This window comes from Perognathus longimembris, chromosome 15 (genome assembly GCF_023159225.1).
Source record: "Perognathus longimembris pacificus isolate PPM17 chromosome 15, ASM2315922v1, whole genome shotgun sequence".
Lineage (NCBI taxonomy): Eukaryota > Metazoa > Chordata > Mammalia > Rodentia > Heteromyidae > Perognathus > Perognathus longimembris.
In genome coordinates this window covers 40,362,575-40,585,064 of record NC_063175.1, presented here as the reverse complement: position 1 = coordinate 40,585,064, position 222,490 = coordinate 40,362,575, and the positions used below count along the sequence as shown (strand labels likewise).

General features: G+C 50.2%; 1 protein-coding gene across 3 annotated transcripts; it reads right to left on the bottom strand.

The window, feature by feature from the left end:
• Positions 1 to 267: 267 nt before the first annotated feature.
• Positions 268 to 221,983, bottom strand: Ctif (cap binding complex dependent translation initiation factor). Of its 3 annotated transcripts, XM_048363533.1 has the most exons (12): positions 221,749 to 221,983; positions 179,518 to 179,723; positions 172,261 to 172,332; positions 156,983 to 157,056; positions 156,571 to 156,675; positions 152,673 to 152,748; positions 120,766 to 120,842; positions 84,792 to 85,332; positions 81,733 to 82,032; positions 34,396 to 34,551; positions 2,428 to 2,481; positions 268 to 690 (listed from the first exon to the last, which is right to left on the bottom strand). In XM_048363533.1, the coding sequence occupies exons 2-12, from the start codon at positions 179,695 to 179,697 to the stop codon at positions 475 to 477; spliced, it is 1,851 nt and encodes a 616-aa protein (XP_048219490.1). In that variant the 5' UTR covers positions 179,698 to 179,723; positions 221,749 to 221,983; the 3' UTR covers positions 268 to 474. The 3 variants fall into 3 exon arrangements, with proteins under 3 accessions (XP_048219490.1, XP_048219491.1, XP_048219493.1); XM_048363534.1 differs by lacking the exon at positions 221,749 to 221,983 and having other exon boundaries at positions 84,840 to 85,332; positions 179,518 to 179,756; XM_048363536.1 differs by lacking the exon at positions 221,749 to 221,983 and having other exon boundaries at positions 84,846 to 85,332; positions 179,518 to 179,756.
• Positions 221,984 to 222,490: the final 507 nt, after the last annotated feature.

Here is a 222,490-nt window from a genome sequence, read left to right as displayed (position 1 = left end):
GCACGCAGGAACAATGAGAGCCAGTCTCGACCCACTTTTTCAGCCTTCGGAGGTCCTTTCTGACCCATGCTGTGGCCGTTGTGTGTGTGTGTGTGTGGGGGGGCTGCTGGGGATGGGAGGAGTGGCAGAGAAGAGGCCCCTCCCACAAAGCTCAGCAGGGGATGGGTTGGATGGAGGGAGTGGGAGGGCTGGGAGGGCCACCTCCACAAAGAAACATGCTTCTCTTATTGGTGAGCGCGGCTGCATGCTGGGGCTAGGGTTTTTTTGGGGGGTGGGGTGGGGGGGTGGGAGGAAGGGCTGGTCTTAGGGATGTGATCCCTCTCCTGGCTGGCTCCAGACTGGCCACAGACTCTGCCTGCCTTCCTGTGCATTGCTTTCTCTCGCCAGGGCCACCCCTGTCCTCCCACATGTCCATCTGGCCCTGCCCGCCAGAGCCCCAGCTGCCCGTGGGCTGCCCGCCAGGCCCCCTGGCTGTCAGGCTGTCAGTTTCTGGATGGTTCTGTTGTAGTACTGCGTGATGGGGGGTGTCAGAGGGTTCCAGCTGTTGGCGTGGAGCTCGATGACCTCCAGGAGCAGGGATCGAGTCAGCATGGACTCTGAGGGGCAGAGCATCTTATCTCGGGCGCTGGCCAGGAGCTCTGTCATCATCTCGGGCAGCTGCTCCTCCAGTAGCCGGCCTGTGCTCTGAAGCTGTGGGCAGAGAAATACAGTTAGGACAGGGCTCGGGCCCCACAATGCCTCTCCCCTGACCACCTTGGTTAGGTGGACTGGGGACAAGGATAAGAAATATCTGGAATGTTCTAGGGACATGCAAGCCCAGGCAGGAATAACCCACTGTGAGATTCCACATTTAACAACCATTTGCTGGCAAGAATAAGAGGAAGCAGACTATGGCCTGCTGTCCAGGCCAGAAAGTGCCCTCACCAGAAACATGCCTCCTGTCCCTCCCGCCCCAGAACCTCCCTTCCTACAGGAAGCCTTCCCTGACTACACCCACACCTTCGTGTGGCCCCAAGGTTGGCTCCCTTGGGTGATCCAGTGGCACTGTGTTAATTTCCACTTGCCAGGGTGTCTCTAGAAATAAGCTTAGTCATTATTACCTGCATGTGTCCGTGTGGAACCCGAGAGCAGGGATGAACTCTCCTCTTTCTCTCTCTGTCCTTCTCTCTGGCCCCAATCGACCCCACCTCCCAGCCCAAGAACCTCGGCTACTCTTTTGGCAAAAATGAGGAAGACATAGGAACTGGGGCAGAAGGCTTGCTGGGCAATCCTGAGAGCCCAATGGTCTTGAAATGCCCCTTAGGAAAGAGGAGCCCCAATCTTTCTGGATCAGTGCAATCCCTGCCAGCAGTCCCTACAGGTGCTCCCCAGGAATTTCACTCTCACCCCCCTAGCCCTCCCCCAGCCTTGGCCCATCTGCTTCTCAGGGCTTCATCTTTTCCAGAGAGACTCCCTGACCTTAGGGTCAACTCTGACCTCTTTTCCTTGACTTCTCAGGAACGTGTGCTCTGCATTTACACTTACTTCATATGGTGTGTGTGTGTGTGTGTGTGTGTGTGTGTGTGTGTGTGTGTGTGTGTACATACGTGATCTACCTCTAGCCAGCCTGGAAGCTGTCTGAGGGTAGGGACCATGCTGTCTCCTTTATCCTGATTTTTCTCAAGCACCATGTACATTCCTAACTGGAGCCCAGAAAATAAACTTCGGGACTGTCTTGTGGACCTCAGCCTCAGTCTGAGCTCCTGCTGCTTCTGGCCTTCAAGCTCCTTGAATGTGGCCTTTGCAGGCTGGAGAGAGCCACCTGAGGGGTGAGCTGTTGCTGAGGACAGTCTGTGTCCTTATACTGGAGACTCCTGCCTCCCTGGGTTCCACTCCAGAATCCGAGCGACTCTAGAGTGTGCCCCAGGGCCAGCAGAGCCACCCTAGGAAGGGAGATCTCAAAGAAAGAGGGATCAGGTGTGGGGCCAGGAGTGGTGGCTCCTAAGGAGTCTCCCACATGGCAGATTCAATCAAGCTGCCTTTCCCCAACACCATGCCACTAACGTATTTGAGAGCAGCGGGTCCTCTGAACCTGCAAGTCATTGGTGTGGTGTTATGGAGTGTCATGTCTCATCTAAAGAGCAGGTGGTCTTGGGGCAGGGGACACAGGCTGTGACAGACCTATGTCCATCTGTATAGTGGACTGGTTTTCTCTCCTTCCCGCCAGTGGCTGGCTTGGTTTAGGGGACAACTCACGATGCAGAAATCTACAGCCACTCATGAAGCCATCTACCATCATCCCCTGGTACACATTTCCCCTGGGCTGGAAGATACTCCCAGCAACACCCCCACCCTGTGTCTCCCAGCTGTGAAGTGTCCGAGACTCAAAGAATTGAGGCTGGGAAATGTGAGCACCCCCTCCACGCCCCTCCTTCCCCCCAAGCGTACCTCCATAGAGCAGCAGATCACAGCGTCTTCCTTCACATCCTGAGACTGCAGGAGCTGTGGAAGAAGAGAGGGCAGACAGGAAACCAGTCAGAGTGGCGAGCGGCTGCCAGTCCTCGCAGCCAGGCTGCCTTCCCTGCCCTGCTCACTCTACACCCAGGCTTGACGCAGTTGGGTGACAAACTTCCTCCCTGGGTCAGGAGCCTCAGGCCTGGCCACGGGAGGACATCCAGCACTCAAGTACTCTTCTCCACTGGCCCAGTATTGCAAATTCAAAACCAACGCTGTGTGGATTCACCGAGACAGGAAATGCTTCCTAACCAAGGCCAACCTTCTCAGCACTTGGCTGCCCAGGGTTCCTTCTACCTGCCTGGCTCATTTCCCCAAGCTCTCTCCTTGTAAATGGAGATAAAATTAATAGAGATTTCATTATTTAGTAGAATTCAGTAGGTTTTTTAAAAAAGATATTTGGTGTCAGTAGACAATCACCACTATGTAATTCCAGAATATTCCCATCATCCCCCAAAGAACTCCATATCCACGCCTGGTTACTCCTCATGTGTCCCACACACTACCAGGGTGAAGACCAGGAAGTAGGTTCTAAAGTGAGTTGGGTGGGGGCCTCTTTCCCAGGCCAGGCCAGCATCCCACCCAGTCCACACTGGTACCAGGGCCTAGGAGGGTCCTGTGACTGTGGTAGGGCTCCAGGGGAAGGTGGGCTTGGCCCTGATTACTCCTCAGGGAGGCTGGGGACCCAATAAGGGGACCTCTGGGTAGCCTTCTGGAAGTTTCTGCTACAGTGAATTTCTCTCCCTGATGCATAGCAGAAGAAAATTCTCTTTTTTTGGGGTGGGGGGAGAGTGTAGAGTATGTATGTATTGGCACCGGGGCTTGAATTCAGGGGCCTGAGTACTGTCCCTTAGCTTTTTTACTCAAGGCTGGTACTCTACCCACTTGAGCCACAGCTTCACTTCTGGCTTTTTGCTGCTTAATTTAGATTCAGAGGCTCACATATCTTCTTGCCTGGGCTGGCTTTAAACTGTGATCTTTAGATCGTAGTCTTTTGAGTAGCTAGAATTAGAGGCATAAGCCCCTGGTGCTCAGCTGGAGAAAATCCTTAAAATAAAAGTAGCTAATTGAAATCACAAGAAGCAGAGAGGGTGAGGTATCCGAGCGGATCGACTCCTGAGATGGAGTGGGACTGGCCTCTGGGTAGGGGCTGGTGGGCAGGTAGATGTGGGCCCTGGCTAGCACATGGCAGCTGCTTAGCTCAGGCTTCTCAAGGCTCACAGGGCCCTAATCCATCCTGAGATCAGCTTCTTGGAGCCTCTAGTGTAACATTATGGGAAATTGCTCAAAGGGCCAAGCCTGGAAGGAATAGCCGCTGTGCGTCCTGGCTGTCACTTCTGCCGGTGTGGCTCTGCACTTAGGTCTGCTCAGCAGAGAAGGCCTCACAAGGTCTCAAGGTTGTCAGCATAGCCCTTTCCTTCCCTCCAAAGCCACGATCTCCTTTCTTCTGGGTCTCAAGGCCTGCTTGTCCTCAGTTTCCTAGTGATGGTTGGGATGAAGCTCCCAGCACAACCATAACAGTCCTTCCTTCTCCCATTTTCAGTTTTCATCATGGTATGGCATCCCCTCAGCAAGCCCAGAGTCCCCCCCCCCCACGCACTCCTGGGGGGCACTGCCTTGCCCCGCCCTGGTGGGGCAGTCTCTGACTGCCAGGGCAGGGGATAGATTGCCCAGGATGCTGAAGAAGAACTGTGGGTGGGTTCTCTCTCCAGCCTCTCTCTTTTGAGTTTGGTTGTTTGTGAAAGCATGCTGAGCCAAAAATCCCATGGTGCAACAGGCTCTCTTACACATGGCCTGCTGGGCTTTCTCAGGGAAGTCATGTTGGGTGGAGAGGCTTTCTTTTTCCTCTTCCTTGGCAGTTGCTGGAATACAGGGACTATGTGGAGCGAACTTGTAGCTTACAATGCAGACTTGGCCTTTTGATGCTCGTTATTGAGAGTGGGCTCATAGACTATGGTGGGCAGAACTTCACTGGTTATGGGTAAACAGCCAGGAAGTCCTTGCCTGTTACTTTTTGTGTGAATTAACAGGCTGGTTGGTCTGTCTCACTCAGAGAACCCTTGATACAGGTCCAGGGGTGGGGGAGTGCTTCCTCAGATCTGCTTTGACCCAGGCTCCTTGGGCCTCTTGCTCCTTGGTGGCTTCATAGGACTCCCTACTGGACTTGCCCTTTGGGGGTCTGGTTCCAAGTGCAAAACCTTTCCCTTCTTTCCCCTTGGCCCAAACTTCCTGTTCTGTGCCCCAATTCTTCAGGGCTCTGGTTCCCTAAGGACAGCTCACTTTTTGGGTAAATGAATGGTGCTGATATGTAGAGGGCATCAAGGACCTATGTGTGTTCTATTTGGGGTCTTCAAAAGATTATTGCCTTATTTTGAGGGGATCAAGTAGTTCTCCCATCTGTGTGTGCTCTTTTTGGGATCTTTAAGAGATGATGATTTTATTTAACCCAAAGACAAGCCCTGAAAAATAGTGTCCACTTGAACAGCTATAATAATGCTTGTTCATTTAGCTCACAGCTGCATGATTGACAGTAGCCAGAAGGTGGAGCGACCTAGGTGTCTGTTGACCCAGGAATGAATTGTCCTGATAGAATATTACTCAGCCTAAAAAAGGAGGAAGTGTTGACAGGGATGAACCCTCAAGATTATGTATGCTAAAAGAAAAAAGTCAGGCACAGACAGACAGATGATTCCCCTTACAGGAGGCACTTAGAGAAGTCAAACTCATAGAGACAGAAAGCAGGAGATGGGCTGGGTGCTGGTGGCTCATGCCTGTAATCCTAGCTACTCAGGAGGCTGAGATCTGAGGATTGGGGTTCAAAGCCAGCCTGTGCCGAAGATTCGTGAGACTCTTATCTCCAATTAACCACCAGAAAACTGGAAGTGGCACTGTGGCTTAAAGTGGTAAGGTGCCAGCTTTGAGCTGAAGAGCTCGGGGACAGCGCCCAGGCTCAGAGTTCAAGCCCCATGACAGAAAAAAAGAAAAGAAAGTAGGTGATGGTTGCCAAGGGCTGGGGTGGGGCGCGGGGAGGTAGTGTTTAGTGGGGGCAGAGTTTCAGTTTGGGAGAATGAAACAGTTTTGGAAATAGATGGCGGAGACGGTTACCCCAGAATGGACTTCGTGCTGCAGAAAAGTATACCTAAAAATGGTTAAAATGATACATTTTATGTTGTGTGTATTGGACAACAAAACACTAGGATATATATATATATATATATATATATATATATATATATATGTCATTGGCCAGAGCAAGTGCCCTATGGGCAGGAAGGCCCTCACAAAGGATCAGGAGGCCTGAGGTGGGGGACAGGCGGCCCCTCATCTGAGTCTTTGGCAGAGAGAGAGATGTGGGCGGGCTGGGGCAGGCAAGCCACCCGCGCCCTAGTACAGAGAAATGTGTTTCTTGGACGAGAATCCAAGGCAATTGTGCGAGCCCACACAGTGTTTGTTCGGAAGCGAATGCATTCCTGCCCTATTGTCTCTGCAGGAGCCTTGTTGTGGGCACACCCATCACATCCTCCCTCAGGGGGAACCAGCCAAGGTGCTCCCGTCAGGCTGTGGGAGGCCCCACAGCAACTTGGGAGAAAGAGCATCCCAGAGTCCCTGGGGAAGAGCCATGGGGCGCGGGCATGCTGCCCAAGGCGTGCCCAGGATAGAACCAGGCTGGTTCCTTGGGATGCCACCCGGCAGGGAGGGAAAGAGTGATGACGGAGGGACCTGTGGGGCTGCTTGGCCGCGCAGGCAAAGGTGAACACTGGGGAACCACAGCTTCTTGCCTTATTAGTGAGGGTGTCAACTTGAGGTGTGCTGGCCAGCCCTTCCTCACCATCCCAGCACCCCAACGGCACAAACTTCAGCCTTGGCAACAAAGACTAATCTGGCCAGGCGCCAGTGGCTCACACCTGTAATCCTAGCTACTCAAGAGGCTGAGATCAGAGGATTGTGGTTCAAAACCAGCCGGGACAGGAAAGTCCGTGAGACTCTCATCTCCAATTAACCACCAGAAAACCAGAAGGGGTGCTGAGGCTCAAGTGGTACAGCACTGGCCTTGAGCTGAAGAGCTCGAAGACAGTGCCCAGGCCTTGAGGTCAAACCCCAACGATGACAAAAAGAAAAAAAAAAAGACTAAGTGGTTTAATGCACTACTGCAAAAGTTTGGCTCAGGCCCTACCTCCAGAATCTCCCCTCCTTTTGTGCGAGGAAGAGCGACAAAAAGGTAGGATCAGGAAGTTTACTAAATACCTGGATTGGCTGCTTTGCTGGAGAACAAAGCCCATTGGAGTGCTCGAATTGGCTGTCTAGACAGATCAAAGGACCAGGGTTTGGCCTGACAAAGTGAAATTGTGGAAGAAGTCACAGGTCAGAGAAGAGAGAAAAAAGGAGAGCAGAGAGTAGAAGGTAGAGGTAGCCACAGAACTAGGCACCATGCTGACAGTGGAGAGAAAAGTGAGAAGGAGAATAGAGGCAGCTCCAGAGGAGACAGCCCCTCACAGGGCCCAAAATGGTGGCTGAGGTGGAAATTGCACATGGCTGCCAGTGTCTGAGAAATCCCCTCCAGCAGTCATGGCCCATCTATTCGGTGCTTCTGTTCACTCTGGAATCTGCATCTTAACTATGTCTTGAGATAGCACCAGAGCTGATGTTCATAGCAATGACCTTGAGTCATCACAAGAGGGTCAATTATGTCTGGCTCCCTATTCAGGGAGGCAGGGAAAGAGATAATCTACCCAAGAAAGGCTATCATCAAAAATGTGCAGCCAGCTTAGAGTCAGAAGACTTGCCACTCACTAAGAGTCACCCCAGGCATGCCACGTAATCACACTCACCTCGGTTTCCTCACCTGAGAATGGGGATAATACCAGCCTGGGATTGTTTTTAAGAGTCAACCAAGATAACACACACACACACACACACACACACACACACACACACACACACACACACACATATACACATATATATATGTACATATGGAAGATCTTTAAAAGGCCAAAGCCTGAGCTAAATGCAAGGTGTTATTATTGTGATTATATTTATATCTTTATAAACATATATCTTCCCTGCAGATCACAACACACTTAGTGTGCACCATCCCATTTATGCTCATGACACTCCTGTGGAGACAGGCAAAGGCCAAGGCATTATTATCTCTACTTAATAGACAGAGAAACCGAGGCTCAGTAGTTAAGTGGCTTGTACAAGCCAGACAGACAACAAGTCTGAGCAGAGCTAGACAAAACTTGGGTTCTGGGTCAGCATCCTCATCCTTAGAGAAAGCTTTTAATTTCTCTCAGATTAGTTAGTCCTCAGTTTGCTAGCTGAAGCACATAATTCTTAATTCTGATGACTGGTGACAATAGTCAACCTGGACCTTTACAAAATTTCTTTTGTATTGGCAACTATCCATCTATCCATCTGTTCATAAATCCATTCTTTCATCCATCTGTCTAGTCAGTCATCCATCCATCCATCTGTCCATCCGTCCATCCATCCATTCATCTGTCTATCTGTTCATCCATCCATCAGTCCAGTCAGTCATCCATCTATCCCTATCCCCCATTCATTTACCTATATATCATTCTACTCACATATCTCAATCCACCCATCTCCCAACCTACCTCCCTAGCCTCTAGCATTTATGGAAGAGTTACTACGTGCTAAGTAGTGTGAGTTCAGGGATAATAAAAACAAGATATTAATTTATGGTCTTGGTAGGAGAATCAGAGACTTGCCAGACATAAGTAGTTGGAGCATGGCATAGGAGGTGATGGTGAAAATATTCTAGGCATAATGCAGAAGAATGCAATGTGCCCAGACTAAACCTGTGAGTAAGCAGAGTGTACTAGTATAGAAGTACTCCCAGATGCCTAAAATACATGGGGCTGCTGGGGGGTGGGAGAGTACGTGATAAAGAAGGCTAGGCCATGTCCTGAAGGGCTCTAGATGCCATGCTACTGAGTTTGAATTTTATCCTATTTCAGTGTTGATATTTGCACCTTAAAAAAATTCTTTCTTGCACCGAGAGGAGAATGTACTGGAGCTAGGAGGATGGTGCTGCAGTGCGAGAGGGGGGGGCTGCAGTGGGAAATTAGGGGGCCTGGGTTAAGGCAAGCAAGCACAAAGGGAAGGGAGTGACTAGCGGTAGAGTGTATGAACAGGCAGAAGTGAGGGTGAGGAAGAGTAAAGTGAAGCTGTTGGGCACCGCCCCCCCCCCCCCCCCCCGGCTTGGCGCTTGGACTCGTGGTGATGCCAGCACATGGGACTGGAAGGGCAGGAGCAGTGGATTTTGGAGAAAGCAATGGGTTCAGCGTTAGATCAGTGGGAGAGTGATGATCGGGGCTGCACAGTACACAGGGCTCGTCAGTCAAAGCCAGAGATGTGAGTGAGGTGACCTGGGAAAGAGGAGAGGAGGAGAAACCTCAGAGGAGGAAGAAGAAGGAAGGGTAGGGATTTACGCGGAGCAGGAGGAAGTGACATCATGGAAGCCAAGAGGGTTCTAGGAAGTACAGGGTCAATAGTGTCAAATGCTCAGAAAGGTCAAGTAAGATGAACAATGACCAAAGGCCTCTGGCTTTGGTGATTAGAAGAGCGAGGGTGACCCTTGCCATGATGACTTCAGTGTGTGGTAGGGGCAGGTGAAAGGCTGGGGGGCAGGACCTGAGTAGCCGAGGGAAGGTCAGAGGTGCAGGCAGAAAGAGTTTGCCCTTATTTTCTTTTATATTTCTGTCTTTCTCTGCCTATCTCTTTCCTTCTTCTCTTTCCCCCGTTTCCTTCTTTTGTTTGGGAACTAGCCTATGGAAGAGGAAAAGGGTAGAATACCAAGAGAAAGAGATTGGCATGGGTTGATGGGAATGTTGGTTGAGATAGAACAATCTGGAGCCAGTTGAAAGGCTACCTACTGGTGGAAAGGATCAGATAGGGCCAGCAGAGGGAAGGATCAAATGAATGGATCAGAGCTAGGTGTGGTAGCTTACACCTGTAATCCCAAGCACCCTGGAAGTTAAGGTAGGAGGATAGAGAGTTCAAGGCCAACCTGGTAAATCCAAGGTAAATCTTCCTCTCTAAAACAAATAAAAGCCAGGCACTGGTGGCTCATGCCTGTAATCCTAGCTACTCAAAAGGCTGAGGTTCAAAGCCAGCTTGGGCAGGAGAGTCCATGAGTCTCCAATTAACTACAAAAAAGCTGGAAGTGGGCTGTGGCTCAAGTGATAGAGCTCTAGCCTTGAGCAGAAAAAAGCTAAGGGACAGAGCCCAGGCCTTGAGGTCAAGTCCCAGTACCAGCACTAAAAAACCCACCACCAACAAACAAAACAGAACAGACATGGATCAGCTGAAGGGATATTGTATTCTGAAGATGGGAGGAAGGGGGCTGGTACCTGGGCTATGGGCGAAGCTATGAAGTTATGAAGTTAGGCCCTTTTGTGCCTGCTTGCATTTCAGAGACCCTTTGGAAAGGAGACCAGCCCTCAGATGTCACTTTTCCACTAGTCAAACAAGCAGTCTTGGTAAGGTGGCTAGAGTCAGATGTCAAGGAAATGCATGCTTCGGAGCTGGCCTTCAGTCCTAGCTTGTGCTTGTGGTCTGGTTGGCAGCGTGCATGCGGGCTGGGCGGGCACCCTAACTGTGGACCGGGCATCCCACAGGGAATCATTAGCCTTCTTTCTGCCGAGCTTGCAAACCACCCTGTACAACGTGGTGGCAGTAAATGTCACAGGGGGAAATGCTTCATCTCACAGCTGGTCCCAGGGGGTGGAAATGTAATCTGGGGCCTGGAGCAGACACCAAATCCTTCTGCAGACACTGGAGCCAGAGGACAGGGGCCACAGCTTCAGTGGCTCCTCTTGGGGATCAAGCTGCGGTCAGTCGCCTGGACAGGAGGGGAGCTCTGGGAATCCCCAGGACCCCGGGGTTGGATGTGGAACACCAGGAAAGCCAGTCGTGTCTGTAGCCCACGCCTCCCAGCTTCGCCTCAGGTGCCCTCTCCTCCCTGCTAGAAGCTCTGCCTGTCCTCTTTGGCTGTACTATGCTCACAGCCCTAGGATTTTCTAGATAGAAGCCACTTAGGCAGCTCTGAGGTCCTCCTTTCCCCAGGAGTTTCCTGAAGGTAAACCTTTGCATGCCTCCTCTGTCACCTGGCTTACATTTTAAAACCCAGACTATGCATTATACAGCACATAATTCACGTTAGAAATAGAGCAAAATGACTTCCCAGCTGGGTGCCGGTGGCTACTCAGGAGGCAGAGATCTGAGGATGGCGGGTCAAAGCCAGTCCAGGCAGAAAAAGCCAAGAGACTCTTCTTTCCAATTAACTACCAAAGAGCCAGAAGTGGAGTTGAAGAGAGGAAGGCCTGAAAGGCTGGGAACTCTTCCAAGGGCCCCTCCCCCACCCCAGATCTCTTGACCTGTTAGTGGCTGGGACTCTAGCCTGTTCCCTTTACCTTCCCAAGTCCAGAGGCGCCCGCCCCCCTTTTTTTTCCTTTTTGGTTTTGGAGTTTGAACTTAGGGCCTCAAACTTGCTTACTAGGTATTCTACCATTTGAGCCACACGCCCGATCCTTTAGTCCCCCACTTACAAAGTAGGGTGGTGGCCATCCCTGCCCCTAGTGAGGGGAGGCTGTCCTGTAAGGACAGAAGGGCATGTGAGCCTCAGGCCTCCCTTGAGCCTGCTGGCCTCCTCATTTGCAGTTTCCTTTCACCAAGGAACAGAGTGGCATCAGGATGGAATCCAGGTAGCTGGCACGTGGCCCACTGCGCTCACATGGAGAGACAGAAAAGCAATCACTTTCCTGGCCTCCTGCGGCCTAGCTCAGCCCGGAAAGCCAGCCCAGGGGGATCTGGACCGTCACCCCACACCACCTACAACTTGTGTCTGACGCAGCATCAAATAGCAACCTGAATCACAGTGGGTTGGGGTTGGCTGGGGGCCAGGCCTTGGGCTCTGGGCAGGGACTGAGTCAGAACTCCGAGGTTCATTGCACCAGGCTGGGATTCCGGGTTGCTCTAGGAGAAGGGAGAGAGCAGGGGATGGGTGGGGGGTGGGGGGTGGGGGTGGGGTTACCAGGTGGCGCTTTGCCCCTAGCTAGATCTCCTCTGTCACTCTTGGACCCAGCTCCTCACTTTAGCCCACCTGAGGCCTGGACTTGACCCCACTGGCTTTGTGGGGAGGGTGTGGCAAACTTTGGGTAGAAGGAACTAGCTGTCTGCAAAGGCATTTTCCGTTCTCTAAAGTAAACAATCAAACAGGAAATTAATCGAGAAATCCACATCAGCGGAAGGTTCAGGTTGTGATTTTCACAGCCGTAGCGCCAGGAAGTTCAAGGTTATAGTTCCCATAGCAACTTGCCTGTAGAATCAGTGACTGCTGGACTAGAACAAGACTTAGGGAGGTCAAGGAGGCCGGTGCCCTGCCTTCAGGAACCATCGCGCCGTGAGTCTGAGTCGTCTGGAGTAGATTGCTATTCTGAAGAGCCACAAGGCTGGGGTGTCCATTCCCAGTGCTGAAAATGAGCAGCCTGGTGAACTGGTGAGCGGTTGACCGCTAAGGAATTCGGCTGTCCCGCGTTTCCTATACCCCAAATCCCACTATTTCCATACCCCTATATTCTGTGGGGATGGGGATGGGGATGATGATGAAGGCGGCCTGCCTACTTTACAGGCCTCACCCCTCCAGTGAGGGGTGAGCATTATACACTCAACTTTACCGTCTACCTTTCCTAGTAGCCTCCTCCCATCTCACCCCATCTCAACAGGCTCTGGCTCATGTGATCGGCCTTTAGTCCACCTGGCTGGCTGCTTCTCTTTGGAGACTGACAAGTCCAAGAGCTACCAAAGAAGCCACTAGGGTACAGCTCGATTCCTTAGACATTCTCTTCTGCCATCCCTGGTTCCTTGGCAGGCCCAAACATACCATATTAAAGTACTATTTTACCAGGTGCTGGTGGCTTAAGCTTGTAGTTCTGGCTACTCAGGAGGCTGAGATGTGGGGATCAATGGTTTGAAGCCAGCCCAGGCAGGAAGGTCTGTGAGACTCTTATCTCCAATAAACCACTCAGAAAATGCCAGAAGCGGTGCTGTGGCTCAAGTGGTAGAGGGCTAGCCTTGAGCAAAAAGAAGCCAAGGACAGTGCTCAGGCCCCGAGTCCAAGGCCCAGGACCAGCCGGGGGAGGGGGGTGGAAACTAAAGTAATAGTTCAATGCACATTCATGCTCTCCTACAGATAACCAGGGGTTATAGAAACCGCCAACTTGGCCTTTGGGGTGAGGGGTTGTGTGTCTTGGGTGGGGTTTTCTTTTGTGTGAGAGCAGCGAGGAGTCTCTGCCTGGCAGGAAAGGAGATAAGGACGTTTGGAGCTCCACCGAGGAGGAAACAGTCTGGAATCCTTCCCCTAGCGTCATGCCGCCCTCCGGCTGAGATAGCTGCTGATAGTCCTCGCTCTTATCAGTGCGGCTGGGGAGACACAAGTAGAACGGGAGCGGGCACTTCCTGGGCACGGGGCCTGTGGCAGAGGGTGCCCAGCCTCCTGTTCAGCTGCCAGCCTGGCTCCGGAGCCAGTGCCCGAAGTGAGCAGGGCAGGGGCAAGTGAGAGGCCGAGAAGTGGCGCCTGTCGGAGAGACAGAGTGTCTCCCTGATTTCCTAACAGGCCCAGCGCATGCCAGGGCCCAGCGGGCAGCTCACCAGGCTGGGCCTCGCTTGCGAAACTGTCCTTTCCTCCCCTCTAGGTGAGCTTCCTGGGCACAATCATGCTACTGTCCGGTCCCTTCAAGTCTCCCAACTGCAAGGGCACTGCCCAGCTTGCCTACTCCCTACTTTCTCTCATCTTCAACTGATTCCATCCAGTCAAGGATGGTGAGCACCCTAGATGGATGGAAGGTTTCCCTGGGGAGCAAGCTGCTCCTTGCAGGAGGTCAGGCAGGGCATTGTGGACGGAGGGCTGGTGTACCCGGGGGCCATCGGTGGGGCTGTGCTGACCCACTGCTCCCTGAGCTGGAAAGAAGCTTCTTTAGAGGTTCTTGGTGGTATGAGTACAGTTGCACCCGAGAGTTGGTTCTTCCCAAATAATGCGGGCTGCCACTAGTTTTAGACAGTACAAGGACCCTGGAGGCAGGGGAAGCCACATACGGGCCCGCTGTCCTGCCACTGACCACATCTTTCCCTGCAGGTATGACCCTCCTGTTTGTAAGAATAAACATCTACAGAAGGCTGGTTCCCAAACAGGGGTGCTGCCTTGCAGGGGTGGGGCCTGCTGCAGAAGCCCATCTGAGGACTGTTCCTTGGGTGAGGAAGCTCAGCTGGCTGTGTGTGGGGTTAGGGCGTAAGGCGGTAACGAAGGACCAACTGGGCAGGGACAGCTGGGCACGGGACAAGCTCTGTCAATGTTCAGAGAATAATAGGGCTGTGCTAGGGGCATAATTAGCATTGTGCTCAGAGTAGCAGCCACCCAACAGAGGGGCAGACAGGCCTGGGCTGAGCAAAGGGCTTGGGGCAGCTTGGGGATGTCACTGGGATTCGATGAGTTCTCTTGCCAAGTCTAAGGAGACTTGGAGATAAGAGGATTTAATTGGCACCTGGAAGTTTGTTTGGCTTTAGAGCTTTACCCTTAGCAGAATATACATTTTAATAATGGGGCAGGCTCTTTTTAAATGGAGATGATCTTTTCAGATGAATGAGCATGTGAGTCAATATTCTGTATTCCCAGTGCATTCTTACTGTGTTCAACTGACCAGGCTACAAGGAGATAAAGTGCTTAGCCTGGCATTCCTGCTCATTGGCTCATTTCCATGGGGGCCTACCCCCTTCTCCCTCCCCTTCCAGACCTCCGTGCAGCCAAGCTCATCTGTTCACGGGCCAGAGGAACTGTCTTGTCCTCATCTGCCTCCAGCTTTTGCCTGTCACTCTCCTCTCCTCCAGGCAAGTCCAATCACAAGACTCACCTCCACCTCTTCTTTCTCCTCCTCCTCCTTCTTCCTTTCCTTTCCTCCCCCTTTCCACCTCACCACTCCTACCCCCTGGAGTTTTTCTCCTCCAAATCTCCATGGCCAGAGGCAAGCCTGGGGTATCTATCGGGTTCCAGCCCTGTCTAGTGACTATACTGAGTATTTAATTTTTTTATTTTTTGTCAGTGGTGGGGCTTGAACTCAGAGCCTGGGCTCTGAGTGCTCAAGGCTAGCACTCTACCACTTTGAGCCACAGTGCCACTTCCAGTTTTGTAGTGGTAACTGGAGATAAGAGTCAGCCCAGACTGGCTTTGAACTGTGAGATCCTCAGATCTTAGCCTCCTGAGTAGCTAGGATTACAGACGTGAGCCATTGGCGCCTAGCCTATCCAGATTAGTTTTCACTTTGTACTGCTCACCCAGGACCCAGTCGGCCCTCTCAGAGGATGTGGGGCTGTTTTCTGGGATAAAGCCTCAAAGAGCTTGGAGGATAATAACATTCATTCATTCATTCATTCATTCATTCATTCAACAAGGAGGCTCAGACCCCAACCATACAGAGCAATTACAGAGCAGGTATGACAGATGTTATACACTCAGATCAGTCTGAAGGGAGACTGACTGATAATAATCCAGACTGAGCCACCTTCCCATCAGTTTGTGCAACTCAGGAGTCACCTCTCTGGCTCTGGGCTGGAGCATGGTGATAGCCTCCCTAGTGTGTGTTGGGGGCAGTGGGGGGGGGGGGGGAATGCCTCAGGGATGACAGGTGACTGACGTGAACCATTCAGGACAGAATCTGGCACACGGTTGGCTCTGCTCCACCAGCCATGGCTCATGGCACAGGTTGTTGGTTGGTGACAGACAGAACCCCATTCATCTGTGAAGGGGAGGAGGTTCCGAGAAGGCTTCCTAGGGGAGAGGACTTTCCAGTAGAGAGAGAGAGAGTGGGGTGAGGAGGGAGAAGGAGACACTACAGGCAAGAAGATGGCACCCACTGAACATCCCCAGTGTTCTAGGAGGGGGACAAAGCAATGCTAAAGAGGGTGGGGGAGGGGAGAAGAGGTCCATTTGGAAGGGTGATGGGTAACTTGGGTGGAAGGTGACGGTAGCCTAAGTAGACTTAGGTGAGAGAAAAGTGGTGGCCAGACCCCAAATCCCTCTAAGAGCTGCCCATAGCCCTTGGGGACTGGTGAGGTGGGGTGAGGAAGAGGAAGAGAGAAAGAATGGGTGGGGTGGGCCATTTGAACCCGGAGCTGGCTGCAGATGCATTGGGAGATCCTCAGCTTCTGGTACAGAATGGCTGAAGAAGGCCATTTAGCCCGGAGCTGCTCAGTGTCAGCTGGCTGCTCAGCCCTTTGGATTTTGACTGCAGCAGGCTTCCTGTGCAGGGCAGATGGTTAAAAAGCATTCCTGACTTCGACCCACTGGTACCAGGGAACTCCCTTAGCAGCCACAACCCCAAATGGCTCCAGATCTTGCCAAATGCTCTCAGTTGAGAACCACAGCTCTAGATCAGAGGTCACGAATCCAGAGCTCACCAATCAAGTCCTGCCTGGGTCTGCTTTATGTATGGGCATATGGTCTAGAGAGCTAAGAATGGTTTTTACATTTTTAAATGTTTGAAGAAAATGTAAAAAGGAGAACAATATTTGGCAACATGTAAAAATTATGCAAAACTCAAATTTCAGTGTCCATAAAAAAACTTTTGTTGGAATCATCACTGACATTCACTTACATATTACCCATAAACCAGGCAGGGTGGCACATGCCTGGAATCGTAGTGTTCTAGGAGGTTCAAAGCTAGGGTGAACTACACAGTGAGACCCCATCTCAAGGCAATAATTACAAAGCCCCCCAAATCTAATATCTCCAGATGTGTTTGAGCTTTGATAATAGAGCTAAGGCTCAAACGGGTCTGTGGAGTTGTTCATTCAGGTTAAGTATTCTTTATTGGAAATGCTTGGGGTCAGAAGCATTCTAAATTTGGAACTTATAGGACAAGGAAGAAAGAAGACTCATTGGAGCGATGGTTTCCTCCTCCCCAAGATTTTGGAGTATTTGTGTATCCACAATGATGTGAGATGTCTTGGGAATGAGATCCAAGTCTAAACATGAAATTCATTTATGTTTCCTATGTTTCTTATACCCATAGCCTGAAGGTGATTTTATACAATAGTTTAAGTAACGTTGCACATGACATCCAGTTTCATGGTATGGAATTTTCCATGCATGAAGTCATCAGGTAGATACTCAAAAGAGTTTTGGATTTTGAAACAGTTTGGATTTTTGATTCCCAATCACTTGAGTGATGGTCTTGCCAAAGACCACGCTACTGACTTGATGGGGCAGAAACCACCCAGGGAGACAGCATGTAAGGGCACTAGTCTTTTGAAAATCCTAGCTCTAGTCTAAAGGACGAACGTTAGATAGTTCCTAGAGAGAAATGTGGGATCAAGGAATTTCTCCCCCTCAATGGACTGCCAGAGAAAGGAACTCACTAGATGAGGAAGAGAGAAGAGGACCCATTGGGGAGAGAGAGCTCTAGGAAGGAAGGGACAGTGCTGGAATTGGGAGTGACTGAGCAGGTCACCACCTAGGTGGACAGGCTGCCCAAAATAGGCTAGAACAAGGCAAGTTCACCGTAGCTGTGGTATAGTTTGGGCCAGCCTGTGGGCCGGTGAGATAATTAAAGCCAGCCAGGGTTATGTAAGCAGACTTAGATAGCAGCTTGGGTTGAGAAGAAAGATACTTAAATCTGGCTTTAGGATTATTTTAAAGTCTTACTCTATTATTTGTGTTTATATATAAATGAGTCTTTCTTCAAGCTATGTGCTATCTTTGTTGCAAAATTACACAGAAAAAAAATCCCCAAGGGGGTGATTTTATATCATCATTCTGCTTTTTTGTAGTTGAACATTTTTTAGAAGACCTTAATTTTTTTTGGCAGGGCTGGGGGTTGAACCTAGGATCTTGTACATGCTAAGTCAGTGCTCTACCACCGAGCGACATTTCCAGCCCAACAACAACAACAAAACATGTCCACATTTGAAATATTTGGATGGATTGTCACAAAGGGTACACCCTGGTGTTACCAATATCTGGGCTGGTCAAGAACTGGAACTTCTGTTGCACTCAGAATCTTCTTGGGCTCCTTTCGCTGCCTATCCTTAGGTCACCCTACTTTGACTATTTTAAAACTCCCATTTCTGTATGGATTCTGGGGGCATCAGAGGCAAACACGCTTCCATGTGTATGAATGAGGGGCGGTCCCATCAAGGCCCAGCAGCTTAGAGAGCCTCCCCTGCCTTGGCATTTCCCTTCTGCAGTACCACAGGATTCTGGGAGTCAAGGGGGGTGGGAACTCCCATTCTCTTGAGCTGTGGCTGGAAGCCCAGAACTGAATGAGCCGATCTCTAATGTTCCCCAAGTCCTACCCTGGGGTTAGGAAGCTGATTCCCCCATCTGGACTTCAGTCTCTCAAGTTGGATGCGCTTTCACTCACTGTGTTTGATACTCATTCATTTGTTCATTAGGTGTTGGGGATCTAACCCAGGGCCTCAAGTGTGCTAAGCAGGCTCTGTACCTCCAGCCCTGTGCATGTCTGCCTTTTAATTTTTCCTTTTCCTTTTCTTGCAAGGGCTTGAAGTGAGGGATTCATTCTTGTTAGGCACATCCTCTACCACTTGAGCCATATCCCCAGACCTTTATACTGTTTAGTTATTTTTCTTTTTTTTTTTAAAGATTTTATTTATTTATTAATTAAATTTTCTTGACAAGGTGTTGTGCAAAAGGGGTACAGTTACATAATAGGGCAGTGTGTACATTTCTTGTGATATCTTATCTCACTTTTCTTTCCCTTCCCTAGATCAGGTAGGCATATATATAATACACAGTGTACCAAAAACATATACAGTAGCCACGTGGCATACGCCAAAGGAAATTCACCTAGTGTTTAGTTATTTTTCAGACAGGGTCTTTGTTCTGATAGGTAGTTTTTGCCTGGGAACTGCCTTAAGTTGTAATCCTTCTGTCTATACTTCCGGCATGGTTGGGATTATAGGTATGTACCACCATATGCAGTCTCCTATGTTTGACTTTCGGTACAGCATGGTTCCTTTGTGAAGATCTGATGAAAATTCGGGCCACTTCTTCTAGTAAAACACATCTACACAGACTCACAGGTGCTGACATCCAATTTCGGTGGATTCTCAGACATGAAAGGCCACCCACTGGCTCTGGGTAATTGGTGACCTTTACATACTCCAACCTAAATGCTCAATGAAAATGTCTCTTGAGTGTAGAAAGGTGACTGCTTCTATGAGTTGCAAACACAGTCTCTCTCTCTCTCATCAGTTGTGGGGCTTGAACTCAGGGCCAGGGCACTGTCCTTGAGCCTCCTTGTGCTCAAGGCTAGCACTCTACCACTTGAGCCACAGTACCACTTCTGGTGTTTGAGTGGTTAATTGGAGATAAGAGACTCCTGGGAACTTTTCTGCCAAGGCTGGATTCAAATCAACATCCTCAGATCTCATCCTGAGTAGGCAGGATTACAGGTGTGAGCCCCCAGTGCCTGGGCATAGCCACTGTCTCTTGTTACCAGGAAGATCATGAGTCATTATCAGTGTCTGCTCAGGCTGTGGCTGGATAGCTCTATGGTGAAGACATAAGGCCAGGGCAGTCAATCAAGGTACCATAATAATTCTCTACCGTGTGCCTATCACTTGACAGGTTTGACCTCTTGTCCCTTCCGCAACTAGACAGAGGCAAAGGCTCTGTTTTCCCATTTTACTGATAAAACCAGGCATCACAAAGGTTGAGCAACAAGCTCCAGCCCCCACCCCACCCCCAATCCTTCCCATTTCCCTCCTCCTGGGGGAGCTTTCAGCTTCCTCCTCATTTCTGCCCTGCGGAGCCCCAAGGTTGGGAGGGAATTTCTCATGAAAATGGCTCAGTGCGCCCAGCTCCACGCAAGCAAATGAGTCACAGGAGCCCTGCCGTGCTGGGTCTCCAGGGGCTCCAGACATACTTCCTGTGTCTGGGCCGGAGCCCTGGGCAGTGTGAGCTGGCAGGCGGATCTCCCTGGGCTGTCTGGAGATAGGCGGACACCCAGTTCTGCATCCTGAGACAATGGGGCCTCACATGACAGACTGTGTCACCTCTGGCCCTTGGGTTTTGTAAACTGTAAGCCTGAGGATGAAGGTCGGCCTAGATCATAGTTCATGGTGTGCAATTCCTCTGCCTGAAGTATCCATATTGGCTGGAGGGTTGCAAGTTCTTCCTCACAACAGTGAGCCTTACACTTCAATGTGCATTAGAGTCACCTGAAGGGGAATTTTCCACTCGAGAACCACAGTATAGCTGAGGGTCGATAAACTACAGCTACTAAGATCTGCCACAGCTTGTTTATTCATAGCCCATCAGACAAGGAGAGAGAGAGAGAGAGAGAGAGAGAGAGAGAGAGAGAGAGAGAAAGAGACTCTACCACTTGAGCCACAGTGCCACTTCTGGCTTTTTCTATATATGTGGTGCTGAAGAATCGAACCCAGGGCTTCATGCATGTTAGGCAAGCACTCTACCACTAGGCCACATTCCCAGCCCCACTTCTAGCTTTTTGCTGGTTAACTGGAGATAAGAATCTCACAGACTTTTCTGCTTGGGTTGACTCCAAACTGTGAGCCTCAGTTCTCAGCCTCCTGCGTAGCTAGGATCACAGGTGTGCCAACAGCACCTAGCCCAAGAACAGTTTTTGTTTTTGTTTTAAAAACAAGTTTAAATAGTCAAGAGAAGGGGTGAGGGTAGAAACCAAAAGAAGACTATGTTGTGACACATACAAATTACATGAAATTCAAATTTCGGTGTCCATAAATAAGGTCTCATTGGAATACAGTCACTCTCATTTATTTGCATACCATCTAGGCTGCTCTTCCTCCTGCTCTTGGGACAGAGCTGAGCCTTCTAGAAAGAAAAGGACTCCCATGAGTCACAGTGATACTTGGAGCACTACAAGGTTAAAACTGATTTTTCCTGTTGATTTGCAATGCCTAAAACATTTACTATTTGACCCTTCATGAGAAGTTTGCCGGACTGGAAAGGAAAGGAGAAGAAAGGCAAGGCAAGACGGGAGAGCTTGGAGAAGATGAGGAAGAGGAAGGAGGAAATGAGTCATCAGGGGGTATGGATCCCAGGAACCCCCTGTGCTGTGCTAGGCCAGCACTTGGCTGCTTTGAGGGTGACTTGGAAGGTCCCTCTGAGCAATCAAGCTCTTCCCGTTGTGTTGTTTGTATGCAAATCTGCAACTGCAACTTCATTTCTGGAACTGGCGCCCTTGGCTGGGAGACCCCCCCTCGGGAGGGAGGGCAGGCTTCAGGTATATAGGAAAGCTTTATCCAGGTGGAGGTGTGTGTGTGTGTGTGTGTGTGTGTGTGTGTGTGTGTGTGTGTGTGTGTGTGTGTGTGTGTGTGTGTGTGTGTGTGTGTTCATAATCACCTTGTCTTTTTCCTGTGGGACCCCCATTTCTTCCTCTCCCCATCTCCTTCTTCCTATCTAAAGGTGGCAGCTAGCTGGAGGCCCGGGGCAGGCCTTAGGAATGTCAGTCTGACAGGAGAGCGCTTAGGGGCAGGTGAGGAGGGATTAGAAAGAGCAGATGGCGATCATGGAAAAGGCCTCTGCCCCAAGGCTGAGGACCCCGATTCTGCACTGTAACACGCTTCTTCCCATCAGCAAGAGGCAACAGATGCTGGGAGTCCATCGGGGCCACCCTCATTCCTCAGACCCCACAAGGCCTTGAGCCTGCAGGATTTGCCAAGCAAGTCTCGACTCCAGCCCCGGGATTCCAGGTATTTTCCCAGCCAGCCCCACCTCAGCTAATTGCTTTCCAGTCAGCTAATCCTTGGCCCACGCCCTCAGCTCCAGCCAGGCAAGCCACCTCTGTGTGGCCAGCAGTAGGTTCCGAGACTTCCCATGGCTGATGGCCAAGCCCAGGGCAGCCTCTCCACTCACCTTGCCCAAACCACATCCTCCTTGCCCTTCCTCACACCTCACCCTCACCCTCTGACTAACATTTCCAAACCAAGCGGACAAAGCACAGTCCGGACCTACAGAACCACACGGAAGGATTCATTCCCTTCCTATCTCCTCTCCCAAGATCGGTCACTGCTGCTATCAGGCAAGGACAATTAGCAAAGAGTAGAGCTGGACCTACTGTTCAAGTCTCAGAGCTAATTGTTTTAAGCACGGCTTTGGCTTTAATTACAGGATAATTAGTTACTGCATATATGTTTGCATTTCCACAAGTGTGTTTGCATTTACTTCCTAAGTCTGCCTTTTAACCCTGGGAAACTAGATTCAGCAAATACTTTTGTTTCAATACCTCTGAGTAAGGGAGAAGGTCTTAATTACAGAAGTGGTCATCCCATATAATCAAAAGGGTAGTGAGAGAATGTGCTAATTGTGTCTTGTCTGTTCTGGGCCCTGATTTCTGTTTGTGCATTGTGAAGAGTTGCTGGCAGCTGCCTGCCCTGCTGGTTCTTTTCACTTTGCCACTCCAGTCACAGCCCTTCTCTTCCCTTTCCATGCCCACCTCCCTTCTTCATCGGGGACCAGAAGGATTGCCTTTTACAGATCCTGCCAGGAAGCTCTGCCAGCCCTCACTGAGGCTCAACGCTCATTCCTCCCCATTTCCTTCTGAGCATGCAGAGAGAGGGAAGTCATGAAAAGTACTTTTGACACTTTAGGGATTCAGGACTATCAATCCTAGATGCTAGACTTCACATCCGGCATAGACACCAGTCAGATATGGTCACAAGTACTTGCAGTGTGTCTAGTCCCAGTCAAGAGGTACCACCAGTGTGAAATATGCACTTGCTTTCACAGACTTCACTAATAAAAAGTGAAAAAGAGTAAGAAACTGTCTTATTGAGATGGGTGTAATCTCAGCACTTGGGAGGCTAAGACAGGGGAAGGATCATGAGTGCCTACTGTCTTCCCATGCACTGCTCCTTCTGACTACAAGAAAAGGGATGGTTCAGAGGCTTCTTTGTATAGGGCCTGGCCCAGGCTACCTGTGACCCACAGATCTAGGTCCAACAATAAGGGCCTAGCCTCCAACTGGGGCTTATAGTGGCCAGAAAAGACAAAAAGGGGGCTTCTGACTGTCACCCATTCAGCCTGGTACCTCCTGATGGCATTTCCCTGAGGGGGGCAAAGCAGCCAGAGCCCCAAGCTAGATGTGAACAGTGGCTCTGGAGGCCCAGGGCATGGTGGGTTGTGGTGTGAGTCTGTGTGTTTCAGTACCACTAGCTTTTGGCCCAGGGCATAGCTTCTCCCTTCTGCTATGAGGAGGTGCAGGACAGGGCCAAGAAGGCTGAGTGGAGCAGCAGGAAAGGCTTGGAGATGGAGCTGGGGGCAGGGCGGGTCACTGTAGCCATCTCCCACTTGAGATAAGCAATCTTTTTTGTTTTTTGCCAGTCCTGGGCCTTGAACGCAGGGTCTGAGCACTGTCCCTGGCTTCCTTTTGCTCAAGGCTAGCACTCTACCACTTGAGCCACAGCCCCACTTCGGCTTTTTCTATATATGTCGTGCTGAGGAATCGAACCCAGGGCTTCATGTGTAAGAGGCGAGCACTTTACCAGTAGGCCATATTCCCAGCCCTGAGACAGGCAATCTTTTAACTTTTGACTTGCTGGGCCATCTGAAGTTACTGATAACCCTATTTTACCCCACAGCACCTGGCTTGTTATTTTGTAAAGACACAGGTCATTGTCTCCTCTCTCTCTCTCTCTGTGTCAGGTAATCTCTCCACTGGACTTGCCTTTAGAGACTGTCCCAGGTTGGCTCTAACTTCACTGAGGCTGGTTGGTGCCCTGTGATCCTGTTGTGTGTAGCTTTAAACTTGATGGGTCTACAAATCTGGACAGATTCATGTGAATGCACACATGTCTATGACTCTGGCAAGACAGAATCCCACCTATTCCAGTCCAACTCGGGGATCAGAAGATTTGTCCCTGCTCTGCAGAAGCAGGGGCCTCACAAAGTTCAGACATTAATTACTGAGTTAGAATATTTCTCAGAATTACAAGGCATGGCCCCAGGAGACAAGAGGCTGGAAGAGGAGAAGGAAGGGGGAGGCTCGTTTGCCTTGGGGTGAGGGGGTAAGCAGACTGGAGTCTAGGTGAGGAGATATTGCTGCTGTCTCCAGGGGACAGGCCAGAGTCACCTTTTGGAAGCACTGAGGCCAGGACAGAGATTTATAGCCCACTCTGCACTGGGTAAAGTCTAGGAACGGGATGTTGGAATTTACTGTTGATTCTGAGCAGAGAAGTTTTGACAAGTTTACCTCTCCCCTCCCTCCGGAGGCCTTCAATGGAGAGTTCCTGCTAGAAAATGGCTATGTGAATGAAAATGGCTTAACAGGAAGGGGAGAAAGGGAAGCGCTTTCTCTTTTTTTGGAGTTGAAGGTCCCATGGAGAGATCTGGAAGACTGGGGGTTCACTGGGGCTCTACCACTTAATCTTGCTATGAAAAATGCAAATCATCAGGGGAAAGTACTCCCATTCCCATACCCTTTCTAGGGTGTACTTATTCTCTGGTGAGCCCAGGCATGCTCAGTTCTCTCTATTTTAGAGAAAACATCCAAGCCTGAACCCACACCACCCTCCAAAAGAGAAACGGTGTGTCCTCCCCCCCAGCCGCCTGCACTGACTGAGTGGTTTGGCAATCTCTGAGCTCCAAGATTGTTTAAAAATGGTTCTGGCTGGGAGACTGATTTCCCTTTTGAAACTGGGGTCTGGTGGAAGCTGGTATTTTTATAACTCCAGGCTCTCTATCGGATCCTGTGTTCCTGTGGTTGCTAAGGGGACTGCTGGCTTCATATTTCACGTTTCAGCGTGCAGAGCTTGGCGAGGGGATGGGGTGGGGGTGGGGAGAGGGCTGGGAGGGCGGTGGGCTGGGTGGACACTCCAGTCCAGGATCCAGGCAGGGCTGCAGTGGGGGGGGGGGGGGGCTGTGTGGATTTGGGGGACTATGCCGGAGGGAGGGGGGGTGGTCTGAAGGGTCAGCAATGACCCCACTGAGTGACTTGGCTATGTGCCAAGTAGCCTGGGGAGGAGGCTGAACCAGAGGGGGTTATGAATTTCAGTGGAGTTACAAGAATGGTGGCCTAAACCCTGGGATTCCGAGCAGCTGTGGGACCTGCGGGGATTCTGACGCGAAGCCAGGGCCCAGGCCAGGACTGAAGGCTCCCTGCTCAGACCAGCACTCCAGGCAGATTCTGAGCACAAGAAACTCTTCATGGAGAAAGGATCTCCTGATTTTGTTTTTTTTTTCAGGCCACATTTTCAACAGTTCACGGCCTGCTCGGTCCTTTTGTTTGGCGGCTGCAGTAAGGACAAACTGAAAGCCAACCAGGAGCTGCAGAACTCTGTTCTCGGCTCCGTGCCCTCCTTTCAGCCTTCCTTAGTGGAGCACTGGGACGCCCCTGACACCCCCCCCCTCCCCGCCTTCCCCACCCACCCCTGAGGGTATCTGTGGCTCCGAAAGCGGTGACTTGGGGCTACCGCAGCACAGGTTTTTTTAATCCCATCCGGAAGGAACATTTTTCTTCCTGTCATGGAGCTGCTGTCTGGTGGGTGCCAGAGCAGGCCCTTGTTATCCATCCTTCCTTTTGCAGTACTACAGAGTTTTGAACTCAGGGCCTCAAGCTTGCCAGGCAGGAGCAGTACCACTTGAGCCTCTTATCCAGCCATTTAAAATAAATAAAAATCTTAGTTGTGTTTTTTTTTTTAAAGGTAAGGTTTTGTATTTGGTTTAGGGTCAGCCTCAAACTATGATTCTCCTACCTATGCCTCCCACCTGGCTAGCCACTGTTACATCCAGCTTGTGTGTTGAGATGGGCTCTTACTATTGGCCCAGATTATTATTTTTTTTTTTGGCCAGTCCTGGGCCTTGGACTCAGGGCCTGAGCACTGTCCCTGGCTTCTTCCCGCTCAAGGCTAGCACTCTGCCACTTGAGCCACAGCGCCACTTCTGGCCGTTTTCTGTATATGTGGTGCTGGGGAATCGAACCTAGGGCCTCGTGTATCGGAGGCAGGCACTCTTGCCACTAGGCCATATCCCCAGCCCCCAGATTATTTTTGAACAATTATTCTCCTAATCACTACTGTTGGAGCTGGGATTATAGGTATGAGCCACATACCTGGCTATTATTATTATTTTTTTAAGATGGAGTCTCTCTTTGTAGCCCAGGCTGGCTTGGAACTCACGATCCTCCTGTTTCAGACTCCCAAATGCTAGGATTATAACTGCATAACAGCAAAGACCCTGTTTCATCAGGCTCTTCTCAGGCAAGCTGTGCTCATATCTGTCCCAAATCTGGGCCCAAATCTCCTTTGGGAAAGCTTCTCTCCTTTCCCGAATGCCAAGTCCCAGCCTCCCTTCCTCTAGCACTTGTCCACTCCTTGGCCAACCTCCCTTATGCACCCAGTTCACAATCCACCAGGAGTGTTTGTGGCTATGTGGTTGCCTTGTGGAGGTGGGAGGGATGTGGTCACAACTTCTTGTTGCTTCTTCCCAGCGCTGCTAGAAACATTACAGGACAGCAAGAAGGAAGTACAGTCTCCCAGCTCGTCGCTGCTTCAGGACTGAGCACAGAATCCTGAGCAAAAGGCACTCAGGCAGTTTTGAATGGCAGGTGAGTCCTAGTCTGCCCCAGGTAGCAATGAAAGATGGAAATGATTTAAAAAGAACCAGTTAGGGGTCACAAGATGTTAATACAACCACCTGGTAGAGAAGAGGTGCAGAGAACAGATGCTGATAGCCTTGCATGGACAGTAGTTGTCTAGCATTCTATGAAAGCTACAAATTATTGGGTGTAGTAATATATGCCTCTAATCCCAGCACTCAAGCCTGTAATCTTAGGCCCAGGCAGGAGGCTTGAGAGTTTGAGGCCAGGCTGGACTACATGGTGAGACCCTGTTTCTCTGTCTGTCTCTATATCTCTGTCTCTCTGTCTCTCACACACAATTGCAGCAGGAATGCAAATCTGCTGGTGGAACTCTCATTGGAACAACGTGGTTGGCAGGGACCATGTGTGACTGTGGGGGCTAGGAAAATGAACCTCTCCTCGTGGGGCCTCCTGTGATGAAATACTTCTGAGCCATGTCCAGGACACGACTGGCGTGACAGCAACACACAACAGGAGAGCTCACTGTGGGGCTGCCACGTGGCACTGGCTTTCAGTGAGCATCTCATTTGTTAGAAGCCCCAAAGCAAACCCATGGAGCAGTATCCCTGTGGGCAGAGATAAGACTGGAGCTTCAGAAGGATGATAGAATTAGGCTGAAGTCCCATAGCCAGAAACGGCATAGCTGGGATTCAAACTCAGGTCTCACCTCCCCAGGACAGCCCCGCCCACAATGGGTTTTCGGCTTGTTACAAGACATCCACTAAATACACCTATGGGGTGGCTACTTGTGGTTACTTCATCCGAGCTATATACACTGGAATCATTCAGAAAGTTTACATCTCCCGCCAAGTCCATCTCCAGGAAGTGTGGCTTATTGGTTGAGGGGTGTGTGTGTGTGTGTGTGTGTGTGTGTGTGTGTGTGTGTGTGCTGGGGGGTAGGGGAAGCTGGGAATTTGTAATTTTGTAAAAGCTTCCTGAGGTGCAGGGTCTAGGATCACTTCCCATGGACTCAGCCAGCAAGTCTCCACTCCCTGTCTGCGTCCCCCTCCTGCCCAGGGCACAGCCTTCCCTGTGTTTCTTTCAGTCCACGTAGGCCCTGCCCTGATCCCGGGCCCCCGGGGAAGGCGGGAGTGGCCCCCTGGCAAGGCGCCCCTGAGGAATGCTCTGCTGGCCTGCACCGCCCCAGCCAAGCTTCTCCACCCCACCAACTTCATCTCAGCCCTTTCCGAGGTCAGATTTCCCCCGGAGCCAAAACAATGTGAGCAATTGAATGCACGCTCACGCAAAAAGTTAAAAAAGAGCCTCTCTCATTGTTGCACAGAGCAATTTCATTTCCTGAGGAGCCTGACTTGCTGGCCTGCGTGTTCTCCTCCTCCAGAGCCCAGCCCCGCGGCACCCTGAGGGTCTGCTGTTGGGCAGCGTGGGGGGAGACGTCCCTTGCAGGCAGACACCCCTCGGAGGTACCTTCCACACAGGAAGGGCAGGGCGGGCCCCGGAGGGGAGGAGAGCGGGCAATTGCAGGGGGTCAAAAGGTGAGTGCCGAGGCCTGAGAGATTCCTGGCAGGAGCACACTTTCCTCCCCTCTCCTTACCTCTGGCCATGACTGCCAAACTCTGAAGAAGTGAACTGTGGGTAGAGATGGGCTGGGGAGAATGGCTGCCGAGAGGGCAGGTAGGATGTTCCCGGACGGGAGGGAGAAAGGATAGATGGGAGGAAGTGGCGAGGAACAGGGAGCTAAGCCAGAGGAATTTCCTACGTAGCTCTTCATGGCAGAGGCTCAGAGAGAGGCATTCTCTAACCATCTAGAGCCACCACAGCACCGCGGTGGGGGAGGGGTCATGGTAGGGGAGCTGGGGAGGGGAGGGGGAGGGCTGGGTCAGGAAAGGAAGGTGCTGGAGCTGCTAGACTTACAGCCTTACTGGCTGGGTTTGGAGTAGCCAGCTGCCACGGGAGACATGACAGTGTCACCAACAGCACACAGTGGGGCTCAGTAATGTCACTCTCCTGAGGGTGCACTGATAGTTGGGCTGAGGACCTGGCCAGGCGCAGGCATCCTGGGAATGCTCCCCAACGGAGCTCCTGGGATGCCATTCCACTTGTCTGTGTCTTTTTTCGTTTCTCTCATTGGTGTTCTGTAGTTTCTCAGTGCACAGATCTTCTTTTACTTCCTTAGCGCGTGTGTTCCAAGTGTTTTCTTCTCTTTGATGGTATTTAAGTGGTATTGTATTCCTGGTTTTCTTTTGGCTTACCCGGTTTGTTGTGAGTATATAATAACGCAAATGATCCTTGCATTTGAGTTTTGTATTCTGCAACTTGGTTGAATTTGTTTGTTAAAACGGGAACAGGTTTAGGGGGATGGAGGTATAGTTCAAGTGCTTGTGAACTAGCTTAATAAGTATGAGGTCAGAGTTCAAACCCCCCAGTACCTCCGAAAAAAAACTGTGATAGTTTTGTGAAGGAAATCTTTGGAATTTTTCTTTTTGAGACAAGCTCTCCATATACAGCAATCTTTTTTTTTTTCTTTTTGTTTATCCCTCCCTCCTCTTCCCCCCTGCCCTTCCTTCCTTCTTTCCTTGCCAGTCCTGGGGCTTGAATTCAGGATCTGGCTATCTTCAGGATTTGAGCTATCTTGCTCAAAGCTAGCATTCTAACACTTTAGCCACAGATCGACTTCTGGCTTTTTTGGTGCTTAATTGGGGATAAGAGTTTCATGAACTTTCTTTTTTGGGCTGGTTTTGAATGATGCCCCTCAGATCTCAGCCTCCTGAGTAGCTAGGATTATAAACATGAATCACCAGTGCCTGGCTTCTTTTCTTTTTTTTCCAGGCCTGGGCTTTGGACTCGGGGCCTGAGCACTGTCCCTGGCTTCTTTTTGCTCAAGGCTAGCACTCTGCCACTTGAGCCACAGTGCCATTTCTGGCTGTTTTCTATATATGTGATGCTGAGGAATCAAACCCAGGACTCCATGTATATAAGGCAAGCACTCTTTGCCACTAGGCCATATTTCCAGCCCACTTCTTTTCTTTTTAAAAAACTATTTTATTTATTTTTTTGATGGTCATGGGTCTTGAACTCAGGGCCTGGGCACTGTCCCTAAGCTCTTTTGCTAGTGTTCTATCACTTTGATCCACAGCACCACTTCCAGTTTTCTTGTGGTTAATTGGAGATAAGAGTCTCACGGCCTTTTCTGTCTGGGTTGGATTTGAATCTCCATCCTCAGATCTCAGCCTTCTGAATAGCTAGGATTATGGGCATGAACCATCAGCACACGGCTTATTTTGCTTTATTTTTTGCTTGAACTTGAACTTGAGCTTGAACTCAGGGACACTCAACTCACTCAACTTTCTTGCTCCTGGCTGGCATTCTATCACTAGTGATACGTCTGGCTTGGCTTTTTGCTGGTTAATTGGAGATGGAGTCTCATAGCTTTTTCTGCCGTGGCTGGCTTCAAACCATATTCCTTCAATCTCAGACTCTTGAGTAGCTCTGATTACACATGTGAGCCACTAGCACCCAACTGGAAATACTAAAACATTCTAAAATCCACCTAGAGTCAAAAAGGTCCTGGATACCAAAAGCAAAGCTTGGAGTCATCATATTTCCTGATATCAAAATATACTACATTGGCTGGGGATATAGCCTAGTGGCAAGAGTGCCTGCCTCGGATACACGAGGCCCTGGGTTCGATTCCCCAGCACCACATATACAGAAAACGGCCAGAAGTGGCGCTGTGGCTCAAGTGGCAGAGTGCTGGCCTTGAGCGGGAAGAAGCCAGGGACAGTGCTCAGGCCCAGAGTCCAAGGCCCAGGACTGGCCAAAAAAAAAAAAAAAAATACTACAAATCTATAACAATCCAAACAATCTTACCAGCATAAAAACAAAACATTTCTATATTTTATGGAACAAAATAGATAGCCTGTACATTTATTGTCAATTGATCTTCAACATGGTGCTAAGAAGACATTGTGGGTAAGAAAATCTCTCTCTAGTAAATGGTATTGGGAAAATTGGATATCCACATGCATAAGAATGAATTTAGAGCATTTTCCTCACTCAGTATAGACTAGAAACCATAAATCTATGAGCAGATAGAAGGAGAAAGCTTTCTGACTGTAGTCTAGGCAATGATTTTTGAATATGACTCCCAAAGTACAAGCAACAAAAGCAAAAATAGAAACAAAGGTTTATGTCAAACCAAATGACTCCTGTACAATGAAGGAAACAACCAGCACACAGAGAGAGGTGATCTACAGAATGGGAGAAGGTATTTGCAAATCATAACCAGATAAAGGTGTTACTATCCAAAATATCTAAGGAACTCCTATAACCCAATGGTAGCAAATCTAATAATTCAATTAAAAAGCAGTCTAAGGGTTTGAATAGACATTGCTCCAAAGAAGATATGCAAATGGTCAGCAGGTGTATGGAAAGATGCCTAGTGTCACTAATCCTTCAAGAAGTACCCATCCAAACCACAATGAGATGGCACTTCATATCTCTTAGGATGGCTTTTAACAAGAAAACAAAACTCAGCAATTGTTGGTTAGGATGTGGAGAAATTCAAGCCCCCTGTAAGATATAGGTAACCATACCACATTCACATTTATTCTGTTAAAAGAGTTGTTCTCCCATTAAATACTACTATGGTAATATATTTTAAACATGCAAAATAACTGTCAGAGAATGAAGGAAGAGGAGACATTGTACAAAAAGAAACGTAACTATTACCTGATTTAGGTAACTGTAACACCTCTGTACATCATCTTTATAATAACAATAAAAATGCAAAATAAAAAAGAGAGCTTGCTAAGAAAATACAAGCTATAAAAGGAGACATACAGCTTTAGCTGACCAATACAACTCTTCAATCTCTTTGAAACCCAGACCTAAGAGCAATGGAGACAGCGAAACTGTGAGTCAAGTCAAAAGAAATCTTTCCTCTTTTAAGTTGTTCCTCTCAGGTACTTCTCACAATGATGAAAAGTCTGGCTAGGACAGTTGAGTACACAGGAGTGTGCTGTGGATTTTGAGTCAGCCACAAAAAGCCACACTTTCCCAGCCTGAAAGAGGCAGCAGCGGTGTTCTAGAAACTTCCAAGATGCTTTGGGCCTGTGTAAATGTGTGTTGGATAAGGCAGGAGAGGCAGCAGCTAACTGTAAGAATTCGGGGGTGGAGGGAGATGGGAAAGGTTTCATATTCTCTAAAGAGCACCTCTTTATGTCATCTTCTGAACACCTCATTTTAGGTAAGCCAAGTGAGCTCTGGAAAAAGCCACACATGGCAAGTTCGAGAACTCCAGGCCGGTTCTGGTATGGAGAAGCTGTGTGTCCTTTCAGGACACTCAACTCACGTCTCCTTTTAGTTTGGACATGTTTAATGTACATTATGTTAAAAAATGAACCATAACTTGAGGGTAGGGATGGAAGGGGGAAATGGGAGAAAGTGAAGGAAGTGATGATATTGACCAAAAACCATTATATTCACAACATGACTTATGGAATGGTAACCCCTTTGTACAACTACTCAATTGAAAAGGAGACGATGAGACACGTTCTGGATTCCTCAGCTCCATCAGCCTGAAGGACACCAGCTCTCTGAGAGCCAGTACTCTATAATGAGTCCTCTGGACACTTCCTCCCATGCATGTACTCAGCTGCTCTCCATGCCCTGCCACCCTCCTTGAACCCTGCAGAGAAAGTACCGCAAGCCCCTATGCAGATGAGGAAAGCTTAGCCTAGGAAAGCTTTCCCCCAAGATGGCACAGCTAAAAGATAACAGAGCCAGGATGTGAAGCCCCCCGCCAACTCTTTGAATGCTGCTCATGTGTGGTGATGGGGGCTCTCTTCTTTTTACAAAATTACCATGAACATGATGTGAGCCTATGTTGGTCAAACTTTCTCCAAAAGCTTAATTCATCAAATAAATGTGCACAGGAAGGGTTGTCTGTTTCTTGTCTGTGCAGGTCTACCAGCACCTTCTGGATCTCACACTACCTTGGGTGGTAAGAAAATGTCCCTGTAGCCAAGGCTAGTGCTCAGCTATGGCCCTATGTCCTTCTCAGGGAGCAAGTGATGACTACCCTAGGAATTGCCAAGATCACACAGAGGGAATGAGCTGGGGTAACTCAGGTCATTGCCCGAGAATAGGGCTGTGTTCTGCCTTGAGCTGATTTATTGGTTCACAGGGAAATGCAGGCAAGGATGGATGGATCCTAGAGGTTCTTGGTTAGCTCTCTGCCTCAGGGATGTCTGCTTTCCACTCATCTCAAAGGGATGCAAAAGGCCAGAATGCTTGTTCTATTGGTCCTGACCACTGAACCAAGACCTTTGAGAAGAAAGGCAAGTCAGGAGTGGGCTGTATCTGAGCAAGTTTGAACTCAAGGGCATTTGTGAAGAAACAGAGTTCACCTACTTGGAGTGTCTCAGATTGTGGGTTTACAAGGCACCCTTGGGGGCTGCATGCTTGGCTTTAGGGTATAATGAATACACTTTTGTCTCATACATGGATGCTTCTCAAATTCAAACACACCACTTCCTTTGCTTAAATCCCTTGTCATCATCTATTCAAGAGCAAAGTCATCTATCTCTTCACTCCACGCTGCTCCTTCAGCTACAGTTCCCTTTCCTTTCCACCCTCATGAAAGGAGTCATCCACATTCCCCACCTCTCTCCGTTGATCCCCAGGCCCTGGTTCTAATTGTTTCCAGACCCAGGCCACTTCCCTGTCCTGGTCCTTTGGTTCTCTAAAGGCTGTCCCTCTATGCATCCTGCTGGTGGCTTACAGTAAACATTCTTTTTTTTTTTTTTTTTTGGCCAGTCCTGGGGCTTGGACTCAGGGCCTGAGCACTGTCCCTGGCTTCTTCCCGCTCAAGGCTAGCACTCTGCCACTTGAGCCACAGCGCCGCTTCTGGCCGTTTTCTGTATATGTGGTGCTGGGGAATCGAACCTAGGGCCTCGTGTATCCGAGGCAGGCACTCTTGCCACTAGGCTATATCCCCAGCCCACAGTAAACATTCTAAATGAAAGCTCCTGCTGTGCTGGTCTTCACGAGCTCTTATGGAGTCTTTTTCAACACCTCACTCTCCTGGTTTTTCGGCTCTGTCCCCTCGGCCCTCAATTGCCGCCCCTCTGCTGGCCCAGTCTTTTTCCTGGGTGATACTACCATCCCTATTTCTAGCACCAGGTACACATCCATTTTCCCAGGTGACCTCTCAGGGACCTTCAGACCCTCTGTCCCATGCTGAAGGTGGCCATCAGGTGGCCCAAATGTAATATCATGAGTCCAAACTCATGGCTCTCATCCTTGCTTGTTTCTGTTCCTCATTCATCACCCCAGAAAATGTTGCCTCCAGGTTGGTAAACAGGAATTCTGTCTCTGCCTCCACCTTCCATCAGCGTGTCCTGTTGACTCTAACTCAAAAACACTGTGCCCGCTCTTCATGCGTGTGGCAGTATTTCCAGCCACCAGCCTTGCTATGGATAACACCAAAGGTCCCAACTGGCCTCCAGCTTTCATTTTTACCCATTTCAGTTCTACCCCAGAAGCAGCCAGAGAGACCTTATAAAGTGTTGTACTGTTTAGGAGGGTAAGGAGTCCTAATGCTTGGCTTCTTGGTACTTATACTTTCACCAGACTTTTTTTTTTTACTCAAGGCTGGCACTCTACCACTTGAGCCATACTCTACTCCTGGCTTCTTGCTGGTTAACTGGAGATAAGAATCTCTTGAGTTTGTCTGCCCAGGCTGGCTCCAAATCGCAATTCTCAGATCTCAAGCTTCCTGAGTAGCTGCGTTACAGGTGTGAGCCGCCAGAGCCTGGCTCTTCATTCCTCCTAATTACTCCTTTTTCAGATGAAATTAAGAACAAATATTTCCTTTTAAAAAACAAAGATATCAAGGGCTGGGGATATGAATTAAGTAGTAGAATACTTGCTTAGCATGCACAACAAGGTCCTGGGTCCAATCCCCAGCACTACCAAAAGCAAACCAACCAACCCTTAAAAACAAACAAAAACATTCAGCAACAAACGAATCCAACCTAAAGACCTGTTCTTTGAACGAATCTTCTAGATTAGGAATCATTGAAGTCTGAACTAAAAGTAGTTTCTCTTTAAGTAAACTCAACACCTAAAACCTGGTTTTGGAAGCAAAAGCCTGAAAGATTTCTTTACCAAAGGCCCCAATCCCTTCTGGCTACCCAACCTTGTAGCTTTGATGGGAATTTCAGGGTATCTGCCATTCCCATGGGGCAGGTGGGCGTGGCCGTGGCGGGGCCTTGTCTCTTACCTCCCTGAGGCACGTGTAGATGGGACACACCAGCACGCGGAAGGGCTCGCCGGTGCTGCTGCGCATGGTGCCGAACACCTCACACAGGAAGGTGATGAAGCCCAGCCAGCGCTCCACGTCCTGCTGCTGCAGCTCCTCGCGCACGGTGAAGTCCTTCTGTGGAGACACAGAGACTGTGTTAGTCTCCAAGGGGCTGACACCACCCTGTCATCCAACCGGCTGGCCCTTGAGGCTTGTCTTGATGATTCCAATTCTGAGGAGAGGTCCTGGCATGGGAGGGGAGGACACCTTTCCCAGACTCCTCATCTTCCTACCCAATTCCCACCACCAACCTCCGAATCACTGTCCCCTCCATCAGGGAGGGGGCCCGTCCCACACAGGGTCAGTACTTAGCCACCAAGGTCCACTGGAGTTTCAGCACAAGTATGGTCCTTGCCCAGGAGGGTCTGAAGCATCTACTCATTCATCCATTCATTCATCCATCTGTTCACATACTCATCCATTCACACATTCATCCATTCAGTTACTCATTTATGCATTGGGTCCTTCCTTCCTTCCTTCCTTCCTTCCTTCCTTCCTTCCTTCCTTCCTTCCTTCCTTCCTTCCTTCCTTTCCTTCCTTCCTTCCTTCCTTCCCTCCCTTCCTCCCTTCCTCCCTCCTTCCTTCCTTATCTTTCTTGCTTGCTTTGTCAGTTGTGGGGCCTGAACTCAGGACATGGGTGCAGTCCCTGAGCTGTTATGCTCAAGGCTAGCACTCTACCACTTTGAACCACAGCTCTATTTCAGGTTTTTTGAGTGATTAATTGGAGATAAGAGTCTCATGGGGACTTCTTTGCCTGGGCTGGCTTTTAACTGTGATCCTCAGATCTTACCCTTCTGAGTAGCTAGGATTGATTATAGGTGTGAGCCACCAGTGCTTGGCTGTAATTTTTATTATAAGAATGAATCAAGGGGCTGGGGATATGGCCTAGTGGCAAGAGTGCTTGCCTTGTCTACATGAGGCCCTGGGTTCGATTCCCCAGCACCACATATACAGAAAACGGCCAGAAGTGGCACTGTGGCTCAAGTGGCAGAGTGCTAGCCTTGAGCAAAAAAGAAGCCAGGGACAGTGCTCAGGCCCTGAGTCCAAGGCCCAGGACTGGCCAAAAAAAAAAAAAAAAAAAAAAAAAAAAGAATGAATCAAGGGGCTCAGTCCTTGGCTTAAAAGTGCCAGTTTAAACGCTAGCAAGATCCTGAGTTCAAGATCAGGTACTGAAAAATAAAAGAATGAATGAAAAGCTAGAAATAACCCTTGGGAGACAAAATATTTATTTTCTATTTTTAAATTTTATTTTAAAAAATCATTCCAGGTGCTAGTGGCTCACACCCATAGTCCTAGTTACTCAGGAGGCTGAGATCTGAGGATTGTGGTTCAAAGCCAGCCTGGGCAAGAAAGTCTTTTATCTCCAACTAACTACCAAAAAAGCTGGAAGAGGAGCAGCTCAAGTGGTAGAATGCTAGCCTTGAGGACAAACACTCAGGGACAGTGCCCAGGCCCTGAGCTCAAACCCAGGGACAGGCAAAAACAAAATTCATTCATATATTGCCCAGTCTGGTCTTGAACTCCTGGACTCAAGTAATTCTACCTTGCCCTTCTGAGTATTGGTCTACAGATGCATACTACCATGACCAGCTGACACTTAAGTTTCAAATGTAACAAATGATAACTTCATAGCAGTGGTAATTTAATAATCCAAGATTAAATTACTAACTGACTAGTGGATAGATGTTGGAAGGGGACAGAAAATTATAAAGTATACACCATTCCCAAATAAAAAAATTAAAGCATCAGTAAAATAAAAAATATATTAAAAGATGAGCATCATTACATAAAAATTTAAGGTTTGCATAGACAAAATAGTGTCCATAATAAATACATGTCATAAAAGTTGTATTCTGAAAAGCCCCAAATGCATCCAAAGCTTTATTTTAAAGCCAAATGTGGCATCAGTGCCATTGGGTGGTCTCCTAATGCTCAGGAAGTAGAGGCAGGAGAATTTCCAGTTTGAAGCCAGTATATGCTACCTGGTGAGATTTTTGTCTCAAAAAATTAAAAAGAAAAAAAGCTATTGAGACATAAGAAAAAACAGAAAGCAAGAACTACATTGGAAAACTAAACTGCTAATAAACATTCTCCTATGATTATAGTTATTATTATTTTTGGAAGTCCTAAGATTTAGGCTTGCTAGGCAGGTTCTCTACCACTTGAACCACACTCCCAGCCCTTTTTAGTTTCATTGTTTTTCCAGTTAGGTTTTGCTTTTTGCACAGGCTGGCCTGGACATTTATCCGCCTATTATGCTTCCCATGTAGCTGCGATAACACTGTTTGCACCACTGCACCCCTCTTATGGGTTAACATTTGTCCAGGTTGGCCTTAAACCTCACCCTCCCAATCTCAGCCTCCTGAGTATCTAGGAGTATAGGTATAAGGCACCTGACATAGCCATTTATTATTGATTAAAGTTAATTACTTAGATGATTTAAGTAATAAAACTAACAAATCTAGATTGGAACAAGTTTCATAATAAGCTGTGATAACACTACAATTTTCAAACATAAAAATGTGTACAAGTTATATACTGGGACCAACACTAACAACAACAACAAAGAATAAAGTCAACCGGGTGCTAGCGGCTCACACTTGTGATCCTAGCTTCTCAGTAGGTTGAGACCGGAGGATCACAGTTTGAAGCTAACCCGGACAAGGAAAATCCATGAGACTCATATTTCCAGTTAACCACCACAAAGCCAAAAGTGGAGATGTAGCTCAAGTGATAGGGCGCTAGCCTTGAGCAAAAAAAGCTCAAGAACAGTACCCAGGCTCTGAGTTCAAGCCCCAGGTAGGGGTGTGTGGGGTTTGGGGTGTGTGGGGAGGGAATCAATTACTTGGATACTTACGAGGTGCTCCCATGAATAACGATGGAGTAAAGAGAGAGAAAATAAAAGATTCTAAAAGGAACTTGAAAGAGTAAGAAAAAAATAGTTAAAATCCATACAAAGCTAAATTAGAAAGGAAATATGTTACTTTTACCCTGTTTATTATTTTATTTTTTTGTCAGTCATGGGGCTGGAACTCAGGGCCTGGGTGCTTAGCCCTGAGCTTTTTCTATTACTCTGAGCCACAGTGCCAATTCTGGTTTTTGGGTTTTTTTGTTGGTTAATTGGAGATAAGAATCTCACACACTTTCCTGCCCAGGCTGGCTTCAATATTCTCAGATCTCAGCCTCCAGAGTGACTAGGATTACAGGCAGGAGCCAGTAGTGTCTGGGCAATTTTAACCTTTTTTTTTTTTTTTTTTGCCAGTCTTGGGGCTTGAACTCAGGGCCTGAGCACTGTCCTTGAGCTTCTTTTGCTCAAGGCTAGCACTCTACCACTTGAGCCACAGTGCCACTTCTAGCTTTTTCTACTTATGTGGTACTGAGGACTGGAACCCAGGACTTCATGCGTGTTGGGCAAGCACTCTACCACTAAGCTACATTCCCAGCCCAATTTTCTTTTCTTATTTATTGTCAAAGTGATGTACAGGGAGGTTACAGTTTCATACATTAGGCCTTGGGTAACCCAGCCCAATTTTAACTTTTTTTTTTGTCAGTCTTGGAGCTTGGACTCAGGGCCTGAGCACTGTCCGTGGCTTCTTTTTACTCAGGGCTAGCACTCTGCCACTTGAGCCACAGTGCCACTTCTGGTCATTTTCTGTGTATGTGGTGCTGGGTAATCGAACCCAGGGCTTCATGTATACGAGGCAAGCACTCTTGCCACTAGGCCATATCCCCAGCCCCTTTTTAACCTATTTTGAAGCATGACTAATTAAGGGACAATGGAGCTGGGTATGGTGGTGTATGTGTGTAATCCCAGCACTTGGGAGGCAGAGGCAGGAAGACTGCATCTCCCAAGCCAGCCTGAGCTATATACTGAGACTCTGTCTCAATGAAACAGGTTTTGAGAATAGAGCCAGCATGGTCATCTAGACCAGGCAACCCAGAAACAAATTTGGCATCTATAAGGGTGACACATGGGCCTGGAGGGCTCTAATTCATGGGCACAGGAAGCATTATTTACTCAAGCTATGTGGCTGGGACAGTTGTCTAATACTGGGAGGAAAATAATTTACAGAGTCTCTTTGATACTTCACTCTAAAATGAATTCCACATGGAATTTAAGACAAATCATAAAAACCAGAAGAAAATTAAATGGAGTATAACAGATTTCTGGAGAAAGGCTTTCTACATGAAAATAACAGAGAAATGCACCTAAATATTATAAACACACAAGGCAATTGATATGCTGGGAAAAATATCCACAATAAATGTGGCTGAGGGTAGCAGTACAAGTATATATAGTGTGTCCACATTTGCAGTAAAATTATTAAATCACTGATGGACAAAGAAAGGACAATTATATGTCAAAATATAACTGCTAGTCATGATCAGAAAACAAATTAAACACCAGTAGTAATTCAATGAATGAAAACACCTTCTTCTACATTTGCTATATTAGCAAAACTTGAAAAACCAGTAACTGTCAATGCTGATGAGGCTGTAGAGAGACAGGCACTCTCCTAAACAGGCAGTGAACATTGGTACCGCTTCTCTGAAACAACAACAACAACAAACCAACTTTAAGCCTTAAAGGTGATTTTGTTGGGCTTCATGGCGCATGCCTACAATCCTAACAAGTCAGGAGGATGAGATCTGGAGGGGCATGGTTTGAAGCCAGTCTGGGCTAGACAGCCCTGAGATCCATCTCTCATTAACCAGCCCAAATTCAGGTCTGAAGCCATGGCTCAAGTGGTAGAGTGCAAGTCAAGCAAGTTCTTAAGGCCTGAGTTCAAACCCTGGTACCAGCAAGAAAAGTATTCTTATTATTTGATCTGGTCATTGTCCCTCTGGGTAGTTATCATAAGGAAATAATTAAAGGTAACAGGAAAAAAGCTGAACATTCCTAAGAATTCAACAACCTAAGTATCTAACCACAAGAGAACGATTAAGTAAACACTCTACACATTCATTTATGTTTGAAAAGAGTTTATAATAGCATAGAAACGTTTGTATAATTAATTTAAAAAGCAAAACCAGGCTGAGCACTGGTGGCTCATGCCTATAATCCTAGCTACTTAGGAGTGTAAGAACTGAGGATCACAGTTCCAAGCCAGCATAGACAGGAAAGTCCACGAGATTCTTATCCCCAACTAACTACTGGAAAACCATCAATGGTGCCCAGACCCCAAGTTCAAGCCCCATGCCTGACAATTCCCTCCTCTACCCCAACCAGAAGCTGAATGAAAAAAAGGAAAACCAAAATGCATGCACTATATTGTCTCATCCACGAAATAATTTTTTTTTTTTTTTTGCCAGTCCTGGGCCTTGGACTCAGGGCCTGAGCACTGTCCCTGTCTTCTTTTTGCTCAAGGCTAGTACTCTACCACTTGAGCCACAGCACCACTTCTGGCCTTTTCTATATATGTGGTGCTGAGGAATCGAACCCAGGGCTTTGTGTATGCAAGGCAAGCACTCTACCACTAGGCCATATTTCCAGCCCCATTTACACTTTTTCTTTTTTTCTTTTTTTTGGCCAGTTCTGGGCCTTGGACTCAGGGCTTGAGCACTGTCCCTGGCTTCTTTTTGCTCAAGGCTAGCACTCTGCCACTTGAGCCACAGCGCCACTTCTGGCCGTTTTCTGTATATGTGGTGCTGGGGAATCGAACCCTGGGCTTCATGTATACGAGGCAAGCATTCTTGCCACTAGGCCAGATTCCCAGCCCATGAAATAATTTTTTTTAATTTTTTTTTTTGGCCAGTCCTGGGCCTTGGACTCAGGGCCTGAGCACTCACTGTCCCTGGCTTCTTCCTGCTCAAGGCTAGCACTCTGCCACTTGAGCCACAGCGCCGCTTCTGGCCGTTTTCTGTATATGTGGTGCTGGAGAATCGAACCTAGGGCCTCATGTATCCGAGGCAGGCACTCTTGCCACTAGGCTATATCCCCAGCCCCCATGAAATAATTTTTAAAAGAAGAAAAAAACATGAAATAGTCAGTGTTTAACAGTAATGTTTCTCAGTAGTGTAATAATGAATGGCCTTTATTCTTTTTTTTTTTTTTTTGGTGCTAGTACTAGTGCTTGAACTCAGGGCCAGCATGCTTTCCAATAGCTTTATTGCTCAATGCTGGTGCTCTACTACTTGAGCCAGACAGAGTTCCGCTTCTGGGTTTTTGCTGGCTAATTAGAATAAAGATTCTCTCAATTTATCTGCCTGGGTTGGCTGTGAACCTTGATCCTCAGATCTCAGCCTCCTGGATAGCTAGGATTACAGGCAGGAGCCACAAGTACCTGGTTCATTTTTTCCTGTTTGTTTTGTTTGTAATTTTCTGAATTTTTTGGGGGGTAACTATTTCTTTTTGTAATCAGAAAAAACAATACTTGATGATTGTGACCCCCGCTTTTTTTTTACACAAAGTAGATCTAGTTCTTGGGGTGATTTGGCAGTGAGCACAGATTTGCTGCAGAAGGGATAGAAGGCTGCATGTGTACATGTCTATTCTGGAAGCCCCCAAACCTAGTTTATGTGTCCTTGTGACACAGGTTAGGGTTGCCAGCTTTCCCTCGGAACAAGGAGCCCCTTTCTGCCATTCCTTGGGTCTCTCCCTCGACGCCCAACTTCAGCCTCTTCTATCCAAAAGCAGCAAGGGGCCTCAGATCGGTGGCAGCCATTTCAAAGTCTGGTATTTGGCTCAGTTCTCATCTGACTGGCAGGCTCCCTCCTAGTAACCCCTACTGCCTCTCCCCAAACTTTAAGGCTACCATTTAAGCCCCGTTTCCTGCCTAAAACTATTTATTGACGTACTGCTATTTCCTGCACCGGCCACATCAATAAGCCCTGAAAGCCACTCAGTGTCTCAGGTTTCTCAAGGCATTCTGGGAAATTCTTCCCGCTCTGGATAACCACATGAACTCTGGCATGGTGGAGCCCTGTGGCCAAGCCAAAAACAGCTGTGTACATGCGGGGCGGGGGGGGGGGGGGAGAACACTGACACCCCCCCCACACTTTCCACGGACAGGGCAGCCACAGGGGGGAGATGCTGCTGAGAGGAGGGAGGGGCTGGGGCACAAGGACCACAGTGTGTTTTTACACTTCCTGAGGTCCACTGGCAGCACCCTACCCACCCCCAACACCATTCTCTTCTCCCTCCTTTAAAACGAGTGACCAAGGGAAATTTGCCCATCCAAACCCAACCTCCCCAGTGACTCTGGTTTGTTCCTGTCCAGAAAGGGGGCTCCAGGGAGTGGGTTGGGAGGAGGAGAAAGTCTGCTTTTAGTCACCGCCGGCAGGAAGTTTCTTTTTCCTTTAGAAGTTGGGCTGCCTTGTGGGGGAGGCAGGGATTGGGGAATCTAAGGACTAAACAGCAGCAATGGATCCTGTCTTCTCCCCAGCAACTGACCATGGGATTAAGAAAAAAAAATACATATATACATATCTATGCGATAGAATTCATTATAATGGAAACACTTGGCAAATCCTTTTTGAATCAAAGATTCACATCTTTTTGTTTGTTTGTTTACTTGGCTCAAAGTTTTGTTTCCTTCAGGGTTTGGTTCTAATGTCCCTCTCCTCCTCCAGGAGGTCCTGCTCCCCAAATACCTCAGTGTCGAGGTGGCCCTTTGGCTCTGAACTAGTTCCCTCCTAGCTCTTACCAACTACACGGGTTTGGATCTTTGTTGATATCTGGCCCTTTGCCAGGAAGAGTTGCACAAGGCAGGCATCTTGTCTGATCCATGATGTGTCTCTAGACTGGGACCTGGCTCAGCAGATGCGAATGTGAGGAGACCAGATGGGTCAGTAGTCTACTCCAAGTGACCAGGCTTCTCTAAGCAGAGTTCCCGTTCTTCAATCTCAGACTTGATAATAGAGTTAGTATATTTGCTGGGTTCGCCTTTCCCCTTTCCTTTCCTTTCTCCGTCCTGTCCTGCCCTGCCTTTCTTTCTCCTTCCATCATTTCTTCCAGACCTATTCTTTCTGCCTGTCCCAGCCCTGCCCACCCCACCTCGGTCCATTTGTGGCAAGCTTCTTTGTGGCTCGCATTTTTGCACAGAGTGAAGTCTCTTGGGATCTTTCTTCCTGTGTCAAGGTTGCTTCAAGCAAAGCCATGACATTCTACAGAGCCATCTTCAGTGGGGTGGGGTGGGGTGTCCCCTTCTGAGCTCTTTGCCTGACCCCCAACTCTATATACCTCACTGCCTCTGTCCTTGTCACTCCATCTCTATATGCCTCCTTGATCCTCTGTTCTAATGGCCCAGCTCAGGGGCTCCTGCCTGCTTCCAGGGGCTGGGAATTGACCCTTGGTAGTGCCTGGAAGGCTTTGGCCCACCCCAGTCATAAACCAAGTTCCTGAAACAGACGTTTTGGCCCCATTGCCTCAAGGTGAGGAGGGGAGAGGATTCCCAGGCTCTGGAGCAGCCTGGAACCCAGGGATGCTAGGACCCATCAGGTGACTCCTGGCTCTAGAGAAGACCCTAATGCTCCATTTATTATCATTTCCTGGGTTTCTTAGGCCCACGAAACACCTCAGAATCCCAAGAGAAACAGATTCACCTCGAATTGGTTTCTGTGACTTTGGACTAAGCAGCAGCAGACATGACACAGTGCGTTCCTGACCCCACAGGAGGGGTTCAGGACTGCCCAGAGCCAGTAGACAGAGCCTGACTGGAGGACAGGCTGGGATTGGATATTTCCTGAAGGGCTGGTGAGGAGACAGGGAGAAAGAGCAGGCCCGAGGCGCTGTCTCTCCACCTACTCACAGCCGTCTGGGGAAATGACCGCTGGGGCTTGGCGTCTACCTGACTGGGTCACAATGACGTCCCTGGCTGTAATGAGTCACCCGTGCAATGTGTCTGGCACATAGTAGGTGTTTAACACAAGTTGCACAGACCTTCTGGTAGTTGTCTCCTGAGTCGCCCTGTCCTGTCTCAGACCTGGAGGCCTCTTCCTCCTGGCAGGTGGCATATACAGCCTTACCTGCTGGGCTGTGGATTGCCAGTCTTGGTTCAGTTCTGTTGGGTTGAGTCCTGGATTGGGGGGCCTAGTACTGCATCTTGGCTCTGGGTCTGATCTGCAGGTTGCCGTAGTATGAATTCCCAACTTGTCTGACAGAGGGCTGTGTGAGCATGGGGTTGCAGCTCTACGCCAAGATAGTTCTTGCCTCATGTTCTGAGGTCTACTGTTCCTGAGCTGCTCTCCAACTTTGGGCAAGTTCTTTCTTACTGCTTACTACTAGATGTTTTCCAAGGATCCTGACCTTCCTGGCCCATGCCCCAGACATCTACCACTTGATGCCAATTCTTGGTCGTTCCAGTGTTTCACTCTGGTCTGTCCCTAGACACAGGATTCTTAGTTGTCAACGACAGAAACCTTCCAAGCCAGTCCCAGCACACAGGGCCTGAACTGGCTTCCAAGAGAAGAGAATCACCTTGGACACAACCACAGGGCTGTGACAATGGTGGCTCAGGCAATGATGGTGCGATCAGTCTTCCCCCAGCTGGCTCTGCTTGTCTGCTCTGACTTATTTGTGAACCATTTTCTCTCCTGCCATAGCCAGTTTCCCTTTGACATGGCAATGATGGCTGTTAGAAGCTTCCAGTGTCTCTAATAATGGTAGCCAAAATGAAGACAGAACCCCTCTCTCCTAATGTCCAGCCCTCAAATCTCAAGGAAGGATTGTAATTGGTTCTGCTTATCACTTGACCATACCTTTGACCAATCCTGTGCACATTAGGGTTCTCTGATTGGCTAGGCCCAGGTCATACTGCTTTTCTGAACTGGGGAAGGAAGGAGGTCCTGCAAATCCCTGGATCTAAGTTAGAAACAATGCTGTCTGCTGCAAACACAGACTGCACCTGGGACTCCAGGTAGCAGTCACGCTCTTCAGCATCCTGCCAAATTCCTTATGTGTTAGTGTAACTGCTGACTTTTCTGTCTCAATCAAACGAATGGAGAGTGACATTACTAAGATGATTTTGAATTTAGTCCCATCCATAGACATGGAAACTATGCTCCAACTATTATTAAAAAGACTACTGGAAGATCGACACTGACAGCTCACACATAATCCTCAATATTCAGGAGGCTGTGCTTTGAGGATCACAGTTCAAAGCCAGACTGGGCAGAACAGATTCATCTCTAATGAACAAGCAAAAAGCCAGGAGTGGAGGTGTGATTCAAGTGTTAAGTAAAGCCAGCCTTGAATGGAAAAGCCAAGCCGGACTAAAAGGTTCTGAGTTCAAACCCTAGTACTAGAATGTGCACAGCTGATGTTTTACGACACAAGGGCACACAATGCTTTATCAGCTGTTTCCAGTTGAATCTATATCCTTCTGGAGACATTTCCAAGCTTCCCAGGCTGTGAGCACCCAGACTATTTCTGTTGGTGAAATCAGGTCAGGTAGGCTGGGCCCTGCTAATCGTAGCAAGTGCTGGGGTGCAGCGGGAGAAGCTGAGAAGTCGGGCTGATGGAGTGGGAATTCTGTCTCACACTTACGCGGGCGTGAAGCCTCACTCTCAGACAAGGACAGCCAGCACCTGCTGTGGCTGTGGCCTTGAGAAGCTCTCAGCTGGGCTCAAAGTTTTCCCTTCAGCCAAGCTGGGAGAGAGGCCTGGATTGTCTAGTCAACCAGGAAGGAAGTCCTCATGGCAAAGTGTCACCAGATAGCCTCAGGGAAGATCCTGATGCAAGTCAGGCCCGGAGTTTGGGAGCTGAAGTCACAGACCTGAGGGCAGTGGGTGGGACTTAGAACTTCAACATCCCAGTCTCCCCTGCTGCCTGCCTGGTGTCTGTGGGACAGCCCTGCCACGTGTTCACAGAGCAACCTTCTCAACTTTACCAGTTCTCCTACATGCTACCTCATGGAGGACCTTGGCTTGACCAGTCTGAAGTAAGCTGGTGTGCGAATCTACTGAGCTGTGCCTGTTTGAAAAGGTCCTCACATGGATATGAAAGCCCCTTCCACCCTGCTTTTCTCTGCAGACTTCACAGAAGAGAGGGCTGGGCTGCTACTGTCTCCAGGCTCAGGATGTCTACCTGCCTGCCAGCACTGGGAGGTCGAAGCCATTGTGCCGGGTGGATATGGTATGCGGGAGTTGGGTTGAGGTTCAACTTGTTCTCAGCCTGAGGAGCAAGCCAATTGCAAATTGAAGTGGACATGGCTGGCCAATCACTGTCTGTGCCTCTGTGTCCCCATCTGTAGAATGGGAGACACCATTTAGTTTGTATCCAGGGACAATGAGGTGAAGGACTGATGTGGAAACTATCCTTAATAAAAAGGCTTCCTTGTCTCATTCTGCAATGTGAGAAATCAAAGCATACAGCATGAAAATATCCTGTCTGTGGTTTTCTGTATGAAGAATTACAAGCTGGGGCCCGAAACAGATTCGCCATCCAGCCTTGTGGAGCATCTTCAAGTCTGCTCTCAGAGCTGTGTCTGTACTAGAGCGATTCTCCCCATCCTCTGCACAGTACTGAAATTCAGGTCCTGTCCCTTAGATTTTCATTCAAGGCTGGCACACAACCATTTGAGCCACAACTCCACTTTTTGGTGATTAGTTAGGGATAAAAGTATCATGAGCTTTTCTTCTAGGGTTGCCTTCAAACTGTGATCTTCAGATCTCAGTCTCCCGAGTAGCTAGGCTTACAGGTATGAGCCACTAGTGCCTGGTTTGGACCAGGTGTTACTGAGAGGCCCAGGTCTTCATCTCCAGGCAGAAATGCTGTCTGGGATCCCACAGCTCTGAGCCAGGCCCTTCAGCCATGCTCTGGAAGTCATTGGAAATTGAAGGGCTCTAGAAATCATGCTTTCAATGACTAGTCCAATTACTGCTCAAGTTGTCCGGAAGGCTCGTGTTAAAAATAGATGACTATGTAGGCATTATTAAACTATTTATAGAATTTGAGAAAACCCCTTGAAATGCTCACAAAAAGATTTGGCCTATACTAGGGATTCCTGAATGACTCAACCTAAAGCCCAAAGCCACCCATGACTTTGAACTTTGCCACAGATGAAGTCTTCAAAAGTCATGCTAACATTTATGGGGTACTATTCCTGGAGGAATCTGCAGTGGGGGTGTGTGCAGCTTTTCCCAAGCCATAGACCAAAATGTTTCCCGAATGACAGTTAAGCAAACAGGCAAGACTGAGACACATGGACACACATCCAGGGAAATCTGGGATGGAAGAGAACGACACAAGCACAGCTGGCTTGGGAACAGCTACTCTTTGCATCTGTGAACTGGAGATGCTGGCTGTGCCCTGCCTCTGGAGGCCGTATGGGGATAGAAACATGGAAGCCATTGTGGACTTTCATGCCTGTCATTTCTGCAAAGACACAGATGGATCTGTTAGCTAGTCAGCAACATCTGAGCAGTTACCTCTATTGCTACTGGTCCCTTCTGTTTGGTCCTGTCCAACTAGACACAGGGACACCTGTTCTGTAAAGCCTGGCACTATCATGGCACCCTTGAGTGTCCAGATACCCTTGGATAACTGTGAGATCTAGTCTGGCCAACTGTGGGGGTGAGGGAGGGGCCTTTGATGGGCACACTCAGAACTCGTAGATCCATGGCTGAGGGCACATATAAGATCCAGGGTAGTAAAAAAATAATAACCCTGCTGTTAAAAATGTATGAAAACTGGGGCTGGGAATGTGGCTTAGTGGTAGAGTGCTTGTCTAGCATGTATGAAGCCCTGGGTTCCATTCCTCAGTAACACATAAACAAAAAAGCCCAAGTGGTGTTGTGGCTCAAGTGGTAGAGTGCTAGCCTTGAGCAATAAGCAGCTCAGGGACAGTGCCTAGGCCCTAAGTTCAAGCCCCAGGACTGGCGAAAACAAAAACAAAAACGCATGAAAACCAATGAAGTGTCTAGACAAAAACCATGGGGGGACGTCAGACAGGCCTGGAGGAGTTTCCTTGGTCCAACAAGTTCCCATACTCCTAGTGCTCTAGACTTCATCTAGGGAAGGGACAGAGCCAAATACAAGAAGGAAAATTGCCTCGACAGAGTCAGTGCTGTTCTGCTTCCAACTCAGGGCCACAGGTGTTTGGAAGCTATCCTGCTAGGTGATATCAGTCAGCCTGGCTAACCTCTAACTCCCTGGTGAGAAGGAGGCAGCTCCTCAGACAAGGGGGAGAAGAGCTGGTAGTTATTGACACAGGTGACTAGGGTACGGGGAAAAGACAAGGCCTGCCAGAGATAGGCCAGCAGTAGGCGGACCTCCACTGGGAGCTGACATTCTGGCTAGCCGTAGTTTTATATGCACATTGTATGTGTGCATGCGTGTGTGTATTTATTTATTTATTTATTGCACATTGTGTCTTGTTAGTCTGTAAGCCTCTTGGGTTTCTTATTCCTTTATGCCTCAAGGCTCACAGATCTGCAGAGTAGAGCTGGGTATCTATCAGTCATTCAGAGATCCTTGTTGAACTGACTCCAGTGGAGACCTTCCAATGATTTCTGATGATGGGTATGTTAGCTATGAAATACTGGTGCAGGTGGACCAGAAAATTCCAGATGCTGCTTCCTTACTCCACTAGGCTTCATGGCCCAGAGCTGAAGGCAACCCTTCCTTGGGTCCATGAGATGCTGGCTAGATGCTCATCCTTGGCCTGTCCTCTCACAGCCTCCATCTTCTCTAAGCAGGTCTCCGCTGAGGTTTGAACTCAGAGTGTCATGCTTGCTAAGTAGGCACTCTACTGGTGAGCCACACCTCCATCCTTTTCGGCCTTTCTTTTGTGACACAATGTTGCTTCCTCCCTAGGGACCCACCTTGGTCATGATCTGCCCAAGTTAGGCTTCCCAGCATAGCTAGGATAACAGGTGCATGCCATCAGGTCCAGTCCTCTGTTGTGAACAAGTCACAAACTCTTCTGCCTGGGCTGGCCTTGAACCATGACTTTCCCAATCTTGGGAGGCCAAGTAGTCAGGATTGTAAATGTGGGCTCAGCTTCCCTCTTGTTACTGTCCATGATAGCTTCTCGTTTACTTTTCTGTATGGCACAGAGCACAGAAACCACTAAAATAAATACACCTGTTGCCTATGTAATTGATGCCTGGAGCACAGAGGGAGGTGATTTCTTACTCCTATACTGTACAGAGATGGGCCAGCAATCCCTGCTAGATCCAAGCTTGGACTTAGTAAATATCAGTGAGGGCCCCAAAGCAAGATGATTCTAGCTGTGGGCTGTAAGAGAAGTTCCTTAAAGGAAAGGGTGACTGCTGAGTTGAGAAGTTCCATGTGTTCCTTTTCAGGTTTCCATTCACATGAATGGAAGAAGGGATGGACTCTTTACCAATACAGGATCCAACATGACCCAAGAGAGAAGCTTGGGCATCAGAAAGGGGAGCATTCCCCTTACTAAGAAATGCCCCAGTACAAAGACTAGAGGGTCCATCATTTGGACCTGTCATGGTCTTCACCTCATTGGGCTTCTGCTTGGTCAATCCCAGCATACTGCTGATTATACTTGTTCAGTCAGGCCCAAGGCTTGTTGTGAACCCCGAATGAGGCAGTATCGAATCCCCCTGGGGCAGAGAGAATGCTCAGTAAATGTGAGTGGTTCAACTTTTTGGAGAGAGATCATACCTGGCTTATGGGTCCCTTAAAACTAGGCCTGATTCATTATAATTGGGCGTGGTTCATGCCTGTAATCCTAGCTACTGAGATCTGAGGATTGCAGTTCAAAGCTAGTCTGGGCAGGAAAAAGTCCATGAGACACGTAACCTCCAATTAACCACAAAAAAAGCCAGAAGTGGCGCTGTGGCTCAAGTGATAGAGCATTAGCTCTGAGTTCAAGCCTTAGTATTGGAAAAAGAAACCAACACCACCACAACAAAACCAAAAAAACTGAACTGGGCTTGGTTCTGGCCTTGCCAGGTAAAGTATCAATCGATGCTTTCGGAACCAAACCATTTAGCTCATACAGCTGCCAGCTGGCTCCCACCACTCACTTTCCCCACTTGCTGCCTCTTGGACCCAGCATCCCCTGCGGGGGTCACATGCTGGGTGGTGAAAGAGGCCCTATGTACCTCAGGATCACTGCAGTTTCACCACCTTGGCACTTGTGACCCTTGGGGTCAGGTCAGTCTTTGTGCCCTGGAGGTCTCTACCAACTCCATTCCAGTCGAAGCCCTTTCCCTCACCCCAGGTGTGGAAATCCAAAATACCTCCAGCTATTGCCAAGCGTCGGCTGCAGGGGCAGGCACAGTGGCCCTCGCTGAGAACCACTGCCCGGGGACAGCCTTGTTCGTGGCTATGGTCTGAATATGGTTTGTCTACTCCCAGACTCTTGCAGAAACTTGATTGGCAAATCACATTTGATGTTGGGAAGCGGGGCTCGTAAGAGGTGACGCAGTGGTTAGGAGGCATTAATGCCTTACTCACAGGAGTGGGTTAGGTCCCGACAATGGAGGTTGTTATAAAGGGAGTCCTCCTTCACACTTCCTCTCTTCCTCTCTTACGCGCTTGCCCTTTAGCCTTCTGCCACACTGTGAGGCAGCAGAAGGCCCTCGTCAGAGGCTATTGCCTGATCTTCCATTTCTAGCCTCCAGAGTGGGAAAAAAACAACAAGCTCTTTCTTTACAAATTACTCAGTCTGTGGCATTTTGTTATGATAACAGACAAAGGACAAAGACATACACACCTGCCCCACCCATGAGGCAACTGCTTGGGACACAGCCAGACTGAGAGGTGCTTGAGAAACGTTGAGCAAGGGAGGTGTACTATAAGGCTCCTACAGCGCACCCCTGAAACTGGCCTTAGCTACATAGGACACTCACTGGTGTGCCCGCCAGCTGTTTTGTTGGGCTCAATGCACACTTGGGACCAATTATAGATACTCTGCTCCCTGGATACCCACAGACTGTGCCCATTTCCCCCCACCTGGGTGACAGACACACGATTATGCTTTTCCAAAAGGCATGAGCCCAATGTGTGATGAACTCAAAACCCAAGAGGGTAAAAATCAAGCTGGGCTCTGGAACTGACGCTCGGTGCTCGGGCTGTGACGTCAAGCACCATGCACAGACCATCTGTCATCAGTCTGACTGTATTTTTAAATGTGAACAGCTTAGCAGCACTCATTTGAGGGTGCCTTGGACAACAGATAATTCAGCTGCGTTTCCCAGATGATGCTGACAAATACCTCCCACGCCAATGTCCCCAGATAAAAATAACGACAGCTCCCTTACAGGTCTGCGGAAGGAAGGGATGAGCGGTGTCTGGCACCTCCTGCCCCCCCCCCCCCCGCCTGCTCATGGTGGTGGGAGCTCTCCTCAGGCAGAGGAAGTGCTGCCCAGGTGACCAGGGATGCTCTGGTTGTGGACAGAAGAGAGGGGAGGCCTGGCAGGGTCTGTCCCGTGTCCCATAGGTTCTGCCTGCCACAGAGGGCTAGCTCCCTTGGCAAATATTCAAGGAGAACACAGAGCAAAGCAGGTGAGCTGAGAGGGTCACTTGGCCTTGCTGAGTCCCCTCTGGAGGATGAAACGGAAGTGCCCTGCCACCTCTTAGAGGAGATCTAAAGGCCTGGTTCCCGCCTCATCGGTAGAGGCTGGCTGGAGGTCCACAGTCCAGGCCACAGTGTAGGGAGCAGAGACACTGAATGGTTTCCCTTTCTCCTTGAAGCGCCTCCCACCGGGTTAGACCATAGGACCCAAGGTTTCCCTGTTAACACTGCACCAGTAGGGTTAAGACGGGCTCTCTAAGTCCCCAGGAAACGACAGGATAAAACCCGTCCTTCTGTGAGAATTCGAGGACTCGAGAGAGGGTTTCAAGGGGAGCTGACTGAGACTCGCCTCCTGGGGTGCGCTATGGGAAATCATTGATCTTGGGAGGCCGTGGGGGTGGGGACTTCGGACTCGGTCTTCTCAAGGATGGACTGCACGCCTTCACGGAGGCTTCTCAAGCAGCAAGATTAGGCTAAGGACTCTCCCTGAACACGTCCCTCACCTCAGCAACCCTTGGGATTTCAGGGAGGAAAGCACTAACGAATGTTCCAGAAGCTATGAGTTACAAAGAAGAATGGCAGACCTGAGCCCTTCCCCCATAGTGGGACTTCTCCCATGGGGAGCAGGGGGCGGGGGCACGTGCCAGAGTGAGCAGGACAAGGGTACCCAGGGACCAGGGGAAGATCGGGTGGTGTGTTCTTATACTAATGGCTGTGTGGGTCAACGCTATCCACTCCCCGTGCGCCTCCCCTCGTCCTGCGCACAGCCCTTCACTGACCCACATCCACTCAGAATGGTCAGAAGTTCTCAGTGTTCAAAACGGGAGTTGTTCCCTGCTCTCTGTGAGCAAATACAATATAGGGCTCCAGCCACTTCCAGCAAGAGGAAGATGGCACCTGGTGAGGCAAGGGGCTCCTCAAAGCACGCCTGGTCTTCAGGCATTGATGGGAGCTAAGATTTATGTTTAGGGGGGAAAAAAATCCATCTTGCACACCCAGTAAACTCCTATACAAAAAGAGGTGGCTTCTCTTCATGGTCTGAAGTTCTGCTTTACACCAAATTCTGTGTCCTTAGGCTAGTGCTTTGGTCTGTGGAAGTATTGGACCTGATTCTGGGGATGCAGACAAAGGAAGCCCAAATGTTTCCCAGATACAAAAGCTCTGGGGGAAATCAGGACAAACAATCTGAAAGAACATGAGAGTGCAGACAACACGTATTCACAAATCATTTTAAGACATTGAAGTAGAAGATAGAGCCAAGAATGGATTCGCCCCTCCCCCTCCCATAAGCAATTCCATCATATGGGAGAATCCAGAATGAACTTCCCTTAAAACATGCCTAGCAGGTCAAGTAGGTGAAGTTCACGCTACCATTTACAGTGGCCCATTTCTCAAAACTTGCAAAGAAACCCAAGTCACAGGAAACCGTGACTTCCCAGAAACCAGGTTGAGGAAGAAGGCGGCAGGGGTGTGGGGGGGGTTGTCCACCAGCAGAGTTCAGGGGCCCAGAAAGAGCCCTGGAGTGCTGGGGGGAGGGGGAATGGAGGGTCCTGGTAGTCATATGATCGGTTTGCAAAGCATCCACCGCAATGGACTCCAACCGGCAAAGGAGTCAAGGTTTGACAGAAAAAGATAACCTTGCAGCTGAGGTCCAGAATAGCTAGCCAAGAGTTACGCTATCTGCTTCCACACCCTGGCTTACTCCGAAGGTGATGGTGAGATCTAGTAACATAGGAGGTAAAGGCTAATAAAGAAACCACTTATCATTTCCATGTTTTCCTGTAGTTCCCCACACAGGACTAAAGCTGGCCAGTCTGGACTCTCCAAGTGTCCATCACACTTGGGTGCAGACCTATCAGACATTAGCATTCCTCCTTCCACAGATGTTGGGGGCCTACTCTCTGTCAGGTACTGACTAATACAATATGTACAGGGGCCTAGGGGAAGGAATGTCCTAGCTTCATCCTGAGATCTGCTGAACAGTCAGGAAAACCTAGAGTTCTGACACACTTGGGTCTGACAGGCAGCTCCAGAAGGCATCTGCTTCAATCCCACCTGCTTTCAGTCATCCTACCTGATGAGCAAAGCTGGCCTAGTTTTACAGCTATTCTGGGAAGAACACCCTACGTTCTGCCTCTGCGTCTCTCCTCTACCCACCATGTCAAGTGCTTGGCTATTGGGGGGCCAGTCCCCTTGCTCAGACAGAGAAAGGCCCCAAATCTATCCCATTCTGGGCCCAAGACCCTTCTCCTACACTGGACCTTCAGTTTTGGTGTTTCCACCAAATCAAACTCTCACACCTAGTCAAATAGGGGGTGAGGTGGGGCTCACTATATTGAACTATATCTTGCTCTATTCCATTTTTAAATAGTTTCAGATTGAATATTCACATTGTGACCTTAAACAAGTATTTAGGAGGAATTTTGAGGAGAAAGTAGGTAAGTGAAGACAAACTTCAGCTGAGCGGGCCAAAGATAAACTTCAGCTGAGCTAGTTGCTAAAAAGAAGAAAGGAAGACCAGGCATGGTAGCTACCCCTGTGACCTTAGCTACTTGGGAGGATCAAGGTTGGAGGCTAGCCTGGGCAAGATGTTACTTAGCAATACCCTATTTCAACCCATACTCCAGGCATGGTGGTTCATACCTGTCATCCCAGCCGAGTAGGTATAGATAGGAGCTGGGTGTGAGGCTAGCCCTAGGCAAAAATGCAAGACCCTAAGTGAGAAATAATGAAAGGGCTGGAGGCATGGTTCAAGTGATAGTATGCCTGTCTACCAAGTGCAAGGCCCTGAGTTAAAATCCAGCACTGCCATAAGAAAGGAAGGAAGGAAGGAAGGAAGAAAGGAAGGAAGGAAGGAAGGAAGGAAGGAAGGAAGGAAGGAAGGAAATAAGAACACATGCCACCCAGCATGCATCTCCTTCCAAGGTTCTCAATATCCTTGGGGATGGATTCCCAAACTCCTTGCAGATACCAAACCCTATAGTTGCTCAGGTTCTTCATAGAGAACCATGTAGCTTTCATATGGAACTCTTGCATACCCTTCTTTACAAGAAACCACCTCTAGATTACTTGTAACACCTCATCTAATGCCTGAGACTCACTCATAGTACTCTGTGCACGGTATGTTTAGGTTTTGCTTTTAGGAACATTCCGCGTTTTTTCCCTTGAAGATTTCCCAAGTGTGGATAGTGAAGCCCGCAGGTGTATAGAACCTGAGGTGGTGAAGGACCAACTGTACTATGTTTACTGCAGTAGTGTCCAAGTGGCAGGAAAATATTTTGTCAGAAATCCAGGCACAAAAGAAGAGTGGGCACTAAATACTTAATCTTACTGGCACCAGGCAGCAGAAGCTCCAGTTGTAAAGGGTTGGGGGTGGGTGGGTGGGGTGAAATCGGAGTTATATAAAGCCACAGATAGCTCCTAGGCGCCTCTCCTGTCCTCTCCATCAGTCTTCCGGAAGTTGAAATTTAAGCTTCACCAAAGGATGAAATGACAAAATGACACCATTTTCCCAGGAAATACCAAGCAGTTTGGATAGCTTGCCCCGCACTGTGTTTCCATGGGAGGAACTTCCATGTTTCTAAGGGTCATGAACTACCCCTTGTGTAGCCTGCCTTGGGCTGGCCTTGAGGAGGGTCCTGGAGCCTCTGCTCCCCCTAACAGAGTGCACTGGGGATAGTCTGATCACTGGTCATCAGCCTCCCACTTTTAACTCACAAAAAAAGCACAGCTCCTGAGCTCAAGTCACTGGGGTTTTATCACCTGTCCTCATTTCTGGGGTTGCACTCCATCTTTTGGCTTTTAATGCTATCCCATTGCTCCTGAGATTTATTTATTTCTATCCAGAGCAGCATGTCCACTTTCTGTCTGTTCCAGGTTTGGGCACAATTATCCAACAAGTAGGGCCCTGGTTCTGCCCCTCAAATCCCCCGCTGTTTCCCCATCCCTATCCCAGTCAACCTTCCCTCTTCTTATTGTCTAGAGGTCAGCCTTGATCCCAGCATTCCCGCGCCCCTATGCCCAGTTCTCTAGTCCATCTTCTCAGCTCTCCCTTCCAGGAAGGCACAGACTCTGATCTCTCTCCATCTCCCTCCCTCACTATCTTTTCCTGAAGTCTGCAAGCCTGGTTCCCTTTGTTTACCCCACCCTTCTCAATGCCTTAACCCCAAGCCTGAACAATCCTGTTAAAACCCAAGTCAGATCTTGTCTTCCAGATCACAGTTCTAACACATTCCATCTCTCTCAGAGCTAACACAAATTCTCATGACAGTCTGCAAAACCCTGACCCAGATGGCCTGAGGTCTTCCCACTGCCTGTCTGGCCTTCTTGCATGGGGCAGGCACATAGGGCCTGGGGCCTTTGTACTCCAGACCCTCTTTGCCTAGGATAATCCCCGCCACCCCCACCCCCGCCCCCGTCCCCATTGCCCAGACGTCCTGCATATATACTGTTGCTTTTATGTTCCTTGCATTCATGAAGTCAGAGTTGTTTGGGCTGTTCTGTTCTGTAGAACTACTGATCCCTCCATAGCCTAGGCATGACACATAGTAGGAGCTTAACAAATATTCATGGAATGTTTTAAACAAAGCTGCCTGAAGTGGCCGAAACAGAGCCCAGACAGACTAGCAATAGCAGGTGGCAAGCGTGGATCTCCCAGTGAAGGCACAGGCTGATCTAGAAGCCTGGTTGAGCAGGGGTGACTCCAGAGAGATGGAGAGGGAGAGAGAGATGGAGATGAAGAGAGAGAGAGAGAGAGAGAGAGAGAGAGAGAGAGAGAGAGAGAGAGAGAGAGAGAGAGAGGAATCCTAGGAACGTAGGGAAATAGATGGGGTGAGATACAAACAGGTTCCATTGGGGCCTGGAAGCCGGCAGTGGAGAAGCCTGGATGACAATAAGATGACTGCATGGCAGGCTCTTGGGGCTCTTGAGATCAGGGATTAAAGTGTTGGGCCTGGGGCTCTCTGAGCAGGCCACAAACACATTCCTGTGTCTGCTTACTCTAAGAGGAAGAACTCAGCAGGGCTGTAGGGGCTGGGCGGTGCAGGGGGGCAGCTTCCATCTCTCATGGGGTAGGGGTGGGCTGGAGATAGGGAGGGAGCAGAAAGGTTGAGGAGGCAGCGTGGCAGTCAGACACAGTCTCTCTTCTCTTTTCTCTTGGGTCTCTGATGGTCCTATTTGTGTCCTTGCCAGTCTGTCTTTTATTTTCAGAAAGAAGAAAGTGGAAGGAAAAAAAAAAAGGAGTAAATCTATAAAAAAATGATTTGGAAAGGGGAGGGGCCAGGAAGCCTTAGACGCAGACCGTGTTCTGTCTGGCTTGGTCTATGGCAGGGCCTTGGGCAAATCTCATTTCCTTGAGCCTGTTTGCTCATCTGTCTAACTGGCTAGCCAGGCAGAAGGTCGATGGAACTTTCTGGGGCCCTGTGTCTCTGCCTCAGCTGTCAGCCCCTCTGGGCTTGAGACATTGGGTAGGGTTGGTGGGAAATCTTCCTTCTCCCCGATGCTTCTGCACATGATCTCAAAAAGACATGACATTCCCAGGAAGTTGGAATAGGGAGCAAAGATGCTCTTGGGCAGGTGTGAAAAGGTGCGCAGGTGTGTGGGCTGAAGGGGGGCAGAGGCTGGGGGGAAGGAAGCTGGTTAGAAGAGGGCCTGAAGTCCCATGACACGAGAAGGAGAGATCAGGAGCCGAGGGAGTAACTGGCTGTTGGAAGGCACAGGAGAACGTGTTCTCCGCCACACGGCAGCCTGGGACAGCCTGGGACGTGCCTTTTGATTTCTAAGGTGGTGGCTGTAGGCGCCCTTGGCTCCAGCCGGGCGGGGTCTGAAGTGGGAACTTCAGAGCCAGAGTTGGCTTTATTCCCTTGAAATCCCCGGCCTGTGAGAATGAAAGCTGCCGGTCACGTCCACCCCTCCTCACACGTCTTCTCTGTGAGAGGCCTGGCCCCCAGCCCTGAGGGCCGCTCAGGCCGTCCCTCCGGCCCCTGGGAGCTTTCTTAACTCTATCAGGAAATATCTCCAGGCCTGGTGGGGGACGTGTGTCTGGGGGGTGGGGAAGGGGCTGCTCAACTGGGCCCAGGCCAAAAGGCTCTGCATGGCATCCTGTTACATTTGGCAGGCTGCCCCTTGGTGACTCACCCTGGTGGTGTCCCCTACCCACGATGCCCTCTGGAACACGGCCCTCCTGAAACAGCACCCCCCGCCCCCCCCCCCCCCCCCCGCAAAGCCCCAGGTGGCCCCTCCCACCAGGCTTTGTGCCACGGGATCTTTGTTCAATCTGGGTCTCTGCTGGAGACTTGTCTGGGTTTACCCTGGGGCCATGTGACCCTGGGCAAGCAACTTCCAGTCTGAGAAGGAGGAGACAGAGAGCACCTCAGACTCTCAGCTTTAGCGTGCCATTCTTCGGGAGGGGTGCTCAAGCCTCCCAGGCTTTACTTTGGCATAGGGTATGAAGGAACTCTGATCTCATTCCATTTCCACACTGTCCCCACCACTGGTGGGCAGCCTCTTGTGGCCTGTGAATGTACCTGGGTCTGCCATTAGTTGTGGGGTTCTAACTCAACCCAAGCCAGAATCCCTGATCTTGGTGTTCTATTGGTTGGGTACCTTGTCAGCAGCATTATAGCAGTGGAACTGCAATGATCTCATTGTATAGAAGAGAGCTACCATGGGTATTGCGGGTGAAAAGTAGCCTGCAGCCCTATATCAGCTCCTTTGACTAATTCAAAGTGTTACTTAGACCCAGTATCCTTATTTCACTTTGAGTTTCCATATACAACTTAATAAGGCTAGGCGCAGTAGCTTATGCAAATTGGCACAACCATTCACGAGGCAGAGATTGGGTAGGTTTGAGGCCAGGCAAAAAGTGAGCAGGATCTCCATCTCAACAAAGTAGCTGATATAGTGGTTCATGACTCTAATTCTGGTTATTTGGGGGGCAGAGGTAGAAGGAACCTGCTTGGAAGGCTAGTCCAGGCAAAAATCATTAGACCCTGTCTGCAAAGTAACCTATGGCAAAAAGGGCTGGAGGTGTGGCTCACAGAGTAGAGAGCTCCTTGGTATGTGTAAGGCTCTGAGTTCAAACCCTAGGACTTCCAAAAAAGAAAAAAAAAAGGAGAAAGGGACCAATTTGCCAGTTTTCTATTGTTGGTGGTGGTTGTGGGGCTTGAACTGAGGGTCTCAGCGCTGCCCCTGAGCTCTTTTGCTGAAGGCTAGTGCTCTATTACTTAAGCCACAGTGCGATTCTGGGTTTTGAGTGGTTAATAAGAGTCTTGTGGAGATTTTTCTGTCCACTGGCTTTGAACTGTGATCCTCAGATCTCAGCCTCCTGAGTAGCTAGGATTACAGGAATGAACCATCTGTGTCTGGTAATTTGACAATTTTTAACAGAAAGCCTGTTGTTGTTTTAATTGGGACTGTTGAATCTAGAGATCAATTTGGGAAAAACTGACATTTAACAATCTTGAATCTTCCAGTCCATGAATATGGTGTGTCTTTGATTTATGCTTGGTTATATGTCTCCAGACAACCACAGGAGATCAGTGCCTATCAGATGAATCTAGCTAAAGTGCACATTTTTCTGTTATCCTGAGCAAAGCCCATTTCAATCATTGCCAGTATTATCAGTGATTACTTAGGGACAGTGTTGTTCTAATTCCTTTACATATACTTTCTCATGGAATTCCACAGCAACTCTACAAAGAGTTATTACCCCCTGTCAACATCAAGGAAACCTAGGCTTGTCGCGAGAAGAAACTCATCTAAGATGCAAAGTATCCCCTGGAAGAAAAGGTGTTTACATGTTGCTGGGGAGGCGAAATGTATGACCAGCCAGCAGTCATGGTCACACATGTGTATACACACACACACACACACACCACAGCCCTCTTCCCGCCAGGATGCATGAGAGAGACTTGGGAGGTCCTGGCTGAGGCTTGTATTCCTGGTTTGGAAGCTGCAGTATTTAAGACTTCAGAAGTGAGGCAGCTGAGGCTCAGAGTAGGCAACATAGCCTAGAGCATAAATGCAGTCCCAGAAGGCTAGAAGCAAGGCCTTGAGGTTATTGCTCTGAGCAATAACATTTGAGTCTTTTCTTTTTCCTTTCCTCCTTCCTTCTTCTTTCTCTCTCTTCCTTCCCTTCTTCTTTCCTGTCCTTTCTTTCTCTGATACCTAACACAGAACCACTGTAGCCACAGTTATTCTCGGCTGACCCCTCCTCTGCTTCCCCTTACAAATCAGTCATCTGTCTCCTCTCTGCGTCCTCCTTCATGGCTGCTCCAGGACAGCCAATGAAAGGCACTGCTGCTGTTCCAACCCTAGTCCCACCCCTGTCTCAATGGCTGACGGCCCCAAACAAAGTCCCAGCTGGAGGCCCCTTCCAGGATGCCAGCTGAACCATATGGACAGGCTGTGGTCCCCAGCAGCAGGAGCTAAGGGAGATTTACTGCCGAGGCAGGGTCAAAGGACTCAGAGGTCACCCAGTCCACGCTCATTCTGAGCAGAAGGCTCTTCCAGAATCAGGCTGGGGGGGGGGAAGGGGAGGCAGTGACCATGATGGAAGGGAGGGAGGCCCCCAAGGCTGGGCTGGGCGTCACCCAGGAGGGAGACCCATCTCTCACCAGTTCTGATGTAGAAAAGAGCTGATAACTCCAAGATGAACTGGAGGAGGCTGTCACCGCTCACTGTGACTCGTGTCCCCTGTGGTGTCTCAGCAGTGAATAACTGCATAATGACAACAGTCTCCTCAGAGCACCTGGCATTCTGCGGGTGTTTACTGGGTCCCAGGCTTTGCATTAAATCCTCACCACTCGATCAACTTTACTGCCATCCCAGCATGTGGAGGAGGAACAGTCACACCGAAAGAATGGGCCACTAGGCCAAAGGCACACAGCTTTGTAAGGAACAGAGCTGGGTTTGAACCTATACAGGACTGCGGTTTCTGAGTCTAGGCTCTCCACTGCTCTGGGAATAGGATGAGAAGGGGCCGAATGAAGCTCAGATTCAAGCAGACACCAACAGCCCTCCAGTGCCCAGGGTGGAGAATCAGAGCTGCTGGGGCGGGGGGGGGGGGGCGCTGCCCGGAGACCACTCTGCCCATCAATTCTCCTGCCTACACTCACTCACTTGATCCCGCCATGTAGGGTTTGCATCTCTTTTGGTGTAACCGGCCTGGCAAAGATGGTAGAGCAATGGTTTCTGAAAGGGATAATTGTGAGGGAAGCCAAGTCTCAGTGTTGTGATTCATAAAGTCTGGCTGTGTTACCCCAAGGAGTAACTGGTGCAAAGTGCCCTCGCAGAATACGGGGACTGGGGAGGGGGGGTCTCAGCTCTGGATGCATCTTGGACTCACCTGGGAAGTGCTGGACAGGGCAGATGCTATTGAAAGGGTGACCCAGTTGGCCTGGGGTGTAACCTAGGCACTGACAATTTCCAACAGCTGTTGATGGGGTGGATCCTGAGGCCAGGGCTACTTCAGGGCAAAGCCAAGGTCAACTTTCAGGTATCGCCTAAGAACCTCTAGATCCTTCCCTCTGGGGCCTCTCCCTTGGGAAGTCGTAGATTGCCTCCATGGTCTTGTGGTTGGGTTGGCTGCCTGCCCATTTCAAAGGCAAAGATGAACCGTCTTCAGGTGGTGCATTTATGCAGGAGTAGGGGGTGGGGTACAAAGCTATTCCGCCTGCCCCCCCCCAGCCATGAGGTATCCCAAGAGTGTAGGTAGTGGGAAAGGTGGGGGTTGGGCATGGCATATGAGAGCCAGCTAGACAGACAGCTAGACTTTGAAGAAGGGCAGCCCAAGTCAGGTTTCCTCTCTGCAAATTATCCTTCTAATTTTGTAGCCACTCACAGCCACCATGTCTAAGTTTAGGTTTGGAGCCTGCAAAAGTCAGAAACATCAATAGTCTAAGCAGACCCTTCCGCTTTTCTGTGAGCTTTCCCCCTCCTTCTTTTTATGAAAAAGAGGGTGAAAAGCGGAAGGGATGAGAGAAGAGAATTTCACCTTCTGTTTTTGTTTTTTTTTTTTAAATCTTTCCAGAAGCAAGGAGTGTTGGCAACTTCGCAGAGTGAGAAGCCCACTGCTGTGCTCCAGGAAAGGGTCCTGCACAGCCCAAGTCCCGCCTTCTCCCTTCCCGCATCCAGCCTGTCACTCAAACTCGGACCTCACTCAGATCAAGGCATCGCCCTCGCTCGGGTCCACGTCACTGCCTGAGGTGAGGCTCTTCACGCTGGCAGGGCTCCCACCGGCCACCCCACAGATTCCCTCTGAGGACCTCCCACTAGGACATCCCCCAGAGGTCACCTCACTCCTCACAACATCCCTGTCCAGCCCTCCTCCTCTCTGATGTGGAGGGAGAACTAAAATGCCAGTCAGGGGACATCATCTCCATCCTACAGTCCCTTGAGAGTGTCCCAGGGGCCAAAGGGCTGGTCCCTCTCCTTAGTAGGGCAAATGTCCCCTCCTGCCTGCCTCAAGGCCTGCTTCACTGGAGGAGCAATCACCTGGTTTTCTTTGTAGTTCTTTCCTGCTTCTTGCCTGGTTCATCTACTAGTCTGGAGCTTGACCTCTTGCGCCTTCACTTGATCCCACCCCACCCTTTTTGCCCTGGCCACTAAGCCTTGTGTCCTGTTCACTTTTTCTCTGAGAGCCATCATCACGTGAGGAGTCCTTTCCCTCTAGATACTCAGAGTGGGGCGCGTGTGCCTCTGTGGTCACACTTCACAGACTGGCTTGTCTCTGCAATCCCTGTCAGGTTTTGAGCTCCCGTTTTTCTGCAAGCACACTGGCACAGGGTGATGCTTGGCTTGTTCATCATTGGTAGTCTCAGGGTGGGAAAGGCTGCCCAGCAGAGGCGATGTGGCCAGGGAAGGGGACTGGGTCATGGAGTACATGTGGGCATATGTAAGCCTGGCGGAGTGAGCTCTGTGAACTGGGATTAGAGGGCAGTGCTCGGCGTGCCTTCCTCTTCTGCAACAGCAAGGGCAGCGTCCCTGAGTTCCTCCTGTCCTACAGGCAGCAGGGACCCTGAACGCATAGCAGCATGGGAAGATGCCTCTCCAGGTGAGAAGACAGCGTGGTGGAATGGGGGTAAGGTGGACCTCCTGGCTGCAAAGCTGAAGTAACTGCCAGTTTGAGACAAACAGCCCCGGGTCTGCAGACCCAGGCCCTAATGCTCAAGCGGCACACGGTTCCTTGCCAATCCTTCTACTCTTGGGCAACTCAGTGCCCAGGACAGCTGGGTGTCAGTCAGGTGAACTGTGTTGTTTTGGGACTCAGTGTCCTGGGCTCTAGGATTTCCTGGACTGCTAAAACTTGAAGGTTGTCAATGTTTTATTTTGCTAAGAATCACATTTGAAGAATGTCCATCCATCATTTCATAAAAGGAAAGATAACTGAAGGCCAAGACCGCAGGGGTGGGGGGAGGATGTAGCCTCAGAGCAAAGGTCAGCCCTTCCCAGAAGGGGCGGTGGGCGGCTGATCAAGCCATATGGGCACAGGGCAGTGTAGACTGGCTTCCATCTGAGCTCTGGTAGCTAAGGAGCTCTCAGCTGGTTTGCCAGGCCATGCCCTGGGAGTATGATGCCCTGTGTCTAACAGCTTTTCTTCTGGTAGCTCTTCTGGCTTTCTCTTTTTTTTTGTGGCCAGTCCTGGGGCATGGACTCAGGGCCTGAGCACTGTCCCTGGCTTCTTTTTGCTCAAGGTTAGCACTCTGCCACTTGAGCCACAGCGCCACTTCTGGCTATTTTCTGTATATGTGGTGCTGGGGAATCGAACCCAGGGCCTCATGTATACGAGGCAAGCGCTCTTGCCACTACGCCATATCCTCATCTGGCTTTCTCTTAGAGAGAAGAGAGCTGGGATGGTATTCAGTATCACTCACAGTGAATTGTAGCTGTTCACCGAGGACTAAGCAAATTGTGTAACCTGGACTATGCAGGGAAGACAGTCCTGAGCAAGGGAGGGGTGATCAGCAAAGCTCCCACTACCCACCTTTGTCTACTGGCCTTGGCCCTCTAAGGCTGGTGTATGGGAGCCAGCAGAGGGTGCAGGGTGTTCCTCCACGAAGGTCTAGTCTCATCTACAGAGTACTAGGAGCCACAGGCCCTATACAGCTTGCCCCGAGGCTCAGAGGAAGAGACCCAAGCCAGGCTGAGCCTCCTTTCATGCTTCCCTGGGACCTACTGACTGTAGCTTCCCGGAGCCCAGGTATGTGACCTGTAGCCCTGTGGGTGCCCCCAAGCACAAGATCTGGGCCAAGGAAGGGCAGGCTGACTGCTGCGAGGCCCCTGGGGTGGATGGTGTCGGTGCCCCCCCCCCCCCCCCCGCCCGGGCACTGCTTGCTTTAAATAGCTCAGTTCCTCTCAGATTCACAGTCTTGTCACCCCCTGCCAACTCCTCCTGAGTTTCCACATCAGATGGCTGCTTTCCAGGTCAGGATGGGGAGGGGGTAGGGGGACAGGGTGACCTGGCTTCTTTGGGCAGTAGAGGCTTAGGAGAGCAAACACAATGCTTCCCCCCTCCCCCCCTACACACCAAGCAGTGCCCTGGACATCGTGAGCGAGGGGCTTAGCGAGGGGCTTCACCCTGCTTTCCTGTCTCCTTGGACAAAGAGGTCCACCCCATCTGGGCCACTGTCTCGTGTAGTCATCAGATCAGAAAGCAAACACCCTACCCAGGGAGAGACATTCCTTCCTGCCTCTGGGCTGAGTTTTTGCTAGTCTGTACCCCAGGAACTTCCTACATCCCAAATTTCATCCTGCTTCTTCCCCTCTCTCCCATCTCTTGCCACCAAAGCCATGTAGCCTGGGTCCTCTTTCAGCAGCCCTAGCAGGAGACAGCAGTTTTAATCACTGAACTCTTTACACTGATGTGAGACTCTTCATTTTTTACCAACTGTTTTCACGCCCTTATTTCATCAGATCTTCCCAACCAGCCTGTGGGCTATGCAAGGAAGATATAAATAATCCCCATTTTACAGCCAAGGCCATTGAGACAGCCAGAAATATTAAGGGGAAGTTATCCAAGTTCATATGTCAAATTAGTGGCACAATCAAGCCCGAAAGGCAGGCTTTGTACTATTTCTATGGCACTCTTTTTGACAAAGAGGAAGGAGGGGGGAGACCCACACAAAACAGAGGGGGGAGGAGGGGCCACGTGTCTTTTCTCCCAGGCCCTGAACCCTGCTGCTAGCTCCATAGGTCACTTTCACAACCCAGAACAAAAATCTCACTAGATACGGCCTCAGACCGCCTGGCTCCAGCCACCCTCGCCGGCAGACGCAGAGAGAACGCGCTGTTATCTCTCCTCTCCAGCCGGTTTCCTCCGCTTCTCAAACAGCAGATTTCTTCCAGCCTGGCTGCCTCCCCTGGTCACCACCCACAGCCACTGGCCCCTGGGGCCTGGCCAAGGCCCCCGCACCCTCTCTGCTGCCCTAGACTGTGACGCCGCCGAGTCCCTGCTAATCAGACGGTCGCCTCTGCTCTCCCAGACGCCACCCCCAGAGTTCCCTGGAAATGTCCCTTGTGCAGGCCCCCCTGCTGCCCCACGACCACGAAGCTCTGCACACACAGCTGACTTGTGTTTGCAGGGACAGACAGGGGCTGGCGCTGGGGCTGGAGCCAGCAGGCTGCTTGGAGGGCAGAACAGCTGGGGGGGAAAAAACACCAAGTCCAGAGAACAAACTTTTGCAAGCAAGCCCTTGGGGGGGGGGGGAGGTATGTGTCACAGGGGAGACAGAGAACAAGAAAGAGGGGCGAAGCTCTGGGAGGACAGGGCTGGGTCTCTGCCTTCCGTGACTCCCCCGTGAACTTTTCTTGGCTGGCTGGCTTTCTGAGATCGGAGTACAGGAAAAAGCTGTGCCAGCCTGGGAGGGCTGGGATGGCAGAGGGGGCCAGGAGGGGGGAGGGGACAGCCTCTGAGCCCCCTCTGTCCTCCTTGGGTCCCCCTTCACCACTCTGCCCCTTTAGGTATACAGAAGGCATGGATGCTTGATAAGCCAAACTAGCCTCTTGCGTTGTGGCTGGTGGGAGAGGAAGCAAGGGGTGCCTGTAGCAACAGTCCCCCACACTCTCGATGTATGCTCAAGTGCCCAGCACGCAAGCTTCCCCTTTATCAGGCCGAGGAGCCGAAGTGTCTGCAGTGGCCCGCCAAGTTCACAGGGAGAGGACACGGGCGGAGGCGGCGGGGTGCGTGCGGAACGCACGGTATTAAGTGTCTCTCGCCCGCCCTCGGCCCCCTGCCGACCTTTCCAGTTTTGAGTCGTGGGCCACTTCACTCCATTCTGAAATGCAGCCCGGTCACTGCGATGTATGGGGTCATGACAAATCACATTGCATGAAGGAGTTTAAAAATAAAGCACATGGCCGAGGCGACAGAGAAGGTTCTTTGACAAGGGGGCTCTTTGTCCCAGTGGCACTGGGCTGCATGCCGGGGAAACCTAAGCAGGCTTCCTTTGGGGCTGAACAAGTCAGGCTGCCCGGGCACACACCCTGGGGTCCTCGATCATCGAATCCATGTGGCTCCAGCTCTGTCTGTCTCTCCTGTCTGTCTGTCCTTGGTGTGTAGGCTTGGCTTCTTGGACTTAGGAAGGAGTAAGGGAAGACTTAAAGGTATCACTACCCAACCTCTGGCCTAGATCAGCTACCAATGTTATGGCCTCACTTAAGCTTTCTCAGGGTTTCTTTTACAGGAGACTTGAGCTCCCCTGGCCCTGGGTCTGCCTATGGTGGGGCTCACAGATGCACAAACAGCCCAGATATCCACAAGTCTCACCCAGCCCTGAAGCCTACATGAGCCATGAAAACTGTGAGCTGGAAATTAGCAAGAAGGAAGGACAGAGGAAGCCCATGTTTGCCTGGAGGACAGGGTGCCATCTTGCTGCCTGTCTGCATAGGCAGAGATGGGGTTCTTCCCCCACCCCACTTCCCAAGATAAGGAGGGAAGGAGCAGACCCTGACCCTTTACTCAGTGCTGGTCTGGAAACTGTTACCAAATTCTTTTGCTCACAAGATGACAGGCAGAAGAGCACCTGGCCACTGTTTAGTATGTGGGAGGAGGCTCTGAATAACATAGTCATCTAAGGCCTAGTTTCTTATCTCGTCTCCCAGCCACCTGTCGTCTGCCTATACCTGCCTCACCAGCTCCCACCTGCCCCTAGATGTATTTCTGACCAGCAACTCCGATGGCATTGTGTTCTGAGCAGGCAGGGTGTGGTACATCAGGGATGGGCCGCCAGTCCTATGCTGTCTCGGGCCAGCTGTGTAACTTTACACCTGTTGTCTGCACTCCCTAGGTGTTTCTCTCCCCATCTGTGAAATGGCATTAGTAACCTGTGCCTCACAAGCCTGACAGACACTTAGGAGCTGCAGTATCTGCACACAGCTGGTATCTAATAAGTGCCTACAGAGTACCTCTTTGACTCCAACAGGAATGCCATACTTACGTGATGGCACTGGTTTATTTTACTATTACACCGACATTGCCATACCCAACATTTAAGCCTCGACTACCAAGGGGAGGCAGGTACATTGATGAGCCCCCAAACAGGCAGAACAAGTTGCCCTAGACCATACAGCTAGGAAGTGCCAGAGTGAGGATTAAATGGGGGTGGTCCAGGGCCTGGGTGTCCAGTCCAGGCTGCTGAAACTGCTTCCTGGCACCACAGGCTCTCGGGGACCATGCTTGCCTGCTGGGTGGAAGCAGTCCCACATGGAGGTTGGGGTGAAGTGTTCCCTCTAGAGCCTAGACTTCAGGAAGTGGCCCGATGCCAGGTGCTGGTCCTGGCCACACAACATCTAGCCCTGGCTGCTGACATTTGGTGGGGTGCGAGGCTCAGTACTTACTCTTGCTCTTGCCTCTACCTCAGGCCTGCCCAGGGAGCCTACCCGACTTGTTCCTGCTTCATAGGCCACTGTGAACCAGGAGGTATCTTCTCAGCTCGGGAGTAGAGAGCAGAGTACCCAGAGCCTGCCACCAACTATCCCTTCACCCAGCATACCGCAGGACCTCTAAGACCAGCCTAGGCCCCTCTTCCCCAAACCCATTTTGGGCACTTTCTTGTAGCCATGGGTACAAGCCCTGGCTGAGTGTGCCCTCAGTGAAGGCAGACCAGGAGCTCTTGCTACCAGAAGGGAGTGTCATGGCGGCTCCCAGTGTGCCCATGGGGCTGGGGAGTAACGCTTGCTCTGGGCTGGCTCCTGACCACCACACATCTCTGTCCCTGGATTTACAGCCGGAGCCCATCAGAACTGGGCCCTCTGCATACAGGAGGTCTCTGAATGAAAGCAAAACCCGTAACTTCAAAGGGACCGGACCAACTGTGTGAACGACCTCCTGAGAGGACAATCTGACAGACGCCCCCTGACACAGAATGTCAGGGCCTCATGGCCTGTTGGCTTCTACTTTAGGAACCTAACAAGAATGTGGCCCTTAAAAGCCCTCAGGAAGAATCCTATAATAGGTTCCCATAAATTGTATTAGCAAACACTCAGGAGTGCCAGAATCAAGCCGGTGGCATTTAAACACAGGGGTCCCATAGCTGCCTACTGCTAAGGGCCCAAGGTGGTTGGGGTTGACCCATCCTGTTGCACTAGCAAGTGGAAGTGTGGAACAGGGAGCTGCCTCTCCCTGCACAGCTCTTCTCGCCCCTTCCTGAGGCTACTGAGGCCTACAAGGCTGTGGCCTGCACTCGGTCCCTGCTGTTGGATTTCTGTTGCAGGCCCTGGTTCATTCCCACTGTAGCGGGGGTGGAGGGGAGGCTGCTGACAGCCAGGGCTCGCCTCACACCTCCTCCTACTGTCTGAGAAGGAAAATAGAGTGCTAGGCAAACTAATGCATTAAAAATATGGATCCTCCGGGGGTTCAGCCTTTTAATCCTCCTTTGTCTTAAGGGCAGCTGGGCTTCCTGGGCACAGAGGGAGGCATCTCTGGGCAGGCACTGCCTCTAGGCAACTGGGACCCATGTTGTATCTTCCCTCTAGATCGCCTTGCATTATTTCTGTGGCCCTCTGTGGCCTTGGGTATAAAGGGACCACATAGTACGCTGGCTGTCACGGAGGTCCCCATGGAACCCTTGCTGGGGGCTCCAGTCTACCCCATAGGCTGAGGTTTCGGGACTCAGGCCTGGGGCCCCAGTGAGGCTGGGAATTGTACACGAGATGTCCTGGTGGCAGAGTCACCACCACGTGGCTTAAGTCTTCTTTGTGGGATCCCCTCCCTGGCCCCTGAGGAAGCTCAGAGTGGCTGCAGGCAGGTGAGGCTGGCCTTGCACACTGGCGCCCCCTGCAGGCTAGTCTGCCCGCCCAGCAGTGGAGCCTTCAGAGGATGCAAAAACCTGGCAGAACCACGACTGGGGGTGGGACCAGGAGGGGGCGGGGAGGGCAGACAGCACTGCAGACCCTCCTAGCTAGGGAGAAGCAGGGATGGGGGGGGGGGTCTGCTCTCCACTAGCGACCCCCTCCCGCAGCCACGGGCATTTAACAAGCCCAGATGTCTGCTTTGAAATAAACAAAAGCTGGAAAGGACTTCTGGATCCACTTCTAACCCCTTATTTTATGAGCGAGGAAACTTCCAGAAGGCTGGAAGAAATGGCTGAGGTGGGCTCACTTACAGAAAGGCAGTGCTTTACCAGGACCCGTGTCTTCTACAGCTCAGGGTACGTCCTCCAACATGGAACCCTAATTCTGGCAAACACATGCCAAGGCAAACACGCCAGGGTGTCCCATCTTCCCTTCCCACCCCAGGCTGTTCCCAGCTCTGATCTCCAAGCAACCTTCCCAAGCTCCAGACACCTAGGGGCCACGGGGGCTGCAAGGGGGCACCGGGACCCCATGGCAGAGGGTCTAGTAGTGCCAGGTGGGGCACGCAGGCCTGCCTTTTCCTCATGGGGACACTAGGACTGTGGGGTGTGGAGTTAGGCAGGAGGTCTGGGATATGTGCTGAGCAGGGGGCAGAGGTAAGAGGAGGGTGAGGTAAGAGCAAGGGCTTCTTTGTAGAGCTGTGCTAGCCATGGAGGCCCTGGGGTTCAGAAACCCCCTTGGTTGGCCTGAGTTCTGGAGGCGCGGGTCCCCTGTTTCCTATTCAAGACTGCCTCTGGTTGGCAGGAAGCTTACAGCTCCCAAAGTGAAAGTTTGAGTTTTGGATGAAAATACAGTCTTGGCCTGAAATGGTGAAGAGCTGGCGCCAGCAGGATGAACAGCGGTGTGGTTATGGTGACCTAGGGTCATAGCCCGGCTGGGCAGCCTCACCCCTGGGCTGGCTGATACTTGAGGAGCCCCTGCTGCCTGACACCCTTGGCCAGGCTGGTGATACTCGACCTCCTCCTTTCTCTCCTGTGCATCCCCCCTCCCCCATCTACCTCCTCCCCTGCTTCCTCAACCCCTCCAGCCTTTCCTCCATTTTCTCTGTCTACTCTTATCCGGCCTCCTCCAGGAAACCTTCTGCCTCAACACATACAGGCCTGTGCCCTCCTCTGATGTTCCTAACTCCAATGCAGACCTCTGTGTATCAGGAGCAGCCAGTGGCCCTATCTCGCTGCAGTTAGCAGCGTTCAGCTCAGGCCACCAGTAGAACCTTAAGCTCTACCCGAGGCCCCTTTGAGAGCTGTCCTTGTGGCTGGCTCCTGGGGGTCCACTGTGCTACATCTAACCCCAATTCTAGGGCTTGTGGAAGGTCTCAAGCGTCTTCTCTCTTTGGAGCACCTCCTAGGAGCCATGGATGGATGAAACTTATCCCCGAGAGAAGAATATGCTGTTAGGATACTTGGAAGTCCCTCTCGGAGGGACAGACTTAAGATGACAGAGACAACATGACAGAGGTATCAGTTCCACGATGGCTGGTGAGAAAGCAGGTGCAGGAGACAGATATGATGACCCCATGCAAAGGGAGAGGAGGTAGAGGGCTGCTGGACCGTGGGTTCTGCCCCAAATCACCCACCTGATGGGGCCAGACCAGAGGAAAGTGGCTGACTCTTGATCGCTCTAGTGATTTCTTGTCCTACAAGGTAGTAGGTCATTAGAAGGAAGTACCTGTGGCCTGGCAGGCTGAATTCCAAGTGCCTCTGCTTCTAGCCCTACTTTAGAGATAGCAGTGTTCTAAACAGATCTTTCTGAAACACATAGAATCATGTGATAACTACTATCTATTGGTCCCTGGTAGGCACAAGTCTAGGGCATGAGCTCCAGCTTCTACACAGTGCAAGAATTGATTCCAATCCAAGGGGATGTCCTTGGTGGGAATCTGGCCATCTCCAGATAGCTACCAGCTCTGCCCTCCTATGCCCCGGCCCTTGTTCAGTGAAAGGATTGCTCTTGACTAAGCATCTTGGTCCCCATGTTTTACGGTGTTCCAAAGCTTCTTTTACTGTGAATTGGGACTGTTCTGGGGATCCGGAAAGCTCACTTCCCTGTAGCTAATATGCATGTCCGCCCTCTCCCTGGCCCTGCTGACTAGACTGGGGTAGGATGGGATCGTTAAAGTGACGGAACTGTTTCTCTCCAAAGGCTCAGAACTCTGCTGGGAGGACTTTAAATTGGTGCCCCAGGCAGATGGAGACCCCAGAGAGTCCAAAGGGAGTCTTGATCCTGAACTTGTGTCTCCAGGGCAGATTGAGCATATTCAGGGTCCTGTTACCACCTCTCCTGGACAGAGAGACCACCACACTGGTGAGTCTAGGTAGAAAGAAACAGGACAGAGCTGGGCACTGTTGGCTCATGCCTGTAATCTTAGCTACTCAGGAGGCTGAGATCTGAGGATCACAGTTTAAAGCCAGCCCAAGCAGGAAAGTCCATGAGACTCTTATCTCCAATTAACTACCAGAGCTGGGGCTCAAAGTGGTAGAGCCCTAGCCTTGAGCAAAGGAGCTTGGGGACAGGATCCAGGCCCAGAGTTCAAGACCTACAACCTACCAACCAACCAACCAACCAAACAAACAAACAAACAACCTAAAATCCAAAAGAAACAGGACACAGGTTTGGATTGCTTACCTAGTGCTTCCTTCATAGAGTAATGGAGATCTAGGTGCCCCTCCCACCTCCCTCCAGGGCCTGGTGCCCTGTCCATGCGCTGGCAGTTATGTGCTCCTGACCTCTCAGTGGCCATCTGCAGGAAACTGGGGAGTTTTCTATTTGCTTTGACCGTGTATTTATATAACAAGGTGGAACCTGGCTTCCCTGCAAACATAAGTACTCTTGGAGCAGTGAGTTCAAGACCAGTGCAGCATTCTTCCTGGCTGCTGAAATAGTTGCCTTATTGCCCCTTCTTCCTGCTCCCCTCATTCGATCTCGCATGCTCACTCAATTCTAGGTAAGTCTCTCAGTCAGGACAGGTACCCAGCCATGCATGGGTTGGTGGGAGGGGGACACAGGTCCATAGTGTCAGAGCCAGACCTGATGTCCTATAGGTATGCCTACTGGTGACCAGCAGGCTGGGGGCCTCTGAGTGCACTCTGGAGCACCCTTGGTCAGGAAAGCCTACTCACATGGTGCTTCAGAGGGTCAGAGATGACTGTCTACTTGTCCTTCTAGAAGCTCTCAGAAGAACTGGCATCAATCAGAGTGCTGATTTCCACACTGGGGGCTTACTGTTCCCATGTGGGTAACCCCAGCTTCCAGCCTCTGACTTGTGGGAACACAATCACTCCTGAGAGGGGAGGGAGAGAAAAAGGCCTACCAAGCAACTTTCACCTTGATGGGGTGGGCTCCAATCCACCCCCCCCCTTTACACAAGAAATAAATGTGGGTCTCTAATGTAAGCCACTGGTAACATCGTATTACCTATCACAGGCCATAAGGGATGATGTCCCCTGCGCTGCTAGTCTCTTATCTAGAATTCGATAGGTCACACTGGATAATCTGCAAAGTCTTCCTTCAGATCTACCTGGTTCTGTGATTTTAAATGAATCTGGGAGCAGCTTAAGAACCCAGGGTGGCTCCCTGGATTTTATTTGAAGTCAGCTCTTTTGCTCCTCTAGTCACTGGGTCCATCTTACAGACATCTGCCAGCTCTCAGCCTGATTCCAGACAAGCCAGAACCCTACTCTCCCACATTTGTGTCATTGGTTCATTACACTTCATTAAAAACACACATTCACAAAATAGCTGGGCATCCTCAAAGAGTCAAGCATCAACTTTCCATACAATTCAGCAATTCAACTTCCAGGTATGACACCCCTCCCCGCCCCCAAAGAATCAAAAGCCGAGATTCAAACACTTGTACAGCCATGGTCATTACAGTATTGCTCAGGAAAACCAAGATGGAAAGGCCTCACGTGTCCTGATGAGCAAAATGTGACAAGCACATTCAACTGAATATAATTCAACCATGAAAGGGAAGGCGATTCTGATACACGCTAACACACGAATGACCCTTAAAACCATCATGCTGACATAAGACAGACATAAAAATTAAACTATGGTCTGATTCCAGTATATTCTGTGCCACAGAGCGGGCCGATTCATAAAAGAGTGAGCTCAAGACCGGTGTATTATTTGGCACGTACAGGACTTCAGTTTAGGGGTAATAAGGGATTCTGGGGTGGGTTGGGGGTAGCCACAATGCCTAGCACTGTGGATGTCCTTCGTGCTGCTATACTATGCTTCAAAATGGTTAAGAAAAACAAAAGCGGTCAATTTTCTGTTGCTCAAGACTACAGCCTTTAAACAACAAGAAAAGCTACAGCAAAGCCATCTGTGCTGTCTCCCCATTGGGTCCAGTCCCTCAGCTACCTTGAAGCCGCATGCTCAGTGCTTTCAGTCTCCTGGGTGTCTGCGGGGAACGGGGAGGGCAGCATGCCAGGGCCGGGTCCTGGCAGGGCCATGGACAATCACAGTTGTTTTCTTCCTTCTGACAGAGACCCTCTGCTGTCCCTTCCCTGCCTGGCCTCTGCTCTCTCTAGGTGGAGGCTATGGGTCATGGCCAGGGTAGGGAGCAGTTATATAACCTAGAGGGAGATTTTTTTTTTTTCCACAGGCTGGGTGGTGCCAGCTTTCCAGCGGCAGCACGGCAGGTAGAGGCGCCCTGTCTGGGCTGGCAGTGCCCGGGCAGGGCCGAGATGCCCTGATCTGGAGCCGCTTAGCATAGCTCAGATTCCCAGTGGCGGCGAGGGCCGGCCACTTGCCGAGTGACGGGTTGGGATCTGCTGTCTCCTGCCTGCCTGGCTCAGGAGGAAGAGGTGGAGGAGGAGGTGCTGGGGTGAACTGCCAGACAGCCAGCCAGGGGTGACCCTCTGGGACCCAGGACACCCGAGCTGGCCTTCTCCGATAACCTACTTATCTGCAGGGCCTGCTTTGGCGTGGCGGCCTCAGACAGGACACGCCCGGCCAAGTTGCCTCAGAGGATTTAGCTGGGAAAATGAAGCTGGGGTAGGTAGGGGTGAGGGCGTGCAGGAAGAGGGCACAACCCGGCCCTGGACACGGTTGAAATAATCCTTGACTAGGATCAGATCCCCAGCCCAGGACGAGACGGGTAGAGCCCCATCCCCTCCCCTCTTGGGGACCTGTGCAAAGAGCCACTCTGATTAGCTGGTGCACCTTCATCTCGCAGAGCCAGTGCTCCTGGAACCTGCTGATTGATGCTGGCTCGATACCTGCTAAGGGCCAGTTTGGTGGTGGATCACAAAGATGGCACGGGTACATTCTTTCCCTGCGACCAAGGCTTCTGGGGGCCCATGTTTCAAATAAGGAAAGTTTAAATATGGGCAATGGTAAAGAGCAGAGAAGTCCCTGGGCAGAGGAGAGGTCAGAGACAGTTTCCTGGAGGAGGCAGAACGTTCACCAGTCAATTCTCAGGCCTCTCCCAAGATGGGTGTTTTATAAGCCTCAAACTGACTATTTAAGAGGGAAATGGCGCTGTAAGAACAAAGCAAAGGGTGCCCTTCCTGGGTCTGTGATGTGAATGTAGGAAATGGTCGGTCTCAGAGCTCTGGTCCTTTCCCCACCCCAGGAAGGGCCCATGCTGATGGGTTAGCCACGCCAGCAGGCTTGACTTAGAGCTAAAGGGCTCATCACTCCCTACCACAGCCCTGTTGACCTGTCCAGGAGAAACGTACGTGTGTGTGCGCGCGCGCACGCACATGTGCTGGTCCCAGGGCTTAGACTTAGGGCCTGGGCACTGCTCCTAAGTTTTTTTTTTTGTTCAAGGCTGGTGCTCTAGACCTTGAGCCACAGCTCTACTTCTAGTCTTTTTTTGGGTGGTTAATTGGAGCTTCATGGATTTTCCTGCCTGGGCTGGCTTTGAACTGTGATCCTCAGGTCTCAGCCTCCCCAGTTAGCTAGGATTACAGACATGAGCCACCAGCGCCCGGCAGAAACTGGGTATAATGCTCAGGCTCAATGCAGAGGCTTGTAGGCTTTGCTGCTTCAGAGCTGAAAGTCCTATCTAGAAAAAAAGGGGTTCAAGGGTGTGCTAGCTGACTGGATGACTCCCAAGTCACCCCCACTCTCCAAATCCCCAGGGCAGAGCCACTTTTCACAGGGAACAGTCACGCTTGCCCATGGCCCCCAAGGCCTGCAGGAGCTGTCTGGGAAGCCCGTAGAGGGATGCTCTGAGGGTGATGCCCATCTCAGGAGCTGGACTCTCTGATGGTGAAGAAAATGCCATAGCTTGGAGGCAACAGGCTGGGCACTTGGCTTGGCAGGAAAGTGCACAGGTCACTGGAGACCTGGGGCTTGGTCAGCTTTGTGTTGCCCAAGGTCCACCTGAGACCTGGACACCTGGCAGGCTGCTGTCTGGGTCCCTGTAGGACTAAGCAAGGGTTGATGGGTATTTTCTCTCTTCTGTTGATATTCTCACTCAAAAACCAAAATAACATTTTTAAACATTCAAGTCATCAACTGAGGGACGTTCCAGAGAGAGAGTTGAGACGTCATGCCTTCAGAATCGACCTTGTCTCCTGGGCCCCTAGGATGCATGAGACTTGCCCCATCCTCAACTAAACAGTTAGAGACATAGGACTAAACACTGACTTTGAGACATTCCAGCCGGATCTGTGAATAAAATAACGACGATGTAGTATCCCATATAGGTTCAAACTGAGATGAGAGAACCAGAGGGCCTGTAAACTAACTGAGACGACACATCCATGAGATCTAATCTACCACTGTGTGGGGTTCACAGTGGGTGCTAATAAGGGTTGAGGGGAGAAAATGGAAATTGGGAAAAAGCTGGTAAGTGTACATACAGACAGCATCTCATCTGCTCCCTCCACCCCCTCCCAGGTCCTGGAGCATGAACTCAGGGCCTGGGTATTGTTCCTGAGCCTCTTTGTGCTCAAGGCTAGAGCTCTACCACTTGAGCCACAATGCCACTTCTAGCTTTTGCTAAGTGGCTTATTGGAGATAAGAGTTTCACAGACTCTTCTGCCCTGGCTGGCTTTGAATCCTGATCCTCAGATCTCAAGCTCCTAAGTAGCTAGGATTACAGGCGTGAGCCAGGAAAATCAGACAGTATCTTCAGCAATGAGGCTCACGGCTCCTCTCTGCTCTGGCTCTGGCAGGGTCTGAGTCAGGCATTGTCTCTCTCCATCAGGGTCCCACCTGGCCAGACTCTGCAGTGGTTCAAGCCACAGTGACCCAAGGTCTCCCATGACATTGGAGGTGGGCTGCCTACCCTTGGGGGAACATGCCACCCCTAGAACTAGCCCTCAGCACAGGCACAGATGGCATGCAGAGGTCTCAGAGACCAGCCCTCTGTGAGAGCACTTCTGGAATCACCCTCCACCATCCTGCCTGTGGGGAAGGGTCCACGCTGCCCAGCTCTCTTGGTTCTAGCAACCCGTGGAGGGGAGGGTGGTTGTGCGGACGTGGCCCAGGCCTCTTGCTCTGGCTTTGGAATGCTTAGAACAATGCGCCTCTATCCCTGGGTATGCCTGGCTGGGCCAACAGTAAAATTAGTTTACATGCCTGGAGTGCACATGGGCTCGTGTGTGTGTGTGTGTGTGTGTGTGTGTGTGTGTGTGTGTGTGTGTGTGTGTAGCTGTGAGAGAGGAGGTTTGAGCAGAGGGACGGGATGCAAGGAGATATGACCCTAGGTGGCAGCTGTGTGGTTCACATGGGTAGGACACATAGACAGTGATGTCCCTCAGTCAGTTGTGGCCTTGCAGAGGCTCAGGGACGCTGCAGTCACAGCAAGATTGTCCCACTGGGTAGAACCTGAAATCCCCACGGACAGCTTCATGGCAGATCCCTCATGTTCAAGCTTCTGACCCTGCTAATTCTGTCTATTTGGAAAGTGGCATGGGTGTCAGAAGCCCAGTCAACCTGGTGACTTTGGGACTTGTGATTCCACTGGGTAGTTTCTCCATCAGTAAACTTGGGGAGGAAGGGAGCCCGGCCCTGGGACCCACCTCAGATTCACACAGGACAGTGCTCACAGCTTCGGGAGCACTGGGGTTGAGACTCAGGTATCCCTTCCTCCCTTCCACATTTACTGAGTCTGTAACACACAGTCACGGTGCCTTCCATTACTCAACCAGGATTTCTGCTCTCAGGGGTCTATAGGCAGCGCTGCTTAGAATGCCAGACCTCCACACTTAGTTGAAAACACAGGGAGGCTGGGAACTGGTGACTCACACCTATAATCCCAGCTACTGAGGAAGCTGAAATATGAGGATCACAGCTTGAAACCATCTTGGGCAGAAAAGTTTATGAGATTCTTATTTCCAGTTAGCCAGCAAAAGGCCAGAGGGGTAGTAGAGGGGTAGCACAAATGGTAGAGTAGAAGCCTTGAGTGAAAAAGCTAAGCAAGGGCACAAAGCTCTGAGTTCAAGCCCCACTATTGGGGCCATGTGCACACACTCACACACATCCCACCCAGCCCCCCAGAAACTTCAGGAGCTCAAGACTCCAGGTTTCCAGAAAAGAAGAATGACTTTCAACTTTCCAGAAACCAGTGAGACTGAGAGAGAAGGAGGATTCCCTTAGGAACAGTTAGAGAACCAGCCCGGTTCTTGCCAAACCCAGTAGAGGGGGCAGAACCTAGAGGGCAGGGAAGAGGCAGACAAACACATCTGAGGGAACAAAAAGAGCAGATACTTTGGAGCTCAAGGCAATATTTTGATTTACTGATAAGAGAAATCAGATCAGAGATTTTGAACTCCCTCCCAGGGCTAAAGTCATTTGCAGACACCCCACTGAGTTACCACCCAACTGAACTTCTAGGTAGGTATCCAAAGTCCCAAACATAATGTTTAACGGTGACCAGAGCCAGAAACGCTGATTCCATCCCTTCTCTAGCTGGAGGTCAGCTTTTTAAGAGGCTGTCTGTCTTCTAGAAGGTACTAGCTGGGAACAATTTATTTTGAAATCTGGTCACATGCCAGACTCTGATTTTGTGTTGTCTTTTTTACAACAGTCCTGCTGTGTTTACGACTTGGTCCAGATGAAGTTTTTTTTTTCTTCAAAAAAAGGTATTGCATCCTTCTGTTAGATATGTTGTTAGCAACGGTTGCTAGGGAGAGCTGGGTTCAGTTACAGACACACTGATGCCTGCTCTAATAATACTTCACTCTGCATAGCTCAGATGCAGACACCTCTTGGCTAAACAGGGCACACGCATTTCAACAGAGGAGGGCTTGAACTTGTACTACCCAAGCCTATCTTGGCCTAGGAGCACTCTCCCTTCCCAAGTGGAAGTCTGAGGGCGGTGACGGGGCAGCGCTGGGTGGAGGGGGCTCAGGGCTCCAATTCCTGTCATTCCATAGATCCCATAAAAAGAGGCACTCATTCTTCACTTGTCTATGAAACCGGAGCCCTCCTCTTCCCCACAATCGCACCACAATTCCCTGATGAGGATCAAGGGAGCTTTTTGGCTACTTCTTCCCTGGGCAGCCCACAGTCTCCTGGAAGGCGGAAACCATCAATGCCCACAAACGATTCAGCAGGGAGCTCTGCAGCCATGGAGGACCGGGAGCCTTGGTGGGGAGGGGTGGGGCGAGTGGACAGAGCCGGGGAGCTAATCACTTCTCCAGCTTCACCGCGTGGCCCAGCCAGCAACGCGGGACAAACAAGGCCCTTTCCCCAGAACATGTGATGGTTCTTCCCACAAATAGCTTGACACTGAGAAACAGGAACAGTGAGGGGAGGGCAGGGAAAGAAGGGCCGATGAGAGAGAGAGAGAGAAAGACAGGGCTGGTGGGAGAAGAGTTAGCTTTTCCCTCCTCCGGGGAGGGGGGCAGGAAGATGGCAAGGTGTCCTGCTCTGAGGTCACCTTGCTGGGCTGCACTGACACCTCAGGGTCTCTGGAGCTGCTCTGGCTCATGAGAGAGGTTCTGTGAGATGATGACGGAAAGTCTAGTTGGGCCTGTGACTCCCTCCCATGCTCTACTCCCCTCTCCATAGGTGCTGAACCCCAGCTTGGCAGAGTGTCTACCACATCACAGCCCGAATCTTGGCCTCCATGTTTCTGACTCTCATCCAAAGCCCAGGCAGCAAGAGCAGTGAGTCCAGAGGGCACCTTGCAGGGACAACTGCTGGGAGCCATGCTGATAGGTTACTTCCCACTTGGTCCCTTGACAGCCAGGGTCAGAAAATGAGTCTCAGCGTCTTCTGGTGGAGGTGGCAGCAAACCTGGCCATGAGAGTAGCTCAGAGGTCATTTGACTAAAGCTGGGACTGGTGGGGAATGCAGAGCCAAAGGGGGCTTTAGTGGATAGAGAGGGCCTGAACCTGAGGGAGGAGGGGCGGCAAGAGGGCTATGGGTTAAGGGTGTCAGCCAGGAGAAAGCCACACACAAGGTATGCCAGGAAACAAAGGCAAAAGAAGAACCCTATGGGCATGAAGAGAGAAAGCATGAAGAGGTGCTATGCCTGCTGCCTAAGCACACAGGCTGGCTTCTTCTGGGCCATGTAATCAGGGGCCCACAGGGGCTAGGGGCAGCCCATACCCCACAGCCAGCCGTCTCCTGGCAACCTAAAGGGCCCTGGCCAGCTGCCTAGAGGACCAAGCGCCTAGACTGAGTCTGCCTTTGGACCTTCAAGGGGCTGCTTCCTTGGCTCACAGGAGAGCAGGGTTGCTGCTGGTGGTGAAGATGGCTACATGGTGGTGGCCTATGGGCCAAGCCATACATAGTCTGGCCAAGCATTCTCCCACCTCTGTGAGGATGAGAGCAGGGTGGTGCTGGGGGCGGGGGAGGGGGGAGAAAACCACGCAGCTCAGAAGGTGACACATGAGTCTGTCTGCAGGGGCTTCCTTCTTGCCTGGGTCTTATAGCTGTGCCCAGACCCACATCCTGAGAGAAGCAAAAGGGAGACATCTAGGCCTTTCCCCTCCCAATGCCACCTCCCCACCCACGAGCCCCAGAGGCATGGCGCAGGCATTCTACAAAGCAGAAATGGTTCCAACCACCCAGAGGTGACACCGAAGGGATGAACCTCTGAGGCTTCATCACTCATGACAGGCTTTGACAGGCCTATCACGGAGCCACAATGTGGGTGCGGAGAGGTCTGTGACAACGAAGGGACCCACGGCTACTTCATCCAGTGGCAAGGCTTGGGGACAGGAAGAATGAGGCTCACAGTGTATGGGGAGCAGGGCTGTCACTCATATCCTTCCCGTGGTGCTGCCTCATCTCCAACAGTGTAGAACTACAACATGCTCCATGGTGCATCTTCCCAGGACCTACAGAGGCTGGGCTCTGAATGCCTGTGCGTGAACCAGGCCGAGTGCCAGCTTTCTCCATGTTCAGATCAGTGCTTTCCTGCCCGTGTTGACCCGACCATGTCCCAGCCCACTCTCTCCATAAGAAGCGGCTAGCCAGGTGGTATACATGCAGGTCTTCCCTGTGTTCCCCTCAGCCTCCTTCCTGCTGGACCTCGGGAGTCGGTCCTGAGTCAGTGCACTCTGCGGTTCAGGAGGCAGGTGCAATGTCATGAAGTGCTCTCTCTAGCTGGGAGTATCCAGGGTCACTGTTTCCCTGGATGCAGTGGGAAAGGCTGCTTCGACTATGAGCACCAGAAGGAATCTGTGGTGGCCCCTGTAGCCAGCCCTATTCTCTGTGTTCTGGGGCTGGGCTGGGTTACTTGGAGCTGGCATCTGTGGCCTAAAACCATGGGGCACCACCCTGGCTCTTCTCTGGAAAAAAGAAATCCTAAAGCCAAGTTCAAGGTCGATCCTGCCCCCAGGCTCCCCCCCCCCCCCCAAGCCCAGTGGTACACAGCAGAGGAGCCTCGCCCTGCCCATCACCCTCTACACTCTCCCAGGACATTCCGGCCCACGAGGAATAGGGCCGATGTGCAAATCCCTCAGGTAATGCGGGAATTCATCACCAGGGGAGCATGGGCGATCCAGGAATGGGAACCTGATCAGGGCCTGGAGCAGGAGAGAAGCAGCCCTGGCTGGCCAGGAAGGCTCAGGTTGCAGTGAGAGGAAGGGACAGGCGAGCATGGGGCCCCGCAGGACAGGCCACAGGGAAATGGACCCAGAAGTGACTTTCTTCCTACTTTTAGGGAAGAGCTAGAAAATCGTGAACCAGATGGCTGAGCGGGGTGCTGGTGGCCCATGCCTGTAATCCTAGCTACTCAAGAGGCTGAGAACTGAGGATCATAGCTCAAAGCCGGCTTTGGCAGACACATCGGTGAGCCTCTGACCTCCAATTAACCAACCAAAAGTAAGAAGTGGAGATATGGCTCTGTGGCACCCAGAAAGCTTAGGCAAGAATATAAGGTCCTGAGTTCAAGCCATAGTACTGGCATAAACAAATACAAAAAACAAACAGATGGTTGAGATGAGGGTGGCCATATCCCCTCGTTTGCACCTGTTATCCAGGTGTCATTAGGAAGGAGCCCCTTTGACTCTCAGAAGGCAGCAGCTTGGGTGAACTGGTATAGAGTCACCATAGCTACCAGAGGCCTGCAGGTGGTCTCTTCAGCTCTGTAATCCTACTCTCACAAGTTCCTTTCATGTGCTGGAACTCAATTCATGTTTCTATTAGTCTCTAAAGTATAAGTGACAGGAGACATGGCTTTGCCAGTACATGGTCTCCATGTACAACCCTTGGCTCGGGTGTGACCAGCAGGCCACGCTCCCCGTCATTTCTCCCTGGTACCACCACCAGCTACCACCACCAGCATTGGGCCCACTAGTTGCCCACCACAAAAGGGCAAGTGTTTGTGAGAGGAGATGGGGCTACATTCAGTCTAATGCACATGTCTACCATACTATGTACACTGGCTTATAGGACCACGGCCTGGCGCTGGTCTCCATGAAGTCAGGAATGAAGAGGACTCAAGCTCAATTGAAGGTCAAGAGATACGGAGTAGAAAACTATCAAGCAACAAGATGATCTTGGATTGTCATGCTTGCCCTCTGCCTAGTCCCCTAGTGCATGAACAGACAGATTGTCCCAGACCTGTCCCCAAAAAGTTTTGCAGCAACCCATTTCAGTCCCAGCTGTACAGCCACCAGGCTCTGAGGGGCTGGGCACCAAGGGGGGTGGTGGGCAGGAGAAGGAGGAGGAGGAGGAGGAGGGAGAGATGCACAAATCCATGTCTGCTCAGACGTGCAGAGGTCAAAGCACAAAGCCAACAGCCAATCCTCTTATCATGAAAATAGAAAGAGGGAAAGGCTGGTTGAACAAAAAGCACCTATAAAATTATATTGGTCCTTTGTAACCATGGAGCACTCACACAAACACACACAAATCCAGCCGCTCATCCCTCACCCCTCAACTGCCTTCTTGTTTTCTATAATTAATCGGGCAAGGGAGGAAGGCACTTGGGACAAGTTCAAGTGCGGTCAGGACTTGCAGTCCTCTCTCTAGTAACAACCGCGGCCGTGGAGGGTCAGGGTGTGGAGGGCCAGGGGGCGCAGGGCGGCAGCTGTCGGTGTCGGGTTACCTGGAGCATGTTGAGGAGCAGGCTCCGGAACTTGGTCCCCTCCACCATGAACAGGGCCATCTTGTCACAGAGCTTGGCAGCCGTGAAGGCAAAACTGCGGTCTGACACGGCCTTCTGGTAGATGGTCCGCACAATCTCGCCCAGCATCTCTTCGGAGTTGGTAGAGTTCTGGGCCTCCTCCATGAAGGTGGTCAGCTTGGTGTCCACGTCGCTGCGGTTGTTCCGCATGCTATTCAGGATCTCGATCAACTTGTCCATCTTGTTCTGCTGGGGGCTGGTGGTCTCCACGGCCACTTCATCCTGGGGGTTGGGGTGAGGGGACAGAGCAAGCCCAGCTGAGTGATGCTGAGGTTCCAGGGGGAGCAGTAGCTTGGGGAAGGAGGACTGCCCCTGCAGAGAGAAGGACCCGAGCACTGCTTTCTTTTGAAAGACCCTCACAGCCTGATGCTCTCTGATAGTTTTTCCTTAGCATCCCTGTGACATCCTGGGTTGACGTTCCTTATGAATTCTAGCTCCTTCCCAGGATTCTCAAACACACAGGCTTTACTCTAGAAATGATTTAGTGGGACTTATAAAAGGAAGAACAAGATGACAAGTAGGAAATCGGGCCAAAGGGAAACTGAGGTGCGGAAGACTGGGCCAGGCCAGGAAGTGGAGTAGGATCCCAAATGCCTGTGGTAGTGGTGAGACGTGGCCCTGTGAGTGTGTGTGTGTGTGTGTGTGTGTGTGTGTGTGTGTGTGTCCACCATACCTACTGCACCAAATGCCCAAGGGCAGTCATGTTCTCTGGGTGCAGGGTTCCACACAGGCTGGCTTTGCCTCCTGTAGAGACTGCATGGGAGGCCTTCTAGGCACACGCATGCCGTATGTGCCATGAAATCTTCCCGTGTGCACTCGAGAGGTTGGTGCTTCGGGGACAGAAATTTCATACAAACCCTAAGCCCTGATGAGGTGTCACAGTGTCTGGGCCCTGACCAGGGGCTGGAAAGAAGTCAAATCAGACACGCAGCAACGGTAGACTGGTGGCCAAGAATACGCCAGGCTTTCCCGCTGGGCTGTGGAAGGGCAGGGTCGAGGTCTTACAGTAAGATCCCGCACTTGCCCTGTTCTGGCCCAGCAGGCTCGAAGTAAGCCTGTCTCCTGCCCTCTGCCTCTGGCCATGTGCGCTGGGTGTGGGGGGTTGTGGGGGTGCTCTCCTACCCAATCTCTGCTTCCTTGGGGTCACTTGGAGATACAGAATGAGAAGGTTTAGCGTTTTCCTTGAATCCTACCATGTGGTGCCAAGTTCTAAAGACAGCTGCTCTCCGAAATGAGAAGTGAATTGCGTGTAAGGGTGGAACTCGGGGTGGCCTGCCCTGTCCCCTCTAAGCCCCTGCAGCCCACCCGCCTCTTCAGGGAGGGCTGCTCCCACTCCATGCTGGAGCAAAAGGGCTCAACTCTCCACCCCTTTGGGCATCAATCCCCCCACCCCCGTGTTCTTGAAGGTAACTCTCTCCTTAATGAAAATCTGGGCAAGAAGAGGGTTGGCAGCTCAACTCTCCCAGGATTTCTTTTTTTTGGGGGGGTGGGGAGGAGGAGGGTAACCAGTACAGTGGGGAGTGACAAACTAGGTCACTATTCATTTATTTAATCTCCAGGGTCCCTGCAAGGTGGGCTACACCACACCCATTATGTAGATGAGTAAATTGGAGGCTCAGAGAGGCTGGGGGATGTACCCAGGGTTGCTCGGCCAGTCAAAGGCTCAACAAGCACTGAGTCTGGTTGGCCGGGTTCCAAAGCCGGGGCAGTTCCCACAGTGCTGCCCTGCACTTAGTTTGGTAGAACTCTCGAGAACACAGTAGTCCCTGCCCCAGCACACCAGTCCATCTGGGAAACTCTGGGCTGAGCCACACAGTGGTCATCAGCGAGGTAACTACCAGGTGCCTGCATTGGGTACATCAGGGGGATGGGGCTTTCCTCTTGGCCTCTGGCACTTGTCCCCACAGAGGAGCAAGGTGGATGCTTAAGGTGGGGGACTCAGGCACAGCCTCTCAGCTTCCAGAGTTGGCTCAGGAGGAGGGCTACCTCATCTTGCTGGAGTTACCTCTGGGCTAAAGGCCAGCGAGGGAAGGCAGCTGGAGGAGGACAGGGAAGGAACCCAGGACCTGGGCTCTAAGGACGCCGTGGAGGCTCTGTGTGCTTTGCAGGAGGGTTGAGGGCTGGTGACCTTCCTTGGGACCGTTCCTCTCCAGGTGACTGCCCCGTGCCCTTGGCAGGCAAGAGGGGACTGGGCAGTGGTGCAGGGCTGCTAGTGGTGGTGGTGGGTGGGAAGGAGCATCACAGTTTTCTGCTGCGGTGACAAATCCTTATTCCTTTTCTAGAGGCTCAGGGGGCATCTCTTGAAGCCAGGGCTCAGACCCTGGACACCAGGGCTGGGACCAGGAGCAGGGTGAGGAAAGCCGGGTCTGGGGTGCCTTCGCTCTTGGGATCGCGCCGCGCAGGCTGGCATCTGCCTGGCCCTGGGTGCAACCTTCTCCTACCAGCATCTTTCCCTCACTGGTGCTGGGAGATAAAGCCAGGCCTGCAGGGCCGAGGGCAACTGATTCTCTTTCTGCCCAAACCACCTGAGCCCTCTGTCCTGGTGGGGACCAGGTCTCATGTGAGTTAGGCTTTAAGGGACATCAGTCCTCCTGTTCCCAAAGCTCCCTTTCTCCCCACTGCCCTGAGCATAGACAGGGCACAATCTGACCTCCCCCCCCCCCCCCCAATGCTTCTGCACCCTTCCCTACCCCCAGGCATGTGCCTTGCCAATCCCTCTTGCTGGGGTCTACTGGCAAGTGTCTACTTTGCCTTGAGGGGACACAAGGTGACAAACCAGAATATACTAGAGGAGTTTAGGCAGAGCTATCACGGCTGGCCCTCTGAGGATCCCAGTGGTATCTGCAACAGTGGTGATCATGGTAACTGTGGGTCCATGCAGTCACAGAAGCCCACATTTCCCTCCAACCCACAAGGAGAGCCCCCCTCCCACCCTCCAACCCACAAGTCTCCACCCCAAGCCCACTGACCCAAGTGCCTACCTCTTGGTGCTCCTCCCGGGTACAAGAGAACAAGGAAAATTCAATTACCGGTACCTTTTCTTTTAGTCTTCGCCGCAGCCTGTCTTTGGAAGACTGGAGCAGGGTGATTTTGGGCTGCTCCCCGAGGCGCTCGGCAACAACACAGTCTTTATGCTTTGCCTCGGCCTCGGGCCCACCTGGCGGCTGTGGGGAGGGTCTCTCAGAAGCCGTGGGGGCTGAGGTCTCAGGGCTGTGGGGGGGCTCAAGGCTTCCGTGCCCACCGTCCCCAGGGCTGTCCTCAAGTCTGGGGCTCTCAGTAGTCACGGTCTCTTTGGCATTACGGTGGGCGCCGGGCTCCCCCTTGTCACCCGGTGGGTGCTTCATGTTGCCATGGTGCCATCGCCGGTTCAGGCTGTAGCCATGGTGGGTGGGCCTCCCTGAGGGGTGGGGCACTGAGCCCCCCTGGTAGGATTTCTGGTGGTCCCTGTTGTGTTTGGCACTGCCTGGCTGGTGGTCACCGTGCTGTTGGGGCTTGTTCCCCCCTGGAGGTCTCTGCTGCCGTCTGTAAACCCAAGGGGGAAGAGAGAGCAACGGTTACTAGGTGGGCTGCCATAGTCCCTGCACAGGAGCTCTAGGACAGCAAGGCAGTGCCTGGCCCTTCTACACATTCATTCAACAAACACAGAGCCTCCTGCGGGCCAGGCTTTGTGATGGAGAACAGCCACCAGAGGGAACGTGAGTCAATCCTTCGCCTGAAAAACAATCAGCAGCTTATGCACTTATTAGACTCTACATGCATACACAGGGAATACAATCTGAAAGATCTAAACCTTTCCACTAATGTTGCCAGCTAGGGTTGTCTGAAAATCTACACACTGAAGCCCTCCACGATTGTGATCCATCTCCAGGGAAACCAACCTTGCCTACGCCTCTGTGTGTGTGTGTGTGTGTGTGTGTGTGTGTGTGTGTGTGTGTGTGTGTATTGGAATTTGAACTCAGGCCTCAATGCTGTCTCATAGCTTTTTTACTCAAGGCTGGTGCTCTACCACTTGAGCCATTGCTTGACTTCCAACTTTTTGGTAATAATTGGATATCTCAAATGGATTAAAATTAGACATTTGTATGACTCAAGAAGCTCGGATTCTACTGGAATCATTGCAAGATTTTTGTTGTTAAATTGTATTATAAAACTGATATACAGAGGGGTTACAGTTACATAAGTCAGGTAATAAATACATTTCCTTTTGGATAATGCCACCCCTTCCTTCACTCCAAGTTTTTCCCTCTTGTGCCCACCCACAAGTTGTATAGTTCATTTTTCACTGCCAGTTCATTTAATCACAGAGTTACATTTTAGTAATTTCACTTAAATATGTCATAATTACATTGAGGCTCCAGTGTTTACTTTCTAGCATTCCGATGGTTTATTCACCAGTGACACCTGAAAATCTTTGATCTGTTGTCAGATTTCCTTTAGCTAGAGAGTTTTGTGTCTTATTTGTGCTTCTTAAAAAATTGTTCTTGTTTGGGAAATTACAAAGTCTGCATAGCTATGTGGCACTGAGCCAAGAGTTGGGTATCTTGGATGTTCAAGAGACTACATTTGTTGAATGACAGACACACTGAGCAAGTGCAGACCAGGCACTTCAGCCTTCATAGGTCCCTGCCCAGGGGCAACATATGCAGAGGAGCTCTGGGAGGATTTTGTCTTTGGAGAACATGCTTGTCATATTCTGGGGTCCTGGGAGAGGAAGAAAGGCTCTTGCTTTTGATGGGGTGGACTTATTAAGCCTTTATATAGAGAAGATGAAGTGAATTAACAGTGCATCCTGGGAGAAGCAGCTCCCCCCATTCTCCTTGGTAACACTGGTGTGCTTGTTTTTAACTGAATCATGAGCTTCCTTTTTTTTTTTTGTCATCAGTTGTAGGGTTTGAACTAAGGGCCTGGGAACTGTCCCTGAGCTCTTTTGCTTAAGGTTAGAGTTCTGCCACTTTGAGCCACAGCTCCACTTCTGGTTTTCTGGTGGTTAATTGGAGATAAAAGTCTCACAGACTTTCCCCGACCCTGGCTGGCTTCAAACCTCCATCCTTAGAGCTCAGTCTCCTGAGTGGCTAGGATTATAGGTGTGAGCCACCAGCGCCCAGCTTCCGGCGTATACCTTGATGTTGATCTCAGACTTTTCTCACCTAAGGTGGTACTTTATTAATGAACACCAAGTGATATTTAACATGTTGGCTTTGGGCAAGGATGGGCTCCTCAATTATTCCATAGACAACTCTTTCTACACAGAGGGATGCATAAGGAACAAATGTGAGCTGTGCAACATATCATCTCGCTGGGTTCTGAGTGACATTGCTGGACAAGGACAATGCTGCTCTGACTCCCTGTTGGACAGGGCTGCTCTCCCCTACGTCACTCCCTTGTTGTTTTATAGATTCAGTCTTACTCTCCAATGTGTGACACCAAGATTGGAACCATGGTCACTGGTAACAGTGGAGAAGTGGGCCTTACTGGCTGGGTGGGACATGAAGTCATGCACATCCCAGCAATTTTATCACCAATTGGCCTCCCAAAGGCCCAGAGTTCTATTCAGATGCCTAAGTTGGCCCCGAAGGCTTTGGGCCTTGTTCCGAGGAGCATAAACCAACCCAGCCTGGGAGAGTGGAAGAAAGATGAGGAAAGTTAAGGGAAGGGGGCATATTTCAATAATAGAGTGCTTACCTAGCATGCACAGGGCCCTGAGTTCAATCCCCAGCAGTAGGAAAGCCCTCAAACCTGCCCTCTCTCAAAAGCTCAGCATGACAGTGGATGCCTATAACCCCAATTACTGGAGAAGAGGAGGCAGGAGGGTCAAGGCCAGACCAGGCAAACCTAATAGGATCCTATCTCACAATCAACAAAAGGGTTAGAGGCATGGCTCAAATAACAGACGGCTTGCCTATGTGTGAGGCCCTGGGTTCATGCCACAGAATAATAATAACAACAAATAAAAACAACAGAACTCCAATGCTCAATGACAGGCCCCTGGCCACATGCCTGTGACTTCTGTCATTTCTTCTTCCTTTAGTTTTTCAATGACTTTCAACTAACTGGCCTCTTTTCCTTCTATTTTCTTTGTTCTTTGAATGTGGGTTATTATTATTATTTAGCCCAGAGAGGAACCTTGGAAATTCCCTGGCAGACAGTACTTGGCTTTTTACAACACTGTTCATCTTTATTTAGAATTTGTATGGTGCCTGTAGCTATGGCTCAAGAAATGTCCCTCAAGGAGAGCTGATCAGGCCCTTCCCAGTATCGTCTTGAAACGATCTCATTTCCCACTCAACCATTTCAGGGATTTCTCTTTCTCCACCCAGCAGTTGCCCCCTTTCCCGGCCCCCAAGGGGACAAACAATGTTTGTCCAGAGGAGGAGGAGGAGGAAGGAAGTCATTTCTACCTGGCTGGTGGTCAAGGGCTCCAGAAAGAAATCAGCAAACAGTGTCTTGTAGAGTTTCTGCTGATCATCCTTGAAGGACGTGGAATCTCATTTCTTTCCATTTCTAAAGACATTGGAGCCAGCAGCCTGACAATGACCAATGCCTAGTGGGTTTGCAGCACTTTACACGTCTTTGGTTTTCTGTACATGAAACACCATTCAGTGCCCCCTCGCTCCCTAACTGGGAAGGCAAGACAGCTGGAGTCACTTACTATGGAGCTGACTGACAGATGGGTTCTGCTGTGACTCTAGGAGCCCAGGGAAGAGCCTGGGACACTAAATTTCCCTCTTCTTCTCCCTGTATAAGTGTTTGCAATAAAAAGGAGTTTTTGGAGCAATTGATCAGTGGGCCTAACCTCTGTATGTAGGCAGGCCACTGTCTTTCTTCCCATTTGGAGATTATTTTACAGTATTGGGATGGAACTTAGGACCTTGTGCATGCTAGGCAAGGCTTTCTACCACTAAGCCTTCTTTCCCCCCATTTGACAGATAAGCCAATTGAGGCTCCTGGTGTAAGTCAAACATCCATTCAGCACGGACCCAGAAGCCACCTCTGCATACCTCCCACTCACCTAGTGAGCCAGCCTCTCTAGAGAGCAGGGATGGGTTACCATAGAGATGTCTTTGGTGGCAACCACAAGAGGACCACCTCCTCGGAAGGAGCCAAGAGTGCTGCTGGAACCACTGGACAGACTTTGTCCTGGTCTTGTTCCTCAACAAGGGAGACCCATACTTCCCCGCTCTGGCCATTCATAAATATTTGCAAGTAGCAGCGGCTGGTTGAGCTGACCCAAACCAGTGCCTCTGTCTTCTGTATTTGCTGGCACTGGGTTTTGTCGATACCTTCACCAGGGGCCAGCTGGCTGCTCCCCACAGGACCTGTGGGTTTGGGTTTGGCTGGGTCCAGCTAAGCTGCTTCTGCTTCCAGCCACTGGGTAAACGAGGAGTCTGTAGACATGGACATGTGGCCTAGCTTTGGGACACCCAGCTTAGTTACTCGGCACCGTGAGCAAAAAGGACAAATGTCCACTGCTCTGCAGGTTCAGCTCTGATCTTCACTCTGGGAGTCTCCAATCAGTGAGGGGATGAGAAGGTAAGGCGTGAGGATGACTTAGGAAATAATACCTCACTCGGGCTCCTGGTAGCACCTGTCATTAGGGCAAGAATGCTTCCCTTCTACCCCCTTGTTTCCCACCAGGCTTGAACTTGGCCTGCGTGTTGTCCCTGAGCTTTTTGCTCCAGGCTAGCACCCTACCACTTGAACCACCATGTCACTTCTGGATTTTTTTTTTTTTGAGTAGTTTATTGAAGATAAGAGTCTCCCAGACCTTCCTGCTCAGGCTGGCTTCCAATCATGATCCTCAGATCTCAGTCTCCTGAGTGGCTAGGATGACAGGGGTGAGCCACTAGAGTGCACCCCCACCCTTTTTTTTTTTTTTTTTTAAAGAAAAGAGAAGGTGGAGAGGCTCAGATTATGCTTTTTCTACTGTTCATTTTGTTTATTCTTTCTTCTTTGAATCCTAAAATCAGATATCTTGTTTTATTCTAAGACTGCTTTCTTTTACTAAAAAACAAAACAAAACACAAAGTTCTCGGAACACCACGGTGGCATTTTGGGAGGTGGGTGTAGGGAGAAGTTCAAGTTTTGTTTTTTTGTTTTAAATGGTTTTACCAGTGGTCCAACTGGAGACAAATGTCTCTCTGTTCACTTTTTATTTCATAATCGTTCCCAAGTAGATATTCTAGGGGGCCCTGGCTTATTATGGTTCTCTCCATGGCGGACACGTTACCACATAATTTGTAGGTCCGCTTAAAAATTTCTGAAAGCGAAATTCCTAGGGCAAGTGGTTTGAAAGCTATGCACGGGATCATGTTTCGTGCTCTCAGGCAAAGTGACGAGTGGGAACATCCCCTCCTGCCTCTCCACGGAGCCTGCCCTCGCTCCTACCTGCCCTTCTCACCAGGCTATGGGGACCTAGCGAGACGGAGACGGTGCTCAGAGGCAGTGTTCCAGCTACCTGACTGCAGCTTGGATGAGGCTAAGCCCAGTGCCATTCCACAGGGTCCAGCAAGGAAGGTCACGAGCCCCCCTGGCAGAATGAAAGGGGCAAGTGTTGGGGAGATGTTTTCCATCTTGACCCAGGAAAGGGATCAGAGTGGCCCCTATAAATTGTGCAACTACTATGCGCTCAGGGCTAAACTAGATGATAGAATCCCCACAAAGATAGGGCTTGCCAGGTCAGATGGGAAGACAGTAGCCCACTCAGAGGCTGGCTCAGCATGGCCTGGGCGATTTCACCTCTCTGTGACTGACTCTTCCCAGTTCAGTCCCTGCCTGAGAGCTGACAGTTTTACAGATGAGAACACTGTGGTTCAGAGAGGTTGCTTTTTTCCCCTACGGTTGCCTAGCTAGTTAGGCGCAAGGCCTGCTCTGGAACTCGGCTCTGTGGTCTGCTCTAACTTTTCCAACAGTCACTTATCTGAAGTCTTAGTAAAAAAATTTAAGACAATAAACACTGATCCGCCAGTGACAAACATGCATCTGGCTACAACCAGGGACAAGAGAGAAAGGAGCAAGGAAGCAGAGAATAATACACAGAGACACAGTGCTGGGCTCTTAGGAACAGTTGAGAGGTCCAAAGCATCCACATAGAGCATTGTCAAGGGCAGGCCTGCTGAGCATGTGGCCCTGTACCTGTGCACAGGTTTGAACACCCAGCCAGCCCTGCCCAGACATCACAGGGATGTAAAGTACTAGAAATAAAAAAGAGCAAACACATATGCAGTAAGCACAGCATGCTGGGAAAGGCCAGCATTTAAAATGAAGGGAGAGAGAGAGAGAGAGAGAGGGAGGGAGGTCATCATTTACCCCTTTTATAGAGGTCAGTAAGCCAAGGACAGAGTAAGGATCTTTCCTGAGGCTATTCAATTTGTAAGTGGCAGAGGCCAGGTTTGCACTTTGGCCCAGAACATGTGCCCTCAACCCACTGAGCTTTCCTGCTTCAAGCTTCCCAGGTTTGTTCCAGGGTCCTGAGGCTTGGGGTGGCCCACATGGGCACTGTTACTGAGCCTCTAAACCCAAGTCACAGGGGAGGGGGGAGGGCTGTCCTGTGGCAGCCTAGGGTGCAGATGTGTGGGCTAGACAAGCTGGAGAACAGCCGCAAGGCTGAGCCAGGCCCACCTGGGACTGAGGATCTGGGGCCTGTGGGGGGGAGGGCCGGGAGGGCTCTGGACAGGGTGGAGAAAGCCGCCTTCCAGCCTGGGCTCCGCAGTGTCTGGGGAAAACCACAGAAGCCACGTGTGGCCCTTGGGTTCCATCGGTGCTGGGAACAATCCTTTCCCACCACACATATCTGCCCCTGCCTATGGTGGAGGCTGAGGAGACAAGCTGGGGAGGCTGAATTTTGGGGTGGTCATGCTACTTCACTGCTACCTCTGGGGAGGGGCCCCAGTTGGCTCTGTTGCTGCCCCCATGGTCTGGCAACACAGAGGCCGAGGGAGAGCGGCTTCCTGGGGGATGTTCCCGGGGACTATGGGCCTCATTCCTTCTTTTCAATCCTTCTGGAAACCCCAGGATTTTGTCTCCCTCCTTCCTTCTCTTCCTTTCCCCCCACCAATTTGCTGGTTGACTCTGGCACACACCCAGCTTCCTCCTGGTGTGTCAGAATTCCCAGTGGTGGAACAGGGGTACCAATCCCCGTTCCAACCCCACTCTGGGTTGATGCTTAGCTTCTTAGGGTGGGGTCCCACCTCTCTCTAATTCCTGCTTGCAACACCAGGCTGGGCTGAGTTTACAATGAAATAAAGCCCGGGAAAGCCTTTGGGGAACAAAGGCTTTCGGTTATAAATACGAAGTAGTATTTTTGTTCCAGAGTGAATCAGGCATTCCAAGAATCCTTGGCCTGCCAGTTCTAAGGCTGCGTGATGTCATGGGAAGAGCACGCGGCTGCCCTCGGGAGCTGTCAGGCTCCACGTGAGCACGGTGGACCGGGTCCAAGGAGAGGCCCTCGCCCTTCCGGTCAGCCCAGCCAAGCCCTGCTGTCTCCTAGGTCCAGCCTGTGGACCCTCACTGCAGCCTGCTGGCAGATCGGGAAAGCCATGTAGTTGGTGACACTATAGACTTCGGAGCCAAAGCCTCAGAGTTCAAATCCTAACACTGTGTTTCTAGCTGTGCGACTGACTTTAGGTCTGTTCCTTAACCTCTCTGCTTCTTTATCAAAGAATGGGAACCAATAGGAAGTCTAGCTCCCAGGGTTCTTGGGAATTTCTAAAGGAGTTGATGGAAACGATACATGAGTAGTATAACGGTGGGCTTTCCAAGCTGTAGAGCATAGCTCTTCTCCACACAAGTTGTGCACAGGGTCCAGGTGGAGAATAGAAGCTGCCTGCAGTGTCTGATTTGTGTTCTAGTTCTAGGCTCTAGGGCTGCACGTTGGATGGTTTGCCACCACAAAGCTGTTCATCACTCCACCCTCTATGATCACGGGGAGATGCTGCCTAAGAGCCCCCCACAGGCTGGGAGGCCACACTCAATGACTTACTTCACCCCAGTCCAGTGTCACCAGCAGCTATGACAGCCGGCCTTGGCAGCCTAGCCCTGCGGTGACGCTGACTCTTTGCCATCTGACCAGATAGATGCCCTACTCCTAGGACCTTACCTCTTCATTGTTTTAATCTCACTGTCTCCAAGCAATGGAGAGGATGCATGAGCTTTCTGTCCCTGGAGAGGTCCCGTCCCCTGACAGACAGTGAGTCTTGTTCCTAATCTGCCCATACTGTACACTGCATCTCTTCCAGGAAGACCTCTTGGGTCTCAGTGGCCGCTAGGGAGTCCTCAGCAGGGAGCTAGCATGAGGCACTGACAACTGGGGAGTCAAACACTGCAGAGCTCACACTTTGGTATTGCTTTAGTTGGGTGATTTGAGCTAAGTTGTGCTGCCTTTCCATTGTCATGAGATGGCTTCTAGCCTCGGTCCCTCATTCCAGTCTTCTCAAGCGTGGGCTCCCACCTCTTGGCCCCCAGCTACATGACCGTCCTTCTGGGGCTGCTTCTTCCATTCCCTCTCTCAGGGTTGGTGGAAAACGGAAATGGATGGAAGCATTGGCTGACAGAGGTAATCCAGTGTGTGGCAGGGACATTAGATTTAAAATCATAATGCAGTCACCCCAAGTTTCCATCTTATCTAGGGTGTCACGTTTTATAATTCCTGTTACCAGCATCAACCATGGTCTGGAAATACGGAATGGAAAACCTCAGAAACCACTAAGCTACATGTCTTTAAGTTGTAGGATGTTCTGAGAGAGGTGATAACGTCCGGGACCCCAGTCCTGTGTTTGTGCCACTCAGGACACGAATCACCCTATCCACACTGAGGAGGCTACCTCACCATTAGTGATTCAGTAGTTGTCTACGTTACCAGATTGACTGTTGCTATTCCAGTGCTTCTGCTCAAGTGACCCATATTTATCCTTAATAATGGGCCCAAACCACAGGAGTGCTGTGCAAATGTTGGCAATTTGGCCATGCCAAAGAGAAGCCATTTAGTGTTTCCTTTAAGTGAAATGGTGAACTTTTTTTCTTTTTTTTTTTTTTTGTCAGTTGTGGGGCTTGAACTCAAGGCCTGGGTACTTGTCCCTGAGCCTCTTTGTGCTCAAGGTTAGTGCTTTACCAATTGACCTAGAGCTCCACTCTGGTCTTTGGATGGTTAACTGGAGTCTCACAGGGACTCTTCTGCTTGGGCCGGCTTCAAACTAAAATCCTCAGTCTCCTGAGTAGCTAGGATTACAGGCATGAGCCACCAGTGCCTGGCAACATTTGTGATTTAATAAGAAAAGAAAAAAAAAACATATCTGTATGTTGAGGTCACTAAGATCCACAGTAAAAACAAAGCTGAGAAATCTGTGAAGAAGAAAATGAAGTTTGTGCTATTTTTCCTGTTGTGCCTCACTGTAAGGCTGAGTCCACAATGCGTAGGGTGTTAGGTATTACTTCATCCCACACCAGCACGAGAAAGGGGACGGCAGTACAGTCAGACACCTTCAGAGAGATCACACTCACATAACCTAGAGCATTTTTGTGCCAGTACTAGGGCTTGAACTCAGGGCTCTAGCACAGCTTCACTTTGAGCTTTTTGGTGGTTAACTGGAGATAAGAGTCTCATGGACTTTCCTGCCTGGGTTGACTCTGAACTGTGATCCTCAGACCTCAGCCTTCTGAGTAGCTAGGATTATACGTGTAAGTCATACTCAAGCCAGGCTCACAGCAGATTTTTATACTTGTTCTAGCTTATTGTTAGCCATTGTTGTTCTCGTCCTGTGACTAATTTATAAATTAAACATTATCACAGAAAACACACAGTCTATGTAGCACTCAGTACTATCTGTGGGTTCAGGAATCCAGGGGGAGTTTCAGAGCTGGTCTCACAAGGAGGAATGGGGAGACTGTACTCAGACTTGAGGAGTACCCACAGTGGCTCCTACCAAATCCTCACAGCAACCCTGGGTTCACTTTTCTGGGAGGCTGGCAGGGACAGAACCTGGGTTTGAACCCCCGATCGCTTGCTTTTCACCCTGAGTACCTGGCCACCAGTACTTTGGCAAGGAGACTTTCTCCTGGCTATTTAAAATAAACGTATAGTAATTGGATGTGCTGAGCTGTACTTTAATTTGCCACAGTCTCTCCTGGGACTGGAAGAAAGGCCCCTTTCACCATTACTCGGCAGCCAATGTTGGGGGGGCGGATGCCACCCATTAGGGCCAGTTGGGGAGAGCAAAACCTTCTGAATAAGCTGATTTCTTTTCTCCCAGATGTTCCAACCTGAGAGTTTACTTTAAGGCCTGAGTGGGAAATTGAACAATGACCTCAAGACTCTAAAGTGGCCTCCATAACTTCTTTGGGACCATGAACTTGCCTCTCCACCAAAGCTTGTGTTCTTACCCCCCACCTTTAGTCTTAACCCCTTAACCCCACACATCTCTGTTCTTCCTGGCTAGCTTCCTATAGGCTCCCCTGATGAGAGGGGATAGGGCCATACAGAGAGGCTCAGTAGTGGGTGGCAAGCTCCCACCTCAAGTTACAGTTAATTCTTTATTCATGTAAGGGCACATTTGAGCTGGAGAATAAGTGAAAATGAAGGTGCTACTTCTGAAATTGGGGTAACGCGACAGACTGCCTTTATTGGTTCTTTGCAACTCTGAACTCAGATTGTCAGACTCCAGCAAGTCTGTAGGTGCAGGGGCTCAGGCAGCTGCAAGGCGGCTTCCTTTCCCTCACTTATCTTAAATAATAACAGCAAGCTCGATATCTCATTGAAAAAGCCCAGGCATCAGCACAAGGCAAAATTTGGTGTCTGAGGAGTTGTGGGTGTGGGGGTGGAGAAATCAGGAAAGACTCTGGAGGTAGGCGTGGATGTTCGGCCCCACACAATTGGTAGGAAACTCTAGAGGGAGAGCCGCAGTGACACCTACGGAGAGGGAGAGAAGTAGGCAGTAGGAGAGTCAGCCCAAGTTATACAGGATGCTCTTCCCTGGATCAGGGGCCAGGAGCCAGGGGGACTTGGGACCACTGTGAGATGCTCCAGGTCTGTGTGTGTGGAGGGGAAGGTCGTGGTCATTCTGAGGTCTCTCCTCTACCCACCATGGCCCTGACCATCATTTCACCAGGTCTTCACTTACCATCCTGGCGAAGGGCTCCTGTCTCCTCCATCCTTCCTCCTCCCTAGCTACAACAACAGCCAGAGATGGAGCGCAGCCCAAGAGCTTCACACCTGCCTGCCTGCCTGCCTGCCTGCCTGCCATTTCTGCCATCAATCACTACCATAGGTGTGCACATTTAGGGAGAGGAAAGAAAGGACTAAACTTTTAGACTCTGCAAGAATATCTGGTCATAGAAGCAAGCTGCAACCCTGGGCTCCCAACTATGAGAGACTCCCAGGAATGAGGCATGTTCACGAGGGGAGGTCGGAGTCTTAGAGAGCAGGCAAGGGTCAGGGCTATGCCCAGGGAAGCGGTACCACAGGCCCTGACATGCACCTTGCCCACATACCACTGGGTCCTGGGCCAGCCATGGGGAATAGCCAGACCTTCTTGGCTGGTCCTAAGGAGGTTGTGGGAAAGATCCCTGGGCCAAGCAAAGATGGCAGGGGAGCAGAGGAGTCCAGACATCCCAGGAGCTGGGTGGGCTTTGTGGGTTGCAGAGCCCTGGTGAGCTCCTAGGTCTGCGGGGGCACCCTCTGGGGACAGCCTCCTCTCACAATTCATTACTGACAGGTTTGCTGGTCCCAGGTGGGCTGTTTGTTCCACCCTGGGAAGGAGAGGAAATGTGAAATGGACTTGGCTAGAGCAGGGCTTCCCTAGGGCCACATTTTTCAGCCAGGGCTGATGGAACTGATGAGTCCGTGGTAAGAAGTTTCCCAAGAGCCTCATGCCCAGCCCCAGCCCTAACCTCAGCTCCGCCATCTTGGAATCTGCTTCCCAGGACAATCAGAATCTTTCTCAGAGCAGAACCTTCCAGAACAGATGGGATAGGGTGCTGGTAACTTTCACTTGGAACATGTGCTCAGTCAGGCGTTAGAGTATGTGTTCCAAGTCATGCAAACAAAGACTTTTTCCCAGGTCTCAGCTGGGGTCCCAAGGCTTGGAGTCATGAGTTTAAAATCAACCGTACCCCCTCTTGTGGTAGAAGGCAATTTAGGAGAAATGATGGAATGGGAAAAATCATTTGACAGCCAACGTATTAATAATTGATTCAGGCAAGAATCTTTCAGAGACCACAGGGGGAAAGCGGGAGGGGAGACAGAATGTTGGCATAGTTTCACAAGAGTCCCCTCCCTCAGAGTTTTTTTTTTTTTTTTTTAATTACAAAGGGGAAACTCTCAATCTTACCAGGCAATCAAAGTTTACCTCATCAGTCAGGGGGTTAAAGGTCATGTGTACCTCCTGATCCAAAGCAGTGAGGACACACAACCTGAGCCTAACCACAGGAAATGCCAGAGACACCCCAAGTTTATGTGTAACACAATTTTTTTTGAACATTTGTGGACAGAGGTAAACTAGAACTTTCTCTAACTAGCCAGAGATACGTTCCTCTTCCTTTAGTATGAACCAATTATCAAAGCAAGAAACAAGATTTTTCTCCCAGAAAGTTCAAAGCCACATTTCACCAATCCACTGTGGCTTTGGCTCCACAGCCATGTTCCACCATGGAAAAAGTGTGACTATAAAAGGCCTAAGAAGAAACAGAAAGCAAAAAATGATTTCGTGACCTGTTGTTTGGAATTCTTGGATTTCATGTTATTTTTTATTTAAAAATCAACTGGTTTGTTTTTGTGGGATTTTTTTTTCTTTGTTTCTAAAGGATGGGACCAAGAACTTTTAGGGAGCTTAAAGTCACTTCTGCCTGAACAGCATGACGGGAGCAAGGGGGCTGTGACTCCTAATGACAGAGCGTCCGTGTCACCCTCATTCTTGATGAGGCATTCTAGATGGCACGCTGATGCAAATGGGCAGAATTATGACCCCATCTTTGAACCTCATAAATGAGTCTTTTGTGCATGTGTGTGTGCTGGCTGGTCCTGGGGTTTGAACTCAGGGTCTGGGTGCTGTCCTTCAGCATTTGTGGTCAAGGTTAGTACTCTACCACTTGAACCACAGCTCCCCTTCCTTTTGCTTTTTGATCGCTAACTGGAGATAAGAATCTCATGGACTTTCTGCCTAGGCTGGCTTTGAACCATGATCCTCAGATCATGGCCTTTTGAGTAACTAGGATTATAGGCATGAGCCACAGGTACTCCACTCAAAAGTGTGTGTGTGCACGCGCACGTGCACACGTGTATGTGCGTGTGCTGGTTCTGGGGCTTTAACTCAGGGGCTGAACATTGTCCCTGAGCTTTTATTTTTGCTCAAGGCTAGTGCTCTACCACTTGAACCACAGCCACAAGTCCAGTTTTTCTGGTAGTTAACTGGAGATAAGTCTTATGAGCTTTCCTGCTCAGGCTGCCTCAAACCATGATCCTCACATATCAGCCTCCTGAGTAGTTAAGATTGCAGGCGTGAGCCAACAGTGCTTAGCTCAAACCACTTTTTGTTTGTTTGTGCCAGTCATAGGGCTTGAACTCAGGGCCTGGACACTGTCCCTGAGCTCTTTTTGCTCAAGACTGGAGCTCTACCACTTTTGGCCAAAGCACCACTTCCAGTTTTCTGGTGGGTAATTGGAGATAAGAGACTCACAGACTTTCCTGCCATGGGTGGCTTTGAACCACAGTCTTCAGATCTTAGCCTCCTGAGTAGCAGGAATTATATAGGTGTAAGCCACCAGAGCAAGGCTTCAAACCTGTTTTATGTTTTGTTTTTTTTTTTTTTTTTTTTTTTAGTATCAGTGTTCTTCAATGTATCTGCCTTTTACCTGCTATCTTGGTAAAAATTAAGCCTTTGATTGGGAATGAAAATAACCGAAGGTGCCTGATGGTGGAAAGCGGCTGTGTTGTGGTCAGCTGGCCGAGGGCTGAGTCACCGCAGTGTGCTTGGCCTCCATCAGGCCCAATGCTCCCCCATGGCAAAGGTATAAAGGAGCCTAGGCACAGAGCAAGAGCCAGCTCTAGAGCTGACCAGGCCTGGTTCAACTTACAGGCCTGTCCCTTCCCTGACACATGCACCCTGCAAGGCTTTCCTTGGTCCTTGCCTTAGTTTTCCTGTACATGAATGGGGGAAGGGGGGATAGAATGATAAGGGCTATTGCTTTAGATTCCAAGGGCTGGGTGTGTCTTTCTCTCTGTGCCTAACACAAAGCAGGGGCTGTTATTCCTGCCTTAGCTTCTGCTATAGATCCCGGGGAACCATGCCCCCACCCCTTCTCCCTCCATAGGAATGGGGAGTCTGAGCTCAGCAGGCACTTCTTTGAGTACCCCAGCCCTGATGTCAGGCTCTGCTTCCTCCAGGTAACCTCAGTCTGCAGCTCTGTGGGTAGGGGTGAGTGGGGGAGAGGCATCAGGGCTCCCAGCCCTTCCAGTCTCCCATCACCTCGGGGAGTCTCAACACTTGGGTGTCAGCTCCTTCTGGGAACCGTCCTGGTCACCCGCTGGTACTACAGGGTACCAGTGTGGATGGCTTGTGCCCGCAGCTCATTCCACAGGTGGGCAGGGACCGGGGCACACTCCATTGCCTGAATTGCTCAGGGAGGCCAAGCCTGGGTTAGAACTGGGTGTCCAGGTTCTTGCAGTGGGTGCTGAACCCTGGGAAGAGGTTCTGTGCAGGGGGACTGCAAGGAGCGCACGTAATAGCCTAGGAGTTGAGCCTCAGGGGCCCTAAGACTTGGCAGCCATCACTGGCTGTTCCTTGGGAAGGGCCCTGTGTATCCCTTGCTGTGCTGATGTGTCCCTGGCTGATGGAACAGAGCTTCTCAGTCTAGCCTAGCTAGCCCATTGTTGCCTGGGGGAAAGCGGAACACAAATGAACTCATTTAGTCATCATCAGTTGTTAGGGTGGAGTGACATTATTATCCTCATTTCATAGTTGGTAATAGGGAGAGAGAGGTTAAGTAAGCTGCCCTAGATCACACAGCTAGGATATAGGCAGCTGAGAGAGCCTGTATTCTTCCTTATAATGCTGCATTGCTGGACATGCATTGAGATGGGGTGGGGGGCACTAGGGAAATACTACAACTATAACCCTGTAATAATCTATAACCCATCAGTTAGTTTGTAATGGTCTGGTTTGGGCTGTTCTAGGCTGCTACTCAGCTAACCACAGTGGAGAGAGAGGTACAAGGAGTGGTAGCTACTTCTTCCAAAGCCAGCAAATGCTTCTATGCTCTGGGGGACACAAAGGAATGAGAAGGGTGACAATCAAGGCTGGCCAGTAGAGCCAAGATGCCCTGACTGACGGTAGTCATCCAGGCATAAGATTACCATATGTAAACTGAGGAACAGTGACTCCTCCAAGGGAGGGAGTCTAGTGAGAGCAGGGGCTGGGCCTCTCTGTGAGGGAGGAAGGGTGGTCTAGCAGCAGGGAAAGGATGAGACTGGTCGGAGGAGGGGGAATGGTCTGGAGACCAAGGACCCCAGCGTATGGCCAGTAGAGATGTGGGTATGTGTGTGTGCGGAGGTAGGGATACTTCAGAATTAGGTGGGGCCAAGTGTTTGGAGAGCTCTGGATACTGACGGATAGGGTAAAAGAAGACCTCAGTTTTGGCTGGGGGAAGCCCTCTCTGGAAGCCAGATCCCTAGAGTTGAGCTCCCTAGTGACAAGCAGGGCACCCCCCCCCGCCCCCAACACCTAGTTTACCCTGGCAGGACATCCTTTCACTCTTCTTGACGGAGGCAGGATCATTGGCAACTTCTTGTAGGAGGTTCTGGGGCCTGGGGGGAGGGGGCGGCTCATGGGCAGCAAAGGGGGCAGGTCCAGAAAGTTCCTGACCCTAGAGTTGCTTTCATTCTTCCTTCCACTGCGGAAATTTTAGAGTCCAGTTCTTTCTGTTTCTCTTCCTGCCTCTGTGCCCCCATGACAACCCAGACGTGCAAAGGCAAGAAGCCAGGAAATAATATGCCCAAAAGGAAAGCCAGTGGAAGGAAAGAACAGGACGGAGCTATCCCAAAGTGGCATCAGGGTGGAGCTTTCCACTCAGCCCAGGGTGCAGGCCTGCGAGCAGGCCTCACCCAAGATAAATCCACAGCTCAGGCTTCCCCTCAGCGCAGCTGGACAGAGAAGGGAATCCTGGACCCCAATGACATTTGTGGTACCTGCTGAGTGGCCAGGTGCAGGAGGATGTCTGCCTTCCGAGCCCGGGGAGGCACAGGCCCCCAGCCAGCCCCCCTCACCTTCCCAATCACCACCGTCCTAACCGCAGCCCCGTGGAGTGAGAGAGGGGCCGGCTTTGTGCACTGACCCGGGCTTGACTCAGTATATCTTGGAAGACAGAAGAGGAGGTCTGGACGCTCCCACTCAGAGGCGGCTCAGTAATTGCAGGTTTTCATAGCACTCCGGGAAAGGACAGCCGCTGCCATGGAGAAGCTAGGGAAAATGCTTCGTGGCAATCATTCCCAGGAATGGGGCCATCCTAACCACCAGACCACCCTGGTGTGCCCTTTCCACCTCCTCCACTTCCCACGGCATCCGGGATCACTACCAGCCCGGCCCTCCCCTTGTTCCTCCCTCCACAAACATTTGGGGATGTTGACTAGCTTCATGATGTATTAATGGCTGGGGCTCCCAGGGAGAACCAAGGTAAGCACGGAGCACCTAGCCCCCCCTCCCCGCCTCAATGGCCCGGATGTCTCCAGTTCTGATCATCTGTTTTGATTGGGAGCAATCTTCCACAGACTCCAGCCTAACAGGCATCTGGGAACCAAGACAGAAAGCTCAAGCTCCCAGGCCCATTGTAGATCACGTCCTGACTTCTTTCTCCCTTCCTATTCCTGGTCCACAGCAGCCTCTGGTCTCGCTTTTTCCTGACTCTCACAGGAGCTGGCCTCTTCTGCCTCCTCCACAGGCCGCAGCCTCGGCCTTGATATCAGCTGTCCACTCTAGGGAGCAGTTCCTGTGGACATGCCACCTGCACATCTGCACAAGGTGGCCACAGCGAGTATACCAGGGCTGTATGTTTGCTGGCCACTGCTCCAGGCTCTGCCAGAGGCTCACCTCTCTGCTTGTTCTCTCTCCACAGCCAGTGAGAGTCCTCTGAAGTCAGGGCAGCCTGCCCACTGAGCACTGTCACTGATCACCAAGGTTAGCAGTCCCACCTCTGGGCCTCTGCCTCTACCCAGTCAGCGCCAGGAATGCCCTGGCCTTGCCTTCTGCCAAGCCCACTTGGAATATAGATCAAGTGCCATTGCCTCTAAGAAGGTTGCCCAGCCACACGGAACCCCAGAAAGCTCCCTTTTCTCTGAAGCCCCATGGTCTATTTTGAGCTATCACACACACATACACACACTCTGAGACACAAACACAGAGATCTACAACAACTACACATTCACATAGATATATAAACACACTGCAACCATACATATAACACATGCATGCAAAGATAACACACACAAATGTACACACAGCACATAAGCAGTATGTTAAGTGTTGATTTTTCAGTGTATCTTAACTTCCTCTCTTTGGTTTGACCATAAGTTCCTTGAATGCCTGGCCCAGGTATCAGCCTATGGGAAGCTCTCATTCCCTACCTGATCTCACCAAGGCCATCTCCCATGTCCCCCACATTCCTATCTGCACAAGGGCTGGTGCAAGGCATTGCTCCTATCCCTGGAAGTGATGGGGTAGGGTGAGGACAATGGTACCAAGCTAGCCTCTGAAAACAAACTTCACCTGTGTGACCCCTTATCACTTTCTTTCAGTGCTCCCTTCTTGTCCAGGGCCTTCTTTCTTCCCAGCCTCCAGCCCCTCCCAGACCATGCAGCTCCACTGTTTTCCTTCCCCAAACTTCCTGTTCCCTGCTGTCTGTAGCCTCAAGGAAATTTCTGCAGGGCAGAGCCACCTAACAGCATTTTATGCCCATGACAACGTTGTGTATCTGCCCTGTCCACTGCAGCAGCTGTTAGCTATGGGTCAGATGTAAGATGTGGCCAGTGTAACTGAAGATGAAGTAAAAGAGTCACAGGTGGCTCTGGTCTTTGCATTGTCTGGTGTGACTATAGACAAAGCAGGGGCTGATCATTAATGGATTCCAGTGACTCTATTTGGGGACAGAGCCTCTTGACACGCTCCCAGGCTTCACAGTAGAGGGAAGTGCAGACTAAATGGAGTTCTTCTGTGTCCTTTATGGCTCTCCAGTGCTGTGTCACGCACAATACATTCCCACCTCTCTCCCTAAAACGCTGATCCCTATCATATCCAGTTTTCCATCCTAGGCAGGCTATCCATCCAGGCAGGCAGACAATTGCAGATCACCACTTATTTTGGGGGAGAGGTAAAATGCAAATGGGCACTGATGGCTCACACCTGTCATCCTAGGTAGGCTACTCAGGAGGCTGAGATCTCAGGATCATGGTTCAAAGCCAGCCTGGGCAGAAACCACCAGAAAACCAGAAGTGGTGCTGTAGCTCAAAGTGGTAGAGTGCTAAGACTTGAGTGAAAAAGTTCAGGGACAGCACCCAGGCCTTGACTTCAAACCCATGACACATACACACATAAAAGTGCACGTTTCCCACACTGAGCCCTGTGGAAAAATATGTGGGCAGCCAGATGTCTGGGACCAGCCTTCCAACAAGGACTTGAGTAAACCATGGAGCCTTTCTGAGTTCCATTTACCTCCTCCCTGCCCCACTTCCTCCTCTATTTCCTCCTCCTCCTTCTTTTTGTCAATATTGGGCTTTGAACTCAGGGCCTAGCCTCTGTTCTTTAGCCTTTTCCCTTAAGGAAAATGCTCTCTGACTTGAGCCACACACAGCTCCACTTCTGGCTTTTTGGAGCTCACAGACTTTTCTGCTTGAGGTTTGAACAGCCTCCAGAATAGCTAAGACTACAGTCAGGCACCATCAGTGCCACCTCTTCTTATAATTGGGACACTAGCACTTGAACTATTTGCCTTCCAGGCCTGCTACAGGGATGCTCTGAAAAAGGCCAGGCAAGACATTTTTAATGTGTTATTAATATGTGTTATGTTTTCCCACCTACCCAAGGAGGCCTTCCCTGTCCGGCTGTGACAGATTCCAGGATCTCAATCTGCTTCCAATTAAAGCCCAACCTGTTGTAGTCATTGAGATTATAGAGTTCAAGGGGAAAGTGTGTGTATGCATGCGTGCATGTGTGTGCTGCTTGTAAAGTTCCCTTTTCCTGGAACCATCACTGGACCCCTTAAGGGGAAGATTTGTTCTAGAGCTCACACAGCAGCAGCCCCTAGTTCCAGCTTTCCCTATGGGGCTCCGTTCTAATTCATGCTCCACTACAGAGACGAACTATGGACAGGAAGGTGGGGCTACAGAGCACAGAACAGGACAAGGAGGGCCTTAGGAAGATGAACCACGAGACAAAGAACACAGAAATCTTCATCCCACTCAAAGCCTTTGATGAGTTTCCTAAAAATTTTTTTTCAGCAGAACTAAAAACAGCCCAATCACACTGGAAATAATTCTCAATCTATAAAGGGGTCCCCCATGGTCTTTTCTCCCGGGCATAGTCCCTTTCTATACTGTACAGGATTAATGTGTGATTCACGTAATGTGGCAGAAGGGTCCTATGACATGATGTTTTTGAAATCAGGCTACAGGAAACCAAGCAGTGTCCATTTCTCTTGCTCTTCTCTCTTCTCTCCCCCACTCCCCACCCCACACATTCAGTCATGAGCACCTTTCAGATGGGTCCGATTCAAGGAAAGGAAATAAAACCCCTATCCCACAGCCAGGAAATGAGCACGTCCTGCCCACCGCCATGCCTTTGAGCTTATAAGTAGACCTTCTAGTCCCATCTGACCATGTCTCCAATGACTGCAGTCTTGGTTGGCAGCTTGACTGCCATCTCATGAGAGATGCTAAGCCAGACTACAGGAGATAATAAATGCTGGTTCTTTTTTAACTGCTATTTTTGGGGGTGGCTAATTTGTTACACAGCATAAAATAACCAATGCAGCTTTTGGTGCCTGGAAGTGGGGTGCTACTATAGTAAAATCTAAAATATGAGAGTGGCTTTGGGCTTGGGAACAAACTAAGGGTTCAGGGAGTTAGTGGACACCTCAACATGGACTTTGAGTAGACTGCTGGTGAGGGTATTAAGGGAAGTGAGCACTAGGTCAGAGGAATTACAGGAAAGGGGATTCTTGCTATGCACCAAGGTGAAAAGTAGACAACATAATGCAATGTAATGTAAATCTCGCGGGACCTTGCCATGTGACTTCCAGTCTGAGTGTTGAAGGTACCGCCTGGTTCCTTCTTGCTGGGTAGAGTAAGAAGTGAGAGGAGCGAGACAAGTTAAAAGAAGGACTGTGGTAAAAAAAAGGAATCAGAACCTGCTACTTTTGAAGCTTCTCAGACTTCCCAGATGGCAGATGATGCTAAAATTAGGAAATGACTTCTGGGTAAAGATCAAATCTAGGCGTTCTCATGAAAGCATGAGACGGAGGAAGGGTGGGGCTATAAAATCCTTTGTCAAGATCTTAGAAAGATCAAAGGTGACTAGAGACAGCAAAGTCTATAAAGATTTTAAAGCTGCGACTCTCAGAACCTCAGTAACACAGAACTTGTAGCAAACTGAAGGGCACCGAACCTCTGCAGAAGCCCAGCATCGGGAAAGGATGATCTTGGAGACTTGGGGCTGGGTCTTTATTTAGTGGAATTCTTTAGAACCCCATAGGATTCATAGAGGGCCTACAACATTTTCAAAGAACTCTATCAGTGGGAACACCATCAACTTGGGCCACAAAGGACAGCAGGCAGAGGGTAGAGACAGAGCCATGTCGAGTCATTCTTGACAGGAACAGCACTAAATTCTAATCCAGTATTTGCCTGACTGGGTTTCAGAAATGATATATACTAATAGGTAGATCCAAGGCTTGGTGCTTGTTAGGTCACATTTCCAGCCCTTTTAACTTTTTATGTTGTTTTCTAGATAAAGTCTTGAGTTTCTCCTTGAGACTGGCCTGGACCAAGATCCATCACCCACATCGTTAGGAGCACAGGCATGTACCAGGACACCCAGCTTGTTTGACGGGCTGAGATCTTGCTAACGTTTTTGTCTAGGTTGGCCTTAAACCATGACCCTCCTGATCTCCACCTCTTGCATAGCTGGGATTACAGCCATAAGCTATAGTACCTGGCTTCAGAAACCTGCTTTAGATCCCTTCTGCTTACAAGGTAGTCCCAATTTTTACTTTAGCACTCAAGGCTCTCTGCAAATCTTCTCCAGCTGCCAGTCCTCTGCATAACTCTTTTCTCCACCTTGCTAGATTTAACTCACAGTTTTTTTTGTTTTGTTTTGTTTTCCAGTACTGGGCTTGGACTCAGGGTCTGAGCACTGTCCCTGGCTTCTTTTTGCTCAAGGCTAGCACTCTGTCACTTGAGCCACAGCGCCACTTCTGGCCGTTTTCTATATATGTGGTGCTGGGGAATCGAACTCAGGTCTTCGTGTATGTGAGGCAAGCACTCTTGCCACTAGGCCATATTCTCAGCCCCAGCTCACAGTTTTATAAACGTGTCTGGTGCATGTCTCGTCTGTTAGACCAATGGCTTCTACATGCTGCCTCTTGCTTCCATTCTTGAGTGTGTATGGTATGACCTTCAGTTATGGATGACCTTCAGTTATAGGTTGGGTATGTGTGTATGGGATGGGGGTGGAGAGCCCAGCTAACTTGTCCCCTTAAGCCGCAGGCCTATAGATCATGAAAGAATTAAACCTGAAGAGATCCATCCAAGCAACTTCTTCTGCATCTGAATATGTTGCAGGTTTTCTAGGTGGCAGATTCAGGGCTCTGAGAGTTGTTATCACATGAGGCAACGGGAGGAGTGAGAGTAATTTTCAGAGCTCCAGTCCTGGGCAAGAGGTGGGGAGGGGGAACAACAGCTTTGGCATCCATCCTCCCAGATGATGCTTAGTGATCCTCATCTTCTGGAGTTCTCTGCCTTGGGTCATATCCTCTAACACTGATCAAGGTTAGTATGTATGACCGACAGAATATGGTAGGAGTGATGGTATGTCATTAAGACTAATTTGTAAAAAAAAAAAAACAAAACAAAAAACCTTAGCTTCCTTCCATCTTGGTGTCTGTCTGCCTGTCTAGGCATCTCTCCTCTTTTGGATCTTACTCTGGGTGAAGTTAGCTGTGGTCATGAGTGTGTCATGGATAAAACTAGGAAGAGACCCATCTGCAACTAGCTGCTAATGAAGAGCTAAGACAGCTAGCAGCCTAGTGAGTGGGCTAGGAAGCACATCTCCCAGCTGGAGCCCCCTCCAGCCCCAGATCAGCCTCCAAGGACTATACTCTGCCTGGCTGACAGTTTGATGACAGTCTCAAGAGAGACCTAGAGCCAGAATCATCTAGTTAAGTTGCTTCTAGATTCTTGACCCTTGGAAACTGTGTGGGGTAGTAAATGTTTCTTAGGTTAAACTCCTTTAAGTCTTAGGGTAATTTGTTATGTACCAACGCAAACATCCAGGCCAAGCTCTATTTCCAGGAAATTCCCACTGGCAATGTTGACTGGAGGAGCTCTAAAGTACTAACACACACACACACACACACACACACACACACACACACACACACACCCTCCTGTAAACACAGACATGTGTATAGTACAAACACAAACACAGGCACTGAGACCTTACATCTGTGGAGCCCTTGACACTGTAAACAGCTTTCTGAGCACCATCTGATCTGAACAGCACAGTACGTGGCACTGGGAGGTACATGGATCTACAGACAAGACACCTGCCTTACAGGTAGGAAGCAGTGCCTCAGGGCTCCACATCCAGTAATGAGATGCAGACTGGGTATAGACAACTCAGCACGCTCCCCTGGTGACCTACACATTTGGCTGCCACTTGGGTCCTTCAGGGGTTCATGCTATGTGGCGCTCAGGCAATGGAGCCCAGGCAAAACGGATGTTTGCCTCCAGTAGAATGCTTTAAGTGCTTAGGAACTAAAAGTCTTGCCTTAAAAAAATATGGCCTGTAGCCCCATTCACCTCCCACTCATGGGAGCCTCTCACTGTGCTGGGAACAAGATCATCCTCTTTACTCTGGGTGAAACGTGGTGACCTGCCTTTGTTACCCACGACAGCAGATCAACTGCCCACGTCCATCTCACAAGGCAGGGTGTAGGAGTGGGAAGTGGGAGTGAGGTGGAGGGGAGTGTGGGGGGGCTCGCTTTTAGGGCATCTGAAGAGGGTAGGCCAAGAGTTGGGGATGACTGCCTTCCATTGCTTGCTGGATCAAAGAGCACTACCCAAACAGAGCATAGGTGGCCAGGAAAGGGGCCAGAGACCACTCTGCTGTCCTGGAAGCGCAGCCGGCTGGGATGGGGTGGTGGGCTTTGGGAGGGAGCTGGCCGGCGGGGATTTGTCTAGAGGAGCCCCACTGACCACTTCCCCACGGCGCTCCTGCCTGGACACCTCCAGCCTTCCAGAATCTGCTCTCTGTGCTTCAGGGTCCCGGCTCAGCTTGTCCAAGCTATGGCTGTAACTCAAAGGTACTAGGTTTTCCACTCAGGGTGACCAGACTGAGCCATCTGTTCCTCAGCACCCACAGCCAGTCAGGAACGTGCACTTACTTGCTGTGACAGCTGGGTCCCAGGACAAAATCATACACAGCCCGGCTCATGCTTTTTCTTTCCCTCCCCACTTCCCTCCATCCCTTCCTCTCTTTTCCCTCTCTCCTTTCTGCTCCTTCATTCCTCCCTCCCTGTCTCTGCCTCTCTTTCTCTTCCTCTTCCCTCCCTCCTGTTCTCTTTCTCCCTCTCCTCTCTCTCCCTCTCCCTCCCCTCTCCATCTCAGCACTAGAGTTTGAACTCGGGGCCTTGGCACTAGGCAGACAGACCCTCTACCACCGGAGCCCCACCCTCGCCACTCATAGATTTTTTTTTTTCTAAAAGCATTTCTCATCTTTGTTTGGAGTCCACACACATGTCCTTTTCTGAGTTCTGTGTTAACTCAACAAACAGAAGGCTGAAATCGGATCCTCTGTCCCTGAGTCCTCGCCTCTCCCCGCCCCCCACCCCCCAAGCTGAGAGCCAGCCAGTCTGCAGTCAACCTTGGGGGCAGTGGTGTTCCTGGGCTGGGGGTGGGGCAGGTGCTTTTGTTCTGGGCAGCTGTGTCACCTGGAAAGGGAGGTGACTCAGGATGCAGGGCCCTCCTTCTGGACACAAATGATGAATGTCCTGTGTGCCCTCAGGCTTCCTGCCCATCCCTGAACCCCCAAGCTACAGCACCTGGTCCAGGTGAGCCGGGTGAACCCTCTCAGACTACGCCAGACTTGACCCACGCCAGTAACTAAGTGTGGGCACATCAGAAAGAGGATGAGGAGGGATAGCTAAGGTTCAGTTGAAGGGCAAAAGGTGAGAACAGAGAGGGTTAGCAAGAGCTAGAACCCAATGAGCCAGATCCGAGGCTCAGGGGCAGCCAGCATGGGGTCAGGAGCCAGCTGGTCTTAATCAAGGAACTGAAAGAAGACAAGGGTTTAGCACGGATGTGGGGGACAAGGGTGAGCAGCTGTAGGGAGCATACAGGGCAAGATGGGTGCTGGTAGGGGCTGGTGAGGCCTACTTGAAAGCTTATAAGCTGTTTACCAATTTGTCCAAACCTCCTTAGACATGTGACATATATAGAGTGACCGTATACTGGTGACTAGGACCCTAAATTGTTGGTGAACCTGAGCGTCTACCTGCAGGATGGGTCCACCACGAGTCTGTTTACGTCTCGTGTGTGTGTGTCTGTCTGTCCAGATCTACTTGGAAAGAACGGGCAGCTCCACCCTGCCCACATTCTTTTTTTGGGGGGGCCAGTCCTGGGGCTTGAACTCAGGTCCTGAGCACTGTCCCTGGCTTCTTTTTGCTCAAGTCTAGCACTCTGCCACTTGAGCCACAGCGCCACTTCTGGCCATTTTCTGTATATGTGGTGCTGGGGAATTGAACCCAGGGCACTCTTGCCACTAGGCCATATCCCCAGCCCCCTGCCCACATTCTTAAGGGCCCCCATTTCCCTACAGGTGTGCAGAGGAGATGATCATGAGCTGCCATTCAGAGGGGCCATGTGGCCCGAGGGAGACCCCGTTCCCCTAACTCTTCCCGCTGGTGCTCTACACTGGCGTCACCTCTGGGGACCCAAAGGTCTGTTTTCCTGGGTTATTTATTTCTGTTTGCTGGTGTCTTGCCTAATTGAGCCCCTGCACCACTTCTGGAAGCCAGCACCTCCCAAAATACTCCAAACCATAACAGTGGTCACCTTGGCTTCCCCAAAACACATACATTGAAATAAATGGCTAAAATTAAGTTACTGGGAAGACTCAGAAATAACTCTCGGAGCTCAGGGTAAATGCTGATCCAGGCAGGAAGGCTCTTCTCCTTGATATTTTTAAAATCTCTGTCCCAGTCACTGCTAGGGAGCCTTGGGAGTGGAGAGAACCCTTATGCCCTGGCCTTGTGCTCCTGAGACTGAGGGGAGCCAGCAGCTGGAGAAACCCCTCCCCTAGAACTCACAGTACCCTCCCTTTGGCCTCTCCTAGGGTGGGGCCCCTAAAACCCGGGCACTCTTCAGTCTATTGCAAGCACTTTCTAAATAAGTCCCTCCTGAATCACCCAGGCAGAGAAGGGGTCTTCACCCAGGGAAGGGACGGACCTTGTCCAAGGGCAGGGTAGACAAAGAGTGTGGGCAAGCCGGTCTGGTGGGTCTGGCCTACAGTCTCACTATTCATTCACTTGAGCCTTTGAACAATGCAGTAGCCTACCCATTAGTCCATCTGAAAAGAGCGATCCCTGGCCCACAGACAGAACCATGCTTTCTTGAAACCCCGTGCATCACGTGGTTCAGGGCAGTGAGGGACTGGGGGTGGGGGGATGCAGAAGAGGAAGCGAAGGCAAGTTTCTAGGCAGAGGGGCTGCTTAGGAGCACAGGCTCTGAAGCCAGTTGCTGGAGTCGTTTCATTTCTCTATACAAGTTATTGCCTCACCTGAGAAATGACAATGAAAATAGCACGTCCTCCTTTGCCATGGTGGGAAGATGATATGAGCTATTCTTTGTTTACGGCTCTCAGCAGTGCTCTGGACACAGTGAACCCCTGGGAGTGCTTGTGGAATTGCTGGGTGACTTCCAGGCTGGGCAGAGGGTGGGCCAGGTTGGCTGTGGGCCCTTCTGCTGGGCTACCAGTGGGATGCCCAGGCTACTCTACTACGCTTATGGATAAGATGTCATCCTGTGGCAGATCTGGGAGCACGGGAGCTGAACCGAGAACGTCAGAGTACCAAGGTACAGGCATGGATCCAAAATGCAGAGGAAAGATGGTATACAGCAGTAGCCCTACTGTGCCTTCTGGAACTTTCTGGAGGGGCCACCATAAGCTGGGTGCACAATATGAGATAGTTATTTGCACTGAGAGCCTAGACCAGCCTCTGGCATGATTTGTTCTATGTTTTCCATTCCATAGTTAAGGGATGAAATAAATATTCCAGGGGCAGGGTGGTGGTGGTGGTGGTGGCGGTTATGTCTCATCTTCAGTCCTGAATTTTTTTCTAGTACATTTGAGAGCTGGAATACGATCCTATTTCATATCTGAGAAAACTGCTCTCCCACTGAAGGAGTGGAGCCATAGCTGAAAGTGGTAGAGTAATAGTGTTGAGCAAAAGAGCTCAGGGACAGTGCCCAGGCCCTGAGTTCAAGCCCAATAACAGCCCAAAAAGGTAAACACCAAAGAAGAAAGGAATTTCCCTGGTCCACATCACAAGGAGGAAAACATCCAGATGCAACACCTATCCCAACCAAGCCTTTTCTTCCTCACACATGGCCCAAGGTAGAAGAGTCCTCAGACTGAATACCAAGAAGCTGAGATGACGCATGATCACTTGGAGTGTCCTTTCTGAGTGGAGACTTTCTGTGTAACTGTCCTCACATGTAAATTAACAGCATTCCCTGGTCCCGGAGACAGAAAGAACACACTTGGTAAGGGTCTTTATTTACCTAAGATTGCCTAGCTGGTGAGAGACAAGCTGGCCTTGAAGCCAAACAAACCTACCCTACAGCCCGGCAGCCCGTGAACAAACACTGTCTCACTGGCAAGGTGAGCTGACTTGGTGCTGGAGGCCTAGTCACTTGGAGTTAAGGAAGAGGAAGAGGTGAAGTTGGCAACTGTGAGCCAATCCACAAATGCCCTGCATTTCAGCAAAGAGTAAGACCTCTGAGGCAGAATCATTAAATCAACTTGGTGCCTTGTTCTAGAGTGTCCATTCTTTGTTCAGTCCCTGACTCTGACCCAGTCTTCGGATTGCAGCGCTCAATGCCCAAGATGGTACACCGGGCACAAGCCCTACTTCCTCTTCAGCTGTCTTTCTTGTCCCTGGCTCTCTGCTTTGTTCTTTAGAAGACTTAGAGGATCTAGTAAGTTCTAATAGCCTGGGGAAAGGGAACAAGAGTAAATGAAAATAAGTAATGTTTTAGCTTTCTAATAGTGGACCCTAAATTGGAAAGACACCCACTGCTCAGTGGGTAGAGCCAGCACTGCCAAAATGCATGGCAAGCCACTTCTTGTGCCTATTTGGTAAACCCTGGACCAGGAACATGTTAGTCCTCCCATGAAAGAGGTCCCCAAGACCTTGTGATTTTGAGAGACAGTAGTCCTGAGCTTACAGCATGCCTAAGGAGAGAGGGGCAAGAAGGGGGTCTGGGGAAAGGGCATAGCTCGCAGGAGGGTCACTGCCAGCCTCGATGGAAACCACCTTGGCAGTTTGTTCTACCTCCAATTGCTAGATAAGGACCAGGTGGACTACCTCGATTTGTTCAAAGCCAGGGGTCTTCTCTAGGTGTGTCGGGGGTCCATTTCAATCAAATACAGACCTGGATTTGTGGCTTAAAGAAATGAGCTGCTCTTCTTTCCAAGAGAGCTTGCCTGGGGGCGGGCGTGCGGGAGGAGGAGAGGATCCTAAAAATAATCCCTATCTGACTCATTTTGCTCCGAATCTGACAGGGCTGCCTGCCAGGTGGGGGTCTGCCTGGCCCATTTTCTTATCTATCTTTAGCAGGGACTTAATGAGGGCAATTTCCTTGCTGGGATAGAAAGAAAAACCGTAGGCAATGTGAACACAGATCTGTCTCACAGTCCCCAGGCTCCCCGACGACAGGATGGTAGTGACAGCGACTGTGGGCCTGAGCTGTCTGTGAGGGCTTCGGCGACAGTGTCATCCCAGCATGGCACCAATGAAGCGGTGGAGCCAAGTGAGGCAGTGACCAGTGCAGGAAGTGTCCCCCCCCCCCCCCATGTCACCATCACATAACCAAGATGGACCACTCCGGCCTAAAATCCCATTGTTCAGCACACAGCGTTGTTTTATCTGCAGCGACTCTCTACACCATTATAAAGAACAGGTATAGCCAATTCTCAGTAGTTGCATGGATAATGTCACCGTCAGCACTAAATTAAGCCAGCTCCCAATTATTATTGCACCTTAGATTCAATAGGTCTCCACTTGAGTTTTCGCCAACTGACCAGTGCATAACTTTGTTTTCTGTGTGTTTCTGCTTAGCGGTCCCTTGTTTATGTTGCTCATGTGTTCACATGGACCTCACGGTCAATAGCGCGATGACGAATGCCTGGATGAAGCTTATGTAATGCTTCGCAATCTTCTCCAGCAGGCCCATCACAATCTTCCTGGGCTTAAGGTCATCACACTGAACTTCAGCACCATTGTAAGGGCCATTAAGGGGCATGCTCACCAAGAAGAGGCCTACAAGTGTGAAAAACATGGCGCTACGTAGGTCATACTAAGGATGCTTGTTTACAGTTCTAGAGCTAAGAGCTCACCTCCTCTGACCACTGCGGGGATCTGGCCTGCTGAGAGCCTCAGGTTACTCCCTGCTCTCTGCACGTTGATGGATAATCACAAAGACATCACAGCTATTGGTTTTTACCTTGCAGAGAAGTCTTAGCGAGTAGGTGAATTTGCAATATGGAATCCATGAGTAAGGCCAATCAACCATACTATTCTAAAAGAGCTAACCAAACAACTCATGTGAATGAGCTGACTAGTTCATTTCTGGTCAGTTCCTGGAGGGGAAGGCGTGGGGAATGTGCTCACCTTTGCAGAGTGAAAGCTGCTATGATTGGTGGAAGGATGCCGGGATGTTAAGGGGGAACAGCAAGCCCCAAAGACCTGTAGAAGAGGTCCAGGAAGCCCTGGACATCCCCTAGGGCCCTCACCCGTGAGCCTGGATGTGTGAAAAAGGTTGGGCTCCAGAATGGATTGAGTGGTTACTCGTGGAACCAGTGAGGGTTTTCAGAGCCTGTGTTAGAGTTGTCAGGGCAGTGTCAAGGACTAAGATATTTTTTATATTAATGACAACCCAAAATTATTTTGTTATAGTGAGAGTGAAAAGATGGAGGGAAGTTTGCGACCACAAGTGGGGCAGATGATGCAACATTAGGGGTAGATGAAAGATAGCAGACCTATAAAACTCCACATTTGCCTTCTGAGAGAGAACAAGCACTGGCCTAGAAAAGGCAGACCTAGCTGGTGTATCTGTTGGATGTGAGGGAGCTGAGTTCTCGCCTCACCTGAGGGATAGGGCAATACTGGTCATGATAAACAAACACTCCATGTGAGGTCATGAATAGTCTGTGACCACGTGTGGAGAATCCTGGAGAACAGACACAATGGTGAATGTTAAGTGTCATCTTGATTGGACTAAAGCATGCCCAGGTAGTTAGAAAAACATTATTTCTAGGGGGGTCCATGAAGATGTTTTCTGCAGTGAATCACATTTGAATAAGTAGATTCAGTAACAATCCTCCCTTCCCAATGTGGATGGATCATACAATCTGAAGAGAACAGAAAGGCAGAACAGTGAGTTGGCACACTCTCTTCTGGAGCTCCTGGTTCTCAGCCTTTGGACTCAGACTCATTTTACCACCGTCTTCTCATGGTGGTTCTTGCAACACGTGGTAAACTGGGACATCTTGAACTTCATGATCTCAAGGGCCACTTCCTATCATTCATTCATATTCTCTCTCTCTCTCTCTCTCTCTCTCTCTCTCTCTCTCTCTCTCTCTCTCTCTCTCTCTCGTGCTGCTATACTGAGGCTTAAATTCAGGACCTGGGTACTGTCCTTGAGAACTTTTGATCAAGGCAAGCACTGTACCATTTGAGCAATAGTTCCACTTCTGGCTTTTTGGTGGTTAACTGGAGATAAGAGTCTCACGGACCTTCCTTCCCCCGGTTGGCTTTGAACCACAATCTTCAGATCTCAAGCTCCTGAGTTGCTAGGATTACAGATGTGAGCCACCAGTACCAGGCCCCTTTCTCTTCCTTAATTGTAGGTACTATGTGGGTATAGTTCACAGATATCACTTCTCCCCAATAGACTCCCAATCAGATTGTTTAGAAGAAAAACAGGTGACCATTAATCCCTAACACAAGGTCATAGACCAAATCATAGCCAGATTGAATCTGGAACCTTTTCTGAACAGGTTACTGGTGATACATTCAGGGAACCTTGCAAGCATCAACTGCAGGGGCATGTGAAGAGGTTTTCCCTATCACTCTATCCTGAGGCCTACCATGCTTATTGAAAAAGAAAAACTTTCAGCATAGAATTCAGTGACTTTTAGTGCAATTGCAAGGGTGCATACCCATCACTCTAATTCCAAGTGTCCCATGTGTTTTCATCAGTGACTTAGATGACGCCACAATAGACTTGCAAAATCAAATCTGATGGCTGAAGTTAAGTATGTGTTGGCAGAGGAGGAGACAGTTGGACAGATCCTTAACTGGTCCTACAATTAGAGAATCCAAAGCCATTGTCATGGTCAACTGTAGGACACAGACCGTGACGACCCTGCCGTGCCCAGCATGGAGCCTGACTCTGCACCCCAAGGGGATGGCTTGCTCTCCTATCTTCCACCCAGTGTGCATCAGACACTAGCCGGGACGGCCAAGGTACTCCTTTCTTCTTCCTTTCCGTCTGCTTTGCAAGTGGAGTAAATTAACTATTCTGAGGCTTCACTTAATGAAGCAAATTAATTTGAAGAAGGGCTCTCCCATTCCCTGACCACACGGTGGGCAGCGTATGCTGGACCGCTAATGCTTCCATTAGCTGCCCTATTCTACGAGCTAAGAGGCTGAGCTTTGGAGCCAGTGGGGTCTTCTGAGACTCCTAACAGCCTGGGAGGGGATCACTGGAGCCAGCAGGCTCCTGCTTCAGCCTCCTATTCAGCACAGCGAGGAGACAGAGTCTCCATCTTCCTTGGCCTCCAGGGAGCCATGTGGGCAACTCTCAGGGGAGGCAGGCTCCCTGACTCTGAACTTGCCTCTCTGTGGAGCACATGTTCCTCTCGTCCCTCGTCTTCCCATCTCTCTGCCATGGCCTCCTTCAGTCTCACAGTGATTCAATCACCACCTCCTCCAGGGAATATTCCAGACCACCTCTTGTATCAACTCCCATCTAACACACAAAGGCTGTACACCATTCTGGTTGATTCTGCAATGAGCATGCATGTATGCCACCTCAGGCCCTTGAGAGCAGGGTCTGCATCTTCCACGCGGGTGTTCTCATCAATCCTAGCTGGGGAGTTCACTGGTGCTTCACTGTGGGCTGCAGGGCACACCTGCCCCCCAACCCTGGATGAAGAGAGCTGCTCAGCCTGAAGCCACACTTCCTTCCCAGGGCCAAGGGAAGTGGGAGGAGGGAGAAAGGCCTGACTGTCACTCCATCCTGGATCAACTCTCAAGAGAACCCCAATTAGAGAACTGCCTTTGGGGCCAGAATAGCCCATCAAGACTTCAGGGCAGCTTAACTGCAGTGCTGCCACCACCCCTCTCCTTCCTGTTACACCGGCTGATCCCAAAGACACCCCCAAAAGATCATCTCCAGCAGGAATCTGTTTCTGAAAGAACAAAGACCACACACTCAGCATTTATTCATCACCTCAGTTTACTTATCTCTTAACATAGAGCCAGGGGTGGAACTCGTGGGAGGAGCTGAGGAGCTCTCCCTGCACCCCTCGGAGGTGAGGTAAGGTAAGCAAGCCTTCAGAGGTTCACTAAGGTAAACAGAGGTGATGGAGGATTCAGTCCTGTAGTGAATTTGCTCCTCTGCAGGCATGCTGGAGGCAGGGAGCTTTGGGGGGAGTGGGTAAACCTTGGCTGGTTGACTTTCCAAGCAGCAGGTCTTCAACTGAGTAGGAGTAGAGCACCAAAGCCATGCTATATTTTGAGGGGATGCATGAAATGCTCATTTATTCCATTCATATCATAAAATGCATGATTTTGCCTGAAATCTGTCACCTTCTATTAGCTTCCAAAAATAAACAAGTAGAGAATAGTCCTAAGGAGACTTTTCAATTGTCCATGAGCTTCTTCTCTCCCTCCTACCTCCCTCCCCGCCCCCCCGCTGCCAGACATCCCCTTGAAAAATGAGGGAAAGGGGCTGGGAATAGGGCCTAGTGGTAGAATGCTTGCCTTGTATACATGAAGCCCTGGGTTTGATTCCTCAGTACCACATATATAGAAAAAGCCAGAAGTGGCGCTGTGGCTCAAGTGGCAGAGTGCTAGCCTTGAGCAAAAGAAGCCAGGAACAGTGCTCAGGCCCTGAGTTCAAGCCCCTGGACTGGCAAAAAAAAAAAAAAATGCGGGAAAAACATCCACAACTCAACCACAACCATGGACAGAGCTCCTTGAAACAGCCCAGGGAAAGGTAGGGGAGGCTGCAGAAGGCTGCTAGGGAGCTCTCCCGGCTGCCAGCTTGCGCTAAGGTCATGGCTATGGGGTAGCTTTCAAAACAGATCCTGGAGAGGGAACCGATCTCATTGACCTGGCCTCGAAGCAGTGCACTGCAAGACTAACCCTAGCCCCCCTCCCGCCTCTCTCTGGCCTTGTGCTCTCACTCAGCTTTCTTGCTCACCGCTCGCAATCTACCACTCGAGCTATGCCTCTAGTCTGGCATCTTGCTGGTTAATTGCAGATGGAGTGTCACGGACCTTTCTGCCTGTGCTGTTTCTGAACCATGATCCTCCAGGAAACAGGTAGCATGAGCTACCTGTGCCCAGCTTAGTAGATTCATTTCACAGACGAAGAAATAAGAACTTTCAAGAGGTGGAGTAATTTGCCAAGACCCCAGTGCTGGTGAGCAGAGAAAGAATTCACATTCAGCCTGGAATTCCAGAACATAAGCTTGCACCGCTAAGTGACCTAGCTCCCGAACAGCCTCTGATGACTGAACGGACAGGGGAAAATTGTGAAAGGACCCATCAGAAATGCCTGCAGAGTCAGGCTGGTCTGGAACAGGATGCCAACTTCTCTAGGTCCCACCTTGAAAATGCCTGCCTGGCTGCAAGCAATCAGTTCCAGGTACAACGACACTCCCATGCGATGTGGAGATGGCCGCTACTGGACCTCAACTCCAGCCTCTGCAGGAAGACAGAAAGCCACAAATCCCCGTGGGCATGCTCAGAAGGGCCACGGGGACACTAGGGGGATCCAGCTGATCCTTTTCTTTCATGTGACAGGTCAGCATCCAAGGTGCACCTAAGCCACCATGCCTGGTTCTGCTCACCTGGTTTGCTCAGGGGATTAGTGAAGCATGGTTTAAGCCTAAAATATCAGGAAGGTTAACACATCGCCACATGTGTGAATTATCAAGGTCAAACCTAAAGGTCTGGCACTTAGAGAGGCCTCTACCAAGGGGTATCCACAGAGAGGGCTAGAGTTGGCCTGCAACTTTCCTGCAACCCAGGAAAGGCTCAGGAGGCCCCTGCTTTTGGACACTGAAGTCCTTAAACTACACTCCTGCCTACTTTGTCCTGAAAGTCCCTATGACTTGGTCATTCCACAAAGGCTTCAAGGGGACCATGAGTGATGGGTCGAGCTATGTTCTGAGATGGGAATGAGGAATGGGTTTCCCACCCAGCACACACTTTGACTCAGTCATCATCTGTTACGTCCGCCCCTGATGGTCACATTCTGGCTGTCTTCCTGGAGCTTGGGTCTCTATGGATGCAGACGCAGCTGAGCCCGTCCCTCCACGTGAATCTTCCACGAGTTTCATGGTGTGGATGCTCTATACTCTTTTTTTTTTTTTTCCTGGCCCCAGTCCTCCAGCTCTCCTCACAGGACATACTTTCCATCCCTTTAATCATCTTTATTGCCTTGCTTTGGACAGCAGCCCGGCCCACATCCTCTGCGAGGTGTGCTGACCTACCCCGGGCAATAGCTACCAAGAGCAAGCAGCGAGGCCCAGGGGAAGTTGGACTTCCCCATCCTTGTGTGGCGTGCAAGTTCCTCTTTCTACATTCCAGAGGTCCGTCCCTGTCCTGGGGACTCCTACAGAGTCCAGAAAGGAAGATGTGGGGTTAACTTGGTTACTATTGCCCTGACAAGGAAGCCTTCTCGCTGAGGATTCTCCATGAACTCTGGGGCAGGAGTGGACAGACAGAAAGGCTCTTCTCTTCCTGACATTTTGTCCACTCCTTGTGGGTCCCACTATTCCTTTAGGGGTGTTCCCTATTTCTTCCTTCTATCAGGAACCTAGGAACTAGGGAATTGAAGCCATGTAAGGCTATACACACAATGTAATTATCTGTACCCTGGTCTGGCAGGAACAAGCTTGGCCCAACTTTCAGCTCAAGTTTCCCTTTTCATGCCTGGTGGTTCCACATGAAGTGACTGGTGGTTCTCACTGCTAAGCCAGGGCTGCCTGCTTCCCAGCAGCTTGGCCATTGACTGTCCTCTGTGAACGTTTTCAGATCTATTAAATCTACTCCTGGATGACAAGCATTCTGGTGCCATTATCCACCCAACCTGAGAGTTGTGACCACACCTCTTACTCCTGGCTTGGGGCCTGCACGCCCAGGGAGAATCAGACCCAGGGAGGATGAGAGCAGGGTCAGCCACACCCCCTCGGTCTCCAGGAGATTTCCAGCAGCATGAGGGCAGGCACTCTTAGTTTTCCCAGTGAGAGATGTCAGCGAGATGTTTCTTGTCTCTTAGAGAACATTCTCTGTTCATTAAAGTTAAAACCACAAGCCTTCACCTTTTTTTTTTCTTCTTCTAAGAATAAACTCCCTACAGGGGAATACCTCATTTTAATTCGTCAAGCATAAGCCTTTTTGTTCTTTCTTTCTTTGTTTTGGATTTCCATCCAGAGATAATTTATGCACATTCAAGCAAAAAAAAAAAAAAAGCTCCTCCAACTCCCCTTTTGCATAAACAGCTGCACACAACCAATATTGTTCTACACCTGGAGTTTTCTTTTTTTAACTTAAACTGTATTTTGAAGACCTTTCCACATTAAAAAAAAAAAAAAGCCTTGTAGGAAATAGATGCATACATTTCCTGGTTGCAATCTCAATAGCTTGTTCCTATCTAGGGCCCTCTTATCACTCCTTTCCTGTCCTCTGTGTGTCCCCCAGGGCTCTGAGCCCCACACGAGAGCCTGGCTCTCTGCTCCAGGCACTGGGAGCAGCAGCACGTGCCACAGCTGGCTTGCACATGCAACCACTGGGGAGAAGGAAAGACTTGTGAGCTCAGGGAGCCTCCTGGAGGCTATGTTGTTAAACACGCCCAGAGGGCCTATTCTTTGAAGACCCTGCTGCTGTTTGGAGGTCAGCAGAAAGAGTGCTTCTCTTAACCTGCGAAGCCCGGGCACTGCCCATTTCCAGGAAGGGGAAGTGGGGAGGGATGATGAGCCCTCCACTGGACTCTCGAAGGGATCCAGTCTGTGGGTCAAATGGAGGAGTATATCTGTGGCGGCTGTATATGGAAATCCTGGACTGGCAAGTGATCCCAACACTTTGCCGATCGTATCTCACGAGTCTGAGCCTACAGGCTCAGGCCAGGACTGACTTGCCGCAAGTGCTGACAGGAAAAGAAATGCCAGCGTCCACTGGCCTCTCCTACCTTCGGTCATTTCTCCTCCTCCGGAACAGCTTCTTGGTATGTGCAATCTCCACTTCATGGGGCATCGGGTGGTAGCCCTGTGATGTGGGGAGAGAGGGGATGTGAATAACTTCCACGAGAGCAGAGAGGGTGTCGAGCCACAGGACAGGAGGACAGGAGGACAGGAGACCCTAGGCTCTGATTGACAAATCCAGACAGGAAAATAAGAAACACTATCCTCAAGGAATTTCCCATCTGATGAGAGAGCTGGAATGCTAGATGCAAAGGATGGGGTGCAGGGATTAATTCATCATGTTACACCCTCAAATACAGGTGGAGTTGTTGAGGTACAAAGAGCTGGGGGAGCTGCCCCAAGTCTTACAGAGAGGGGACAGCAGGCCCTTCTGCTGTCCTTCTGCTCTGGGACTGAGAGGACCAGGAGGTGGTGTCTTGATCCTCGGCCAGGCTCTCCTGCACAACTTTACCTCTTCTTACATTATCTAGGAAGTATTTAGGGAAAGCATGCAAATCACTACATGCTTTTTTAAATTTCAAAGGAGGGAGTGGGGACATTCTAAGGATGGTCTTTTGCATACCGTCCTTCTGGCAACTACTTCTACATCCAAATCCAGGTTGAGAAGAGACCTTCCACTCACAACGCAGGACCCTGGGAATTCTGTTCTTCCCATGATCCTACCATCTCCACCCCCTACAGGAAAATGTGCCCGGATGGGGAGCTGGCCAAGAGCACTGCCGATCCATTGGGGAGCCTGAGGTGAAAGGGAGGGTACCCAGTCCTGGTACCCAGGGGTCCCGGGGGAGTGGTGATCTGGCTTGGGCCTGGAGACCCAAGTATAGCTCCTAACACAGAGGCCCACAGGGAGTGTGAGCCCCGTACACCTGGGCATTCACAGGGTTAGAGACAAACCATAGAAGCCACCCTGCTAGAGAAGGTCAGTGGGCGTCCACTGGGCCCCAAACCCAACTTCACAGGCACAAAGACTGAGGTCCAGAGAGATGGTTCAGTGCATGACTGATGGCAGTTCTGTGGGCTATAGCCCTGTGCACTGGGGGCCCATGAGAGGGCCTCTCTGGTCTGTCTTCACTGGGCTCAGCCCCCAGCCAGAGGGAGAGGTGGGCAACAGGATGGCTCTGGCTGTGCTGAGCCAGTTTGGGAAGCTTCCCAGAGAGGTAACAGGGGGAGGACAACAGATCAGGAGGACACAGGGACCTTGCAGTTGCGGCCATTTGGCCCAGACATCTATTGGGTTCAGGGAGGGAAAGACATTTCAAACTGTATTTTAATGAGCATCCTTCCTTCCCACCTCCTTTCCTTCTTGCGTCTAATAATCTAACCAAAAAGGCATGAATGAATTCCGGGCTCCAGGCGGCCACAATGGGTCTCTGGGGCCTTTAGGATGTGCTTTGTTTAATGGTTTTCTCAAAGGATATTATTTGTTTTCTTTAATACAAAACGCAAACAAGGAAAACCACCAAGTCTTCCTCTCTCATTTCCCCTGTCCCACCCTGACCAGGCTCTAGCTGGCCCCTTTCCCTTATTCTTTCCCTCCCTCCCTCCCTCCCTCCCTCCCTCCCTCCCTCCCTCCCAGTCTGTCCAGGTCACTTCAGGAACACATGGGGTGTGCCTCCAGTAGACAATGGACAGGAAGCTAAGGCTCCCTCCCGTGCTGGCAGCAGGCTGGGATCTCAGCTCTGGGGCTGCACAGAAGGAGCTGCCCACAGAACTTGGCATAACACAAGCCAGGAGATGCCAGACTCAGTCTGGCCTCACAGTCCTGGGCTCCGACCTACATCCTGGCTTCTTCCCACATTGGCAGCAGTACTGCAGAGCTGCCCTCTGGACTTGACCTTTACAGAGATCCTAACCTGTCCCCAGAACCACATAGAAGATCACAAAGCCACAGGGGAAAGTGGCCCCTGGCCCTGCCGTGAGATCTCCAGGACACAGTAGCCCTGAACCATGACCAGTGAAACGGGGTGGTTTGTCAGATAGGAGCACCTGATATTAGGAATGACCTGTAAGGAGTCTAGAAAAAAGAAGCCTCAGTTGCTACTCCTGGTGGCCTGGCCAGGACAGATGGTACACTGGCTTCAGACCAGAGATGCACCTGCTTTTCAGATAGACGCTACCCCTCTGGAAGAGCACAGGAAATCCACTAGGCTGTCAGAGCATCCTTGAAGTAATCCAGTGGCCCAGGCTCTAGTTCTTTGCTCAACACAACTGCCTGCTCTGAAAGGGCCCCGTGTGGACATCAGTCCAGAGGCGAGTTCCTCCCCAGGAGCCAGAGCCAGCCTTGGGTTCTCCAAGGTGCACATGCTCACCCCACAGCACATGTGCCCGTGACCCTGTCCAGGACTGCCGCCAGGCCCCATCCTGTGCCTCAGCTTCTTTAAGGGAGATCACCTTCCTTTCGGCTCTGAGATCGGCCTGTAGCTCTCCCTCTGTCCAACTCTTGACCATTTCCCATAACTAAGTGGCCCTCAGAGACAAATAGATTACATAGACTGCCCCACTGCAGGAAGGGATGGGGGTGTTGAGAATCCTCCTCCGTGGGCTGGCAGAGCATACATGAGACACACATGCACGCACGTACACATACATGTACACATGCATGCACACAGTACATATATATGCACGCATGTGCACATGTGCTCGCTCTCTCTCTCTCTTTCTCCCTCCCTCCCACACCAGAGGTCAGTACGGGTATAAGACACAGCTCTGAGGAGCAACACATTGTTGCTCTGGTTGTAAAACATGTTATATCAACTCAGTCCATTCTGGGGCTGGCTGAAATCATATACTCCAATACAGTGGGAATTCCAAAGAATTAAGGGCAGGCCCCAGCAGAGCTCTGGTCTCAGAACGTAAGCCTCAGACAGCGAATAATCCTGGCTGGGGTTACCAGGGCCTTGATCTGAGATGACAGCTCCCCGCTCCCCTTCCACACACATCTGCTGCCCATCCTAATAGCATCACCCTTCCTCTCATCTGTCTATCCTATGATGGTGTGTGTGCACACGTATGTGTGTGTGGAGGGGTCACTGAGGCTTGAACTCAGGGCCTGGGCAATGTCCCTTAGCTTCTTTGCTCAAGGCTGGTGCTCAATCACTTGAGTAAGAGTTCCACTTTCGGCATTTTGGTGGCTAGTTGGAGATAAAAGTCTCACAGACATTGCTGCCTGTGTTGGCTCCAGCCTGCGACCCTCAAATCTCAGCCACTTGAGTAGTCAGGATTATAAACAATGGGTGCCCAGCTCCTGTAATATGTTCAGTCACTATGCATATGATGCTGAAAAAAAATAAGCCAGTGCTTACTCTCCTGTAGCACACATTTTAGAGGACGGAGAGAGCCAAAACAAGCGCACAATATGTGTAATAAGTGACAGTGATTTGCTATGGAACAAAACTAGGCAGACCAAGGGGATGAGAAAAGCAGGAATGTGGTGGGGTGGTCAGGAAGATCTCTTAACATGGGAATAGTGAACATCCATCCATTTCTCCCTCCATCCAGCCATTAACTCATCCCGCCCTCCATGGTTTTTCTTCACCTAACAGTGGGCGAAGGCCTATTACCTACAAGTACATTAGATGGAAAAAGACTGTCTGACTCCTAGGGGGGCTCACGGAGCCACAAACAAGAGATCTGTTGTGTGCTGTGAGTTACAATCCACACAAGGACTCAGGACACCTGCTTGGAGAGGGTCCAGGAAGACTTTGCCAAGGGGTGATACTGATCTGAGCCCTAAGGTGTTGATTAGGGGCAGGAGAGAAGGCAAGCCTGGGCTCCAAGGGCCAGCACTGGTACTCCTGACCAAAGTGTAAGGCTTGGGGCCCTTTGCATAGCTCTCTTTACCTCATGCAGTGGATAGAACTGTACCTCCTACTGCCAACGGTTTCTTAGAGTCCTCATCCCAGGTGTTTTGGAAACAGAGTCTTTGCAAATATAACCAAGTCAATATGAGGTCATAGAAGAGTAGGTTGAAGCCTAAATCCAACAACTGATGTCACTGTATGAAAAAAAAAATGGATCCTGAGACTCAGTGGACACAGAGGAGGAAGAATCAGGGAAGATGGAGGCTGAGTATGGAGTGATGCAGCTAGCAGCAAGAACTGCCAGAGCCACCGAGGAAAGGAAAAGGAGCCTGTGACGCCTGATGGTCCCAGCCCCTGGAACCGTGAGACCACACTTCTCCACAGCTTTTGGTTCAGAGAAGTTATTCTCCCCCCACTCCCCCCCGCCATAGCTGTTCAGGAAGAAAGAAAGTGCTAGGCACCAGCGGCTGACACCTTTAATCCTAGCTACTCAGGAAGCGGAGATCTGAGGATCTTAGTTCAGTTAGCCCCAGCAGAAAAGTCTGTGAGACTCTTATCTCTAATTACCCACTACAAAGCCAGAAGTGGGCCTGTGGCTCAAGTGATAAGAGCTTCAGCTTTGTGCAAAAACCAGGCTCCGCTCAAAAGGAAGAAAGCATTACATATATAAGAACGTCTTCCTGCTGCTGTGTTAAGCTCCTTCCAACGCCAGACTGGCTCTGCAGCACTAAACGTGTGACTTTGCTAGTGTGGGCAGGAGAAGACTGAGCAACCTAGCCCTGGCCAAGCGAGTGGCAGAGGTCTTGAGCAAGGAGGTGGCCATATCAGGCTCCTGACCAAGTAAGCTCTGCTCTGTTCCCATTGACCTCTCTGTCTGCCCCCTCACACCTGGAAGCAGCTCTTCTCTCTGGCTTTTGAAAACTTTATTCATGAGATTTCATATGGACTCTCTCAGGCTCCAGTACCAAGAATGACTATTAAAGACATGGAAACCAATGGCTTCCTCCTCTCCAGAACACTCTCTGTCCTGGTGTGGAGGGCATCCTAGATTGTCTGCCATGCCTTCTGGGCAAACCAGGGGTATGAGCATCCTGGTACCAGGACAGGTCCTCCTGGCTAAGGCCAGAAGCCTGCTAGCTCAGGGGTGGCCCTAAGGAGTAAACACCATGAAAGGGCCATGAAAATTGCAGCTCAGCTCTTCTGACAAGAAGCTGGTCTTAATAGCAGAGGCTTCCTCCCGCTGGGGGTCATGTTTTCTTATAGCTTCTAAGAAGCTATCCTACCCAGGTTTTCCACGTGGGCAGGATGTATGGGTCACGTCCAAGCATTAAACAGGTAACGTTGCTAGAATTCCTGGAATCTCTAGGCTGCGGGGCTATTCAGAGAAGCTGACCTGTTTCAGAAAGAAGGGCAGGGGAGTGGGCAGGCTCACCCATGTTTAAATGGGTGGTTTTCTAATTTTTTTCCTTTAATTTATTTATTTTTAATCAGCAGAGACTCTTTAAGAAAACAATGCCTTAGTTGGAGTCCTGATAGAAAAACATAGATAAATGCTGACGGAGAAGAGACCCAGAGGCTGCTCAAAGCCGTCCATAGTCCCCTTACACAGCCTCCCTCACAATGAACTTAACCTTGACCCACCACGGATTCGAGGGCTCCATGGTGAACAAAAGGATTTTCTACGCGATGGACTTGATTTAGGGGCTCTGGACAGGTTTCTGTGGAGCCTAGGACCCCCAAGGGATCCCCTGAATCCTTTGTAATAACCCTGCTCATACGAAATGAGCGGCCCACCCAGAGGAAAAGCGTCAGCCGCTGCCCCCACCACCCGCTGGCCTTGACAGACACTTTCAACTTCTATTTATGGAAATGTAGCAGAAGGCAGTCTGGGTTGGGGCCAGAACTTGGGGCCTTCACTGGGGTTTGGAGTGGTGTAGGAGGTCAATTGGGGACATCCATTTATCCACTCTACCCATGTGCCTGCCACCCAACCTCAACATACAAACTCCTTGTTCTAAGACATCCCTTGGCCTAAAGCATCTTCTCATCTCTACCTATCCCCACGATCCTCTCCAGACTTCGCCATTAGCACAACGCCCAGCTTTGCAAAGCCAATCCAAATTCATGTGAAAATGAATCCATTTGGGTATACAGCATGTTGGGTGAGCTTGTTAGCCCTCCACCCCATGGATTAAATAGTCTGTCCATGTATTGTTCACATTTATTTCTGCAGCCAAGCTATAAACTTTTGGGTGCTCAGGGGGCCATGATTCTGTCCCAGTGGCCTCTGGGGTCTGACATACGGCCTTCCATCCTGTGGACCTCCAAAACTGCTTTGAGATGAAACATTAGGATGACTGGTGACCCTAGATGGGCCAGAGTCACGCCTCTACATCGTACCGACAGCAGGCTGTCAGAACCCCCAGGTGACGCAGGGACCTGGCCAATGCTGTGTGGTCTATAACTAGACAAGAGCTCAGCTGGGCAGGAAGTCACATCCTTGATGGCCTTATGGGCTCTCGAGGTAAGGTAAGAGCAGTCTAGACCCCTTTCCCCACCAATCCTCAGTTACACTCTGTCTCTGAGGACCAAGGCAAATGTTCACTGGTGACTTGGTGGCGATGGCCTCACGGATGATCAGACTTCATCACTCAGCTTCAGACAGGTTCCTTTTGCTGAACAAGTCCTAGAAGCAAGTCAGCAGACAAACCTGGCCAGCCGCCCATGCTGCTCACGCCCTCTCTAAGCCTCAGTTTCCTCTGCTTAATATAATAGCCACTTTTCACTGTGGGAGTTAGGGGAGGTGCTGGAGACTGAAGAAGACTACATACAGGAATGTAGCTGGCCAGTCCTAGAATACAGACTTGCTGTGCCCAAACAGGGACGTGCTCAAGGTCAGCCTAGTCCACAGTGAGAAGGACCCAAGGGCATCCTGCACCCACAGAGCTGAGGCCAGACAGATTATGGGGATGTCAGTGTCCACGAGGAGAGAGAAATACATCTAGGGGATTCCCAAGCAACAGAAGCCGGGACACTGAGACCATGAACACCATCTTGGCAGTTCAAGGAATGAATGCATATAGGATCCAAGAGGGTAGAACAGCTTTACCTCTCAATAGTCCCTCCTGGGTCACAGTCCTTGACTGAAGACCCAGGGGCTGCTCTGCTCCCTATCCTAGATTTGTGCTTTTTATTGGTGTGAAAGGGCCGGAGATGACCATAACAAGGCCAGGGGTGAGGGGAGGGTTTCCACAGTCTCCTCGGGATCCTACCTCCCCAGTCAGAGTCCTTAGCTCCACCTCTAGCCACATTTTAGGGGTCAGAGATTCTCAATGCATCTATGGACAATGAAATTGCTGGTTGGGAAAGAAGAGAAGACAGAACGGTTTGGACCCCTGGGCAAATCCTGCCTGCTCTTCTATTTTTAATGTCTATCTCCCAGGCTACCACGGGGTGGCAAGGAGATTAAGACAAGAGATGGTAAGATGAGGCTGGGGCATCCTTGTGCCAGGTCACATGTGGAGGAGCCGGCCCAACAATGAGAGGAAGCTAGACAGCAGGCTCTTTCCTTCCCCTCCAGGCCTGCCCCAGGAATGCACTCCCTCCACTGAGTGAGCAACACCATTTTCCTGGAAGGTGTTCAGAAAGTCTCCTTGCCATAGAAGGAGGGGACCGATGTCTGCTGGAGAACGAGCTATCACAGTGATAAAGTGATCACCACAATGACTCATTTCTTGAGACAGACACTGGGTTCGGATTTTCATGTATATTAAACTAATTTAAACCTCTGGAAGCCTTGATCCATCCTCTATAGGAGAGGAAAGGGAAGACAGGATAAATTAAACAGCTCATCAAAAGAAACAAAGCAAGGGATGGAACTGAGGCATCGATTCCAAGTTCTCTAAATGCTTAAACATATCTGTACATAGCTGAGGATTCAAAATAGTGTAATGCTCCTTAAAGTGCTAGTCACAAGACCAGCAATATTATAGCAAGTTTCTGCCTGGAAACGAATTGAGAAGACCCATTTCTCTGGCAGTAGAGCCCCAGGTCTCTGACTTGGCAGAATATCATTGCCCAACAAAGATGCTGATGGAGATAGAAAATTAATGAACACAGAATGAAGACAGTTTTTTGTTTTTGTTTTTTTTTTTTTGGCCAGTCCTGGGGCTTGGACTCAGGGCCTGAGCACTGTCCCTGGCTTCTTCCCGCTCAAGGCTAGCACTCTGCCACCTGAGCCACAGCGCCGCTTCTGGCCGTTTTCTGTATATGTGGTGCTGGGGAATCGAACCTAGGGCCTCGTGTATCCGAGGCAGGCACTCTTGCCACTAGGCTATATCCCCAGCCCCGGAATGAAGACAGTTTTAAACAAGCTATGAGTCCCATTCGTAGTACACACCATTTATGTCACTGAAGCACATATTCATAGGGTTGCTGAAACTGGGTTATGCTACTACACATCCCATTAATTCTATCTCTCCTGTATTATTATTATTACTTTATTATTATTAATTATTTTATTTATTTACTTATTTTTGGTGCTGGAACCAAGGCTTGAACTCAGGGCTTAGGTGCTATCCCTTAGCTTTTTTGTCCAAGGCTGACACTCTACCACTTGAACTACACTTCCACTTCAGCTCTTTGTGGTTCCTTGGAGATAACAGTCTCACAGACTTTCTTCCCCAGGCTCAGATCTCAGCCTCCTAAGTACTTAGGATTACAGGCAAGAGCCTATGGTATCTGGCCAATCTCCCTCCTTCTATATCAGACACTGATTGCTGTTAATATGAGCTAACTGCTAAGCTAACAGTAGTTTAGCTAACTGCTGAGCTAATTGCTAATATAGTCAGTACCCAGGGAAAAGAATAGACCTGATAGACAAGAGTGTCATCCAAAATTAAAAAACAAACAAACATACAACTTACAGGAATTAAGAAGTATAATTGGTAAGTTGCCAATTCGAAAAAAAGATAAGACAACCATAAAGTTTCTACAAAGTTGCTTACAGAAAAATTTCCACATGGAGCTGTGTTTTAATTGTAGGAGGAAATTAAATCTCTTTGGTAAATTGAACAATTACCTTCAATGTATTAATTTTTCTGCGAATCCAGATATTTCAAGAACACAAATTGCACTTTCCTGTCTAACCACAGCCTACTCCATCATTTTAGAAATCCAGTGATGTATTCATTTCCCAGAAAGCAGGCTGCCCTTTTTTGTCATGTGGGTGAGGGCTGTTAAGGGTCCCCTGCCACATCAAAGGGCCTTTATGGGTGACCTGCACCAGGGAGCCATTGGTTTGGACCATCAGGCTCTATAGACAGAATCAGCTCTGATGACCTACTTGGTATCTATTTCCCTCCATGTCACTGGAACAGACGGTGATTTGACCTACTTTTAGGGACACCCTAGTGGTTCAAGAAGGAACAGAGGAAAATACAAGAGTCTGGACTCAAGATATTGAAGCTCAGCATCCAGGCACTTGCTGGTCTCTACCTCCATTCCTCTACCTCTACAAGGCTCTGGAAGCACCACTCCCTGCCTTCACCCTCTCTAGAAGCTCCACTCTTATAGCCACTTCTCATTGGAAATCATCTTTCTTGGACAGGAATGGAGCCCATCCCTGCCCAAGGCTGTCCAACCTCTGGAGTCTATCAAATTTTGATGTGGATCTTGAGATCTTCAGCCCCAGAACAGACAGTATCTTGTGGCATGGTATACTGTGATCACCCAAAGAGAATTCTTAGGGGCAGAGGGTGGCAGCTTGCAGTACCCACCACCAGGACCCATCACTCCAAGGCCAGAGAGGACTCCCGCTATGGCCCAATCAGGACTTATTTCCATACATCTATGAGGACATTTGGCTCTGCTTAAGCACCACTAAAAGCCACAGGGTCTACAGAATGGTTTGAAATAGCCCCAGCACGTGGGAGGATGCACAGACTGAAGTTATGGAGTCTAAAGCAAGGTTGCCCTCTAGGACAAGGGCTGGCAAGCTTGTCCTGTAAAAAGTCAAATACGATTTTAGGCTTTGCAGGCCATGTGGTCTATGTCACAAGCACTCAAACTTGCCATCTTATAGTAAAAGCAGACAGCATGTTGGGGCTATGTTCCAATAAAACTTTATTTATAAAGAGCAATGGCATGCTGGGTGAGGTCCTCAGTCAGAACCCTACCTCCCACACCAGCTCTGGAGCTTCCAGGGAGACTCACTGCAGTGCTGTCCTTTCTTCTTCCCCTTCAGTTATGGTTTCCTGCATGCCCACACGGCCTCCAGTACTGCTTTCAGGGACGAGCCCTACAAACTCAACCCCCCACAGGAGGATAAATGGATTGCATTTTTATTTTCATCAGTAAAGTCTCCAAGATGGTGGCTTTCAAGTCAGCTGCTTATTGACCGCTCCCGGGAAACCAGCATGCTACCTGTTGTCCAGGTCCCCGCTGCAGAGAACTCCGATGCAGTAAAGTCCCAGGTACCGCCTGGGCACCAGAGATTTTAAGAGCTTCCCAGGAAAGCCTGATGAGGAAGGCAGCGGTCAAGTTGAGAACCACTGCCTCGGAGCCCGAGGAAGCGGAAGGGACAGTAGTGTTTAGATACAAGCAAGGTAAGCAGCTGGGTTTCAGCTCCTGGGGGCTGAGGAGTAGGGGGAGAAGGCATGCCCAAAGCCCCGGAAACCACGTCACATAGCCAAGGCTGGCATTGGGAGGATTTCATTACGCTCTGGAAAGATCGAAGACCCCATTTTAACATTTCCTTTGATAACAAATACGGTTCCCTACTAACCATATATGCTCTGTTACTATTTGTTAATCAGTGAAACACCATAGAAGGACCTAAAATTCAGTCAGTCAATAAAATCCTTTACAAAAAGGCAAGATTCTTCTTGAAAGGGGACTGTAATCTACAAGTGCGACAATGTTGGGCACAGATGAAATGAATAATAGGTTTAGCCATATTTGCTGTATATACTAAGGCAGTATTTCCCATACTTTACTGCAAATTAGTCACCCTGGGAGGTCTAACAAAAAAAAAATCCCCAAAGCCTGGGTTGTATCACATGACAATAAAATCAGAAAGTCTGGCAGGGTGGTGATAGTGGTGGCACACAGTCTCTTCTAGAACCTCCCATCATATGATCCCAATGTGTAGCAGAAAGGAGAATTGCTGTCCTAGGGTCTTCTTGCTGAGTGAGTGGTCGGTGGACTGGCCTCATCCCATTACCTGGGAGCTGGCTACAGATGCAGAAGTTTGGGCCTCATCTTGGTCCCCCTGAATTGGAATCTATATGCCAATCAGATCTGTTTACTAGCTGTATGCTCACAGAACTGTGGGAAACGATGAGGCAGAAGACCATGTCCTGAGAAAGCTGAGGTTCTAGAATGTTCTAGCAAAGCAGCCAGGAAAAATTTATTAGAAAAGGGGCGGGGGGAGACGGAGGGAATACAACATAGACACTGAGGGATGAAAGAACAGGGGCAAAGAAAAGGTGGGGTGAGGACTTAAGGCAACATGCAGATATGAGGAATATGAATCTTCAAGTATGGCGGGCTAGAAAACAGAAATGAAGCACCTCTCGTGGTTTTATTTCTACAAAAACAGCCAATTAAGTCACATTTAGTCAATAATATCAGGTGTGTGTTTTTTTCCTTAAAGAATAGAACACTAGGAAGGCTGGGTTATCCTGGAAATTTTGGGGTAATCATTAAGATGTGGTAGATGGCAAGCATGAATGGGAGAGGGAGTAAAAACCAGTTTTGAGGGATCCGGTTCGGCTGGTGGGCAGTGGGGGGCTGCAGGATGCGTCTGCAGAGGGAGAGAGCATGGAGGGAGCGCGGAGGGAGGTACTGGGATGACTCTTGGAGGAGGACAAACTGGCAAGAGGAGCAGGAATGGCGCAAAAAGGTGCTGGCACAGTTCTTTGAGGAGGAAGAAGTAGGGGGTGTAGGAAAACTGGTGGGGGGCCATGTCTTGGGCTGAGAAATGGATATGCATTACACAGACAGAGGCCTGAGCATGGGAAGGCACCTTCAGGAGAGGACCAGCTTTGGGACAAAGGATCACAGAACCTCTGGCCTGTATAACTGGCTGGAGGGAACTCTAGATGACCAAGTGTGGTTAAAATAAACTTCTCTGGTTAATGGCCCCCGGATGGCATCCATGGGAAAATACAAAGACATGAAGCATGCATGTCCCCAAAGGGAAGGAGAGAGGAAAGGCGAAACCATACACAAGCTCTGGGATTGTCTTTGGCTCCAGCAAGGCCCTGAACATCCAGAGCAGCCCTGGAGCACAGCTCCTTTGTTTCCAGACTTCTGGAAGTCAAGTTCATTCCCAGTTGAGTTGGAAATGCCCGAAGAATTTTTCCCAGATTGCAGTAGACTGAAACAATACCAGCAGAATGGATGTTACCACAATTGTTTCCACTGAAGTTATTTTGAGGGAATTGAGGAAGATTGTCTATTCCTAGACATTTCCTTCACTTGATTCCTTTAATAAAAACACGGAGGAAAGAGGCCAGTGTTGCCGCCGACAAGCCTGGCCTGCTCACACGCACGTGCGCAGTGCTGCGCTACGGGCGGCTCCCAGGGGGCCCAGGAAGCTGAGTGCGACACATTATACTGATGCTTTGAAGGATTCCACATTCTTACGGAAGAGAGAGGGGCTAATGATTCGATCTCAAGGCTGGGGTGTGATTAATTTCAAGAAGACCGAGATCTCGGCACTGATGTGTTAAAAAGTTTGGAGAATAAGGCGGATCCCTATATTGTTCTATGATGTGCAGGTGTGGCTCAAGTGGTAAAGCGCCCAAAGAGCCAAGTGAGAGCATGAGGTTCTGAACGAGCCCAAGGCTCTGAGTTCAAGCCTCATTATCCCTCCCTTCACCCCTCCCCCTACCAAAAGACCCATCTGGCCCAGTTCCACTACTGCCTTAATCAGCTGCGAGGGAGGTGAAGGCACAGGGACTGCCATTTAGCATGCACACCTGATTCTAGTGTGTGGCACAGTTAGTTGGAGGGCCCAGCACGTTGTTTCAGAATCCACTCTTCTCAGTGTGGCAGATGCTCTGTAGTTTTGTATCAAGCTAAATGTAGTATGAAATGAACTTGAGCGTCACCAGCTTTCCATTATTTGAATGGCTTTGAAGTCTTTGGTGTTCTCTGTGTCTCTGTCTGTCTGTCTGTCTCTGTCTCTCTCTCTCTCCCCTTCTCTCTTGGGCTGGTACTGGGGCTTAAATTCAGGGCCTGAGTGATGTCTCTTGGTTTTTTGGCTCAAGGCTGGTGCTCTACTACGTAAGCCACAGCTCCACTTCTGGCTTTTTGCTGGTTAATTGAGGATAAGAGTCTTATAACTTTCCTGCTCAGACTGGCTTTGAACTGAGATCCTCAGCTCTCAGCCTCCTGAGTAGCTAGGATTACAGACGTGAGCCACTGGTGTCAGAGAGTTCTCTCTTCCTGAAGTCCGTGGTGTAAGCAGCTTCCCCCGGCTCTCACTTTCCGGGGCTCATCTTGCCTGATGCTCTATCATCAGCCAGTCAAGTCTGCCTCTTCCTGGGGATGGCCAGCCTGCCCCACGATGCCACTGCCCTTTGGGTGTCCTCACAGGACCTCGCAAAGAGGGCTGATGCATTTCCTTAACCACGTACCGGCCTGCTGGAACAATGTTCCTCCTCATGCCGCCAGGAAGGGCCACATAAAGGAAGATCTTCTCTTTTCTTGCCAAACAAATGTTTCTGCTTTGACCCAGAGTGTACACTTTGAAGCCAAATAGTAATCCAGAGGGCACGCGCAGCCCCCAGAGGCCACAGGAACTACAATGGACTCTTCCCAACACGGCTTGGTGTGTTTGGAAAATGCTTCTATGGAATCTTGGGGCTTACTCTGTGTGTGTGTGTGTGTGTGTGTGTGTGTGTGTGTGCACGAGCGTGTGTGCACACACATGTACATGCATGTGCACGTGTGTGTGTGACAGCGGGAAAGAACGGTAGGATAGGTGGAACACGGACAACAGCCCCTCACGTGGGCAGCCCTGGACTAGCTCCTATGGGTGGGCCGAGTGAGATTTATGAGCTTCTGTCTCCAACTGTCTGCTTCTTTCTTAAGGGCATCTTTTCTGATTCTCTACTGCAGACGGTTGGCTTGCATTTTAAAGATGACTTTTCCATATCAATGGTCATCTATTTCTGGGAAGATGACGGCTGACATAGGTGAGCGGGGGCATCCACCAGGGTGCTGCAGATCCCCTTGGTAGAGAGCCCTTCTGGACTGTGGGTGTCTCTCGGTGTGTGGTGACCTCTGACCTCAGCAGCCACAGGAAGTCAGCTCAGGACTGGAGAGGGCAGAAGCCTGGCGCTTAGGGTTTCAGTGCTGCCAAACTGCAAGATGAAAGGAGCTATCTAGGGCCTCAGTAGCTTCTTTGCCCCCAAATTACTGCCTGGTTCTGACTGAACTCCCCGTCTCTCTACGCTTTGGTCATGGCAGGGCTGAGCGGGGGCTCCAGGTGGAGCTGGTGCGGAGTCAGGGCAGGTGTGCGCGGCTCACACCACCTTGAAGTTCTGGCTGCCCTGACGGTAGGGGTGCAGAGATGGGAGACACCACTCTGATGATGGTCATTTCCTTTCCTTTCTTCTTTTTCCTAATTTTCTTTCCACAGACCATTTTATGTGTGGACACTTTAGCGATGAAGCCTTTTCAAAGATACCGACTTGGCAACGGATCCCCAGGAAATTCTAGAATAAATGATTAAACAGATGTCCCGGGAGCTCTCCACAAGGACCAATCATTCCAGTTGGTTATGAAACAAACTCCGTAGGATGTGTGGTGGGAGGCATCATGGCTGGGGGACTCTGGTGGCTGGGTTAGCTGGGTGGCCTCAGGACCAGCATTTCCTCTTTGAGATCTTCAGTTTCCTTGTTTGGACCATGGACCGTATGTATGGTCTTTAAGAGGCTGCATCTAGGGAGAAATGTCACCTTTCTGCCCCACCAGTCAACACTGGCCACTCCTTAGCCTGGGTACCAGGGTAAGGCAGCCATGTGTCCTGCGTTTTCTCCGGCTGCTCTCTATACCACCATGGGTACTCCTCCACTCCTGAGTTTGTCTTTGTCCAGTGTTCGCCCCTCCACTGGTCGGTCCCTTTCCAGAAAACCCTAGCTTCAAGTCACATATCAAGACGCAATGTGACAAAGGGTGTGTGGGGCAAAGACTTGTCAGTGACTGGTTAGAAAGGCAGCACTTCCCTTCCAGGTAATAAGACTGTCCCCAGGCTCTCTGTCCTTCACGTCTTTGCACTCCTGAGACGACAGAACTGTGTGCACACTGGCTCTCCAACTGTGCTCCTGGGTTGTCTCTCTTTTATCATTCGGGTGTTCTGTGCTATCCTAGAAGTACTGCTGGGCCTACCCAAATGGCACCCTGGCTTCTTCAGGCTTTTCCAGAAATGGGCAGGAACACCCAAGAAGAGAAGCTAAAGCTAGAAGTTCTACACGGTTCTTAGGAACTGCAGAGCACAGGGACTGTTGAAATGTGCACTGGCAGAAGGCAGGGAGCATCTCTACTTTATATGAGGCCTTCTGAGACCAGGCTGCCACCAGGAGTCAGGGGGTAGCAGTCACATTTCTTACTAATACCAAAGGGGAGGAATTCAGGAAGCCTTGGAGAAAAGGGCAGGCCTGGAGCCCTGGACAGCTCTCTGGGACGACTCTGCTCTTCTTTGCAAGTCATACACTTCTCTAGAGGTTTAGCAATGGCTTTCTGCTGGATGGACTGTGAGCCTAGCCTCACCTCAGACCCGTTATAAGACACAAGCTCTGCCCTCAGGACTCCAGAGCTTGCTTCAGGGAGTCTTCCCTACCTCAGAAGTCAAAGACAAGGTTGGGCAGGGAGGACAGGAGCATCTCACCTTGGGTCCCTGAGCCCTTCTGCCTTGGCAGCTGCTATGGGGGGTTTGATTCCAAACAGAGAGTTTCCCAGGCTGACCCTTTTCCTGGTTAGTACAGTGTGTGTGTGTGTGTGTGTGCGCGCGCGCGTGCATACGTGCGTGTGTGTGTGTGCGTGTGTGTGTGTGTTTGAAAAAAGGGAAGAAAAGAACCTATTTATTGACATTCAGGTATACTTCGCGCTGTCCCCTTCCTTTATCCTCCAGCCCCAGTGACATGCCCAGGCTTTACCCAGTTCTCTTGCCCGGACTCAGAGGGCAGACAAACAGATCACTTTCATCCCCTGCTTCTCAGGTGACATCTGCTCTGTTTGCTGCGCTTGACATGTGCTCCAAGCTGTCTTGCTTATAACTCTCCCAATGAGGGTTTGAAAAATGTAATCAAATAGCCCTCGGTCTTGACATGGTGGGTTGACCACATGCATTTATTTCAACTCTTTTTCTCCCATTAATAACAGAGAAGCTGTAACAGAACCCCTGCCCCCCTCCCCCCAAAGAAAAAGCACTGACAGCAAGAAAAGAGAAGGCAGAAAAAACAGAGGAGTAGCGGGTGGTTTCTGTACAGTGGTGCAGCCTGCAGCAGTGGTCTCCATCCACACAGGGTACTGACGGGCAATGCACTGACAGAGCCTGAGCAGTGCTGCCATCCGGAACTTGGAGGCGGAAAGTCAGGGCATGTATGCTAGGAAGACGTGGCAGAGCCAGCTAAAAGACTGAATGAGGTAGAAATTCTTCTCTACCCTGCCTAGCCAGGCAACTACCTTTCTAGTCTCACCACCAAGCAAAGATCCCAGGCTTGTTTTCTGGAGAGACTGAAAAACAGAAGTTCTGATCTAGGGACTTGGGCACTCAAGGACTAGGAGTGGGAGACAGAACCACAGGTGGCATGTCAAAGTACTTAGCATAGTAATAAAACAGACACCCCCCCCCAGACAAACAAGCAAACAAATAAACAAAACACCCACATGGGGCACTCAGTATCATGAGCACACTCTGTTCCCAATCTTGGTTTGTGAAAAAGATCATTCACTGAGATGTACCAAGGCTCCTTGGATATTAGTGGAGTCCAGGGCTGGGGCAGAGTAAGAACCAGATAAGTCTAGCACAACTTCTTATGCCAGGAAGTAAGGAAGTGCTTGGAGAAGAATGGAGGCATTTAAAACTTGAAGGGGTTCCCACTGGTCCTGGGGTAATTTGAACATCAAAATAAATACCAGTGGATTATAGCCCTGAGAATAAGATAAAATCCTATGACCCTGCCAGGTGCCAATGGCTCACGCCTAGAAATCCTCACTACTTAGGAGGCAGAGATATGAGAATCATGGCTCCAAGCCAACCTGGGCAGAATATCTACAGAAGGAGAGGCCTAGCTCAAGGGACAGGCAGAGCACCAGTTGTGAGCAAAAAGAGAGCAAGGGAGCAAGGTCCTGAGTTCAAGCCCCAGTACTGCCATGTTTGTATGCATGTGCATGTGTAGGTGTGTATGTGCACACACAATGTGTGAGTCAACACAAACAGATAAATAGAGGATGAAGGAACAATCTTTCTCACAGCAGAAAAATCAACAAATATATAAAATTAGAAAAACCACCATTTGCTGACTGGCAAGATCATACTTCAGGCAAAAATCACAAGAGAGTGCGTGGTGATACAATGAATAAGCGAATGCAGGAAAATCCATGGGTACAAGTAGCACTAGAAACAGTATATTTACAAATATATTTGTAAAATGCATATTCTCAAATACCTCCTTGCAAGGTATTTAATTACAAAGAGAAAATAGTAACCTGACAGTGTTCAAGACAAAACTACCAACTTAACCTGATGGTCAACATTACTTTCTCCATGCAGTCTACCTATCTCCTGATCATATGCGCGGAAAAAGACACAGCACCCCTTCCATGCCATTCCTGTAGAAAGTACACCTTTACTCAGGAAGAACTATCATGGAATCTCAAATCTGTGGACACTCTACAAAGTAACGGGCCTGTATTTTGCCAAATGTCCAGGTCAAGAAAGATTGAAGAGACCAAAGAGACATAAAAACTAAAAGTGATCTTGGGTTCTAAACTAGAAAAACAACAACTCCTGCTCCCTACAAAACCAGCTAAGTACAGAGGCCCACACCTGTAATCCTAGCTACTCAGGAAGCAATTTCAGGAGGTTTCAAATTGAGGCTATCCCAAGCAGAAAAACTGCTGTGGTGATATATACCTATGATCCAAGCTACTCAGGAAGTTGTAGGAAGGAAGACTGAAGTATGAGGCCAGCTGAGCAAAATTTTGTGCCCCTATTTGAAAAAGAAAGCAAAAAAAAAAGGGCTGGGAGTGTGATTCAAGTAGTATAGCACCCACCTAGAAAACTTCAGGACCTGAATTAAAAACTCAGCATCACTAAGAAAAGACAAACCAAACTTTATAGAGGCCAAGAGACAATTGGCAAAATTTAAGTAAGACCTACAGACTACCTAATATCTAATCTATGAATGTCAGTTTCCTGATATTGACAAACTGTGATTCAGTATGAGAGTGTTCTTATGTTTAGGAAAACACACTGAAGCATTTAGGAGCAATTTATCACCGTGTCTGCAACTTAAGTCTCTAGGCCATGAAGACATAAGAAAAGTAAGCAGAAAGAATAATAAGACAAGGAGAGCAAAATGTTCCGGCCAAAAGGAACACAGAAAATCTTTGTGCCCATTTCTTTCTTTCTTCAATTTTCTACATCTGAATGTTTTTTTCAAAATAAAAAGGAAAGAGAGATTCAGCAAGGAGTAATAATGTGATTAAAATTTCACAGAAGTTTGATGTATGGACATACACGGCATGGTGACATTTTGGTCAGTGACAGACAGCCCGTGCAGGGTGGCTGTTCCACATAGCTGGGGAAGGTATGCCCTCCAGGTTTTCAGGGTCCATGTGTGCTGAGAACCCAGCCTTCCCACCTGTAAAGGCCTCAGGAGGACCAGGATGTGAATAAGAGACAGAGTCCTTCTCCACCTCAATAAGGAAGTCAGCAGCTACAACCTAAACTCAATACATTTTAAAATAGTATGACGTGACTATGCTAGACATTAGCCATCTATGTTGGCTATAGGTTGGAACCATCAGAAAAAAACAACAAAAAAAAGTGGCAAGTAGTTGCCTTGAAGAAGAAAGGAGCAGAAAGCTGTTAGTGGCCTTTCGAACTTGTGACAACTATAAGCATGGACCACAGTAGAAAACATGAGTCGATAGATCCAAATGGAAGCAGGGCGTCTCTGGGCCACCCCTTCTTCTCCTCCTTCTCAATCCCACCTGAACCATGAGCACCAACTCTACCAACGGTGACTTAACCCAAGCCCCAGAGGTACAAGGTGGGCATGGCTAGTGAGGTCCTTTGCTCTGACATGCTCACTCTGGTGATGAGGACACAACCCTGTGGTGGAATCTGGCTCTGTGACCCAGCAACAGGTAGCGCAGACAGTGTGCAATGGTGAACAACAGGTCCCAATGAGCGCCGGGAACCTGGCCCAGAACCCTAGCTGGTGGCTTCTGTGGTGCCACTTAACAAGGATGAGGCCATAATTCACCTTCCCCTGGATCCCACCAAGCCCAAGCTCTTCTGGGAACCCAAAGAGACATGTTTCAGGTCAGCAGTAGCAGAGTACAAGATCAACTCCTCTGTTGTCATGACAACAACACTCCTCCCATGTTTGTAAGGAGTGAGGAGAAGGGGCCACATCACTCCAGGCAGGGCTGCCTCCAGAGCACTTCTGGGTTGAGTGCCAAGAGGAAAAGCAAGGATCTTTGAAGAACATAAGACCGTAAGCAATGCTTTCATCACCGGATAAAGTCTTTGCTCTAGAAACACCCTGACAGGGTAAAGAGGGGGTAAATTAGGATGCAGAAGCAGGGCAAAGCCGATGTGCCTCTTGACAGGGGGAAGTGCTCACGTTAGACCACTGAACTTCAGTGGGAAAGGCTTCAATAGCTTCTGTATACAACTACAGTACTTAGCCTTGGCACCGTACTTAGCTAGGACTGCAACAGTCTTTTTTATTATTCATCACTTCTAGAATATCAACGTGGTATTGTTCCCATTGTAGGCAGAAGTTTTCATTGATGTTTTATTCCTGGGAGTTTTGGTCTGAATACAAAATGTCCCCAGGCTCCTGTGTTGCTTGGTCCACAATTGGTGGTGTTATTTTGGGTGGCTGTAGAGACTTTAGGAGGTGAGACTGAGCTAGAAGAAGTGGGTTTCCTGGGGACATGACTTTGAAGATTATACCTGGTCCTGCTTACCTTTCTCTGCTTCCTGTCCACCATGAGATAAAGAACTTCCTCCAACCCACACTCCTCCGCCATGATGTTCTGCTGAAGCATGTAGACTAACCACCCTGAAACCATAACTTTAAATTAATCTTTCCTTCTTAGGTATTCTGGTGATAAGGACAGGCAAGTGTGGTTACCACACCAGGTCAGCTTCTACTTGCCACCTACTGTGTTGCGGACAGAGTCTCTGAACTTAGGAACAAGCCTCCTTTTCCATCTGCCAACATGGCCAACACCTGCAGGATGGTTTATCTGCACACACACTGAGCAGGTGGTAGGAAGGGAAGATCCAGAACAGTTAGCCCAGGATTCTCTTCCACCTCCAGGACAAGGTTGCTTCTCCATCTGCCTGGTGCTTTGTCCTCCTGGAAACACGTCCATGTGGTCTGCCTTCGATTGGCACAGAGGCAATGAGCACCATGGCAGCCTTAATCTGCGGTGGCCCTTGCAGGGATTTGGGGTCTCAAGGTCACATGAGACACAGACAGGGGCAGGCCTTGAGGGGACTGTGTCATCCCTGCCTTCCCCAACCTTTGAAAACCCTTACCTGGCATTGTCAAACAGAGAAGGCATCTTTGTCCTTCACTTGAGCAAAGCAAATCAACCGAGCAAAAAAAAAACTCAGAGTGGGTAAAGTAAGGTGATGTCAGTGGTTCACTAAATTATCAAGAGTTACTAAGCTGGGTAGCGGTGTCTCACACCAGTAATCATAGCTACTCAAGAGGCTGAGATCTGAGGATGCTGGTTCAAACCCAGCCCAGGAAGAAGAGCTGTGAGACCTTTATTTCCAGTAAATGAACAAAAAGCTAGAAGTAGAGCTGTGATTCCAATGGCAGAGTACAAGCAAGTAAAAAATGCTGAGACAGTGCCTAAGCCCTGAGTTCAAGCCCTAGCATACCCGCAGCTACACCCATTCATATCCACATTATTTAAAGCCATTTGCCTGTAAGATTCCCAAACTGAAGCACAGAGCTGGGCATATAGCTGGAAGGGGAGGGGAGGGAGAGGGAGGACGGGAAGGGTTGGGGGAAGGGCAGGTAACAGATCATGTAGCCTGAAGTACAGAACTTGCCTAGCAAGTTAGAGACCTTGGAGCGGGGAGGGAAGAACCAGACCTCAGTGTGCATCAGACCGCTGCCCCCCCCCCCCGCCCCCGCAGGCCTTTCTAAAGGTAACTGGGCATACTTCTGGGCTTCTGGTTCAATAGCAGTTAAGTGAGACCAGGGAATTTGTATTTCCAGCTCATTCTGATGCTGCCAGCCCAGGACCATACCTTGAGACCCGTTGTTGGGGGTGAGTAATGACTTGATGTGCACACATACGTGAGGGGGACACACGCACACATGCACCCCAGTGACATGGAAGGGCAGCCCTGCTCCAGGTGTCTTCCAAGTTCTGGGGGAGTCCAAGTCAGCAAACTGGGCTACAGGGGATTTAATGGCCAGGGAGTGCTTCACAAAGGAGGTGACCTTCAAGCTGTCCTTGAGGAAGAGACATGTGGCAGACAGGCAGATGAATCGGGAGGGACATCCAGGGGCCCAGTGTTGCTGTGCCAAATGCCTGTTAATTAGTCACCAAGGCGGGACCACATGCAGGCTGTGGGAGTCACAAGAGACAGACCTGAAGGCCAGCAGGCGCCAGGGACAAAGGCAAGTCTGGGGTTTTCCATGGGCTCTGGGGATCAGGGGGAGAATTTTTCAGCAGGATAATAAGAAGCTGGGTCAGTCTTTACCTTTCTGGGCATTTCCCTGTCTGTACAGTCTGAGTGGTAGACAGCAGTATGTCTGTCTTTTCCAGCCCTGGCACACTGTGATTCAACGGGGCAGAGGGAGCGAGTGGTAGCACCCAGCCAGGGGTCTCACCCAGAGCCGGCACAGCGGCGCAGAAGCCACTCACCCAGGCCTGGTCTCTCAAATCCCAACCCAGCCTGGGAAGTGGAGGCAGGCGACTGGATGAGTCGCACACATTGCGAATGTCTCCTGGGTCCAGTCCGGCCCCCCTCCCAACCCTCCCCCCCCACCACTGGCTATGTAGGACTTGCAGGCCTGGGATTGTGCCGCAGCTCACAATGGAAGGAAGAGGGTGTAGGAGGGAGGTCCCTGAGCTGACCCTGGTATTGTTCTTGGGCCAGAAGAAAAGCTTCCTCCAGCCCGGCCACTGCAATGCCACAAAAAGCAACGGAGCCAGTGAGCGTCTTTGTGGGGGGGGGGGGGGCGCCTGCTGGCGGGCTGGCCTGAGAGCCCGACTCCATTCACTACGCCTGCTGCCGAGCACGTAGGCCCGTCCGCCCCCACCGCCACTCCCAGTGACAGAAGCTGGGGGAAACAAAAATAACTGGGCTTCTCCGCCCCCAAACACACCACTGCCAGGAAGGAGAGCAGGACCAGAAACAGCCCCCCAGCTAATAAAGGAATAATGGACGCTTCACACCCTCGGCGACACCTTCCCCTTCCCCAGCCTCCATGGCTCCTTCCGCTGGCGCTGGCGGAGCACACAGGAGGGCAGGTGCTAGACGGGCTGCGGCCTTGCTAACCAGGGCATCACGGAAGGGGTGAGGGTAGTGGTGTTAAGTCAATGCCCGGGAGCCTGTCATGGGCTAGGAACAATCAGTGAGGCTGCTGGGGGGCTAATCTCACCAGGCAGGGGCTGATGTGTCTCTGTGGGGGGGGGGGGCATGTGGGGTGCAGATGATGGACCTGCCTCTCTTGTCACCTGTAGACAGGGCCTCATGGGCCAGCTTCATGGACTAAGTACTCAGCACCTCCATGGGCCACTGTCCTCTTCCCATGCCCCAGCCTGAGCTCACTGCTCTAGCCAAGGTAGGCAGGGCCTCTCAGTGACACCCTCGGCCCACAGAGGCCTTGATGGAGCAGTCCCGCCACCGACATGCTCCCTGCCCCAAGCTGGCCTCGAGGCCATGCCACCTGTCTGAACGCTGCAAAGGATTCTGGGTGTGATTCACCTCATGGCAGAGGATGCACGAGAGGCAAGTCGTATTTGCTCAGGGACCCTAGCCTGTCCCTCACACAGTTCCAAACCTCCTCCCCGGCCACTGTGGAGAGATGCTCTACAATCCCAGGAAACCTCTGCGCTGTTCAGGAGGTCTTCCTTCCACCATGTTGAGCACCTCTGTGCTCAAGCTTCAAGGCCTAAGGGTCTCCACGGACTGTCGATGCAGACAGAGAAACTACTTGAGGATTCCTGAACTCCTTTTCTTTTAGCAGTATTCTCTTCCTCCCTACAGGACCTCTGGCCATGGAAGGAAGGCCTAGTCCCACATGTATAGAAGGCCAGAAACCCCAGACTACACTAAAACAAGAGTAGAATCAAAGCCCCCCAAGATCCAAGAGGGTGATGGGGTCTGCTTTCTCTAGGTTGAAGGAAGACTTGAAGAGGGGAGAGAGAAAGACACCAAGAAAGAATGGAGGAGTACAGCAAGGCTCCTGACACAGACTTAGGTTGCCAGTCTGTAGCAGGAGTCCTCCCTCTTGTACCTCAGTCTCAGAGGGCATTGTGGGAAAAGCAACACTCCAGAATCCCTGCCCTTCCCTTCCTCATACTTCCAAAAGCCCCATCAAGGAGCCTGTTGGACGGCTCCTTGTCCGTCCAGCCCACCGTTCTGCGCTTGCTTCCTGCTGTAACTGCCATTTAATGAAGTCATTTGGCAAAGGGTAATGTGTTTTTCAACTGACAAAGAACTATGCTTCTCGGCGCTGGTTGATATCATGACCCTCAGCATAGCGGAGCGAAGCAAGTCCAACATTCATATGATCCCCACATCGTAGCTGAAGGATTTGGGGGTGAATTACAGGATGTGCCGAAGGCTCTTGAATAACTACTGTGAATGAACATCAGGATTTTCAAGTTTAATTCTCAACATTTTTTTTTTGTGTGTTTTGGTTTGGTTTTTACTCATCGGCACTTGGCTCTTTTTTTTTTTTTTTTTTTTTTTTTACTGTAAGACAGTATTTTAGATTTTGTAGGTAAGAAGATCCAACACACAGCTACTTAGTTCTACAGCACAAATGCATGGCCAATGAGCAAGTGAAGGGCACAGGCAGTGTGCCAATAAAACTTTATTGGCAAGCCCGGTGCTGGTGGCTCACAACTGTAATCCTAGCTACTCAGGAGGCTGAGATCTGAGGATCGCCTTTCAAAGCCAGGCGAGACTCATCTCCACCATCCACCAGAAAACCCGAAGTGGTGCTGTGCTCAAAGCGCACTAGCCTTGAGAGAAAAAGCTCAGAGACGGTGCCCAGGCCCTGAGTTCAAGCCTCACAACCAAGAACAAAACAAAACAGAAAGACAAAAAAAAAAAATTACAAACAAACTTTGTTGGCAAAACCAGGCTGGAATTGAGCTTTGTCTGTGGAACAGTGGGTCAGCCCCTGCTAAAGCCTCTGCCTCTGTTCTGATCACCGGGGGCTGTCCGTTAAGGATTGAGGGAGACTTCCCTGGGTTCCTTAGAGCCAGCCCTATCCAGCCAGAAATCCCATCTTTGGGCCATTAATGGAGGATGGAGGGGAGACCTGCGTGGGAACCTGTCCAGACTTGGCCAGTCGCTGCTTCCGGAGGCACCTTCCTGACTGTCACCAACAAAAGTCTTCGATCTCCCACATAATCATTTCTATTAAAAAAGGGGGAAAAAAAGCCAGCTCCAAGCAGCAGAGATAACAATAGGCTCGCCTCACCCAGCACGTTGCTGGTTCCCACCGACAGCTACCTGCAGCCTTAGACAGGAAGCTCCATACTCAAGAGCTTCTGGTCTCCTTTATTGTATGGCTGCCTATTTTTGTCCTAATGGAGGAAGCCCTTGGGGGAGGGGTGTCTGGCTAGTGGAGGGGGAGGGGGATGTTTCCTAGGTAAGCACTCCTTCTTGATGGCTGGGGTGGGACATTAAAGACTTGTCTAATTTTTTAAAGAGTAACAATCCTATTTCTTCCTCATCCAGTGCTGTCTCTTTCATTCTCCTTTTCTTTTTGTTGCCTTGAGAATGGGGGGTGGGGGAGAGAAGACATCCATTTTCTTCTTCAGGCTTATTAAGAAAATAGCATTCATGTACCAGCTCCTCTTCCTCCTCATCCTCCCCACTCACAAAGGAGTCAGCCACCACGCCATTTGCAAGCTGTGTGTTTCCAGGAAGGTCACAGATCCTCTTTCTCCAAGCTGTAAAATAACAGGACGACCTCTTCTCCCCAGAGCATTCAAGCATGCAGCTCAGACGCGGTTCATTCAGTTCATGCCAGCCTCTGTCTGGGGTTTTGAACTGGGTGCTGGCTACCCATGAGATTCCTGGGTCAGAGCTCATACAGTCAGTCATTCACTAGTTCATGGGTATGTCCAACTGGGAACTTCTATCCTAGTGGAAGACACACAATCAATAAAGCGTGCATGTGAGGAGCACTGTGGGGAGGAATAATGGAGGAGGGGGATCGGCAGAGGGACCAGAGTGTTCAAAAGGCCTTACCAAGAAGGGACCTCCATCTAGAAACATCGCCTCTGTGAAATGAGGTCAGTAAAGGTATGAGGATGTTCCCTCATGGTAGTTTCCGGAACTCAGAGAGTGCTTGGTGGGTGTTGGTGAGCACTAGTGCTATTATGTTCTAACTCACGGTTGGTCCTCAGAGAGGAGGCATTAGAAGAACCCAAGTGCCCACCCATGGGAAAGGTACTTGCATTTTAACTCAGTCCACCCCTCAGCGGTGCTCAACCCATCCTGGAGGAGCCAATGGAAGCGGTCAGTCCACCCCTCCCGTGGGACAATGAGATGACTGGAATTAGTACTTGAGGGAAGACACGGTATGGGGTTCCAGGTGGGGTTCAGGGTTCACAACTTTGTTACTGGAGAAGAGTTAGCCTGTCCTGGAATTTTCCAGAAGACACAGCAAAAAAGCCAGCACAACTCCAGGGAACCATAAAGCCAGTCACAGTGGCTTACCTCTCTCATTCACAGTGTGCTGAGTGGGAAGTCCAGGTCCCACTATGCTGTGACCACGTGGCAACAGCGCCACCTGCTGGACAAAGGAGGCGGCTCCTGCATCTGCCTCCGTTTTCACTTCCATCACCAAAGCCAGAGGAATCCTGGTTATTACTACACAGAGCACTCACTGACTGTCATTTTGAAATTTCCTTTGTGCTTCAGCTTCCTCGGTGTGGGGATAGAGAGGAGAATTGTCAACAGTCTTTATCTGAGGCCTTCCACCTGCTCTGTCCCCTCCTTCTCTGCCTCTTGTTCTGTGCCTCTCTTTTCTGTGGGTCCTGTGTGAACACATGCCTTAGACATATATATTTGGCCAGTCCTAGGCCATGAACTCAGGGCCTGAGCACTGTCCCTGGCTTCTTTTTTTGCTCAAGGCTAGCACTCTGCCACTTGAGCCACAGCGCCACTTCTGGACATTTTCTGTATATGTGGTGCTGAGGAATCGAACCCAGGGCCTCATGTATACGAGGCACGCACTCTTGCCACTAGGCCATATTCCCAGCCCCTAGACTTATATTCTTATGAAGCCAGAAAGCCACTCTACTGTCACTGGGCCTTCTGGAAGCCTCCACCGGGAGTTCTTGGGGCACATGCATGAGACCAGTGATGTTCATTATCTAGTGGAAGCACCTGGCCCACTTCTGAGGTTAAGAGAACCAGGACTTCCTCAGACCACAAGTGAACTAATAATTGTCATCAGTCACAGAATGTAATCTTCAAAACACCTAACAGAAATACAAAAAAAAAAAAAAAAAGGAGAGAGAGTGGAGTGAAGGACAGTGACTAAGGTTGAAATACTCCGTATGCTTATGTGAAAATGGAACAATGAAGCTTTGAGATTAGTTTGGGAAGTGGGGGGAGGGGATGAGGGAGAGAGATGGAGGGAGTCTGATCAAAGTAACTATATTCATGTATGGACACACTAAAATAAAATCTTTTGTAACTAATTGATGCTAATAGAAAATATGTGTGTGTGTAGAGGGGGAGAGGTAATGGGCTAAGTAGCTCCTATTGCCAGACAAGATGCAACAGTTGCACATTGGCTTGTAATGAAGACTCTAAGGAAAATGCTCAAACTATGTGCACATTGACAGTCCCCGGCAAGTCACAGGGTGCTTCAACATATATTGCCCACCATTTACATGAGACACACACACACCCAGGACAACCTGTGGGGGTAAGGGGCTGTCCTTTCTGCAGGGCCTCCCAGAACCAGAGGAAATCTATGGTGCCCTGAGATTGCCTAGGGAGCTGAGGGCAACATGCCTTCTAGACAATTCTCCAAATCCAGTCATGCTAAGCAGGCCCAGGGACTGTGAGGAGAGGGTGGAGTTCACAAAACCTGAGGGAAACTGCTCCTCTCACCACCACACCTCAGGACGAAGGGTCCCGGATGGGAGCTTCCTAGCGGGGGGAGTAGTCCTGGACCAGAAGTGAGGTGACGGATGTGTAAGGGGAAGGCCGGAACCTATTCAGCTCCCACATGCTTGCCTGTACATGGAATCCAGTCAGGTTTGGCTTCGACTATGGGGCTTCACCTCTGCCTGCTCATAGGACCGCCAACTCCTGCCTTTCCAAGGGCAGAAGCCAACGTTGGCTTCTGCGCCAATGATGGCACCAGCGCCATCTTCCTGCAGGCTCAGGCAAAGCCATGTGGTGTGAAGGAAGTCCCTTGTTAGTTAGGGGTCTGCACAGGGCCCCCCACTTGGGGATGGCCAAGTGCTCCTGGGCCCCCTGGAGGGGGAAAGGCTATTGGAGGACTGTCAGGCCTTGGTAGCAGGGGACCCTCTGACCTATTTGTGTGGCGTCTTTCTTCACCTCCTCATTTCTCTTGTGGGGAGGAAGGGCTGACACACTGGGAATTGCAAACATGGTTGGCTGTGAGGGACCAGGGACTTCTCACAGCAAACGCCAGACTATGGAGTCCTGATGAACGGTGCGTTGGTGCCCTCTAGTGGGAGCCAGCTGCCATGCAGCTACCCGACAGGACCGCAGTACTTGCCATGCCAGCCCCCGGACCGCACTGAAAGCAGAATCATGAATGATGTGCCCGGACTGGCCATGGTCACCACCACCAACCTCCTCTACCCACGTGCAAAAACCCCGGAGGGGCTACCAGCAGCAGGACAGCAAGTAAGTGCGCCCAGGACGCAAGCCTAAGCCCACTTGTGGGGGGGTCTCAGTCCCTGCCCTGCCCCATGGCTTCACAACATGGAATCATGACTGAACCCTGAGTCTTCGTCACTTCCGGCTGCCCACCCCTGATCAGAGGTCTTGGGGAGCAATGCCAGAGGCAGCTGTAGGGGTCCAGGGACTGTGGGGGCCATGAAATCTGCCGGCTTGCACTCATGCCAGTGTTACTGTTCTCCTCGCTTCTAGCCACCACCATGGGGAGACCGACACAGGACTTAACGATATCACCAACATCAGCCCTTACTAAATCCCCTTTGTGGGTGGTGGCCCCTCCTGGCAGCCGGGGTTCACAGATAGGGGTGTGACTTCTGGATAGGGACACCTGTCTGCCCAGTTGCTCCAAGATCATGAGTCCCACAATGGGGGTCTGCCGGTTACCGGTGACACCTGCCCTTGGAGTCACGCTCACCGGGAACATGTGTGCACATGCATACAGCGACACGTCTGCGGTGTGTGCACACATGTGCTGTATCCGTGCATAGTACATGTGCATCTGTGACATGCCTGTGTGCACACAAATGGAAGCTTCGGAGGATCCTGGTTTTATGGTAATCTAGGCAGAAGGGCTTAGAGGGGCCCGCTCTCTCCCAGTAGCTCTCTAGGTCTTTCTAGCTTGCCACTGATTTAGTCCTGTGAGTAAACCGAGGTCCATAATGGAGGGTGTGCACAGCTACAGGAGATGACCATGCCTGGGTGTCAGGCAGCAAGTCACACCTGGTCTGGGCACACACAGCCTGTTACCCAGGCTTGTCTTCTAAGCCCCTCTCTGGCAGAAATGCCCATCACTCAGAAACACCCCCGGGGCAGGGGAGGAGGGCCACTTGCTTCTTCCTCCTACCTCCTAACAAATAGAGCCCCCCCACTCCTTAGACAGCGGGGCTTGATTTGCAGTGTTGAGGGTTGACAAGGACACCCAAAGCCCGCATGGCTAGCAGGGGCAGCCACGGTTTGCAGGGCCTTGCCAGAACTGTCCTGGGGAGTAGAGAGGTCATTGTCCTAGTGTTACACTCAGGAAACGGAGGCAGAGTGAAGTGGTGGGCTGTGTCTCATGAAGTTCACACAATGGTTAAAGGGCATGATGGCTGACCACTGGGTGAGGCGGCTTCCTCCTGGCCACTGGCCAGCTCTCCCTTCCCTTCTGCCCAGGCACAAAGGGCCCACCAGCCTGATCCCAGCGGCCAGGCAGGAACAAGCAGCTCAAAGGCCCCTCCACACCTTACTCTGGTGGGCAGTCTAGCTGGTCGCTACCCAGATGGGCTCTTTCCAGTGGACTTCCTCTCTAGTACTAAGTGCTGTAGGCTTTGTACTTACTAAGCCAGTACTCTACCACTTCAGCCCTAACCCCAGCCATTTTTTGCTTTAGTCATTTTTTGGATAAGGTCTTGTATTTTTTCTCAGTATCAGCCTCAGACCTGATCCTCTCCTATCATTGGGACTACAGTTGTGCACCACCATGCCCAGTTCAGCTGTTGAGTTGTTCTCCCTCAGTATTTTTTTTTCTTTTTTGTCCATTTGGCCTCAAACAACAATCTCCAGATCTCCACCTCACCTCTCAGGTAGCTGGAGTTACAGGAAGGAGCCATTCTGCCTGGCCTCCAAGGATGGCTTTGCAAGACCAGCAGTGGTTAGTATAGAGCCTTTCATTTGCAAAATGGTCAAGGCCCATTACTTCTTTTCCCATTCCAATGCATAGAAGTTTTACAAATAGTGCGAAGAACTTGTCCTGATTCTCTGCTGATTGTCGACAGTTTCTTCTTGGGCACTGTGTATCTACACACCAGCATCTGCTCTTTCTCTAAGTCACCTGAGGACAACTTCAGACACGAGGCCGAATCCCTCAATGTGTGCTCAGTGCTCCACCCCTCAGTGTGTGCTCCTCCAAACCAGGACACTTGGCTGCCTGGCCGCAAGCAGTGGCTGCCCTACCTGCAGGCCCTGTTCATGTTCTCAGCCCAGCAAGTTCTCTATTCCTTTCTGGTTCAGCAAATAAACCAAACAACCCTCCTGAAACCTTAGCACCCAGCAATGCAAAGCTTCTAATATAAAATTAATAGACATGCAAAGAAAAATATGATCTATAACTAGAAGAAACTAATGACTTGGATGGATGACGTAATGAGTAGAAAAAGAAAAAAAAAGAAAAAAGACCCGGATGATGTGATGACTAGAGAAGGATTCTGAAACACCTGCAAGAAAAGGGTCCTAAATGCTCAAAGACAGGACCGAACACAAGAAATGAGAGGCACAAGAAAAAAGATCCACTTGAACTTCTAGAGAAGAAAGACACACTATCTGAAATAAAATATATACTGGAGGCGACTAACAATAGGCTAGACACTGAGAGAAAAGATGTGTGAACTTGAAGAAATGAAAAAGAGGTGGGAGAAGACTTCTATAACACAAGCAGAGCTGAGCACGGGTGGCTCACACCTGTAATGCTATCTATTTTAGGAGGCTAAAAATCTAAGGACTGCAGTTCAAATCTAGCCCAGGCAAGGAAGGCTGTGAGATGCTTATCTCCAAAGGACTACCAAAAAGCCAGAAGTGGAGCTGTGACTCACGTGGAAAAAACAGCCTTGAGCGAAGAAAAGCTAAGGGACAGTGCCCAGGTCCTGAATTCAAGCCAGTGCCCCGACACGTGCCCCCCCCCCCCCCAATAAAACCCCAGGCAAAAGTACTGGAGTTTCAACTGGCTCAGTGCAAAGCCCAGAGTTCAAAACCCAGTACCACCAAACACACACAAAACAGAGCGCGGATGAGCCATGGGGAAGCAGGAAGAAGAGAGCATACATGCAGTTGGAACCTAGGGTGGTGGTGGCGAGAAAAGAGAAATAAAGGCCGAAAATGTTCCAGATTGGATAACTGTATAAGCCTCCCCTGGATTTAAAGAACTCAACCAATCCCAAGAGGAAAAGGAATGAGGAAAAACCACACCAAGGCACATCCTGATTGACTTACAGGGCCTTAACTGTACCCTTATTGTCTGCTTCAGTGATAGGCCCAGGGTGTGAGCAGAGAGGAAATGAAACAGGCCAGGGACCAGGAAGAGACAAATGGCCACAGGTGAAAGAAAGAACAGGAGCGATTCAAGAGAGAAGGGCAGGTGACAGGGTGGAAGGAGGTGGCGGGTCACCGCAGTGGAGAGCTCAGTCCTTCCAGTCCACGGCTCTAGCAGCCTGCCCTGCCCCCCCCCCCCCCCACCGGGAGCACCCCGGGGGCCAGCACTGTTGGTCTCTAGAGATCTGGCGGTAAGGCCGCTCTGCTGAGTGAGGCCTCTTTGCCCCACAGCCTGTCCCCATTCCGGGACAGGGGCCCAATCAACGACAGAACCAGCAAGCACTGCAGACCCCTGGCTGCTGGCAGGACAACTCCATTTTTTCAAAAGCCCCAGCAGCCCTGCAGGCCCACTGAGCACACAGCAGGGCACGCGCTTCTGTATAGACCGAGGTGAAAACGTCCGAGCCGACAGAGTTCCTAGCATAGGACGCATTTCATCCAGGGGACACCAGGCCTGCTGCCATGGTGGGGCACGCGGCCCAGCTGCTCCTGCTGTGCACACAGCCTACCCCAGGCGGAGCAGGAGTGCCCAGGCCCTGCCCAGGTGTTGCTAACCGTCGCGAGCGCCTTGGGTGTCTTGTGAGGCCATGTGAGAAAAATCCGTTCCGGCACCTACCTGCCAGGTGGGAAGGACCTTCTCGATGTCGTTCAGGTTGATGCTATCCCCATCCTCCAGTTTCCCCTTTCCACACCTGGGCCAGAAAAGAAGAGAAAGGCATTGGAAGGCTGGCTCATCCATGTATCCTGAGCCAGCCTGGTAGCGAGAAAGGAGAGTCAGAAGGGACCTGTCCTCCAGCAAGGCCTGCAATACCGGCTGTTCCACCCTGGGGAAAGGACTCTGGGGGGAAGGGCCTTCGTTCCTAACGCAGTGCCGAGCCTTCAGAATGGTGAAATAGGAACCATCAGGATGGTGAAATAGGAACCAGAGTACCCCCCGGCTCTTCCAGTGTTGGGGTCAGCTGCACCTTTAAGGGGCCACAGCTGACCTCGGCCTGTCCCTCCCCTTCCTGTCTTAAACAGGAAGAGAAGACCCTGTTCCTGGGGCTAGCACGTGTGCTATGGCGGAGGGGTACCCCAGGGGCCCATCCATAGGGGGCTGGACCTCTGCCCACAAAGGAAGTCTCCTGACGTCATTTGAGGGACAGCCACTTGGGACCAATCAGGGGCCCCTCTCTTGTGCCCGCTTTTGGGGTATATCTGGGGGGCTCCTCATTTGAATAAACAGAAGCCCTAGAGGTTTTCTCTAGGGGCCCACGCATCCGTGTCGTTCTTGGTGGTTTTGGGGCACCCTGCGACCACACGCCACCGAGGCTACCTGTGGCCATCGCTCCCGTGTGAGCAATAAAGGACCACCCAGGAAGGGGCGGACAAGCCCCTTCCCCCCCAAGCGAGGGGAAGTCGAGAGAGAGCGAGCCCACATTCCAGGAAATAAAGTAAACCCCTGTCTGATGAATGCCCCAAATCCTGTCACAATGCCTGCCAAAGCCCCATTGCACCAAAGGAAAACTCAGTGAGAGACTAAACAACTTTCTCAAGGTTACACATTCTGGCTGGGGCCGGCAGGAGCCCCCCCTCCCCCCCCCGGGGCTCCTTTTCTCCCTGGCTTGACTTTGAGTTAGAGCCAGGCAATGAGTGAACTGGGTGCCCTCTGGACAGGGCTACCGATCACAAGTCTAGATGTTTTGCTGATTAACCGTGCGAGGCTGCAAGGGTTTGCATCCAGCTTCATTCTTTCCTAACTGGGTGCCTCTGACCCTGTGCAAACCCCATAGCTCGGGGTTTCTCATCTGTATCATGGAGAAAATAATTGTGCCTAATACCATCAAGTGGCTGGAGTCTTAAAATCATCACAAAATAAAATAAACAATGAGGTGAATGTACCACTGCTGCGGTGCCTACTTCTGCTACTGTAGCCATCACTGGTACCAGGCAGAGAAGCAGCAAGGAGACCAATGAAAGGCAGAGTACAGACACTGGATACGCATGGACATCCGGCCTCAGGTAAACTCCATTAACTGAAGATAGTGACTCTGACTCGTGGGCTGTTTTAACTATTCTGAGAACTTAGAAGGGTGTTTCATAGCTGCCGCATGCATGGTTGTGTTCTGTGGCGAGTACTGAATGAGGTTTGTGGAGGCCTGGCTACCCCATGGGCGGTGGCATTTCCCAATGGCAGAGTTGGTAATGCAACTCTCAAAGTTCAGCCTCATTTGTTAAAATATTTACCAAACCTCACTTCTGTTGTTGGCCCTGTCAATCAAATTAAATCAGATGTAGTCCCTGCCCTGGGATAATTCAGTGCAAACCATTAGGCAGATTTGAAACTCACTATTGGGGCATGAGCCTGAGAACCACAGGGGGGCAGTAGGAGACAAGCTTCACGAAAGAGAATCTGACAGGCAGTATCAGCAAGAGTTTGCTTGGGCAGAAGAGAAGGGGGATACGTCTTGAGGCTTAATTAGATCCCTTCTTTCTTCCCTAGATGTCTCTGTGCCAGGCTCTGGGCTTAGGGAGGGGACCCAGGTTAAACAATCTCTGGTACTGGCGGGAGATTCCTGTCCCTCTGTACTGTGCTTCCGCTTCCTCAGGGGACAGGTCAAGGCACTGCAGGAACCCAGAGCAGTTTGCAACACTCACTTGGGCAGAGGGGAGGAGGGAAGCAAGATGAGAGAGTGCAGAAGAATGTCCTAGATGAGTGACTGGCACAGCAAAGGCACAGCTTAAGAGCAGGTTGAGTTTTACAGGCATGACAAGCTTTACCATGCTGGAGCACAAAGAGAGAGCGGGGATGGGGGGGGGTGAGTAAGGGTTTGGACAGGTGGAGCTGGGATGGGCAGGGGCATAAGGAAGCTATACCAGATCTGAGGGAAAGAGGAAAGGCCAGCTTTCTTCATCCCACCACCTCGACATGCTGGGCTAGAGAAGCAGAGATGGGAAAGCTGGAACACCCAGTCATCTTTGAACAGATTATTCTACCTGGTACCAGCTGCTTAGAGCTGCCTGGGTTCTCCAACTTCCATGGCCGAGAGGGTATTGGGGACTTGTCCTGTCTGGAATGGCTGACACCCTTCCCCAAGGTTGAATGTGGATAAAACACACCTGGGAACTCTCCAGCCTCCAGCCAAGCGCAGGTCAGGCAGGGCTTTTCTGTCCCTTAGTAGCTGCCCCAGGATTGGGTGTGTGTAAGGGTCTGTGTGAGGGGCTGGATGCTGCCCCGCCCCCCTCCAGGCAGAATTCCCTGCAGCATCGCAGGTGTGAGGGGCAGAAGGTGGCTGTGCACCAGCTGAGTCACTGAAGCCAGCAGGGTTTCCAAGGCAACAGCCTGCTCTGGTTTCTGTCCCTCCATGGAAACACAGGCTGCGGAAAGCCTTGGCAATGGAGTGGTACCCTGCTTCCAAGGGAGGCTGCAGCGGCTGGCTGGACACGTGGAGTCCATCCCCCCCACAGCCAGACTCTGAGGGGAACAAAGTTCTCAGCTTCACCACAAGGTGGACATAGGACATCAGCTGGGGTCCTGGAGGGATAGGATTTTTCCAGAGACCCTGGGCCACTCTCAGTAAGTATGGCTAGCGCTTGCCACGCTTGCCACGTGGGTAAGCCTGGCTGAAGGGTTTAGGCCTGCAGTTGGTGGGCAGGGATGGCCTACTTGAGCCATGTCCCTAGTCCTTTTCCTGTTATTTTATTTATTTACTTACTTACTTTGGTCAGTTGTGGGGCTCGTACTGGGGGAACTGGGTAGTGTCTCTGAACTCATTCTGCTTGAGGCTAGTGCTCTTCCACTTTGAGCCACAACTCCACTTCCAGCTTTCTGGTAGTTAATTGGCGATAAGAGTCTCAAAGACTCTCCTGCCCCTGCTGGCTTTGAACCCTGATCCTCAGATCTCAGCCTTCTGGGTAGCTAGGATTACAGGAGTGAGCCACCAGCACCTGGCTGTCCTTTTGCTTTTAGATTGTTTTTTCCGATGAGTTTTATGCTAACTTTGCAGTGCCTGGCCTTCTACATCCATCCTTCTCGTACCTCCACTTCCCAAGTAGTTGGGATTACAGATGTGGACTGCCACACCCATCCCAAAGCTATCTTTGAAGAGGAATGCAGCGCAGTAGAAGGCGAGATGAAAAACTTGAAAGTCTACATGGTTCCCAGCAGCATGGGCACCCCAGGAACATACCAGAATGTAAATTCCCAGCCCCCTAGACCTACTGAATATGAGACAGGGCCTTGTTGTGTCTTCATAAACCCTCTAAGTATTCAAGTTCAAGTCCCACTTCACTATCTTCCTGCTAAGCAGGGCTTCTGTGGTGGTGGGAAGCAGGTACTGTGGGCTGGGAGGGAGTATGGGATGGATGGAGAAGACGGGGAGCCTGCAGTTCTGGGACAAGGAGAACATCCTGGACATTGACCATCTGTGTCTCCTCCCTTCCCCCTCCCCACACAGCAGAACAAAGGTCCTTATTCCAGCGCAGCCACTTCCAGCCCCTAGCCCACTCTGTGAGCATCCTGTGTTTCCCCTTACCCTTCTCGGTCGATGTGTGGCAGGGGCTGCTTGGGCGTATGCCGGACCTTCCGGTGGAACTGGCTGAAGTCCAGCTTTTCAGGCTGCAGGTCCCAGGTGGCACCACTAGAGGGAGAGGGAAGGTGACAAATATGAGGCAGGAAGCCAGCAGCCTTTATTGATGGGAGGGGGAAGGAGGCTGACCTCTGACCTCATGAGGTAGGCAGGTGGAGAGGGCATTGGCCACCCAGGACAGGGGCTCCCCTAAGTCCCCCACTGAGAACAGCCCTCCGCTTGCCGCTTCCAGCTCTACAGAGGCCCCCTGCACCCCTCACTTTGTTCCATATCTACATATGAGGAAGGAGCAGCAAAATTTGGTCACCGGAGCATCCAAGCCCGGGCTATGCACCACAGAGAAAGAACAAGAAGTTACCTGAAGGAATCGAAGGTGTTGGCAGCCCAGATGTCTGTGCCCAGCATGTCCAGGGAGCCATCTTTGTTGCCATTCTGGAAGAGACAAGGTGACAGGCTGACATTATTTGCTGGGCCAGGATACTGGAAACAAACCGATAGAGGCCTCCCCTTGGCCCAAGCCTGCAGGAGTCCCTCCTGCCCCTGTCAATATATATATATATATATAAACCAAACTGGTCATGTTTCAGCTTAGGGGTTGAAATAAGCCCCCCCAAGTGAGTGTCCCAGGTAGTGTCCCCATTAAATTCTGGGGGACCCCGGGTTTCCTCTTGGATACCGGGCCTCGCCTCAGTGGGGTTTTTCAGATGTGCACAGTCAGGACTGGAAGTGATCATTGTTTCTGCTGTCCACAGCCCTTGGCTTTCCCCAAGCCCTGCAGAAATGGCATGTGCTCTGTCTGAGCCTTTGCCATAACTGCCTGCCTAATGGCTGTGGCTGAAGCCCAGGCAGGCTCTGCAAAGCCAGACATGCTGGAGCAATCTTTTGGAACCTTGCTTCCCATGAAGCTCCATGGACCGGGCTATACCAGTGCATGCCAGTCTACAATGCCCCAGTGTCCCTATACGATCATCCCATATACAGAGACCTTTGACCGATGCGGCATCTATGACTTGGGGGTCTCCAAACTTTGGCCGATGATCTCCCCAATGAAGTATCTAACTCTCCAACTTTATTTTATTATTGTTTTAATGCCACTACTGGGGATGGGACTCAGGGCCTGGGTGCTGTCCCTTAGCTTTTTCACTCGAGGCTAGTGCTCTACCACTTGAGCTATAGCTCTACTTCTGGCTTTCTGATGGTTAATTGGAAATAAGATTGCCATGGACTTGCCTGCCTGGACTGGCTTCAAACAATGATTCTCAGAACTCAGCCTCCTGAGTAGTTGGGATGATAGTCATGAGCCACCAGAGCCCAGCTCCAACTCCATGACTAACTCCTAATGCTCTCCATCACCTCTTACCCCTGTCAACTGCTGCTCTCCACTGGGCCCCTCAGAAACAATCCCTCCACATCACTCTAGCTGACCGTGTATGTCTCATGATCCAGGAAGTCATTTCCAGATTAGAGCAGGTTTTATAACAGAACTGTGCACATATGGTCTCCAAAAGACAGAGCAGCACATTTATAATCCATCCCTCCCCAGTGTCTATCAACAGCTAACAAGACAGTAAGTCACTCAGACATGGGTACCTTTCTCTCTATGTGTTTTGACCTCCTGTTTAGCTCCTGCTAATGTCCCAGATTGGATTTTTGTTTTCTTCCGTTGGTTGTAGGGCCCGAACTCTGGGCCTGGGCACTGTCCCTGAGCTCTTCAGCTCAAGGCTAGTGCTCTACCACCTGAGCCACAGTGCCACTTCTGGTTTTCTGGTGGTCAACTGGAGATAAGAGTCTCATGGACCTTCCTGCCCAGACTGGCTTTGAACCTCGATCCTTAGATCTCAGCCTCCTGAGTAGGATTACAGGTGTGAGTCACCGTGCCTGGCTGGATTTGTGTGTGTGTGTGTGTGTGTGTGTGTGTGTGTGTGTGTGTGTGTGTGTGTGTCCTGGGGCTTGAACTCTGGGCCTTGGCACTGTCCCTGAGCTTTCATGCTCAAGGCCAGTGCACTAACACTTGAGCCACAGCTCCATTTCTATAAGAGTCTCACAGAATTTCCTGCCTAGGCTGGCTTTGAACCATGATCCTCAGATTTCAACCTTCCAAGTAGCTAGGATTATAGGTGTGAGTCCCCAGTGCCTGGCATAAATTGGAATATTACACAGCAGTGAGAATACACAAAACACATGCAACCACATAAATAAATCTCACAAACAATGTGAAACAAAGAAGCCAGACACAAGAGTACAGTTACAATTCAACTTACATGACACTCAAGAACAAAGTAAGCTACAGTGAGGAATTCAGATGGTAAGTGGAAGGGAAACCCAGGGGCTCATGGGTAATGTTCTCTTCTAATCCATGGATCCGCGCACATGGGATACACACACTTTTCTGTACGCACGTTACCACCTCCTGTTGAGTTTCCTGGTGGTGTCTAGGCTTCATTTCCGAGGTCTCTGAAGGAGCAAATTTTCTTAACCTCCACATCCTGTCCCAGGACTCATCATTTCTCAGGGACACTAAGCTTGAGATGTGGTCTGTTCCATATGCCCAGGGAGGGCCTGGGCAGATACGAGGGGGATGAGTCACAAAGTATGGGGGATGACACACACACACAAAATGAACGCAGCATGCTCTGTGCCGATTCAGGGTGCTGCGGTAGGTTCAAAGGAAAGGCAGCTTTCCCACAGGAGTCAAGGAAGGACTCCCTCCCCTGAGCAGGGGATGGAAGGGCTCCTGGGGTCATCGTTATTTATATAAGAAGTGCACACTAAATAATGAGGACAAAGCACAAGGTAGTCAATACACACACACCTCCAGTGGTAGAAACCCTGACTTCACACTTGTTGTTTTCCCCTTCCCACGCATCCTGCATCCTAGCCTCAGGATCATTCATTAAAAAGCAGTGCAGACTCAGCAGCTAGGCAGCAAGAGCCATCTGCAAAAACTCCCTGGCTCTTAAGAACTGTTCTTCATTGCAATTCCATGGCTGGCCCCGCCGATCACAGCCTTGCTCCGAACACAACCTCCTCTCCGGCCCCAGAAGCAGGCCACCTTGTCACCCAGCATGCTGAAAAGATCAAGATTCTGAGAAGCCTTATCAAAGACAGGCATCCTTCTCAGTGGATTGTTTTTAGCACTTAAAACGCTGCCGAATCCTCCACAACAACCCCTTTTACTGGCAATTAGGGGGCCCCATGCCAGGGCGAGTCTTGCTGCTCGCAGAGAGATCAGAGGGCGATAATAAGCACTTTAAACCATGTGGAAAAGAACAGGGAAAGAGGCAGCCAGCGAGCTCAAAGCTGCATCCCAGAGGGCTCTGCTATTCTCCCCAGCTTGGAAGAGGACAAACGCTCCACAGTGCCAGGAACAGAGACAACAGCAGGGGCGGATTCCAACACAGCACTCAGCCCAGGCCACGCCACCCAAACACGCCACATATATTACAATCTCAGCAGGCAAAGGCTATCATTATCACCCTCACTTTCCTGGGGAGAAAACCGAGGCACAGAAAACTTGCTGATGCTCTTGAGGTTGGTTCTCAGCATGGCTCAGAGCCTGTGAACTTTGTTCCACCACTGGATTCCCAGCAGGTAACTCCTGAGCCCACTGTGAGGTTTCCAGGAAGCAGGATCGTCATTGTCCTTCTATGGCTGACGGTGAGAATCTCTAAGCCTAACTCTGCTCTGATTTGAGAAGGCACAGCCAGTACAGGGCCCATACTACCTGCAGTGAAGGGAGAAAGGATCCAGGGGATGTATTCTTAAAGACGAGGTTCTTATGCATGGGTGAGTATAACAAGGTGCAAAGGGGAAACAATGCTTGAACTCAGTACCTGACCACTGTGCCTGAGCTTTTATACTAAAGGCTAGCACTCAACTACTTGAACCACAGTTCCACTTCCAGCTTTTTGGTGATTATTTGGAAATAAGGGTCTCCTGGACTTTCCTGCCCAGGCTGGCTTTGAACCACGATCCTCATATCTTAGCCTCCTGAATAGCTAGGATTACGGGCGTGAGTCACCAGTGCCCTGCTGCATTAGTTATTTTTTGAGATAAGGTCTTGCTTGCTGCCCACATGCAACCTGGACTGCAAGTTTCCTATTTTTCTGCTTCCCTTTATAGCTAGCATGACAGGCACATGTCATTATGTCTGGCTTCTTCTATTAAGATAGTCTTGTACTGCCTTGGCTAGCCTGGAACCTAAATCTTCAAGACCTCAGCCTCCCTTGTAACTAGAGTGAAAGGTGGTTTACTACCACCCCCAGCTATTGATTGAGAAGAGGGGTCTCACAAACATTGATGCCCAAGCTGGCCTCAAACCACAATTCTCCAGATCTCAGCCTTCTAAGTAAGTAAGATTACAGGCATAAGCTACCAGTTCCTGGCCTTATCATGAGGATTTTTATGTGCCACAAAATGTTCAGAGACTAAAACAAACCCAAGGTCATGGCCTGGAGTAGAACAGAGGTTTCCTGTGGGCTAGATCACACACACACACACACACACACACACACACACACACACACACACACGCACACGCACACGCACACGCACACGCACACGCACATGCATGCAAGTGTTCAGCACCAAGGACAGCAACTCGTGTGTTGTTAAGAAAGACATAGGGGCACCCCACATTTAAATCATCTCCATTAGATGGGCTTTTGTGGCAGAGTAGCAGCTCAGAGACTGGCAAGCACCAGAGCTCCCCTCATTTTAGCACTTCTCTCAGTCTGCCCATCTTTTCCCACTGTGTGACTTAAAATTGAAAGTGGATGAATAATAGAGGTAGAGAGTTGGAGAAAACTGAAAGATGGTAAAAATGTGCAAACCCGGTTAAAGTATGGCCTATGCATGTGTGAAACAACTTGGTGAAGGCCCTTGAACAATTAATATAGCTGCAACAAAAGTGAATGTTCAGAAGGAACGATACTGCCCTACCTGGAGTTTAGGTACTAGTGAGAGGGGATGAGTGAATAGAGCACATGAAGGAAGGTAAATATGGCCAAAATACTGTGTGTGCATCTGTGAACACGAAAGCTTGTTGAGAGTAGGGTATGGGATGGGTGGGGAGGTGAGTCTGATCAAGGTACACCATATGCATATGTGGACATGTCAAAATAAAACTTTTTGTACGACTAATTGAGGTTAATTAAAGAAAGAAACAAACAAACATGGGTCCCAGGGAGTTGGGAGACAATGAAGGCTACGATTAAGTTCCTTCTCCCTAAGCTAAGCCTCCTGCCCATTCTTTCTCCTGAGAGCGCAATTTAGGTTTTATCTGCACTGTCCTGGACTGGGTCTCATCACAGGCCCTTCCTGGCTGGCTGCCTGTCCTGCCTCTGCTGACATCATGAGGCCGACTCCGTTGTCCTCAGTGCCCCATCAGAGCAAGGCTCCCTACAGATGGGTACAATGAGTCTGCGTTCCAGCACTATGCCACATTCCGGGGCTTTTTTCTTTGAACTTGTTTGAACTCTTTTGAACTCCTTGAACTTGTTCGAACTCCTTGTTTGAACTCCTTCATCCCCAGAGATGTAGAGAAGCTACCCAATAGTGCCGGGCTCAGAACCACAGCGGGTCAGGGCAGGAAAGGGGCTGCGAATTCATCCTTCTAGCTCAGGGGCTGGCTCAGAGTCCTTCAGAGGTGACACAGAGCCACGAGGTGGCGAGTGGGGGCAGACAGCAGGTGTGGTGCACGCCCTCAGCTCACCAGGTACTTCTATCCTTCAGGGTTTCCTCTTCTTTTTTTTTATTTTTTATCAGTCTTAGGGCTTGAATTCTGGGCCTGTGCACTGTCCCTGAGCTTTTGTGCTCAAGGCTAGCACTCTACCACTTAAGCCACAGCTCCACTTCTGGCTTTTTTTTTTTTTTTTTTTTGTAGTTTAGTGGAGATAAGAGTCTCATGAACTTTCCTGCGCAGGCTGGCTTCAAACCAGGATCCTCAGATCTCAGCCTCCTGAGTAACTAGATTATAAGTATAAGCCACCAGCACCCAGCTGGTTTCCTTTGCTGATGCAACAGAAGGTTCTACTTTTCAAAACTTGAGGTGTGTTTAGATCATTACTGATTCACATGCATTCGTAAGAAAGAATAGAGAGAGAGATCTCCTGGACCTCTCACCCAGTTTCTCTCCAGGAGGAAGCTTGTAAAAGTATAATTCATTATCACATCCAAGATAGTGACGACAGCACAGAACGTTTTCATCACCACAGAGCTCTGCCCCTTGCCCTTTTCTCCCATTTTTATTTGCATATTTGAGTTGTACAAAGGAGTTTCATTATGATATCTCCATACATGCATACAATGTATCCTGATAAAATTTCCCATATGCACTCTCTCAGTCCCCTTTCACTTCCTATGACTATTTCAGTAGGTTTCACTGTTCTGTTTCCATATATGCATAGAAAGAATTTTAACCAAGTTCACCTTCTACATACCCTCTGCCTTCTCCCTCCCCTCCCACTGGTACCCACACCCAAATAGAGCCTGTTTTATATTCTTGTCATTCTTATTTTGTGCTAGGATTGACCTTAGGGCCTGCACACTGTTCCAGAACTTTTGTGCTCAAGGCTAGCATTTTACCACTTGAGCCACAGCTCTACTTCCAGTGTTTTACTAGTTAATTAGAGATAAGAGTCTCTGCTCAGGCTGTCTTCAAACCACCATCTGCAGATATCAGCCTCCTGAGTAGCAGCTAAGACTGCAAGTGTGAATCCCAGCTCACTAGATATGAAGGTGAACATATGATGTTCATCTTTCTCCCTTCAGATTCTCTCACTGTATACGTTCTCTACTTCCATCCATTTTCCTGCAAATGACATAATTTTATTTCTCTTTATGGTTGGATAATACTCCATCGTAAATATATACCACATTTTCTTTATCTAGTCATTGACTGATGGGCACCGAGGTTGATTCTATATTTTGGCTACTATGAATAGCATTGCTATAAACGAGTGTGCATGCAGCTGTCTGTTGACTTGCATTCGTTTTTAGGAGTAGTGTAGAAGGATCATATGGTAGTTGCAGCTTTAGTTTTTAAAGGAGTCTCCACACTGATTTCCACAATGGCTTCGCTAACTTATATTCCCACCAACAGTACGAAGGATCCTTGTTCTCTTCCATCCTCGCCAGCACTTGTCCTTGTGTGTTTTCTTGGTGGTGGCCATTCCAAGTGGGAAGTGGAATCTCTGTGTTTGGGTTTGCATTTCCTTTATGGATAAGGACGCTAAACGAAATGTTTCCTCACATATTTATTAGCCATTTGTATTCCTCCTTCTGAAAACTGTTCATTTGCCATTTATTAATTGGACTATTCTTTCAATGCTAGTTTCTGGAGCTCTTTATATATTCTGGATATTAACCCTTTATCTAATGAATAACTGGCAAATATTTTCTCCCATTCTGTAGGCTTTTATTTTATTCTAGTAACTGTCATTTCAAATACATTATAGGAATGGAATCACAGACAATGCAACTTTTAAGGATCGCTACCCTCTTCCCCCTGCCTGGGCTCCTCAGCACAATCTCCTGAAGATCCATCTGACATTGCTGCCTTGGCTACAGGTCACTATTTCCATGCTGAGTGCCTAACCACTTCTCACATCCAGGTTGCTTCTAGGTTTTTGTTTTTGTTTTTGTTTACAAGTGCAAACAAACCTGCTATAAACATGCAAGTACAAGTTTTTGTGTGAACATAAGTTTCCATTTCTCTGGGATAAATACCCAGCAGTGCAACTGCTGGATCATATGGTACTTGCAGATTTTGTTTCTCAAAATCAACCTGCTTTCCAGAATGGCCATACCATTTTACACCCCACCAGCACTGCGCAAATGGTCCAATTCTCTCTGAATCATCATGAACGTTCAGCATTGTTATTATATGGCCTATATTTCAAATGCACCTATCCTAAGAGGAGTGTCCAAATACCTAGTGCGGTTTTAATTTGCATTTCCCTGGTGGCTAGAGGTGAAGACGGTCTTTTGGTGCACATATTTTTTGTCTGTATATCCTCTTCGAAAAATGTCACTTGATGCATTTTGCCCATTTTCCAACTAGATAGTAAATGATGAGTTTTGAGAATTCTTTATATATACATACATATATATGTTTGAGTGTGTGTGTGTGTGTGTGTGTGTGTGTGTGTGTATGTGTACACAGAGCAGTGGCTCACACCTGTAATCCTAGCTACTCAGGAGGCTTTGATCTGTTGAGTGCTGGGATCACAGGAGTAGACTACCACATGTGATCACCAGCTGGCAGGGCTGAAAGTCACAGCTTCCTACTTGGGCTTTTCCAACAATACTTTTGGGGCGTAGGATTGGGGTGCCTCATTCTAGAGTGGGGGGAGTAGGAGCCAGGCTTCTGCTTGGTCTTGGCTGGGCTGAGGGGTAAGGCCATGTATAGCCTTTTCTGAGGTGTTTGGCTGGGGCAGAGCAGCTACTGTCTGACAGTTTTCTGTGTTGCTGGGTTGTTCTTTTCTTGGTCCTCTGTCTGGAAAGAGCAGACTTTTTACTGGAAAGTCTTTGTGGCTATGGGCATTTCTGAGCTACTCTTTTCTGAAGCATCAAGTATGAGATATACAAAGCCAAAGGACAGTTAAGTCATCACCATCTCATTTGTTAGGTCCTAAGAAGTAGTTTGCTATCTTCCCTCTCTAACTTCTAGAGTTTTCCAGAATGTCATATGAAATGTCCAGGCTATGTAATCTGCTCCACTTTCCAAGAAGTGGAAGGACATGTCTGTATTTCTACCATCTGGCCTCAAGTCTAGTTTGCTTCCTCATTTTACAGAAGACAAGCCGAGGCTGCTGTGTCCTACCCATGGTCAAGACGGAAGTCAGAGGCACAGCCCAGGCCAGCATCCTGTCTCTACTTCCCAAGAGCATGGCCCCCTCACCTCTGTGAATCTGACTTCCCTATCACACCAGCCCTACAGTAACCTGTATTCAAATGCCTCCCTGGCCCAGGAAGATCTCTCCCTGGAGACTCTAGGTCCTGAGGGTGGAAACCGGGCCACCTGGCTTGTGCTATACCCTGTGGCTACCCAGTCAGTGGCGGAGTGAAGACAGTCACTGGTATAGCTTAGTGAGTATCCTATCTGTTCCTGTATCTGGCACATAAAAGGCGATCATTGGCACTGGGACATGATAAATTATACAGGACTATAGGCATTCACACACAGGGAAACAAAAGGAGGATACTCTTAGGAGAGGAACACAAAGGTACAATGCCTATGTGCATCTGATCATAGAAAATAATATTTATCCAGATGAACTTGAGGAACTGGACACAAGAATTTTTTCCTTTGTCGCTGTTTTCTTTATTTTTGTTTGTTTGTTCATTTACCTGATTTTGGGAGGGCAAGGAGGGCACAGAAATGGAAGGACAAAGGGTGAACAAATACAGCAGTGGTACCCACTGGAGACTGTGTAGAAAATGAACTAAACAACTTTCAGGCGGGGATGGAAGCAAAAAATTGGGAGACAGTGAGGGAAGGAGTGACATTATCCAAAAAGAAGTATACTCTATCTGGCTTACATAACTGTAACCCGATGCAAATTTTTAAAAAGACAACCCTTGGTATAATTTAATGAGTATTGTATCTGTTCCTTTAAATACACTGGGGCTAGAGATACAAGACCAGGAACACAGAGATGCAGACCCTAGGCAGCAATAGTGGCTGCTGTGTCTGGTTCTGTGTGTGTGGTTGGGGGAGGGGTAATTAAGAGGGATGGCAAATATATGACAGGTCATCTAGGATAGGACAGGTGGGACATGGTATCCTATCCCAGGCTTAGCACTGTAGCCCAGTGGCTCCCCCAGCCCTTCACTTTTGCCTTCTATGCACAGGAGCTGATCTTCTCCCTGACCATCCCCATGCCCTCTGCCTGGCTCTCAGGTGCCTGGTAATGAATGACTTGCTGACTGGATCAACGTGTGAAAGAACAAACATGCAAGCAAGGAAAGGGATGGTGACTGAAGAAATGCCTTTTGTGAGAACGAGGATATTGAGCTCCAAAAAGATTTGCCAAGGTGGATTGCCTGGGAAGAGACTGAATAGCCAGGGGGCAAAGGTACGGAACCAGCCCAGCAGCTGGGGCCAGGAGAAGATGGTTTGGGAGAGGCGGGAGTTTGACTCAAAGAAAGGACTTTTCCTCACTGAACACAAGTGGCTCGCAGTTATTTGGGAGGCAAAGGAAGGAGGATTGAGGTCTGAAGCTGGCCCTGGGCAAAAGTGAAACTCTGTTTGAAGAAAATTCAAAGCATAAAGAGCTGATAGGATAGCTCAGGTGGGACAGGGCCTGGCCAACAAGCGTGAGGCCCTGATTTTGAACCCCTATATGCAAAAAGAAAATGAGAAAAAAAGAGAACAGGAAAGAAAGAAAGAGGGAGGAAGACCTTTTCTCCCACGAAGCTGCCTATGTTCTAAGATGCCTTTGGAAGCAATGCGCACCCCATTCCTAGAGATGTCTGACAGCTTAGCTACAGGAGGGGGTTCCGAGTGCTGCTTTGGAGGAAACTGGACCCACCTCAGAGCTTTTTTTTTTTTTTGCCAGTCCTGGGGCTTGAACTCAGGGCCTGAGCACTGTCCCTGGCTTCTTTGTGCTCAAGGCTAGCACTCTACCACTTGAGCCATAGCACCACTTCTGGCCTTCACCTTCTCTTTACCCTTTTATTTAATGAAATGCTAAAGACCTAGATCAAGTCTCATGTCAAATGGACAGTGACCAATGGAACCACTGTTTGGAATGTCTGCAAATCCTGTCGTCAGGACCCCTGTTTGGGAGACCTCATGTGTATAACTTCATCCTGTTCTGTGTTAACAAACCTCTACTCTATAAACAGGTGATGATCCAGAAGTTTCTAGCTCATAATATATCTGCTGAGTTCATTTACTGAGCTCATAGTTCAATTAATATTGAGAGCAATGCTATAAATAGAAACACGATATTTGTACTTAAAAATTGTCTCACAAGCCATGTGCTGGTGGCTCACACCTATAATTCTAGCTACTCAGGAGCCTGAGATGTGAGAATTGTGGTTCAAAGCCAGCCCAGGCAGCAAAGACCGTTAAACTATTATCTTCAATTAGCCAGCAAAAAAACCAGAAGTGGAGCAGTGGCTCAAGTGGCAAAGTGTCAGCCTTGAGCAAAAAAAAAAAAAAAACAACAAAAAACCAAACCAAAACAAAACAAAACAAACAAAAAAGCAGGGATAGTGCCCAGGTCCTGAGTTCAAGCCTAGGTCTGGCACACACAAAATGTGTTTTACTAAGGTATCAAGTCTACTAATGATTTGAGAAAAAAAAGGGGGGGGGAACACTCTACATTTCAAACTAAATTCTACACATGCTAGAGGACAGCAAGATGCCTGGCAAGGGGCTGCTGTCCCCCTTTGCTGTGGTCAGGGGTCCTCTGCTCTCCAGGCTCTTTCCTTCCTCCCCCCTGCTGCCTCTGCACCCGTCACCGCTGGCACAGACAGCCTGATCTGCGGTTGGCACAGGGCTGGGGGTGGAGCAACCGTGGAGGTATCAGGACAAGCCCGCCCTGTCCCAGCATCCCACATTATAGAAGAGGTATATATATGGCATCAGTCACTCCTGGGTCAGTATTTGGCTCTCTTAGCCACTGGCACAAAGTTCCAAGATTCCTTCCCTCTCAGGAAGGAGCACTCTACCCCTATCCTCCAGAAAAGGCGGCTCGCGGGCTGGGGATATAGCCTAGTGGCAAGAGTGCCTGCCTCGGATACACGAGGCCCTAGGTTCGATTCCCCAGCACCACATATACAGAAAACAGCCAGAAGCGGCGCTGTGGCTCAAGTGGCAGAGTGCTAGCCTTGAGCGGGAAGAAGCCAGGGACAGTGCTCAGGCCCTGAGTCCAAGGCCCAGGACTGGCCAAAAAAAAAAAAAAAGAAAAGGCGGCTCGCGGGTCAGCATCCAGCACTCGACATCACTTCTCACACTCCCCCATCTTTCCCAGGGTTTCGTGTGAACTCATCTGATAAGGAGGCAGGCCCAGCAGGTTCCCAATCAGGTTTCCTACCATTGCTCAACAGCCCACACAACAGGCCAAGGAGTCCTTCAGGGAGGAAGTCCTTCTCCAGGTCTAATCAGAGGCTACGGTGCTGTGGTGTATTGATTTCCTTTCCTTGGCACTTGTAGGCAGATAGAGACGAGCTGCTTGCCCTTGACACTATACAACCTTTCTTGAATTCCAAATCCCTGGGCAGCACCTGGACAAGTTTTCCATATGCACACCTGTCTTCTCAGACTGGTCCTCGCACCGACACACCACACTGGAAGGCTAGACACCATCACAACATCCTGACAAATGGTTCTCTTGGAGAGAGAAGTCAGGATTGCAAACAATCTGAAATGCAGGCAAATGTCATTTTCTTCCAGTTTTTCTTTTTTTTTTATTTTTTTTTATTTTTTATTTTTTTTTATTTTATATTTTTTTTCTCAAATTTTTATTTTCAAACTGACGTACAGAGAGGTTACAGTATCATACGTTGGGCGTTGGATACATTTCTTGTACTGTTTGTTGCCTTGTCCCTCATGCCCCCCTCCCTCCCCCCCTTCCCTCCCCTCCGCCCAGTTGTTCAGTTCACTTACACCAAACAGTTTTGCAAGTATTGCTTTTGTAGTTATTTCTCTTTTTTTACCCCGTGTCTCTCGAATTTGGTATTCCCTTTGAATTTCCTACTTCCAATACCAGTAAACACGGTTTCCAATATACTCAGATAAGATTACAGAGATAGTGTAGGTACAAACATAGGAAGGTGATACAAAACATCATCAATAATAGAAACTACACATTCACATAGGACGTTTCTTCCAGTTTTTCTGTAACCCACTTTTCCTGTTCTGGGCTCTGGGGGTCCTCTTCCTCCTAGCTTGTAAGATTTGATCCACTCTAGGTTGCCCCACTTTGTCTGAAAGGGCTCAGAGAAGATACCTTTTCCCTTCTGTACATTAGTGACAATAAAAAGAGTAGGAAGGTAGAAGGCTACTGCAGGGGACCTGTCCCCACCTGTGCCACACCCGGGCCTGGGCAGCATCTGTGGCCCGACACACATAACTTCCTGGGCAAAAGGTAGGGCCTCAGAATCGTCCTGTCAACCCCTACCTGCCTGGGTACAGAGAGCCAAGGCAGAGCCGTCAGGGCAGCACCAGACAAGCTGCCACTCCCAACCTGACTTGGCTTCCGTTTCTCCTTGAAATGAACCCTCCTCTGTGGGTGAATGTGGGTTAGTGGAGCAACTCAGTGCAGCCTCACGTGGTTGCTGGGCACCGAGGGTGTGCAAGGCCCCATAGAGAGCCAGCTCCAGCTCCCACCTTGGCTTCACACATGGGCTGAGAGCAAGGCAGGTATGGGTACAGCGAACAGCCTGACTGCGACATGAGCGTGTGGGCTGGTAGTGAGTTGCCAGGTATGTTCCTGGGGACGGTGGGATGTCCCTAAGGGCTGGTTCTGTGCTCTGGTCACGCTGAAGTGGCCTTGAAGGATGGCTCGGACATCAGACCCCATCAGAGCCACACCCAGAAGTGCGTTCTTCAGCGGGCAGCTACCTAGGTGCCCTCCATCTGAGGCTGCTGTAGAGTAGATGTGGGCGGGGCAGCGCAAGGGCTAGCCACATGGGGCTTTCCTGTGGCAGTGTCACAGGCTGCTGACAAGCTCGGATCCGTCACCAGAGGGCACAAGGAGATGGCCACTCCATGAGAGAATATGGTTACGGAGATGAGGCCCAGGGTAGATGCTCCTACTGGCAGGAGCATGAATGTGGATGGACAGGAGACACCATGAGCCACGGGCAAAGGCAACACCCTAGACGTGGCAGGGTATTGAGAAGGACAGAATCTGGCCAACACCACAAGCACTGTATCACCAGCCAGCCCTCAATCATTTCATCTTGTTCATGTAGCCTATGGCTTATACCTAACTAGTCTCTGATGCTTAAAACCCAGGCCTTTCATCACTGAACTAAGACTCTTCCGACCACAGGAGACCTCATTTCAATCTAGGCTGCCAGATGTTCCTGTTTCCTCATGCAGCGGATGGAGGACGATGCCTAGGTCCAAACCTCTGCCTCTCATCAGGAGGTATGGCTCTGCCCACCTCCCTGTGCAGCTCACCCAGCTTCTGACCTCTGGCCCGGACTGACACACGCACCGTGCTGGGGGTATCTCTTCACACCTGAGTCTTGTCTTTCTAAATAAAGGTGAGACCCTGGAAAGCAGGGCCATAATGTTAGGCTCTCCTGGGGCTTTGTACCAGGCCTCTGCCAACACTGCCACTGGGTGCGTCTCCAAGTAATTCCACCTGCAAATGCCTCGAACTCCTCTCATTGGCTCTAAGCATCTCCCCGCAGAACCAGGGTGTGTCCCAGCTAGACATGAGCAGGCTGTAGGCCTTCCCCAAACTCCAAACACCACTACCACAGGCACTGCCTGAGACGAGATGTGCCACAAGACAGTGAAAGTGGTACTGCCAGCAGTCCCAGGCCTGTAGAAGGCCCAAGAAGCCCCCATCTCTGGACATACCAGGAAGGCAACCCTCATCTCCGGCCCAGAGCTCTGCCCTCTGGCTTAACTCCACCTGCCATGAAAGGACCATCACCTGGTCAGCTCAGAGGGGAGATAATGTAGTGGGCCAGGTTATCAAAGGACCCCCACTGTGCAGCCACATGGCTGGCAACAGAACCCCATTCAAGAATCCTATCAAGACCTCCTGTCTCAGCAACAATGCGTGTAACAGGAGAAAGCCATCCCAGACCGCTTCCCACCTTCACCATGGAGCTGCAAAGCCTAAGAAGGATCCAGACCCCAGGCCACCCAGCTGCTTCCCTCAGGACAGCCTAGAGAAGGGTTTGTCCAATAAGTACAAGGGACTGAAGCAGTGGGCAGGGCTGTGTGTTCCTGAAGCAGCTATTGGACCAGGGGTTGTGGATTCTAGGCTGGGGCTGAGGCGGGCAAGTGGTTTTCTCAGCTTTTAACCGACAGCCTCCGACAGACACGGATGAGGTATCAGTGGGCCAGGTGTCCTCCAGTCCACACATCCATCTGGGGAACCTTCAGGAGCTCACAGGCCATAGCAGGCTGTAGCCTTACATTCCTGGCTCAGCTGGTACACTGGGAAGATGGACAGACCCCCTGATCTCTTCCCAGCAGCTGCCCCCATCCCTCCCTCTGCAGACCTGGAAGGAAGTGCTCCCCTCCCCAGTAGCATCAAAATCCAGAGTCTCAGTGTTTATGGGGGTCCATCAATGTTAGTGCATAAGCCTCCAATTCAGTCACCTGGCTTCCTGGGTAAGATATTCTACCATGAGGCTATGTTTCAGTGCATCTCTCAGTGCACACCTAGATTATTTCCAGATGTTTGCTATTACTACTAGGAAGACTGAAGAACAGGTGTGTTTGAGGCAGGTACTTCACTGTGACCAGGGAATTAAGGGCTTCCCATAGATAGACAACAGCTTGCCGAGACAACAGCTTGCCGTCTCTTCCATCTTCCCGACTGTCCCATATCCCCACCTCTCAGAGGCCACAGAGGGCCAGCTTCAGGATCCAGAGAAGCAAGACTCCTGATGACAGCCCTCCATCCCCCATGAAGCATGGAGCTGGTCCCCTACCTGCTGTGGGGGAGCTCGTCCTCGGGAGAAGGAGCAGCTGCTGTCCAGCTGCTTGCTGCAGTCCGCTGTCCACTGCAGGCAAAAAGGAGGCGTCAGTGATGGTAGGATACACAGGCACAACATTGCTCTGCCCAGCAACCAATGACCTCTGCACCTCTGCAGCAGGACCAGAAGAAAAATCCATCCCTACTAGCAGGTCCAAACGCCAGGTCAAAGCGACCTCCTGGGTGTATGGCCAGGGAACGCAAACTCATTCCCCTGCACCTACATGCACTTAAGTGCCCAAGACCCAGTTATATTCCAAAGCCAACCACACACGGTGCCCAGGTCTTCAGAGGTGTGGACGACCAAGCACTAGCCCTGATCACTTGGGTTTTCCACTATGTCAAGGAAGGGTGGCTGGAGCTGGAGGGGGCACAAATGCCTGGCTCTGCTTGCATGCCCAGCTCCAGGTGACAGATCTGGCCTCAGGATGAGCTCTACACTGGCTGCTAGTTGCCAGGCTGGAGCCCAGTGAGCTGGAAGGGCTGACGTATTCCCAAGCACAATGTGATGAATACTCATACCAGTCCCTAAAGTCTGCTGTGTGGAAGATTCTTGGTCTTCCTCTTTACCCATTGACCTAGATCGAGAGGTTGTGTTGGCCTGAGGACCAGTGCTCTTGAGGAAAGTACAAATTTTCCAAGAAGTTAGAGAAGTTAGATCTGTCAGGCTTCCTTCTATCATCTCTGAAATGGGGACACCATGTTGGACGGCTTTATGAAGTGGACACTTAAGGCTCTCTAGAAGAAGCGCCTGTACACAACATCGAAGTAGGAGGACAAGTGCTGGTGGCCTGGTGGTGGAGTCTCTGCTGACCTGTGGTGAGCCAGCCTCAAATGCTGCTAAGTACTGAGCCTTCTCTGGGTGGGACAGACACACACACGTGCAGTGCGGAGGGATTCGGCTCTGTTTGACACCTCAAGTCAAAACTGTTGGAATGTGATGGTTCCAGGACAACACTGTCCTGGTTTTCTAAAATCTTGGTGCAGAACACCCTCCTGACAGTGGGGATACAAGTTACACTGGCATCACATTAAGATATGATAATGGCTAGCTGTAAGTGCTAATTTGTTTTAGCTTAGCCTCTTAGCTCTTTCATCATCTGGGTAACAAATTCCCTGGATTAAATTCTCTCTTGTGGAGAACTGAAATCCTAAAACATCTCTCCCAAAATATTTTATTAATTGAAAGATAAGAAGCCCATCAGTCAAAACTTAGAGGTTAACAATACCAGTAATAAAACATATTCACATCTTAGAGCATGTGTGTCACTTTTGATATATTTGCTTCAAATACCCAACCTTAATGTAATTATGAGAAATACCAGACAACCCAAATCAATGGACATTGTCCAAAATCAGTGAGCAGGGCTCAGACCTAGAAAACAGATTTAGGGGAGAATAAGGAGATATGACAAATGCAAATTTGGACCTTTCTACAGAGAAAGGGAAATTAATAATAAGTCAGTAAACTCTGAATAAAAGTTTCTAGTTAACAGCACATTACTACTGCTAGTTTCCTTGTTCTGATCACTGTACCAAGGTTATGTAAGATGTTCATATTAGGGGAAGCTGTGTGATCGAACAGTCAGAACAGCTTAGAGAGGAGGAGGAGGATGATGATACTAAAGTTGAACTGGGCTCATTTTCACAGTGTTTAACATCCCACCAGGAAATGGCCCTACCAGATATCAAAAACCTATGTCCAAAGCACATGGTGAACCAGTACAGAGACAGCAAAACAGATTAGCTGAGAAAAATGTACCTTATACATATAATGTGCAAATGGGAACTTAATATAGAATAAAGATTGCAGTAGCCACATGGAATTCAGGCAACCTGCTGGCCATTAAAGCAAGAATCCCTCAAGAGGTCTACCTTGCACTGACCCTGGAAAAAATGCATTCCAATTAACATCTAAGATACAAACTCAAAGTACATCAACACTTAAAACTCCTAGGTATGCAACAAAAGAAATTGCTAAGAATAAAAGATAAAGGAGAGGCTACTTGCAACATGGATAAGCCAAGATGAATCACCAGGACAGTTCAAAGCTCCATTTAAATGAGGGCCTATTCAAAGCCTGTTACACTGACATTTCTTTTCAGGGTCTCCTAAGTGCTCTGTCTTTGCCCATCTGGCAAACTTGGACACTGTCAAGTAACTTGTCCAGGGTCACACAGTCAGAAAGTGGCAGAATAAACAAGATGAGTAAATATTACATCAAAGATCCAGGAAAAATGACTGGTAACAAATACTATGCATAGTACTGAATTCTCCAAGATCCTAAGCAGATTTTTTTGAAGGAAGTATCGGTAAGATTTAAGGCTATTGGCAAGATTTAGATATCTAAATTTTAAATAACACTTAGTAGTTTAAGATTGCAGGCTTGGTCCAAGTTGATGGATCCAACAATTGGGAGGTGATTGGATACTAAGGACTCTGGCCTCATCCATGGACTAATTCTTTAAAAGGTTCATAATATGATAGAATTATTTATTTATTCGGTGTCCAGTCCAGGGGATTGAATCCAGGGTACTATCCCTGAGCCTTTTGCTCGAGGCTAGTGCTCTGCCACTTGAGCCACACCTCTACTTCCAGCTTTGTGGTAGTTAATTAGAGATAAGAGTCTCATGGGCTTTCCTGCCCAGATCTCAGCTTCCTGAGTAGCTAGGATTACATATATGAGCTCCTGGCTCCTGGCTTGGTGGTATTATTGCAAGCTGGAGTCTAACTGGAGAAAGCAGGTCACTAGAAAAGGTATACTTTGTCTCTATCCCTTCCTGTCCTTCCTGTCTCTGTCTCTCTCTGCTTTGTGGCTGCCATGAGAAGCTCTCTTCTGTGATGCTCTGATTCACATAGGTCCAGAAACATGGAGCCAATCAACCTTGAGCAGAAGCCACTGAAACCATAAGCCTAATGAATTTCTCCTTGGAACTCTTCATGTCATTTATTTTGTCAAAGCAACAAAAAGTGAACGTCATAGCTATTAATCTCCCAGTGGGAAATTGGTGAAATATAAGGTCTACAAATTAAATAATAGTAGCATATCAATGTTTAATTCCTATGTTATGGTTATGTAAGATTTTATTAGTATTATGTAAGACATTATCCTTGGTCTTAGGAAACACAATCTGAAGTGTTCAGGGTAAAGGGTTATCATGTACACAACTTATTCCCAGATTTTACTGGTAATACCTGAATTCTTGTATACCATGCAAATGTATGTAGATAGTTCTTACATAATTTAAAAAAAACCCAAATAACACAAAAGTATATAATGATTCTTCCCATGCTCAGCCACCCATCAATGGTCCTCCTTGAAACTCACTTCTGGTAAGTCTTTCATGACTGGTCCACCATGGAGCCCCTGTGAGCCATGACACAGGAAAAATGGAGCCACAGGTAAGAGAAGATGCAGAAATTAGACAGAAATGGGATGAGGGAATGGTGAGTGGGTGCTCAGAATGGAAGGAGAAACATGGAAGAAAAGAGAAGGAGAAACACGATAGAAGGAGACAGCATGCTAATCTGAACGCTTCCCTCTTCTCACTACATCTGCTCTGTGATTTCTCTTCTAAAGAGCACTTTCTGACTTAGACAAAACCCGGGACTTTCACCTGGCCGACAGGAAGGCCTGCAGGAAGTGGTCTTAATCCTTCCCACATTCTACCCTTCTAAGAGACAGCAGCAGGGGACAGCTGGCCTCAGTGAAAAGTGACAGCTGGGTCTCATGTGGGGAGTCACCCCCAGCACCCATTTGAGTCACATTGGGGCCAGTGTCCAGGACAGGTTTCTCCCCATTCCACTGGATCCCAGGGGATACAGCAGTGTTTCTGATACCAGGCATCCATGTTTCTGTTTAATTAGTTATAAACACTGCTCTAAAGCTTCCTGATCATTCTCCAGGTCACTCCATAACATCAGAAGCATCAAACATTTTTCACCATAACACTCTATTCTATTCCACAAAGGGTTAGTGGCAAAGAGATTTGGAGTCCTACTAACCACATAATTCCCTATCAATCACAGCTCATAGCCAGAAGTAGGTGGATGGGGTAAGGTGGAGAGGATCACCCAGGATCAGCTCGGCACCACCAGGTGGGGTGGTTTGGCTAGTTTCCGTCTTTGTGCTTCAGTTTCCCTCCTTCAGAGTATAGAACTATGATTCCCTTTCCTTCCAAGGATGGAATAAGGACAACATTCAGGATAGAAAGTTGGGACTTAGAATCATTAGAGAAAAGATAGTCCTACACATAGAAAAAGGGTGATAGGATAATGGGCAAGAGTTGGCGCGCTCTCTCTCTCTCTTTTTTTTTTTTTTTGCCAGTCCTGGGGCTTGAACTCAGGGCCTGAGCACTGTCCCTGGCTTCTTTTTGCTCAAGGCTAGCACTCTGCCACTTGAGCCACAGCGCCACTTCTGGCCATTTTCTATATATGTGGTGCTAGGGAATCGAACTCAGGGCTTCATGTACACAAGGTAAGTGCTCTTGCCACTAGGCCACATTCCCAGCCCTTGTCTCTCTCTCTCTCTTTCTCTCTCTCTCTCTCTCTCTCTCTCTCTCTCTCTCTCTCTCTCTCTCTCTCTCTCTCTCTCTCTCTCTCTCTCTCTCCATCAATTCATCTGTTGTGGGTTGGATATAAAATAACTGAAAGCTGATGTGTTGAAGGCATGGTTCCCAATCAATGTGAGACTTGGGGGAAGTGACTAGGTCAAGAGCATGAGCACCTAATCAGTGAGTTAGTTCAATGATGAGTTCAGAACGGAATAGAAGGTGATGGAAATTCATTGGAGGAAGTGGATTGCTAGGGGCATAACATGGAAGGGAATGCCCCTAGCCTCTTCCTCTGTTGCTGTCTACTTTCTAAGGCAAGCCTGTTGGCTCTGCCACACCTCCCTTCCTCCAGCCCTTCTTTCCCCTGCCCTCCATGTTTTCTTCTTAGTTGTGACTGGGGCAGGCACTAGGGAACAAAATTAAACAGCATCATGAGGCATTTTTCTCCCTAGGTATCCACAGTCATCTATGTCTCAGATGCCAATTAATGGCCTCACCAACTGAGAAGTAACATTCTTCACTCCCTCAAGCTTGCTCAAGGTTTCCAGGAGTCTTAACTATTTTCTTCTCCCAGAAACATCAAAGCACCACTACCACCACCACCACCACTACCACTGCCACCACAGACAACAGACAAATAGGGGCATTCTGTGTGTGTGTATGTGTGTGTGCGTGTGTGTGTATGCATGTGTATACGTGTGTGTGTATGTGTGGTGTTTGTAGGCATCAGATAGCAAAGTGCTTTAGCAGAACTACTTTCCACAAAGCTGTGTCAATAGAGATTTTTTTTAAAGAAGTGTCGGAGACAGACGCAACTACCCCCGGCCTGGAGTTGAGCTGTCCTTCCTCTGGCATCTGGGGCCAGATGTGTTTGCAGTCATGGAAGGAGAGGAGATGAGGCTTGGTGGGAGCTGGGCTCCCACGTGAGACTGGGCCTGGACTCCAGCTAGCTATCTGCATTTGCCCAGGAAACTTCAGTACATGCATGAAGTTTAAGGCTGTACTCGAATGCAAATTTGGCCTCCTAATGTTAGAGCCCCTCCTGAGGCCTACACCACCTGATTCTGGGCATCCAAACTTCTCCCAATCCCAGGAGCAGGATGGAAAAACACAGAGCAAGGCTGCGGCATTCTATTACCTTCTCTATCCTCTGTGAGCTCAGCTGACCTACAGGCAGATAAGAGGTGCCAGCAGGGACCCAGCTTCCAGACTACCTGCCACCCCAGTGGCTGTCTGGACAAATTCTACCATTAGGAATGTTTTCCTTGGGAATAGAGATTCACAATTCCTTGCATACCACCTGTGGCAACTGCATAGTCCAGCCAGAGGAACCTTCAAGGACCCCCTGCAGTCCCCCACCATAGAAAAGGCAGGTGGCACAAGGGGCTGCCCACAGCGCCTGCTCCCCTGGACAACAGCTCTGATGCTGCCAGGGCACTACAAGAACTAATTCACCTATTTTCTCTCTCTTTGCCCAGGTCAACTTAAAGAGACGAATTTCCCCCACTCCGTTCTGCTTGCTACTGTGGGCAGCGCCTGCTTCTCTGTAGCTTCTATACCCCTGGCCTCCTTGATATGCCAACATTCCTAACTCACCAAGATAATCTCTATTGGCTAAATAAAACTAAGCCTTTGACCCTGACAGCGTTACTCAAGGTCACACAGGCAGCCAGAAGCACATCTGAAACGAACTCTTGAAACTATCTACTAGGGATTTATAGGTTTAGGATAAAGCCCCATGTGGCTGGACACTGGCGGCTCATAACCAAAATTCTAGTTACTCAAGAGGCTGAGATCTAAGGACTAGAGTTCGAAGCCAGCCCAGACATGAAAGTCCATGAGGCTCATATCTCCAATGATTAACAACCAAAAAGCCAGAAGTGGAGCTATGGCTCAGGTGGTAGAGTGCAAGCCTTGAGCACATGTTCAGGGACAGCACACAGGCTCTGAATTCAAACCCCAGGATAGATGTACATGGGTGTGAACCACACACACACACACACACTCATAAGGATCCATGCAATACATGTTCATGCTTTACTCAGGGAGACGGCAGCCCAGCCCACAATCTTGCAGCTGGGGTCACCTCCCATCAAAGGTCAGTGCTGCCAGACTGACCCAGGAGGGGCGAGACCTACCTCAGGCTCTGGTCAGAATGCTTCCTGTGTCTGAAGGTATAGGCATGTGGAGCTGTAGGGAGAGGCCTGAGAGATGTGTTGCTTAGGCTACCAGTAACTGTTGCCTGCAGTGGAAGTCAGAGAAAATGCTTACATGATCGACGCATTAAGATAAGCTATGCTCTCCCAAGTTCATCTAGCATGTAAGCTTGTGGAGGGGAGGGAATGGCGGCTGAGCACAGGGTAAGTGCTCAATGAATGTGTGTTCAGAGTCTATCTGGGCCTCAGCTGCCCAGGTCAGGACGGTCGAGGGGTGGTCTTGAAAGGTCATGGAGCACACTGCTGATATGTGTGTATTGGCAAGGTGGGGAGAGGGGCCGCTTCTTGTCTGGATGTCAGAGCCTCTCCTCTAGGACCCTGGGTACTCTGCAGAGGGGGACCATCCACATCTTGGCAGTCTAAGGCCAGATGACCACACCCTTCTGGAGTTGGGGTCCCTGGTATCACATCTTTGATCTTGCCAAGGCCCGGACCACGGCTCACCTGGGAGATGTGAGACTGTGTCCTTTGGCTCTCACCATCACCCTCTGTCTTGTCGGTCAGCAGCCCCTGCACCTGGTATTCCAGCACGTAGCTGTCGATGAAGCGCTCTAGCTCCTCAATCTCCTGGGAGCGGCTGCTTCCCGCCTCTGAGGAGGCCGACGCTGCTGAGGAGTTCTCCATTCCTCTGGCTCAGGGGCCTGGGCGAGCTGGTGGGAGAAAGGACAGACAGGTTCCATGAAACGCTGCTGGAGGCCAAGATGAAATACTCTCACCTCCAGCATGGGCACCCAACTGTCAGACAGGTCAGTGGTCTACAGGGTGATCTTCAGCCTAAAGAATATGCTGAGTTCTCACCATGCAAGAGAGAGCCGAAGACCAAGAACGCAGGTGACTTGCCTAACTAGCTAGCCTGGTAACCTGGGTAATGTTTGGGTGGGTGCATGCCCAGGCCCACTGCCTGGGAAAGGCAAAAGATAAACCCAGACCAGCATCCGAGTCCCAGTGCTCAACTTGACTTCACCAACTCTCTTATAAGGCAGACTAAACAGACCACACACCATTTTTGTCCCTAATCCAAGAATTAGGAGATGCCAGGGGTCTCCCCCTCACCCGCTCCCGTGCTCAGGGGCCTGAGCCCTCTAAGAACATGCATCCTACTAAAGAGCAGTTCTTTTCTGTCTGACCACCAGACTGTCCTCTAAATTAGCTGTGGCCTGTAGGCCTCAGATCTCGTGCTCGCCTGGGGTGTGAGTCAGGTGTGTCTGTAGGAACGACAGTGGCTTTTACTGACCACACAAAAAGCTTAGCAGGTTGGCTGTGCAGCGCAGACACAGCAACCCTGCCTGGCCACCTTCCAGAGGAGCATGGCCTCTCCAACGAGCCTTCTGACCCCCCTCTTGGATTCAACCTGGCCAAGGTGACTAGCTCCTCCTGGGGTATTACCCCATAATTTCCCAGCAAAACCATGATTTCTCCTGATGTGGCTAGGTCAGCTCATCCCATAAGGGCCAAGTCTTCTGGATGCCTCCCACCATGGCTGTGTCATCCTTTACCTCCAGTGTCACAGCTAATCTACGGGGGAAGAGGGAGAGACATAATCATGCTCCTCTCCAGGTAAGGGCCCTCCTCTGCCTCTAAAGGGCTCTAGACCTGATAGGAAAGGCTTTAAAGCTTACCTTGTTTCCTTTCATCATTTGGAGACCTGTGGTCTCCAGGGAAGAGGTTCCCCCCCTCCACCACAGGAACAGAGCCTGCATGTGTTTAATCAACACAGCCAGATGCAAGGTCTTCCAACAAGCCACCACCTTGCAGAACCACAAAGCCGAGCTGAACCGTGACGCACGGGATGCAAGCACCTCCTGACTGTCTGATGCTACTGAGGATAAGGAGGGCCAGGTCCTGGTGTGCTGAAGGGAACATCTGAAGGTCAAAACCTTCCATTCCTGGGCAAGCTTTTGGAACACCAACATTTGGAAACAATCAAGGGCTGGAAGGGTGTTATCTGGAACCACTCCAGAGGACGGACCAGAAGCATTTCAGAAACCATGAACCAAGGATGCTGGTGAAGCACAAAGAAAACAGTCCAATGGTGGGCTCCTGACTTGATTTACCAAACCCTGAGATAATAAACAAGTACTCCTGCAAGCCACCATGGTGGTAATAACTGGCTATATAGCAGTAGCACGCTAACTTGGGATGCTTCCCTTCCTCTTGGGGGGGGTCCCTTCCCCCTCCTTTATTTTTTTAAGTTTTTATTTTATTAATTAAATTTTGTTGACAAGATGTTGTGCAAAAGGGGTACAGTTACATAATAAGGCAATGAGTACATTTCTTGTGATATCTTACACCTTGTTTTTCTTTCCCTTCCCTAGATCAGGTAAGTATATATACAATATCCAGTGTACCAAAATCATATACCGTAACCACGTAGGGTACGCTAAAGGAAATTTACCTAGAACTTTAAAAGTAACATCAACAACAGAATCTTCCTATGTCCTTCTCATGGAGTTGTTTTTGCGAATCCTCATCTTCTATGATCATGTGTACATAGCTGTTGAGCTATTGTGATCCACTGATAGGTCTATTCTAGACCTTTTTATGTTTAGTAATTGTTTGGTTTTAGATACATAATGTAAGGTTGCTGACCCAAACCTGTGGAAATACCATTTGAAAAGAAGTTTGTTGTTTTGCAGACCTGGTCTCTACTGTCCCCCCCACCCCGCCCCCAACAGTCATATATCAAGGAGGCCATGCCCCTTTTTTTCTCTGTGTTCTAGGCTTGTCTCACTCAACATTAATTGTTCAAGTTCTGACCATTTCCCTGCGAGTACCAATATTTTATCATTTCTAATCGCTATGTAGTATTCCCTTTCCCCCTCCTTTCTAAGCCTAGAAATCACTATACTCATGGAACATCGGAGCAGTATCTTAAACAGTAAGCAACATGCTCAAGGTCACAGAGCAAGGCTCCAAGTAAGTTGTCACAGTCTACCACTCTTCTAACTCCTACCTGCTCTTAGAGCCTAAGGGATACCTCCCAGTTCTCTTTCCCTAGTGCCCCTCCAACTAGCAGTGAATTCATTGAGTGTCTGTGTGTGTGCGCGTACATTCATGTTATTCCCCTACTAAGTGCAGCCTCAGAAAGTCCTGACTGAGCTGGTTCAACACCTGGCCCTAAGCAGATAGCCCAAGCTAGATGGGAACCATAAGGCTGATATCCAGAGAGGCCTGAAAAGGAGCCACCTGAGGGCACAGTCAGAACCTAGGACTAGGTTCCCTGGCACACCTGACAGCTACATCCCAGAATCGGTAGGGACTGGAAAGAAGTGGTTTCCAGAAGGATTGAAGGATTCCAGATTCTGCCTGCAACAGAGGCTCTGAGAACATTTGGACGGCTCTGCGGGGCTGTCCCTGGCAGATCCCAGGAACTTTTCTTTGCCTCTACCGACATCCCTGGTTTCCGGCCCTGCCCCCATTCCCTGCTAGGTGATGGATGGGGAGGAACAACGACAACAACAAAAACCAGCAGCGGGAGCAGGAAAAATGCTGAGGCTGCACTTCACTGTGAGAGTAAGGCTGGGGGTGGGGGAGGGGGTGAGTGGGGAGAGACAAATGAGCCCATGACGGAAGGCCCAGGGGGCCCAGGGGCCTGAGGACCATTGGGGCCTCTGCTTGCGAATAGAGTTCAGGGCTTTGGGAAAGGGAAAGTTGCATTTGTGTATTAAAAGGACCTTATCTGGGCCTGTGCTGCCTGGGCCATGTCATCCATTTCCCCTCCTTCCCAGTCCTGCCCCCACCCCCAGCAGCTGCCACTACAGCCCAGGGTGCCTAGCTGCCTATTTTTATAGCCAGAAATGAAAATCACACTTGTTCTCTGATGGGAAGGCACCATTCCCCACACTGCTGGCCCCTCCTTCCATCAGCCCCCACACATCCACCCCCTTCCTGCAGACCAGCCTCCTTAGAAAGCCAGCACAAAGGGCGGGGCACAGGGCGCTATTAGGTCCCAGTGTCTGTCTCTTCTCTAACCGCTGCCTGGCTCTAAGCCCAGGGGCTCACAGTGCCCTTGGGGCTGCAGATCTGGAGGAAAAGGTAAGGCTCACACTAAGGGGTGCCCTGCTGGCCCCAGGGACAAGAGCCAGAGCCTCTCGGGCCTGTCAGGATCTTTTCCCACCAGCAAGTGACAAATGGCATTAGGAGCTACAAATTTAGCCAATCCTTTTAAGAACAGCCAGGTATTAGGGGCAGTATCTCCCCCTCCAATCCCCAGGGGTGACTTGGGATGACCTCTCCTTGGCTGTCTGCCAGCCTCCGCCCCGCTGAGGCAGCCTGACCCCCTGCTTTTTTCCTTCAACCCCTCAGCATTGAGCGAGCCAACCCAGCCCAGCCCCCTGCTGGACCTCACACAGAAGCTGGGAAGATTCAAGGTCTACTTGTTCTTGGCTTCTTTTTTTGGCTTTAGGTTGCAGCTAGAGGCTTGGATTCCTTGGATCCCAGGCCAACTGCAAGTGATCTGGGGGTGACAGAGAAGGCTTGCTTGGTGTTCCTAAGGTCAGCAGCCTTGGAGGCCCCCCCAGCGGTCCCTCCCATCCCAGCCAAGTAGCAAGTGTGCACCCAGGTAACACCCAAACGGTTCCCTCCCCTCCCCTGCAGGTCATTCTTCCTCCTCTTTAATTCCACTTATCACACCCCCCAACCCCCACCAGCCTGCTGTGCATCTGGACTCCCCACCTGCAGTTTGCTCCCTCTGGCCCTGTCACACACAACCCTAGCTGTTGTCTATTATGCCCCCATTCCCTCAGCCCCCTCTGCCCTTCCCACCTCCTCAGACTTCTAGCAGCAATACCTGCACCCAGAGCGGACAAGATGCTCATGAGAACCTGCTGCCTGCCAACTCCCTCCCCCTGCCAAGCCCACACCCCATCCCCTGCACAGACAGAATACCATTCCCCCACAATCCACTTCCACTGGGCGCAGTGTGGGGCCTGATGACTCAGCCCCGTCGGTGTTTGTCAGAGGAACACAGAAGGGTTCCAAAGAGGCATCTGTGACCACAGCCTCAGGTCCCCAACTCCTGGGAAGTGGGAAAGTTCAGAAACAACGCAGTGGTGGGTGACCTTGAAAATGAGCAACATTTACTGTCCCAGAAGTGAAGGTCATCTGTCATCCTCTGAATGTCTAACCCCTCCCCCCCACCCCACTGCCACCTCCAATCTAATATTTTGTCACCCTCACATCAGGTGGGGTGTTCTTCCAATCACAGCTGTCGAGGAACTTTGTGGGCTACACACCAGATGTTATGTGTTATGATCTCAGTATTAAACAATGTATCACTACATGGAAACATACAGTGGGGGTGTAGTGAACTGTTACTAAGACATTTTTTTTCACCTGCCCAGTCTGTATTTCTTCCTGTGACACAAGATAAAACAAATGAAATCCAATGGTCCAGAGTGGGGTTTCCCATATTTTAATGACACAGGGGTCACAGGGCATCTTGTTAAAATGCAGTCAGATTCCATGCATCAGAGTTGCAGGCCTGAGACTCCCTCTTTCCATTCCTCCCCCCATTTTTCTCTGTGTCTGTCTCTCCTTGTCTCTGTGTCTCTGTCTCTATCTCTTTGTTTTGAGACAAGGTCCTCCTGTCTAGCCTTGGTAGCCTGGCACTTGAAATCCTGCCTCAGCCTCCTGAATGCTAAGACTATAGGCACGGCCTGGTGAATTTTGTATTTCTAACAAGTTCCCAGGTTCATTTGTAGCTACAGCCAAGATCTAGATAATATCTTTCATCCATTCTTTCTTTTTATTCTTTTCCCCTTTGTTATTTTTCTCTCCATCCCTTTCATCCATTGTTCAAATAACCTGTCTAGGGATACTAGCCCATTATTCCAGGAGGAAGAGGAGACCACACCTCCTCAGCCCACTCCGGACAAGGGCAAAGCTTGCACAAGGTGGGACTTGGCTAGGCTGGGTTTTTAATTTCCTGGTGGATGCCAGGCACCACTCCCCCGCCCCAACCCTGGAATTGCAGAGCCAGGCACATCTCAGCATCTTCCTGGAGTCCTGCAAGACTGACATTCAGACTCAGATATGTCCAGGTGACCCAATCAGCGCAGGGGGGACTCCTGAGATCCAAGCCCCATAACCACAAGGTCACATGAACACAGGTAGGGGGAACACTTTGCTTAGGCTAGTCAGATACCTCTGGGTAGAGGCAACTTAGATACAGGCCCCTCATCAACCCCACTGAGATAACCCCACTGAGAATCAGCTTCCCCCTCCCCAGTGACCACCAGGCTCTGCCACTCCAACTACAGTCCAGGGTTATGATCACTAATATCAGGCAGGAATGATGAAAGCAGATACGCTTGCCATCCTATAGTCCTTACATCCTACTTCATGAGTCCCCAGCCCAGGCAGGGCCTAAACCACATTCCATGGTCCCTTCAGAGCATCATGGAGAAAGCTAATGGGGCCTGGACCTGGACCTTATTGCTTGGTCCTGAAAGTGGCCCTGGGGTAACTGCAAGCTGGGCAGGATACCGCAGTGAGAAGGGGTTGGGGAAGCACTGGGAAAGGGAAGGCAAGGGAGGTGAGGGAGGTGTGTGGCTCCTACTCTCAACAACTACTGCCTCCGATGAGCCTCACTGAGCGAGCATTTCTCCTGGGGAGGAAGACCTGAAGAACAGCCTCCACTGCAGTGGCTGCACTAGGGACAGCCGGACAGAGGGCCTCATGGCGGGCTCTGAGCTTCTAGCTCCTGTGCTTTCCCTGGATGTCTGCACGCTGGGCCTCAAGGATCACAGGGACCTCACTGGACCCTGACACTGGTCATCTGCCCGCTCTCTTGGCACCTTCTCACCTTTCCTTTCACAGTTACCCAACTCCTCTCTGCTCTTGAAAGTTTTATGGGGTTTCCTCTTGTCTTGACAAGACAGCGAGGTCCTTGGGGACCTGATCCTCCTATACCTGTCTCCATCCAAGCTCAGAAAGGGAAGACTGGCCTCCGATCTCTCAGCCCTCACTCTCTCACTCCAGCAACTCAGGAGGCTGAGACCTGAGGATCTTCCTTTCTGACCCTGTTTCCTCAGCTGTCTCACCTATGGTGAGAGGCCCAGCTCCTCTTAGTTCCACTTCTGACCCCTGGCCAGCTCATAGAACATCAAAGCTGAAGGATGCTGCGGTCCATCTGCATCCTGCTCTAGAATTGGCACTCACTTCCTCCCCCAGTCATCTGGAGCATTCTCAAGACAATTCATCCTAGCTAAGACATACTAAGTACCTGCCACACACTGTGTCCCACAGATGCGAGGGTAGATGGAGACCACGGGTGTAACAGGCCAAAGCTAGGCAGAGCCATGGGCTCCACTATCACTGGTCAGCTGGACAGACACATCCCTGGCTGAAGTCAAGGGAATAGGACAGTTCTGGGATGTGATTCTAGGTCCCCTGCTGGCTTAGCCGATTGCCAGCTGTGTGGCATTTGGCAGGCTGACCATGGGTGCACCTCAAGAGAGTATCGTGAGGGAGAGAATGCATGATAAAAATGCTCAGCTCAGTCAGGCATACAGCAAAAGCATGAATGTATTGGTTGTGGTCATCATTAGCTTCACAGCCATCCCTGCTGTCCCTCTCCTACCTCCCCACTTCTCCAAACCCCACACTCTTATCCTTGGGGCCCTGCTGGAGGCACAATTCCTCTAGGAAGTTCTCCTTGGCCACTCTGGCTACCACTGGCGATCGTGATCTCTGAATGCCAGTTGTCCCCAGACCTCACCCCTCCCTAATTCCATGCCCTGTGTCGATCGACATCAGTCTGGCTCTCCTCGGCCCTTTCAGGGCACATGGACTCATGGGGACCATTCTCTCTCCTCTCTGGGCCCTGGAATAGATGAGCTGGCTCCATCCCCAGCTCTTAAAAAAGTATCGGGGCAGTTGGTTAAGTGAAAACGAACTCGAAGCATGCTGGGAAGGGAAACCATTCATGTCCTGCTCTGAACCCAGTAATGCACCCAGGAGAGGAGTCTGAGTTAAAGCCAGGAAGCTCCTCCAAGTCGGTGGCCCCAGAACTCTAGGCCCACTTTCTCAGGTGACACTTTCTAGCATCTCTCTCGGGGTAACCAAAGCCCCCAATCAGCTCTCTCCCTCTTGGCAACAGATTCCTGAACCAGAGCCCAGTGGGAGCCCTGACAGTACAGAGCCACTTCTGAGTGGCTCTGAGACCCAGCCTTGCAGATCTGTTCATCCTGGTCTTCAGCACCAAAACCCCAAGCTGGAAGGCAGAGCTGGCTCAATTCTTGTCCCTTAGCTTTTTTGTTCAACACTGGCACTCTACCACTTGAGCAGTAACTCCACTTCCAGCTTTGTGGTGGTTAACTGGAGATAAGTGTTTCATGAACTTTCCTGCCTGGACTAACTTTGAACCTCGATCCTCAGATCTCAACCTCTCAAGGAGCTAGATTACAGGTGTGAACCACCAGCTTATTTTGAGAATGTACCGCTTTACCTTCCCTCTTCTTCCTTCAGGACAATACCACTCATTTGCTGGAAGTCACTTTGACCCCAGCTCACAGGGACCTCTCAGAACAGCTGAAACAGCTGCTCACTGGGCCCTTGGCCCCTGTACACACACGCATGCCCTCTCCCCCTCACCTGAGATGACTGATCACCCACAGAAGCACAGCCACAAGGGAGAGATTATTTGGGAGAGGAAGGGGCAAGATTGGATCATAATGTGTTTTGCTTGATGGGTTTCAAAATATTTGAGGCAACATTTATGAATCAAAATATCGCATATAAAATCTACAGTCTTGGCTTTTCTTTTATAAAAAAAAAAAAAGAAAGAAAGAAAAAGAAGAACTAGCAACATTAGCCCACTCTGCCATACGGTTACCACCAGTTAGAGCTAAAGACCCATTCAAAGAGGCACTCAATCTACAGTTTTCCACAGACTCTGGCTTTCCCGAATGCCTCCTACTGCTCGCAGTCAGCACACCCATAGCTTCTCTAGCCTATACATTGCCTTGTCTGGTCCCCTTGTAGGCAGCTGAGCTTGAGAATCCTCTGCAAGAGACAGTCTATGACACAAAAATGAGAAGTGCTCCTAAGAACTTGGAAATAAGTGAAGAATAAGGAATTACAGTGTGATAATAGTATATGATAGTCCAAACCAGAATTGTGCAAGGTCATTACACAAAGGAAGACAGGCTTCCAGATGAGCACGACCTTTCTGAGCTCAGCAGATGACAGCCACAGAGCTATTGTGGAAAGATGGAATCACTCTGATGGTGTTGGGCCACTCTGACCAAGAAGATAGGCAACCACAGAATGCAGTGCCTATCCAAGCTCTGTCCAGACACAGGGGTACCCCTAGCCTGGTGTCTCAGGAAGAGAAGAGCCAGAGATGTCCCCTGCTCCCATAATGCTCCATCAGACCCCCAATTCAGCTCTGCTGTGAGCCAAGTAAAGAGCTAGCTAAACCACAAGCCCTTAGTTGACAGAGACCCATATGCTCCTTCCCTTGACCCAGTGGGAGCCAGAGTGGGGCTCACCACAGATAATTCTGCTAATCAAGCCAGGTGTTCATGACTCGTGCCTAGAATCCTAGCCACTCAGTCTGGGGATCATGGTTTGAAGCCAGAATGGGAAGAAAAGTTTATATGATTCCATCTTCAATTAACCATCAAAAAGCTAGGCTGAAGACATGGCTCAAGAGCACAAGCCACAAGCAATAAAGCCGCGTAAGAGCACGAGACCCTGAGTTCAAGTCTCAGGACCAGAAAGAGAGAGAGACCAAGACAAGGAGGAGAAGGAGAAGGAAGAGGAGGAGGAGAAGGAGAAGGGGGAGGAGGAGGAGGAGGAGGAGGAGGAGGAGGAGGAGGAGGAGGAGGAGGAGGAGGAGGAGGAGGAGGAGAGGAGGAGGAGGAGGAGGAGGAAGAGGAAGAGAAGGAGTAGAAAGAAGAAGGAGAGCAAGGATAGGAGGAAGGAAGGAAGGAAGGAAGGAAGGAAGGAAGGAAGGAAGGAAGGAAGGAAGGAAGGAAGGAAGGGACAAATAGTTAATCTTTGGGAGCATGATGACAGGTTCCCAGAATGTAGGAAATGGCCAGGAGGGAACCACTGCTCTGTCCCCTGTGATATCAGTAGACTGATAAGATGGGGCATGAGACAGACAGCTCCGTCAGCAGGCAGGCAGCAGGCCCTCCTGCTGGGTAGCCTGTCTATGTCCTGCACAATGCCCAAGGTCCAGAACCATTCTGCCAGCTCTTAATAACTTAGGGCTGCAGATAGCCAGAGGCCACAATGCAGCCTCCCCTCACAGACACAAACCCTGGGACAGGATGTCCTGCTGGACAGGGCAGGATGATAACCCAGGCATCCTGACTCCAGCCCAGGATGCTTGCAACACTGCAGTCTCATTGCCCGTGACGCGAGCCAGTGAATCACTGGGCGTTCCCAGTAGGTTGAACTGTAATGATGCAAGAGCTCAAGGATGAGCAGGAGAGGGACAGGAGGGGACGGACAGGCCTATGAGCTATAAAGACTTTGGAGGAAACAATGGCAAAGTTGAGCTTTGCAGACCACAAACATTCACAAGCTATGTCTTAAACCCTGTAGAGCTCAGAGCCCCAGTTATGAAAGATAAAAAAATCAATATAAAGAGAAAATAAACTAGTTATTAGGACTGGCTTAGAACTGTGGCAAAGATGAGACAGAGGATACAGGATGTGTTTGAGATGTCAAAGGTGTGACATTTGCTTATATGTGTTATATTGAAAACCAGTTACTTGTGCACTTTAAATATGTCAGTTGCATGAAGTATGACTTATACCGTAAATTCTGTTAAACAATTAATGTACTACATAGGTAGGCCCCAAGATCATCGCCTTGCCTTAGAACTTCTCTACATGGACAGCCTGGTGACCTCTCCAGAGGAAACGGCAGTTGTGGGGAATAATGAAGATGAAATGAGTAAAGGAGCATCAGGGATGAGGCTAAACCAGTGTGTGAGCTCTGGGCGTCCACGGCACCGGGGAGAACTCTTTGTGCCTTCCTAAAAGGAGTTTGTTGTCTCACCAAGGACAAAGATGCATCTTATGGTACAGCTCCATCCACCCATCCATCCACCATCCATCCATCCATCCACTTATTCATCCATTTACTCATCTGTCCACCCGTCTCTACATCCACCTACTCTTCCACCCACCATCTACTCATTATCCATCTACTGTCTATCCACAGACACCAACTCATTCATCAATCCATCTATCCATACACTTATCCACTCACCTACCTACTATTCACCTACTACCATCTATCTCTCCACTCACTCATACATGTATCCATCTGTACATCCATCCATGTACATACCCACTCATCAACGCACCCACTCACCTACCCACCCATCCATCATCTACCATCAATCTACCCATCCACGCACCCATGTACCCACTCACTCATCCATACACTTATCAATTCATTAATCCATCTACATATCCACCTACTCTTCTAGCCACCTACCTATCCATTCATTCTCCCACTTACCCATTCATCTATCCACCATCCACCCATCAATCCATCCACTCACTCATGTATCTATCTGTCCAGTTATATACATACCTATTCATCCATCCTTCCACCCATTCATCTGTTGATTCATCCATCCATCCACCCATCCACTTATCCATCTATCTGTCCATCCACCATCCGTTCATCCACATAATAAGCACTCCTGCAAGCCTGTGTACACGCTAGAAGAGGAAGCGAAGTATCCAGACTGTTCATGAACTAAGTCCCGCAGGGACCCTATAGAGCAGCTCTCACACATAAAAGAGGCACCATCAACATTGCTTTTAGCCTAGCAAGCTTAGCTTGCTCTAATTGTCAGAAAAAATACAAGTGTAACACTAGATATTAGAATCAGAAAAGACAACAGAAAGTACTCAATTGTAGTTTATGAGCCACAAAGAAAAGAAAAAAATGCTGCCAACAGAACTATGTCAGAATACCTTCATAATAGTCCTGCATACAGACCAACCAGTCACCAAGCCCCGCTAGCTTGGAGGCCGTGTCTTCTCTCCTGAGGGATCTGCCATTTCCCCCACCTTGAGTGGCATGGCTTAGCAGGCATGACGATGCTTACTGTTTTACAAGAAAGTGTGAGCTTGTCTCCAACAACATGCATTTGCTTTCCTCCTATCAGATCGGTTTCCTTGCTCTCTGCACAGTAAGAACTTTCAGTGTCATGGTGTGATCCCTCTGAAGACACGCCGAATGGCAATGATAGTCAACCTGTGGGTAACCACAGCACACTTAGTTCAACCGAGTTCACAGCAGGACCACGATGACACAGGCTCAGGCAGCGATGGCACTGTCATGCCAATCATCTGGCCACAGGAAGGAGGCCAGGCCTGCAAGAGAAGAGGATTCTTGGGCTAGGAATGTGGCTTAGTGGCAGAGTGCTTGCCTAGCATGCATGAAGCCCTGGGTTCAATTCCTCAGTACCACATAAACAGAAAAAGCTGGAAGTGGTGCTGTGGCTCAAGAGGTAGAGTGCTAGCAAAGGGAAGCTAGAGACGGTGCTCAGGCCCTGAGTACCAAGCCCCAGGACTGGCAGAAAACAAAACAAAACAACAACAACAAAAAAGGTGAGTCTTGACTTTAAGACATACTAGGTGGTGAAAAGAACATGCCTTGTGCCCCCCCCCCCCAAAACAGGCAAGCCACTCCCTCATGTGACAGGCGGGAAATGCCAGCACCGAACTGATATGACACACTCCAACTCAAAACCTGGACCCAAATCCCCAATTTCCGGAGATTCCTGCCAATTGTTTCCTCAACTCTCAGGCTGCCAGAACACACTAACATAGCTAAGCTGTTCTTACATCTTTGTGTGTGTGTGTGTGTGTGTGTGTGTGTGTGTGTGTGCGCGCGCGCGCATGTGCGTGCACATGCACACGCACATGCATGCTGGTACTAGGGCTTAAACTCAAGGCCTGGGCACTGTCCCTTCACTTTTTCTCTCAGAGCTGGAGTACCAGTTGAGCCACAGCTTTACTTCTGGCTTTTTGATGGTTAACTGGAATTAAGAGTCTCCTCGTCTTTCCTGCCTGGGCTGGCTTTGAACCAAGATCTTCAGATCAGCCTCCTGGGTAGCTAAGATTACAGGCATGAGCCACTGGCGCCTGGCTTGATCTTGGTCTTAAATCTTTTTGCTATTAAAAAACAAAACAAAAAGCCAACAATAAAAATAACCCAAGAGGCTTTCCAAGCCTCTGAGACAGTGAGATTAGCCTAGTTGTGCATGCAGACCTGGTTCAACAGGCTGCAAGGATGGGAGACGGGAGGCCTCATCTCAGTACCATCTCAAGGACCAGCTCCCACCCGGGACAGCAGAACGCAGCTGGGAGGCCCCAGTTGCCCCGAAACAGCATTTCCACTCCTTGGGCCACTTCCCTGGCTGTCTTGTCACAATGCTGTGCACAAGCTGACAACAGACGAGACTGTCAAGTATCTCCCCAAGCCTACACGGCCCTCCTCGGGGGATCACCCACAAGCAAGGGCACGGCCTTGGCAATCATCTCGGTGGCCGCATACCTCCAGAACGCACGGGGTCGAGAGACTTGTGAATAGACACAGCGTCCCCGTGGGCTCCATGCAGCCTGGCTGCACCCCGGCCTTACAGGGCACCGACTCGTGATGGGGGATAACGCGTCGTTCTTTTGTGAGCCGGGAATTGGAACACTGGCCCCTTGACATGATCACAGATTAATACGATCAGGGCCTTGTTACTCCTACAAAAGCCCCTTTTCTTCTCCGACAGCTGGATAAAGAATGGGTCTACGACCTTAGCTAGGAGGGCAGACCTTAGTTCTGTACTCCTAAGACACCCACCCCTGCAAGCAGGGCTGAAACCGGAAAGGATGGTACTCAAGATGGACGTGTGTCTGCCCACCTCGAAGGAGACCAGCAGTGTGTGGAAGCATTGCATCTGTGCCACCAAGAGGCACCAAGACCTCTCTGGTGTCAGCCGGATTGCTGTCATAGCTGGAACCTGCCTGCAGGTAATGGCATGGATAGGGGAAACGCGGCCCTAGGGCTGGGCCGGGATACCTGGAGAGGGAGAGAAACAGTTGTTCTGCAAGAGCGAATGGTGCCTTGGTCCACCTCATCTCAGGGAGTGAGTGGGCTGCTGGGGAAAACAAGATCCATCATTGCAGTGTGGTGTGCAATAAGCCAAGGGCCGGACTGGGGACACCACGCGCGCCATGGCAGCTCAGCCTGGAGGAGGAAGGACATGGCTTCAGGGTATGGGAGCCAAGGCAGGGCTGGAACAGAAGGTGCTAAAAAGCTCCAGGCCCTGCTGCAGACAGAGGCCTGTCCTACATATTGATCGCTGCGTCTCCTCACCCGAATCAGCCATGACCTCATGGAGAAGAGAGAACAGTGGAAGCAAGGCCTTCCTTCAGTCCAGGGCTACAAAAGCATTGTGGATTCACAGGTTCCTGCTTGGCCCAGTCCTGCCCAGCCAACTCCTATTCATCCCTCAAGTCCCAGCCTCTGTAGCCCTCCTTCCCGAGACTGGCTTTCTGATGAGTGGTCTCTGAAGGGATCATGAATGTCCTCACATTTTGGACTTCTCTTAAATGCTGTGTCCCTTCTGCCCTTTTTCTCGCCTATGCCTGGTGCCCCATGCAGAGCAGGTAAGCAGCAAAGTCAGAGCGAGCGAGAGAGAAACGTTAACAGGCCAGTCTATGGCACGTGCCATCCAATGCCTCATCCCACACTGAACTTGAATGTCACCCTTCAGCTGCTCCAAGAGACTTGGGGACTGGGGACAGAGCCCACAGCACAGTCAAGGCTGAATTTGGCTTTCATTCCTTTGATCTATGGAACCATGGGAGTAGGGAACGCTTCTGGATGTATCAGTGATACCCACTCACTTCTTCCTTCCAAACAGAATCTTTACAACATTTGGGGAGTCAATATATTCAGGTGAAAACTACATTCTCCAGTCACTTCCACAGATAAGAGCGCCCCAGGTGAAATAAACTGAAGTTATGGTGTAGGAAACTCTTTAACAGGACCAATGCAGTTGGCACATGCTTCTTGCCCTTACCACTTACTCCCCCTTGCCTGGACTATAGATGTAATGGGTGGAGCTCCTGCAGCTTTCTTGAATCACAAGACAACTTTGAGGCTAGAAATCAAGCAATAAGCATGGGGAAGCAGAAAGACAGAAAGAGTCTGGGTCCTGTATGACCACAGAGTCTTGGCTTCTGTCATCCCAAGCTGGCTGTTTCTGGGCATGAGAAAGAAATAAAGGAGTGTGTTGTTTAAATCAGAGTCACTTGGATTCTGTGTCCCATCTTTCTAAGATGTCTTTAATGATCCTTGCTGTGTAATCTCCTAAATGACTTGCTTTTAGCAAAGTAGTTAGGACCTCAGAGGCTGTGACTTCTTCCATCTCTGGCTCTGTTGTGTCCTCTGCTTGCACACTTTTTGGTGCTTTCCTGTTTGTTTTTTGGTGCCGCTCCTAGTGCTTGAACTCAGAGCCTAGACGCTGCCCTTAAGTTTCTTTTACTTGAGGTTAGCACTCTACCACCTGAGCCACAGCTCCACTTCCAGCGTGTTCAGTGGTTTTAATTGGAGGTAAGACTCTCACGGACTCTTCCTGCCCAGGCTGGCTTTGAACCAGAGTCCTCAGCTCTCAGCCTCCTGAGGAGCCAGGATTAAAGGCGCGAATGAATCACTGGCACTCAGCTGGGCTTGCACACTTTGATGACGCCCTCGAGGAGCTGGCCACAGCCACACTGAATCACAAAGACACAGAGCACTGCAGCTGACCACAGCCTCCCAGCCCCCGAGTTCAGGGCCCAGCCACACTCTCACTGCGGGGTGAGCAATGCACGCGTGGTGATTTGTTACCCAGCAATGACTGTCCAGACAGACGGTGGCAAAGGTCTCCTCTCACCGGTGCCGGGCCTCGCATTCCACCCAGACTCAAAGACATTCCTTTTTAACTTCCTGAGGCTGAAGATGTTTAACTCTAACTATACGGTATAATCGATAATTCATTTATCGATGTTACTAAGGATGGCAACAATGAAGTCAACTTTGGCTGCCTAGGCACTCCATCGCTTGCACTATACCTTCAACCCCCCCCCCCTTTTTTTTTGTTTGATTCTTTTTCTTTTTGATGCACTGTGCTTAAGTTCGAACTCAGGCCTCATGTTTGGTAGGCAGGCAGTCCACCTCGACTTGAGCGACACCCTTTGCCCTGTTTTGCTTTTATTTGCTTTCCATCTATGGTCTTGGATTTCTGCTCAGAGCTGGCCTCAGACCCTGATCCTCCTACCTGAGAGCCTCCTGCCCAGCTATGACTCCACGCACTTGTCACGTGCTTCAGAGGGGATCTGTGACCCTGTCAACCTCTGCCCCCTGACTAGCTGAAGGATGGCCATGCACCTCCATACTCAGCCAAGTTTTTGCACATGCCCTGCACGCTCACCCTGGTTTAGAGGCTTTTAGAGAGCATGCTCAGAGCAGTGCTGAAATCCCCACTGACTTCTCCGTGTGTTCTGTGCGTGTCTGTCCCTGGCACACTGACCTGGGCTGGGGCGGGGGGAATCCCTGTAGAGCCCCTCCAGCTGCCAGCTCCAGCAGCAAGCCCTGACTGCCAGTCAGTCTCTCTGGCTACCAAGAGGTCAAGGTGGGAGGGACAAGTGAGAACTTGAAATGGGGTGATCACTTACAAGCAGTGCTGGCTCCTCCAAGGCAAGTCATGAGCTGTGGTCACGAGTCAGCCAGCCTGGCTGCGGCCCTGTCTGTGTCTGGTCCCCCAGAGCCCCAGTGCTACCGCTTCTGGCCTGCCACAGGCTCTCAAGGGGGAGAGGAAGTCACTCCTCTGTTCTCTTTCCCCTGGGCCAAAGACAGTGAGCAGCAGGCTTAACCACTGCTGTGCGCATGCTCCATCACACAGCCACCACCTCAGCCCTGCCAGGCCCTCCGGTCCCCTCCGCCCAGCGCCTCTTGTGGCACACAGCCTCCAACTGTCACAAAGGTAAGAAATACCTACATGGCACAGGAATGACAGTGCCCAGCTATGCAGCAGGCTGGGGGACATTGTTGACTCAGTCACGACAGGAGAGTTTTTTCCCACACTGTTGGGCTGAGCCCAGCCACTGCATCTGCTCCTGGCCCCCACCAAGACTCTGGCTGCCAGGAGAGTGACTTCTACGCCACCCCTGGGAAGTACGGTGCCTGGCACCTGAGGGCTTTGTGGTAACTTACTCGCTACTATCTAGGCTCATGGGACCAGGGGGAGAACTGCTCCTGAAATCCACAGATGCTCGTGGGGTTGCAGTGGTAAGAACCCAGCACAGGAACCCAAGGGCTGCTGGCTCTCTTAACTAGCCACTGTCAACTTCCACATCTGTGAAGGGGACTGGCCTCGCCCCCCCACCCCATCCCAGGCTTGCTGTGAGGGTCAGATAAAGCCATGAGCAGCAGATAGTAGCCATTAAGTGCCAAGCCTTTAATTGTATTCTGTTCATCAGAAAAGATGGGTCCCCTCATAGAGATGAGCAACTGGAGGTACGCACCGCACGCAGGCGCGAGTGCCTGTGCACTTGGCCACAGGGCTGGCTGCCGAGTGCCCACTCTGCTAAAGGCTGAGCCTGCTCAGACCAGGTCCGGGGCTAGGAGGCAGCCACTGACTAGAGCAGAAAGCATAATGCTTGAGGACCCACAAAGTGGCATGGGTTGACCATCTGTGGACACCTGAGATGCACTGGGGATAGAGAGATCAGGGCCCAGCGCCCCCTCTCTTTCTGAGTTCCACCTGTTTCCAATCGTATGCATCTTACAACATACCCTGTAAATCTGTCTTCAACTCTCATTTTTTTGGTCATTGCCCAAGTTCATCTGGGAGCGGACTGACATTCGCATTGCGATGTAAATGACTAACACGGATTTCAATGTGGGGAACATAGGAATGCCAGCATTTGATGGGGAGCCCAATCAGATAATGGCATGGCTTTGATGGCTCGGTTCCAATGAAAGGCAGCTAACGTGAGGCCAGAACTCAAATCTAAAGACTCAAACTACACCACTAGCTGTGTGATCTTAGACAAGGGCCTGCCTGGGGCCACCCTGGTCTCTCTCTCTATAGGAAGAAGCACTGCATGACTTCATCTCCATAGCCATTCTAGGTCTAAGGCTTCTAACTCCAAGACATCTGCTCACTTCCCTCCCTGCTGCCTGGCTAGCTCTGGACAGGCCTTGCTTCCTAGCTGGGCTGCAAACAACCCTGGCTGCCATGGCTGGGGGCCAGATCCCCGCCCTTTCTGGCATTACTGTGGCTCAGAGCAGCAGCTTGCAGTGGATTCCAGACTAAATATGGAGCCCTAAACCCAAGCTACTCCCACCTGCAGGCCGCAGGGCCCTGATCCCTGCACTATAGCCTGTCATGCTATCCCCCTCTGCCACCCGGAATGCTGATTCAGAAACTGCACACAGGCAAAGGCTACACAGGGGTCAGGAGGCCCAGGGCAACAATGAACTTCCAGAGCCATCAGAAAAACAGCAGCACACGGCCGCTGCCACTAGTGGGAAACACAGGAGCCAGCTCAACAGTGAGGACAGCAACAGTGGAGCCCGGGGCACGTGAGGGTTTGTGTGCCAAAGGGAAGCAAGGACCAAAAACATTAAAAACGAGCTGGGAATATGGCCTAGTGGCAAAAGTGCTTGCCTTGTATACATGAAGCCCTAGGTTCGATTCCTCAGCACCACATATATAGAAAATGGCCAGAAGTGGCGCTGTGGCTCAAGTGGCACAGTGCTAGCCTTGAGCAAAAAGAAGTCAGGGACAGTGCTCAGGCCCTAAGTCCAAGCCCCAGGACTGGCAAAAAACAAAGCAAAACAAAACAAAAACATTAAAAATGAAAAGCAGGGGGCTGAGAATATGGCCTAGTGGTAGAGTGCTCGCCTCATATACATGAAGCTCTGGGTTCGATTCCTCAGCACCACATATATATATAAAAGCCAGAAGTGGCGCTGTGGCTCAAGTGGCAGAATGCTAGCCTTGAGCAAAAAGAAGCCAGGGACAGTGCTCAGGCCCTGAGTCTATGCCCCAGGACTGGCAACAAAAACCAAACAAATAAACAAAAACGAAAAGCAATGCCTCTGCAAGGAGGCTGTACAATGTACAGCCAGGTCTTTAAAGACAATCTGTGAACACTTGTACACTCATGTTCAGGGCCACACAGCTCACTATAGCCAAGTGTGGTGAAGAGTCCAGGTGCCCTTCCATGGACAAATGGATCAAGAAAATGTGTGTGTGTGTGTGTGTGTGTGTGTGTGTGTGTGTGTGTGTATGTCTTCCACATATATCCTATATATACTTCATATATATAGTATGCATATCCCATATAATACATATATTCCATGTATATAATAAGTAGCATATATACACAATGGACTTGTATTCATCCGTCAGGGAAAATATTATGTCATTTTTCAGGGAAATGGATGGACCTGGAAAAAATAACGTTAAGTGAAATAAGTGCAGCTCAGAGACAAAGGACATGAGCTTTCTGTCACAGATCTAAGTTATATATACATATGAAAACAGATACAGGGTCATATGCATATATGCACAAACATATTGACTAAAGTATGGTATATGCAAAGGAAGATGTTGTGGGTAGCTTACAATCTAACTAAAGGAATACCAGGAAGCTGAAGCATATCTCGTATAGAGATGAGGAAGTCAGGGGTGGGGGCAAATGAATGGAGAGAGGACGAATGGGTGAGTACAGCCTACTATCCAGTGTGCGTATTGAAAATGGAACCAGGTGACTTGAGAGGAGGGGTGGGAAAAAGTGATGGAAAAAGTGACACTGATCAAGATGCATTATAGTAGTCATAAACTGACATGTTGAATTGAACTCTTTAAAAATTATATAAATAGAAACAAGAATCAAGAAGGTCCATGGGACGCCATGGTATTCCATGATATTCATGGGTATTCCTGGAAGTGCATATTGAAGGTCTGGGCCATACCAGGGCACCCCTGAGCCTCTCCCATCTGAAATATCAGGCTGAAGGAACCCCAGGTGACCAAGCATGAGCTACACCTCCCAGAGACATCCCCCATGCTACCAGGGACTCAAGTGTGCCCCCAAAAGAGGGGCTGGAACCCCGGTCCCAGGGAACGTGACCTTATTGGAATGAGAGGTCTCTGCCAATGTAAGCAAATTAGGGTGAGCTCACACTGGATTAGGGTTGGCAGACACACCTGGGGTGAGATGGGGGCCAGACGGAGTGGCGCAGCCCCACCTAAGGAATGCCAACCATTCCTCCTGGTGACTGCTGCAGAGGCTAAAGGAATGTGTGGCCCAGGCCATGGGCTCAGGGACCAGTTAGGTGAGGAGAAAGGCAATCATGACAGAGAATGTAGACAAGGGTCACAAGCCGGATCTAGGAGCTTATGGTCTGAGTTGCCCAAGGCCCAAGGGTTGTGAGGCAGTGAAATAGGACCTGGCCTATGGCCAGAAGACAGGTGTCATTCAAGGTGGTGTCTGAGCTTCCAGAAGAGATACACTGTATTCACCAAGAGAGAAAAGGAGGAGAGTTGAAGGGGGAGGGGGCAACACTAATTCAACCCCTTTCCCACTGTCAAGGGCATCCAGGCCTTCTTGTATCACAGACTCAGGCTGCCCTGTAGTCAAATACACAAGAGATATACTGGCCATGTTGATTCATTCCTCTTTTCAGACATACCTTAAAACAGAGCATAGCAGGGATGGAGGCGTGGCTCCAGACGTACAGGACCTACCGAGCAGGTCCAACACCCTGAGTTCAAACCCCAGAAACCACAAATAGAAATCCCCCTAACACAGAGCATAACCAAGTCTGGCAGAAATTTGGTGGAAGAAAAACATATGTACAGGATTTTTAATTTTTTTATAGGACCCAGATGCTTAAAAAAATGAAGCTAAACTCTCTTTCAAAAAAATGTTATAATCTAGCCAAGTACCTGGCTAGCTCACAACTGTATTCCTAGCTACTCAAGAGACTTGGATCTGCGGATCGATGTTCAACAGTCAGCAGAGACAGACAAATCCTAGAGTCATTCATCTCCAATTACCCAGCAAAAAGCCATATGTGGAGGTATGGCTCAAGTGATAGGGCGCCAGCATTGAACAAAATGCCAAGCAAGATCACAAGGCCCTGAGTTCAAGCCCTAGTACCAGGACACACAAAAAAGGAAGACCTCGGGGGCTGGGGATATGGCCTAGTGGCAAGAGTGCCTGCCTCATATACATGAGGCCCTGGGTTCGATTCCCCAGCACCACATATACAGAAAATGGCCAGAAGTGGCGCTGTGGCTCAAGTGGCAGAGTGCTAGCCTTGAGCAAAAAGAAGCCAGGGACAGTGCTCAGGCCCTGAGTCCAAGCCCCAGGACTGGCAAAAAAAAAAAAAAAAAGGAAGACCTCTGTCATATTATTTACTTCCAGAGTAAGGAAACGAATAAAGCAGGAAAAAAAAATCACTAAAAAGAGTGTACAGCAAGGGAAGGGGTGACACTGTCCAGAAAGATATGTACTCATGTAACCGTAACACCTCTGTACATTACCTTTATAATAACAATTTTACACACACACACACACACACACACACACACACACACACACACACACACACACACACACACACTATGTGAGCCAGGAAAGGGCATAAGTAGCCATCAACGGAACCTTGGAGAACCTCGGCAGGTCTGAGGCTGGACTGTTCTGTGCAGGTTCCACACCCGGGAAGGGGGACTAGCCTAAATGCCCCTTCGCAGAGTCCCAGAGGGCCCCTCCAGCCTGCAGGAGTTCATATCCCTTAGATGCCACAGCCCTAGGCTGGGGGCGGGGGAATTAATCATGCCACCTGCTCCCTGCCACAGCTCCCCATCCCAGAAGCACACGCCCTCCAAGAGAGCTTGGAGAATGGGCTGCCTGCCGAATCTGCAGGGGACACAAAACTGATGTGATGCCCAGCAGGTCACCTGTGGGGCAGGTGTGGGTCTCCCACTCTGCCTTGGTGCACAAAAACACAGAGGTTCCCCGCATGGCTTCCCCAATGCTGCACAGTGGACTCGCGGGGCGCGACTGTGCTGTTCTCAGGGATCCAGGGGGGCTAGGGGCGGGGTAAAAGGGACCCCATGCCCAGCCAGCACTTTCCTTAATGTGGATGTCTTTCCAGCCACTCCCCATCCTGCCCCATAAGGAGGCTCTGCTCTTCCAATGGAAACTGCAGAGAGCACCACAGGAACACTGAGACTCATCTCCAATTAACCAGTACAAAGCTAGAAGTGGAGGTGTGGCTCAAGTGGTAGAGTGCCAGCCTTTAGGAAAATAGCCAACCAAATAAATACCACAGGGAATAGCACAGAACAAGCAGAAGTGAGCTCTGCCCCTGAACCAAGACCTTTCTAGAACCCATCATGGCCTGCAAGGGGGGGGCGGGGAGGGAGTAACATATCCCTATCTGTTTACGTGCCAGTATTGAGACTTGAACTCATGGCCTGGGCATTATCCTTTAGCTTTTTTTTGCTCAAGGCTGGTGCTCTACCACTTGAGCCACAGCTCCACTTCAGACTTTCTGCTGATTAGTTGGAAAGAAGAGTCTCTCACAGACTTTCCTGCCCAGACTGGCTTCCAACTGGGATCCTCAAATCTCAACCTCCTGTGTAGCTAGGATTACAGGTGGGAGCCATCAGTGCTCAGCATCATCCCTCTTTATTTTGATTGGAGCAATGCAAGTGAAAAGCACCTGTTCACATCCTCTGGGCCGCACACTTAAGATTCGACTTCAGGGCTGGGGATATGGCCTAGTAGCAAGAGCGCTTGCCTCGTATACTTGAAGCCCTGGGTTCGATTCCCCAGCACCACATATACAGAAAACGGCCAGAAGTGGCGCTGTGGCTCAAGTGGCAGAGTGCTAGCCTTGAGCAAAAAGAAGCCAGGGACAGTGCTCAGGCCCTGAGTTCAAGGTCCAGCATTGGCAAAAAAAAAAAAAAAAAAAAAGATTCGACTTCAGTAAAGCCCTGTTCATACTGAGACTGAATATAAACACCAATGACTCCAGAAAGCAGGAGGATCTGCAAACAAAATGGTACAGAGTCAGGGGTTGCTGGCCTTGGAGATGATCAGAGAACTGAGGTCTGCAGGTGTACAGGAAGCCAGCACTGAAAAGCAACAGAGTGGCTCACTTTGGAGGAGCCTTGGCAGGTCATGTCCCTCGATGGGCTTCCGCCTTCTTATATGTAAGTGAGTGAAGTTTGTGCTCTCCAGCTGGGGAGCTTGTGCAAAAATGCAGACTTCTAGGGCTCTGTGCAGTCTCTTGAACCACACATAGTCTGAGACTAAGATAAGAGTGTGTGTGTGTGTGTGTGTGTGTGTGTGTGTGTGTGTGTGCTGGTACTGGGACTTGAACTCAGGGCCTCGAACTCTTGCCTGACGTTTTTTTCTCAAGGCCAGAATTCTATCACTTGCTTGAGACATACCTCTATTTCTGGCTTTGTGCTGGTTATTTGGAGAGAAGAGTTTTAAGGGTGTCCTGCTTAGGCTGGCTTTGAACTGAAATTCTCAGGTCTCAGCCTCCTGAGTACCTAGGACTGGTATAACACATGAGCCACCAGTGCCCAGCTCAGGAATCTGCATTTTGATAAAACTTTTTGAGTGACAGGAATACCCAGAACTATGGACAATATACCTATAGGGAATCTCATGTCTACTGTCTGGTTTCTTAGAGAAAGAAAACCATGCAGCTAAAACAATAGCACAAAGAAATAGGATGATCGGACTTGGGTAACACAGAAAGACCTCTCATTCTAAACTGTCTCCAATCCAGAGCCAAAAATCCAGCCTTCACTCTCAAAAGAGTAGCCACATATCATTGCATAGTTTGTGCACTGCTAAAAGATACTCCTGGTGTATACTTGTTAGGCCATGTATCGTTGTACAAGGCTGAGGTTGGGGGCCAGGTAAGGAGGAAGCTGCCTTCTTCTAGGCTCATCCACTAAGATAAGCGATACCTTTTCCTAATTCTTTTCCAAGGTGCTGTATGGGTTAGTAGAAGCCCTGTTGTCTAAAAGACTAAGATCATGAAAATTCTCATGTTCTTTCTATAAAGTATATGGTTTCATCCCAAGCCCCCTACAACACATGAGAAACACCTTCAAAGCACTACTGGTCCCGCCTCTTCCCATCACTCCCCAGCTTCCTTCCAGGTTCCTTGTCCCTTACCTTCCCCAACTATCACATTCCTTCTGTCCCTCCAGGCTTTGGTCAGGCTGTACCTGCCACCTTCCCAACTGCTCATGACTTAGCTGTCCCCTGCTTTCCCCAAGCCCCCCTGGCCTCCTGCTAGGATTCCCCCCCGCCCCCCCCCCCCCCGTTCCCCACTACCACACACCGGGGCTCCATGGAGTATGGGGTCAAAAGTGAGCCAGGCAGATTCCAGGCCCTCACAGACCTGCTGATCTTGTTTGAAGATGATTAAAACACTAATTACAATGTGGTGTAAGTAAGGTGTAGGCAGCAGAGGGCACACTGTTAATTACAAACTACTATGACACCCTCTAAAAATAGGGTGACTCCCTTCCCAGCACATCCAGGGATCTAAGAATAACTAACGTGAGTGATCTCCCTGGGTCTGGTGTTACTCGCATCCTGATACCTCAACACTTCATAGTCTAAGAAATGGAGCTGGGGGGGGGGGTGGTGGTTGTACTAATTAAAATTCCCCTGCAATCTGGGCACTGGTGGCTCATGCCTGTCATCCGAGCTACTCAGGAGGCTGAGATCTGAGGATCATGGTTGGAAGCCAGCCTGGGGAGACAAGCCCAGGAGACCCTTATCTGCAATAAACCATGCAGGCCTAGACAGCAGAGATAGAAGGGGAATGGGCAGAAGGCACTCAGAAGGAGGAGATGAGATGAACGAGGGCCAAGCCAGCCTGAAAAGCTGGGAATGAGCAGGACTATTTTTGAAAAGACAAGAAGCACAGTTATAGGGAGGGAAAGTTATGCAATTCAGGCTGGGATGTGGTAGATCTCAGAAATTTTTACCTCCCTCACCCCACCCCACCAAATAAAATTTTGTTGTCAGTCTTGGTATTCTGAAAATAGACCATTGTTGCCTTGCTTCTCCCTGTGAAATGGAAAATCTACACAAATGGAGAGCAGGGATCTGGCAAAGCCGGGCAGCATACTGTTCCATAGGAAGACATTGGCTCAAAGACCGCATGGAATCTTAGTGAGCCAGGCCTTGATACCTCCAGCAAGTGGGGCTGGTGATATCAAATCCTCTCAAATCTATCTCCCACCAAGAACGGGCCAGGGGACTTATTCAGACCAGCTGGGGAGCGGACACAGACGGCAGAGTGAAGGGCAAAAGAAACCCTAAGAAAGAACTCCCCACCACAGGAGAAGTTGCTGGGCACTTGAGGACAAACAGGACCTGAGCACCCAGGAAAACCTGGAACTATAAACCACAACTGAGAGGGTCCCCAAAAGGTCGATCAAGGCCACAGTCCCACCTTTCTGAGTAGTAGTGAGATCCTCTAAAGAGGCATAGGGCCCAACATGGTTCAGGTTGGGCCCAATGTCAGGACACATTGAACACAGTGGATATTGGATGTGATGGACTTGGAGGTACCAAGGACATTATTGATGAAGCAGGATCAGAGCCCATACAAAATTATCCTTAGAGTACAAGAAAGCCGGGGGGAGGGGGGGAAATCACCCTGTCCCACCTCTGTAACTCTTGATTTCTGGATGGAAAATAAGTAACTGGCTTTCTGAGAATACCCGTCCACCCAGCAAAAAGACCCCAGTGTCAATGACCCCTCACCAAACACCTGCCAGTGAAAATGGTCAACATCAACTCAGACTCTACCTTTCTGGTCATTTGGCTTCTGGCAATGATGACTTTCTAGAATATTCTCTCCTCAAGGAACAACCAAATCCACAAAGTTCATGAAGTAGCACAGGGAATCATAGACTCAATAGACCAGCATTTTAAGGGCACATTTGAGCAGATGGAACCACACCTCTTAAAATGTGGTTCTCCCAAAGACTGAGTGGTGGCGATTAATGCAGTCACACCTCAGCAGGCACACAAAGGAATCTACCTTGTGAAGTGGCTTTTTGCCTACTTATTCCTGGTGTTTCTCTTGGCCAGGGAACTGCAGAGCAAGAAGAATCAACAAGTAGCAGGACACCAGGGTGATGGTGAAGCCAGATTGGGGAACAGGCAAAGGGGTCTTGAGGACCCAAAGGGCCCAGCTCAGGAAGCTTACTGGTACCTGGTTCCCAACACATGATGATTGCTAGTGCTTCTATGCTTTTGACTTTGTTTTCTGTGGCAAGGCCACCAAAAAAAAAAAAAAGAAGCAACACAAACAAACAAAAAACAGGCAAACACAATCCTGCATGAAGCCCTGCACAAGCAGTCATCAGCCAGCCAGGGCAAAGCCCCAAAAAGGCTAGACATTTGACCTTCCAAAGGCCAACTCTGCCCTGGGCAGCTTCAGAAGGAATGATCACGGTGAATGCCAGCCACGCCTCAGCATATGCCAGCCAGGGTGGGGTGGCACACCTGTGGACAGACGAAGACGCCCAAGGTCAGGGTCAGACAACCACAGAACGGTACTGTTCTACAGCAAGTTCTCTCTGAGGCTGATTGTTCCACAGGGCACATTCCCCCTGCCTGCCTGGCATACCGCGGGCCCTCCACAAATGTTTGTGGTTGGCTCTTGGGAGCTAAAAGCAAGATCTGGACTCAGCAAAGCCGTCTTGTTTACTGAGGCCCTGTCCAGCAAGGCCCTCACCTTGACAGCTCGCCTTGGAAGGAACCTCCCAATGTAGGACCTGCTATTCCTGCAACACATGCGCACAAAGCACAGCGCTCGAAGAACACCCACCCTGGTCTGAGCACAGGGCACTCCACTGGGTCTCCATGGGCCATTTACCCATGGGGGTGGATGGCGGCTGGTGACGTCAGGCCTGGAGGGTCCCCACTCTGGGCACCTTAGTTCTGCTCAGTGCAGCTATGTGATCCAACTACACCGTTCTTCAACACCAACACCAACACCACCCTCCCCCCCGCACTGCCAAAGCAAAAGAAAAGTGGAAATTAATCTAATTAAACTCAACAGTGTTCACAGGAAGGAAAATTCTGGTACTTTGCCGAGAGTCACTTTCCTGCCAAGCTTTCTGGGAAAAGGATACGGGCTTTGGAGCGGGTGGGCCGGAGTTGGAGCTCCGACTCTGTCACCCAGTGTGTCCCCGGGGGGGGGGGGGGAGACAAGTGTCAAAGGGGCAGAAGTATCACGTGCTTTACGGAAGCGTGGTGAGGACACAGAGCAAAGAAGGCAAAGGTGGAGGGCTTTAAACACTCACGTGCTCTGCTATCACACGTTCCACACAAGTTCTCAAAGGGTTTTAAGAGTAATTAGCAACAATTACAACTTTCTAGAATATTCTCCCCCCCTCACACACATACACTGAGGAAAAAGCCAGAAAATAGCACAGAGCCATACAAATGCCGTCCGTGAGCCCCCAACACATCTAATTGATGAAATAAAACAGGGAATTTAAGTTCCTGCTAGCATTTTTAAAGGGGCGTGCCTGACTAGACCTGGCCTGGTGGCCTTCTCAGGAGGGGACAGTGGTCCTCCATGCTGAGTCACAGCTCCAGGACTCCTGATAGACAGGCAAGATCCCTCCCTGCCAGGGGGAACCCCCCCAAGGCCACACACCCCCAACATCTGCCACTGTGACAACTGAGATGCCTATCTCAGCTGGTCCTCCAAGTGGCCCCGTGAGGCATGCAGTTTTTTCCTTTATTTTCATTTTAGAGCATCAGAGAGGGAGCACACGTTGGGAAAGGTCACATGGGAAGACACTCCAGAGGGGCCCAGTCTGCCGGTCCCAGGTCGTGTCCAATGACACAGTCAATACAGACTGAGCATTTGGGTATTATACCACCTCCCTCTGGATAGGCCAGAGTCCATACTTCCTGTGTGTGACCCGATGGGTAGGAATACAACACATGTCGCAATGAGCCTGCTTCAAGCCTAAGCTGGAAGAATGCCTGGTGGCCGCCACCTTCGCGTTTCGTGCCACCCGGTTATCAAGCCATCCATACTAAGACCACCATGTTGAAAGGAAGCTCAAGCCAGTCACGTGCCAAGCTGTGAAGAGAAGAGAGGTCCCGGGCTGCCCTGGGCAGACACTGAGTAAGGCAGAGACGGCCCTAATCTCCTCCATCATTAGCCCAGCCCAAAATGTACAAGTGTGAGGGAAAAACAAGGAAAACATTATTGTTTTAAGGCAAGCGTTAAGAGCAAAGACAGATCTGCCAAAGTAGGAAGTATGTGTTCGGATTGAAACAGAAATCCTGCCTGCGTTTCCAGCCTGCAGGCCTGTAGATTCAAGACTAAAGTGTCAACTTTTACCTACATTCCAGTCTGCCTTACAAATCTGACTCGCCAGCCGCACAAACATATGAACCACAATCACACCAGCTAGCTCTTGAAAACCTGAAGACACCCACTAATCTAGGTTCCTTGAAGCCAGGAACCAAGTGTGAGTTGCCTTTGAGTGCCCGGTCTACATGAAGAAATATTGAAAGGAAAAACAAAATATTACTGAGAGTGCCATCTCTTGGGGCTATGTTTTTGCCCCAATGTCTACTGAATTATTTAATGATATGACGACAGGAGTTTTCTTCAAATATCCCCTGGGTAGGGGAGAAGTTAGGGAAGAGAATCAAGTTAGAACACAATGTGGAAACTAAGAAGCCCAATCTCTAGGCATTTTGGCCTTTGTTGTGTTTCAGATAATGTCTTGCGTTTGCTTGGAGCTGCCTTGGATTTTAATCCTCTGACCTCAGCCTCCCACAGAACTGGGATTACAAACATGTACCACGGTGCCTGGCTTGTTCTTTCAGACAGGGTCTCACTAACTTCTTGCCTGGGCTGGCCTCAAACCTCAGTCCTCAATCGCTACCTCCCACATAGCTGGGATTCATTGTACAAGCTACCATGCCTGACCGTAGGCATTTGAAAGTGATGCGTGTATAGTTCAGTGGTAGTTGTATTCCCACTGTTGAACAACCACCATCAATATCTAGTTGCAAAATATTTCTTTACCTCATTTAAAAAAAAACCAAAAACCTCTACTCATAAAGCAATTACTCATTACTGCCCCTCCCCCTCTGCTCTCCATCCCTGGTGAGCACCATAAAAGGATCTGGCTACCATTCTACCTGCCCAGCATGGCTCCCACGGAGGGTCTGGTATACCCTGTGATTTGTGTCCTTTTTTTTTTTTTTACTTACAAAGGATATTTCTGAGGATGCTCCATCCCATAGCTGAACCAAACCATCCTTTTTCACAGCTGACTAATACTCTAGTGGACAGATGGGCAGTGCTTTGCATATCCATTCATGGGCTGATGGACATTAGGTCATCTCTGGAGCCTGCCTGCTTCATTCTGACTTTTGAACTTTCTAAGTGCAAGGCCCTCTTCAAATCAGTGTTCACAATTGTTGCTTTTGGTGAATGTGGGCCACAGAGAAAGCAGGGTGGGGACAGGGGCAGAGTCACTGAACAGTGAAGGAACTTGGCAAAACGTAGTGAGAAGCATTCACAACTGTGAAAGCAAAGTGGGTTGTAAAGTCTAATTGCTTCTCTCCAGGGGTGTGGCTCCCACACTTTCTAATTGCTTCAAGCTGAAGAGCTATTGGAAAACCTGTTGGGGCAAATCACAGGTAAAAGAGCCGTTCTAGCCTGGCTGATCTAGAAACAGGGCCCAGGCGGCCACAGTGGGGCCTGGGAGTGAGGGTGGATGAGTGGGGGAAGGGCCCAAGGCCAACTAGCCCCACCTCATACACCACATTTTGGGTAAGAAGTATTTTGAGGCACTGCACTGTTATTTAAAAAGAAAAATCTGAGCCAAGGAGCAGGGTGGCCCATGCTTATAATCCTAGCTACTCAGGAGGCTGAGAGCTGAGGACCACAGTTCAAAGCCAGCCCAGGCAGGAAAATCCATGAAACTCTTATCTCCCATTAACCACAAAAAAAAGCCAGAAGTAGAGCTGTGTGGCTCAAGTGCTAGAGCGCTAGCTAGCCTGCACAAAAGAAATACGGGGATAGTACCTAGGCCCTGAGTTGAAGCCTCAGTTGAAGGACTGGAATAGAAAAAGGGAAAAACTAAAAAGAAGAATCTGGACTGGATGCTATGACTCCAACCTATAATCTCAGCTACGTGGGAGCCAAATAACTGGAGGACTGTAGTTAGAGGCCAGCCCAGGTGATAATCCAGGAATGGTACTGGGTGGTGCTTACCATCCCAACTACTAGGAAGGATAGCTAGAAGGATCATGGTCTGAGGTTGGTTCTAGGCAAACATACAAGATGCTATCTGAAAAATAAAAGCACCGACCTAACAAATACCAGGTCTTGTGTTCAAATCCCAGTATTGCCAAAAGAGAGAGCGATCTATAAACACTATACTAGGAAAGGAGCCCTGGCCTTCAGACACTCTGCCTGGGTAAGCTACTCACCTGTTTTCCGAGGAAGACAGTAACCCCCTCCCCTAAATATTAGAATATTATACAGTCCAGAGGAGAGGAAAGCTCCAGGCTCCTCAGAAGAAAGGTATTAGAAACACAGGACCATGAGGGCTCCCAGGGCTTGGGGGGCACAGATGAGACATAAACACAAGTAACAGATCTCAGGAAAGTGCCAGAACCTTCTAGACTGCATCTAGAGGAAGAGATGTATGTGAGGAATGGGTCAGACCCAGAGTGCACACACGTTACATCTGCACATCTAGCTTCTTTCCATTAGTGCCCCAGTCCTGGCCCACAATCTGCAGAGGTGTTGCTATTTTTCTCATGGCTGAGATTGTGTGCACGAAAGCACCATCGGCCTAGCTTATCTGTTGAGATGGAGGGTCTCACTAATATTTTGCCGCGGCTAGCCTTGAACCACAGTTCTCCTGAGTTCTACTTCCCAAGTGGCTGGGATTACAGGCCATAGCTAGTGCAAGAGACTGACATTTTTCTTACTAAAGTCATTCTGAGTCGAGTGGATTTTTTTTTAATCTATAGCCAATAATATCCCACAACATTTCTGCCCTACCTCCACAACTGAGATCATGGTGAAATACAAAATAGAACCTTGTGGCTATGAGCTGAATTTTGAGGTTATCATACCCAAGACAGCATATTCCTTGTGGGCCCCTTAAGGAAAATAGGGAGGCAGATCTTGGGGTCTTTTGTACATGAGCCCCCCTGTCCATCATCTTTCCTGTGTGCACCCCGAGGTAGAAGTGGTCATAAATGATGAGTGTGCACTCCTTCTAGGCCTGCACAACGTAAGCTCCCATTTACCCCGCATGCTCAGTCCACATCTGTAAGCCCGCACAAATGTGTCCATTTGCACCAAGAAAGGCGCCCAGCTACTACCAGGCTCCAATGGCTCCCGTCTGTAATCCTGACTACTCAGGAGGCTAGGATTGAGGATTGAAGTTCAAAGCCAGTCCAAGAAGAAAACTCCATGAGACTCAATTGCTAGTTAACCAGCAAAATGCTGGACTGGAGGTACGACTCAAGTAGCGGAGTGCTAGCTGTAAGAAAGCCATAATGAGTAAGCAAGCTAAGTGAGAGTGCAAAGCTGCAAGTACAAACACACACACACATACACACGTGCACGCGCACAAATGGTACCCAACCCCGCCTTCCTTCTGGCTGCTCAAAATTCCTCTTGCCCAGATATAGCATCCTGCACCAGCAGGAAGCTATTCTGCCCCTGCCATGATGAGATGATGGGAAGCAGAGACCCTGCTTGTGTCTAACCAGGAGTCACAATCTGTTCCCCGATCCTGACCGTGGCAGATGCCTACCGACCTGAACCAGATGCTAGTGAGTAAATATGTTAAGCTAACGGGATTAAGGTAGACCAGCTGATGTTGGCAGAGGATCCATTTCTGGAGGGATGAGAAGGAAAAAATGAATGTTTCAAAAATTCCTGACCCTCAGCACTGGCCCCATCAGCACAAGGCCCTGCGGGAAGTGACAGGGGAGACGCGGGCACTCAGCCATCACTGCAAAGGCAACTACTGCAACTGAATGAATGCATCTGGTAGCCAGGCAAGCCACCCAGATGCCAGCCAGCCAGTGACTACAGACAGAGGGAAGAGCAGGATCCCCCCCCCTTTTTTTTTAGAGCTCAGGGTGCTCTAAGCAGACACAAGAGACAGATCAACTTCATACTCTAACGACCATTTTGATCTCTGGCGTCCTTCTGTTTAGGGACATGCCAACATTTGACTTCTGCAGCCACTTCTTTGATCATGGTTCAAACTAAAGTCGTAGCAAATTGACTGTGTATGGCAAAGGCCACGGGTCCCGGTTGGTGATGACATCAGGAGCTTGCCTATCCTCAAGGAAGGCCTATTTTGTTTTTTCTTTTTTGCCAGTCCTGGGGCTTAGATTCAGGGCCTGAGCACTGTCCCTGGCTTCTTTTTGCTCAAGGCTAGCACTCTACCACTTGAGCCACAGCGCCACTTCTGGCCATTTTCTATATATGTGGTGCTGGGGAATTGAACCCAGGGCTTCATTATACGAGGCAAGCACTCTTGCCACTAGGCCATATCCCCAGCCCCCGCAAGGGGGGGGGCCTATAAGGGAACAGTGTGGACAGTGTCAGCTCCACCCACTCTTGATGAACTCACACAGCCTTTCTGAATCACTTCCGGGTCAGCTGTCATCACTGCAGCCAGGCAATTCTAGGGCTCTGCCCCAGTTGCTGTCTGAATGTGCACTGTCATTCAATCAGTGGTATACAGAGCGCCACCACTGCCTCTGCATATAATAGACACTCCCTAAACACCAGCTCTTTGCCTGGGATTCCCAAACTACTGACTCCCAAGCTGAAATGTGTTCTGGGTGTGGGTGGAAGTCCTAGAATGGGCACACTGTTTCCCTGGTGGTGGCCAGAAAAGCAGAGACAAGGCTGTTCAGAACTTCCATACTAAGCCAGGCGTGGTGGTGCACACCTATAATCCCAGCATTCATAAGGCTGGAGCAGGAGGATGAGGAGCTTGCAGTGAGTCTGGGCTGCCAGTGAGACCAGGTCTCAACAACAGCAACGGACAGACAAACATCACAGACTGACTATGTAGCCAGCTCTGTCACCTACACCATCCTTACAAGCTCCCGATGGCCTAAGCTGGTTAGGACAGTTTCAGCTTGACAAATGAAGGCCCTACTGACAGAAAACAGAAGAAGGCTGACAAAAGGTCTGGAAACCACAACTACAGCTGAAAGGGGAATAGGCAGAAATGGCCAAGAGATGGCTAAGGCCTTGAGGCCACTGTAGCCTCCCATGGGCAAGTTGCTGCTCTGGGCAGGATTCCCACATAGGAGGGGGGAGTAGCCAGGTGATCTAACATCTCACAAATGTAGCATCAGAGGAGGCAAAGATGCCATACAGAGCGATGTGGTACCATCTGGTGTGGAGAACCCAAAACCAATAGAATCCCCACAGGGGACCCATCCTTACAGGAAACCTAGAAAGACCATTTATCAGTGAGGACCTGGCTTGATCAGGCATCAGGAGAGAAGGTGCTGGATTTCCCAAATGGATGGAGTTCATCTTTAGCTCTTTCCTAGGGTATGATGAGCCAGAGGCAGGTTCTGTCCTGCACCATGCTCTGCTCACACTCCCCCAGTGTGCAGCCGTCTCCAAGGTGCTTCTGCTCCCCTCTCCATACCTCAGCCCCCATCCACTGTGCCCCAGGCCTGAAGCATCGCTCCCCCCTCCCCCATTCAACACAGGATCAGAAACCCCAGCCTCTCCCCATCCCCCCCAGACCTCTCAGGCCACAGTCTGGAAGTCACTGGGAAAACTAGCCGGGGGTCTTTATGAGCTAATTCCTCCTCTAGGTCCCCCAGGATGACAAGTCTGGCAGATGTCCAAAACCATCTCAGGCCTGGGGGTTTCCAATTTCCTGGGAAGATACTTTTGTTTTCCTCACTTCAAATCCAGGCCAAGACAATAAATCCAGCCCTGCCTAGGTCAATGGACTCAATGCTATTTGGCTTTCTTCAAATCTCCCCTGTGCCTACTGGAGGCAGGGGTCCCCATTTCTATTGCTTGTCTCATTTGCAGCCCTGGAGAAGTCAGGACGCAGCCCCTAGGGCTCTGAGACGGGAAATCCCTCTCCCTCTCCCACCTTTCATGCATTCCGGAGTCTAGCTCCCCTGTGACAGACACGGCTGTATCTTCTGCAGCGATTTTTGGTGCTTTGTGTTGGAAGGCTTCCAGATACATTATTCTGTGGGACTACACGCTTCTAAGTCTGTGTTGGGGTGTTCCCGTGGAGGGTTTCCCTAGCTGACCTCTGGGGGCCGTGTCTTGGGGAGCCCCACACAGACACAGGACACCTTCTGTGTGCCAGGCACTGCTTTGGGTCCTGAGGATTTGGGTATGAAAAGCCCAGCCTGGATCCCCAGCCCAGCCCCGCTCGGCTGCTCAGTCCAATGACACAGACAGGGCTCAGGGCGCCCCCATTTAATTAGCATTCTAGTCTTGGCCCAGCTTGTTACAGCCTTTTAGCGGCTTCAACTACAGTGCCTGCTCCAGGGAGCCCCATCTTCCCCGCCCAGTGCTCCTACTTCATGGGTCTCAGACAGGGCTGTGCTCCCTGTAGGGGTTAACAAAAAGGAACCCGCCTCTCCCACTAACTTGCTCTGATGCCTGCAGCTGAAGCCTGCTCTCCTTTCTTGCTCTTGGTCGCTGAATTCCGCCAGCTGGGCCTCCAGCATGACACAGCATCCCCGCCTGGCTTCCCTCAGAAGCCAGCAGCCCGGCGTGACAAAGGATTCGCTGACAATGGGAGGAAGAGGTCTGCTCTCATTGTCTACAGCAGCCCCCCACCCCCACCCCACCGAGGACCATCACGGCCATACTCGCGCAAACATCTCTCTCCCCACTCCGGGGATTGTGGGCTTCTGCCTGGTACTGAAGATGGTCTGTGATTCCAGCCTAAGACCTGGGAGCCGGAGCTCACCACAATCTTCCTCTGGCTTCCCTAGTAGCCAGAAGCTCACGTTTAGGTTGCCATTTGGGACACTCTGGGGCTGCTCTCTTATCCCCTGAACTGAAGTAATCCACAGACGGTACTCCTCAATTATGTGTAACACAGGACTTTGCTAATGTCCCTGGGTTCCAGGCCTGGGTACTGCCTAGAGCCTCATCAGCCCAGTAGCCACCTGCTCTGGGTCATATCTCATCTGACCCAGGGCTGGCCCCCTCTACTCTGCTAAAAGCCCTATCCCCCATGCTAGACTGCAGACTCCAAGTGCAGGTCCTGGCTGGAGCCTGCTTTCCTCACTGCCCTTGCTTTTGACCTTCTGCTTATATTCTCTTCCCACAGCCAGACAGCTTCCGGCTTTGGTGCACACCACCACATGCCACACGCAAGCCTTTCCTTCTACCTCAGTGCCCTTCTCCCGTCTCTTTTCCTGACTAGCTCATTTCCTCCCCTAAGACTCATTCCTGAGTTGTCTCCTTCAGGAAGTCCTCCTTGATTGCAGGTACCACCAGGTCCTGAAGTTTCCCTATCACTCTAGCATGCAATGAACATGTCTGTATGTCTCTCCCACGAGAGAGCAGGCTGCCTGAGGCAGGGCCTCAAGGTCCTACCACAGAGGCTGGCACTGAGACAGGTATAGAAAAAGAATCCAGTAACTACTGAGGAACCTACCAACCCCAGCATGATCAATAAAACCTCTCTGGTCTTCTTCATCTACACTTCCAAGTTTTGCCTCATCCATTTTCAGGCCTCTGCCCCATTCTAAAGCCCCAGGACCACACATTCAGACCCACTCTCAAAGTTACTCTTCTATAAAAGCATGCCAGGGCTGGGGATATGGCCTAGTGGCAAGAGTGCCTGCCTCATACACATGAGGCCCTGGGTTCGATTCCCCAGCACCACATATACAGAAAATGGCCAGAAGTGGCGCTGTGGCTCAAGTGGCAGAGTGCTAGCCTTGAGCAAAAAAGAAGCCAGGGACAGTGCTCAGGCCCTGAGTCCACGCCCCAGGACTGGCCAAAAAAAAAAAAAAAAAAAAAAAAAAAAAAAAAAAAGCATGCCAAATGCTGTACGCTCTGTGTTGTTGCTATGGAAACTGCCTCCATCCTTTATCTCTCACCTCCACCCATTAATTCACAGTTGGGTCCAGCTCCCTAGCTGAATAAGCATTAACAGTAGACATAAAGGAGTTCTGGAAAGTTCAAGGCCTTGATGACTATGTCAGATAGTGAAGCCGCTTCAGCTCTGAGCACTGGGCTTAGAGCACGGAGACCAGAGTTCAGATCCCTGCCCTGCTGTTTACTTGTAACTTGGACATGTTACTAACATTGGAGACTTAGCTTCCCCATCTGCAAGATGGGGTTGGGGATAATGATGCTGATAGTGGCTCACTTGCTGAATTAATAATATACATCACGGGAGCTGGGGGGAGGGGGTGGTCTGCATGGATACTATAGTACAAACTACAAAGTCAGTTCAAATGCAGGGGACCTATGAGTCCCCGGTGCCAACCGAGCCCCTATCTAGCCCTGCTGTCCTCTTCCCCACAGCAGTTTAGTACTTCTTAGAGTCAGCTGAGGACCCAGTGATATCTGTGGCTCTTCTTGCTGGACAAATGTGAGGACCTAACCGCTTTGCAGGCACTTAGTGAAAGTCTCGAGGACCCTACTACAAAGCTTGGAAGCCACAATGAAACAGGGAGCCAAAAGAGGTCCCAAAACCACCACCTCTCTCAAGTCTCATTCTTTCCTGGATGGCGAAGGATGACACACAAGGCAGCAAAGGCCTATTTTGAAAGGAAGCAATCTCAAATAGCTTGTGGAATTTTTTAGCCACCCAGAATACTAGCAAAGGGATAAAGACAAAGAGTTCTCTTGGGAAAATATAGACCCATTTTTTTTTTTCAGTAAGCATCTGGTGTAGAGAAATAGGATTAGATGAGCTATGAAAACTCCAGACTTCCTGGTCTTGTTCTCACAAAGGACATGCCATACCCTTAGGCAAGTCATTTTATTCCTAATGCTCCCAGGTGTGTGCATGGAGATTCGATCATCTAAAGAAGTATGAAGCTCTGAGCACCTACGCTGCAGGGGTATGTGTATTCTTACCCCATTCTGAACCACAGCTCAGCCTGGGCTTCTGCGAGAGAAACTCAAGCTACAGCTATGCTTTAGGGGCACAGGAGTGAGTAGGAGTGCTAGTGGGAATAAGAATAGCAAAAAGGGCAGCCACATGACCAAGCAAGTTTCAAAGAAACACCATCAATTTTGTAGACCTTTCAGAAATTACAATTTGCTGGGTGCTGGTAGCTCAAACCTGTAATCCTGGCTATTCAGGAAGCTGAAACTTAAGAGGATCATCATCAAAAGCCAGCCTGGGCAGAAAACTTTTTTGGGGGGCCAGTCCTGGGCCTTGGACTCAGGGCCTGAGCACTGTCCCTGGCTTCTTCCCGCTCAAGGCTAGCACTCTGCCACCTGAGCCACAGCGCCCCTCCTGGCCGTTTTCCATATATGTGGTGCTGGGGAATAGAACCCAGGGCTTCATGTATAGGAGGCAAGCATTCTTGCCACTAGGCCATATTCCCAGAAAACTTGATGAGGCTCCATCTCCAATTAACCATCTAAATGCTGAACTGAAAACCCGGCTTAAGGCCAGGCACCAGTGGCCTCTCTAATCCTAACTACTCAAGAGGCTGAGATCTGAGGACCACAATCAAAGCCAGACTGGGCAGGAAAGTCCTTGAGATTCTTATTTCCAATTAACCCCAGAAAACCAGAAGTGGCACTGTGGCTCAAAGTGAAAGAGCTCTAGCCTAGAGGGGAAAAAAAAGCTCAGGGATAGCACCCAGGCCTGGAGTTCAAGCTCCACGACTGACAAAATTTTAAAAGGCTCAAGTGGTACAGCATCAACCCTAAGCAAGAAAGCCAAGTGAACATGCAAGGGCCTGAGTTCAAGGCCAGTGACAGCACAAGAGAAAGAGAGAGAGAGAGAGGGAGAGAGGAAGGATGGAGGGAGGGAAGGAGAAAAGGAGGAAGGAAGGAAAGGAGAAAGGGAGGGAGGGAGGGAGGAAGGGAGGAAGGGAGGAAGGGAGGAAGGGAGGGAGGAAGGGAGGAAGGAAGGGAGGGAGGAAGGAAAGAAGGAAGGAAGGAAGGAAGGAAGGAAGGAAGGAAGGAAGGAAGGAAGGAAGGAAGGAAGGAAGGAAGGAAGGAAAGGAGAGAGAGAAAGAAGAGGGGAAAAAAGAGAAACTGAAATTTGTCTATGTGTTGCTCCTCCTTCTCTCTCTTTCTCCCAGTGCAGAATTCTCTCTCAGTCCTGACCACTCACCTCCTGCTGTCTCCTTCACAATGGAAACTGTGAACATGATAACCTTACAAGAGCAGTGGAACCCCAAGTTGAAAGAAATTAGAGGACAATGTCAAGGACATCAGAGGTGAATCTAAGAATAGATTTAAAAAAAAAACCAAACACAGAACCTCATACTAAAACATCTATATAGTCCTGTGAGAGCGATATTGACCAAAGCCACCAGTTCTTATTGAATCAGCACTGGAGAGAATGGGAGGAGCCAGAAGAGCAGCAGGACAGCTCGCCTGTCCAGAACAATCTCTCCATTGGCTTCAAGGTCAGTCCTGTGAACTGCCTTCCTCTTCCAGAAAGCCATAGTGTTGGGCCCATCTGGGAGTGGGGGTGTGGAGGGGGTTCCAACAGGGCCAGAAGCATTGCTTCTTTCTGTGCTTGTTCTAAGAGAAGCATCCGCATTATGGAACCCTGAAGCCAACATATGGGAAACTGATTAAGTATCTGGGTAAGCACTCTAAAATATTTATGGTTTGTTCTCTCCTGCAGGCTCTATGATTGTGTAGTGACTTTACCATTCCTGCTCTCTTACTTTTGTGTGATTGCACCAGCAGATAATGTAGCCTAGACAGTGTTGCATGAACATTTGCTAGGCTCAAATTCTTATTATTTTTTTTTTTTTTGGCCAGTCCTGGGGCTTGAACTCAGTGCTGGGCACTGTCCCTGAGCTTCTTTTGCTAAAGACTAGCACTCTACCACTTGAGCTACAGCACCACTTCCAGCTTTCTGCTTATGTGGTGCTGAGGAATCGAACCCAGGGCTTCATGCATGCTAGGCAAGCACTCTACCACTACGGGCTTGAATTCTTACATTTGTCTCAAACACTAGAGTCTAACACAACAGAAATAATGGGTTTCTTGTATACACTTCTTCATATACAAAGTTATAGGTGCCCTATACTGCTTGGATATAATGAGTGATTAGTTGATTGACCAAATTAAAAAATACTTCATGCAGTGCCTGAGAGTCTTCAGTCATATGAACTCGAACTCACACAGGCCAATAGGAGCTGTGTGCTGCATTGAGGGCCTCCCAATTCCTGGACAGGAAGGAAGGCAGGAGGATAGTTTGGGATGTTTCTTCAAGGGTCTATTTTTTTATCTGATGCTAAGAAACCAGTAACTAGAGAAAAGGCCCCCGGATTCCATTAGGACTCCAGTACACAGCCATATGAGCAAGAGGACATGTGTTGTGTAAACAGGCATACCATATGTATTCCTGCATATGTCAGTCAGTACTAGGGCTTGAATTTAGGGCCTAGGCACTATCCCTTAGCTTTTTAGCTCGAGGCTGGCACTCTACCACATGGGCTAGTTTTACCTCTGGCTTTATGGTGGTTAACTAGTGATAAGAGCCTCACTAATTTTCCTGCCTGGGCTGGCATGAATGGCTATCCTCAGATGGCAACCTTATACATTCAAGATATGTAAATGAGTGTATCACAGTGATTGGAATTTGTCAACAGCAAGTCATTAGCTGAGTGACATCACTTCCCTTCTCCAATCAAAAGTATTTTGAGGAAGAATAAGTAGTAGCCTAATTTACCATTTTCCCAAGTTAGTGGTCACTATTGAAATAAAAAGCTATGGACTACCTGAAGAAATCAGAGGGAAGAAAGTTGCCCCTGGGCTACTGGGAAGCCTCAAGGCAAGTCACTGTCACTTCCAGAGGCTCAGTGTGCTCATCTGTAAAATGGGGTTGATCCTCCCTGACTCCCAGGATCCTCTTAATAAATGCACTGATCAGGGGAGCCGCCCTATAAAGTCGTACAAACATGTTATTATGCTAGCAATCTGCTCATCATAGCTGACACTCAACACCAGAACGCATCACAAATTACTGCCTCTGAGCGTTCCTCATGCAGAACAGACACTTGACACATGATGATGACATGAGCCATGCGTAAATCAAATCCTGTTTCTATCGCTCCAGGTTTCCTCAGGCCAGCCCACAGTGTCCTGGCCACCTACTAGCGTCTGTTCAGGGCTTTCAGTTCCTGAAGCACTGGGTTGTCAAAATCCAGGCAATTTCCTCTTGGGGCCCAGGCCTGCTACAGCCGAGATTCCAGAGGTTTTGATCCAGCCCTGGCTCTAGGCAGGAGGAACCCTGGCCCGCTGGGCGCCCCTCCCCGCGCTCCGGGCGGCTCCTTCCTTTACTCGAGGCCGGCGCGGCTCCGTCCCATTCCCCTAGCGAGGCTGCAGACGCCGCCTAGCCGGCAACTCCAGGGCCTCTCGCTGGGGAGGGTGAGGGGGATAATCCCCCGGTGGAAGAAATGAAAGCTGGCCCCGTGGGGCGGACAGCGGCGCTAGGCCGCGGGCATTTGCGGACAGGGCCCGGGCAGGGGCACTCACCCCAGAGTGAAGAATTGGGGAGCCTGGAGGAGGGGTGGGGACGCAGAGCGCGGATTTTCTCCAGCGCCTGTCCAGGCAGCGGCGGCGGGCGTGCGCAGGCCCGAGCACCCACCGGCGCCTCAGTGCAAGGGTCGCCAAGCGAGTATCGGGTGGGGGGCGGTGACACGCGTGCTTCCCGCCCGCGGCTCCTCCCAGCCCCCGGGCCTGCCCAGTGCGGGGATGGGCGGACAGTCCACCAGGTTTTGTGGGACGTGGGATGTCAGGGTCACGGAGAGAGGGGCGACACCGCAGGTGGGGGAATCGCGCACAGCTGATGAACACACGCGACCCCCGAGTCTCCCACGGCCACGGCCGCACCACGCCGTCTCCAAGTAACACAAGCGCGCACGGACACGCGTGACAACGAGCCTAGCTCAGATAACCCGAGAGATCCCACTTCGGATCCCGGCCCCACGGGAGGGAGGGGGGTCCCCACTCGGCGTCGTCCCGCCCCTCCATCTGCCCCCCTCCCCAAGCGGAGTGCGCGCACACACACAAACAGCCAGGTGGAGGGTGCACTCACACAAACACCCGGGCAGGGAGGCGACGCCGCCCTCCTCCCAGGGAAGACGCACGCGCGCGGCGCCGCGCCCTCCCCTCCACACGCCGCGCCCCCTTTCTCCGCTCACACACCCCCCCCCCATCCCCAACGCGGAGAACTACGCGAAACCCGAGCCACGCCACCCAAACAAGGGGCTTAGAGGGACCCGGCTAATTACTTGAAGTCAACAGAGAGAAAGGAGCGCAGACGTCCTGGGGACGCCTCCTCCGGGTGGCACCCAGGCACCCGCACGCGGCCCCGGGGGTGGGGGGCGGTGGGGGAACAGAACTCCGCCGCAGATACAACCACCGCCCCCCTCTACGACCCGCGCCCGAGACAGTCACCTGCTCGTGGTTCCAGCGCTCGGGTCACTCTCCACACAGCCTGTCAACGCCGGTTCCCCCCTCGGCCCGATTACACCACGGCGACAGGAAGAAGAATTAAAAAAAAAAAAAACCCAACAGAATCACAACCGTGGGGGACAGATCAAAGGTGTCGCCGCCAGGGATGACCAATTCGGTTTCCCCAGCTCCCAGCGGGGCCCACCGGGGCCAGAGGGAGGGGTCTGCTGCCTGTCTAGACGACAGCCAGCCACAGACGTCCCCGAGCCCGCGGGGACGGGCGCGCACACTCACAGACACCATCCGTCACCGCGACGGGGAGGGGCGGCGTGGAGACACACGCTGGGGTCCCCCAGGCCGGCGTGGAGACACGCTCCCGGGGTCCCGCCACCCCAGGGTCCCCCGCCCGCCGAGCCGCGCTCCCCTACCTCGGCGGAGCGCGCTTAGAACAGCTGCGAGTTCGCCGGGTACCGGAGCAACTGCCCGCTGCAGCAAATGCGGGCTGCAGAACAAAAAGCGAAGGAATCGCGCTCTCCCGCTTCCTCCGCCCGGGTCGGAACCCGACCCATGACAGCGGCTCCACCGCGCGGCCCCAACGCCACGCCGGCCGGGCTCCAGGCGCGCGTCCCGCGAGGGGGGCTCCAGGGCCCCGGCTCCCCACCGCGCGGGGGGGCCTATCGGGGGAGTGGAGGGGGCGAGATCGTGAGGAGAGGGGAGGGGGTTGTCCCCTACCGAGGGGAGTGGGGAGGGGACTGAGGATGGGTGCGGACGAGCCGCTCGCCCGCCCAGGCGCGGGGCTGAGGGGAGGCGGCTAATTGTTTGGGGCGGTTTTCCCGGATTTATCCGTCAGCACGCGCACGTCGCGCAGCCCTCCTCCCGGGTCCCGGAATCCATCCACGAGCGGCGGCGACGAAACAGGGAGGGTGGACAAGGGATGCTCACCTCGGGGGTCCTCTGTCCGCCGCGCCAACCCCGCGTCGGGGGTGGGGGAAGGGGACCGGGAAAGGGAAGGGAGGGACCAGGCTCCGGAGAGCCGACTCCGGCCTCGAGTTCGGCGCGTCCCAGCTGCGGAGGGGAAGGGGGGGGCGAACCGGCGCCCGGGCGCACGGACCCAGAGGAGGGGGGGAGGGGAGGAGGGGAGGGAAAGAGGGAGGGAGGGGCGGGCAGGGGGGAGGGAGTAGAGGAAGGGGGAAAAAAAAAAGCGATCCCTGCTCTGACACAGGGAAAGAGAATGTTGGAGAGTGACGTCCAGGCCCCGCCTCCCCCTCCGGCCACGTGCGAGGACTTGAAAGGGAAGAGGGCGCTGGCGGGCCTGCTGGGTAATGTAGTTCGCCTTTCTTTCCCGGGAAGGCGGGCCCTGGGGAGCCGGGTGTCACCGGGACGCCGGGGATGCCGCCCGACCTGCCCTGACAGCCCCATCTAGTGACGCTGCCGTCAACCCCGCAACGACTCTCGGCGTTGGCCTGGTCCTGGGTGGGGACCTCTGCGGTGGGAGCCCGGGGGGGGGGGGCAGAGGCGTGATCCGGGCTTGGGGGGCGGGGAATGATTTGCTTTTTAGACTCTGGAAGGCCTTTAAGGACACAGACTTGGGCCCTTTAAAGTGCAAAGTCTGTCTTCTTGGCAGATAACAGGGAGCTTTGTGTATGCGGGGGGGGGGGGCTAAGTGGCGTTATTAATGCTGTAT

Coding starts and splice junctions, on each gene's coding strand:
- Ctif (XM_048363533.1), bottom strand. CDS start 179,697: ATGGAGAACTCCTCAGCAGCGTCGGCCTCCTCAGAGGCGGGAAGCAGC. Junction 172,333..179,517: donor CACAGTCTCACATCTCCCAG/GTGAGCCGTGGT, acceptor TTTTGCCTGCAG/TGGACAGCGGACTGCAGCAA. Junction 157,057..172,260: donor GACGAGCTCCCCCACAGCAG/GTAGGGGACCAG, acceptor TGTCTCTTCCAG/AATGGCAACAAAGATGGCTC.